Source organism: Cervus canadensis, chromosome 5, assembly GCF_019320065.1.
Source record: "Cervus canadensis isolate Bull #8, Minnesota chromosome 5, ASM1932006v1, whole genome shotgun sequence".
In the NCBI taxonomy this organism is placed as follows: domain Eukaryota; kingdom Metazoa; phylum Chordata; class Mammalia; order Artiodactyla; family Cervidae; genus Cervus; species Cervus canadensis.
Window position 1 is genome coordinate 10,088,336 of NC_057390.1, and position 264,702 is coordinate 10,353,037.

Below are 264,702 nucleotides of genomic sequence, written 5' to 3' on the forward strand. Positions count from 1 at the left end.
TTTTTCAGGTAGATTCCCTATCTCCTCCTCTTTTGTTTGACTTGGTGGGCATTTTTCATGTTCCTTTACCTGTTGGGTATTTCTTTGCCTTTTCATCTTGTTTAGATTGCTGTATCTGGAGTGGGCTTTCTGTATTCTGGAGGCCTGTGGTTCCTTTTTATTGTGGAGGATTAACCCAGTGGGTGGGGTTAGACGATTGGCTTGTCAAGATTTCCTGGTTAGGGGAGCTTGCGTCAGTGTTCTGGTGCGTGGAACTTGATTTCTTTTCTTTGGAGAGCAATGGAGTGCCCAGTAATGAGTTTTGAGATGGGTCTATGTGTTAGGTGTGTCCTTGGGCAGCCTGTATGTTGATGTTCAGGGCTATGTTCCTGTGTCGCTGGAGAATTTGCGTTTTATGTCTTGCTCTAAAACTTATTGGCTCTTGGGTGGTGGTTGGTTTCAGCGTAGGTATGGAGGCTTTTGGACGGTCACTTATTACTTAAAGTTCCATGTAGTCAGGAGTTTTCTGGTGTTCTCAGTTTTTGGGCTTAAGTTTCCTGCCTCTGGATTTCAGTTTTATTCTTCCTGTAGTCTCAGGACTTCTCCAACTATACAGCACTGATAATAAAACTTCTAGGTTAATGGCGAAAAGATTCTCCCCCGTTAGGGACACCCAGAGAGGTTCACAGAGTTACATGAAGAAGAGGAGAGGGAGGAGGGAGATAGAGATGAACAGGAGGAGAAAAAGGGGGACTCAAGAGGAGAGAGACAGATCTACGCAGCTGTCTGTTCCCAGAGTGTTCTCCGTATCTCAGACACCTACAAGGATTCACAGAATTGGATTGGGAAGAGAAGGGGAAAGGAGGAAATAGAGGTGTTCTGAGGTAGAAAACAGAGAGTCCAGATTGGGAGAGAATAATCTTCGGTTTAAAGATAGGGCTTCTCTTCTTTTTTTTTTGTAAGGTTATAGTGTATTGAAAATGAAAATTAAGGAGTAGTAGAGGAGTACTAGAGGACTTTAAAAGAAATAAGAGAAAAAGAAAAATAGAAAATAGAAGAGGAAAAAGGAAAGAAAAAAAAGAAAAAAAAAAGAAAGAAAAAGAATAAAAAATAACAAAAAAAAATAAAAAAAATTTTTTTTTTCCCCCTAATTAAAAAATCGTAAAAGTCTGTGGAAATGAAAGTTAAGGAGTAATGGGGGAGTAATAGGGGATTTTAAAGGAAAATAAAAGAGAAGAAAGAAAAAAGAAAAAAAAGAAAAAAATTTAAAAAATTAAAAAAATTTAAAAAAAAAAAAGAGAGAAAAAAGTAAAATTATATCTAGGAGTTTCTCTGGAGCTGTTGCGGTCAGTGTGGGTTCGGCTCAGTTTCAGATAGCTCCTCGTTCCAGCTTACGCTTCTCGATATCTACAGGCCCCTCCGGTGTAGTCAGCGTTTCCTAGAGGGATTTTAATCTGTTGCACCAGTCCCTTCTGAAGCGGTTCCCTTTGTTTATTTGGCTTCTGTTTGCCGGTCTCTTCAGAGCCTCATTTCCGCCCTGACACAGGCGGGCGGAGGTGGACTCTTATTCAGGTAGCTAGTTCCGTCGCTCTGCGGGGCAGGGAGGGGCTTGCGCTGTGGGGACGGGCTTGCGCCGCGGGGATGGGCTGGGGCTGCCGGGAGGGGCTGACGCTGCTTTCTCCGTCTGCGCTGCTCAGGCTCCCGGCTGTTCTATATGGAGCGCGCCCGCGCTGCGCGAGGTTCCAGCCCTCGGGTGTTAGACAAAAGCGCGGAAGGAAAAGCTGCGCCTGCTCTCTGTGCCTTCCCCGTCAGAGCGGTCCAGGCAGGGAGGGGCTTGGTGGGCGCACTCTACCCAGGTGTGGCGCGCCCCCTCCCTTCCGCGGACCCAGACTCAGTTTCCGCTGGCGCCAGTCGGGCGCGCGCGCCTTCCGCCCTCCGCGTCCCCAGCCCCAGTCCCCACCCGCGCTGGTCGGCTACCTGCGCCCTGTGTCTCGCCGCGACCTTCCCCTCCCCCCTGCCTCCTGCCTCCGGCGGGGCTGGGCCGGTCCGCAGCCTGCGAGCTCCTCTCTGGACCCTCTCGGTCTCTTTGTTCTGCGAACGGCCGGCAGTGTGTTCGGGCAGGTTAATTTACTCTCTCTCTTTTGGTCTCCCACAGTTCAAGTTGGCAACTCACAGAAGTTCCCTCCGATTGTCCTCAGGGCACTCGGGCCGGACCCTACCCCAAGCATTGCCGCCTAAGAGCTCCCGGGATGGATCTCCGTCCTTAGCTCTTTTGTCTCACTTTTTATCTTTTATATTTTGTCCTACCTCCTTTCGAAGACAATGGGCTGCTTTTCTGGGCGCCTGATGACCTCAGCTAGCGATCCAAAGTTGTTTTGCGAAGTTTGCTCTGTGTTCAGTTATTCTTTTGATGAATTTGTAGGAGAGAAAGTGGTCTCCCCGTCCTACTCCTCCGCCATCTTGGCTCCTCCCCCCTAGAAGTCTGTAATACTTTTTAGGAGACTCAATGGTTTAGAAAAATCACTTCATTAAATTTTCCAGACTTATTAAAAGTCTTATTTTCATTATAGAATAACCCTAAAGGGAAGAAAGAAATTCCCTGAAAACTTTATATTTGTTCTCCATAATTTGATGATACAAACACCTAAAATTCTAGAATGACTATAATTTTTTAAAAGATTTCTCTTAATTATCATGAAAAGCATAATAATAAAAGGTAATAACCAGGTAATATAAGTTTAAAAGTTAAAGAAAAAGTAAATAGTCTGCCCTAATTGTCCAGTAAAAGTAGTATTTATTGACTTTTATATTTTAAAAAGTTACCTTCAAAATCCACATCTCCAACCAACTTGGGTTTAGCAGTTACGGGATCTTGAATTCTATTTATTCCCACATCAATGACAGCTGCTCCTTCCTTGATCATATCTGCTGTGATCAGATTTGGAATACCTAGAAAAGGAGATAGGAATGATCAATTTATACTGAAAAGAATATTCCACCTCTAAGATTCTTATCAATTTCAAGATACCTGCAAGAATGAATTAGCTTGCTTTACAAAAACTGATAAAAAACTATTAACCAGGGAAACAGTTAAACTTCATATAGTAAACAAAAATATTTTGAGGCTGTAGAAATAACATTTATCCATCAAATATATAATGGAATGCCAGAAATCAGTATTCCAACCACAACGTTCATCTTTGTAAGCAGCTTTGACGTTATGGTCAAACGTAGGGGAATATGGAATAAAACGACAGGGCAGCAGACAAATTCGAAGATAAGAGGTCCATCTTCATCCTCTGAGCGAGGTACTTCCACCCCTTCCCCGGTGCTCTGACCTGCAGCGGAGATCACAATATCTGCAAGAGCTGTATGTTTCTTTAGCTCCTCCTTAGGAGTGTACCGATGAGATATTGTAACAGTGGCATCTCCTGTGAGTTAAAAAACAGACGTTTTGATTTCTGAATCAAAGCTAGGAATGGATTAGATCTCAACTAGGCAAACCATGCCAGAAATTTTCAAGACTCTGAAAAAATAATTGACAAATATTACACCACACTTTCTGGGCAGCCAATTGTCATTAAAAAAAAACAAAAAACTAATACTCAATTTCCTGTAACTTTTACCTGTTGGTCCTAGCTCTGCCCGCTGGAGTCATATATCATTAGATTTATTCCTTATCCTTTTTAACAGTCTTTCTAAACAAAATGTCACTCTAATTACTAACGGATTTTTCTTTAAAGTGTGCTGAAAGATATGCGGAAATATATAGTTCTGATATATTTTATCTCTGATATAATCATGTATGGTCATATTATGATAATAACATATCACTTTGAGAGTTTTTCTCAAATTAACAGAATTTGACATAATGATGACACATTACAGTCATATGAATTCAATCCTTTGCAATGGTCTAAGATCTTTTTTTTCCTATCAAACGGCACAGATCAAGATACTAACTTTGAATAAGGTATACTTCTTAGCTCCAACTATCAAAGCCACAACTGAAAATTCTAACTGTCTATAACCATGCTTGCACTCAAAACTCAAATTTCTGAGACATATCTATTTCTGAACTAGTTCCATATTAGTGAATATAAATTAACTCTCAAGTAACACTGAGTACATCTTCTTCTACAAAGATTACTCCCAAAGTACCTATTAACAAAATTATAACAAAGACAAGTAAAGCTTAACAAACACTTCTAAGCACCCACAGGACAGTCTCTCGAGTTTCTCTCACAAGGGAGAAGAGGACACCCTCCTGAGGGCAATATTCTTACCTCCGGGCCGTTCATGTGCCCCATCTGTGTGCAGTAACATTGCAATGGGCATTCCAACATTTTTTGACCTTCCGGCCACAACCACATTCTTCCCTAGGGTTGGAATGCCTGTGAAAAATAAATATATTTGCGTTTCACATAGTGCCAGATTATCTTAGAGCACCTAAGAAAAAGGAAGACTGACACTTTAGGATGTGACTCTAATTGTGATAATGAAGGAAATCACTAGCTTACTGACTCATCAGTCAACTAAACCATCACTTGCTACACATAGTGAAAGCTAAAAGGAAACATAAGCTGCAAAATGTTATATGAATGTGCACTATCATCACTATCAAAGCTTAAGTTTCCTTCAGAGTTTTCTGGATTAAGCAGCAAAAACAGTTGTAGGCAATTGCTAAGGGAGTTAGGCTCTGGGGAGTAGGACTAGATGATCTGAGGTGGGGGTTTCCACTGTTCGTTCTGTAGGAATTTTTACCATTTTGTAAGTATGTTTTGATAATACTGAGATGGATATACCTACCAGTTCGCTTAATTATTTCCCACACACCCCATGGAGTAGCTGGTAACATGGAACACTGGTCCAGACACATTCGTCCTACATTAATTACGTGAAAGCCATCGACATCTTTGTCTGGAGAAACAGCATTGCAGACCTTTCTCTCATCAATGTGCTCTGAAAAAGAAATCAGAGCAGTGGTCAAGTCACTGTTACATAGTTAGCACTGCTTGACTCCAGCTTACCTGGTTTGCAGTAAAAACCCATTCCCCTTCTGTAACTCACCCTTTAACTTATTCATCTGTGCATTGGGAACACACAGCAAGCAAAGCCAAATGCCAAGACCAAACCAGTGTCCTCTTGTCCTCCCCACACTGCTTCCCTCCACTGTATTAATATCTCAATAATATATTAATATTATTAATATTAATATATTAATTAATATCTCAATACCAAGTCAGGGAGTAATTGGTATTCTGAGTAGATCTGTCTCATATCTAAGAACATACTCACTCAATCTTGACCTACCTCCCCTTTCTTTAAGACAAATAAACATGAGGAGCCAACTGTATAAACTAAACAAGCCTCTCCACGCCTCAGAAATCATTTTAAATGGTGCTGTAAAAATCTCACCTGGAAGAGGCAGCTGAACAAGGAGGCCGTCTACATTATCATCATTATTTAGTTTATTGATTAAATTCAACAGTTCTTCCTCTGAAATTGAAGCTGGTTTCACAATGGTCTCACTGTTGATTCCTACAAGAAATTTTCAAGGTTAAAAAAATAGATTACGGAAGATGGTGGAGCAGGAGAACATAACATACAGTTCACGTCTCCTCACGGTGTGTTAGAAGTGCATCAGAGAAGTTCTTATAGAGCGAACGCTGGGCACTGGTAGAGGGCCTTGGACACCTAGGGGGATGGAAGGAGTCCCAGCGCAATGTTTTTTCAGAAAGAAAAAAGTTTTTTTCCAGCTTCCGGGGAAGCTGGGGGACAGGAAACAATCCCACACTCAGGGAAGCACGCTCACCGTGGGGGTCAGCTCCTTAGGGGGACCTCAGGATGGGAGGGGAATGCAGCAGCCAGCGTGTGTGGGGCAGGACGGAGCGGAGCCTGTGCATACAGTCCATGCTGCAGCCCTTCACACCCCAGTCTGTGTGTCTCACGGTGGGGAGGAGGGCTGGGTGCTGGTGAGTGGATTTGGGGAGTGGGTCCAGGGAGGGGACAGCAGTTGGCAGTAAGGGGATGGCCTGCGGTGTTGGTGAGGGGAGGGTCTTGGGCCACAGTGGGAGCAAGGCACCATTGTTGAGTAGCACATGAAGGGTGGGGCCACCACTGCAGAACCTACCCCTGCCCACCAACCCAGCTTCCTCGGGCAGTGATGGGAGCACACGCCTGCATAGCAGCCTCGGCGGGGTGACATGTGGCAGGCTCGCTCACCCCTCAAGCCACGGTCTCCCCAGTCTGCTCAGGCCCTGGCAAGTCTGCTGGGGTTTCAGGCCTGAGCCCCACCTCCTCTGGCTGCTGGGGTCCCAGTGGACCCAAGCACCACTCCTGCTCAAAGCCTCCGTGAGTCATGGGTCCAGGCAGGCAGAGGGCTGCCCCCCTCCAAGGCTTCTTCCAGCTGCTCCAGCCCCTGCGGACATGCCCACGGAAGCCTATGCTCCACTCAGCCTGTGCTGACACGTGCGCTCTGGGCCAGCCTCAAGAGCAGACCCTGGTGAAAGGGGCACACACAGAGCTTTTCTTTTAGTTTGTTTTTTTTATTTATTTTTTCTTTTCTGTTTAGCTTTCAGTTTCAGTTCAGTCACTCACTCATGTCTGACACTTTGCGACCCCATGGACTTCAGCACACCAGGCGTCCCTGTCCATCACCAACTCCCAGAGCCTGCTCAAACTCACGTCGATCGAGTCGGTGATGCCATCCAACCATCTCATCCCCTGTCGTCCCTTTCTCCTCCTGCCTCCAATCTTTCCCAGCATCAGGGTCTTTTCCAATGAGTCAACTCTTCCCATCAGGTGGCCAAAGTATTGGAGTTTCAGTTTCAGCATCAGTCCTTCCAATGAACACCCAGGACTGATCTCCTTTAGGATGGACTGGTTGGATCTCCTTTCAGTCCAAGGGACTCTCAAGAGTCTTCTCCAACACCACAGTTCAAAAGCATCAATTCTTCGGCACTCAGGTTTCTTTATACTCCAACTCTCACATCCAATACATGACTACAGGAGCAACCATATATTTGACTAGATGGACCTTTGTTGGCAAAGTAATGTCTCTGCTTTTTAATATGCCATCTAGGTTGGTCATAGCTTTTCTTTCAAGGAGTAAGTGTCTTTTAATTTCATGACTGCAGTCACTATCTGCAGTGATTTTGGGACCCAAAAAGATGATGTCTGTTACTGTTTCCATTGTTTCCCCATCTAGTTGCCATGAAATGATGGGACCAGAGGCCATGATCTTGGTCTAGGTTTGTTTTTATCATCAGTTTTGGTTTGAGGGCTCTCCTGTTTGTTTGGGTGTCTTCTGTTTTTTGCTTTCCTTGTTTTTTTCTTTTGTTGTTGTTTTTTTATTGGTTTGTTTTTTGGTTACTTGGATTTGTTTTTATTACTTGTTGAGGGTTATATTTGTCTGTTTTCTTTTTTGTATATTTGTCCCAGTTTTGTTATTATTTGCCTTGGGCTTTGTTTGTCTGATTTTTTCCTTTTTTGCCATGCCACATGGCTTGTGGGGTCATGGTTCCCAGGCTGTGGGTCAGAAGCTCCTGTGATGGGAGCTTCAAGTTCAGGCTTCTAGACCACCAGAGATCTCCAGAGAATACTAGTTGGCATGAGCTCTGCCAGAGGTCCCCACTCAGCACCAAGACCCAGCTCCACCCAACTGCCCACAAGCAACAACGCTGGATGCCTCAGGCCAAACAGTCAGCAAGAGGAATACAGCCCTACTCATCAACAGAAATGAGACAACAGAGAAATATGTTACAGATGAAGGAGCAAGGTAAACACCTATAAAACCAAATAAATGAAGAGGAAATAGAATCTACCTGAAAAAGAATTCAGAGAAATTGGTGTGACCCAAAATCTTGGAAATAAAATGGAGGCATGGACAGCCTGGATAGGAGGTGGGTTTGGGGAGAACAGACACATATATATGTATGGCAGAGTCCCTTCACCGTTCACCTGAAACTATCACAACACTGTTAATCAGCTATACCACAATACAAAATGTTTTGGGTGTTAAAAAATTAAATTAAATTAAATTTTTAAAAATGGAGGCCTGGATTGAGGCAATACAAGAATGCTTACAAAGGACCTAGAAGAACTAAAGAGAAAACAAACAGTGATGAATAACACAATAACTAAAATGAAAAATACAGCAGAAGGTATCAATAGCAGAATAACTGAAGCAGAAGAATGGAAAAGTGAGTTGGAAGAGGGAATGGTGGAAATAACTGCTGAGCAGAATAAAGAATGAAAAGAAATAGGGACAGTCTCAGAGACCTCTAGGACAACATTAAACACAACAACATTCAAATTATAAGGGTCCCAGAAGAAGAAGAGAAAGAGAAAGGGTCTGAAAAAACATTTGAAGAGATTATAGTAAAAAACTTCCCTAACATGGGAAAGGAAATAGCTACCCAAGTTCATGAAGCACAGAAAGCCCCATACAGGATAAAGCCAAGGAGGAATCATGTTGTGACACATATTAATCGACCTAATGAAAATTAAATTCAAAGAAAAAATATTAAAAGCAGCAAGGGGAAAACAACAAGTAACATACAATGGTATCCCCTAAAGATATCAGCTGATTTTACAGCAGAAATTCTGCAGACCAGAAGGGAGAGGCAGGATATATTTAAAGTGATGAAAAAGAAAAACCTACAACCAAGATTACTCTACCCAGCAAGAATATCATTCAGATTCAGTGAAGAAATCAAAAGCTTAACAGACAAGGAAAAGCTAAGTGAATGTAGCACCATCAATCCAGCTTCACCACAAACGCTAAACGACCTCTACGTGAGAAACTTAAGAGAAGAAAAAGACTTACAAAAACAAACCCAATGGGCTTCCCAGTCCAGTGGTTAAGAACCTGCCTTGCAATACAAGGGACACTGGTTTGATCCCTGGTCTGGGAAGATCCCACATGCCATGGGGCAACTCAGCCCATGCACCACAGCTACTGAAGCCCATGCACTCTAGGGCCCGTGTTTTGCAACGAGAGGAGCCATTGCAATGAGAAGCCCAGGCACCACAACAAGAGAGTAGCCCCCACTCACCACAACTAAAGAAAGCCTGAACATAAAAAAAAAAAAAAAACCGAAAGCAAGCCTGAACATAGCAACAATGACCCAGCGGAGCCAATACAAATAAATAAAACCCAAAACAATTAAGAAAATGGTCATAGAAACATGCATATTGATAATTACCTTAAATGTAAATGGATTAAATGTTCCAACCAAAAGATACAGACTGACTGAATGTATACAAAAATAAGACCCATTTATATGACAAAGAATACTCAAACTACCCCACAATTGCTCTTATTTCATATGCTAGCAAAGTAAAGCTCAAAATTCTCCAAGCCAGGCTTCAACAGTATATGAACCGTGAACTTCCAGATGTTCACACTGGATTTAGAAAAGGCAGAGGAACCAGAGATCAAATTGCCAATATCCTCTGGGGCATCGAAAAAGCAAGAGAGTTCCAGAAAAACATATACTTCTGTTTTATTGACTACGCAAAAGCCTTTGTGTGGGTCACAACAAACTGTGGAAAATTCTTAAAGAGATGGGAACACCAGACCACCTGACTTGCCTCCTGAAAAACCTGTATGCAGGCCAAGAAGCAACAGTTAGAACTGGACATGGAACAACAGACTGGTTCCAAATCAGGAAAGGAGTACGTCAAGGCTGTATTTTGTCACCCTGCTTATTTAACTTATATGCAGAGTACATCAGGAGAAACGGTGGGCTGGATGAAGCACAAGCTGGAATCAAGATTGCTGGGAGAAATATCAATAACCTCAGATATGCAGATGACACCACCCTCATGGCAGAAAGCGAAGATCTAAAGAGGGTGAAAGAGAAGAGTGAAAAAGGTGGCGTAAAACTCAACATTCAAAAAACTAAGATCATGGCACCTTGTCCCATCAATTCATGACAAATAGATGGGGAAACAGTGAGAGACTATATTTTTTTGGGCTCCAAAATCACTGCAGGTGGTGACTGCAGCCATGAAATTAAAAGACACTTGCTCCTTGGTGCCGGGAGCCAGCACACGAGGTCCCACCCATGACAAGGTCGTGAGGAGGAGACCTGACAAGCAAGGCAGATCAGGACTTCAGGGATTTCGAAAAGCTGCCCCGGCACTCACCTTAAAGATGATCTCTGTCTTTCTGATGCTTGCTATATTAGACTACTCCCTAATTTCTGTGACATGGGTAGAAGGCCTTACCCGATCTCTTTCCAAACAGAATCAACTTAGAACTTTAATTAATATGTCCGCCGGACGGTGGTATACTATAAGATTATCCAGGATGAAAGGAGTGTTTCAATTTAGACCCCTTTGCTGGCATTCTAGCCTGCTTGGCAAATGCGTACTAATGCACATGACTGCTTACAACACCTTAATCATAAACAGCATAAAGAACCTGATCACATAAAGGCCCTAATAGGCACAGAGCCCTTCGGGGGTGAGGAAGCCCTATTAGAGAACATAAAAATATTATTCTAAAAGTGGTTATAGTTAAAGATTTAGAAAAAGAAGAGTTTAGAATTGTTAATTTTAACCAGGAATGCTAAACAGGGGCTGCCTCACTGGAGCTGCCCCTTTGTGTGGTAAACCTTTTAGATAAATTTGACTGATAACTTCTGCAAAAGGACTGACCTTTGTGTTCATTAAAGAATAGATTAGGGAAAACAGCTTTGCATTCACCTAGGTCATAAAATGTCAATAGGCCCCAAGGCCAGAAGATAATGTACAAGACCCTCATAAACAAAGAAGCATGCAGAAAACACCCTGGTTTTGTGAAGAACAAGCTGATGTAATGTTAAACTATCTTCCCCTTAGAAATGTACTAATTTAGGGTATAAAAGCCACGGTAAAAAATAAAGCATTGCCAGACTCTGCCAGACCCTGCAAACACCCCCGTCTGGTCACTCTCTCTCTCTCTCTTTCTCTCTCTCTCCCTGGCAGACTTGGCCCTATCAAGGCTGGTCTCACGTCTCTCTCTTGCCGACGCCGTTCATCCTGAGGGTACCCCCTGGATCCTGCCGAGGCTGGGCCCCGGCACCTTGGGAAAAAAGTTATGACCAACCTAGACAGCATATTAAAAAGCAGAGACATTACTTTGCCAACAAAGGTCCATCTAGTCAAAGCTATGGTTTTTCCAGTAGTCATGTTTGGATGTGAGAGTTGGACTATAAAGAAAGCTGAGTGCCAAAGAATTGATGCTTTTGAACTGTGGTGTTGGAGAAGACTGTCGAGAGTCCCTTGGACTGCAAGGAGATCCAGCCAGTCCTTCCTAAAGGAAATCAGTCCTGAACATTCATTGGAAGGACTGATGTTGAAGCTGAAACTCCAATACCTTGGCCACCTGATGCGAAGAGCTGACTCATTGGAAAAGACCCTGATGCTGGTAAAGGTTGAAGGTGGGAGGAGAAGGGGACGACAGAGGATGAGATGGTTGGATGGCATCCAGAGTTTGAGTAAACTCTGGGAGCTGGTGATGGACAGGGAGGACTGGCGTGCTGCAGTCCATGGGGTTGCAAAGTCAGACATGACTGAGCGACTGAACTGAACTGAATATGCTATCTACAATAGACGCACTTCAGACCTAGGGACACATACAGATTGAAAGTGAGGGAGTGGAAAAAGATATCCCGTGCAAATGGAAATCAAAGGAAGGCTGGAGTTGCAATAATCATATAAGACAAAATAGACAAACAAGGACACTACATAATGATCAAGGGATCAATCCAAGAAGATATAACAATTATAAATATCTATGCCCCCAACACAGGAGCACTTCAATACATAAGGCAAATGCTAACAGCCATATAAGCGGAAATTGACAGTAACACAATAATCATGGGGGACTTTAACATCTTACTTACACCAATGGGCAGATCACCCAGACAGAAACTAATAAGGAAACACAACTTTAAATGAAACATTAGACCAGATAGACATGATATTTACAGGACATTCCACCCAAAAGCTGCAGAATACAGTTTCTTCTCAAGTGCACGCAGAACATTCTCCAGGATAGATCACATCTTGGGCCACTAATCAAACCTCAGTAAATTTAAGAAAATTTAAATGGTATCAAGAATCTTTTCTGAACACAATGCTACGAGATTAGAAATCAATTACAGAAAAAAAAAACTGTAAAAAATTCAAACACATGGAAGATAAACAATATGCTACAAAATAACCAAGAGATGACTGAAGAAATCAAATAAAAGAATCTCAAACAACCTAACTTACATCTAAAGCCACTAGAGAAAGAAGAACAAACAAAACCCAAAGTTAGCAGAAGGAAATAAATCATAAAAATCATAGAAGCAATAAACACAATAGAAATGAAGAAAACAATAGCAAATATTAGTGAAACTGAAAGCTGGCTCTTTGAGAAGATAAACAAAATTGATAAACCTTCAGCCAGACTCAAAGGAAAAAAAAAGGTTGGACTCAAATCAATAAAATTAGAAATGAAAAAGGAGAAATTACAACTGACACCACATAAATAGAAACGATCATAAGAGACTACTACAAACAGTATACGCCAATTAAATGGACAACTCAAAAGAAATGGACAAATTCTTAGAAAGGTCTTCCAAGACCAAACCAGGAAGAAATAGAAAAAAAAAATAGACCAAGCACAAGTAATGAAATTGAAAATGTGATTTAAAATCTTCCAGTAAACAAAAGTCCAGGACCAGATGGCTTCACAGGTGAATTCTATCAAACATTTAGAGAAGAACTAACACCCATCTTTTTCAAACTTTTCCAAAATACTGCAGAAGAATAAAAACTGCCAAAATTATTCTACAAAGCCACCATCACCCTGTTACCAAAACCAGACAAAGGTATCACACAAAAAAGAAAATTACAGACCAATACCACTGATGAACATAGGTTAAAAAAAAATCCTCAACAAAATGCCAGTCAACAATCCAATAACACATTAAAAGGATCATACACCATGAAAGTGGATTTTATCCCAGGGAGACAAGGATTCTTCAATATATGCAAATCAATCAATGTGATATGTCATATTAACAAATTGAAAGCTAAAAACTATAATCATCTCAACAGAGGCAGACAGGACTTTTGAAAGAACTTAACACCCATTTATGATAAAAAAACTCTCCAGAAAGTGGGCATGGAAGGAATTTACCTCAACATAATAAAGGTCGTATACAACAAACCCACAGCCAACATCTTTCTCATGGTGAAAAACTGAAAGCATTTCCTCTAAGATCAGAACAAGACTTGGATGTCCACTCTCACTGCTATTATTCAACATAATTTTGGAAGATGCAGCCATGGCTATCAGAAAGGAAAAAAAAAGAAATAAAAGGAACACAACTGAAAAAGAAGTATAACATCACTGTTTGCAGATAACATGAATCTATATACATAGAAAATCATAAATAGGTCACCAGAAGACTACTGGTGGTAATCAATGAATTTGGTCAAGTTGCAGGATACAAAACTAACGCACTGAAATCTCTTGCTTTCCTATACACTAACAAGAGTTCAGAAAGAGAAATTAAGAAAACAATCCGATTTACCACTGCAACAAAAAGAATAAAACACCCAGGAATAAAGCTACCTAAGGAGGCAAAGACTTGTACTCAGAAAACTATACGATTCTGATGAAAGAAACCAAAGACCACACAAACAGAGAGATATACTATATTCCTGGGATGGAAGAATCAATATTGTAAAAATAACTATACTATCCAAAGCAATCTACAGATTCAATGAAATTTCTTTTAAATTACCAATGGCATTTTTCGCAGGATTAGAACAAATTTTACAATTTGTATGGAAACAAAGACCCTGAAGAGCCAAAGCTATCTTTAGAAAAACAGAGGGGGAGGAATCAGGCTCTTGACTTCAGAATATACTACAAAGCTACCATAATCAAGATAGCATGTATGGTATTGGCACAACAACAGAAACATAGATCAATGGAAGAGGATAGAAAGTCCAGAGATAAACCCATGCACCTATGGTCACCTAATGAGAAAGGAGCAAACAATATACAATGGAGAAAAGACGGTCTCTTCAGTAAGTGGTGCTGGGAAAACTGGACAGCTACATGTAAAAGAATGAAATTAGAACACTCCCTAACACCATACACAAAATAAACTCGAAATGGTTAAAGACCTAAATGTAAGGCCAGACACTATGAAACTCTTAGAAGAAAACATAGGCAGAACACTTTGACATAAATCAAAGCAAGATCTTTTTTGACCCACCTCCTAGAGTAAAGAAAATAAAAAGCAAAAATAAACAAATGGGCCCTAATTAAACGCAAACACTTTGTACAGCAAAGGAAACCATAAACAAAGTGAAAAGACAACCTTCACAATGGGAGAAAAGATTTGCAAATGAAGCAACTGACAAGGAGTTAATCTCCAAATATACAAAGAGCTCATGCAGCTCAACATCAAGAAAACAAACAACCCAATCACAGAACAGGCTGAAGACCTAAACAGACACTTCTCCAAAGAAGAAATACAGATAGCCAAGAGGCACATGCAAAGATGCTCAACATCACTAGTTATTAGAGAAATGCAGATCAATGAGGTACACTGATCTGTACAATGAGGTACAGATCAAACTACAATGAGGTATCACCTCACACTGGTCAGAATGGCCATCATCAAAAGATCTACAAACAATAAATGCTAGAGAAGGTGTGAAGAAAACAGAACCCTCTTACACTTTTAGTGGGAATGTGGATTGGTGCAGCCACTATGGAGAATACTACGGTGGTTCCTTAAAAAACTAAAACTAGAACTATCATATGATCCAGCAATTCCATACCTGGGCATAATTCCAAAAGATGCACTATTTACAATGTGACCAAATGCAGCACTATTCACAATAGGTGGGCTTCCCAGGTGGCGCTAGTGGTAAAGAACTTGCCTGTCAACGCAAGAGATGTAAGAGACGTGGATTCGATCCCTGAGTCGGGAAGTATTCTTGTCTAGAGAATCCCATGGACAGGAGCCTGGGGGGCTAGAGTCCACAGGGTCACAATGAGTCAGACACAACTGAAGGAACTTAGCATATTTTACAACAGGCAGGAAATGGAAGCAACCTAAATGCCATCAACAGAGAAACGGAAAAAGCAGATGTGACACAAATATACAACAGAATATTACTCAGCCACAAGGAGAAACAAAACTGTGCCATTTGCAGAGCTATGGATGGACCTAGAGACTAGCATAGGAAGTCAGGAAGGATGAGAAAAATAAATATTATATATCAATGCATATAAGTGGAATATAGAAAAATGGTATAGATGAACCTATTTGCAAAGCAGAAATACAGACACAGACATAGAGAACAAACCTATGGATACCAAGCAGAGGAAAGGGGATGTGGAATGAATTGGGAGGCTAGGATTTACATATATACAATCAGTTCAATTCAGTTGCTCAGTTGGGTGTTTGACTCTTTGTGACCCCATGGACTGCAGCACACCAGGCCTCCCTGTCCATCACCAACTCCTGGAGCTTGCTCAAACTCATGTTCATCAAGTCAGTGATGCCATCCAGCCATCTCATCCTCTGTCGTCCCCTTTTCCTCCTGCCTTCAATCTTTCCCAGCATCTTTTCCAATGAGAACAGTTTTTCACATCAGGTGGCCAAAGCATTGGAGCTTAAGCTTCAGCATCAGTCCTTCCAATGAATATTCAGGACTTTAGGATTTCCTTTAGGATTGACTGGTTTGATCTTCTTATAGTCCAAGGGACTTTCAAGAGCCTTCTCCAACACTACAGTTCAAAAGCATCAATTCTTCATTAACCTCATCTTATAGACAAGGCTCAGAGAAATGGAAACATAAGCCGGCTAGTGAAAAAGCCAGTCTTTGCAGTTCCAAAGTCCATTTTCTTTCCACTATACCATGCTACCTCCCATTCCAAAGTTTTAGAAAGCCACAACTTACTAGTTTCTAGAGGTTCTAAAGGGTTTTCTTCTATAATTGTGTTTATAATTGCTTTTGGCCGTGCTGGGTCTTTGTTACTGCATGGTCGGTGGGGTCTGCTCTCCAGCTGCAGTGTGCAGGCTCACTGCAACAAGGCTTCTCTTGTGGAGAAGCTCAATAGTCGTGGTGCCCGGGCTTAGCAGACCCACGGCACATGGGATCTTCCCAGATCAGGGACTGAACTTGTGTCTCCTGCATTAGCAGGTAGATTCTTTACCACTGAGCTACTCGGGAACCCTAGAGGTTTTTCAATGAAGAGGGCAGGAGGCCTCAATCCTCAGTGATAAAGAGCAGAGAACGCCATGGGCTCATGGTGCAGTGGTTTCACAGCCCTTCAGAAGGGCAGGCGCACAGTGCTCAGACCACTGGCCCACAGATAGGCAGGCAGGGGCACAACTGAGCCTATTCACCTCTGCTCTGTGGCCACACAGTCTTCAGTACAGTGAGGCCTCCTATCACTCAGACCTGCTCCTTCTGCATCCAAACCTTCAACCACGTCTAAACTGTATGATTTAATTGGCTTTGGAACCCACTGGTGGAGAAACCACAGCCTATTTCAAGGAAGCCAGAGTCATTTCCTTCAAATCCAAGACTATTCTAGACCACATCACTGAGGTCTCCTCAACCAAATGCTCAAATACTTTAGTCACAGACTCATTGCTCAGTTGAGGAAAGCAGATGTAAATGGTGTTTAAGGTCACTTATCAAAGTTAGACTATAACAGAATTTAGATTACTTTCCAGAAGACACTGAGAAACCAACCGTATTCCTCCAGTCTTAGTCTATAAACCTCCCCAACATACAGCCTGATTTCTTTCTGACAAATATTTGGATTCAGTTGAATCACATTAGCCTCCTCTGTTTGGGTTTTCTAAGCTGAATAAAGAATCATAAGTTACAATAGAGTTTGCCTCAAGATTAAATCTCAATTTAACAGTAGCTGGGCTCTGAGAGTGACACATACCCACGCTGGCAGCTGCTCTGGTTTTGTTGAGGACATAGGACTGACTTGCAGGATTCTCTCCAACCAGAACCACGCTCAGGTGGGGCCGTTTGTTGCCAGACGCCACCCACTCTTCCACCTCCTGCCGCACTTCCTGCTTGATCTGCTCAGCAAGTTTCCTTCCAGAAATGATAACAGCTTCATTTCTGCAGAAGGCAATAAAATCACCAAAAAAAATAGCTTGAATTTTTGTAAAGAATAAATAAAGACTACAAAAGTGTCATTAAATACCAAAAACTTTGGGTAGAACGGGAGGAGGAATTGGAAGATGGTCAAAAGGCACAGTGGGCCCTTCTATTTATTGGCTCCCCATTCAAGGATTCACCAACCATGGGTTGAAAATACTTGGAAGGAAATTCCAAAAAGCAAAACAAGAATTTGCTAGCAACTATTTACATAGCATTTACATTGTATTTACAACTATCTACACAGCATGTACATGGTATTAGGTATTATAAATAAATAATCTAGAGATGATTTAAAGTATATGGGAAGATAGGCTGTATACAAATACCATGCCATTTTATATAAGGGACTTACAGCATCTGGTAATTTTGGTATCCTTGGGGTTTCTGAAACATTCCTACTCATATACTGAAGGATGACTGTACAAACTTCTAGTTATGAGGTTAATAAGCACTAGGGACATAATGTACTATATACAATGAAGACTTTAGTTAACATTGCTATATAATATATAGAAAACTTGCTAAAATAAGAGATCCTAAGAGCTCTCATCACAAGGAGAATTTTTATCTTTTTTATTTTTGTAACAATATCTATATGAGGGTTTCTCTGGTGACCAGTGGAGAAGAATCCGCCTTGCAATGCAGGGGACACAGGTTTGATCCCTGGTCCAGAAGATCCCACATGCCACAGGGAAACTGAGCCCACGGGCCACAAGACAAAAGCCACCGCAGTGATAAGCTGGAGCACCACAACGAGAGAGCAGCCTGGCTCGCCAAAACTAGAGACAGAATGCGTGCAGGAACATAGACCCAGCACTGCCAAAGATTAAACAAATATTTTTAAAAACATATGTACATATGAAATGATGAACTTTAACTAAACCTATTGTGGTAACCATTTCACAATGTATATAAATCACACCATCATGCAGTATACCTTAAACTTACACAGAGATGTATGTCAATCGTTGTTGTTAAGCTGCTAAGTCATGTCCGACTTTTCTGAGACCCCATGGGCTGCAGCCCACCAGGCTCCTCTGTTCATGGGATTTCCTAGGCAGAATACTGGAGTGGGTTGCCATTTCCTTCTCCAGGGGATCTTCCTGACTCAGGGATCAAACATGTGTCTTCTGTATTGCAGGTGGATTCTTCATCACTGAGTTACTAAGGATGTGACGTATGTCAATTACTTCTGAGTAAAACTGGAAAAAAAAAACTTTTCCAAACTAAAAGTTTAGATAAGACTACATAGTTCCTAATCAAGGGACAACTGAAATCTGAAGGAGAGGTTCAAGAGGTAAATCTGTGTCCAGCTACATATTTAAGAAAATAAATTTGATTGAAATAATTACTACCATTAATCTAAACTCGGAGAATTTAAGTAACTGATAACTACTACTTGACATAAGCTAAGTGTTTAGCTCTTCTGAATCCAGAGTCTAGGTTCTTAATGCTATATCATCCTGCCTCCTGATGTCTGACAACTGTGGGTTAAAAAAAAAAAAATGTTAATTTGCAATGTTTTATTTGATCTCTCACCACTGTGATGTTAGTTTTGTTCTCTATGCTTATATGCCATTTGTAGTTTATATTTTGCCCATGTTAGCATCTAGTCATATGGTTCGAATCATTTCCCAGTTAGTGAATTGGCTTTTAATTTATACATACTTTTAAATATTTAAATGATGTTGTGCAGTTAAACCAATAAACAATATACTGGACAATACCTACTGCAAAATTTCAGGCTAAAATTGAAGGAAATCGGGAAAACCACTAGGTCATCCAGGTATGACCTAAATCAAACCCTTTATGATTATACAATGGAGGTGACAAATAGATTCAAGTGATTAGATCTGGTAGACAGAATGCCTAAAGAACTATGGATGGAGGTTTAACATTGTACAGGAGGCAATGATCAAAACCATCCCAAAGAAAAAGAAACGCAAGAAGGCAAAGTGGTTGTCTGAGGAGGCTTTACAAATAGCTGAGGAAAGAAGAGAAGCAAAAAGCAAGGGAGAAAGGGAAAGATATACCCAACTGAATACAGAGTTCCAGAGAATAGCAAAGAGAGATAAGAAAGTCTTAAGTGAACAATGCAAAGAAATAGAGGAAATTAATAGAATGGGAAAGACTAGAAAGCTATTCAAGAAAACTGGAGATATTAAGTGAACATTTCATGCAGGATGGAAAATACAAAGGTCAGAAAGAGTAACGGACTCAACAAAAGCAGAAGAGATGAAGAGGTGGCAAGTACACACAGAAGAACTAAACAGAAAAAGGGCTTAATGACCTGGATAAAGTGCTACGCTCAATATGTCAGCAAACTTGGAAAACTCAGGAGTGGCCACAGGACTGGAAAAAATAGTTTTCATTCCAATCTCAAAAAAGGGCAATGCCAAAGAATGTTCAAACTACCATACAATTGCACTCATTTCACATGCTAGCAATGTAACGCTCAAAACCCTTCAAGCTAGGCTTCAGCAGTATGCTAACTGAGAACTTCCAGAGGTACAAGCTGGGTTTAGAAAAGGCAGAAGGACCAGAGACCAAATTGCCAACATTTGTTGGATCACAGAGAAAGCAAGGGAATTCCAGATAAACATCTATTTCGGCTTCATTGACTACATACACTAAAGCCTTTGACTGTGTGGATCACTACAAACTGTGGAAAATTCTTAAAGAGATGGGAACACCAGACCACCTGACTTGCCTCCTGAGAAATCTGTACGCAGGTCAAGAAGCAACAGTTAGAACTGGACACGGAACAACAGACTGGTTCCAAATCGGGAAAGGAGCATGTCAAGGCTGTATTTTGTCACCCTGCTTATTTAACTTATATGCAGAGTACATCATGAGAAACGCTGGGCTGGATGATGCACAAGCTGGAATCAAGATTGTTGGGAGAAATATCAATAACCTCAGATACATATACGACACCACCCTCATGGCAGAAAGTGAAGAAGAACTAAAGAGCCCCTTGATGAGGGTGAAAGAGAAGAGTGAAAAAGGTGGCTTAAAACTCAACATTCAAAAAACTAAGATGATGGCATCCAGCCCCATCACTTCATGACGAATAGTAGGTGGGAAAGTGGAAACAGTGACAGATTTTATTTTCTTGGGCTCCAAAATCACTGCAGATGATGACTGCAGCCATGAAATTAAAAGACACTTGCTCCTTGGAAGAAAGGCTGTGACCAACCTAGAGAGCATATTAAAAAGCAGAGACATTACTTTCCCGACAAAGGTCCATAGTCAAAGCTATGGTTTTTCCAGTAGTCATTTACAGATGTAAAAGTTGGACCATAAAGAAGGCTGAGCGCCTAAGAACTGATGCCTTTGAATTGTGGTGTTGGAGAAGACTCTTGAGAGTCTCTTGGACTGCAAGGAGATAAAACCAGTCAGTCCTAAGGGAAATCAACCCTGAATATTCATTGAAAGGACTGCTGCTTGAAGCTAAAGCTCCAATACTTTGGCCACTTGATGGGAACAGCTGACTCATTGGAAAAGACCCTGATGCTGGGAAAGATTGAAGGCATAAGAAGAAGCGTGCAACAGAGGATGAGATAGTTAGATGGCATCACCGACTCAATGGACATGAGTTTGAGCAAACTCCGGGAGATGGTGAAGGACAGGGAAGCCTGGTATGCTGCCGTCCATGGGGTTGCAAAGATTAGACACAACAACAACTGCTCTCCATAGTTCTTCCTCGAAAAGATTTTTTCAGGATAAGGATTGTGGACTTCCCTGGTGGTACAGTGGATAAGAATCTACCTTCCAAAAAAAAAGAATCTACCTTCCAATGCAGGGGATACAGGTTCAATCCCTGATCCAAGAAAATCCCACATACCTCAGCGCAGCTAATCCTATGTGGCACAGTTAGGAAGGCATCACGCTATGGCCTGTGAGCTGCCCCTACGGAAGCCCGCACACTTAGAGCCCATGTTCTGCGGCAAGAGAAGCCACGAAATGAGAAGCCTGTGCACCGTAACGAAGAGTAGCTCCCGCTTGCAGCAGCTAGAGAAAGCCATCGCACAGCAAGGAAGACCCAGCACAACCAAAAATTAATTAATTTTTTTAAAAAAGAATAGGGATTGGAAGGGGGACTAGGGCAAATCCATCTCATAGATGGCAGTGTGCTCTACCACAAGACCTCAATACCCCATCCACAGCTGACACACCAGGAGTGAGTATCTGATGTCCAGAACAACAATTTCTAGGCTGGCCTGCAGTCTAGTTAGTGCAAAAGTTTATGCATCAGAAGTAGTGGTAGGGAACTAGATCAGTAAGAGCCTCTCTCTGATCTACATTCACACACTAGAATCACAGGGATGAGAAACTGCTTGTTGGGGGACAGACAATGAGACAACTCAGATCTAGAAGAACCTGTAGTGCCTCAAAATATGTTCAAATCTCTGAAAGCCTATCTCTCCCTAATAACACCTGATTATGCAGCTCTTCCTGGGTTCCAATGTGGAAGATTCCTGGCTTTCTTATTTCTACATATATCCACACAGTAAAGTTCACATTACTCCAAGTAGGACAAGAAGGTATACCTTAAGAAAAAGGACTCCCATTGAAAACAAGACTTTCCCTTCAGATTTTTGTCCCCAGTGCCATAAGGAATGCTACAACTCAACACTGATTAAGAATATGATTCTTTGAAACACTGGAACAATCTATTTCCCCTTATAGCGCATATTTTTTTTTAACAGCACATATTTAATACTCAGGGATGACATCAGGGTACTGGATATTTTTTATGGTCAGATATAATTAATTCGCCAAGCCACTGTTAATTAAAAATGTTAAAGCTCTAAAAGTCTTCAATGCCTGCTTTTAAGTTGCATCGTGATTAAATACCTACTTTAAACCAAGTCTCAGTGTCTTAGATGTAATGCAGTAATTTTATAACTAAACCTTATATTAATCTGTATTTCCATCTTTTGAGATATTAAGATGATATCAATGGACTTCCCTGGTGGTCCTGTGGCTAAAAGGACCCCACACTCCCAATGCAGGGGCCCCAGGTTCAATCCCTAGTCAGGGAACTAGATCCCACATGCCACAACTAAGAGTTTGCATGCCACACTAAGATCCCACATGTAGCAACTAAGACCTGGAAAATAAATAAATAAATAAAATAAATAAACATTTTTTAAAGATACCACAATTTTATAGCAAACCAAATGCTTTTACCAAGATTTTATGTGATAATACTAGTATAGTATAAAACATATAACAGCATTTCATATATATTCATGGTATATTAAGGAAATTAAGGAAAACACATTAATATTTATAAATCCATTTCAGATTTAGGGTTAAAGGGAACTTCTTCAAAAGGGCTTTGCTGATAAAGTACCCCTGGCAACATTCTTGATCTATGATAATACCAAAAACACCTGTCCTGGGACAGAAATAGGGTGAAAGATTAGTTTACAAGGGCTTAGAACAGTAATTTATGTTAAATGAAATAAGATATAATGTGCTAAGCATATATATTAACTAAAAATTAATTTCTAACTCTCTTCTGCTGGTTAGATTTACAGAGACACATCTTTAACAATACAATAGCTATATTTATTTATTTATATGCTAATAAGGATCTATAAAAATATTGAGTGAAGTTAGATTTCACTTCATTAAAAAGTTCCTTTTGAAAGCAGTAAACTTAAGAGAAAATGGTAGCAGCACATTTGGACTAAGCATGATATAATAAAGCTAAGGACACAGGGTTCTGGGAGAAACCACTGTTCCAAGTTTCAGAGGCAAGTTCTGGATGTTATGCCAATTTGCTTTAAAAAAAAAAAAAAAAAGTCAAACAGTAACAAGAACCAAAACAAAGCTTCAATGCAATAAATAAGTATTGTTCATAATACAATTGTTTTAGCCCCCCTCCTCGGACCACAACTCTGCCAAATGTGAAACACAGTCCTATGAGGGCGTCATTACCTAATTTCCCAACTTTTTTACTTTTTTTGCCGAAGGGCAGATAAAGTTACTGCTACTGCGGAATAAATGGAAATGGAGACTGAATTAGCCCCACAGGGAATCCAAAATGTATTAACCATATTAGCTAACACTTATTTAGAAGTGCTTTCACAGATGTGTTTAGAAAAATTTCCCTTAAAATTATGAATCAACAGACTAGAAAAGACTGTCCAAAAAAAAAAAAGACTGTCCAAATAAAATTAAAAACCAAAATCCATCAGTAGCATCTTCACTTTCCTAATTCAATAGATTACAGTACTAGATTTTCCATGAAAAATTAGTATCAGATATAATTTACAATTCACAATCATGACTTATTTTGGAAAGAGTTCTATTATCTACTAATTAGTCAGTAATGAGTGAACAAAGATGCAAAGGGAGATGGAACTCTACATTTATTAAACACTAGACATTTCAGTTCGGAGAAGGCAATGGCACCCCACTCCAGTACTCTTGCCTGGAAAATCCCATGGATGGAGGAGCCTGGTAGGCTGCGGTCCATGGGGTCGCTAAGAGTCAGACACTACTGAGCGACTTCACTTTCACTTTTCACTTTCACACATTGGAGAAGGAAATGGCAACCCACTCCAGTGTTCTTGCCTGGAGAATCCCAGGGACAGGGGAGCCTGGTGGGCTGCTGTCTATGGGATCACACAGAGTCGGACACGACTGAAGTGATTTAGCAGCAGCAGCAGACATTTCAGTTAGAGTTTTACATACATTACTCTCAGTTACTTGGGACTATTATAATAAGCCTACTATACAGAACAAGAAACTGAAACAATAGTAACAAAATTCAAACACAAACTTCTGCCTCCAAAGTTCTTTTTTTTTTTTTTTCTATACTCCACGGTCTACAATACTCTCTCTCTAACCATGAAAACTCTCACACTATCCCCACCCACCCACCTAAAGGAATACATGCAAACCTATATTTTTAAAAACATGTTTTAATTTTACCAACTAGCAGTAATCAAAGCAATACATCAGAACCCTGAATACTAAATGTACTTACTGCCTTCAGAGATGTGGAAGCCTATTCATCCAGAAAAGTGAAAGGAGGACACTGGTTACTAGACAGTGTGAGCAAACTGTTCCAGTTCTTTAGATTACAAATTGGAAGCTCCTTATAAATCTCTTTTCAATCATGGAACCACATGTGGCCAGAACTCAGGGAGGGAGGAAGAGGGAGGAGAACAGAGAGTAATAAAAGATGGGGCTGGAAAGGCAGATCAGGGTCAGACTAAGAAAATCCTTGAATGTCTCCCCAGAAATCTTTCAACAATGGATTAGAGACTTCCCTGCTGGTCCAGTGGCTAGAACTCCGACCTCCCAATGCAGGGGGTCAGTTCCATCCCTGGTCAGGGAATTAGATCCCACTTGCCGCAACTAAGACCCAGTATGGCCAAATAAATTAATATTTTTACGTTAATTAACTAAATTTTTGGTTGCGCTGGGTCTTTGCTATTGCCTGAGGGCTTTCTCTGGTTATGGCAAGTAGGGGCTACTCTTTCTTGCCAACTGCAGGCTTCTTATTGTGGGAGCTTCTCTGTGGCCCCGGGAGCACAGGTGGCCAGAAAATACCAGCTCTAGGGCTTGCGGGCTTCAGTAATTGCAGCTGGCAGGCTCAGTAGTTGTGGACACGTGTTCAGTTGCCCCACAGCATGTGGAATCTTTCCTGATCAGGGATCCAACCTATGTTCCTGCATTGGCAGGTGGATTTTTATCCACTGTACCACCAGGGAAGTCTCAAATAATATTTCTCTTAATGCATTAATCCCCATTCTGTGCTCCAACAGCACCTTGGAAAACATCTCTAATAGCATGTTTACACTGATTGGAAATTACATACTGTTCTGCCCCTTGACAGGTAGGGAAGTTTCACTAAAGAAAGAACCGTTTTTTTCCATCTCTGATTAATGCACAGCCTAGCACAGTACCTGGATAAAGGGGCTGCTGTTACAAATAAGCTCTAAAGACTGAAAGGAAAGAGGGTGCATAGATTTAGGGAACTGAAATCACATCTCTCCCTCCCCCCAAAACTCTTCAATCTATGTTTAGAATGGGAATTTGTGAAATATCAGAAATATCATGAAATATTTATAACCTCCCTAAGAAAACTCAAACCGAGCTTTCCCTCTTCTCTTCCCGGGTGTTCACCACCTCAGTTTCCTCGATCTGGCACTGACCAACTCCAGGCGGGCTGCAGTCAAAGTCCCGGTGACCACTGCACATTTATTCGCTTGGGAGGGAAACGGGCAGCTCGTAGAGCAGCGCGAGCCACATCCACAGCCTGGAGGAGGAGGGAAGGGGTGGTACCGGGCGAGCAAAGCTTGTGGGGGATTTCATCAGACTGCTCTAACCCTCTCCGCCGCTAGGGTTCCGGGAAGGGGCGGGTCGCTGAAGGCTGCTCGCTTACAACTCTTACTCGCGCTCGCCAAAACGTCTCGGCTTTCCAGCTCTTGGTTTCACGGCCAAGGTCGGTCCTGGCCGGTGACTTCTTTTTGCTCTCATGTAAATCGTGGCGCCCCAGAGCCCGCCTGCGCCTCTGCTCCACACCGTGGGCCCTGTCCCACCGGCGGACTGGCCTCGAGACAGGGCAACGCCCGGAGCTGGCCGGAGACCGGCTCCCTCCGAAAGGCGGGCTCCCGGCTCAGCGCGGAGCGAGATCCCTAGCGGCAAGCTGAGGCCACGCCGGGCTGCCGCGTCGCCCCGCCACACCCCTCTCTGTGGCCACCACCGCCCGGGACCGAGATGCTTCAGAAAGGCGTCCCGAGGCGGGCCGGCGCTCAGCTCCCTCGCTTTTCCGCGCTGACCCAGCCCGCCGACCCTCTTACCGCACTGCCGAGAGGTGGAAAGGGCGTTGACGGAGGCGGCCACTCTGCGCGGACCGGAGCAGTCGGGTGACCAAAGTGGTTATAAAGGACGCTGCAGCCATCGTCAGCGCGGGGAAAGATACGCGCGCTGGCCGCACGGTTATACCGCTGCAGCGTGGCAGGCCTCGCCTCCTGCCGGCACCCATTGGTCCCTGCCGCTCTCCACTTGCGGTCTGTTGGGCCGCTGGAGCTGAAGGAGCCAATCGTTGTCTTCCTTTACCTCGGAGAAGCCCCTGCGTGACTCTGAAGACTGGAGAGCTTGCCTAAAGTGGCTGAGCAACGCAAGCCCCTGCCAAACGTTGTCAGGGAAGCCCGGCCAAGTCATTCATTCATTGAGCAAATGTCTTGAGTGCCTGCTGTGTGCCAGACGCTGTTAAGAGTGGACAGAAAGATAGGAAGACGGAATAGCACCTAGTATATGTAGAAGAGAGGTGCAGTTAGAAAACAACTATTTGGCAAAATCATAGTAAAAATTGAGACTCAATGAATGTCAAAACAACTGATTGAAGTTGGATGAGGAACAAGTGATTTACATATAGTTTTGCTAGATCTTGCAAACAAAAATACAAGATGCCCAATTAAACTTGGGAAGACAAGTCATACTTTACGAAAAAAGTTTTCATCTGGCGACTTCCCTGGTGGTACACTGGTTAAGAGTCCGCCTTCCATGCAGGGTACCAGGGTTCTATCCATGGTCCAGGAACTAAGATCCCATGTATGGCAGGACAACTAAGTTCGTGCAGAGCAACTACAAAAGCCTGCTGGCTCTGCAAGAAGAGAAGCCAACGCAATTAGAGAGTAACCCCCAGCTCACCTCAACTAGAGAAAGCCCTCGCCTAACAACAAAGATCCGGCAGAGTAAAAAAACAAAACAAAGAATGGTATTTATCTGTTATCGGAAATTCAGATCAAACTGGGCTTCCTGTATTTTATCTGTCTGGCAGCCTTATTTGCATAGTCTCAAAGTATCTCTCCCACGAAGTATTTTTATTAATAGCAAATGGGGGAAATGGCACATTTACAGTGGAGAAACCTGACAACCATTACCTTAAACAAGTAATCAAAATTAACACCACCGGTAACAGGAAAAGCACACATTATATGCCCTCAGATATGATGCATTGAGGAGGATACACCACTTTATAAGTCATAGCCAGCCTGAATGTTGAATGAAGTGATTTTCTTAAAACATTGAATTCCCTAAACTCATTACAGATTTCTTATTTACGCATATAGAGGAGAGATCATAGACCTGGAATGTTAAAACAGTCCAGGAAAAAGCCACAGTCCTGAAATTTTGGAAGGTGTTCATAAATCTAAACACAAGAAAACATCAGACAAGTCAAAACTGAGAGAGGTTCTACAAGAAAAGTACCCTATACTCTTCAAAAACGTCGAAGTCATGAAAGACAAAGGATGAGGCACTTTTCTAGATGAAATGACCCTGAGCATGATAATTAACTGTAACATGTGATTCCAGCCCCACCCCACCCCCACAATTACTTTCCTTTTTCCTTCATTCTTTTTCCTCTGTCTTTTTTTGCTATAAAGAACATAGCAAACTCTGGGAGATGGTGAAGGATAGGGAAGGCTGGCATGCTGCAGTCCATGGGGTCTCAAAGAGTCAGACACAACTGAACAAGAACCTTGATATTCCACGTTCCAGGATCTACTAAGGCTTCTACTTTAGCTTCAGAATTTCTTCCTTTCCACCTTCTGTTAGAATCATTAGATGATGAGGGTGGTTCTCTCGCCCATCAAGAAACAGAGTGGGTCCAAACTGAGTTAATAAACCTCTTCCCTTTAAAGGGATGCAACAGTCAGGCATAAACAGCAAGGAATGTAAAAACCATTCGCCACTGATGTTGCACATAAGGCATTCCAGGAAAGTGCACCCCTGCCTCTTCCCTGACACCCCCTCACTCCTTATGATTGCTAAGGTTTCCAATTCTTCGGGTTAAGACTGAAAATGTTGCACTGTTACAGGAAAGGGAATCCCTTCTAGGGCCCCTGTGTGGACTCTTGTTGAACACTCAGAAATTGTCTAAGGAGACGCACGTACTGACAAAGCAAGAGACTTTATTGGGAAGTGTCCCCAGGCAGAGAGCTGCAGGGTAAGGGAATCCAGGAGAACTTCTTTGCCACAAGGCTCACAGTCTTGGGTTTTATGGTGATGGGTTTAGTTTCTGGGTTGTCTCTGGCCAATCATTCTGACTCAGGGTCATTCCTGGTAGCACACAAATTGCTCAGCCAAGAGGATCCAGTGAGAAGATTCTGGGAAACTGGTAGGGCATATGGACTAGTGTCTCCTCTCTCCTTTTGACCTTTCCCGAATCTTCTGGTTGGTGGTAGCTTGTTAGTTCTAGGTTCCTTACCAGGACCTCCTGTTGTAAGATAACTCATGCAAGTGGTTAATGTTGTGTCCAGCCCGGCAGACAGCTTTAGTCAGTGGCTCCCCTAATAGCACTAGTATCTATATTCTATCAAGTACACTGCTACATCAATGACCACCTGAGGCAAGGCATTAGTTATGTAGATGGTATCTCTAGGCAGAGTCACTTTTGGCCTTGGGCCCCCTCAGTCTTCTGACTGCAAAACCCTCAATGGCCAAGGGGCCCCCATGGCTCTCTGGTGTCTGGGGCATTCCCTCTTCCAATGCCCTAAAGGGTGTGTTTATAGCCATCCTCCCTCCAGTGCCCCTTTTGTCCACACAGGGTACACTGGTCCTATCCAGGTACCCATGGGACTAATGGTCTGCAAGGATCAAATTGGTCCAGAAAAACCAGTTTCCCCTTTGTTGGCCTTTGAGTGATCAAAACCACTGCCATCATCTGAGCCTTTTGCATATTTCTCTGGGTGTGTTCAGTCTTTTCAGCCATATCCTTATTATTGAAAAACAACTAGGCCAATTGGAAGAAATCATTCATCAGGAATCTGAGGATCAGCAGTTGTTTTCTGAATTTTGTGCCTAATGTCTGGGGCACAGTGGGCTATGAAATTCATACCCAAAGGTTTTGAACCTCAGGGAGGAGGAAGCCTCATGTGTATGGGATCCTGACCCTGTAGGGCTGGGTCAGTTAATATGTCCTCTGCGTCCTTCCTAAAGTTACACCTCTGAGCTACACATGCCTTAAATTCCTTTTGGGTTCCATTGCCAAGATACAAAATTTGAACATCTCACTCCATTTAAATATCCTAACTTGCATTATGGCCAAATCAGATTACATAAGCTAGTAAATTTTTTCTGTTTTAATTCCTGTTGTCTTAATTCTTCCCAATCCCATCCCAGAGTATATGGCCCAGAGGGGACAGGATTGATAGAGCCTGACCCGTTTCAGACCCGAACCTGAGGTGATGTTGCTAACTCCTGTGCTATCTATAGGTTTCATTCTGCTGTCAAAATTCACCATTTCCTTCCCTGGCAGTCTAGTAGTCAGGACTCTGTACTTCCAATGTAGTGGGTGCAGCTTCAGTCCCTGGTTGGGGCACTAAGATCCTGCAAGCTGTGTGGTGTGGCAAAAAAGAAAAAATCCACCAGGCACTTATGATTTTAGATGTTATCCCTTCCAAGGTAGTCTCCCAACCAGATGTTAGTGCCCAAAAAGTTGTTGCAAAGGAATGATACAGAAGGTATCACACAGTGTGGATGATCAGCAGGAGTTGACCTAGTTGCAAGTTGGAAATAAAGGGTCAGCGCTTGTCAACAGAGGGCTTCCCAGGTGGCGCTAGTGGTAAAGAACCCACCTGCCAAAACAGGAGACATAAGAGACGTGGGTTCGATCCCTAGGTCCGGAAGATTGCCTGGAGGTGGGCATGGCAACCCACTCCAGTACTCTTGCCTGGAGAATCCCATGGGCAGAGGAGCCTGGGCTATAGTCCATGGGGTCGCAAAGAGTCAGACATAACTGAAGCAACTTAGCACACATGCACTTGTCAACAGGAAGTACATCTTGGTAGCCACACCAGTTTTCTGGGGTTAAGAAAAGAAGGAAATGGAATAGGAATGAACACAGAAGAAAAAGTTCAGAGTCAGAAGAACAGTATAAATTATCAAAACCTCTGCAACATTTCTGTCCTAGACCTGCTGTTGGATGTGCATAAGCACAGCCATTCCACACCATCTTTCTATAATAAACCATGTCAATTGCCATCATTCCTCTAGTCTGGACCTAGGTTCTGCATCAGAGCCCCAAAGCATTCTGGGTTGACCAGTCTGATAAAAATGGGTACATATCAGCGGAGCACCCTCCCTGGTACATCTGGCTTGTGGTGTCCCACAAGCGCATCTAGGACCAACCCCTAATTCCCAACCTTTTCTTACCTTATCACTGTCCCTTCATGGCTCGCCAGCTGAAAACCTGCAAGTTAGATTGGGACTTGAACCCACGGTCTTTTTTCTTTTAGTTACTTATTTATTTTTATTTTGACTGTGCTGGGTCTTCATCGCTGTGCATGGGCTTTCTCTGGTTTCAGCAAGTAGGGGCAACTCTTCATTGCAGTGTGCGGGCTTCTCATTGTGGTGGCTTCTCGTTTCGGAGCACAGGCTCTAGGGTGCGCAGGCTTCAGCTGTTGCAGTTCAAGGGTTCTAGAACGCAGGCCCAGTAGTTGTGGTGCACTGGCTTAACTGCCTTGCAGCATGTGGAGTCTTTTTGGACCAGAGATTGAACCCATGGCCCCTGCACTGGCAGGCAGGTTCTCAACCACTGGACCACCAGAAAAGTTCCCCATGGTCCTTTAATTGAGATCACACACTCTAATAATGAAGTTCAGGTTCTTGATGTCTTGTCACAGGACAAATTCAGTGAGACACAACCTGATATGTAAGAAGTGGAGTTATTCAGAAAGAAACAGACTCCACAGACAAGGTGCGGACCATCTCAGAAGGCAGAATACAGCATGATTGGTTTTTAATGGGTTGGGGAATTTCATAGGCTAATGAGTGAGAGGATTATTCCAACTATTTCAGGGAAGGGGGGGATTTCTAGGAACTGGGCCCACTTTGGGGCCTCTTACAGTTGGTCTCAGAACGGTCATGGCACCTGTGGATGTGTTGCTTGACATCCTAATGTATTACAATGACTGTACAATGAGGATCAAGGTCCACTGGAAGTCAAATCTTCTGCCATCTTGGACCTAGCTGTTTCTAACCAATTATTCTCATGTCCTATGGCTATGTCAGGGCTTCCCTGGCGGCTCAATGGTAAAGCATCCACCTGCCAATGCAGGAGACGTGGATCCAATCTTTGGGTCGGGGATATCCCCTGGAGAAGGAAATGGCAACCCACTCTGGTATTCTTGCCTGGGAAATCCCCTGGACAGAGGAGCCTGATAGCCTACAGTCCATGGGGTTACAAAAGTGTCAGACAGGACTTAGCGACTAAACAACAACAGCAACATGGCTATGTCATTCTTTTAAAGGTTGTGCCCTGCCCCCTTCCCTCCTGTTTCAATATGATGTGGGCTTATTAAGCCAAGACCATTCATATCTCCTGACTCATTTCATTTATGCAAGCACAAAGCACATCCATTAATAATCCTTCTAATAATACCTAAGCTTTACTGAATATTTGCAATGTTTTAGGCACTGTTTTATGACCTTTGCATATATTATCCTATTTAATTTTCACAATAATCCTATGAAGTAAGTGCCATTATTACCTCCATCTTACAGATAGGGAAAACAAGGCATAGGAGGCCTAAGGAACATGTCCACGGTCAGGGAGCTAGTAAGGGCAGGGCAGAGATTGAAGCCAGACAGACTGGCTCCCGAGCCCATGCTCTGCTATTAACTACAATTTACTGAGCACTTCTTTGGTGTCAGACACTGGGTTCAGTCTCTTGGACTGCAAAGAGATCCAACCAGTCCATCCTAAAGGAAGTCAGTCCTGAATATTCACTGGAAGGACTGACGCTGAAGCTGAAACTCCAATACTTTGGCCACCTCATGTGAAGAACTGACTCACTGGAAAAGACCCTGATGCTGGGAAAGATTGAAGGCAGGAGGAGAAGGGGATGACATAGGATGAGATGGTTGGATGGCATTACCAACTCGATGGACATGAGTTTGAGTAAGTTCCGGAAGTTGGTGATGGACAGGGAAGCCTGGCATGCTGCAGTCCATGGGGTCACAAAGAGTTGGACATGACTGAGCAACTAAACAGAACCGAACTGGGTTCAGAACCATCTTCTTTGATCCCAACAGTTCTGTGGGGTACGTATTATGCTGAAAGATGAAAGAACCGAGACTCAGCTCTTGCCTGAAGTCACTTACCAGCAAGATAAGCTAGATGGGCCTGACATGGAAGCCTTGCCTCTAGCCCTCCACTTCATGTGGCCTGAATATTTAATAAACAGATAATTGAGGAACCCAGACTACACCCAGGCAAAGTAACTTAAAACTATAAAGGAATGAGAGAGAACAGTTGGGCAGAGAAGGCCACAGAGTTGGTAGCTAGAGCTCTAACAGTGTTCCACGTCTAGAAGGAATCCACAGAGATTATGAACACCCTTTCCACCACCCATCAAACCTCCAGCGTAACTGATTTACCTGAAGAAATCAAGGACTCAATATCATCCCAGAGCAATTTCTAAGTAAGGATTATGCCAGGCATCCCTTGTGATCTGGAACTCATAATGGCACCAGGACAGCCACTACAGTTGTGAAAACATTGAAATATTTCTGTATCAGTGAAACCTGCTCTCCTAAGCTCTCTGGTTGTTTACCACACCCTAGCTTCTCTCCCTAGAGAAATTAATATTGACACCCAGACCATGATCCTGCTTTTACAGTAGGCCAGTTTAGAACATGTCCATCCATCTCATGTCCCCTGAATTTTTCCCATCTTGGAACATACTATTTTTTGGCCAATGTACCTTCTATTTTAATCCCACTAAAGTAGATAGCACTAAGACAGGCAGCCCAGTCTCTAAAACATTCAACTAGAGAGAGCTGTGACTTTTTTCTTACTATGCAAGCAATGTGTGGTCTTCCATTTAAAATACACACACATATATGCATACACACTGGAAACTACGAAAAAAAAGACTAAGAAGGAGAGACAAAATAACACTCCAGCACCAAGCAGAAACATTCAGGATTAGGTAAATGGCACTGTGCTTGGATGTAAGGGTATTTTTTAAAAGTTGAAAAAGTTGCACACTGGTTCTAGCCCAGTGAGGTGGAAGACAAATCATGTTAATAGCTGAGTAGCTAAGTGCCAGAGGTCTGCCCAGGGGACTCAGGAAGCTGAATAGAGGGACCCCTGACTCTAGGCAAAGCACTATCCTTGCTTTTAGACTGGAGTCACCTTTATGGCCATAGTGAAAGCGTAGCCTTGGGGAAGCAGGCTGAGGGGCATGTTCAGCCTTTTTGCAAGGGCCATAGAGCAGACAGAAAAAAGGAGAGCTCACAGCTCACAGGCAGTAATTCATCTCAACTCATAAAAGCTGAGAACTTTGTACAGAAGACTGCACAGAAGGCTTCAGTGATTTACAGGCCCACTTTGCATATCTCCTTCGTGAACTGTTATGGGGTGAAAGGCATCTGGTTAAGGATCCTGTGGCTGGAGAATACCAATCTCAGAATTTCCAGGATTTAGGTTCTTTCTTCAAGTCTTCTCTTTCTTACCTTTGAACTGGGGGTGACTTCTGTAAAGCATTCCGGATATTGGAGGAGTATGTGTGGCATCCCAACTATTGCAGAGAAGAGTCTATCCTCACTCTATGATGGATCGGTTCCTTTGACTTTAACATTTGCTTTTTGTTGCTTTTGTTACTATAATCATACATAATAGCCTGCCTCTTCATACTATTCATGAAGGGAACCCTGCCCCTCTGCCTGGCTATTTAACTAAGTTTGCCTTTGTTCAGTTCACGGGGAGATGATCTGACCCTGCCCACCTGTGAATGACTATAAGAATGAAGAGATGAACACATCCTCTCCCTGAGGCTGGCCATTCCAGGAGGTGTTGGCAAGATAATGGCTTCTACTTTACTTCCTCAACTCCTCCCCCTCTCTGTTCTATAAAAGAAACTGGCATCCAGACCCCCACAAGATGGTTACCTTGAAACGTTAGTCTGCCATCTTTTTGGTCAGTTGACTAAAGCCATACTGCTTGCCTCAACAGCTCATCTCTCGGATTTATTGACTTGTTGAGTGGCGAGCAGAGCGAGCTTGGACTTGGGTAACATGAGGAGATGCAATTCAGTTTTCTTCTCATTTCAAAAGGAAGCAAGGGAACCTTTTTTGACCGGATAGGAAAGTAGGTAGGGAGTCAGAGTGTGGAGAAAAGGGAACTAAATTTGTAGACAGTTAACCATGTGTGAGGAACTACGCTAGAAACTTCCCCTATATCTACTCATATAATCCTAATATTCCTGTGATGTCAATATATTATTATACCTATTATAAAAGAAACAACAAACTCACAAAGTTAGCTTGTCCATGACCACCAGCTAGTAATGGCAGTGCCAGGACTAAACATAGGTCTGTCTCCATCCAAAATTCATGTTCTTTCACAAAGTGTGCCAATCACAGCTGTGTGAGGTCAGTTGGAAGACAGGTCATGTGCCAGAATGCAGTGGTTGTGTCAGAAGAAGCACACTGACTGAAACCACCCACCCTGGTCAGGCACCATAATAACCGTTTGTGTCAATTATTTTACTACAGGAGGTCCTGGTAAGGAACACAGAACTAACAAGTCACCACCAACTGGAAAAGTTCAGGAAAGGTCAAAAGGAGACACCATGTGTCCTACCACCTCCCAGAATTCTTTTTGCTGGCATCCATCTTGGCTGAGCAATGCGTGCACCACCCGGAAGCACCCCTGAGTCAGAATAATTGGCCAAAGACAACCTGGAAACTAATCCCATTATCATAAAACTTGAGACTGCAAGATATGTGGCAGAGCAGTTCTCCTGGGTTCTGTTAGCCTACTGCTCTAACGAGCCCTTCCCAATAAAGTCTCTTGCTTTGTCAGCACGTGTGTCTCCTCTGACAATTCTTTCCCAAGTATTAGACAAGAGCCCTCTCTTAGGCCCTGGAAGGGGGCTTCTTTCCTGCAACAGTTGGAAGGGAGCAAGTGGAACAAGGATGGCTGACAAGCTTATGGAACATTTAAGGACATGATCCTCCATGAAGGTTGTATTAGTACTTTATTAGCCTGCCTGCCCTCCTTCCTTTTCTTCTCATCTTTTTCCTCCTTTTTCTTCTTTTTGGCCTGCCAAAAAGAACTCTTTCTAAATGTTACCATTTACAAAAGTTTTGTATGATTTTCTAAAGGAGAGAGATGATTTTTTATCACTTTAACCAAAGTGGTTAAAAATTCTGTTTCTGACAGGAGTACTAAAAATTGTTATGGAAAATATTGTTTTCCATTTTTTTTCCAGACTTCAGTTCAGTTCAGTCACTCAGTTGTGTCTGACTCTTTGTGACCCCATGAACCATAGCACACCAGGCCTCCCTGTCCATCCCCAACTCCCAGAGTCCACTCAAACCCATGTCCATTGAGTTGGTGATGCCATTCAACCATCTCATCTTCTGTCGTCCCCTTCTCCTGCCCTCAATCTTTACCAGCATCAGGGTCTTTTCAAATGAGTCAGCTCTTCTCATGAGGTGGCCAAAGTATTGGAGCTTCAGCTTCAATATCAGTCCTACCAATGAACACCCAGGACTGATCTCCTTTAGGATGGACTGGTGAGATTTCCTTGCAGTCAAAGGGATTCTCCAACACCACAGTTCAAAAGCATCAATTCTTCGGTGCTCAGCTTTCTTTATAGTCCAACTCTCACATCCATACATGACCACTGAAAAAACCATAGTCTTGACTAGATGGACCTTTGTTGACAAAGTAATGTCTCTGCTTTTTAATATGCTATCTAGGTTGGTATAACTTTCCTTCCAAGGAGTAAGCATCTTTTAATTTCATGGCTGCAATCACCATCTGCAGTGATTTTGGAGCCCAGAAAATAAAGTCAGCCACTGTTTCCACTGTTTCCCCATCTATTTGCCATGAAGTGATGGGACTGGATGCCATGATCTTAGTTTTCTGAATATTGAGCTTTAAGCCAACTTTTCCACTCTCCTCTTTCACCCTCATCAAGAGGCTCTTTAGTTCTTCTTCACTTTCTGCCATAAGGGTGATGTCATCTGCATATCTGAGGTTATTGATATTTCTCCCAGCAATCTTGATTCCAGCTTGTGCTTCTTCCAGCCTGGCCTTTCTCATAATGTACTCTGCATATAAGTTAAATAAGCAGGGTGACAATACAGCCTTGACGTACTCCTTTTCCTATTTGGAACCAGTCTGTCGGTCCATGTCCAGTTCTAACTGTTGCTTCCTGACCTGCATACAGGTTTCTCAAGAGGCAGGTCAGGTGGTCTGGTATTCCCATCGCCTTCAGAATTTTCCACAGTTTATTGTGATCCACACAGTCAAAGGCCTTGGCATAGTCAATAAAGCAGAAATATATGTTGTTCTGGAACTCTCTTGCTTTTTCAATGCTCCAGTGGATGTTGGCAATTTGATCTCTGGTTCCTCTGCCTTTTCTAAAACCAGCTTGAACATCTGGAAGTTCACGGTTCACGTATTGCTGAAGCGTGGCTTGGAGAATTTTAAGCATTACTTCATTAGCGTGTGAGATGAGTGCAATTGTGTGGTCATTTGAGCATTCTTTGGCATTGCCTTTCTTTGGGACTGGAATGAAAACTGACCTTTTGCAGTCCTGTGGCCACTGCTTAGTTTTCCAAATTTGCTGGCATATTGAGTACAGCACTTTCACAGCATCATCTTTCAGGATTTGAAATAGCTCAACTGGAATTCTATCACCTCCACTAGCTTTGTTCGTAGTGATGCTTTCTAAGGCCCACTTGACTTCACATTCCAGGATGTCTGGCTCTAGGTGAGTGAGCACACCATCATGATTATCTGGGTCATGAGGATCTTTTTTGTACAGTTCTTCTGTGTATTCTTGCTACCTCTTCTTAATATCTTCTGCTTCCGTTAGGTCCCTACCATTTCTGTCCTTTATCAATCCCAACTTTGCATGAAATGTTACCTTGGTATCTCTAATTTTCTTGAAGAGATCTCTAGTCTTTCCCATTCTACTGTTTTCCTCTATTTCTTTGCATTTCCAAACTTCAGTGCTTATTGCCAATTCATTGTGTTCTTGTTTATTATCCCCTTATAATTAATTACAAACAAATCAAAATGTATTTTATCATGAAAAAAATTCTACACACTTTCTACTTGTCCTCATTTTATTACATTCAAAATTAAAGGTGGTGGTAATAATGAGGGAGATGATTAGCTGCAGACAGCAACATAACTAACAAGTAGCACTTACTATGTGCCAGGCACCGTTCTAAATGCTTTATGCTTCATAACTCATTTAATCCCCACCATAATCCCATAAAGCAGTATACTGATATTATCCCCATTTTGCAGAAGATGAAACTGAGGCACAGAGTGGTTAATAACTTCCTGATGATCACACAGCTAGTAAATGGCAAATCTAATTTTCAAATCCATTTTCTTTCTTAAAAAACTAGAAAAATAGCTTTTGAATTTTAGGGGGAAAAAAAGATGTCAGCAACACAATCTTCAGTTTCTGAGACTAATAGCCAACATATACTAGCACTCTTCTGAGTATTTTACATCTATTGTCCAATCCTCTATCAGTCCTATTATTATCCCTATTTTACAGATGAGAAAACTGAGGTACAGAGATATTAAATAACTTGCCCTAGGTGCACAACTAGTAAGTGGCAGAGTTAAAACAGCAAATGAAAAGGGCAAAAAATATGAGAAAAGCCATTAAAAACTTTATAGAGCCATTTGGGTCTCTGTGACTGAGGACAATATGACCCAAATTCTTGTCACCATTTCTCACTCAGGAGTACACGTTCAGTGGGATTATATGAGACCATGTATGTGAAAATTTTGAAATTGTAAAGCACTAAAGAATTTAAACAATCTTTCGTTTGATTAAAAAGACTGATGCAAAAAAGAGTGCACTTTCAGAGAAGGCTGCTCTTCACCACAGGACATGCCTGGGTGACAAAGAGATTTTCATCAGTACATTTCGTTCCTGCCTGACTCTCTTCCCCATCACTAATGGCATTTACACAGCCTCTCACCTAATCACCAAAATGGAATGTGAAGATGAAAATGCACTCAAAAGATTTCCCCCAAGGTCACCACATTTATAAACTTTCCCTCCAGTTCTCTTCCTGGAACATTCAAGATCAGTCATAAATTGGGATTTCTCTTTCACTACCCGTGGCCTGAGTCCTAAGATAACAAGTAGGGACAGCTTAGCTACTTCACTGTCTGTCTTTTTTCATCCACTTGTGACAGGGGCTAAAACACAGGCTGCCAAGAGCACAGACATGCTGGGAGGGGTAGGAACTTTGCTGTGACCAAAGAGGGAAGCCATACCAGCTTGAGCAAGGTTGTGTTAGGGCAAAGCTGGAGTTTAACAAATGATGAGACTTACACAGAATGAAAATGCAAGGTTGCAAGTTCTGCCTGAGGGAGCTGGAAAGGGGAACTGTGTGATGAATGCTGGTAGGCAGGGGGAGGTGTGGGAGAGGTTCAGAAAAGGCAGTATTGGCTGCGGCATAATTTGCTGCTTAGCTTCTGCTTTCAGCATCTGCTGTGACCAGATGGTGTGCAGTGATCTCTCTGGCTAACTGAGCCAAGGAAGGAGGAAAACCTCAACAGTATTTGTAAACTGTAGACTGTGTCTGAGAGGAGCAAATTACCCTGTAGCAATTAGCGATTTCTATTTCAATATTCTACTCTTTTTCTCTCTCAGAAGTCTTATCATTTTTTTAAACTTTTTTACATTTATATTTTATTATTTTTGAAATTGAAGTGTTATTGCCTTACAGTTTTACATTAGTTCCAGGTCAATAATTTTATACATAAAAGATCACCATCATAAATCTAGTCACCAAACAAAGTTATTATAATACTATTGACTATACTCCTTATGTCCTACATTACATCTCTATGACTAAATAAATTATTTTGACTAGAAGTTGGTACCTGTTAATCTGCCTCATCTATTTCACTCATCTCTCCCTACCCACACCCCCAGCCCTGGCAACCATCAAGTTGCTGTGTATATGAGCCCATTTCTGTTTCGTTGTTTGTTCATCCTGAAATCCTATCTTTGGTCCCTAAGTGGTCTATATTGATATCCTGGTCAAAGTTTGACCTGGGATATTTCCTGAATTCTTGAGGCTCCCCCACCTCCTCTCTGCTCTCAAATCTAGCTATCTGGAAAGGTTTTCTAATAAATGGCTGGCTTTTCATATACTCAGTGATTCTCCAACTTAGAGAACAATTCCAGTAAAAGGGAGAAAAACTTTCATGAATTTCCTTCTCCTCATGTTGTCTGGAAATATTTTTAACAACAATTACATTATTTAAATAATACAAATTATTATAAAAGTATAAATTTCTAAATGTACTTATGTTTATAGCTTTTAAACAGTTATCAAATCACACAGTTATAAACACCAACAAAGCTAATAAAGGAAAGTTAATAAAATCAAAATAACATCTGTCAACTAGTAAAAAGGTGCAAAATGTGAGAGCTGCAAGTTTTATCTGGGGCAAAATGAGGACTGCAGCCCAGGAGACAGCACCTCAGAGAGCTCTGAGAAACTGCTCCAAAGAGGCAGCCGGGGGAAGGTCAATATCAATATAGGTGGTGAAGGGGGAGGTTCAATGCAATCAAGCATATATTTTACAAAAAGGTTTTTTTGCTAGTCAGGAGGAACAGAAGTCACTATGAAGGGATTTAGTGCTTTTCTAGATATGAAGAAATGCAAGGATTCTGAAATCATGATCATGAAACTGATCAGGAAATCAGTTCCTGAAAATATCTAACCATCTAAAGACCTGTTCCACCAATTTTCCCAAAGCACAAAGTGCCTCATTCTCCACCCTGAACCCCTTTCAGGGCATGCCGAAGGTCAACAGCTGCAGCAGCATAGGATTCAATCCCCCAGAGGCAGATGGCAAATGTCCTTGGCAAGTGCCAATTTGTAGTTGACATATCATTACTTAACATGACAGGCAATATTTGGGTGAAATAAAGTCACCTGCAACAAGAATGCAGTAGTGACAGGTACATAACAAACACTTTTGCACTGGGCATCCAGAACCACTATTTGCAAAGCTACCCTTATTCTCCCACAAATTTCCTTTTTCTTGATTTCTTCATTCCGTGGGTTGTCATGTGGCTGTCAGCTGGTACTGAGACATTGTTTTCACATTGTTTGCCTCTGTTGATGTTTCATTAGGTCATAACAACTTGGTACTTTGGTACCAACAAGAGCAAGCACAAACCAAAGTATGCTATGAGAGGATCAAGCAGAAGATCTAAAACTTTCTAGTCCAACGTGGCAGCCATTAGCCATATGTGGCTACTGAGCACTTGAAATGTGGCTAGTCTGAACTGAGCTATGTGTAGATGTAAATACATTTGTATCATATTTGCAAAAAGAAAGCAAAGTATCTTATTAAAATGTTTAAACTGACTCCATGTTAAAATCAATTATTTTGGATACATTAGGCTAAATAAAATATATTATCGAGATTAATTCCACTCAAGTTTTTTTATTTTTGCCATATATATATATATATATACACACACACGTGTAATTATATATATATTTTTTTTCTACTAAAAAATTAAAAATTACATATGTGGCTCAAACTCTATCTACTAGACTGCACCTTTCTGGAATAATTGTGTGTGTGTGTGTGAAAGAGAGAATGTGTACAACAAACTGAAAATACCATATCAAAGAATTCTCACAGAAAACACACGGATAATGAAGAAGTTTCCAGTTTAAACCACTGCTCTACCATATAACCCTTGCATTCTTTCTCAGCAGCCAAGGTTACAGAACCAGCATGGGCGTTCCCCATGGCTCTCACTCTAGTAGCTTACTGGAAATAACATCTCTGTTGTTTTCCTGTTGGTTTCTTTTAAAAAAATATTTGGGGGAAGGATCCAGGCACTTCCATCCCTTCCAGAAAATATGTACCCCCTCACCTGGTTATTTCACTACCATCTGATCCAAGATTGTTCTCCACTGAGGAAACCTGAGGTAGATAAAGAACAACAGAAAAAAAATGAGACTGTATTCTTTGAGGAAGCAGATGCAACTACTTCCCAAGGTACACAAGAACTGCTGCAATTCAGGGACTGTATCAGTTTTAAAAGTGGGTCTAATATAATATTTATGTACAGCAGAAACTAATATGACATTGTAAAATAACTATGCTCCAATAAAAATTAACTTTAAAAAAGTAAAATAGTATTTAGCTGGGAATTCCCTGGTGGTCCAATGGTTAGGACTAAACACATTCACTGCTGAGAGCCTAGGTTGGCTCCCTGGTTGAGGACCTAAGATCCCACAAGCTGTGCAGTGCTGCCAATAAGTAAATAAAATAATAGTCAAATATTCAGTTACTTTATTTAGCAAATATTTGCTAAATACCTGATACACATCTCCACAGTAGGAATGATTTTTTTTTTTTTTTTTAAGTAGGAATGATTAAAATACAAAGATAAAGAAGTCAGGGATTTGCTTTCAGGAGCTGGTCATCCAATAGAGGTAATAAAACACATCAAAATTTCTTCCTTTTTAAGTAGCAAATATTGATTGAGTAAATCTATGCTCTAGAATTGTCTAGGGGCTTCTCAGGTGGTGCTAGTGGTAAAGAATTTGCCTGCCGATGCAGGAGACATAAGAGACACAGTTTTGATCCCTGGGTTGGGAAGATCCCCGAGAGGAGGGCAGGGCAACCCACTCCAGTACTCTTGCCTGGGGAATCCCACGGACAGAGGGGCCTGGTGGGCTACAGTCCATGGGGTCACAAAGAGTCAGACACGACTGAGCAACTTAGCACATAGCATAGAACTGTCTAAGAGAATTCTATACTTACCTTATTTAACCATCACAACCCTATGAGATTGCCCCATTTTACAAATAAGAAAACTGAGGCCCAAAGTGATGAAAATACTTATTAAGCAGCACTCAGGGTTCAAATACAGTCACCTCCAAAATACAAGTTTTTTAGTCACTATTCTATCTTTCATCTCTTTTCAGAAGAAAAAAAAAAGAAACTAGTATTAGTATTTTCTTCTTAGAGAAAAATTAGAATTATACAGAAAAATAGAAAAAATAGAAAAGATACTCTCAAAGTCCTACCACCTAACACAACAGGTGTTAAATATGAAAGTACTACTCTTTAAAAAGTGTTTATTTATTTATGTGGCTGCACCAGTCTTAGTTGGAGCACCCTTCGATCTTTTTTTTCTTAATATAGTTGTGTTACTGTAACTGGATTTTTTTTCCATTTATTTTTATTAGTTGGAGGCTAATTACTTTACAATATTGTAGTGGTTTTTGCCATACCACCCTTCGATCTTTGTTGCTGCAGTTAGAATATTCAGCTGCAGCATGTGGGATCTAGTTCCCTGACTGGGGATTGAAACCTGGCCCTGTGCATTGGGAGTTCAGAGTCTCACCTACTGGACCACCAGAGAAGTGTCCACAAATATTACTTTTTAATTTGAGCTATAATAATATATTATTAGAAGGATATAGATAAAGGGCTACAAGAGTTCAGAGGAAGTAAAGAGAATTTCTGCTAGATCTTGAAGGACAAAGTAAGATGTGGATATTGGGGCATTCCAGGCAAAAAGAACTACAAGAACAGGAGTGTGGCCTGAAGGAGGTCCAAGGGTTATTGGGGAAACAGCAAGAAGTAGTTTGGCTGGAAAACCACCTTGAGCAATGTAGCTAGAAAACTAAAGGCCAAAAAATAAAAAGACTAGAATTCCACTACCTATCATCTTATCAGTACTGGTAATACTGTACTAATTACCATTTATCCCTGTGTCAATTTCCTTTATTAGCCTGAGAATTCCAGTCTATATCCCTCTTCATTCATTGAGCATTTATTGTGTGCCAAATACTGTGCTGAGCACTGGGGATAACAAGAAAACAAGGTATATCTTTGCCTCCAAAGGAAATTCACAGTGTAGTGGGAAAGAAAATAGATAGTTCTATTGTGAATATAAACAGTGTGGTTTCTGTCAGTTGCTACCAAGTCTAGCTAAAGTAGACTATTACCAACATATCTGGCCATGGTCTCCTTTTCTCTGTACCCTACTTGTACCTTGTAGAAGCCTGGTCATAGGGAAGGACAATGAGGTGCTTACAAAATAGAATCAGTGATTAAATCAGGAGTCTAGCAGAATGGGCCAGATAGAAGTAAATGGCAAGTAAGAGAATGACTGAAAAATGCCTATGGGATTTGAAAACTGACACTGGAGAGCATGGTGAGAAAAATTTCTGTGGGAGGGCCGGCACTCTGCAGAATGTAGACTGGTTGGAGTTGAGGAACAAAGGAATTGGTAATGTTGTAAATGAAGACTGTAATTGGACCAGGACCTTTTTTCAGATGGTCTTTTGGGGGTCTAACTTAAGGGACTTTACTTTCATCACCAGACATATCCAAAACTGAACATCATTTCTGTTTTGGCTGAGCTGCTTCATTCTTTCTGGAGCTCTTAGTAATTATCCTCCACTCTTCCTCACTAGCAAACTGGACACCTTTTGACCTGAGGGGGCTCATCATCCAATGTCATATCTTTTTGCTTTTTCATACTGTTCATGGGTTTTTCCAGGCAAGAATACTGAACTAGATTTCCATTTCCCTCTCCAGTGGACCGTGTTTAGTCAGAACTCTTCACTATGACCCATCCATCTGAGTGACCTTGCATGGCGTGGTTCACAGCTTCATTGAGATATGCATGCCCTTTCGCCATGACAAGGCTGTGATCCATGAAGGGAAAAGTAAATTCTGATGCTATAAAGACCTACACTGTATAGGAATCTGGAATGTTAGGCCTATGCATCAAGATAAATTTGATGTAGTCAAGCAGGAGATGGCAAGACTGAACATCAGCATCTTAAGAATCAGTGAACTAAACTGGAGGGGAATGGGAGAATTTAATTCAGATGACAATTATATCAACTACGGTAGACAAGAATCCTTCAGAATAAATGCAGTAGCCCTCATAGTCAACAAAAGAGTCTGAAATGCAGTACTTGGGTGCAATCTCAAAAAGAACAGAATGATCTGGGTTCATTTAATACAAGACTATACCCCAACCACTGATGCCAAAGAAGCTGAAGTTGACCAGTTCTGTGAAGACCTACAAGACTTGCTTGCTGCTGCTGCTGCTGCTAAGTCGCTTCAGTCGTGTCCAACTGTGTGTGACACCATAGACGGCAGCTCACGAGGCTCCCCTGTCCCTGGGACTCTCCAGGCAAGAACACTGGAGTGGGTTGCCATTTCCTTCTCCAATGCATGAAAGTGAAAGTGAAGTAGCTAAGTTGTGTCCGACTCTTAGCGACCCCATGCACTGTAGCCCTCCAGGCTCCTCCGTCCATGGGATTTTCAAGGCAAGAGTACTGGAGTGGGGTACCATTGCCTTCTCCCACAAGACCTGCTTGAACTAACATCAAAAAAGATGTCCTTTTCATCATAGGGGATTGGAATGCAAAAGTAAGAAGAGATACCTGGAGCAACAGGCAAGTTTGGCCTTGGAGTACAAAATGAAGCAGGGCAAAGACTAACAGAATTTTGTTAAGAGATCACACTAGTCACACTTTACACATAGACATCACCAGATGGTCAATATTGAAATTAGATTGACTATATTCTTTGCAGCCAAAGATGGAAAGCTCTACACAGTCAGCAAAAACAAGACCCAGAGTTGACTGTGACTCAGATCTTGTACTTTTTGCATAATCCAAGCTTAAATTTAAGAAAATGGAGGAAACCACTAGGCCATTCAGGTATGACCTAAATCAAATTCTTTATGATTATACAGTAGAAGTGATGAATAGATTCAAGGAATTAGATCTGGTAGACAGAGTGCCTGAAGAACTGTGGATGGAGGTTCGTAAACTGCACAAGAAGGGTGCCAAAACCATTCCCAAGATAAAGAAATGCAAGCAGGCAAAGTGGTTGTCTGAGGAGGTTTTACAAATAGCTGAGAAGAGAAGCAAAAGTCAGAGGAGAAAAGGAAAGATATACCCAACTGAATGCAGAATTCCAAAGAACAGGAAGGAGAAATAAGAAGGCCTTCCTCAATAAACAATGCAAAGAAATAGAGGAAAACAATAGAAGGGGAAAGACTAGAGATCTCTTCAAGAAAATTGGAGATATCAAGGGAACATTTCCTGCAAGGATGGGAATGATAAAGGACAGAAACAGTAAGGACCTAACAAAAGCAGAAGAGATTAAAAAGACATGGCAAGAATACACAGGCAAACTATACAAAAAAGGTCTTAATGACCCAGATAACCACAATTGTGTGGTCACTCACCTAGAGCCTGACATCCTGGAGTGTGAAGTCAAGTGGGCCCTAAGAAGCATTCAGTTCAGTTCAGTTACTCAGCCATGTCTGAGTCTTTTCAACCCCATGGACTGCAGCATGCCAGGCTTCCCTGTCCATCACCAACTCCCTGAGCTTGCTAAACTCATGTCCATCGAGTCGGTGAATGTCCATCGAGTCGGTGATGCCATCCAACCATCTCATTTGCTATCGTCCCCTTCTCCTCCTGCCTTCAATCTTTCCCAGCATCAGGGTCTTTTCCAATGAATCAGTTCTTCACATCAGGTGGCCAAAGTATTCGAGTTTCAGCTTCAGCATCAGTCCTTCTGATGAATATTCAGGACTGATTTCCTTTAGGATGGACTGGTTTCATCTCCTTGCAGTCCAAGGGACTCTTCAAGAGTCTTCTCCAACACCACAGTTCAAAAGCACTAATTCTTTGGCGCTCAGCTTTCTGTATAGTCCAACTCTCACATCAGTACATGACTACTGGAAAACCATAGCTTTGACTATAGGGACCTGTGTCAGCAAAATAATGTCTCTGCTTTTTAATATGCTGTCTAAGTCTGTCATAGCTTTTCTTCCAAGCAGCAAGCATCTTTTAGTTTCATGGCTGCAGTCACAATCTACAATGATTTTGGAGCCCCCCAAAATAAAGTCTGTCACTGTTTTTCATTGTTTCCCCATCTATTTGACATGAAGTGATGGGACCAGATGCCATGATCTTAGTTTTTTGAATGTTGAGTTTTAAGTCAGCTTTTTCACTCTCCTCTTTCACCTTCATCAAGAGCCTCTTTAGTTCTTTTTCACTGTCTGCCATAAGGGTGGTGTCACCTGCGTATCTGAGGTTATCAAATATTTCTCCCATAATCTTGATTTCAGCCTGTGCTTCATCCAGCCCAGCATTTTGCATGATGTACTCTGCATAGAAGTTAAATAAGCAGGGTGACAATATACAGCCTTGTCGTACTCCTTTCCCAGTTTGGAAACAGTCACTTGTTCCACATCTGGTTCTAACTATTGCTTCTTGACCTGCATACAGATTTCTCAGGAGGCAGGTAAGGTGGTCTGGTATTCCCATCTCTTGAAGAATTTTCTACAGTTTGTTGTGATCCACACAGTCAAAGGCTTTGGCATAGTCAATAAAGCAGTGGATATTTTTCTGGAACTCTCTTGTTTTTTTGATGATCCAACAGATGTTGGCAATTTGATCTCTGGTTCCTCTGCCTTTTCTAAATCCAGATTGATCATCTGGAAGTTCATGGTTCACGTACTGTTGAAGTCTGGCTTGGAGAATCCTAAGCATTACTTTGTGCAAAGGACAAAGTAACTTTCCTTTGAGCATTACTAATGCATTACTAATTAGGAAGCATAACTACGAACAAAGCTAGTGAAGGTGATGGAATTCCAGCTGAGCTATTTTTGATGGAGGTGATGGAATTCCAGCTGAGTTATTTCAAATCCTAAAAGATGATGCTGTTAAAGTGCTGCACTCAACATGTGAGCAAATATGGAACATTCAGCAATGGTCACAGGACAGGAAAAGGTTAGTTTTCATTCTAATCCCAAAGAAGAGAAATGCCAAAGAATGTTCAAACTACCATAAAACTGCACTCATTTTATATGCTGAGCAAGGTTAAGCTCAAATCCTTCAAGTACGTGAACTGACAACTTCCAGATGTTCAAGCTGGGTTTAGAAAAGGCAGAGAAATCAGAGATCAAATTGTCAACATGTTGCATCACGGAGAAAGCAAGGGAATTCCAGAAAAACATCTACTTCTGCTTCATTGAACCTGTAAAACCTTTGACTGTGTGGATCACAACAAACCGTAGAAAATTCTTTAAGAGATGGGAGTAACAGACCACCTTACTTGTCTGGTGAGAAACCTGTATGTGAATCAACAAGCAAGAGTTAGAACCAGATGTGGAACAACTGACTGGTTCCAAATTGGGAAAGGAATAAGACAAGGTTGTATATTGTCACCCTGTTTATTTAACTTCTATGCAGAGTACATCATGAGAAATGCCGGGCTGGATAAATCACAAGCTGGAATCAAAACTGCCAACAGAAATATCAACAATGCAGATGATATGCAGATATGTAGATGATACCACTCTAACAGCAGAAAGCAAAGAGGAACTAAAGAGCATCTTGATGATGGGGAAAGACGAAAGTGAAAAAAGTTGGCTGGAAACATTAAAAAAAACTAAGATCATGGTATCTGGTCCCATCAGTTCACAGCAAATAGAAGTGGGGAATGTGGAAGCAGTGACAGATTTTATTTATTTATTTATTTATTTATTTTGGCCTCCAAAATCACTGCAGATGGTGACTGCAGCCATGAAATTAAAAGATGCTTGTTCTTTGGAAGGAAAGCTATGAAAAATCTAGACACCATATTAAAAAGCACAGGCATCACTTTACCAACAAAGATCAGTATAGTCAAAGCATGGTTTTTCCAGTGGTCATGTACAGAGGTGAGAGCTGGACTATAAAGAATGCTGAGTGCTGAAGAATTGATGGGTTGGAACTGTGGTGCTGGAGAAGACTCTCAAGAGTCTCTTGGACTGCAAGGAGGTCAAACCAGTCAATCTGAAAGGAAATCAACCCTGCTTATTCACTGGCATGACTGATGTTGAAGCTGAAGCTTTAACTGATTCATTGGTAAAAACCCTGATGCTGGGAAAGATGGAAGGCAAAAGGAGATGAGGGTGGCAAAGGATGAGATGGTTAGACAGCATCACTGACTCAATGGACAGGAATTTGAGTAAACTCCCGGAGGTAGTAGAGGGCAAGGAGGCTGGTGTGCTGCAGTCTATGGGGTCTCAAAGAATTCGATAGGACTTAGCAAAGGCACAAAGAGTCAGACACGACTGAGTGACTTCACTTTCACTTTCACAACTGAAGAAAACAAACTTGAAGATAAAAATACATTTTTTTCAAAGATCAATAAACATGAAGATTCTCAACATCCTGCAACAGGAAAATGCAAATCAAAAGCAAGAGAGAGTACTTCACACACACTAGGCTGGCTATAATCAAAAAGATACATAATAGCAAATGCTATCAAGGATGTGGAAATATCAGAATCTTTGGATATTTGCCAGTGGGAGTGTAAAATGGTGCAGCTAAGGTGGAAAACAGTCTGGCAGTTACCCCAAAGGTTAAACATACAGTTATCTGTATCTGTCTGACACATCTACTCCTAGGCATATACCCAAGAGAAAAGAACACATTCATCCACACAAAAACTGTAGCAAGAGTATTCATTACAGCCAAACAGTGGAAACCACCCAAATATCCATCAGTAGATGAATGGATTAAAAAAATATAGTATATTCATGCAATGGAATAGTGTTCATTTATAAAAAGAATAAAACACTGATACATACTACATTGTGGATGAAACTTAAAAACATTATGGTAATTGAATGAAGGCAGTCACAAAACACCACATATTGTATGATTCCACTCACATGAAATATTCAGATTAGGCAAAGTCATACAAAAAGAAGGTAGATCAGTTGTGCCAAGACTTAGGAAGAGGGAGGCACAGGGATAAACTGCTAATGGGTACCTGTTTTGGGGGGGAGGTATTGGAAAAAAAAAAAAAAAACAAGAACCAGATAAGGGTTGAAGGACTCTGAATACTCTGATAAAAAACACAAAAGTGTACTTTTTAGCGGAGAAGGCAATGGCGCCCCACTCCAGCACTCTTGCCTGGAAAATCCCATGGACGGAGGAGCCTGGTAGGCTGCAGTCCATGGGGTCGCTAGGAGTCGGACACGACTGAAGCTACTTGGCAGCAGCAGCAGTACTTTTTAGAAGGGTGAATTTGGGGCTTCCCTGGTGGCTCAGTGGTAAAGACTCCACCTGCCAATGCAGGAAACACAGGTTCCATCTCTGACCCTGACCCAGGAAGAGTCCCATATGCCGAGAAGCAACTAAGCCTGTGTGCCACAACTACTATGCTGTGTTCTAGCGCCCAGGAACCACAACTACTGGAGCCTGTATGCCCCAGAGACTAGGCTCCTTCCACAAGAGAAGCCCCCACAGTGAGAAGCCTGTGCACCACAACTAGAGAAGGCGTGCTCAGCAACGAAGATGCAACACTGCAAAAATTAATAAAATAAATACAATTATTCAAAAATAAATAAAGAGTGAATTTTAAATCTCAACTTAAAAAATCAAATTTAAATTTAAAACTTTTGGGGGGGGGAATTAAGACTCGGGACTTTCCATGCCATTGGCCCAGGTTCCATTCCTGGTCGAAGAACTAAGATTCCACAAACTTCACACCACAATGGGGAAAAAATATATATAAGTTTCTGCGTTCACTGAGGACCCTTGCCACCTAGGGAGACAGGAGGCGCAGAGCAGCGACAATCAGAACCAAGGTCAGCCATTCTTCTAGGCCAAGGACCGTGAACCCACCACGACTTCCGGAGCAGAAAACCAACCTTAGAGGCCCCTGATTGGCTGAGATGAAGGAGCGGGCGGCGCAAAAAGGGGCTTGTAGACACGCTCGGGGAGGGCGGGGCCGAACGAAGCCTTAGATCGCGAGATTTTGCTGGTTCCGCATTTTGGGTCTGGAAGGTGGGGGAGGAGTACTAGGCGGGTTCAGTTGCTCACCCGCTTGCACCGGCTCTGCATCGGTTCCACCCGGGCTTGGAGCTGTGGCGGCGCCGGCTTCGGCTGTCCGCCGGCTTCGGACCTTCGGCTCCTTCCCGGTTCCGCGCGGACTCCGAGTCCTGACCGCGGCAGGGGCCAGCGGCCCCTCCCCTCCGAGGACAGAAGATGAGCTTCCTCTTGTGAGTGTGGCCGGGGCTCCAGGGCTGAGTGAGGGCCGAGGGCCGGAAGGGGCGATGGGGCGCCTGAGGCGAGGGCAGTCCCCAAGGCCGGGGTTGGGGTGCCAGGTGCTTGCTCTGCTAGCTCTCGGAGTCTTGGAGGAGTCTAGGATGTGGGCAGAAGCCGACGGAGATGAAGGTCGAGGCAAAGGAAGCGGAGCGAGAAGATTGGGGTGTAGAAAGGCCCCGAGGCCGGTAGTGCCTCGAAACTTTTCCGCCCGAGTGCGCCTGAGGGCAGAGAGACGATCCGGGGCTCCCAGTTTCTCTCAAGTCCCCAGCCTTTTAGCAACGATGCATGCTGACTAAGCTTTTTATTCCACCGTACGCCAGCTTTGTTATCGTCAGGATTAAATTACCCCCGTGGAAAAATGCCGCCCCAGGAAAATGTGGGAGTGTCTCTAAAGTTAAGCTGCGGCCTTTCCATACAGTTCTGATTCAGCCCACTTTGTGAATTTGTGTAATTAACTAACGTTTTTTTAACTCTGTAGAATCCTGTTTTAGAGATAGCTGTTGGACCCAAATGAGCCTTGAAGTGGGAAAAGTTTGTAAATTCTCTGATGATTCTTAAGCACATTAACGTTTGGGAAGCATTGCTGTAGCACCTTTTTTTCCTCTAGTGGCCCTCTCTACCTAGTGTACTACTTAAATGTGTATTGTATGAGCGAATCCATTTTTAGTTATGGGCATCACTCACATACTTGACGTCTAAAATAGTGTATCATAACCAGAGTTCACCCCGTTTCTTAATGTGAGAAATTTGGATTCTTTTCTAGTATTTTGCTATCGTAAAATAGGATTACAGGAAATATCTTTGACTAACAGTGCTTTTCCCCGCCTTTGAATTATTTTTTTAAGCGAATAGCCTTCAAAGTGTGATTACCGTATCAAAAAATCTGTTTGATTTCTATTTTAATTGAAAGTTTCCTTATTACCAGAACAATCCCCCCCATAACGTCTTTTTCTTATGTTAATGTTTAGTTAGTGGTTTGTTTGTGGATGCACAGTTCTTATTTGTTTTTTGGACCTAAATATGGCTCTGTTTATTTCTTTTAAACTTTGTTTTATTGATAGACAATTGAGTTTCCACTTTTTAGCTATTATGAATAATTATGCTATAAACTTGGGTATAGATTTTTGTTTTGGATGTATGTGTTAATTCTCTTGGAAATTTCCCCACACCCTCTCTGGCACTTGTTAATTGAATTTTTGATTATAGCACATCCTAAGTGGATGTGAAATGGTATCTCATTGTGATTTTAATTTGTTTTTCCTTAGTGATTAATGATGTTGAGCACCTTTTTGTGTGCTTATTGGCAATTTGTGTATATTCTTTGAAGTAATATCTACTCAAACATTTTGACCATTTTTTAAATTGGCTTGTCTTTGGTTTTAAGTTGTTAAAATTCTTTATCCTGGATATAAGTCCCTTAGTCACATTTACGTTTTGCAAAATTTTCTCCGATTTTTTAGATTGTTTTCACTGTCTTGGTGCCGTTTGAAGCACAGACATCTTCATTTACATGAAGATCATACAGAACCTTGAGACAGTTTTCTTGCTAGTTTTCCATATTTAGCTTCCTGTCATTCACAGCTTATTTTTATTGTAAAGGGCCATTCCCTCTAATGTAATACTTCCCTATTAAATTTAGCTCTTTATTATGTTAAACACAAACTTCCCTTGTTTGATTTTTATTGTTTTCATAACTCCTTTTTACTTAACAGTCAGTCTTATTTAAAATTCAGATTACTCAGGTAAAGTGAAAGTCCTCAGTCTTATTTCCTTTCTCTTCCTGGAAGTAATCACCAGTATCAGTTTGATGGGTGACATTTTCCATGCATTTACAAAATAGACTTCTGTGCATTTCATATTGTAATATGTGTGACCATGTATTGAAATCTGTCTATGTGAATTCATGTAGCTCCATCTTGTTCTTCTTAATTGCCATGTGGTATTCCATGACATAGATGTGTCATATTCATTTCTCCACTAGTAAGTTTTAGGATTGTTTCCAGGTTTTTCACTATTAAAAACAATCTTGGAAAACACATCCTTATCCATATCAAGGAGAGATACCTAGAAGTAGAAGGGACGGATTGAGGAGTGTTTCATATCTGTTCATTTGTCATTGTTTTTCTTTCTTAATTGTATATTCATCTCTTTAGCCCATTTTTCTAAAACCTTTTTCTTTTTTTTCCCTTTATTTATTTATTTTTTTTTCCAGTGGGTTTTGTCATACATTGATATGAATCATCCCTAGATTTACATGTATTCCCCATCCTGATCCCCCCTCCCACCTCCCTCTCCACCCGATTCCTCTGGGTCTTCCCAGTGCACCAGGCCCGAGCACTTGTCTCATGCATCCCACCTGGGCTGGTGATCTGGTTCACCATGGATAATATACATGCTGTTCTTTTTTTTTTTTTTTAATTAATTAATTAATTTATTTTTTTGTCATACATTGATATGAATCAGCAATAGATTTACACGTATTCCCCATCCCGATCCCCCCTCCCCCTCCCACCTCCCTCTCCACCCGATTCCTCTGGGTCTTCCCAGTGCACCAGGCCGAGCACTTGTCTCATGCATCCCACCTGGGCTGGTGATCTGTTTCACCATAGATAATATACATGCTGTTCTTTCGAAACATCCCACCCTCACCTTCTCCCACAGAGTTCAAAAGTCTGTTCTGTACTTCTGTGTCTCTTTTTCTGTTTTGCATATAGGGTTATCATTACCATCTTTCTAAATTCCATATATATGTGTTAGTATGCTGTAATGTTCTTTATCTTTTTGGCTTACTTCACTCTGTATAATGGGCTCAAGTTTCATCCATTAAAACCTTTTTCTTAACTGATTATAAAAGCCCTTTATTATTTAGTTTATACTTTGTAATATGTGTTACAAGTACTTTTTTGTTTCTGAATTATGGAAGTTTTAATTGTTATAGTTAGAAATCTGTCCATTTTTTCCTGAGGTTTGTGTTATATTAGGAAGACCTTAGGAATGGTGTGAGATAGGAATAAAAGCTTACTTTTCCCCTCCAAAACCAGTTGTTTATTTTCCTTGCCATAAATTCCAAATGTTAGTGATTCTTCTGTAGTTTGCTTTGATGGCACCACAAGTATTTTGATACAGAAAACTGGATTTTTAAGCTGTAAGAGCCTTAGAACTACCACTCTGGCAGCACTGTTTTCTGTAGGTGAAAACAGGCCAAAAGGAGGTTAGGTTTCTCAAGTCATCACAGAGTTAGTGGCAGATCAAGAACTAGAATCCAGGCTTTTTCTTCTTTTGGTTAGGGTGCCCTTTCTGTTATACCAGACTGCTTCGTGCAGCTTAGTAAAATTGCCCTCTATGTGAAATCGTGCTGCTATTCCTGTTTCTGTGTAGGGGAAACTTTTTTAAAATTTTAAATCTTTACTTTATTGTGTCCCCCCCACCCCCACATCGTCACACTTTTCAGGAAATGTTTTTTAATTTCAAAACAACTTATATGCCTAAGATTGTCATTCTCTGTCCGGTCCTAAAAATTGATATACTCTTATTTTTAACCTAACAGTAGTAGCCGCTCTTCTAAAACATTCAAACCAAAGAAGAATATCCCTGAAGGATCTCATCAGTATGAACTCTTAAAACATGCAGAAGCAACTCTAGGAAGTGGGAATTTGAGACAAGCTGTTATGTTGCCCGAGGGAGAGGACCTCAATGAATGGATTGCTGTTAACAGTAAGTTTTTTAAGAACTTTGAACATAACTAGTTGATAAGATTTTGCTAAAATGTTTTTGTTAATGAATTTTATTTTATGCATGTGAGTGTAAGTCACTCAGTTGTGTCTGACACTTTGCGACCCCATGGACTATACAGTTCATGGAATTAATTCTCCAGGCCAGAATACTGGCATGGGTAACCATTCCCTTCTCCAGGGGATTTTTCCAACCCAGGGCTTGAACCCAGGTCTCCCGCATTGCAGGCAGATTCTTTACCATCTGAGCCACCAAGGAAGCCCATTTGAATGTAAGTATCATGATAAAACAGATTATCTATGAAGAAACATGTAAGTGCAAATACATCCAAAGTGTTTTCTCTTCAGGGTGTAGTTGTGTGGTTGAATAGAGAGACCTGAGGAGAAATGGAGAGTGCTTTGGGGTAATCTCTGAGAATGGTCTGAATTGCTGAGTGAGGTCAAATGAGAAATTGATAAAATACAAAGATCCTACCTGTGATGGACATGACTTTGTAGGGATCCATCTTCACAGTTGTGCCCCCACTCCCAGCTCCTTTCACTTGGCTGTGTATACAGAAAAGTCAAGCATAGTTGCTTTGGTCAGTCACTTGATTATTGTGACTTTGGAGTAGTCAGAAGGAAATTGAGAGACTGGGAGAAAGCAGAGTGATCCATGAGCTGAAAGTCACTCTGAATTCAGGAAAGTAAGGGCATGACATGGGAGGATATGCTGAGACTGGAGCATCATTTTGGAGTCCATCATTTTTGAGATGAGATCAGTTCTAGATGATAGGGTTTAAGTCTTTTAGGAATTTTTGTTGTTCCAGGAATCTTTAAAACTTTTTAATGGAAATTTTCAAACATACAGAAGTAGAGAAACTAGTAGAATGAATTCCCAGGTATCTATTATCCAACTTCAGCAATTATCAATTCATGGCCAGTTGTGCTGTTTCTGTACACTACCTTGATTATTTTGAAGGAAATCCCAGCGATATTTCTGTGATAATGAAAATGTATATCTTCACTGTGGCCATTTAGCACTAGAAATGCAGCTACTGGGACTGAAAGTGAATTTTAAATTTAACTTCATTTTATTGTAAATTGCCCTGTGTGTCTAGTGGCTGCCATGTTAGTACAGATTTGGAGCTTTGGTCAAATTCAGGTTTGATTTTGTTTGTTTAAGACTACTTCTCAGGTGGTGGTACATACTTCCAACAGTGTAGATGCTACTGTGTTGATAATCATTGCCTTGGTCAGTGTGGTCTAATAGGAATATATTGTAAGTTATAAATGTAATTTAAAAATTTCCAGTAGCCACATTAAGAAAAATTTTATTTTCCTCAACTCATTAAAAAATGTTATTCATATTACTAAGAGGAAAAAAAAAACCAAGGTGCAAAACTGTATAGTGTGTTTTCTTTTGTATTAGATGGGATAAGGAAACTTACAGGGCAAGAGACAGAAAAAATTAGCAGTTACCTGTGTGTAGGGGGGAAGTTGGAATGGTTGGGATTTGATCTTTTTAAAAAATTATTTATTTATTTGGGTGTGTGTTTATTTAGTTGTGGCATGCAGGATGTTTCCTTGCTGCTCATGCAAGCTTCTCTCTAGTTTTGGCACATGGGCTCTAGAACTCATGGGCTCAGTAGTTGCCCAATGGCATGAGGGATCTTATTTCCCTGACCAGGGATTGAACCTGCATCCCTGTATTGAAAGGTGAATTCTTAACCCCTGGACCACCAGGGAAGTCCCTAGATTTTTTTCTCTATATATTTTTATCTCTCTGTTATGTGAACCATGTTAAGTATTATCTATTCAGAAAAGACCCCTTTTTTGTAATCTTATTCAAATTATCTTATTCTTTCTTAGATTTTTTTAATTGAAGTATAGTTGATTCATAATGATGTGTTACTTACTGCTGTCCAGCACAGTGATTGTTATATATACATACATTCAGTTACGTATACATTTTCTATATTTTTCAGTATTGTTTATCATAAGATGTTAATTCTCCCTACTATACAGTATGACCTTGTTGTTTATCTGTTCTATATATAAGAAGCTTACAAATGCTAATCCCACCTTCCTACCCCATCCTTCCTCCATCCCCTCCCCCCTCAGCAGTCACCAGTTTGTTCTCTCTCTGTGGTTGGTTTCATAAATAGGTTCATTTGTGTCATATCTTAGTTTCCATATATGTGATATCATACAGTGTTTGTCTTTCTCTGAGTTACTTCACTCAGTATGATAATCTCTAGGTTCATCCATGTTGCTGCAAATGGGATTATTTCATTCTTTTTTGTGGGGGGCGGGGGGCAGCATGCAGGATCTTAGTTCCCCAACCAGGGATTGAACCCATGCCCCCTGCATTGGGAGCACCTAGTCTTAACCACTGGACCACCAGGGAAGTGCTGTATTTTGTTCGTTTTTATAGCTGAGTAGTATCCCATTGTATATGTGCACCACATCTTTATGCATTCATTTGTCTTTAGACTTAGTTGTTTCCATGTCTTGGCTGTTGTAAAGAGTGCTACTGTGAATAGGAGTACATGTATCTTTTTGAATTACAGCTTTGTCTGGATATATGCCCAGGAGTGGAATTGCTAGATAATATGGTAATTCTATTTTTATTTTTTCTGAGGAAAATCCATAATTTTTCACAGTGGCTGTACCAACTTACATCCCCATCATTGTAGGAGTGTTCTCTTTTCTCCACATCCTTTCCAGCATTTGTTTTTTGTTGACTTTTTAATGATGGCCATTCTGACTGGTGTGAGGTGGTACCTCATTGTAGTTTTGATTTGTGTTTCTTTAATAATCAGTGATGTTGAACGTCTTGTTTGTTGTTGTTTCCCATCTTTATTTATTTCTTTGTTTTTGGCTGCACTGGGTCTTTATTACTGTGTGTGGGCTTTCTCCACTGTGTGTGGAGAATGGGGGCTACTTTGTAGTTGCAGCACCGGCTTCTTACTGAGCGGCTTCTCTTATTGTGTAGCACTGGCTCTGTGGCGCACAAGCTTCAGCAGTTGTGGCACATAGGCTTATAGTTCAGGCATGTGGGGTCTTCCCAGACCAGGGATAGAACCAGTGTCCCCTGCATTGCGAGGCAGATTCATAACCACTGTACCAGCAGGGAAGCCCCAGTGTTGAACATCTTTTCATGTGTCTGTTGGCTGTCTGTGTATCACCTTTCATCCTGAAGGAGTCTGTTGGCCTTCTTCAGCCTTAGATTTTTCTTTGAGACTTTCTGCTCTGATCGGCTAGTCTCAACCTTTTGGTTCCAAGATCCTTTTATTCTCTTAAAAATTATTGAGAACGCAAAGAGTTTTTAATTATATGAGTTGTGTTTAATGATCCTGTGTTAGAAATTAAAACTGAGCAATTTAAAATATTTATTTTAAAATTCATCTAAAAATAGCAATAATAAACCCATTACATGTTAACAAAATGTATTTTTATAAAAATAGCTATTTTCCAAAATAAATGTTAGTGAGAAGTATGGCATTGGTTGCAAATCTTATTTTATGTCTTATGGCTGGATTCTCATACTTGCTCTGCATTCGGTCTGTTGTGATGTCATACCATGGAGCCTCTGGACAGCTCCTCCATGCCTCCTAAGAGAGTGAGAATTCAGAGTAATTAAAATGTTTCTGACCTCACAGTTTCCCCTATAAAACAGGGAATCTCTGGGCCATATTTTGAGAACAGACCAATAAACCAGCACACCATCTAGGCGCATTCTTTATTTTGAAAGAGTATTGCATTGTATTTCTTAGAAAACATGACTAATTTAAGAGGAAAGTTTATAAGTGAGGGGGTTTTGTATAAAATTCCTTTTGACATGGTGGAGCTTTTTTATTCGTTCGTTTTTTAAGAAACTTGGAAAAGCCCTAGTTAAGTTTCGGTAGTCTTTTAGACAGGGAACTGAGACCTTTTAACAAATCTTTCCAAGACTTATGTGGTTCTCTCTGCGCAAAGCAGTGTGTTTCAGTCAGTTAAGCCTGAGTTTCTTACCCCCTTCCTCTTCCATTTTCTTCCAGTTCTAGCTGAAGCTCTTTAAGGAAGTGCTCCTTGACTGTCTCAGCTTCCCAAGATGTTACCTTTTCTCTGAATTCTTCTAGTGCTTCTTGTTGGCCTTTGGATGCTCTCTTCTTATATGTTGTATTATCCCTCTCTTGATTTTGTCCTTTTTGTTAGCTAGAGACTCTAGGACAAGGGACTTTATCTCATGTATTTTTTATGTCCTCAATATGAACTGGGTCTCAATTTTTTATGATAAGTTAGATTTTTTTAATGCCTGATAGAACTGAAACACCTCCCTCACGATATATTCCACAATACCTTTCTTCTCTTTCCTAACACAAATGGTTTCCTAACAAATGGTATTGTCTGGTCGAGACTGATAAGAAGGTATGGATTTTCCTCTGCTTGGATATCATCAAATTGTATATTCTAATGTAATAATTACCTTTAAGTTAGAATTTTTGCTTGTTTTTTGTTTTTAAATTTATTTATTTTTAAATGAAACAAAGATGAGCATTTTTAATGATAAAAGATATAATTCACAAAGAAGATAGACATCGTTAACCATTAAACACCTAACAATAAAGATACATAAAACAAAAATCAGAAGATATATAAGGGAAAAGAAAATATATATATAATCATAGTGAAACATTAACATTTCTCTGAGAATATTTTATCAAGTGCAGAAAAAATAAGAGCATCTTGAATAATGTCATTAATAAATATAGTAAGTTTTATTTATATTAATTTGAGCATTTCATACAAAGATAGGCACCATAAAGGACAAAATGGCAAGGACATAACAGAAGCAGAAATGGTGGCAAGAATACACAGAAGAACAGTATAAAAAAGCTCTTAATGACCCAGTTAACCACAATGATGTGGTCACTCACCTGGACCTGTTCATCCTGGAGTGTGAAGTCAAGTGGGTCTTAGGAAGCATTATTATGAACAAAGCTAGTGGAGGTGTTGGAATTTCAGCTGAGCTATTTGAGATCCTAGAAGATGATGCTGTTAAAGTGCTGTGCTCAATATGCCAGCAAGTTTGGAAAACTCAGTGGTGGCCACAGGACTGGAAAAGGTCAGTTTTCATTCCAATCCCAAAGAAAAACAATGCCAAAGAATGTTCAAATTACCGTACAGTTGAACTCATTTCACATGCCAGCAAAATCCTTCAAGCTAGGCTTCAGCAGTACATGAACTGAACTTCCAGAGGTACAAGCTGGGTTTAGAAAAGGCAGAGGAACGAGAGATCAAATTGTCAACAGACCCTGGATCATAAAAAAGCAAGCCAAACAAACATCTACTTTGGCTTCACTGACTATGCTAAAGCCTTTCACTGTGTGGGTCACAACAGAATGGAATATTCTTAAAGGGATGGGAATACGAGACTCTTACTTGCCTTCTGCAAAATGTGTATGCAGAACAAGAAGCACCAGTAAGAGCTAGACATGGAACAACGGACTGGAATCAAGATTGCTGGGAGAAATATCAATGACCTCAGATACGCAGATGATAACCACATTAATGGTAGAAAGTGAAGAGGAAGTGAAGAGCCTCTTGATGAAGGTCAAAGAGGAGAGTGGAAAAGTTGACTTAAAACTCAACATTCAAAAAACTTTAAGATCATGGCATCCGATCCTATCACTTCATGGCAAATAGATGGGGGAAATGTGGGAACAGTGTCAGATTTCATTTTCTTCGACTCCAGAATCACTGCAGATAGTGACTGCAGCCATGTAATTAAAAGACGTTTTGCTCCTTGAACGAATAGCTATGTCAATACTAGACAGTGTTTTAAAAAGCAGAGACATCACTTTGCCAACAAAGGTCCATACAGTCAAAGCTATAGTTTTTATAGTAGTCATGTGTGGATGTGAGAGTTGGACCATAAAGAAAACTGATCGCTAAAGAATTGATGCTTTTGAACTGTGGTGCTTGAGAAGACTCTAGTGAGTCCCTTACGTCAAGGAGATCAAGTCAGTCAATCCTAAAGGAAGTCTACCTTGAATATTTTTTTTGAAGGACAGATGCTGAAGCTGAAGGTCCAATACTTTGGCCACCTCGTGCAAAGAGCTGACTCATTGGAAAAGACCCTGATGCTCGGGAAAAATGGAGAGCAGGAGAAAGGGGCAACAGAGGATGAAATGGTTGGATGGTACCACTGACTCAACGGATATGAGTTTGAGCAAACTCAGGGAGTTAGTGATGGACAGAGAAGCCTGGTGTGCTGCAGTTCATGGAGTCAGAGTCAGACATGACTTAGCGATATATATATATAACAATCTTATATTCTAAACAAATGTATTTAAAATTTTGTATCTCATACATTGTTACTAGATGTTCATAGGACATTTAGAAAAACTGGCAAAAAGATAAATGTTACTAAATTTCAAAAAGTAGAATTTTGTTTGTGATTATATATATACACATATAAATTTTGAAATTATTTTCCATTATAGATTATTACAAGATATTGACTGTATCTTATAACACAGTCCATAATTCCTCTGCTGTATAGTGAACCTTTGTTGCTTGTTGCATGTCTTTTTTTTTAATTAGAAATCTACATTCTATTCATGCTGAATCAAACAAGTAGAATCAAACTAAACCAAGTCAAACAGACTAAATTTTTTTAGTTAGGCAAAAATTCAGACGTTTTCTAAAATTTATATATTACACACACTATATATATGAATGCAAGAGATTTCTACTATGTTTGATAAAGGCTAAAAAAAAGAACAGATGGAGAAATTGGAAAACATTAACTAAATGAAGTGGGAGCACTGAATATGAAATAGAAAAAGTGAAGCTAGATAAAAGTAAAATTTCCTCATTTGATCCATTTGTTTTTAAACATGGTTGCTCATTGGAAACATATCTGGAACTCTGGCGCAAAAAAAATCTATACCTAGGTATTTGTATTTTTCAAAAAATTCCAAGATAATTCTGATAATATGTCTGGATTTTAAGAAGTGGTTACAGGTTTTTCTAGTAAATGGTAATTTTGGTAATATAGAGTTCTGTTATTTTTCTTTTGACCAATCATGATACAGTGGTATTAAATGAGAGATAGTTACATAATCACAATACTGGAAGATGTGTATCAGTTTTCACAATCAATAGCCAGACAAAAAAGGTAATTGCAATTGTAAGCCATAATGGGGACATGATTAACCTAAGAACATAATTACATACAATTTGAGGGGTCAAGCAGAGTGATGTGGTAAATGGAAGTGCATACATGCACATGTTTTCATCCACCCAGCCAGTCTTTTTGTTGGTGCATTTAATCCATTTACATTTAAGATAATTATTGATTGTGTATGATCTTATTACCATTTTCTTAATTGTTTTGGGTTTATTTTCTGTTGGTCTTTTCCTTCTCTTGTTTCCTGCCTAGAAATGTTCCTTTAGCATTTGTTGTAAAGCTGGTTTGGTGGTGCTGCGGATAACTTGCTTATCTGGAAAGCTTTTGATTTCTGCATGAAATCTGAAGGAGAGTCTTGCTGGGTAGAGAATTCTTGGTTGTAGGTGGTTCTTTTTCATAACTTTAAATATATCTTGCCATTCTCCTCTTGTTCATAGAGTGTCTGTTGAGAAATCAACTTGATAGTCTGATGGTAGTTCCCTTGTATGTTATTTGTCACTTTTCCCTTGTTGCTTTTAATGTTTTATCTCTGTCTTTAGTTTTTGTCAGTTTGATTACTATGTGTCTTGGTGTGTTCCTCTTTGGGTTTATCCTGCCTGGGACTCTGTTTTCCTGGACTTGGTTGACTACTTCCTTTCCCACATTAGGGAGATTTTCAGCTATTGTCTCTTCAGATATTTTCTCAGTTTCTTTCTCTCTTCTCCTCCTGGGACCCCTATAATCCGAATGTTGGTGTGTTTAATGATGTCCCAGAGGTCTCTTAGGCTGTCTTCATTTCTTTTCATTCTTTTTTCTATATTCTGTTCTGCAGCAGTGATTTCCACCATTCTGTCTTCTTGATCATTTGTCCGTTCTTCTGCCTCAGTTATTCTCCTGTTGATTCCTTCTAATGTATTATTTATCTCTGTTTGTTCTTTAGTTCTTCTAGGTCTTTGGTAAACATTTCTTGCATCTTCTCAATCTTTTCTCCATTCTTTTTCTGAGATCCTGAATCATCTTCACTATCACTCTGAATTCTTTTTCTGGAAGGTATTCTGTCTTCGTGTAGTTTTCTGGGGTTTTATCTTGTCCATTCATCTAGGACATAATTTTCTGCTTTTTCATGCTGATTGCTGCTGCTAGGTCACTTCAATCGTGTCCAACTCTGTGCAACCCCATAGACGGCAGCCCAACAGGCTCCCCCATCCCTGGGATTCTCCAGGCAAGAACACTGGAGTGGGTTGCCATTTCCTTCTCCAGTGCATGAAAGTGAAAAGTGAAAGTTCCTGTAATATGGTTTCTGTTTTCGTTGCTGGGGGACTGTGATTCTTCTTGCTTCTTCTCTCTGCCCTCTGATGGAAGAGGCTAAGAGGCTTGTGTAAGCTTCCTGATGGAAAGGACTGGTGGTAGGAAAAAGTGGGTCTTGCTCTGGTGGGCAGGGCCTTGCTCAGTAAAGCTTTAGTCCAATTATTTGCTAATGGGAAGGGTTGTGCTCCCTCCTTGGAAGCTTTTTGGCTTGAGGTGACCCAGCCCTGGGTTTTATAGCTCTATGGTAGGGTTTAATGTGAACTGCTAGAGGGTTTACGCCAAGGGGGACCTTCCACCGACACTGTAGTGAGCCCGTGCTGACCTCTGCCTCCTCAAGAGACCCTCCAGCGCTAGCAGATATTTTTGGTTCAGTCTCCTGTGGGGTCACTGCTCCTTTCCTCTGAGTCTGGTGCACACAAGGTTTTGTTTGTGCATACTAAGAGTGGAGTCTCTGTTTCCCCCAGTCCTGTGGAAGTCTTGTAATCAAATCCTGTTTTCCTCCAAGATCAGATTCCCTGGGGATTCCCAGCCCTTGTCAGATCCCCAGGTTGGGAAGCCTGATGTGGGATTCAGAATCTTCACAACAGTGGGAGAACTTCTTTGGTATTATTCTCCAACTTGTGGGTCACCCACCCAGTGGCTGTGGCATTTGATTTTATCATGATTGCACCTCTCCTACTGTCTCGCTGCAGCTTCTTTGTCTTTGGACATGGGGTGTCTTTTGGTAGGTTCCAGCATCCTCCTGTCTATGGTTGTTCCATAACTAGTTGCAATTTTGGTGCTCTTGCAGGAGGAGATCTAAGATCTACTCCGCCATCTTGAACTGGAAGCTCAGTTGCCATTAAGTTATTAATATCTCTAATATTTTCCTGCTTACAGGCTGCTTAAAAGCTTAGTATATTAAAAGTTTACTTAAGGGAGTTCCCTGGTGATTTCAGTGGCTAAAACTCTGAGCTCCTAGTGCAGGGGGCTCAGGTTTGCTCCCTGGTCAGGGAACTAGATCCCGCATGCTGCAACTAAAGATTCCACTTGCTGCAACTAAGACCTGGCACAGCCACATAAATAAATAATTAAGTTTACTTTAGGTGTGACAATTTAAAAAAGAGAATTTATAGTGCCCCTGGACTGTTGACTCTCCTGAAGATTCTTGACTGAATCCTCCAGTTGAGAGATATGATGTTTTATTTTGTTTACATGGACATTTTAACACAATTCTGCTATTAATTTTCCAGCTGTGGATTTCTTCAACCAGATCAACATGTTATATGGAACTATCACAGAATTCTGCACTGAAGCAAGCTGTCCAGTCATGTCTGCAGGTCCAAGGTACTTAAACTGGCTATTATATAGGTATTTGAATTACTAAATAAAGCTAATCACCAACTGATATAAATTAAATAGTAAAGACTTGTTGTTTTTCTTGCCTGTTTGCTTGTGAAAACAAAAGCTTACCTTTAACTTTTTAGTTATTACTTTGGTATGTGTTTCCCAGTGTTTTGATTTTTTATAATTGTATTGTAGTAAGTATGAATGTTCAGTAGGATTGAAAGTTAAGAAATTTAGGTTTATCTTGCTTTTTCAAAAGTTATTTTTTCAATTTTGTTAAATTTATGGTTTTGTTTCTGTTTTTTAAATTAGTTTCTTAGAATTTTTAGTTGACCCTTTAATATTTGATTTTTTTCCTTGTGTTTATTTGGTATTAATTACTTCCAAATTGAGCTGCTTTAGTTGCCTGACTTACAGATGGTAGATTAAAATTTTTTTACTGTAATAATTTCTAGAAATATTGACAAAGAGGTAGAGCCCTTTATCACCCACAAGGTTAAGATGTTACAGAATTAGCGTTTTAGCGTCCTTCCAACCTTTTTTCCTGTAACAGTTGATGGCTTTTGTGTGATGAGAGATGGTATAAAAAATAATCCTTTCTGAACTTGCTGTCATTTTTATGTAAAGGTAAAAAAGGTCCCCAGTGAATTTGAGTTCTGTTCTTTTTACATTATTTTAGGAGAGATGTTTTTTATTTTGTGAAGTGTTGTTTTAGTCCTGAAATTTCCTGTCTTTGGCTTAAATGATTCATAAAGTGAAGTTTTATTATTAATCATTCTTGCTTAGCAAAGGTGAAGTAGAAAAAGATGCATGCACAAGATTTATTCTTTAGAACCCTCTCAAAAAAACAGGGTTTTATAATCTTGGCTCTGTTGATGATTACCTAGTGGCCAACAAGCTCAGAACATGGAGGGTCCATCGGCACCTCACCCACTCCTCAGCACCTGCTGTCTAACTGACAGGGACTCAGTTCCTTGCCTTTCTCAGGGCTGTGTTGTAAAACAAAGTCTGGCACAGCCAGCTTCCATACTATCTTTTTCTTTTCCATTTATTACCATCATATTTCAGAATATTGTATAAGTTGAGTCAGCCCTCCATATCCATGGTCCCTCTGCATCTGTGGATTCAACCAACCGTGGATCGTAGTATTTCCTGTTGAAAAATATCTGTGTCTGAGTGGACCTGTGTGGTTCAAAACCCTTGTTGTTTAAGGGTCAACTGTCTTTCTTCAGGGAACTCCCAAGTAATCTTCAGTAGAACTTTGGTTACTTTACTAAAATTATTTTTATGTGTGTGTATGTGTGCATGAACACACTTAACAACGTAGACAAACTGTGAACCTACTGTGATTATAAGTTGCAACATGTTTTTTAAAACTTTATTACTAAAACTTTTTTCTCTTCAGATATGAATATCATTGGGCAGATGGTACTAATATTAAAAAGCCAATCAAATGTTCTGCACCAAAATACATTGACTATTTGATGACTTGGGTTCAGGATCAACTTGATGATGAAACTCTTTTTCCTTCTAAAATTGGTGAGTTAATGTTGTAGAACTAATATTCTTTTTAAATGATAGATGTGTTATGTTCTTTTTAATGGTCTATTAGAGTAACAAAATCTAATAAAGACTGCCAGATTTCTCTGAAAAAAGGTTATAGATGTATACTCCTTCCAGCCATGTTTGTGTCTGCCTGTGTTTCTTCGTCAGTACTAGTTGCCTCTCAGTTTTTCATCTTTTCTAAAATGGGTAAATACATTTCTAGTATAATGTTCATTTTACAAAATATTGAAAAGATTGAGCATTTTTTGGTTTGTTGATCATTGTGTGTTTTCTGTTTATATCCTTTGTCTATTTCTTTATGTTAAGGATATATTAGATCTTTGTCATGCATGTTGTGTTTTTCTTCAGGTTGCCTTATTGACTTATTTTGTTTATGAGGATTTTTTGGCTATGTATATTATTCTTTTTTTGACCTATTAATCTTTGCCTTTATGATGTTTGGATTTTAATACAATGATTAGAAGGGACTTTCCTACTTAAAGATCATAAAAATGTTTGTCAATGCTTTTATTTAGTACTTTTGTGGTTTTGTTTTTAAATCTTTCTTCTGTCAGGAATTTTTTCTCAACACTCCTCTTACTTTTTTCCCAATTATAAATGCTAGTCAGTTTGTCCAGTACCATTTATCATATACATGTGTCTTTTAGTCCCTAATTTTCATGTGTGTACAGCAAATTGACATATGTTTTGAAGTCTTTTAATGTTTTTATTCTTACAGAAATTCCACACTCTTAATTACCATGGCCAAGTATCTTTGAACATCTTGTAGGGCTAGTCTCTCTTCCTTGCTCTTCTTTTTCAGAATACTCACAGCTATTCTGGAAAGTTTGTTCTTCCAATGAATTTAGAAACATTTTGTCTAGGTAAAAAAAATACCTGTGAGATTTTTATTAAGATTTCATTCAGTTTGTAAATTATTGTAGGGATTCTTGTTCTCTTGACAATACTGAGTCTTTCTATCCAGGAACAGTCTTTTAATTATTTCTTATTCCCTCTTGGAAAAATTCTGTATTTTACTTTAGTCCTTCAAGTTCCTTAAGTTTATTCTTAGGCGCTTAATGTTTTTATTGATAATCTGATTTCTAACTGGTTATTGTTTAGTATATAGGAAAATTGTTGATATATCTATGAATTTTATAATTGACCATCAGTTTCTGACTATTTCTTTTGGATTGGTTTTCTTGAGTTTTTAAAGTTTATAGTCACATCAGACTAAGATGATACTAATTCCATCTATCCTTTTCTGATAAATATACTACTTGTGTACTCTTAACTAATTGCAATAACTAGTACTTTCAGAGCAGTGCTGAGTAAAAGCAATGAAGGCAAACATCCTTTTCTTGTTTACTTTCATGTGAGTGCTTCTAGTATTTCAGCATTAAGCAGGACTCTTCCTTTTGGTTAGAGGTTTGTGAATTTTTAAAAATCAAATTGTAGGGTTTTGTCAGATGCTCTTCTATTTTCTGTTGTTGATCATAAGGTTTTCTCTATTTTTTTCAATGTTTTGCTGCAAGAGTTTTTTTATTTCTGGATATTTTGATTAAGATTTTGGCATTGATATTCATGGATGTGGTTGATCCTTGTCATTTTCAGTATAGGGTATCTAATGAACAACATATTGTTAGATTCTGTCATGTCTGTTTGGGTTGCTATAACAAAAAGTACCAGAGACTGGAGGGCTTATAAGCAATAGAGATGTGTTTCTTAACTTCTGAAGTCTGGAAGTCCAAGATCAGAGGCCAGCATGGCTAGGTTCTGTCATAGGTCCTATTCCTGGTTTACAGATTGCAAAAAACAGTCTTTTTGTTGTATCCTCACATGGCAGAGAGGGAAATCATCTCTGTTTCTTCCTGTAAGGGCACTGATTCTAGCCAAAGGGGCAGAGGCCTTATGGCCTTATCACCCCCAAAGGCCCCACCTCTTAATACCATTGTCTAGGGTGTTAGAATTTCAATATGATTTTGAAGGAGGCACCAAGCCTGCAGTATCGGAGACCTGGGTTTGATCCCTGGGTTGGGAAGAGCCTCTAGATTAGGGCGTGGCTGTCAAATCCAGTATCCTTGTCTAGAAACTCCCCATGGACCTAGGTGCCTGGTTGGCTACAGCCCATGGAGCTACAAAGAGTTGGACACAACTGAGCAACAAAGTGCGTGTGAATGTGTGCGCGCATGCACACACACACTCAGAACATAGCAGATTCCTTTTTGAAAATTTATGTCATGTTGTTATATTTGGTCTGTTTGCTGTTGACCAACTTTTCTGTTCTATAAAGCCTTTTGTTTCCTTTCTCATAGATCCTTAATTGTGTATTGGCTGTGCTTGAATGTTAAATTCAGCTTGGAAAGTGTTTAGATTAAAATAAATCACTTGTATTTATTTATCAGAGTCTCCCTCTTACCGGAGGTAAAGAATACTTTTGTCATTACTCTCTTTCTTCAGCTTCCCAATTCTTCAATATTTTATCCTAATGTTCTGGAATTATTTCCCCCTTCATTAGACTATTATCCAGATCTTAACTTATGCCATTATTTATTTTAGACAAAACTTGATTGTTACTCATTTTTAAGCTAATATATCTAGCTTATTAATATTCTTTTTAATATCCAGTTGCCCATTTTCTAATTCTGAGAGAAAAAGGATTTGACTTAAAAATCCATCTTTTCAATACATGAATATAAGACCAAGTCCAGAAAAACATGTCCATCACCCTCAGAATAATGTGTGAAAAGGCAGGTTGTTACAAAGACTGGGGGTGAGGGGTGGAGGAACACATACACATACATCAGCTTACAAGAGCAAAATTTACTAAATTTCAAACTATTAAGGACTCGTGGAGAGGTCAAGAATACAGAATGCAGGGAAGGAGAAAGTGTTTTAACTTTTGTTTTCTGAAAGATTAGAGAAAAGGACATGTTCAAGAGTAGTATAGTGCTATTAGGCCAACTACTCTAGGTTATTTTGGAAGCAGTTGCCTTCTTATGTGTTTGTTATCTGTACTCCATGCCTGTTGTATTGCCTTCTGTACCTGTTTTCTAAGAAACATTGATCTTGTCAACCAAAATTCTCAGGAATGCAGCCAGTCATATCCCCACCTGCACTGCTTGGAGAGCGATGACTAAGATCTCTCCCAGTTCTTTTATGAGGAGATATTTATTTTCTTTGAAAAATAGGGAGGTGCCATTCTTCCCCTTTATAGAAAGTATTATTCCTCTTCTTACACTATAGGAAAATGGAAATAGCACTTTAAAAAATTAAATAAAAAGTTGGGGACGCCTAGCCTAAGAAGGAAGACTAGATTTTCAGAGTACTTCAGAAGAGAAAATATTTTTTATTTGTAGACAGTAGATAATAGTGACTCAAGGTGTGCCTTTTTCTTTTGCTTGGGAAAATTTCCAGTCCTGGTTGAGTATGTATGTGTATGTGTAAAAAATCTTTTTAGAGTTATAAATTGCCAAAAGTAAAAATTTTCTATTTATAGTCTAAACTGTAAATAGAATTTCCTGAGAGTTCCCTGGCAGTCCAGTGGTTAAAACACGCTTCCAGTGCAGGGGGTTCGAGTTCGATCCCTGACTGGGGAGCTAAGATTCCCAACAGGCTGCATGACAGGGCCAAGAAAACAAGAAACAAACTTATTGCCGTTAATTTTAGGGAGAAATTCTCAAGTATTAAACAAGTAAACAAAAAAATCATAGAGATTATTTCATCATTAAACAAGTATTAAACAAGTAAAAATCTCGAGTATTAAACAAGTAAAAAAACAAGATGACGATTCAGCGTCATCTCCCATAACTTGTCACTTGTGCCTACTATTCTAAGGCATTCAACAAAAGTGTGGTATGAGGATACCTCACATTCTTAGGTTTGGGTGGTTTTTTCCCTTGCCTTTTAAAAAATATATATATGGATAGAAGCTTGTATTTGTGAATTTGTGTATTGGAGATGTTTATGGCATTGTCTAAATTTTTCTGCTATTTATTTTTCTCTTACTGGTAAAAGACTGATTGAAACATATATACATTACAGGTGTCCCATTTCCTAAAAACTTTATGTCCGTGGCAAAGACCATTCTAAAGCGTCTGTTCAGGGTTTATGCCCATATTTATCACCAGCACTTTGATTCTGTAATGCAGCTGCAGGAGGAAGCCCACCTCAACACCTCCTTTAAGCACTTTATTTTCTTCGTTCAGGTAAGTTGAATTGCATTGAATTTGGTGTGTCCTTTGACATGGACGTATTTGAATTGGTAATTAACAAAAAGTATAGTATAGTGTCTTATTTATAGATATAGAGGTAAGCATGCAGAGTTCTCCTGTTTTATTCCCTTTTTCTTGTTTATTTCTTTGATGTACATAACAGAATAGAAGGCATCACCCCCATTTGGGGCCTTTTGCCTCTGGAGAGACCTGACCCTGGTCTCTGACTGGCATATGACATGAAGCACTAAACACCCAGGAAAACTTGTCAACACCCTCGTGTCCCATTGCTACTGCTGAATAAAGGGATGCCACTGGAAAAACATCTAGGGTTGTCTCGTTTCATGAGATGTCTGTGCCTGGAGGAGAAACTTTTGGAAGAACTCGTTAGCTAAAATATCTTGAGTTAGTTTCCAGAAGTCTACTTCAGGCTGAAACTACAAAGTTAGCAGCTAGAAATGTCACAAAGAACCACCACCTTCAGAGGTGTGGCCCATTTCCTTATGGGCCCTTAGTTGAAATTAGAACTTTTTAAAGTCAAAATAATTCACATTGTTTGAAAAAAATGATCAAAGAATAGGGACTTCTAAGCTAACTTTAGAAATATATAATTCTTTATGCAAATATAAATATATCTCTCTATAGATATTTTGATGGGAAAACCAGTAGCTTTTATCAGTTCAGTTCAGTCACTCAGTCGTGTCCGACTCTTTGCGACCCCATGAATTGCAGCACACCAGGCCTCCCTGTCCATCACCAACTCCCGGAGTCCTGTCCATCGAGTCGGTGACGCCATCCAGCCATCTCATCCTCTGTCGTCCCCTTCTCCTCCTGCCCCCAATCCCTCCCAGCATCAGGGTCTTTTCCAGTGAGTCAACTCTTCGCATGAGGTGGCCAAAGTATTGGAGTTTCAGCTTCAGCTTCATGAACATCCAGGACTGATCTCCTTTAGGATGGACTGGTTGAATCTCCTTGCAGTCCAAGGGACTCTCAAGAGTCTTCTCCAACACCACAGTTCAAAAGCATCAATTTTTCGACGCTCAGCTTTCTTCACAGTCCAACTCTCACATCCATACGTGACCACTGGAAAAACCATAGCCTTGACTAGATGGACCTTTGTTGGCCAAGTAATGTCTCTGCTTTTTAATATGCTATTAGGACGGTCATAACTTTCCTTCCAAGGAGTAAGCGTCTTTTAATTTCATGGCTGCAGTCACCATCTGCAGTGATTTTGGAGCCCCCAAAAATAAAGTCTTTTATAGTAGCGTGTATAGTAGGTATTATATATCCAATTCTGTGTACCACACAGAGGAGAATGTACTGTGCTTTCTTTCTTGTCTTTCTTAGAGATTGTTGCCTGTCATAGATAGTATGTAAATGTAGGTATATGGAAGTAAAAGTGCCCAGAGGAGGCCACTATCTATTAAGCCCCTTGTATATTAAAATAGGGAGTAAAAATGATCCTATTTTAAAATATTCATAGAGATTATTTCATCATTCTTTTGGATTTCAGAAAGCTAGAGTTGGAAATCCTTTCTCTGAATGACAGAGTTTTAATTTTAGATCTGTTTTTTAATTTTATTTTTCTTCTTTTTTTAGGAGTTTAATCTGATTGATAGACGTGAGTTGGCACCTCTTCAGGAATTAATTGAGAAGCTTGGATCAAAAGACAGATAAATTTTTCTTCTGGAACAGTTACCTTCTTGCTTCATCTACTGCTAGAGCTATCTCATTGCTTTCTGTTATAGACTAGTGATACAGACTTTAAGAAAACAGGATAAAAAGACACCAGTTGCCTGTGTCTACTGATAAAATTGTCCCAAAGGTAGGTTGGCCTAATACCTTCAGAGAGAAATTCAGGACATGGCTGAATTTAAGGCACTGTATGATCACTGCTGTTATTACCACAGAGTCATTTTTGGTTGTAGTATATGAAGACTCACTTGCAGTTTATTAGTTTACTTACTCATTTACTGAAGAAGATGACTGAAGTCTGATTCAGGTAACAGCATGATGGATATAAAAAATTTCTGCCAATAATTTGTTAACAAGCTTCCAGAACAAATTTCCTAATAATGCAATCAGATCAGTTTTATTCTGCTTTTATTTTACAAATAGAAGAGGCATTTTCAAATTTTCTTTAGATTAAAAACATTTGTGTCACTTTGGATGCCCTTTTAGTTTGAAGTTTGTATGCTAGTGTTTTTATAGGTTATATACATGTATTTTTTCAAAATCCATGATTGCAGTTTAAATCATCATAAGACATGGTATGGGAGTAACCAGAGTTATTTCTAAAATGACTTTATTATTTAATCTTTATTTGGGATTTTATTCACAGCCTATCTAGATTTTTAGTGTGTATCAAAGAACTTTTTTAAGGCATCTAAGAATTAATTGTCTTGCAGATTTTTATTTTGAAAAGCTTCATTCAGATTAATTTTAATATATAGGTTTTGGCTGAGAAAAGACTTCCAAAAAAATTATAACACATTTGGGTCTCAAAAACTGTTATTTTCATTCATGTTTTTGGCTTCAGAGGCCTTGAAATTTGGATAGGAGAATAGAAGGAAGTACTTAAGAGTACTTGATTCTTTTGAGTTTTCCTTAAAAGAGAAACTACTTACATGTATTTTTATTGTGTCTTGAGACTTAGTTAAGAGTAGTGTAGAAATGCATGAACTTTATCCCAGTAAGGTTAAAACGTAAGGAAAGCCGTAATAAAAAACCTTAAAGGTGCGCACATTTTATAACCCAGCTAAAAGTTCAGTGTGCTACATGTTCTTTAATGTGTGTGTGTCTGTGCTGGGGGTGGGGGGTATATGTTTAAAGGAGACAAAAATGGGATAAGTAAAATACTTCATTCTGTTAATAGTCAAGGGGTGGATTGGCGTTTTATTCTGTTTTAATTGTTTTTGTATCAAAACTTGAAATTATTCTGTTGGGGTAAAAAGAATCTCCTTTAGTGAAGAAAAGATCTAACTTTCACTAGATTTTTCAGATATAGACTGTTTGAAGTGTATTGAGGCACACATATTACTAAAGACTTGCCAGACTGGCAACACTTGAAGTTCGTTTGTTTCAGAGCTATGATTTTTTGCAAAGTACTCACCATGTTCCTTGATACCTTTGGTTAAGGTTAAATTTGAAGGGTTTTTTGGTTATTTATTTTTATTATTCTACTAGATTGTAAAGAAAAAATGACTTAGAAACTCCATTTTTGTAATAACTCAATTTCAATAAATTCTTAAATATATATAGAATTTTATAGGAAACAAAACATTTTATCTGATTTAGGCTGAAACCATACATTGTTGTTTTGGGAAATAGTGGGAAAATCCCTTATTAAAAAAGTCCTCTATGAAACATTCCATAATCCTCATTTTAAGATTATCCAAAAGAACCATCAGGCATTCTGTATGTTTATGTTGATCATTTCCAAACAAGAAGGTTTTTAGAATGTTAGGATGTTACTGCCTCTTGACTTTGAACATTGTTGGCTTTAATTAAGTATGCTAGGAATGAAATATTTCTCAAATAAGATTGTATTTTTATCATTTCTAATATTTTAAGTATCATCAAATAAGTGTTCTTACTTTCCTTCATTTATTTTCAGTGGTAGAAATCCTCCCTCTCTTCATGACTTAGAGCCCTAAAACTAAGTAACTAAAGTAAAAGTAGTAGAGACAGCTTAATAATGGGACATAAATTTTAAAATTTGTTGGTAATTAAGAATTCAGGTAATTCAAAATGTCCCTTTTTAAAAAAATAAAAGCAATACCAAAAAAGAAAAAGCATTCCCAGTTAATCTGGCTTAACCAAGAATGCAACCAAACATTAGTTTAACATTATTTATTTACATCCAAGGCCAGGGAGTGAACAGGAGGGATGGAGCAGAGAACATAGAGAAGATAGCACCTTCTGGGCTTGGCTGGAAGGCCAGCCTTTGATTAAAGCTGGAAGGAGTCTGTCTTTCTTTGACTCCTCTCAGTCTTGATTTATCTCCCTGAGTAACACTCACTCCCCTGGCTCCTCCTAATCAGAAGTCCTCTCTCTGAGGTGTCTCAATCACTGCTCTTCACACCCGACTAAAAGCATGGGTTGGATAGTACTTGCTGAATTATGCAGTTAATCCTATGGTGCTTTAATTTCCAGGCCTTTAAAAAAAACTTTTGGACAATGATGTACAGATTTTTGTTTAAATAGTGAAACTTCCTTGTACTACAGTTTTTGTATTGACAACCAAATGGCTCCTTTATTCTTTGCCAAACTGTGAAAAAAGTGGTTTTTAGTAGGCTGCCAGTTAACAAAGTATTTCCTTTCATCTTAAGACCTATAGATCCTTAGCTCATGTAGCTGCCTGCTTGAGAAATGTACATCTGTATGCATCATGACATTGATAACAGCAAAAGGAAAGTTTTTCTAGTACAGCAGAGGCAAGAGGAGCAGTCCTGGTGGTGATGTTAATTTTTCAAATATTTTTGAGATTTCTTGATTATGCTGTTTGGCCCTCTCTCTGAGCAGTGAGGTCGCATTAGAAGTGGAGAAGCTTCTGAATATTTCATCATTACCTCATAAGCATAAACAAACTGGTCCCGAAGGGTGTGAGTCCTAGAAATCTGTTTCTAAGCAGCTTCAGTCATGCTGCTGGTGTCACCTTAGCCTGATTATAGGAGTCTGTCTGCTTTCTGTAGAATTCTGGCCTGAAAATACTAGCTGGGACACCAAACTAAGCAGCTTTAACAGGGACATTATTTCCTCCTCATACCAGTTCAGTAACTGGATTTCGATTTTAACTATTGTACAATTCTGGCAAAGAGGGAAAATAGTAGCTCCTCAGTCTTCCTGTGCTTTTGCATTAGATTTTGATATTTCAGACTGTAATGGGCTTTGGGGTGGTAGCAGTAATTTTACTGAAGCAACTGTATTGAAATTCACTTGGGTTTTCTCTCATCAGATTCTGTTTCAAACAAGTATTCTGTAAATCCGAATGGATTACCAGTGTGCTATAGATTTATTATAGGACAACATTCTATGTTTGGTCTACATTGAAAATAACTTGCTTAAGTTAGTCTTGGTTATCTAAAATATTTTTAAATGTTCTTTACATGAAAATTTATTTTGTATTTTTAAACCTTTAGGGGCTTTATCTATTTTTCTAAGTCGGTTAACTGTACTTTTTTAAGAAAGTGTTTTGTATCTACTTTTGTAACTTCATCAGAATAAAATATATTGAAAGAAAGAAAGGACTGATGAAAGTATGTCTCAACACATTTGTTTCTATTTAACTGTGAAACTTGAGATATTTTTGCAGGGTCTGTGGAAGGTTACCTTGGCTTATCATTTAGGAGTGAAAATGTTTTCTTAACTCTTAAAGGGAAGTTCCTAAGTGAACTAAATGTATTATAATACCAGGGCCCCACCCCGACGAAACAAACTGTGCCTTGGGATGCAGTGGCTAAAACCGAATCCAGACAAAAAAAATAAGTTGTCTTCTTACCATGCTGGACAATCTCTTGATCTCTTCTATACATTCCTGATTATGAGATTGAGAAAAGGGAAGAGGAAAGACTAGACTCATTAATTTTCTGACCTTGAAACGAGTACTCAGCATATCTGTAAGACACCCCCCCCCCCGACCCTAAACAGCCATTTTTCATCATCATAGGAGAAATACTAGTTATTTTTAGAGGTTCAAATTACAGATGCCTAATTTTAGGTCTGTTTAATATAGCATTGCTAAAATTGTTTTGACCTTTTTTAAGTAGAGTTAATGAAAACTTAATGAATGTGGCTAAATAATATGGCTTAACACTCATTTTATATAGAGATATGGGTAAACTAGTAATCAAAATTTGAACTTTCTTTTATGATGGTTATATTTTTATGGGCTTGAAACCTATTGCTAAAGTGTTGAGTTTGTAAAAGTGTCTAGTGGTTAAGTTTGAAAGCATTTTAAACTTCATGAGTGAGTAAAAGAACTCAAATATTTGGGAAGGCCAGAGTCTGACTTTGAAGCCGCACAACCAGAAACTGTCCAAACCATGCCTTGGGTGTTTTTTAGCAAATACCCCAATGCTGTTAGGATGGATTAAATGATTGGTTCCCACTGACAGACCCAAGGTCACATAGCTCTCTCCTGGCTGCATGTGGGGCTAGGAAAAATTTCTCGATTTTAACTTGGGGTGCAGAGCTCATAGCAAACTGTTTGAAAAATCCTGGATGGTACAAAAGCTTGGACAGGCTGCCATTCTGTGAACTTTTTGTTCCTGTTCTGTGAAAAGATGAAGAGTTTTCACTCTAATGTAAGTATCTGAGTGCACTGTTTAGTTCAGCTGACGTTTTTTTGTAGCAAATTTGCTAGTTGAAGGAAGTAGATTATTGATTCAGATTCTGGCCAAGCTCCTTATCTGTGGCTGACCAGCATTTTGAATATCACTTCCTTAGAAGAACTTACCTGTTTTTGTTTTGTTTTGTTTTGTTTTTGAGCAGGGAGGAGGGGGGAATACTTTTAACAATTTTATTGCATTTAACCCTTCCAGTGACCTATTGAGGGAGTGGCAGTTGAGAGGTACATTAGGGATTTTCAGTGTTTGTAAAACATGTCACAAAAGCTCAGACTTTGACTACATAGTTAGGTGGGTCTTTTTCTCTTGGCTGCATTTGTAAAAGTTCTGTATGCTCAAGAGTGCTAGGAGGCTCTACAACATAAAATGACTGCAATTAAAAAATCATGCAAATGAGGTAAGGAAACAGTGAAAGCCCAAGATAGATTGTTTTGAAAATCCTTTTCTAAAAAGGTTCAAATTCATGCTCTGGATCTATTGTTGATCAGTGCATGCTCTTTTTGTCCTGTGTCATGCTGGGCTTTTGACACAGGTGAATAAAGCAAGATCCTGTTGTAGAGTTTATGGACCAGTGGATAAAAGAGATGTACTGGGTTGCTCAAAGTGTTCCTTTGGCTCTTAAGTAAAAATACACATTTTTCATTTCTACTTTACAATGTAGTCACCATTTTGTTCCACTTCCTTTTGCCATTTTTCAGGCAACTTGTGATTCTGTCTCCGAAAACTTTGTATCTTTTTTGAGCAAAGAACTGTGCCAGGTTCCTTTTACAGTCTTCCAGGGAATTGAAATTTTTTTCCATTCAGAGAATTTAGTAAAGACTGAAATACATGGAAATCTGAAGGTGCAATGTGGTGAATATGGCAGATGAATCAACTTCCCAGCCAATCTGTAGCAGTTTTTACCTGGTTATCAAGGAAACCTAGAAGATTGAGTTTTCTGTTGACTAAAATTCCAGTTGGTCTAATTGGAAGCAGTACTTTTTGGAATTAATCATTTGGTTTTCCAGAAATCGCTCATAATAGAGGACTCCCAAGAAAGGTGTTTTTTTTGGTTTTTTTTTTTTGCTTAACTTATGTGGAACCCAAACATCAAAGTGATTAACCAAGCTTGTGCAAATGATTTTCAATGATTGATTTGGTATTTTGAGTATGTCGACTATCTCCCTCCTGGTGTAACATTATTCTCAATTGATGTCTCGATTTGATCACTGTCAACTTCAGCTAGTCTACTCAACTGTGGAGTATCATCCAGGGAGAAATCTCCAGCACAAAACCTGACAGACCACGTTCAATATTAAAATAGCTACGTAAAAATTCACCAATTTTGATAGTGTCTTTTTAAATGCATGCTACAGCTGTCACAGTCTAACAAAACTGTTGTGAATGAAGTTAAAGACAACTTGATGGGTTACAGTCTTGTTGGGGCAAAGGGGCTTGCATAACTCAGTGAAGCTTCGAGCCCTGCTGTGCAGGACCACCCAAGATGGACAAGTCATAGTGGAGAGTTACGACAAAACATGGTCCACTGGAGGAGGGAATGGCAAACCACTCCAGTGTTCTTGACGGGAGAACCGTGAACAGTATGAAAAGGCAAAAAGATACGACCCTGGAAGATTAGCCCCAGGTCAGAAAGTGTCAGATATGCCACTGGGGTTAAGCAGAGGACAGTTACTAATAGCTCCACAAAGAATGAAGCCACTGGTCCAAAGGGGAAATGACTCAGTTGTGGATGTGACTGGTTGGTGAAAGTAGAATCTGATAATGTAAAGAACAGTATTGCATAGGAACCTGGAATGTTAGGTCCACTGGACGTGGTCAAGCAGGAGATAGCAAGAGTGAATGTCAACATCTTAGGAATCAGTGAACGAAAATGGATGGGAATGGAAGAGTTTAATTCATATGACTGTTATATCTATTACTGTGGGCAAGAATCCCTTAGAAGAAGTGCAGTAACCCTCATAGTTGAAGGAGTCCAAAATGCAGTACTTGGATGCAATCACAAAAACAACAATAATCTAGGTTCATTTAATCCAAGTCTGCCCCAACCACTGATGCTGAAGAAACAAGTTGACCAGTTCTATGAAGACCTACAAGACCTTCTAGAAATAACACCAAAAAAAAGATGTCCTTTTTATCATAGGGGATTGGACTGCAAAAGTAGGAAGTCAGGAGATACCTGGAGTAGCAGGCAATTTTGGCCTTGGAGTACAAAATGAAGCAGGGCAAACGCTAACAGTTTTGTCAAGAACACACTGGTCATAGCAAACACCCTCTTCCAACAACACAAGAGATGACTCTACACATGGACATCACTGGATGGTCAATACTGAAATCAGATTGATTATATTCTTTGCAGCCGAAGATGGAGAAGCTCTGTACAGTCAGAAAAACAAGACTCGGAGCTGACTGTGGCTCAGAACATGAACTCCTTATTGCCAAATTCAGGCTTAAATTAAAGAAAGTAGAGAAAACTACTAGGCCATTCAGGTATGACCTGAATCAAATCCCTTATGATTATGCAGTGGAGGTGACAAATAGATTCAAGGGAGTAGATCTGATAGACAGAGAGCCTGACAGGAGGCAGTGACCAAAACCATCCCCCAAAAAGAAAGAAGAAGGCAAAGTGGTCGTCTGAGGAGGCTTCACAAATTGCTGTGGAAAGAACAAAAGGAAAAGCCAGGGAGAAAGGGAAAGATACAGCCAAGTGAATACAGTGTTTCAGAGGATAGCAAGGTGAGATAAGAAGGCCTTCCTCAATGAAAAATGCAAAGAAAGAGGAAAACAATAGACTGGCAAAGACTAGAGATCCATTCAAGAAAATTGGAGATATCAAGGGAACATTTCATGCAAGGATGGGCACAGTAAAACACAGAAATGGTAAGGACCTAGCAAAAGTAGAGAGGCTTCCCTGATGGCTCAGACAGGAAAAAATCCACCTGCAATGCAGGAGACGGGTTCAATCCCAAAATTGGGAAGATCCCCTGGAGGAAGGCATGGCAACCCACTCTAGTATTCTTGCCTGGAGACTCCCGAAGGACAGAGGAGCCTGGTGGGCTACAGTCCACGGGGTCGCAAAGAGTTGGACATGACTCATAGACTAAGCGCAGCACAACAGGAGGAGATTAAGAAGAGGTGGCAAGAACACACAGAAGAATACACAAAAAAGGTCTTGATGACCTGAATACCCATGATGGTGCAGTGACTCACTTAAAGCCAGACATCCTGGAGTGTGAAGTCAAGGGGGCCTTAGGAAGCTTGGAGGTGACAGGATTCCAGCTGAGCTATTTCAAATCCTAAAAGATGGTGCTGTTAAAGTGCTGCACTCAATATGTCAGCAAATGTGGAAAATTCAGCAGTGGCCACAGGACTGGAAAAGATCAGTTTTCACTCCATTCCCAGAGAAGGGTAATGCCAGAGAATGTTCAAACTACAGAAAAGTTGTACTCACTCCACATGCTTAATAAGATCATCCTCAAAACCCTTCAAGGTAGGCTCCAGCAGTATGTGAACCAAGAAATTCCAGATGTACAAACTGGGTTTAGAAAATTGCCAACATTTGTTGGATCATAGAGAAAGCAAGGAAATTCCAGCAACACATCTACTTCTGCTTCATTGACTACACCACAACCTTTGACTGTGTGAATCACAACAAACTGGAAGATTCTTAAAGAGATGGGAGTACCAGACCATCTTACCTGTCTCTTGAGAAACCTGTATGCAGGTCAAAAAGCAGCAATTAGAACCTTGCATGGAACAACTGACTGGTTCAAAACTGGGAAAGGAGTACAAGGGTTTATGTTGTCACCCTTTTTATTTAACTTATACCCAGAACACATCATACAAAATGCCAGGCTGGATGAATCACAAACTGGAATCAAGATTGCCAGGAGAAATATCAGCAACCTCAGATATGCATATGATAGCACTCTAATGGCAGAAAGTGAAGAGGAACTAATGAGCCTCTTGATGAAGGTGAGAGTAGAAAAGGTGGCTTAAAACTCAGCATTTAAAAAACTGAGATCATGGCATCTGTCCCATGACTTTATGGCAAATAGAAGGGGAAAAGTGGAAGCAGTGGCAGATCTTATTTTCTTGGGCTCCAAAATCATTGTGGATGGTGACTGCAGCCATGAAATTGAAAGATGCTTGCTCCTTGGAAGGAAAGTTATGACAAACCTAGGCAGTGTATTAAAGCAAAGACATCACTTTGCCAACTAAGGTCCATATAGTCACAGCCATGGTTTTTCCAGTAGTCATGTACGGATGAGAGAGTTGGACCATAAAGAAGACTGATCGTGGAAGAATTGATGGGTTCGAATTGTGGTGCTGGAGAAGACTCGAGAGTCCCTTGGACAGAAGGGAGATCAAACCAGTAAACCCTTAAGGAAATTAACCCTGAATATTAATTCAAAGGACTGATGCTGAAGCTGAAGCTCTAATACTTTGGCTACCTGATGGGAAGAGCCAACTCACTGGAAAAGACCCTGAGTCAGGTGGCTCCCTGGAGGAGACAAAACTGGAACTGCCTTAAAAGATGGGTGGTTACAACATAACAGAATTTTTGCACAGTTTATATAGGGAAGTCAAGCAGTCCAGTATTAGTGAAGGATATATTTCAATTGGACAGGTAGGTAGAGGTAAGTCAAATGAAAGAACTTGGGTTTTTCACTTGTAGGTGATGACTCTGAAGGATTTTAATTAAGCAAATAATGGACAAGTTATTTCAGGTGGCTCCAACAGCAGTTCCAAAAACTGAGGGTAGGAGGAAGATACTAAAGCAGATAGTCCAAAATAACCACTCCCCAGGTGATCCAGTTCAGTTCAGTCGCTCAGTTATGTCCGACTCTTTGCGACCCCATGAATCACAGCACACCAGGCCTCCCTGTCCATCACCAACTCCCGGACTCGATGGACTCAAACTCATGTCCATCGAGTTGGTGATGCCATCCAGCCATCTCATCCTCTGTCGTCCCTTCTCTTCCTGCCCCCAACCCCTCCCAGCATCAGGGTCTTTTCCAATGAGTCAACTCTTGAGGTGGCCAAAGTATTGGAGTTTCAGCTTCAGCATCAGTCCTTCCAATGAACACCCAGGACTGATCTCCTTTAGGATGGACTGGTTGGATCTAGGGGTTAAGAAATTGCTTTCTAATGTAGGGAACATAGGTTCAATCCCGTCGGGGAACTAAAATCCCAGTTGCCATGGGGCAGCTAAGCTCGTGGCCTCATGGGCCACAACTACTGTGCCTGCCTCCTCTGCACCAAGAGAGGTCCCCAGGCTCCAATGAAGACCCAGCACAGCCAGGAGAAAAAAAAAAGTGAGCCACTGTTAAGTTATGTGAAGAATGTTGAAGCAAAAGTACTGATTTTCAGTAAAGGAAAGAAGGAATTTTGCAAATGCAGTTCAGTGAATTTAACACTGGTCTCTTAGTTAAAAATAACTAAACCAATTAAAATTGCTTTAGTATTCAGTTCTGGCTCTGCTTGTTTCCAGTTGCACAAACGATGTCAAACGTGTGTCTCTTCTCAGCTCTCCTTTCTTCTGTGCCTGCTTCATTTCCACTGTGGCATTACCCACATCGTTACAAAGATGGTCCCCAAGAGTACACCTTCTACCAGTTTAGCAACCCAGATGCAAATGATCCTTTATTTTCCTTAGTTCCCCAAAGTCTCTAGACCAATTCTGATTAGTCTGGCTCAGATCATGTGACCAACTCTAAGCCAATCCCTAAATCTGATCAACCAGCCTAGGTCATGGGATATGGTCTGCCTCATTGAGACCTCCCTGTTTTGAGTAGCAAAGAGGTGATTCTCCACTATACTCTGGAAGAAATATCTTTGGCAGTTTAGTTACATCTCTTAAGAAAAATTGAAAGTTTGTAAATTATCCCTAATCCCACCAACTCTAATTGTTAAAGAATCAAGCAAAGAAAAAAAAAAATGAGGCTATTAACAGTAATGCAAAGGAGAAATTGGGGCTTCCCAGTGGTAATGAATCTACCTGCCCAATGCCAGAGCTGTGGGAGACATGGGTTCAGTCTCCGAGTCAGGGAGATCCCCTGGAGGAAGTAATGGCAACCCACTCCAGTATTCTTGCCTGGGAAATCCCATGGACAGAGGAGCCCGGCGGGTTACAGTCCATGGGGTTGCAAAGAGTTGGATACAACTGAGCATTAGCACTGATGAAAGGAAAAATTATGAGGGTCAAAAAGACAAAATTCAACAGTAAATTTAAAAAATCTAATTGGCTTTATTGACTGTTAATTCAGGCAGCATCTCATCTAGCCAGTAAAGGGGAGTTCCAGAGGGCTACAGAAATGAAAAGACTTAACAGGCAAGTAAAAAGGTTATTTCAGGCTTAGGCAACCTACCTACAGGAGACAAAAGGTTTCTCTGTGAAAGATTATTTTAGTGGTGCTGAACAGAATATTTATGACTGATCAGAAGACAAGGCTTGAACTGACTTTAAAAGATGAGTTGGTTACCACATAAGCCATATTGTTGCACAGTTTGCATAGGGAGGTACAAGCAGTCCAGTAATAATGAAGGCTATATTTCAGTTGAGAAAGCTAAGTGCCGAAGAATTGATGCTTTCAAATTTTGGTGCTGTAGAAGACTTGAGAGTCCCTTGGACAGCAAGGATATCAAACTAGTCAATCCTAAAGGAAATAAACCCTGAATATTCATTGGAAGGACTTATGCTGAAGCTGAAGCTCCAATACTTTGGCCACTTGATGTGAAGAGCCGAGTCATTGGAAAAGACCCTGATGTTGGGGTGACACAGGATGAGATGGTTGGATGGCATCACTGACACAATGGACATGAGTTTGAGCAAACTCTGGGAGATAGTGAAGGACAAGGAAGCCTGGCATGCTGCAGTCCATGGGGTTGCAAAGGATTGAACATGACTTGGTGATCAGACAACAAGTAAAGAGAACACAGTATCTCTCCAAGAGCAAAAGCAGAGAAATTTTAAGCTAAGGTTATATGCACATTCATGAAAGGGCTTGGCCGAGGAGAATTCAGTCTAGAATGGGGGCAAAAGTTGTCAAGAGTCAAAGTTTTAGTTGATTCAAGTCAGGAGGGTCAGGGAAGGTCAATATCATTCCTTAGCTTCCAGTTGATCTGCTGGTTGAGCTTTCCAGCGGATGGGAGTGGTGTTTGAATTTTGCAAAACATCTCAAAGAGTTTGCCAGGCTATCCAAGGTCTGTGGCTCCCATGGCTCTTCTGCTGAGCCATTTCCTGCAGGCACCTTAAATTCAGGGACATCCAAAACTGAGTTAGTCGACCCTCTTCACCCCAAACCTAGTCCTCCTCTACCCATTTCATTGTCCAAGCCAGAAACCTGAGAGTCATCCCTGACGCCTTCATCCCCTCTCTCGCCAATACTGTCTTCCAGTCCATTCACCTCCCAGGTGTCTGAGTCCACTCCTCCCATTCCTGCTGCTGTTCAGGCCTTTAGTCTCTGGACCACTGCGACTGTCCCCGCTCTTGCAGGGGCCAATGATCTTTCTAAACCCAAATCTGAAAACGACTCCCCTGCTTAAAATCCTCCCCCGGCTCCTTCATGGAGCGGGAAGTCGAAGCTCCTCCGTTTAGCAGCAGGTTTTCTGGTGGAGAGTAGGAATGGGGGCGTTCCACCTAGGGCACCAGGGTCCTTGGAACGGGGGAGAGTCCGAGCACCGGCTTCTAGGCCGAGGCGGAAGGACCCACTGGGAGCGAGGGCTAGGAGGCAGGGGAAGCCAGGACAGTCAGGGCAGACGGCGGGGCCCTGGGCGTCCTGGGCGTGCGGGGCGGCTCGCGGCCTCCGGACAGCAGGGGGCGGCCTCGCCCGTGGCGGCGGCGGCTCTGGTCCCGGACTCCGCGTCTTTTGGGCGACACGGCGACCTCGGACGGCGGGCCGCGTCGGCCGGGCATGGCGGCGTGGAGCCCGGCCGCGGCAGGGCCTCTGCTTCGCGGAACCCGCCGGGTGAGCGTGGACGGGGACCGAGCCACTCGCCCCAGGGCAGGAACTGCGCTGGGACCGCGGGGCGGGCCGGGGTTGGAGAGACGGCCCGCGGAGGGCGACGCGCCGGGCCAGGGGCTTCGCCTCCTTTCTCTCATTCATTGATTTGCTGGTTCATTCATTCAGTGGCCCCGGCTACGGGTACTGAGAGAAGTGTCAGGCCCGGCGCGTGCTGGGGGAGCTCCCCAACGGGGTGGGGGTTGAGGCCGAGGGGAACGGATACCTAAACAGTCGTAATCCAGCAGGCACGGAAAAAGCAATGTCGGTTTACTGAGCCGAAGACATGGGAGTCAGAGCCTGGAGTCGCGGAGTGCGTGCTGGTTCCTGTGACTGAGTCAGGACTCCGGAACGTCCTCCGGCTTCTGTGACCTTGACCCTTTCCAAATCTCACACTCCTGGAGTTGGGAGCCAGTAGAGGGCACTCACCATACGTTCTCCTAATTTTTTCTCCCCCTTGCTGGTTCATTCTTCCTTCACTCCATCCATTTCTTTTGCTTTCCTCTCACATTCTTCCTTCTCTTGGACCTGCCTCCCCCAAGCATGAAAGGCACTGCTGCTGGTGACTTTCATTATGGACAGTCGACATTCCAGGGGTTTTGTCAGTAGATTGCTGATTTAAAGGCCGCTGCCTGCAGATCAGCAGAGATGAGGGAAAGACTTTCCCTAAAGAGTCATAGTGCTAACCCCACTCTCACCCTTTAGTGACTGCTGCGCTGCCTGCCACCTGGCTACCCTCTGCCTTTGCCCCCAGCCCCGCCCCCAGGGCACCGTTTTCAGAGGAGGTCTGCGATCCAGCCAATCTTACCCAGGTCCACAACATAAGATTCTGTCCCTCTGAACAGCAGTCAGTCTCCCTCCAGATCTTTCTCCTGACCTGCATTTCAGCTGCCTGCTAGAATCAGGACTTCTTTGGGGGTGCCTAGTACATATGCCGGTTTTCTCTGGTGGCTCAGTCGGGAAACAGTCCGCCTGCAATGCGGAGAACCTGGGTTCGATCCCTGGCTTGGGAAGATCCCCTGGAGGAGAGCATGGCAACCCACTCCAGTATTCTTGCCTGGAGAATCCTCAAGGCCAGAGGAGCCTGGCGGGCTCCAGTCCCTGGGGTCGCAAAGAGTCAGACACGACTGAGCAAATGACAGCACAATACATATGCCCTGAATTGTGTGGATATTTCCCCCTGCTCATTCATTCACCCATCACTCAAGTTCTCCTGAGGGCCTGCCCGGTGTCAGTTCTGGAAGACTGCAATAGCAGGACAGACCCATGTCTTGGCCTCTAAGACCAATTGGTGAAAGAGTCAGTGCACAGGGTATTTTAAAGAAGGTGCTCTGAGGTTCTATAACACAGGACCCTGCTCTAGGCCATGAGAAAAGGCCTGAGGATGGGCAAGACTGAGGGGGTGAAGGGATGGTAGCTTCAGCACCAGCATATGGTGAACAGCACTCCACCCACCATCCTCCAGCCAGGGAGCCTGGCACTACTCCCTTTTTAAGGATACTCTTATCTGGGAATCTTTCCTGACTTGCTTCAAAAGGCATTGTTACATTGGCATCAAGAAGACTGTGTAAAAAGTCCAAAATCTGACACTGAAGCCCTGCCATACTTTATTTTCTTTTTTTCAATATTTATTTTTACTTATTTGTTAGGCTGCACTGGGTCTTAGCTGAAGCATGCAGAATTTTTTATCTTTGCTGCAGCATACAGGAGCTTTAGTTGCAGCATGCAAGCTCTTAGTTGCTGCATGTGGGATCTAGTTCCCCCACCAGGGATCGAACCCAGGCCCCCTCCATTGGAAGTGCAGAGTCTTAGCCACTGGATCTCCAGGGAAGTCCCTGCCATGCTATTTTCAGTCTCTCTTTTCAGCATGTGCTTAACCTAGCCAAGGGGCTGCTGACATGATTTTCTGCATCTTCATCCCTAAGGGTTGAGACACATTCCCATCAGAAGCACTGGCTCCTTAGGGTAGCCATTGGGGGAGGGAAGAATGTTACTTCCAATGGTAAATAATCTAAAAATGTTCCTCTTTCAGATCCTTTCACAGAATTCTGTTTCTTCTTTCCAGTAAGGATTGCAGAGAATAGCTGCCTTATAGCAGTAGGTCACAGGGTTATACCCACTGGAGAGAATGTGGAATGTTAATCAGGCCTGAAGGGTGGGTGCTGTTTGCTCCCATTAGCACATGGTCAGCGGCATGCTTGCCCAAGCAGGGCATGCCTGGCCTCTCCTAGTCTGCATCTTACTATGGGATCCAACCTTGGGCATATCACTTGGCACTTCAGGCACCTCACTAAAGCTGTCTTCATGATAGGGTGTCACTGTCGTGAGGAATAAACATCTGTTGAATTAACTTAGGGGCCTTGTTATCTCTGGAGTTCAAGTTAGTTATTTACAATTCCACTCCTCGCTCAAAAAAAGTTTATTCTGCATCCTGGGGAACTTCAATGGACATCTGATGCCACGCAGTCCCCCCGATTTAGCCCAGGGCCCTGCCTCGCAGGGAAGGTCAGAGGGGCCTGCACAGTGACTCTCCTCTGTTCTGCGGCAGCTTCCTCTTCTCCACTGGGCCCAGCGCACCTTTGCCTCACAGACTGAGGGGGAGCTCAAAGTGACCCAGATTCTCAAAGAAAAGTTTCCTCGAGCTACCGCTATCAAAGTCACTGACATTTCGGGTAAGGTTTGCTCTCATCTCTCCCACAGAGTTTGGTAGGATGTTACTCGCCGGAGGGGAACAGGGCAGGGGACTGGTGCTCACCCCCAGTGGCTTCTCAGTATGTGTGGGTTTTGGACAGACTGACCTTGGCCTCTCCTCCCGGAAGGGGTGGAGGTGGGAATGCTGAGACTTCAGCGGGGAACTCCGGGGACTCAGGGTTGCCAACCTGGCCCGGCTCAGATTAGACTCCTCTCAGTCACCCTGGGGCTCAGCTCCAGTCTTTAGTTTGACTTTGAGATGAGCCAGACTTTAATTTCCCCATATTCTTCTGACACCCTAGAATGCCAGAGCTGGAACAGATTCCAGGAAGAATGAGTCCAGAGAAGCCAAAGAACTTGCCTGGCCCTTTACAGGGAGGCAGCAGCAGGACCAGGACCCAGGGAGACTGTCCTGAGCCCAGTGACCAGCCCTGGCCAGGCCCTGCCTTTCTCGAATGGCCGCTGGGGCCTCAGAAGTTCAGGCTGACTGTGTATTAGGAGCAGGCTGGGCAATCAACGTCTGCCCCCATTGGACAGGAAAGATAAGGCCTTTATCCAGACACGCATTTGGACGAGTTGGCGATTCCCACACCCAGACAGTCTTTATCAGTCTCCATTGCTCTAGGGCTCACTGGTTTCTCAGAACATAACATTTATAAGGATCAGGAGAAAGTTCAGAGAGTCCTTTTATCCTGGTCACTATAGGAAATGAACCAATCTAAAGATCTGTCAGAATGGCGGGTTGAGTGAGCCCCCTGCAGGGGTCCCAGGGCAATGCTGAGGTCTTGATGTCACCAGTCCTGTACCTGCCACAGGCCCAGTTAGGGCAGAGCTGGAACTTGACCTCTGGTCTGGCTCTGCCTAGTCCTGGGTAGAGTGCAGAAAGGGGATCAAGGCTGGGAACCTTGGTTTAGCCAAAACTTAGTCTCCTAGAACATATAAGAAAAGCTTAACAAAGCCTATTGAATGAATGGCACTTTCTTGCTGAGTTGTTTCATGCTAGAGCAGCACATTTTATTGTTATCATTCATCAGCCCTAGCTCTCAAGCCACATGGAGACAAAGCTTGGTCTAGGGGTAGATGGGTCCAGACAAACTCTGCCTTGAGAGCTGTCCCTTACCGGCCACAGCCCAGGGGGAAACCCTTAATGCAGCTTGTAGACCAGGGGTGCTGGAGAGCCCAGCTCTGTGATTAGCACATCTTCACTGTTCATTGTAATGCTGTGTCCATATCATTCAGCTTTCTGCTGAATGATAGCATTCAGATCATCTCTCTCACACTTCCTTATTCCTTTACTTTCAGATATGACTGCACGTGGTTTTCAAGTCAGATTTTAATATGTTTTTGCATTTTTAAAAATACCAATTGCTGGTCCTTTGGGACAGGACATTGAAATTCAGTCCCTCCCGTCTTCTTCCATGGCATTTGCTGGCTTAATAAAAGGAACTAGTAGGACAACTGACATTTCTTAGGCTTTGCATGTCTTGTGCCTTATCTTTCCTACCATGGAAGCAGTAATGCTGGGGAATACAAGCGCTTTGCAGAAGGAAGAGCACATTTGGGATTGAGGCAGCCTGCCAGGAGGAGGGCGGGATCAGATTGTAAGCCATGATCATCTAACAATCTTAGCAGTTTTCTGCTGAATGATGACATTCAGACCTTCTTTGGATTGTGTGGTACTTATTCAAGGACATAAGGAACTGTGGTTGCTGTAACTTAATAACTGAAACACTTTCAAATGACATTTATTTCAGGAGGCTGTGGGGCAATGTATGAAATTAAAATTGAATCAGAAGAATTTAGAGAGAAGAGAACTGTCCAGCAGCACCAGATGGTTAATCAGGTCAGTAGAGGCAGCAGTGCTGCTTTGTCACATCTCTGCATCTGAAAGGGCCTGCAGGTGGAGACAGCATTGTACTCCCCATCCTAGGAGAGCACAGTGCAGTTCACATCATGTGAGCAGGACTCCGGATCTCAGAAAAACATAAACTGAAGCTATCTGGGATTGTATTGTAGGCAAATACGAATTTTATTCAAAATTGAAAACAGGCCACCCAATAGTTATTTTATATTTCCCTGTATAGTACTACCAATGTTTACTGTTATTATTGCATATTGAATAGTGTTTGTAAACATAAGACAATAAAAGATACATGTTCTTGTAGATTTGAAGGTTTCATTTAAGCCTCTTTTAGGACTACTTTACAGGTGGGTAAATGGAGGCATGACCTGATTGAGAGCTGCTCCAGCTGTCCCAGACCCAATGACAACAGCAGGGGGCTGGAACATCAGATTTAACCTGGTTAAGGCCCAGTGTATTCATGATCTATGCTTATTTCGCTTGCAGTTTATACCAGCCTTGACCCTTGCACCTGTGTCTGTAAGCTCACCCCTCCATCAGTGTGTTTATCATTCTGGAAAATTGGACTTTATAACCTAGTTTAACTTTTGTAAAGCACAGCTCTGGCCATGAAAGTCCAGTCCAGGTGTTCCAAACGACTCTTCCAGGCCTTTCCCACCCTTCTTGGCATGGACCCTCCCTCTGGCCCCTGCCCATTGGTCTCTCCATGCTTCCGGCCCTTTGCCCAGATCAGACCTCCTGCCTGGGCTGCCCCTCCCTCACTTCTTTGCTAGGCTCACATGCTGCCTCCCCACCTGCCTAGCAGGGAATAAATGCCCTCCACCCTCTGGATCCAGCCTTTCCTGCCTTGTGTCCTAAATACTTAGGTCCGTGGATACTCTGGTTCGTTGTTGGATCCATCTTCAGATCCCCTGGCTGTGGGCACAGAAGGCCCTGGGGCATGCTGGTGGTCACTGGGCTGTCTGAGGTGCAACCGCAACCAGTTCTGTCCTCCAGAAGCACTGCCAGCCCCTCGTGACCCCAGGGATTGGGGCCAAGGTAGACGACAAGGCAAGAAGACCTGGCTGACCCAGATCACCCCCAGCTGGTAGAACTTTGGGTTTTTGTTATCAAAACTACTCGGGCTGCCTAGTGCAACTGGGCTCCTAGGGGGTCTGTTAATTACAGCACATCCCCTGGCCTGAAGCCCTGGTCACAAGGATGTAGGTTTTGGAGTTAGACTGCCCACATTTCAAATCTGGGCCCTACTTCTTTCTTGTGACCGCTGTGTGACTTTAAGCAAGTTACATAACCTCCCTTTGCCTCAGTTTCCTAATTTGTAACAGGGAGAGTAACAGGATTTGCCTCAAAGTGCTCTTTCGAGGATTAGTGGTAAAGTCATGTAAAGCACTGGGAAGAGCGTCTGCCACACGGTGAACCCGTCATCAGTGTCAGCTGCCATCACCATCATCTTACCTGTAAGCACTGCGAGGAACCTGCACCCAGTCCAAGGGGCATGACAGCACTTTCCTCCACTTGGGAGAATGTCATCTATATCACCTCGGGCTCAAAGTTTCCTTTGGGCCCCTACTGGTCTCTCTGGTCCCATCCTTGCTGGAGAACCTTGCTCACTTGTCTGTCATTGCCCTAGGAACCTGACTGTGCAGGCCAGCCCTGCGTCTGTTTTCTTTTTTTGTAAATTTTATTTTATATTGGAGCATAGTTGATAGAAGGAAAGGAGAGCTGGCCTGGGTTTGGTTGCTATTTTACAGAGAAATTAAATGTTTAATGCCTGAAAGACTTTCCATTTCCGAGAATTCATCTCCTGGTATTGGTGTACTTTTAACCTGGAGCAGCTACGCAGCCAGGCCCACAACCACTGGGGCAGGGTTGGCAGGGCAGGAAGGCCTGAGCCTGACCTCCGGCCCCATTCAGGTCCTGGAGCTTATCTCCTGGTGCTGCAGGGACTAAATATCTGTTTGATTATGGTTCCTCATTTACACTTGGGCCCTGACATCATTTGTAGCCTTAAACAAATCTCCTAATTTACAACTTGATTTATTCTGATCTAGAGTAAAATTGGGGAATTGGTGCTAGTGAGCATGGTTTTATTTTTTAAAATATTTTTACATGAAGCTACATATATTTTTTCTTTTAATTCAAGTAATTTTTAAAAATTTTGCCCATGCTGCTCAGCTTGCTAAATCTCAAGTTCCTCAACCAGGGGTTGAACCCAGGCCTCTGTTGTGAAAGTGCTGAATCTTAACTACTAAACCACCAGGGAGCTCCCAGTGTGGGTTGTTGTTTTTTTTTTTAATATAATTTTGTTTCATTTATTTATTTTTGGCTAAGCTGGGTCTTGGTTGCTGCAAGGGCTTTTCTCTAGTCGTGGAGAGCGGGGGCTTCTCTTGTGCGGCAAGGCTCCAGGCTGCACGGGGCTCAGCGGTTGCGGTTCTCAGCAGGGGGTTCTCAGCTCTAGAGCTCAGGCTCGGTAGTTACGTGCATGGGCTCAGTTGCTCCGCAGCGTGTGGGACCTTCCTGCATCAGGGATCAAACCCACATCTCCTGTGTGGGCAGGCGGATTCTTTACCACCGAGCCACCAGGGAAGCCTCCTCGGTGTGGTTTTAAAGAACAGCTGTTCTTTGCTCAAAAAGCAAAACACAAGGAGCAGCCTAAAAGTTCTTCACTGGGGCAGCCGAGAAAGTTAGAATGCATATAATGCAACACTGTGCTGACCCAGAAAAGAATGAGGCTGTGCTCTATGCCTGATACAGAAAGATCCTGTGTGAGGGGAAAACAGTGTAGAACAGTGTTTGAAATGCTATCATTTGTGGCTTAAAAAGGTAGTGTGGTGGAATATATATTCATATTAGCTTGAACATGCATTTTCTTAAATTCTCACAAAGATACACATGCAAGTAACAACAGTTTTATATTTGGGAGGGAGGTGGAAACTGGGGACACCTGTGGGAGGGAGACTTCAGGACATGCTTTTTTATGCCTTTTGATTTTTGAGCCAACTTAAATAGCGACTCCAAGAAAAGTGTTTTCCAAAAAAAAAGGTAAAGATTGTTTAAAGAAAGTGTGTGTGCAAAGTGTCCTACAGAGATAAAGCTATTAATATATAAAAATATTCCAGTAGAGACTCACTGTAATCAGTGTCAAATACAAAACAATGATGATGCTCTTCTGCTTCCTTAGGCACTAAAAGAAGAAATCAAAGGTATGCATGGATTGCGGATATTTACCTCTGTCCCCAAACACTGACCACACGCTTGCTGCGTTGCTGCTGCTGCAAAAACTTTGGATGAATCTTACTACCACCGTTCTTTCCTCAGCATATGACAAAAAGTTTATCTATTTTGTTCATAGACATTTCCATATTGTAATTATAAAAGAATATGGTATCTATTTAGATATTAAATTAAAGGTAACAGATAAGTAAAATTTTTTTCATTACAAAATATTTACTGAATCCTGTTCTGTGCCTAGGCAACATTCTTAACATGGGGATAATGTAATTAATAGATGCAGACCAAGAAAGACTATATGAAATTTTTGAAGGGTCATGAGTAATACTTTTAGTTCCTTTATTTCAGAAACATGTCCTTTTATTCAAAGTGGTCTTGTCTTTTGAACAGTTCTGTCCTGATGCTAGAGGCAGAATGGAGTGCAAGCTTCCTTGTCAAGAAACTTTGTTTTTTCTTCTCCTCTATGAAACTGCTCAGGTCCCTTAATCTTACCGAAAAGAAAGGAAAGACTCTGGTTTTGCTCCTCCCTTAGTTTACCACTGTCTTTCCCTTTCCCTCCAAACTTCTTACCAGAATGATTCTGGACCCTCAAGTTTCTTACTTCCTGGAGTGGACTCTGAGGAGTGTTGGTTGCCTGGGTTAGGGTCTTCTTCAAGTCTGAAGATCCCGCACCCTTTGCACCCTGGTGGAAGGTTGAGCCCACCTGCCATAACAGAAGCTGGAAAGCCTTGCTTTCCTAGCTCCCTGGCAAACAAGGCACAGGCAGATGATCTAGACTCAGCCAATCAGATGGATCCGCCTTGAGCTCTGCACTGGGAGCAAGGGACGCTGTGAAGCATGGGTGGTGGCTTGTCCATTTTGGCAGCCATGGCAGCAATGTCCAGTGTCCTGGGAGGTGTCTGTGTCATCAGCCACCGTCTCTGGAGTCCATGGTGGTAGTCACACTGTCTGCAACATGATTTGGGCTTTGTCTTCCTCTTCCAGTCCATTTTCAGAAGCCACTTCGTCAGTGTTCCCAGAAATTCTACGATTATCCCCAGGTCCTTTCACTAAGTTCTTTTCTGCTCACACTGGCCTACTCAGTGTCTGATGCTTACAAACCAGAGCCCTGGCGGGCTCACCTGCCCTGCACAGGGCGGGCAGCTCCTACCCTCCTGCTCCCGCCTCCCCGCTGGAGAGCTGAGAAATCACATCCACTGCCACTCAATCCTCCACGTGACCTGTCACCATGGTGATGGGAGGTTGACCATCCACTCCTTCCTGAAACTCCTGTGTGTTCCATGGAACTGACCACCAGAGAAATCATTGGTCACTATTAGTTCTTAGGATTCCTCTTACTTCCCTAAGAAATAAAAGTATGTAGGTAAAACAACTTTGAGCTCTGGAGCAGCACAAATTTTAAATATTCTGTTCACATACTGTGCCCTCATTTTTTGGCTTAAAATTGTTCTCTAACCCCACAGTATAGGGGAGGGATTGGTGTCCTGCCAAGGCAGAACTGACTTTTACAGGGAATAGATTCATTCAGTTCTATCAGAGTTGATAAGAAAGGATAAAAGAGAACTCCTAAGGGCCCAAGGCACCCCTGAAAGAGCTACACACCCTGGAGGACAGCTTTCAGGTGGTGTAGTGAGGAAACACCTAGATCACAGAGACACGAAGAAGGCAGGGGTGGGGGAGAACAGAGAGACCACAGAATTAGATACACGTTGATTACTTGTGTGGAGCCTAAATATCCTCTTGAGGGTGGGCTGGACACAGTGATCTGCTTCTAAAGAACAGATTAAAGTGGAAGTGACAGTGTACAGCTGCAGAGACCAGGTCATAAAAGGCATTGTGGCCTCCTCCTTGCTCTCTTGGACAGCTTTGCTCTGGGGGAAGGCAGCTGCCATATTGTGAGGACACTCAAGCAGCCTGTGGAGAGGTCCAGGTGATGAGGAACCAGGAGTTTCCAACAGTCAGTGAAGTAGGCCTGCCAGCAGTCCCAGATGACACCTTGACTGCAAACAGCCAGAACTACTCAGCTAGGCTACTCCTCAGTTGCTGACTGATAGAAACTGTGAGATAATGTTTGTTGTTTGCAACTATAACATTCTTGGATAAACTTTTATGCAGCAATAGATAACTGATACACATGTGCATTACTAGGACAACACGGGATTACACATATTAAAGGAAGGGCTGTAAAGCCAAACTGCAGAAAGGACAGGGCTACAGCTAAGGTCAGGACCACCGCCAGCACCACCTGGGGCTCCTTGCCTCTCCTGTCCGCTCGCTGCAGGTCTGCCTTATTCTCTCACTGTCAATCAGCGTTCACCACATGCTGTCAGTATACAACGGGCTATACCGCCAGTAGCTCCTAATATCTTAATGTGTACCTCAGGAAAAGGGCAGGAGAATGCAATGGCACCCCACTCCGGTACTCTTGCCTGGAAAATCCCATGGACGGAGGAGCCTGGTAAACTGCACTCGGTGGGGTCACTAGGAGTCGGACAGGACTGAGCGACTTCACTTTCACTTTTCACTCTCATGCACTGGAGAAGGAAATGGCAACCCACTCCAGTGTTCTTGCCTGGAGAATCCCAGGGACGGGGGAGCCTGGTGGGCTGCCGTCTATGGGGTCGCACAGAGTCGGACACGACTGAAGTGACTTAGCAGCAGCAGCATGAGAAAGACAGACTTTCCTTCCAACTTCCACTTCAAAGGAGGCTGGGGAGGGCCTCCAATCAGGGGCCACCTGGACTAATCAGCTGGAGTCCAGGCGCTACAGTGCACTGAGCCTCCCTCCAGACTCTGGTTTGGAGTGGAGGGAGGAAAACCTCCGAAAGAAGCAGGGGTTCTGCTTTCCAAAGCAGAGACAGGGGCAAGACAACAGGTATGCTCAACTGCAGGAAAAGGTGAGTGAGAGAATCGGGAGAGAAAGCCTGGTAGGAGCTGGCAGCACTAGAGAAACTTGGATCTTCCCTCTGCTTCACCACACCCCTGCCCCAGAGGACTCCCCCACCCCCCCCCCAGTTGTTCTGACTCCCAAATTAAAAGGCAAGCTGGGAGAGGAATCACAGTGTTTCTTTTTAGTTGATCGAATAAGAAGAAACTGTTTAATGTTAGCAGCCACAGTATATATTACATTGCATCTGATACAGCTAATTCCTAGAGCTTAGATTAAGGGCTACTTATGGAAACTGCTGAATTAAGATGATACATTTTCTGAGTGAAGTGTCCTTTTAAAAAACAGTGTATAGTTTTCCTGTGGAAAATCCAAGCTGACTAAGCAAGTCAACCTAAGTAAAGGACATTGCCAGGTCCACTGGCCCTCCCTGTTTTGTTAAGAGGGGTTCCTGCGGTGCCCCCCTTACCCGGATCAAGGCACCAAACTAGCAGTGGTGGGACAGGCTGGCCTGCAACCTGGGAGAGGACTAGGGCCACAACGTCCCACCCAGACAATGGCAGTGCCAGGGGCTCAATAGATTCAAATTCCTTTCTTGGGAATCCTGACTGGAAAGCGTGAGTCAAGACCAAAGGACAGCTACTGGCTGGTGGAAAGCTCTAGGCAAACAAATCTGGTTCAGATCGGGAAATATGAAGAGCATCAGTCAAGGAGAAGGGGAAATTGAAAAAAAAAAAAAAAACGGACTGGGAGCTGTCATGAGGGGCATTGGTAAGTCCGAGTTAAGAAGAAGTCAACACTAGGAAATAAAGACAGCGATTCTCAACCTACTGCAAATCAGAACTACCTCGAGTAGTATTTTTAAAATACCCATACCTGGTCCCTCCCAGGTCAAATAGACCGGCTAGTGGATGCAGGAGCCTAAGTTAAAGACAGACTCGACGTGACCCGTCAGGGATTCGCTAGAGCCCCCGGCGTCGGGACCCACCCCTCAGACCCCTTTCGCCTGCCCTGCCCACCGCCGTGGCCCTCTAGGGAGCTGCGCATGCGTCAGTCGGCCAGCTTGCCTCCCGCGTCCAGGGGGCGCAACCCCCAGGCCCCTGGCTGCGCAGAGTAGACCGCGGCCGTGCGCGCCGCCGCCGAGCCCGACGCAGCCCCGACCTGGCCTGGGCGGAGGCCGCGCTGCTACGCGCGGAGGCAGACCCGGGGGACCCAGGGCCAGCAGGCCGGACCTCCACTAGCCTCGACCCTCTCCGGGGAGCCGCAAAGAGCCGCTGGGAGCGGAGCCGGTCCGTGTTCCCGCCCTGCGCTCGCTCGCGACAACTCAAAGCCGTCGGCGCGCCTTGGAGACCCCGGCGGAGGGCCGCGGCCACGGCTCAGCGAGGCCCCCAAGGCCCAGCCCCGCCCCCTCGCGCCGGGCCGGACCTCCCCGGGGCTCCGGCGCCCCTCGCCTGGCCGCGGCGGGGTCTCCACCCCTCGCCCGCGGGGCCGGCTTTGGACGCCTTTTTGTTTGTGTTTACTCTGACAGTGTTGGTAGGTGGAAGTCTTCGGTTTGGCACCTCGTTTCAGGGAACTGATCCCTTCTTAAGCTGTAATAAAATACTGATACTGTGAATTTAAAGGAACATTTATGTACTTAAATTTTTTTAGAAAAACGTAATATTTTTTAGACAGAAAAGAGGATACATACAAGTAAAAGGTGACAGACGGTTTCATAATAAAAAGAAACAATCATGTTGACCTTTGTTCAAACGCAGTTTATTCAAAACCCCAGTGTCTAGGGTAGCCTGCTGTCTTATTGAGCAGGCAGCTTCCCTAGGGGTTATGAAAGCAAAATGGTTGTTAGGGAGCAGAATAACCAGATAAACAAATGGATAAACGTGTAAGAAGTTAAAACAACTGAAGTTCAATTAATCACTTTGTGTTATTCAGTTGCTCAGTCGTGTCCAACTGTTTGTGACCCCATCAACTGCAGCCATTCCAGGCTTCCCTATCTTTCACTATCTCCCAGAGTGTGCTCAAATTAGTGTCCATTGAGTCAGTGATGCCATCCAACCATCTCATCCCATGTTTCCCCCTTCTCCTCTTGCCCTCAGTGTTTCCTAGCATCGGAGTCTTTTCCAATGAGTAGGCTGTTGTCATCAGATGGCCAGAGTGTTGGAGCTTTAGCTTCAGCACCAGTCCTTTCAATGAATATTCAGGGTTGATTTCCTTTAGGATTGACTGGTTTGATCTCCTTGCAGTCCAGTGGACTCTTAAGAGTCTTCTCCAACACCACAGTTTCAAAGCATCTATTCTTCAGCGCTCAGCCTTCTTGTTTCTACTCTCACATCTGTGTATGACTACTGGAAAAGCCATAGCTTTGACTGTACAGATCTTTGTCAGTGGATTGATGTCTGCTTTTTAATACACTTTTTAGGTTTGTCATTGGGCTTCTCTCGTAGCTCAGTTGGTAAAGAATCTGCCTGCAATGCAGGACACCCTGAGTCAGGAAGATCCCCTGGCAAAGGAAATGGCAACCCACTCCAGTATTCTTGCCTGGAGAATCCCATGGACAGAGGAGCCTGGCAGGCTATAGTCCATGGGGTTTAAAGAGTCAGACACGACTTAGCAACTAAACCACCACTACCTAGGTTTGTCATAGCTATTCTTCCAAGGAGCAAGTCTTTTAATTTCGTGGCTGCAGTCACCATCCACATTGATTTTGGAACCCAAGGAAATGAAATCTGACCCTGTTTCCACTTTTTCCCTATCTGTTTGCCACGAAGTGGTAGGACTGGATGCCACCATCTTCATTTTTTGAATGCTGGGTTTTAAGCCAGCTTTTTTGCTCTCTTTCACCTTCATAAAGAGGCGCTTTAGTTTTTCTTCACTATCTGCCATTCAAGTGGTATTGTCTGCATATCTGAGGTTGTTATTTCTCCCAGCAATCTTGATTCCAGCTTGTGAGTCATCCAGCCCAGCATTTTGTATGATGTAATCTGCTTATAAGTTAAATAAGCAGAGTGACAACATACAGCCTCGTATATTCCTTGTATAGTCCTTTCCCAGTTTTGAACCAGTCCGCTATTGGCGTGTCCAGTTCTAACTGTTGCTTCACTTTAGGTTTTTGGCTTTTTATAAGCAGTTTATCCCTGGAGAAGGGAATGACAACCTACTCCAGTACTCTTGCCTGGAGAATCCCATGGACAGAGGAACCTGGCAGGCTACAGTCCATGGGGTTGCAAAGAGTTGAACAGGACTAACGAAGCGCACACACAGCACAGTTTGCCTAGCTTTCCTTTTGTTTTTAAAACTAATTTTATTTGTCCAAGTGAAACCTTTTTTTAAATGGCTACACTGGGTCATCACTGGGGCACTTGGGTTTTCTCTAGTTGCTTCAAGCAGGGTCTCCCCTCCAGCTGCAGGCACAGTCTTGCGGGGCTTGCCTCACAGCATGGCCTCTAGGCACACAGACTCTAGAGCGCAAAGCTCAGTAATTGTGGCTCATGGGCTTAGCTGCCCTTCGGCTTATGGAATATTCCTGGACCATGGATCAAACTCATATCCCCTGCATTGGCAGGTGGATTCTTTTACCACTGGACCACCAGGGAAGTCCTATATAACTGTTTTTAGAGCAGTTTTAGATTTACCAAAAAAAAGGTAAAGAGACTTCTTCTATATCACACTTTCTCCTAGTATTAACAGCTTACATTATTATGGCACACTTGGTACCGTTAGTAAACCAATACTGATACAGTAATAAAAATTAAAGCCCAAAGTTTTTTCAGATTTCCAGTGTTTTCCCCTAATGTCTTAGCCAGGTAGCCCCTCCACCATACCACATTATTTTTAGTCATACTGTCTCCTTAGGCCTCTGTCCCTCAAGACAGTTTCTCAGAATTTCTTTGTTTTTGGTGACTCTTTGAATAGCAGTACATACAAATATATTCTGGGGGTAAATTATGGATGTGGTTGATTGAAAGCAAAACCACAAAAGGAGTCACAATCCAGTTGGCCAATTGAAAATTATTCTAAACATTTTGGCAAACATTAGATAATCACATCTTAGACACCACACACACACACACACACACACACACACACACACACAGAAACAGAAGTGCTCCAACATTATTAAAAAGAAAACCCTGAGTTTCGGACCTTAGGAAGTAAAGGCTTCACCCAAACAGGATGAGTTTAAAGGAAGGCATTATCTGGAGTAGGGTTTGGTAGATTTATAAACAAGGTTAGAAAGGAAAGACTTCAACACACGCATTGTTAACCAGTAAGTAAAACTGCAGAACACATTTCAGGACTTAGTAGAGCCTAAGTTCTTCTGTGTTGGTGCTGACAGAATTCAGTGAAAGGCAGAATGTCAGGTAAGAAAAAAGTTTACTAGTGTAGGACACTTGTGAGGGGGTACAGATGAGTAGGCAAGGGAGTCCCTCTCCAAAAGCTGGGTGAACTGCGTTTCTACAATCAAAGGAAAAGTGGAGAGAGAAGGAAGACCACCTTCTTCCTCATTCTTGATTAGACATAAAACTTCTACCGTCAGCTCCTCCTCCATGCCAAGTGCGGGAGTTTTATTGTCCCTACATGGTCAAACTAGGACTATCATGGTGCAAAGGAAACGGGCAAAAAGCCTGTGACATATACTAAAATTGGTAAATCATCTCAGGTTTCAGTTTAATGTCATCTATCCCCTATATATTTGTTTTTAATGTTCTCAGAGGAGCCTGTCCTATGAATCATTAACTTACTGACCTCACTGGGCAGGATGTGGGTCTCACTCCACCATTGTTTTATTGTTTAGGAGCATGTCTCATGTTACTGTTGCATGATTTTGTTGCTACACAAGTCTGCTTTCTTGAGTGATCATTAACTTACAGGGGTCTCTCATACTTTTTTTTTTTTTAACCTATAATCCTCTAGCGGGATTAACTATTTAATCACCTACTTTGCCCCTTCACTCTGTACCTATCATAAATGTGTTATTATTAACCTGTAAAATAAAGGAAGAAAACTTTATAAACAGGCTGAAATTTTCCTTTGTTTATTTAACAGAGAACTGTTGGAAGAAAATAATACCTTGGGTAGAAATGGAAATTCCAGATGCTTTGGAAATTGTTCAGTAATTTTTCCAACACTTCAGGCACTGACCAAAGCAACTGAAGCTACAAAATATCTTGAACTATTTACTCACTGTCCCATATCTTCATCTGTTTTTGGTGCAGAGACTACAACTTAAAATACTGACCATAAGTTTATGCCCACAACACTTGTTCTGTACAAGCCGATTGAGCTATTTTCTGAATCAAATTTGCAAAGTCCTAAAGAAAAATAAACTTCAAAGAACAGAATGTTTTTCAAGTCAGTCTCTTTAAAAGCTGTTGTTAACTTGCTCTATTCTAGACTTTTTCTGGTAGTTAATAGTTTGGAAATGAGCTCATAATCTGATATAAGAAGGTCAGATTTTAATATCTTTGGTCTCCATTCATCTGATTAAACGTCAGAAGCAGTTAATGTACTAGTTTAATGAGCATGATGGCTCATTAAAACAAATATCCTTCATTTAAGTGTCAGCTGATTTTCTTGCTGCAAGACTTAAAAAAGAAGAACTAAAACAATCCCCTGAAGAGGTCTGGATCTAGATAACTGGCTTTATCAATATCATGTCAGTAAAGGCATACTAATTCAAAAGAAATTTTGGTTATAAAATTTTAGAAATTATATTAAACATAGTTGTAAGTTGGGCTGTCATTAAGTACAGTCCACTACATTTCACTTTGGTAGCTAGTGTAAAAAGTAAGCTGATTGCAACTAACTTACGTTGAAACACAGGTCACCCTGAGCAACAAGTATGAGGCCCTCCTGACATCTTCTGGTCCTCTGATGTGTGCTTATGAAATGAGCCCATAAAGTGGGGGCAAAAAGGTAATTTTCCTATCTAAAAGTAGGACAGACATGAATAAATATTTTTCAAAGCCAAAAAAAAAAAAAAAGAATATGTCTCAACCTAATCCTTCCTTCTGACCCATTTATAACTGGTTCTCTGTGATCTCTGGGTAAATCTCTTTATTGAGAATAAACACTGGATTAGGTAGCTGATGATGCATGTGACTGTTTCACTATCCATCCTCCTACTTTAGTGCTAATTTAAGAATGCAGATCCTATGTGGTCAGATTTCTTTAAAGACAGTGAGAAATGTTTATTTTATCCTAGCTAAAGTTAATCACATTTTCTGAAGTGAGCCCTTACATTTACTGCTTTTTAAAAGTTTCAGTAAACTAAAAAAAAATTAAATTAAATTTAGGTCTTAACTGTAGTTATCACCACACTACATTCAAGTTGTAGCCCAGCCTGGGAAAGTGTGAGCTGAATACAGCTGCTTCTGCCACCACACTTCCAGCTGAAATAGCACCAAGGTGACTGAGGAGTGGACATGCGCTGTTTTCATGTCTAGACTGTCTGATCTACGATTTGGTGGAGGGCCCAGCTGGTGCCATGTGTAAAACTCAACAGGTTGATTGACTAAACTTTTACAGATTTCAGTTAGTTATTTGGGATCACATAGACATGCTGAGAAAATCATGATGAGCTAACCACGATCTTCACCACAGTTACCCATTTGATACCAATGAAGTATTTTCTTATTTACTTTACTTGAGTAAGATTTTATTTTGTTCAAGATTTCCTCCAAGTGAATAATGGCAAAGTTTAGCAAACTGGCATTGTTCAATTTATTAAGTTACAAAAAGTAACATTCATGCTTCAATTTATGACAAACTCTATATATAAATAAAGGAGCAGAAATACCCTACTATGCTTTTTCATTCAGAAATAATGATTAGGAGGTAGAATGCAACTTTTTGTTATTTATAGATGCTGCCAAAGGTAGAAATGTTTGTCAGATTTCAAATACTGTAAGTTGTAAATTGGCAGTTGGCAGCTTTGAATGTAAAACTTCATCTTAGCAGGAGAAACTTGACTAAGGGTCAAAATTTAGTCAAGGAATATTAATAAATAAAATAATTTATTAATAATTAATAAATAAAACATGTATTGTGGTGCTATCCATCCATCCAGTATTTTTTAAAATTTATCATTTATTTATTTGACTGTGCTGGGTCTTAGTTGTAGCATGCGAACTCTTAGTTGGGGCATATGGGATTTAGTTCCCTGACCTGGGATCGAACATGGGCCCTCTACATTGGGAGTGTGGAGTCTTAGCCACTGGACCTCCAAGGAAGTCCCTATGCAATATTTTGAAGAACTTCCTGTAATAGTCACAGTTGTGGGTAGGAAAAACTCCAGTGTTGTTGATTTTTTTTAAGTTTTTAACGTGATATTAAATATAGGCATGCCTTGTTTATATCTCTCTTCACTTTATTGTGCTTTGCAGATATTGCATTATTTGCAGATTGAAGGTTTGTGGCAACCTTCATTGAGAAAATCTATAGGCACCATTTCCTAACAATATTTGCTCACTTTGTGTCTCTGTGTCACATTTTAGTAATTCTTCCAATAGTTCAAAAAATTAAAAAAAAATTTCATCATTGCTGTATTTGTTATGATGATCTGTGATCTCTGATCTTTGATGTTGCTATTTTAAAAAATTTTATTAGAGTGTAGTTGATTTTAAAATGTGTTAATTTTTGCTGTACAGCAAAGTGAATCAGTTATAGATGTAAATATGTACGTTCTTTTAAAACTTCTTTTCCAATATAGGTCATTACAGAGTATTGAGAAGAGTTTTCTGTGCTGTAGAGTAGGTCCTTATGAGTCATCTATTTTATATAGTAGTGTATATATATCAGTAACCATCCCCTCCAGTTTATCCCTCCCCCACCTTTCCCTCCTGGCAACCATAACTTTATTTTCTACATCCGTGACTCTCCTTCTCTTTTGTAAATAAGTTAATTTGTACCCTCTCTTTTTAAAGGTTTCTTATATAAGCAATTAGCATATGATATTTATTTTTCTCTGTCTGCCTTACTTCACTCAGTATGAAAATCTCCAGGTCTATCCATATTGCTGCAAATGACATTATTTCATTTTTTTTATGGCCAAGTTGATGTTACTATTGTAATTGCTTTGGGGAGCCATGCACCTCGTCCATATAAGATAGCAAACTAAACAAACTAAACGTTGTGTGTCTTCTGACTGCTTACCGACAAGCCATTCCCCATCTCTCTCCTTCTCCTTGGGCCTCCCTATTTCCTGAGACACAACAATATTGAAGTTAGACCAATTAATAACCCTAAGATGGCCTCTAAGCGTTCAAGTTAAAGAAAGAGTTGCACATCTCTCACTTTAAATCAAAAGCTAGAAATAATTAGCTAGGTGCTAACGCATCCGGTGGTTTTATGGTGAAACCAGGGCTCATTTACCATTGTAAAAATCCTAAGGTCTTTAAGAATTACGCTAGATTTACTCTCCCTGTGCTCTGCAAGTGGAACAATAAAGCCTGGATGACAGCACATCTGTTTATTACATGACTTATGGAATATTTTAGGCCCACTGTTGAGACTTGCTGCTATTAAAAAGAAAGATTCCTTTCGAAATATTACTGTTCATTGACAATGCACATGGTCACCCAAGAGGTCTGATGGAGATATACAATGAGATTAACATTGTTTTCATATCTGCTAACCCAACTCAGGACTTCCCAGGTGGCTCAGTGATAAAGAATCTGCCTGCAATGTAGGAGGTGGGTTCAATTCCTGGGTCAGGAATATCTCCTGGAGGAAGAAATGGCAACCTATTCCAATATTCTTGCCGGGAAAATCCCATGGACAGAGGGGCCTGGCGGGCTACAGTCCATGGAGTTGCAAAGAGTCAGACATGACTGAGTACACACACACAATACAAAACTCATTCTGTAGCCAAGGGGTGATTTTGACTTTCAAGTGTTAGTAGTTAAGAAGTACATTTTTTATTTTATTAGTCATAGTTGATTTTAACTAAACAAGAAAAACTTGGCAATATCTATTAAAGTTCAGATAGAAAATAAAAGGAATGCATTTTGTAAGGTCATAGCTGCCATAGTTAGTGATTCCTCGGATGGATCTGGGCAAAGTCAATTGAAAACCCTCTGAATTGGAAAGGCTTAGCCATTCTAGATGCCATTAAGAACATTCATGATTCATGGGAAGAGGTCAAAACATCATACATTAATAGGGGTTTGGAAGAAGTTGATTCCAATCTTCACAGATAGCTTTAAAGGGTTCAAGACGTTCCTGGAGGAAGTAACTGCAGATGTGGTGGAAATAGTAAGAAGACTGGGATTAGAAGTGGAGCCTGAAGATGTGACTGAGTTGCTATAATCTCATGATAAAACTTTTCACAGATGAAGGATTTCTTCTTATTGATGTAGGTATGCTGTTCTTTCAGACATAAAGCTATTGCACACTTACTAGGCTACAGTATAGCGTAAACATAACTTTTATATGCACTGGAAAGCCAAAAAAAGTCTTGTGACTTTATTGTCATATTCACTTTGTTGTGGTAGTCTGGAACCAAACTTGCAATATTTGCAAACTTGCAAAGAAAGGGGTTTCCCGAGCTGGAATCTGCTCCTGGTGAAGATATTGTAAAGACTGTTGAAATGACTGTAAAGAATCTAGAATATTACATAGACATAGTTGATTGATAAGGCAATGACTGGTTTGAGAGAATTGACTCCAATTTTAAAAGATGTTCAACTGTGAGTAAAATGCTATCAAACAGCATTGCATACTACAGAGAAATTGTCCATGAAAGGAAGAGTCAATAGGTGTGACAAATTTCATTGCTGTCTTATTTTAAGAAATTTCCATAGCCATCCCCCTCTCAGAAACTGCCACCTCAATCAGTCAGTAGCCATCAACACTGGGGCAAGATACTCCACCAGCAAAAAGACTTAACTTGCTGAAGTCTCAGATGATGGTTACTATTTTTTAGCAATAAAGTATTTTTAAAAATTAAGATGAGTGTTGTTCTTTCAGACATAATAGTATTGCACACTTACTAAACTTCAGTAGAGCATAAACATAACTTTTATATGCACCAGGAAACCAGAAACAAATCATGTGACTGTATTATCATATTCACTTTATTGCAGTGGTCTAGAACCAAACTTGGAATATCTCTGAGGTTTGCCTGCATACATCTTAGCACCTTTGCTATTTTTATCCAAATAGACTTTGACAAAGTAGGAAAATAATCCTTTTCATATTCATTGCTTCAAATGCAGAATCACTTTCATTTCCTCTATAACATACAATGTTTCTACTTCAATTACTGAAAGAATTCCTTCATTCTGAGCTTGTAATACGTAGAGCTTTACAAGTCCCTGTAGGGAGAAGAGATTCCTATCAAAATTCATGGCCAAACCTGGTCCATGGCCAAACCTGGCCCTCACTCTCCTGACTTTGCTTCTCTGTGTAACTGGTGTCTGTGTTCCTCCAGTCTTGGGCACAGTTATTTGGAACTGCGGTTTATGTGCATTCCACTCTGTTGTCAGGCCTGTTCACTTGGTGCTGGGAACTTGCATTCAACCTCAGTCAACTACACTTCAAGTTTCTGGGCCTCTAGACACAGTTTTCCTATGTATATGCTTCACATACATACATACATACATACATATATATACACACACACACTCTCTTTCTCTATATATAATGTGTTTCATATACATATATACATACATTTAATTTGTGCCTGAAACTGGTTGGGTCTCCCATTTGAGGATTCTTTAGACAGTCACTCTTCATTTTTGTTAGGCCATCTCTTCGATCCATCTCCATTTGAATTTCTTTATTCAATTCACTGACTTTATACAGCTTTTCCCTTCTTTGTTGAAGGGAAAGATTGCTGGAACTCTCTCGTGTTGCATTCCCCCCAACCCCCCACTGCACCATACTTTAGGTTTCTAAAGAAGTGAATTTGAGGTTTGAAGATCATGAACTCATTGGATCAATGAGTTCCTTTTACTGTATGAGAGATTTATTTAATTTATTTTTTAGTACTTTATTATTTTATCAGCTGTGTTGGGTCTTTGCTGCAGCATAGGGGCTCAGTAGCTGCCTAGGCAGGCTTGGTTGCTGTGGGGCATGTGGGATCTTTGTTCTCCAGCCAGGGATGAACCCACATACCCTGCATGGGAAGGTGGACTTGTAACAACTGGGCCACCAAGGAAGTCTCATGAACAGCCATAACTTTTCTTTGGATTTGCTATCAGATTTGACTTCTGATTTGCCTTCTCCGCAATTTGAAAGACTATTATCAGACACAGTATATGTCACTGGCTGAGTGTCATCGTCAGATGTCTCCAGGAGGCTCAGTCTCTGACTGATAGTTTCTATTATCAACTGTGACATTTATTTGATCATTGATTAAGCTGTCTTAACTATGGTATCCACAAGCATTTCACATTGACTGCGATTGCCTGTTGATCAATCTCTGCATGTCTTCACTGATTTTCTGGTTCTCACTATCCTTCTTCCCTCCATCTCTTGTATTTTCTGAAAGATATGTGAATATGGATATATGAGGATAGGTGTATGGATATATGAGGATGGTAATATTCATACAGGTCCTGGTCAAATTTCTCTCTTTTTTATTATCTGAAACTGGTCTTTATTTCAATCTGATTTTTGTGTGTGCGAGAACTATGGATTATTTTTTTTAATTTATTTTTAATTGGAGGATAATTGCTTTACAATGTTGTGTTAGTTTCTGCCATATAACAACAGTGAATCAGCCATAAGCATACACATATCCCCTGGTCGAATTTCTTGAAGACTTGGTGAGTAATCTGCTCTGCTGTCCTCTGTTACTGAGGAGTTGTTGGTGTGCCTTTTCAACACAAATGCTGGCATGGTGTTTTTTTCCCCCAAAAATACTGCTGTGTTCTGTCAGTCTTTGGGAATCTCACACATAGCAGCTTTTACTTAATTTATGTTGCTTTCAGCTGGTGTCTAATGGTGGGACTCTGCCTTCTGTGCACCAGGAAAAGTGCAATTTCCACTCTTCTCTGGTCTTCAATACAGCAGGCTAACTCCACAGTGACCTGCGAGGTCAGGTTCTCCAAGGTAAGTTCACGCTGTCCAGAGTGGCCACTCATTTTGCTCATGGGATGAGAAAGGACGCTTTACATGAGAAGATACTTGTATGTCTTCGTCCTCCTTCTAGTTTTTTTTTAGGTTGCTATTTCTTCAGAAGATTACTGACTTGCTTTGTATAGCTGAGTTCAATCTCTGTCTGACAAATGTGATGTATTTCTTAAGAACACCAATTCCTCACTGCATATGTTTTCCTAAGTCAAACGGATCCCTGAGTTCGGTGCCCCAGTCCGGGCGCAGGGGCCGGGAAGGGGCACTGGGCCCGGCAAATGCGCAGCCTGCCTCTGGTCTCTCCAGGGACCCCCCTCCCCGGTGCTCCGCACCGAGATGGCCCATCCACCACCTGCCACGGTCCCTGCAGTCTCTTGCCTGCTTTAGTTTGTAAATGACTCGGCTGCTCTCCCAAGTCTAGAAGTGCGAGCTGAAGCTTTGTCCAGGCGAAGGGCCACAGGTCTGGAAAAGAAAGATTGAGGGTAGGTAGGTACGAACAGGTACAAACGTCGCCTGTCAATGCCCTGGAAGCTTCACCCTTGGCTCCGGGCCCAGCAGGATGGAGCGCCCCAGAGGGAGGTCCTACGGGTCTCTGGGATGCAACATCCTGGGAGGAGCCCTGAGGTCCAAGAGGCCCTCTTAGGTAAGAAGGGAGGTGGCCGTGGGTGGTCCCAGGGCTCCTGGACCACTACTGGGCCTTCTAGCTGGCACTTCAGGCCTAACTAACCTCTACCCTATCCCCTTCTCTCTCGGCCACCCCTAAACCTGACTGTGTCTCGTGAGCTCCTCGCCCTCTTCCAGGTAGAAGTGGACCAAACACATTCAGTCCATATGGCAAAATAAATGTGAAGTCAAAGCCAAGCATAAAATGGAATGCCACCATTGGAAAATTAGCTTCAGAGGTAATTATCGTCAATAATCTGTTACTTTATGGTTAAAAAGTCAGCTGAAAACTTAAAATTATATAGGAGGGTGTACAGACAGTATCTCAGATGAGTCAGGCTTAGATTGTTCCTGTGGTCCTCATATTACACATTTGTGGAATAAAACAAATGTTTATGTTCACATCATATCACATCATTGATGTCATTAACCTTAATTCATGAAGGGCATTTTTTAAGTAAAATATTCTAGAAGGAACTTTGTTCCTAGGATCCATAGCTTGAGTTGAAGTTTTTAAAACCCTTCGTTTTTTGCTAAAAAATAGTTGGCAAACCGTAAGGTATCTTTTGTTTATTTAAAATTTTATCTCCCACAAGAAGTCAGAAAAGGACTAATCAAAGAAAGAACAAGGAAGTAAGTAATAAGCATAAAAGCATAATTAATCAGGTAGGAAACAAAAGATAGTGGAAATAATAAATCAAAATGCTGGTTCTTTTGGAAAAAATTAACAAGATCAACAAATCAATAGCTAAACCAATTAAGGAAAAAAGGAAGAAAGCACAAAAAATACACAATAAGAAGGCGCATAGGGGAAATGACCATAGGAACAGAGGAAACTAAAAAAAAAAAAAAAAAAGACTATTTTGTACAACTTTATGTAAACAAATTTCGAACCACAGATAAAATAAATAATTTCCAAGGAAAAAAGTTTCCCAAAATTGACCCTTGTGGAGGGAGAAAACAGACCAGTCTCTGCCGGGAGCCGGCACACGAGATCCCACCCATGACAAGGTCATAAGGAAGAAAACCTGACGGTCAAGGTGGATCAGGTTTTCAGGGATTTTGAAAAGCTGCCCCCGGCGCTCACCTTAAAGATGATATCTGTCTTTCTGATGCCTGCCTCAATGGACTACTCCCTAATTTCTGTGACACAGGCAGAAGGCCTTCCCCGATCTCTTCCCAAATAAGAATCAATTTAGAACTTTAATCAATAAGTTTCCCAGGTGGTGGTATTTTATGAGATTATCCAGGGTGAAAGGAGTGTTTTAATTTAAACTCCTTTGCTGGTAATTTGTTAGCCAAATGCATTTATGCCCTTGGTACTAATATGCATGATTGCTTATAATATCCTAATCATAAAATAACATAAAGAACCTGATTATATAAAAGCTCTAATAGACATAGAGCCTTTTTAAGGGGTAAAGGAGCCCTATTAGAAAACATAAGAAAAATTATTCTATAGGTGGTTATTGGGTTGAGATTTGCTTGCTGTGTTTTGCTTGCTGTGTTTTTGCTTTTAATGTGCTAAGGTTGTGTTATAGAAACCATTGTTAATATAGTTAAAGATCTAGAGAAATAAGAACTTAGCCCTAGTGTGGTAACAATGAAATGGTTGTTAATCGTCAGCCAAGAGTGCAAAGCAGAAGCTGCCTCACCAAAGTCGCAGTCAGTGTGGGGTAAACTTCTTAGATAGACGCAACTGACAACTTCTGCAGAAGGATTAATTTTTGTGTTAACAAGGTTATACTTCCACTCTGTACTGTTGCCCTATGAGACTGCTACCTTTCAGTTAAGGTCACCATAGAAACAGAAAATAGGTTTACATTCACCTGACTTGCATAAAATGTTAATAGGCCCCAAGGCCAGAAGATAATGTACAGACCCTCATAAACAAAGAAGTATGCAGAAAACACCCTGGTTTTGTGAAGGACAAGCTGATGTAATGTTAAACTATCTTCCCCTTAGAAATGTACTAACTTAGGGTATAAAAGCCACGGTAAAAAATACAGCATGGCCAGACTCTGCCAGACTCTCTGCACCCCCGTCTGGTCATTTCTCTCTCTCTCTCTCTCTGTCTCTCTCTCTCTGTCTCTCTTTCCCTCTCTCTCCCTCTCTCTCTCCCTCGCAGACTTGGCCCTATCAAGGCTGGTCTCACGTGTCTTCTATCTCTCGCCGACACCGTTCATCCTGAGGGTACCCCCTGGATCCTGCCGAGGCTGGGCCCCGGCAATTCTCCATAAAATAATAGAGAAATTTATTTAATAAATACACCTATATATACCATATATCAGACTTCCCTGGTGGCCCAGATGGTAAAGCGTCTACTTACAACGTGGGAGATCCCGGTTCAATCCCTGGGTCGGGAAGATCTCCTGGAGAAGGAAATGGCAACCCACTCCAGTATTCTTGCCTGGAAAATCCCATGGACAGAAGAGCCTGGTAGGCTACAGTCCATGGATCGCAAAGAGTCGGACATGACTGAGCAACTTCACTTTCAATTTACTTGCAATATATACCATATATAAGGGAATTCTATCAAATTCCTCAAACACCAGATAATCCTAACATTATGCAAATTGTTCCAGGGACTAAAAAATGAAAAAAAAAAAAAAAAGATAAATCCTTTTGTTAAGCAAGTATATAAATTAATTAATAAAATTAAACTTGTTTTAAAAATCCTGAGGGATCCACAAAGAACTATATTAGAACCAGTAAATGAGTTCAACAAGGTTGTAGGATACAAGATCAATATATCAGTTGTATTTCTATACACTAATAATACATAATCTGAAAATAAAATTAGAACAATTCCACACACCATAACATAAAAAGAATAAAATACTCAGGAATAAATTTACTTAAATAAGTATAGGATTTGTACACTGAAAACCATAAAACATTATTGAAAGAAACTGAAGAAGATCTACAATAAATGGATAGACACCACCTGTTCATGAGTTAGAATATTGTAAAGATGGCAGTACCCTCCAGACTGATCTATATAGATCAACACGATCTCTGTCCCTTGTGGCTTCCTTTGTGGCTCAGCTGGTAAAGAATCCACCAGCAAGGTGGAAGACCTGGGTTCGATCTGTGGGTTGGGAAGATCCCCTAGAGAAGGGAAAGGCTATCCACTCCAGTATTTTGGCCTGATAGTTCAGCTGCTTTGGAAAACAGTCTGACAGTTTCTCAAATAGTTTAACATAGAGTTCCCATATGACCCAGCCATTGGCATCACCGACTCGATGGGCATGAGTTTGAGTAAACTTCAGGAGTTTGTGATGGGCAGGGAGGCCTGGCGTGCTGCGATTCACGGGGTCTCAAAGAGTCAGACACGCCTGAGCGACTGAACGGACTGACTGACCTGAGAGAAGCAGAAGCATGCCAACACAAAATCTTCTAAGTGAATGTTCATAGCTTTGTTTCTAGTAGTCAAAAATTTACAAACAATACGAATGTCCATCAGCTGATGAGTGGGTAAACAAAATGTGCTATATTTAAAAGGAACGAAGTACTGATACATGCAACAAGTGTGCATGAACGTTGAAATCATTATGCCAAGCGAAAGAAGCCAGAAAAAAAGACCACATAAGATTCTATTGAAACATCCTAAATAGACAAAATTCTTAGAAACAGAAAGTAGGCAGGATTAGGGATAAGATGTGACTGCTAATGGGTATGGAGTTTCTTTTTGCGGTGATGAAAATATCTGGAATTATTTAGTGTTGATCCATGCACAACTTTGTGCATAAACTAAAAACCACTGAATTGTACACTTTAAAATGATGAACCTTATGTTTTATGACTTATATCTCAATAAAGCTGTTACTTTTATAACCTATATAAAAGTGGAGGTAAGAGAATAGGAAAGAACTCTATGAAGTGATAAGGAATTACTTCCAGTTGATGCTGTTAGGATATAAAAGTGCAATCAATGGGAAGCAAGTCCATGAACTGGTAGAAGGATAAATAAATTGTTCTGGCCACACAGAGGAATAATACACAGCAATAGAAAGGAAGGAACAACTAGTACTTTTAACAATTATTAATCTCACATTCATTATGCTACGTGAAAGAGGCCAGATGATATAAAGGGCTAAATATCATCTGATCCCATTTGTATGATATTCTTTTTTTTTAAGTCACTCAATAGTGTCCAACTCGTTGCGACCCCATGGACTATACAGTCCATGGAATTCTCCAATCCAGAATACTGGAATGGGTAGCCTTTCCCTTCTCCAGGGGATCTTCCCAACCCAGGGATTGAACCCAGGTCTCCTGCATTGCAGGCAGATTCTTTACCAGCTGAGACATCAAGGAAGCCCAAGAATACTGGAGTGGGTAGCCTATCCCTTCTCCAGCGGGTCTTCCCAACCCAGGAATCGAACTGGGGTCTCCTGCATTGCAGGCAGATTCTTTACCAACTGAGCTATCAGAAAGCCCATGATATTCTAGAAAAGGTAAAATGATAGAGGAATTAAATCAGTGCTTGCCAGAGGGTAGGAGTGGAAGAAGACTGACTGCAAAGGGACAAGGAACTTATTGGGGTGATGGACATGTTCTGTATCTTGCCTTTGGTGGTGGTTACCTAGTTTGATACATCTGTATAAATCAAACTAAACACTTAAAAAGTAGTGAATGTATCATATTTCAATAAACCTTCCTTTTAAAAAAAGTTTGAAAGTATACTTTATATGCTGACTTTTTTGTAAGTAAGGGAAATAAAAGTCTATATACAACCCAGCAATCCCACTGCTGGGCATACACACTAAGGAAACCAGAATTGAAAGAGACGTTTACCCCAGTGTTCATCGCAGCACTGTTTACAATAGCCAGGACATGGAAGCAACCTAGATGTCCATCGGCAGATGAATGGATGAGAAAGTTGTGGTACATATACACAATGGAGTTTTACTCAGCTGTTAAAAAGAACGCATTTGAATCTGTTCTAATGAGGTGGATGAAACTGGAGCCGAAGTAAGTCAGAAAGAAAAACACCAATACAGTATATTAACACATATATATGGAATTTAGAAAGATGGTAATGACGACCCTATATGCGAGACAGAAAAAGAGACACAGATATAAAGAGCAGACTTTTGGACTCTGTGAGAGAAGGCGAGGGTAGGGTGATTTGAGAGAAGAGCATTGAAACATGTATATTACCATATGTGAAGTAGATGACCAGTCCAAGTTCGATGCATGAAACAGGGCACTCAAAGCCAGTGCACTGGGACAACCCAGAGGGAAGGATGGTAAGGGAGGTGGGAGTGGGGTTCGGAATGGGGGACACATGTCCACCCATGGCTGATTCATGTCAATGTATGGCAAAAACCACCACAATATTGTAAAGTAATTAGCCTCCAATTAAAATAAATTAATTTTTAAAAAGTATATTGTGTCTGCTAATTTTTTGTAAAAGGAAAGATTAGAAAGATAGACCAGAAATTTAATGACATTGGCTTAGCTAGAGGGGCTAGGTGGGAATGCTGTGGGAGGAAGACAGGAGAGAATGAGACTTTTCTGAATACATCTTTTCCATATAGTTTTTACTTTTTAATTGTGTTAGTACTTTACATATTCAAAAAATAAGAGTAAACTGATGAGGATGGGGGAAAATACTTAACATTTTAAATTGAACTTAGCTGTAAGTTGAATTGGTAACAAACTCATACAGTAGAAAAAATAATGATTAGTTCAAGAACTTTGAACACAGTCCTCTTTTTTTTAAAAAAAAAACTTTTTATTTTGTATTGGGATATAGCTGATTAACAATGTTGTGATAATTTCAGGTGTACAACGAAGGGACTCAGCCATGCATATACATGTATCCATTCTCCGCCAAGCTCCCCTCCTGTCCACGCTGCCCCATAACATTGAGCAGAGTTCCCTGTGCTATACTGTAGGCCCTTGGTGATCCATTTTAAATATAGCAATAAACACAGTTCTCTTAATTGGACACATTCTGAGAGTTCAAAAAATCTACAAAGAAACCTTGAATTTTACTTGATATTTTCGTTGTCGACAGTTGTATGAGTGTAACAATTCTGAAATCATTTTGTGTGTATTGTAGGATTGAATAAATGACCTAAATATATTGATATTGTTGAGAGTGAATGTTTTCACTCTGGAAAAAGGAAGATACTGAGAGAGAATTAGCCCCTGGCGCCAGGAGCTAAGCTATGGAGTTTATTAAAACACCTATGTTATTAAATTATTATAATTAAAAGTTATAAAGTAAACAATTTAAATTAAAAGTAAACAATTTCACAGAACAGCAACATCAGAGAAGGTCACTCTGTGATGGTGATAGATCCAAAAAAAATCAGGGTTATCTTATAATCATGTCCACCGCTTCCCGGTGGCTCAGATGGTAAAGAATCTGTCTGGAATGTGGTCAACCCAAGTTTGATCCCCCTGGGTTGGGAAGATCCCCTGGAGACGGGCAAAGCAACCCACTCCAATATTCTTGCCTGAAGAATTCCCTGGACAAAGGAGCCTGGTGGGCTACAGTCCCTGAGGCTGCAGAGTCGTACACAACTGAGCAACTACACTTTCACTTTACATTATAATCATGTCCAAACATAGACCAAAAAAATAAAATAAAAGTGAACGTTGTTTTTTGTTCTAGTTGCTTTTTTAAAAATTTTATTTATTTATTTGTATTTTGGTTGTGCTGGGTCTTGCTGCTGCATGCAGGCTTTCTCTAGTTGGGGCGAGCGGGGGCTACTCTCTAGCTGTCATGCAGGGGCGTCTCACTGCAGTGGCTCCTTCTGTTGCAGAGCACAGGTCTAGGCCCGTGGGCTTCCGTCATTGCAGCACGCAGGCTCAGTAGTTGTGGCACAAAGGCCTGGTCACTTGGCGGCCTGGGGCATCCTCCTGGACCAGGGGTGGAACCTGGGTCCCCTGCCTTGGCAGGTGGCCTTCTATCTACTGGACCACCAGGGAAGTCCTTGAATATTGTTTAAACCACAAAATGGCCTAACACTGTGATTGGTAGCCTTGTTCCCATGCTTCTCTCTTTCTAGATAAGAATTAAGATACCTGCCCAGAGAATTAGTTTTGCCTCCTTACCAGCCGTATTCAGAGCAAAGCCCACGCCCTCAAACCTTTCTCCATAATAATCCAACACAAGTCCGAATTCTGCTAAGTTCTTCCTGACACCCTCCCCCTGGGACATTCCATGGCTCCCCAAGTTGAGCAGTTTCCCTTGTCGCAACAGGTCAATAAATGTAGCTTTGTTCAACTACAGATGGGCTTCTGGTGGTCTTTGGCTGATGAAGGAACTTTACAATACAGATGGAGAACACAGAAATGAGAGGAAAAATCTTGTGGTTTTAGAGTGAAACTAGGGTTATCCATTTGAATGCCATGATTTTTTTTTTTTTAATGTGTTCGTGTATCTTCTAAATCTATCCACTGGGAAATGATACTCCAGTAGCACTGGACATGAATATCTCCCAGATTTTGATTTCTAAATATTTCCCATTTAAAAAGAGCCAGGGATTTTTGGAGAAACAGTCGATTCCAGGACTGCGGCGGGGAAAGTGTGAGGTAAGCCTGGGATATGTTGTGTGACAGAAAACAAGAAAAAACATGAGGATATGTCAAAGGTCACAGGCATGAGCTTGAGAGGCTGCCACTGGTTAAACACGAGACAACTTCTGTATCAAAAATGAATAATTGAAAAATATGCAATTATAAATAATCTATGAGTTCACAATACTGATAATATTAACAATATAAAAGGGGAAGGAAAAAAATTTTTTTAAATAAAAGAATGCCAATCAATAAATTTAGGAATTATACCACTGGAAAACTATCATTTTTGTAACAATTAGGGTTAATGATTGATTCACACAAGAATCAATGAGAAATAAAACCACTGGGTGGGTGCCCTTGAATAAACACTGCATTTTCCTTCACCACAAACAAAACCCTACCATGGGGTGCAAGATTGTTGGGAACAGGTTACTCATCCAGTTTCAAAGCATCTCCTCACTAATTACTGATGTATTAAAAAGCAGAAAGTTTTCAGGCACCTCTGCAGTGGAGAATTCGACTGGACACTGCCTGAGCTCAATGACAAGCCTCACATTACCATTAATAGGACAAGAGTACCTCCCCCTGTGAGGCACTGAAAAAGACACATTGTCTTTGTAGGATGTCTGTCAAATGGACTTCAGTTCAGTTCAGCCACTCAGTCGTGTCCGACTATTTGTGACCCCATGAACTGTAGCACACCAGGCCTCCCTGTCCATCACCAACTCCCGGAGTCCATCCAAACTCATGTCCATTGAGTCAGTGATGCCATCCAACCATCTCATCTTCTCTTGTCCCCTTCTCCTCCCGCCCTCAATCTTTCCCAGCATCAGGGTCTTTTCAAATGAGTCAGCTCTTTGCATCAGGTGGCCAAAGTACTGGAGTTTCAGCTTCAGCATCAGTCCTTCCAATGAACACCCAGGACTGATCTCCTTTATGATGGACTGACTGGATCTCCTTGCAATAAAAGGAAATCCCAAGAGTCTTCTCCAACACCACAGTTCAAAAGCATCAATTCTTTGGCGCTCAGCTTTCTTTATAGTCCAACTCTCACATCCATACATGACCACTGGAAAAACCATAGCCTTGACTAGATGGACCTTTGTTGACAAAGTGATGTCTCTGCTTTTTAATATGCTGTCTACGTTGGTCATCGCTTTCCTTCCAAGGTGTAAGCCTCTTTTAATTTCATGGCTGCAATCAGCATCTGCAGTAATTTTGGAGCCCAGAAAAATAAAGTCAGTCACTGTTTCCACTGTTTCCCCATCTATTTGCCGTGAAGTGATGGGACCAGATGCCATGATCTTAGTTTTCTGAATGTTGAGCTTTAAGCCAAACTTTTCACTCTCCTCTTTCACTTTCATCAAAAGGCTTTTTAGTTCTTCTTCAGTTTCTGCCATAAGGGTGGTGTCATCTGCTTATCTGAGGTTATTGATATTTCTCCCGGCAATCTTGATTCCAGCTTGTGCTTCTTCCAGCCCAGCATTTCTCATGATGTACTCTGCATATAAGTTAAATAAGCAGGGTGACAATATACAGCCTTGACGTACTCCTTTTCCTATTTGGAACCAGTCTGTTGTTCCTTGTCCAGTTCTAACTGTTGCTTCCTGACCTGGCTTGAATCTAATAACAAAGAAACAGACAAACCAAAATTGAAGGGCATTCTGCAAAGCAGTTGACTTGAACTCTTAAAAGATAACAATATCACAAAAGAAAAAAGGGATAGGGCAACAGTGGCAGCAATAAAGGAGATGAAAGAAACATTACAACTAAATGCACTGTGTGATTCTGGGTTGGCTCCTGGTTTAGGGGAGAAACGATAGTTACAAGGGATGTTATGACAACCACTGGATATGACCTAATATATGATGTTTATATTAGATAATATTATATTGATGTTAAATTTTCTGAGGGCAATAATTATACTGTCATTATGAAGAATAACCTTATTCTTAGCAGACACAGGCAGAAGAACTTAGAGGAAAATGTCATGATGTTTGCAATGAATTCTCAAATGGCTCATCAAAAATATGTATCGGTAAATATATATATATATGTGTGTGTGTATATATATATATATATATATAAATGACAGAAATGGCAAGGACATAACAGAAGCAGAAGATATTAAGATGTGGCAAGAATACACAGAAGAACTACACAAAGAAGGTCTTACTGACCCAGATAATCACCATGGTATGGTCACTCACCTAGAGCCAGATATCCTGGAGTGTGATGTGAAGCATGCCTTAGGATACATTACTATGAATAAAGTTAGTAGAGGTGATGGAATTCCAGCTAAGCTATTTCAAATCCTAAGAGATGATGCTGTTAAAGTGCTGTATTTAATACGCCAGCAAATTTGGAAAACTCAGCAGTGGCCACAGAACTGGAAAAGGTCAGTTTCATTCCAATCCCAAAGAAGGATAATGCCAAAGAATATTCAAACTATGAAAAAAGTGTACTCATTACACATGCTTAACAAGGTTATACTAAAAATCCTTCAAGCTAGACTTCAGCTGTATGTGAACCAAAAACTTCCAGATATAGAAGTTGGATTTAGTAAAAGCAGAGGAACTAGAGATCAAATTGCCAACATCCACTGGATCATAGGGATGATCTAGGGAATTCCAAAAAGACATCTACTTCTGCTTCATTGATTACACTGTGTGGATCACAACAAATTGTGGAAAGTTCTTAGAGATGGGAATACCAGACCACCTTACCTGTCTCCTGAGAAACCTCTATTCAAGTCAAGAAGCAATAGTTAGAAATAGACATGGAACAACAGACTGGTTCCAAATTGGGAAAGGAGTACGTCAAGGCTGTATATTGTCACCTTGCTTATTTAATTTATATGCAGAGTACATCATGCGAAATGCTGGACTGGAATCAAGATTGCTGAGGAAATATCAACAACCTCAGATATGCAGATGATAACACTCTAATGGCAGAGAGCGAAAAGGAACTAACGAGCCTCTTGATGAGGGTGAAAGAGGAGTGTGAAAAAGCTGGTTGGAAACATTAAAAAAAAAAAAAACCTAAGACCATAGCATCCAGTTCCATCATTTCATGGCAAATAGATGGGGAAAGAATAGAAACAGTAACAGACTTTATTTTCTTAGGCTTCAAAATCACTATGGATGGTGACTGCAGCCATGAAATTAACAGGCTTGGAAGAAAAGCTATGACAAATCTAGACAGCATATTAAAAAACAGAGACATCACTTTGCTGATAAAGTTCTATATAGTCAAAGCTGTGGTTTTTCTAGTAGTCATGTGTGGATGTGAGAGTTGGACCATAAAGAAGGCTGAGTACTGAAGAACTGATGCTTTCAAGTTGTGGGGCTGGAGAAGACTCTGGAGAGTCCCTTGGACAGCAAGGAGATCAAGTCAGTCAACACTAAAGGAAATCAATCCTGAATATTCATTGGAAGGATTGATGCTGAACCTCCAATACTTTGGCCACCTGATACAAAGAGCTGATTCATTTGGAAAAGATCCTGTTGCTGGGAAAGATTGAGGGCAGAAGAAAGGAGTGACAGAGGATGAGATGGTTGGATGGCATCACTGACTTAATGGACATGAGTTTAGCAAACTCCAGGAGATTGTGAAAGACAGGTAAGCCTGGCATACTGAAGTTCATGCGGTCACAAAGAGTCAGACATGACTTAGCAACTGAACAACAAACAACAATTTAAAGTATTTTTATAAAGGCCATTGTATAGAAGTCAGTTAAGTAAAACAAATGAGAACTTTTTCCAACAGTTTCTCTTTTTCATCATATTCTTTATTATGTTTGGATTGAAGCTCACTGAACATGGATAATGGTGCATAATCTAGGAGTTTTTTCTCCTCGCAATGTTTTGAGGTAGAAATGTATATTGATGATGTTTTAAAACAGAATTCCCAAATAGTATTTTCTCTTGAATTCCTCATGACCTAAATGTAACTAAATAAAATTAATTTGGTTCTTAAAGACTGGCATGTCCAAAGTTGCGAAGGTTAGTACCAAACAATTCTATAAAGATTAGAATTAAGATTTAATCTCATTTTTATGCCTCACATTATTTTATTTATTTTTATTTATGGCTGGGTCTTTGTTCATGTAGGTTTTCTCTAGTTGTGGCAGGTAGAGGTGCTACTCTCTAGTTGCAATGCGTGGGCTTCTCATTGCAGTGGCTTCTCTTGTTGCAGAGCACAGGCTTCAGTAGCTATAGCACACGGGCTCAGTAGTCGGGATGCATGGGCTTAGTTGCCCTGTGACATGTGGAATTTTCCTGGACCAGGGATCGAACCTGCGCTCATAGGTGGATTCTTAACCACTGAACCACCAGGGAAACCCCACATTATTTTAAAATCATAAAAGTACAAATTTTTTCTTTAAAGCATTTTTTATAAAGACCATTGTTTGAAGTCAGATTAGTAAAGTAAAATGAGTAGATAATTTTTTTCAACAGTTTCTTTCTCATCATATTCCTTATTAGGTTTGGATTGAAGCTTACTAAGAATATTCTTTCAGCTCAAAAAGAATATAAGTTCTTTCTAAGGTTACCCAATTAACACTGTCTTTCAGGTTTTGTATTAACTGTCATTAAATTTATAATTATTTGTAAATTATCAACAATTGCTTTTGTGTAATTCATAGCTTTCACAACCATTAGTCATTGTGGCATATTACTTTGGTAGTAATAAATGGACATTATTTAATCTGACTGCTACATATACATACATTTGTACATATAAAACTTAGAAGTATTTTATATCCAGTATTCTGGGAGGTGGGTCATAAAGGATCTTGCTGTGATTTATGTCAGAGAGTGCTTTGCCTATGTTCTCCTCTAGGAGTTTTATAGTTTCTGGTCTTATATTTAGATCTTTAATCCATTTTGAGTTTATTTTTGTGTATGGTGTTAGAAAGTGTTCTAGTTTCATTCTTTTACAAGTGGTTGACCAGTTTCCCCAGCACCACTTGTTAAAGAGGTTGGACTCTATGGGAGAAGGCGAGGGTGGGATGATCTGAGAGAACAGCATCGAAACATGTATATTATCAAGTGTGAAACAGATCACCAGCCCAGGTTGGATGCATGAGACAAGTGCTCGGGGCTGGTGCACTGGGAAGACCCAGAGGGATGGGATGGGGAGGGAAGTGAGGGGGGGGGTTCAGGATGGGGAACACATGTAAATCCATGGCTGATTCATGTCAATGTATGGCAAAAACCACTACAATATTGTAAAGTAATTAGCCTCCAACTAATAAAAATAAATGAAAAAAATTCAACATATTAAAAAAAAAAGTAGTATTTTATATTTGGAAGAAAATGTAAAAAAAAAGTAAAATTACAGTACAAAAGAGAAAAAAATGGATTAATACTTTTAAATTATAGTAATATATGCCTTTTAGAAAGAGGGCAAATTTATACCTACATGTTGGTCTATCATGGTAATAAAAATAACATTAAAATTCCTTTTCTATGCCTTTAATTTCTGCAAATTGGTCAAAAAGATTTTCTTTGCCTATTCATGTTCAGTTGACAGTACAGACAGATATGTCAACCTTTAGTCATAGCTTATGGAAAAAGAAGAATTCCAATAGGAAGAGAACAAATAAATGACTAAGTTTGGCAGAGATTCATGAAAGTGTCTTTTCACGATGAATTCCAGAAATTCCCATTATATCTTTATCTATTTTTTTCAGGACTGATTCTAGTGGGTTTAATTTGTCTTCAACTGAAAAGTTCTAACATCCAAGGCATTTCAAAGTGGCCACACAGAATGACAGGATTGAAATATGTCTATTTCTTCATCCTTACATTTTATTGTTAGGATTTTATTTCAAACGTACAATTTAAAGAGGGGTATGGTGGGAGGGGGTAGTTAGCAGCATGAAGGAGCTCAAAGCCAGAGCCAAAGATGCAGAATTCACAAGAGTATGTGGCTAATGAAACGTGGTATGCATATTTGTTGTTCAGTCGGTAAGTCACGTCTGACTCTACATACCATAGAATATTATTTGGCCTTAAAAAGGAGTGAAATTTGGACACATTCTATTCCATGGATGTATCTCTAAGACATTAATATAAAGTGAATCAAGCCAGAAACAGCAGGACAACTATTGTATAATTCCACCGGTAAGAGAAACCTAAGTAGTCAAATTCATCGAGGGGGAAAATAGAAAGGTGGTTGCTAGGAGGTAGGAGGGAGGCAGATGAGGAGTTACTGTTTAGTGGGCATGGAGTTTTTGTTTGGGATGATGAAAAAGTTCTGGGGGTGGATGGTGGAGATTGAACTACAATATGAAGGTAATTAATGCCACTGAAATATACATGTGTAAACAGTTAAAACTGTTAACTTTATTTGATGTACATTTTATGGTAAAAATAAAAAGGTCTTAAAAATTGCTAAGTAGCAATAGAAAAGATAAAGTAATAAAGAAAAAAATTTTTAAACTGCTAAGTAAACAGAAGCCAAGGGGAAAAACCACTGTAGCTCAAATAATAATTAAAAAAAAAATAAAAGCATGCTGCTGAGCCTGTGTGTTAGGGGCTGATTTGGTACTAATTTGCATGCAGAGTGTAATGTTTATTAAAGAGTAAGTAATTTTATTTATTTTTATTTTATTTTATTTTATTTTTTTATGTCAGACAGGTAATGTGCCGATGTCGTAACAAGGTTTGGAGGGAGGCACATGTCACGCAGCAGCGTGAACACCCAATCATCATGCTCATGAACTACAAAAGGATGGGAGAGTAAGTAATTTTAAAATGTGCAAGTCTGAAGGTGCTTTATTGTTAAAGAGTAACTATAATTGTTAGAACTTAGACCAACAAGGTGGGCTTCTCGTGGAAGACCTCCCCAAGTGCTCGCTCAAAACAGAGACCCCGCCTGGGGACCCCAGGCCGCCTCCGACTTGAAGTCTCTGGGCAGTGCTTCTTAGGGCTCCCCAGCCACCAGGAGCTCGCCGTCTGCACACAGACCCCACACCGCCTCTCCTTGCGGGCTGCCCCTGCCCCACGCCTGGCTCTGCTCCTCCGTGCCCCGAGCTTCCCCAGCCCTGGCGTTCTGTCCACACCAAACCCTTCACGCCTGCAGAAACCACTCTCTCCCCTCCCTTTTGCAAAATACACGTTCATGCAATGAAAATGTGTTGATTCCAGTAATAAAAAGAAATGAACTATCTAGCCACAAAAACACATGAGGAACCTCAGATGCACATTGTAAGTGAAAGAAGCCAAACTGAAAAGGCTGCAGTTGTGGGGGTTCCCGCTATACGGCATTCTGGGAAAGCAGAACTGTGGGAGCACCAGTGGGAAAAGGTAAGGGACTGGCAGGGGTGGAGGGGAAGTAAGGATGAACAGGTGGCACAGAGAGGGGTTTTAGGGCAGTGATCTATTCTGGAGGATGCCGCGATGGTGCACACATTTGTTAAAGTGCTTTGAGTGTACAGGACAAAGAGTGATGCCCGATGTAAACTGTAGACTTTGGGTCATACTTTTATATTAATATTGACTCATCTGTCATAACAAATGTACCACACTAATGCAAACTGCTAACAGTAGGGAAAGTAGGAGGGGATGAGGTGAGTATATGGGAACTCTCTACTTAGTACTCAGTTTTTCTATAAACCTAAAACTGCTCTAAAATGCTAAAGCCTTTGCCTGTGTGGATCACAACAAACTGTGGAAAATTCTTCAAGAGATGGGAATGTCAGACCATCTTATATATCTCCTGAGAAACCTGTTTGTGGGTCAAAAAGCAACAGTTAGAACCAGACATGGAACAACGGACTGGTTCCAAATCGGGAAAGAAGTACATCAAGGAGGTACATTGTCACCCTGCTTATTTAACTTATATGCAGAGTGCATCATGGGAAATGCTGGGCTGGATGAAGCACAAGCTGGAATCAAGATTGCCAGGAGAAATATCAACAACATCAGATATGCAGATGATACTATTTAATGGCAGAGAGTGAAGAGAAACTAAAGAGCCTCTTAATGACGGTGAAAGAGGAGAGTGAAGAAGTTGGCTTGACTCTAACATTCAAAAAAACTAAGATCATAGCATCCAGTCCCATCACTTCATGGCAAATAGATGAGGAGAGAATGGAAACAGTGATAGACTTTATTTTCTCAGGCTCAAAAATCACTGCGGATGGCGATTGCAGTCATGAAGTTAAAAGACACTTGCTCCTTGGAAGGAAAAGCTAAACGGCATATTAAAAAGCAGAGCCATCACTTTGCCAACAAAGGTCTGTATAGTGAAAGCTATGGTTTTTCCGGTAGTTATGTATGGATGAGAGAGCTGGAACATAAAGAAGGATGAGTACTGAAGAATTGATGTTTCTGAATTGTGGTGCTGGAGAAGACTCTTGAGAGTCTCTTGAACAGCAAGGAGATCAAACTAGTCAATCCTAAAGTAAATCAACTTTGATTATTCATTGGAAGGACTGATGCTGAAGCTTCAATACTTTGGCCACATGATGTGAAGAGCTGACTCATTGGAAAAGACCCTGATGCTGCGAAAGACTGAGGGCAGGAGGAGAAGGGGATGACAGAGGATGAGATGGTTGGATGGCATCACTGACTCAATGGACGTGAGTTTGAGTAGACTCCAGGAGTTGGTGAAGGACAGAGAAGCCAGGTGTGCTGCAGTCCATGGGGCTGCAAAGAGTTGGACACACTTAACAACTGAACAAAAAAAACCACACTATGAATAAAATTTATTAATTTAAAAACAAAATGTTAATTCATTTTTCCTTGTTTATACCATAATATTACCCCATTTATTGTCTTACCAGTAGACCTTTCAGGTATGACCTAAATCAAATCCCTTACGATTATACAGTGGAAGTGGGAAATAGATTTAAGGGATTAGATCTGATAAACAGAGTGCCTGATGAACTGTGGATGGAGGTTCATGACATTGGACAGGAGACAGGGATCAAGACCATCCCCAAGAAAAATAAATGCAAAAAAGCAAAATGGCTATCTGAGGAGGGCTTACAAATAGCTGTGAAAAGAAGAGAAATGAAAAACAAAGAAGAAAGGGAAAGATATACCCATTTGAATGCAGAGTTCCAAAGAATAGCAAGGAGAGATAAGGGAGGCTTCCTCAGTGATCAGTGCAAAGAAATAGAGGAAAATAATAGAATGGGAAACACTAGAGATTGCTTCAAGAAAATTAGAGATACCAAGGGAACATTTCATGCAAAGAGGGGCTCAGTAAAGGAGAGAAATGGTATGGACCTAACAGAAGCAGAAGATTTTAAGAAGAGGTGACAAGAATACACAGAAACTGTACAAAAAAGATCTTCACAACCCACATTATCACAATGGTGTGATCACTCACCTAGAGTCAGACATCCTGGAATGTGAAATCAAGTGGGCCTTGAGAAGCATCACTACGAACAAAGCTAGTGGAGGTGATAGAATTCCAGTTGAGCTATTTCAAATCCTGAAAGATGATGCTGTGAAAGGGCTGTACTCAATATGCCAGCAAATTTGGAAAACTCAGCAGTGGCCACAGGACTGGAAAAGGTCAGCTTTCATTCCAATCCCAAAGAAAGACAATCCCAAAGAATGCTCAAACGACCACACGATTGCACTCATCTCACACGCTAGTGAAGTAATGTTCAAAATTCTCCAAGCCAGGCTTCAGCAATACGTGAACCGTGAACTTCCAGATGTTCAAGCTGGTTTTAGAAAAGGCAGAGGAACCAGAGATCAAATTGCCAACATCCATGGGATCATTGAAAAAGCAAGAGAGTTCCAGAAAAACATGTATTTCTGCTTTATTGACTATGCCAAAGCCTTTGACTGTGTGGATCATGACAAACTGTGGGAAATTCTCAAAGAGATGAGAATACCCAACCACCTGACCTGCCTCTTGAGAAATCTGTATGCAGGTCAAGAAGCAACAGTTAGAACTGGACAAGGAACAACAGATTGGTTCCAAATAGGAAAAGGAGTACCTCAAGGCTGCATATTGTCACCCTGCTTATTTAACTTAAATGCAGAGTACATCATGAGATATGCTAGGCTGCATGAATCACAAGTTGGAATCAAGAGAAATATCAATAACCTCAGATATGCAGATGACACCACCCTTATGGCAGAAAGTGAAGAAGAACTAAAAAGCCTCTTGAAGAGGGTGCAACAGGAGAGTGAAAAAGTTGGCTTAAAGTTCAATATTCAGAAAACTAAGATCATGGCATCTGGTCCCTTCACTTCATGGCAAATAGAAGGGGAAACAGTGGAAACAGTGGCAGACTTTATTTGGGGGACTCCAAAATCACTGCAGATGGTGATTGCAGCCATGAAATTAAAAGACTCTTACTCCTTGGAAGAAAAGTTATGAGCAACCTAAACAGCATATTAAAAAGCAGAGACATTATTTTGTCAACAAAGGTCCATCTAGTCAAGGCTATGGTTTTTCCAGTAGTCATGTATGGATGTCAGAGTTGGACTATAAAGAAAGCTCAGCGCCGAAGAATTGATGCTTTTGAACTGTGGTGTTGGAGAAGACTTTTGAGAGTTCCTTGTACTGCAAGGAGATCCAGCCAGTCCACCCTGAAGGACATCAGTCCTGAGTGTTCGTTGGAAGGACTGGTGTTGAAGCTGAAACTCCGGTACTTTGGCCACCTGATGGGAAGAACTGACTCATTTGAAAAGACCCTGATGGTGGGAAAGATTGAGGGCAGGAGGAGAAGGGGATGACAGAGGACAGTTGGTTGGATGGCATCACTGACTCGATGGACATGAGTTTGGGTAAACTCCAGGAGTTGGTGATGGACAGGGAGGCCTGGCATGCTGAGGTTCATGGGGTTGCAAAGAGTCGGACAGAACTGAGCGACTGAACTGAACTGAATGATATTCTTTAGAATTGCTGGTGCATGGTGGCTCAGCTGGTAAAGAATCTGCCTACAATGTGGGAGACCTGGATTCAATCCCTGGGTTGGGAAGATCCCCTAGAGAAGGAAATGGCAACCCAATCCAGTATTCTGGCCTAGAGAATTCCATGGACTGTATAGTCCAGAGGGTCACAAAGAGTCAGACACGACTGTGCAGTTAAAGTTTATCTCTGGTTTCAGATAACTCGATTTTATTCACTTTCTTGAGTAAAACCTTGTTGATCTTTTTGTTCTTATTGGTAATTTATTTGGAGTAGTTTCATAGTTTATGTACATATTTTAATGGATTTTGAAAGGAGTGAGTTCATGGTGGTGTTATTTGCACTACCATTAGCCTGAAAGCACCTTCATGTGTGAGAAGCCACTTGGCTGGAGTGAGGGGGGCCACTAGGAGATCGTCAGACAAAGAGTGAGCTGGGGCCAGGTCCTGCAGGGCCTTCTGACAGAGTTAGGGTGTTGCACCTTACCCTGAGAGCTATGCCAAGTGGAGAGCATTGAGGAGTGTTATTGGGAAATAGTATCATCTTTTTGGTTTAAGGAAGATTATCTGGATAAGGAGATTGTTTTCAGTGAGGTGAGCAGAAAAATAAAATGGGGGCTAGAATGCAGACTTTCACATAGTGATACCTGTTGAAAAGCTCGTCTTCCTGCAGAGTCATCTTGTCCTATGTCTCTTGTGCTCATAGACCCTCAGGCTGCCAGCCATGCCTTAAGCTCAGCTGTGGGTAGATTTCCCGCCAGCAAGAACAATATGTATCCCTTGGATACATGTCTCTTAAGGTACAGGAGAAGCAGGGGTATATTTGCACAGGGCAGAGGCTTTTGTATCAGACACACCTGGTTTGAGCCTGGGTTCTGCTACTTCTCAGCTGATGGTCTTGTGCAAGTCACTTAATCTTCCTGAAAGTTCTCATTTTTTAGGCCAAAATGTGAGAGGCCTCTGCCTGGGCCCCTGGCTTTAGAAGGCCCTGCTGTGGTCCTCTCCTGGCCGTGGGGAGTTTATGCCAATGACCAAGGCGCACATGTTAGTCTACATCAGTGTGCAGCCTGGGCAACTGTACAGTGTGGACTACTAATAATCATGGAAAGGGGAGGCAGGATTGAGGACACTGAGGAGGTAAAATCCAACCTTGGCAGGTGTCAGGATGTGACCAGTAGAATGACACTGCCATCAACAGCCAGAGGAAAATATGACAGAGACTTGAGAGGTTAATTTTATTATTATTCTTAGCAATTAAAAAAACATTTGAAAAATAAATAAATAAATAAACATTTGGCTGCCTTGGGTCTTCATTGTGGCACACGGGCTTTCTTTAGTGGCCACACACAGGCTCAGTTGCCCTGTGGCACTGTGGCATGCGGGATCTTAGTTCCCCTACCAGGGATTGAACCTGTGTCCCTGCATTGGAAGGTGGACTCTTCACCAGTGGACCACCAGGGAAATACCAAGAGGTCAGTTTCAGATGTGTTAAAACTTTGGCCCTGCCAAACAGTCATCCAGAGCTACTAGATACAGCTTTGGCATTAGGGTCATAGATTAGGCCTGGTGGTTGAATAAGGCCTCTGAGGGAAAGACTAGAGTCAAAGCGAGGCTTGAACCTGTTCTCTTGGCGGGGGCATCTATGTTTAAAGGACATGAGGGGCCATGAGAAGAGTGGGGGGCTTTAGGCTCCTTGGATAATGGGATGTCACCGGTGGTATTAACACATTCCAGGAGTAGAGGGTTTTGAGAGATCAGTGAAGACAGAATCATGGGCCTGGAAGACAGCTCTTTCTGGAGGGCCAAGGATACAGTGAGTGAGTAGTGTGGATGTTGAAACCAGGAGGTTGTCTATACCTGCAGAAACGTGGTGGTGTTAGGAAGTAGGGAGAAAAGCGGTTACATCAAGGCAGAGCAGGATCAGGCTGATGGTCCTGAGATCACGGTGAGGGAGGAGCTGAGGAAAGAGGATAGTTGATGAGGCATGTCCCAGAGGCAGAGGAAAGGATGTAAACCCAGAGAAAATGTCGGGGCAGGGGGAGGGGACTAGTCCCAAGGAGTAGGAATCAATGCGTGTGAGGAAAAAAGACAAAATAGAGGATGATGTTTGAAGGGGAGGGAAGGGGAATTGGCCTGGGTTTGGGCTTCTTGGTAGAGGAGGAGAGCAAGTATCTGCCAAGGCTTCTGCAGGTGGGAGTCAGGATGGCATTGGAAGGATCTAGATTTTGATGAAGCTTTGATTATATCTGCTATAGTGTCTTCTAAGTGTGGTCCTCTTGTATCTTCTGTGGTGTCCTTGTGTCTGACAAGAATGTGTGCTGAGGTCCATGTGTTGAATGTATTTCAGCTGATCCCCCCGCTCACTAAGGGTATTCATTCATTTCTTCTCACAGGACAATGAGTGCCTATTGTTTCAGAGTACGCTGGGAGACATAAAATGACTAACAGCTCTTTTAGGTTAAGAAGTCTACAAGAGCATCAGCAGATCTTATGATAAAGTTGTTGAGCAAGCTTGCACAGCTTTGTAGGGTTAAACAATATTGACAAAATTAAGACTTAACACTGGCAGGGAGGATGGGTTAAACAGTCCATCCAGGATGGGTAAGCTTTGAGTGCCATGTGTAAAACACAAAATGAATTGCACTAAGGATGGAGCTGGGGAGCCTGTCTTGGCAGCATTTCACACAAGAAGTCACTCCATGGTCCACAACTAAGTCTTGGACTCTTTAGTGACTTAAAGCTTTGTAGATGCGCAGAGAGATAATGATAGCTTCTATACCAGCCACATCTCAAATGCCTGGTACTTTTACTTCTGTAGTATTGTTTTTCGAAGCTCATCTCAATCTTACGTGGTGATATTAGCTGCTTTATAGACCAAGAAAATGACACAGGGAGATGAAACAGCTCATCTCATGTCACACAGTGGGGAAGTGAGGGATCCATGTTCTTTCTGCTGAGTCACATAGCCCTCAGAATGACTCAGCTGCTTACAAAGCTAATAAACTTCGGTGTGTGTTAATAAAAATGGTGTGTCCAAAAAAAAAAAAAATGGTGTGTCCAGATGGCAGGACTCTGTGGTGTCTCTGTGCTTGGTTTAGACCAGCCAGATCCCATCTGGAGCAGTGTCCATTTCTAGAGAAGTCACTGTAATGAAAGATGCTCTAGTTGCCAACAGGGGTATGGTTGGGGGTAGGATAGGGTCTGGAGCTATGTCAGAAGAAGGTTCAGGGAATTAAGGATGAAGTCAGGTGGTTTTGAGAGATTAATTGAGATGCTTCTTAGAGTAGAAAGAAATTTGGTGGAAATTAGATGAAGGCAGATTTAGATTAGTTCAATGTATAATTGCAACAAGTTTGAATCTTAGAGTTCAATGATATATGTGGATGAGTAAATCTACACTATGCTGTTACTAAGCAACTCTTTAAGACTTGAAAAGCATGGGTTTGAACTGCATGGATCCCCTTATATGCAGATTTTTTTCAATAGTAAATACTACGGTCCTATAGGATCCAAGTTTATTGAGTTGGTAGATGTGGAACCTCAGATACTGGGGAACTGCAGATACAAGGGTGGACTAGTAAATAATCTGCAGATCTTTAATTGTGCAGAGGGTTGGTGCCCCTAACCCTGGAGTTGCTCAGGGTCAACTATAGTTCTGTATTACTGATACTTGAAAATGTGTTAAGTGAAAAAAGATTACAATATAATTGTTTTAGTTCAGTTGCCAAGTCTAGTCCAACTCTTTGCAACCTCATGGACTGTAGCATGCCAGGCTCCTCTGCCCTCCACTATCTCCCAGAGTTTGCTCAAATTCATGTCCATTGAGTCAGGGATGCTATCTAACCATCTCATTCTCTGCCACCTCCTTCTCCTTTAGCCTTCAATCTTTCCCAGCATGAGGGTCTTTACCAATGAGTCGGCTCTTCCCATCAGGTGGCCTAAGTATTGGAGTTTTAGCTTCAGCAACAGTCCTTCCAATGAACATTGAGGGTTGATTTCCTTTAGGATTGACTGGTTTAGTCTCCTTGCTGTCTAAGGGACTCTTAAGAGTCTTCTGCAGAACCACCATTCCAAAGCATCAATTCTTCAGTACTCAGCCTTCTTTATGGTCCAACTCTCACATTTGTACATGACTACTGGAAATTCCATAGCTTTAACTATACAGACCTTTGTCAGCAAAGTGATGTCTCTGCTTTTTAACATGCTGTCTAGGTTCATTATAGCTTTTCTTCCAAGGAGCAAGCATCTTAATTTCAGCTGCAATCACTGTCTGCAGTGATTTTGGAGCCCAAGAAAATAGTCTATCACTGTTTCCATTGCTTCCCCATCTATTTGCCATGAAGCAATGGGACTAGATGCTAAGATCTTGGTTTTTTGAATGTTGAGTTCCAAGCCAGTTTTTTCATTCTCTTTTGCCCTCATCAAGAGGCTGTTTATTCACTTCTCACCTTCTGCCATTGTAGTGGTATTATCTGCACATCTGAGGCTGTTTATATTTCTCCCAGCAATATTGATTCAAACTGTGATTCATCCAACCCAGCATTTTGAATGATGTACTCTGCATATAAATTAAATAAGCAGGGTGACAAAATACAGCCTTGATGTACTCCTTTCCCAGTTTGGAACCAGTCCATTGTTCCATGTCCAGTTCTAACTGTTGCTTCTTACCTGCATACAGGTTTCTCAGGAAACAAGTGAGATGATCTTGTTTCCCATCTTTTAAGAATTTTCCACAGTTTGTAGTGATCCAGTCAAAGGCTTTAGTTTAGTCAATGAAGAAGATGTTTTTCTGGAACTTCCTTGCTTTCTTCATAATCCAACAAATGTTAGCAATTTGATCTCTGGTTCCTCTGACATTTCCAAACTCAGTTTGTACATCTGGAAGTTCTTGGTTCAACTACTGCTGAAGCCTAGGATTTTGAAGGATTTTGAGTATAACCTTGCTAGCATGCGAAATGAAATAAATTTTATGGTAGTTTGAACATTCTTTGACATTACTCTTCCTTGGGATTGGAATGAAAACTAACCTTTTCTAGTCCCGTGGCCACTGCTGTGTTTTCCAAATTTGCTGGCGTATTGAGTGCAGCACTTTCACAGCATCATCTTTTAGGATTTTAAATAGCTCAGCTGGAATTCCATCACCTCCACTAGCTTTGTTCATAGTAATCCTTCCCCAGGCCCACTTGATTTCACATTCTAGGATGTCTGGCTGTAGGTGAGTCACCACACCATCATGGATATCCGAATCATTAAGACCTTTCCTGTAAAGTTCTGTGTATTCTTGCCACCTCTTCTTAATCTCTTCTGTTTCTGTTAGATCCTACCATTTCTGTCTTTTATAATGCCCATCCTCACATGAAATGTTCCCTTAACACCTCCAATTTTTTTGAAGAGATCTCTAGTTTTTCCTATTGTTTTCCTCTGTTTCGTTGCACTGTTCACCAGGGAAGGCCTTATCTCTCCTTGCTATCCTCTGGAACTCTGCATTCTCTTGGCTATATCTTATCCTTTCTCCCTGGCTTTTCACTTCTCTTCTTTCCTCAGCTGTTCATAAAGCCTCCTGAGACAACCACTTAGTCTTTTTACATTTCTTTTTCTTGGAGATGGTTTTGGTCACCGTCTCCTGTACAAGAACTATGAACTCTGTCCATAGTTCTTTAGGCACTCTGTCAGATCTAATCCCTTGAATCTATCTGTCACTTCCACTGTATAATCATAAGGGGTTTGATTTAGGTCACACCTGAATGGCCTGGTGATTTTGCTTCCTTTCTTCACTTTAAGCCTAAATTTTGCAACAAGGAGCTCATGATCTGAGCCACACTTAGCTCCAAGCCTCGTTTTTACTGACTATATAGAGCTTCTCCATCTTTGGCTGCAAAGAACATAATCCGATTTTGGTATCGACCATCTGGTGATGTCCATGTGTGGAGCTTTCCCTTGGGTTGTTGGAAAAGGGTGTTTGCTATGACCAGCATACTTTCTTGACAAAACTCTGTTAGCCTTTGCCCTTCTTCATTTTGTACTCCAAGACCAAACTTACCTGTTATTTCAGGTATCTCTTGATTTCTTACTTTTGCACTCCCATCCCCTATAATGAAAAGGACATCTTTTTTTGGTGTTAATTCTAGAAGGTCTTGTAGGTTTTCATAGAATCGGTCAACCTCAGCTTCTTCAGCATCAGTGGTTGTAGCATAGACTTGGATTACTGTGATGTTGAATGATTTGCCTTGGAAATGAACCAAGATCATTCTGTCATTTTTGAGATTGCACAAGTACTGCATTTTGGACTCTCTTGTTGACTGTGAGTGCTACTCCATTTCTCCTAAGGAATTTTTCCTACAGTAGTAGATACAGTGGTCATATGAATTAAATTCTCCCGTTCTCATCCATTTTAGTTCACTGACTCCTAAGATGTTGATGTTCACTCTTGCCATCTGCTTGACCACAGCCAATTTACCTTGATTCGTGGACCTAACATTCCAGGTTGTTTTGCAGTATTGTTCTTTACGACACTGGACTTTCCTTTCACCACCAGACACTTCCACAACTGAGTGTCGTTCCTGCTTTGGCCCAGCCACGTCCTTCTTTCTGGAGCTATTAGCAACTGCCCTCTGCTCTTCCCCAGTAGCATACTGGACACCTACTGACCTGGGGGGCTCATCTTCTGGTGTCATATCTTTCTGCCTTTTCATACTGCACATGGGGTTCTCCAGGCAAGAATACTGGAGTGGGTTGCCATTCCCTTCTCCAGTGGACCACGTTTGTCAGAACTTGTCACTGTGACCTGTCCGTCTTGGGTGGCCCTGCAAGTCATGGTTCATAGCTTCACTGAGTTACCCAAGTCTCTTTACTATAAGGCTATGATCCATGGAGAGGATAGAATTATTGTTCTATTCCATTAAAAAAGTTGTACACGCACATGGTTGTATTTAAGTACTCCGAAAATGTTTGTGATCAATAATACGTGACTTGTAGTGGGATTTCAAGCTGTGGCTTTTCCAGTAGTTATGTATGGATCTGAGAGTTGGACCAGAGTGGGATTATAGGGAACCTTAAATACCACAATCTGGGCCCAATTCAAGGTGGGGAAAAAGAAGCCACACAGAATTTGAGTGCAAAAAATAAATATAAAATTTATTAAAACACCCACAATATTTTAAAGATACCAGGAGTAATACAGTTCACAAACCCAGTTGTTTGTGTAAATTATAATAAAATACAAATCAAAAAAGGATACATACTTGCAATTTCTAGGCACCCTAAATTAAATCTGCTGAAACACTGGGGGAGAAGGGAGGGCAAGGAGGGTAGCTCAGGAGGCAAACCAATAAAGTGGGAGGAAAAAATATTAACAAAAAAGTAAAAATTATACAAAATAAAATTATCAGCATAAATTTACTGTACTAAGAATATCTACAGTTTAATAATACACATCCTATTGCCTTGAGACATTGCAAAAATCTACCATTCATCCATCAACCCCAGATAAACTTCATTTCAAGTAGCCACAGTTACAAAGTCAAGACGGAATATTCAAGTATGGTTGTTAAGTTCACCTCCATTGGAAGCCAAGTAACCAAACAGGAATTCAAAGAGAGAAGAAATAAAACACATCAAAAAGCTACAGGGGTTCTAGATTAAGTCTAATGCATTAATATGCCACAATATGACCTGCCCTTGTTTCTTTAATTAGAATAGATGAAAAAGAAATTACATCACTCCTGTTTTTCTCCTCCTTTTTTCCCCTCAAAAGAAAAAAAAAAGTACTGGAACCAAGAAAATTTGGATATTCAAATGAGCCAAATAGAATTTTTAAAATCCTCATGTGATAAATGATGAGTTATCCCTGAATGACAGGTAGTCAAAGTGAGAAAAGAGAGCAAACGATACCACTACAAAAAGCATCCCTGATATCAGAAGAGAAGCAAACGGGGAAGTCGGCCGATTCTCACCGATTCTTAGGCAAAAGCGACGGTAGACCTTGCATTTCTGTGCTGCAATCTCTGCTCAGGGAAGAAGCCTATTGCTTTTCTCTTGTTGGCAGCTCTGCGGAAGGAAGGGCTGGGAGTGCCAAGACGGGGCCTCGCCCGTGGAAAAACTCTCCCTGTGCGTGTGAGTGCGTGCGGGACTGTATAACCTATGCTGGGCGTATGCACCTCAAAAAATATTCAGGTTGGTCCAGGGTATGTTGAAGTTGGCCATGTACTACAGCAGATGCAGCTGGTTAATAAAAATAGGTTGTGAGGGAGTCATTTCAAATGACAGCAACAATGACTGAAAAAGCTCAATGAGATGGGCATAGGAAATTCACATTTTATTCAAAAGCAAAACTTAAAAGGAAACAAAAGTCAACCACAGTCCTTCCTTTAAGCATTCTGCCATTTTAACTGAAGAATGAAAAATAAAATGACCCCAGATTCTTCAAGGTCAAGTAGGTCATCAAATGGACAACCCGTACATATCAGAGCCTCCTGGAATCTACTTTACCAAAGTTGTCATGATGTCCTGTTTTTGAGGTATTTAAAAAAAAATTATTGTGACAGTGGATGACACAAAATGGAGCTTCCTGTTGAATTTTTAAAATATCAACTTTTGTGGACCCAAGAAGAAATTTAGAATAGCACCAACTAAAAACAGCCTCAGTGGCACCAAGTGAGCAAAGCTCCTTCCTTTAGTTTGAACACGAGGGGATACCAATGAGAGGCAGAAGCAATGCTGGATGCTGGGGCAAAGGCTGTGAGGAGCAAAGGAATGAGCCCCCTGCCCACCACGGTCCTGGCCAGTGCTGGGGAGGGGAGGAGGCCCATCCGCCCACCCTGGCCTGCAGAGCACCTTTGGAACTCTCAGAGACATCTAGTCAGCACCCTGGACAGCAGGAGAAAACGTCTGTCGGCTATGAGAATGCCTGCGTTAGAAGACGCAGGGTTACCTGACTCCCCTTCCTCCAAAAAAAAAAAAAAAAAACCCCAAAACCTCTTCATGCTTCCTTTCTTGATAGACCCAAGAGGACACATGTGAAACCAGCGTGCCCGCCACCTCCAAGCCAGGCAGGCCCACTCCCCGCCCCAGTAAGAGGGCTAGCTGCCTTCGAGACTTGCCTTTCTGTCTGGCCAGCAAGGGAGGAATAAAACAAAACAGAAAAACTGCTCAGAGCAGGTTCTAGCACGTAAACAGAAGTCTAAGGAGACAGCACCAAAAGGGGGCAGGGGAAGAAGCCAAGAGACTGGAGCCCACCTTGTTTTTGGTTGGTTGTGGTTTCAGAACCTTGATAGCACCTCAGCAGGACAGGATCAGGGACAGTCACATTAAAACACCATAGCACCATTTTATTTAGACTATTTCAATTCATAAAAATGCTTCCTAGTCCATAAAACACACTTCAGTAACAAAAGGAAAGAGATTGGTTGAGGCACGTCGGGGCTATCATTTTAATTTCCGCAGCACTGCCCTGGTGTGAGGTCTGGCGGTGGTCAACTTCATGAAGCCTGGCTGGGTTCTCTTAATGGAATCAGGTTACCATCTACTCACTGTCACCCGTCCTCGCATACCCACTGCTGTCGGGCACAAAGCAATTAAGATCTGCTTCTTCCTTCCTTGCTTCAGCACTTTTAAATCCCTTGCTCTGCAAACTACTGTTTCCAAAAGAGGCTGGTGAGAGGACCAAGAGGGGCGGGTAGGATCTCTTTCCCTGCGCACCTGTCATCTCAGTGAGACGGCGAGGCAGTACCCACGAAGCCAGAGTGGGAAACCCAGGCCCTGCCAGAAAACACACTAAACAACAACGAAAACAAGAAACCTCAAAAGCCATGAAACACTTCAGTCAACATTTCTGATGGTTAGATAACGGTTTCTTGAGCTAGCACCAGTTATTTTGCGAGAACCTGCCGCAAAGCGATTTTTTTATTTTAAAAACTTCTTAGCACAAAACTTTGCAAGTACTTTCCTTGCATGCAAAAAAGGCAGGGAAAACAAAAGTAGAACCAACTGTCTGCACTGCACGTGGATGGCATCTGTGGACAGGGCACACTGGGGGAGATGACTCTAGGACTCCATCATTTCTGTTGCTAGACTATTATTCCTAAAACTTGGTCATGCTGTTAGGTTCTTTAGTTGCAATGGCTTTATTTTTCTTCTCATGATAAAAATGTCTGTTAATCATCTTTAGGACTTAAAAAATGATAGTGCCAGTAAAAAATAAAAATTCGATTTTTCTCTTTAAGAAACCTTCAGCAGCAAGGGGGAGGGGATAAAGAGCTGTGCATAGTTACTTTTTAAACATACGTCTAAAGCATGCTAATTTAATGACTGAGATTTGAGGTAGGTTATACATGTAGTGTGTAAAAATCAGCATGGGCTTGAGCATGGCAACAGCACCACCTAATCTCTGAAATACCGTTCTGGAGGGCATGGGTACATCCAATGGAGACTGCCTCTTGACTCACTTCTCAGCAGCCTATTTGCTAATCTAGAATTTATGAACCAAAGGCTGTTTGGGTTGTGGGGGGACAGACATCACATGCTTTTAGATTGTATTGGTTTCTCCTTTCATCTAATGGCTTTGCTACCAAAGGGTGATGAGGGGAAGAGTCTATTGAACACACATCAAGGAGATTCATACATGCCAAGTATCAGAATCACCTGGGTTACACGCGGGACCTTCCAAACCAACAGCCAACCTGGGGCTTTCCCGGGTCATACAGACGGTCACATTCTCCAAATGTTTTGTAAAATATTGTATTTCTTGTTTAAGATAATTTAAAATGAAGTTTTCAAGGCACCCCCGCATCTACCTAAGCACGGAGTCAAATGAGACCTGCATAAAAGTACTGATGCGTTAAGCAAAATAGCATTTAAAGGACCCAACTTTTCCTCAAAACTAGAAAATCAGCATGCTCATTAAAGACTCTGCTTCCTTTAGCTTGTCAAACTGAAGGTCAGAGGTTTTCCTATAAATCTGAGTTCTGAATAATTCGAAATCCTGATAAGCTCTTGGGTATTTATTTCAAAAGCAATAATATTTCATTTTTGTCCTGTAAAATAAATGCAACTTTACAGAATATGGTAAAAGTGAAGGCTAGACAAAGCACGTTAAATATTCAGCTACTATTTACAATTTCTCCCACAATTACATGTTAAAACATACTTTTTTCAAGTTGCTGTTTAAATCTAGGCAAAAGTGCTTAAAAATTTTTTTTCACTATTTACAATTAAAACCAGACCACATAAATGCTCAGGACATCTCAAGCGAGTCTCCGCCAGTGCTGCTGGAACAGTTACAGTAAACACCCAGCGGGTCGATTCTCAGCTCTTACACAAGGCACCTGGAAGCTCAGGAACTTGCCTTTAGCATCGTCATCTGATTGTTAAACTCATATGAAGACCCACATCTGAATAAAACTGCTCAATAAATATCTGATGTTTATCTCAGGGTTTGGCTATCAATCACTGTGTGGCCATATTCCCCTCTGTGTCCTTATGAAGCCTCTCACGTACCACATACATCCACATGGGTAGCTGGACATCATTTCTGCTAATACCACAGGAAAAACACACACTCCAAGAAGTCTGACGTGCTGTCGACGAATGTTGCTTCCTACCTGTCAGGCCCAACCTCTCTCAACAAGTGTCAAAAAAATTAAGCACCACATTCTCATTTCAAAGAACTGAACGAATGCACCAGAATTTTAGAATGGGCATGTTCAAGTGGGTGGAGAGGGGAGGAATGAAGGAAAGGAGAAAATGACCAAATAGAGAAATGGCACCAATTAGGGAGGAAAATCATAGCTACCTGCTGAAAATGTTTGACTCTTGCATTTAAAAATTGTTAAGTGTAGGCCCACTCCTCAAATGGTAGCATGGAGGGGTGGGCTCAGGTGTGAGGCATGCACCATTGTCCAATGTGAGATCCAGGGATAAGGAGATGCGTTACAGCCGTCTCACTGCTGTGCGGAGTCCCGCCGGCGGCCTGCCCGATCAAGGAGGCCCAGCAGAGCACTACAGCACCAGGCTCGGCTTTTCACAGCTTGGGTTCGACTTCTTGTTCTTAAAGATACAGTAGCCCTTTTCGGTATCAGCATCGACTTTGGAGGCATTTTTTTTTTTTTTTAAAACCTGCCACTAAGACAAATTCCTTCAGCCAGTATTCATTGGCTAGTCAGCTTGGTGGGAAAAGGCTCCTGAGAACCTCTCAATTCCAGCTCCGTCCGGAGGTGCTGCCGAGGGGACCACGGTACCACGTGACTTGATAGCTAACGGACAGAGAGGATTCAGTGTGGAGACTAGCAAGCTTGAAGCTATCTACTTCCAACCTGGTTTCGGGGGAGATCTATGCCAGCATCTCGGGTGCCTGGCCTGGGGTGCGCCTGCCCCCCCATACCCGACTCCAAGCCGGTGACTGGAAAAGGGACCCCAGGGGTTTTTCTACAGATTCTCCCATCCTACTGAAGAGGACAGAAGCTGTCCTGAGGGCTCCCTCCCCTGAAGGGAAGGCGTGTCTGTCAGGGGGATGCAGTGGGTGGCTACGACCTGCACTTGGCTCATGAGGGGCCGATGGCTGAGAGAACCTCGTCATCTCCCAAGAGGGCCAGGCTCACCGGGCCCAGCACACCTGGGCAGGAATGAGTGCTTCTGGCCTTTCCTGCCGATCCTTTACCATTACAATTGTCACTTTAAAAAAAATCCAATAAATACACATTTTAAATGGAATTTAAAACTACTCCTTTGTGAAAGGACACTATAAATTTTCTTTCCATTATTGTGATATACAAGGATAGAGTTTTAAAAACAAGAGAAAATAAAAGCCCCCCCGAACAAGGGAGGGAAAAAACCAATGTGGAGATATAAATATTAAGATCACGAAAAAAATCACCCGACAGCCGTAGTTTCTTCTTCAAAGTGCTGGGGAAGTGGGGGTGGGGGGGGGAAGGGAGGGGCGGGTCAGTTCTGAGGTTTGGACCATAAATACATATATATGCGTATCTATATATGTATATATAGATAAAAAGACTTCTGCACCCCCAACCCGCCCCCAGGTGTGAGGGCGAAAGCACCACAGAGGCAGCTCGGGCCGGGCCCGACGCTGAGGTACGCTGGCTCCCTGGCACCTAGATCCAGCGGCTGTAGGGGCCGGTGACCTTCGTGTAGGCATAGGAGGACACGGTGACCGCTGAGTCCGTGGGCATGGCCAGCGCCTGCCGGGTGGGGACCATCCCCTTCTTCTCCTTATGCTGGGACTCGGGGACCACGGCGCCCCCCCACTTGCGCTTCTTCCCATAGAGCTTGGCCTCCTGATGGCCCAGGCCCAGCCGGGCGGCCTCCTCCTGTCGTGCCCGCGCCCTCTCCGCCAGCTGCTTCATCTTGGCCTCCCAGAGCGCCAGCCCGTGGTTGGGCTGGTTGAGGTTCTTGTGCTGGTAGAAGACCAGCGAGATGCGGGTGGGGTGGCAGCGGTTGGGCTTCTTGAGGGGCGTGGTGGCGTGCAGCTCCCGCCGGGCACACTCGATGAGGATGGAGCCGTGAGCGGGGGCCACGGCCACGCCACCGATGTTTTCGTCCAGGAAGTTGTGTTCGCTGTCCGACCACAGCTCCTCCTCCTCCTCCGCTCCACCGGTGCCGCCCCCGCTGCCCTTCTCCTCCTTCACCGGCCCCTTGTTAGGGGGCCCCTCTGCTGTCCCCTCCTCCAGGCTGAAGGGATCCCACAGCTTCTCCTCGGACTTCAGGGCCCCAAACAGCTTCTCACTGGGGCCCAGGGGCATGCCGAAGGACTGCCAGGCTTTGTCCAGCTGGCTCACCCCCGGGGTTGGAATCCTCCCCTCCTCCCCTTTCAAGGGGCTCCACAGCTTGTCTTGGAATCCAGGCCCACCTTTCAGGGCGGAGCTGAAATCCCCTGCCCCTACCCCCCAGGGCTTCTCAGTCAGGCCGGGCCCAGCCAAGGCCGAGGCGTTGCTTCCAAACTTGCAGGGGCTCCACGGCTTGCCTCGCAGCCGTCCTCCAGGCTGGGGGGCCGGCTGCTGTCCCTCGCCAGGAAACAACCCCCACTGATGCTGGCCATCAGAGAAGTGGGAAGGGGTCAGGCAGGCACCCCCAAAAGAACCGAGCTTATCAGGGATAACGGTGGGGCTCTCCACAGGAGGGAACACACCCCAGCTGCCACCCACGCCGTTAGTCCTTTTGGGGGACATGCTTGGGCCTCCTGAGTACTGTCCCCATAGATGACTGGGGCCCCCGTTCTGAGATGCCTCAGGCAAAGGTGTTTTGCCCATCTTGCTAGGCTCTCTGGATACAGATTCAGTGTGGACCAGTGGATCTACTGGCTCTTGCTTGATGGATCTGTTGTAGCAATTGGAGCTCTGTGCAAAAGGAGAGGGGTCCCTGGACACTGGGTGGATCTGGGGGGCCTTCGGAAGCAGATACTCCTTGGGGCCTGGATAAGCAGGCTGCTGGTGGTGAGAAGCGGGGTGGTGGGTGTCTGTGTGAACAGCCTGACCAGGCAGCTCGGCAAACTCAGCACCACCGTAGGCTGGGCTCAGGCTGTTGTGCAGAGCGTGGAGGTCTGGCTTCTTCTCGAAACTGCTGCTGCTGCCACTGTGCCCCCAGGCACCAGCACCCAGGAACTGAGAGGGGAAGACCGGGTTACTGGCTGGAAAGCCGTAGTAGCTGAACGACGGAAGCGCGTACTTGGAGTGGAAGCCGTTGACGGAGGCCAGGCCGGGCTGTGCATAGTAGGAGTGGTAGGAGTACACGCTGTTCACGCTGTAGGGGTCGGAGGGCCGGCAGCTGCCCAGCACCGAGTAGCTCTCCACCACTGTGTTGCCGCTGTACTTGAAGGAGCTGAAGGGGTTCTGCGGCTCCACCTTGAGGGAAGGTTTCAGGCTTTGCTGGGACAATCCAGCCTTCAGAGAAAGGCCTGAGGAAGACAGGAGGTGAGACAGAGAAGGAGCACAGGGAACCACCGTCACAGAAGCTCCCTCTTCTCTTGAGAGGATTCCTCAGCCAGGCAGGCAAGACGCGGGAGGCTGGGCTTGCTCCCGGCGCCGCTCAGCTTGGCCTGGCTCCAAGGAAGCCCTGGGAGAGCGGCCGGCAGAGCCCTCAGCCCCCCAACCCAAGCAGACCCCCACCTGTCCTCACTGAAGCGCCCCCGTGCCAGCTGCGGCAGGGACCAGGGCTGCCCCACACCGAAGACCCTGCTGCCCCGCTGGAAGGGGAGCGGGCGAGCTGGGGGACGCCCAGCTGCCCGCCGGGAAGACGGGGGACCCCCGTGCACTTGGCTCCCAGGTGCCTCCCATCGGGTCTAGTGTCCTCTGTCGCTAACTGACAAAACTGACGGTTCAGATGGTGGAGAGATTCCAGTACTTTTCTGTCTGGAATTCTATCTCAAGGCAGGAAGAGGGGTGGTAAGGGCCCCCCGACCTGATGGCGCCGTGCCTCCCCTGCTGGGCGCTCTCTCCCCACACACCTGGGTCAGTGGTGATGCCAGCCAGCTCCAGGGCCTCCTGCTTGATCTTCTCAGGAGTGCTCAGCTTCTCCTTCTGAACCTTCTTCTTCTCGGCTGCTGCCTTCCTGGCTTCAAGCTGCCGCTGGCGGCAGGACTTGGCAGGCTCAGGCAGGCGCCGGACCTCGCGGGGGAAGGCGGTGAGCACCTGGATGGCCCCGCTGCCCACCTTGGCGTTCTGGTTCTCCTCACTGCCGAACTCGTCCGTGCTGGCCATCTTGTACAGGGGGAGCACGTGCAGCTGCTCGTCCTCGGGGATCTTGCCCACGCAGCGATTGTCTTCCTTGGTCAGGGTGCAGACCTGCCTCAAGCAGAGACAGGGGTTGGGGGAGCCCGGCACTGGGAGGGAGGGGCTGAGCATCCCGCGTACAGACAGTCCCAACCCCAGCCATCTGTTAGCACTTCTCAGAGCATCTAAAAAGCACGCTTGTCTTGGTTTATACAGGAACGGGGTCACCAACATTTAGAGTTTGCTTGACAGTTTTCAACACACATCCATTCACTTTGCCTAACCAGGCTGAGGCGGGATGAGATGACTGGCTCTGGGTCAAACAGCCAGAAAGGGGCCAGGTCAGGACAGGGAGATGTGCTCTGCCCCCGACTGTCATCACTGCCAGGACATGTTATTATGCAGACCTTGGACCTTCCACCATCATCCTCCTTGCCCTCAACACTCATCTCCTTTTGTTCTTAAAACTGAAAACTGTACATGTTGGTGGTAGAAAATTTACAGCAATACAAAGGACATGAAAATTATCTCCATAATCCCACCAACTAGAAATAACCCGTATATATACTTGGTCATAGACATGCTCACTTTTTAATAATTAAATAGGATCATTTATACTATGTATGTGCTGTGTGCTTAGTCACTCAGTTGTGTCCAACTCTTTGCGACCCCATGGACGGTATCCCACCAGGTTCCTCTGTCCATGGGGATTCTCCAGGCAAGAATACTGGGGTGGGTTACCATGCCCTCCTCCAGGGAATCTTCCCAACCCAGGGTCGAACCCAGGTCTCCTGCATTGCAGGTGGATTCTTTACTGACTGAGTCACCAGGGAAGCCCATATTATGGATACAGTTTTAGAATAACTTTTTCTTACACAATATATTTTCTTCCATGTTAGATATTCTTCCCCAATATGATTTAAGAGCCACACTATATTATTCCACTATATCAATGTGTTAACCTATTTAACTAATCCCTCATGACTATTTAAACCTGTTTCTCATTCTTTCCTATGGTAAGTAATACTTTTATTCTTTCACTGAATTTTCTAAGATACTTAATTCCCTAGGATAAACACTATGAGGAAGAACTGCTACATATTGCCAAACTGTGCTCCAAAACGATTTAGCATCAGTGCTTCATTCACACTGGCAGAATTTTCAATTTTCCTATACTTTTGTTGACATTTTTGCCATTCATTCAAAACTTTTCACTTGTTATCAAAATGTATCTCGCCATTGGAATATGCTTCTCTGATTACTAAGGCATCTGATTTTTTTTTTTTTCATTTACTCTTTTCACTCTTGTATTGACTATATTTTATTTTCTGAATTCTTGATGTTCTAACAATTGGGGCCTTGATCTTGAAGGGACTGACTCTCCCTAAGACTGCACGCTCAGTCGCTTCAGTCGCGTCCAACTCTTTGCGACGCTATGGACGTAGCCCGCCAGGCTCCTCTGTCCATTGGATTCTCCAGGCAAGAATGCTGGTGATGGTTGCCATGCCCTCCTCCAGGGGATCTTCCCAACCCAGGAATTCAGCCTGAGTCTCTTATGTCTCCTGCACTGGCAGGTGGGTTCTTTACCACTAGTGCCACCTGGGAAGCCTAGCTAATTCCTATAGGCAGCAAATGACCCCCTGCCAATGCAACTTCGATACAACCTACCCCACCCCAACCATCTCCTTTATCAAACTCTCACACACCAAATACTCTCCCTGCCTTAAATCACCCCAAAGAGACCACCTCTAAAACCCAGAGCCTGAAGAAATTATTCAAACTATCCACCCTAAACTTACTCAGTTTATGTATCCTGCCGTGCCCATTCTGTTTTATGAAATCCGCAATAAAGCTGTGGGCCATTCTCTCCCCTCTCTGCCTCCTGACCAACCCTACTGTCGCCCAGTAAGCTGCCAAATTAGCACTCCCAGGCTGTAAGTGTCCTTATCCTGGGGCCACTGCACAAAGCTGTGCTGAGGACACCCTCCTGTGGTTTACGGAAAGGAGTCTGAAAGTACTGTCCGTCCACAGGGGACTGGTTAGTAAATGGTGACAGAGCTACACACACAGCCTTAGAACACGCTGAAGTAAACTGACATCCACCGACCCAGAAAGCTATCTACCACATGCTCCTGAGTTAAGAGAAGCAAGGTCACGGAACAGCACATACACATGTGTAAAATGTATACAGCTGTGCATACACACACATACATTCAGGTATCTGAATGGATGGCCATCACAATGCTAACACAGGTTATCTAGGAGACTTCAGGCAATTTTAAATTTATACTTTCTCATGTTATTAAATTTTTTTTTTACAATAAATAATTGTTCAGGTAGGAAAAAACCCATTCTTCATTTTGGAAAAAAATTATTTTTCACTTCATTCTGGAAGCTCTGGGATCCAAATAACCTGACTGTGCTCTAATCTCCCAAAGGTCTGTCCTGCTCCTTTCCTAATCCTGAAGGGCCCACTCCTTCTCTATATTTCAGCTAGAAAATCCTCACGGTGCAGTGTAGACAGAAGCCTGCCTCATCGTGCTTTTTGGTCTTGAACATGGGAAAGGAAGACCAGATGGAGAAATGAAATCCTAGGGTTGGGTCACTCATCCCATGGGGACAGAAGCTACACTGACTCCAGGAGTTCCTTTTTAGTTGAACATGCCAGTGCCCTTGCCTCTTCCACAGCCCCCTGGGCACCCTGTCTCCTAGGACCTAGGTGAAAAGCAGAGAAGAGAGCCACATCACTCCTTCCAGGGTGCCCCCACCCAAGCCCAAACCTCCTCCCTTCTCCATCTTGTACTCACTCTTCTGGGACCTGCATCCAGGCTCATGGCCCTAAATATGAACTAAGTGCTCTCCAGTCTCAACTTAATTTCTCCAGACCCTCCTTTCCCCCAGCCTACTCTACATCTCCACCTGGACATCTAGCAGGCATCTCAAAACAGAATTTTCTTAATTTTTAAAAAAACTTTTTAATTTTATATTGGAGCACAGCCAATTAACTATGTTGTGATAGTTTCAGATGGACAGCAAAAGGACTCAGCCATACATATACACGTATCCATTCTCCCCCAAGCTCCCTTCCCATCCAGGCTGCCATAACATTGAGTAAAGTTTCCTCTCCTATATGGTAGGTCCTTGTTAGTTATCAATTTTAAATACAGCAGTGTGTACCTGTCCACCCCAAACTCCCTAACTATTCCTTTCTCCCATCCTTACTCCCCAGCAACCATAAGTTTGTTTTCTAAGTCTGTGAGTCTGTGTCTGTCAAAACAGAATTCTTGATTTTCACCCCCAAACTGGTCTTCTCCTGATATTATACATCTCAGTAAATAACACTAACACTTGCCTAGTTGCTCAAGCAATTCATACATCCCAAGTCCAGGCCATGAGCAAATACCCTCAGCTATGCCTTCAAAATCATCCCAAACCTGTCCAATTACTCCCGACCCCCACCTCACTCCTGCCCAAGCTCTGTCACCTCTGGACAACTGTCCCAGCCTCTACCTGGCCTGCTTGCTCTGGTTCTTCCCCACCCACCCCTACTGCAACATATTTTATTCTCCATCTGCAGGAGCAAGAGAGTGCTTCTGACTTTAAAAGTGAGATCTTAGCATTCCCAGCTGAAAAGCCCTCCAGGGCTTCCCATCACACTTAGAGCACAACCCAGAGCCCTCCCAGCCTCCCATGCCCCCCGCGACCCCACCCCTGCCTGCCCCCCTAATCTCACTCCCCTGAGCCTTCGCCTGTGTTGGTCCTGGAGCTCCCCACCCCCACCCCCAAGCATTCAGTCCCTTACCTCTGCATCTCTGCTCAGGTGCCCCTTCTCAGACAAGGCTCCCTCCACGTCATCTAAAATAGCATCTGTGGTCATCTCATCCCTTACCCTACCCTATCTTCTCACAGCCTTCATTGCTACTGGACATTATATCACATACTTGGGCAGCACTCTGTCCGTTTTATCCCCCGGCATCTAGAGCAGTACCTGGGGCACACTAAACATTTGCCCAGTGAATGAATCAAGAGACTGTCTGGACTTAAATCCAAGTGTTCAGAGAGACCTGGAACCACACTTTAAATTAAACTGGGGCACACTGGGTGCCCAAGAGGCTGTATTTTGCAGCATCCACCCACACCAGCTCTGTCCCTGCATTTCCCAAAGAAGTTGGCAGAAGCAGGCAGCCTGGCAGGGTTTCTCCCAGCCTTGAGCCCACCTATCCACAGAGAGCAGGTGTGTGCCCCGTCCCAGGATGATCTCACAGGTGGGGCTGTGACAGCTCACAGGCTTTCTTACCACTGTGCACCCATTGTAGAGGTTATGCTGGTCCTTGTGGGCGTGGGCACAGAAGTCCATGCAGGCCGTGACCCCCGAGAAGGGCCGCCCTTCCTTCAGCCCCAGACGGCAATCAATCGCTATTTCCTCATTGGTCACCTGTGGAGATTGCCAAGGAGAGCTGCTCAAGTGACCTGGGATGAGTGGCCCTGACTTGGCAGAGGGGAGGCCAGGGGCATAGAGGGAGGGAAGGAGGGGGGAGGTTAAGGAACACAACTGTCTTGTACTTGGGCCGCAGGAGGGAGGTTTTATGGCTGAAGCCCCTATAGGGGTTACTTTCTTCTGGGTTATCTCAAGTCCCCCTTGCCTCAACTACAGAGTGCAGAGGTGACTGGTGAGAGAAACTCAAGCCTCCTCAGTAGAAACCAGAGCAGAGGACGTGGAGGATTATGAGAGGGAGACAGATAAAGACTAAGGATAGAGGAGAGTCTAGGATGTGCTGAGCCTGGTGCAAACAAGAGGTCTTAACAAAGACCTACACCACTGCTGAAGCAGTGGCTGGGCTTTCCCATCAGGAGCCCACTCTGCCACTGCCACACAGCAGGGAGCTGGGCAGAGGTGGGGTGTCACGTGGGCAGAGAACAGCCCAAGACCCAGTACCTGGTTCTGATAGGCCTGGGGCGCCAGCCGCTTGTACAGGGGAGCAACTTCGGTGGCCAGGTCCTGGAAACTCTTCCGGAGCACTTCTTCCTGTGGAGATGAGAATAGTCACACACCCCCAGAGCAGCTCCGCCTGGTAAACTCTGCACCCTGGAAACCCACCTCCATTCTAGAACCTCTGCTGGGCTCCCGGTGGCAAGGTAAGAAGTAAGGGGCCGTCAGGTATCTTAACAGTGTCTCCTCTGGGAAGGGTATGGGGCCGGGTCTGATTTAAAGTTGGAGATGCTGAAGCTCACCAGAGGAGACGCTCCTGAGAGTCTGGTCACCCTGACTACCAAGCACCTGCTCTGCCAGCCTCCAGCCCAGAGCCGCTCAGAACACCTAGAACAGGCTCCTGCCCTTACTGAGCACCTCGGTCAGAGGTGGGGGATGGCAGGCGTGTGCGAGCACAAGCAGCAAGTGTGGGTCCTTCCTGCAGCGGTCCAGACAGGTAAACAGAGGCAGGGGGGGCGGGCGGGGCCTGTGTTAGGAATCCCACAGCCCCCGGGCCCAGCGCCCGTCACGAGCCAAGTACACAGACTCAACGTTCTGTCCCTTGAGACCATCATCTCAGGTGTTCAGTCCACAAGCCGTGTGTGGCTACTGCAGCATAAATTAACTTTAATTAAAATTAAATAAAAAATTCAGCCCCTCCACTGTACTAGCCACATTTCAAATACTCAGTGACTACAAGTGGTTCCTGTGGCTGTCTGTATTCTACAGAGAACATTTCCATTATCACAGAAAGTTCCACCAGACAATGCTGACCTCAATGAAGCAGCCCCCAAACAGAGAGTTTAAGGTATTCACGGCCTTTCTCTAGCCCTCTGAGGGTGACAAGTAGGGCTACAGCGGCTCCGAGCCAGCCTTGAGCACAGGCATGAAGAGTTTACAGAGAAGAACGATGAGGAAGAGGGAAGGAAGAAAGCACCAAACTCACAGAATTAGAAACAGAAAGGAGAGACCAATGGCTCAGCTGTCTGTCCAAGTGGGGCGGCAGAGCTACCAGCCAGCCTCACTGCACCTCCTTGGCTACCTTCCAGATGCTTCCACGAGCATGGGGGGCCTGAAGCCAGCACAACATGGGGGTGGGGAAACACAGGCCAGGGTTAAATGCTGACCTCACCACCACTGCCACACAGCCTCGGACAAGCCATCTGCCTCACCTGTAAAGGGAGCAGTCATAGTTCCCAGAGCCTCAGGGTGTCATAAGATCAACTGAGACACTTGTGAGGTTCTGAGCAGAGTACCCAGCACTTAGTAGGTGCACAGCAAATGGTAGCTGATGGAACAGAGAAAATACTTGTTTTCCATGTATCGCTTTCATTCATGATAATTCCTAGTTTCTGGCGGCACTGAGACTCCTTCATTCATTGAAGCAACTGCGTTTGCTGCTTCTGAGGGAGGCAGGGTGCTGCCATAAATAAAAGTCTAGCGTCAAATTAGACTCAGACTAGGTTATGTAATAGTCAAAAAAGCTGGCTTTGAGAGGAAAAAAAAGAGCTGCTAAATTTGGACGTGCTGCTTCCTTTTATTTCTGAAAAGCAAAGCCTGGAAGTCTGAGCATAGAAATTTATATGTGGTTTAGGAAAAAAAAATGTACCCCAGGAGTTCTTGCCCCCTGAAAAGGGGGGAAGCCCTTCTGGTACAAGGAGCTTGGAGAGAGTTGGAAGGTAGAGAGTGGGATCAAGGTACTGCCGGGATCCAGTGCCCCCCTCCTTGCAGTAGCAGAAGCAGGAGGGAGGGAGGCTGCAGGGAGCCCACTGCAGCCTGTGCCTGGCTTTGCCTCTAGACTTCAAGGTGGGAGCCCCTCGGATGGCCTGCCCAACCAAGGCAACAGAGGAGAAGTGGCAGAGGGGGAGGCAGCCTGGCTGGACATGCCTGGCTCTCAGCCTAAGCTCAGCCTGCGGAGGAGACCCTGAGACCCTTGTCCTGTTGTTACTGGGTTGAGGAAAAGCTCCGGAGGGCAGGAGGAGGCCTCAGGCCTAGAGGCAACGTCATGTGGGTGCTAGTCCAGTGCCCGAGGACCATGCCAGGCCCCCAGCAGGGGACAGCAAAGACCTGAACAACTGCACAGAGATGTGTCTCCAGCGGCCAGGCAGGATGAGGGAAGTCTAGCATCAGTCAAAAGATGGCCTGAGGCCCCTCTTCCTCCCATACCTCACACCCAGAAAGATGTCTTGCAAAGAATAGAGGGAAGTGATAACTCTTAAGAGGGCCATACTCTTAATGAAGGAATCTGAACATTTACCTTAAGGAGACTTTTCTAAACTGCAAGAGTCTGAGGTACCTGTAATTGGTAAGTCTAATTTTTCACTTGTCATATCCTTCCACAACACATCACATAACTTATTTCACTGCAAGGTAAGGTCAGTTAAAAAACAAAAAAGGAAGTTCCATTTTATGCACATCTGAGTCTCAGTGCACTAATCCTATGTGCCATCTGGACTGTTAAAGGCAGCAGGTGGGACAGGGTGAGTGGGAGCCCCTGGGCTCCCTATGGGGCTCTGCTCACCTCTTTGGGGTTGTCCCCTGCGAGGCGGAACTTGCGAGGAGTTTTGCTCCGAGCATATTTGCAGCCATTGAAGTACATGCTCCAGGAACAACCGAAGGAGAAGGAGGCACCACAGGTGTTTGGGTCTTTGCCTTGGCAAGCGCAGGTCCGGCTGCAACATATAACACGTTAGGCATCCAAAGCACACTTTTTGTTCTGGAATTTTCCCCTCCCTGAGGGGGAGGCCCTGCTGTTGCCTGGCATCCGCTGGCCTCCCACTATTGGGATGACATCATTCCCTGCCCTCAACTCCTTTCCCAAGTCTCTACGCTTGTGGACAGAGGACCAGTTCTGAGTAGCCTGTTGGGCTCCCACCCCTGAGCCTGAAGGTCTGAGAGTCTGTTGCTGGGAGAAGCAGCTGGGTTTTGTGAGATGGCTGAAAGGACCTAATGAAAAACCCAATCAGGTTTACACTTTGCCATGACTCTAATAGCTTGATCAGCTTCAACACAGACCACTCGAAGAGGGGAATAATATGAACCACAGAGTTTGAACATGCCTGCTTCCTGCAGGCCCAGGTGCTGACAGGCCTTTAAAGAAATTAACACTGACATTACCATTCAACACTTAATAAAATCCAGAAATAATCCAAACACCCCTTAGCTGGGGAATGAATAAACAAACTGTGATGCATCCACATGGTGGAATACTACTCAGTAGTGAAAAGGAATGGGCTCCTGATCCACACATCCATAGATGAAACTCAGAACACTGTGCTTAGGAGAAGAAGCCAGACTCGGGAGGCTACCAGCTGCATCGTTCCCTTTATGTGACATTCTTATAAAGGCAACCCTACCTAGACAGGAAGCAAGGTGTGTGGTTGCCAGGGGTGGAGGGGAGCAGCAGGCTATGGCGGGGCATGGTGGAGTTTGGGGCTGAGGGAGCTGTTCTATGTCTTGATTGTGGTGGTGGCTACATGGCTATAAACATCTGTCAAATTCCTCAAACTGTATAATACCTCAACGGATGATTTTTACTGTAAGTAAAAATACCTTAATTTAAAAAATGGGGGGAGGATCCTGTAAGGATAGGTCTTACGAGTATCAATGATGCCTTATATTAGTGGGGCACTCACACACGTTTCCACACTTGCCACCATTATTAGGGCCTCAGAGTCAATTTGGGGCAGAAAGCAGAGCTAAGCTGAGTCAAGAGACCCTCCCCAGCCAGGGTCAGACCTCAGGCCAGCTCCGCGGGTGAGCACTCTTTCCACCACAGGCCTACCTCTGCGGAACACACAGGGCCCTGACCCCGTGTCCCACCCCCGCCACTGGGACCATCCACATACTCATCGTTGAGGCCACATCTCCGGCTGGTGGGGTTCCCGTACTTCCGGAGGGTGTCGGTGAGCTCCTGGTAGAGGGTGTCTCCGAGGCTGCGGGGGATGCCCTCCCAGGCCAGGATGAGGATGACGATCACGGCGTTCTGGCAGTGGTGTCCCGCCCGGTGCCGCACCAGGCAGAGCAGCTTCTCTTCCAGCGTGTGCCTGCGGATCACCTGCGGGGAGGCAGGGAAGGGGGCGCTGGGAACCACAGGAGTCAAGCGCCCGCGCCCGTCCGCAGCGGACACCACACACCCCCCTCTGCCCACAGACCCGGGTGCAGCTCTTCTGGGCAGTGTCCCAGGGGAGTCACACCCTGGCAACGGCAACCACACAGGCTAAAGGACCATTGTAATTTGGAAAAGAAAAACGTTAAAGTGCAAAATAAAAAATAATTACTACAAAACCTAAGTAATTGGTGATTTACATAGACTTAGGAATAAAAATAAAACTCAGCAGTAGCCACAGGACTGGAAAAGGTCAGTTTTCATTCCAACCTCAAAAAAGGGCAACGCCAAAGAATTCAAACTACTGTACAATCGTGGTCATTTCACATGCTAGCAAGATAATGCTCAAAATCCTTCAAGCTAGGCTTCAACAGTACATGAACCAGAACTTCCAGATGTACAAGGTGGATTTAGAAAAGGCAGAGGAACCAGAGATCAAACTGCCAACAAGGCAACTGCCAACAAGATTAAGTAAGGGAATTCCAGAAAAACATCTATTTCTGCTTCATTTACTACACTAAAGCCTTTGACTGTGTGGATCACAACAAACTGTGGAAAATGTTTAAAAGACATGGGAATACCTGCCTCCTGAGAAATCTGCATGCAGGTTAAAAAGCATCAGTTAGAACCAGACGTGGGACAATGGACTGGTTCAAAACTGGGAAAGGAGTACATCAAGGCTGTATATTGTCACCCTGCTTATTTGGCTTACATGCAGAGTACATCATGCAAAATGCCAGGCTGGATGAATCACAAAGTGGAATCAAGATTGTCAGGAAAAATAGCAACAACCTCAGATATGCAAATGATACCACCCTAATGGCAGAAAACAAAGAGGAACTAAAGAGCTTCTTGATGAAGGTGAAAGAGGAGAGTGAAAGAGCTGGCTTAAAACTCAACATTCAAAAAATGAAGATCATGGCACTGGTCCCAACACTTCATGGCAAACAGATGGGGAAACAATGGAAACAGTGATAGACTATTTTCTTGGGCCCCAAATGCACTGCAGTTACTGCAGCCATGAAATTAAAAGCTGCCTGCTCTTTGGAAGAAAAGCTATGACAAACCTAGACAGCCTATTAAAAAGCAGAGACATCACTTTGCCGACAAAGGTCTGTATAGTCAAAGCTATGGTTTTTCCAGCAGTCATGTATGGACGTGAGAGTTGGACCATAAAGAATGCTGAGCACCAAAGAAATGATGCTTTCAAACTGTGGTGCTGGAAAAGATGCTTGAGAGTCCCTTGGACAGCAAAGAGATTAAACCAGTCAATCTTAAAAGGAAATCAACCCTGAATATCCATCAGAAGGACTGATGCTGAAGCTGAAGCTCCAATACTTTGATCACCTGATGTGAAGAGCTGACTGACTGGAAAAGACCCTGATGCTGGGGAAGATTGAGGGTAGGAGGAGAAGGCAACAGAGGATGAGATGGTTGGATGGCATCATCAACTCAATGAACATGAGTTTGAGCAAACTCTGGGAGATAGTGAAGGACAGGGAAACCTGGTGTGCTGCAGTCCATGGGGTTACAAAGAGTCAGACGCAACTGAACTACTCAACAAAAGGAATAAAATCTATAGATAAAGTTATAAGCCAAAATTTCAGAAATTTTTACATTGTCCTAAAACATTTGCAGAGAAAATGGTGCATATGTGCATGGTTTTTGTTAAAAAGCAAGGGCCTGGACACTATGGAAAACAGTTTTTGGTCGTTCCTTGGAAAGTTAAACATATGTGACCAGGCACAGCTAAGAATACAACCAGAGTTTCAGGATGGCGTGATGAGAAAATTCTGGAAATAGATAGTGGTGATGGGTGGCATAACAATGTGAATGTAATTGATGCCACTGGATTGCACATTTAAAATGATTAAAATGAAAATTTTATGTTATGTATGTTTTAACAATTTTTAAAATTAGTAATGCAATACCACGGAATTGTGTACTTTAAATGAGTGAATTTTATGGTATGTGAATTACATCTCAATAAGACTGCTAAAAAAAAAAAAGCACAGGCCGTGGGGCACTGCTCTGCTCCTCAGGGTCCAGCCGTGCGGTCACCCAGGCTCTCACCTCACTCTTCACCCACGCCCTAAACACTGTCCTGGCTCACACAAAGCATAAAGGGTCCAGGAGGGGGGGTGAGGTGGCTGAATCTCCCCTCCAAAAACCCCAAGGAATTCTGTGACTAGATAAGATGTGGGGGCCTGTGAAGAGGGAAGACTGGGAAGGGCTCTGAGTGGCAAGTGGAGGGACAGGACTTGAGACAGGGCTTCTACAAAGTAAGCAGGGGGCTCCCTTACATTCATAGCTACATGCTTTAGAAGGGGGAGCAGATGGTTGGGAGAGGGGTGCAATGGGGAGACCACTGACATAAGACAAGCAAAACGGATAAAGTCTGAACTAGGACACTGGGGAATGAACAGGAAAAGACATGGATTCTAGAGAACTTCAGGAGAAAGGTGACTTTGGGACCACCTCACTATAGGAGCTGAGGGCCAGGCAAAAGTCTTTTTTTTTTCAGGCAAAAGTCTTAAATGACACTTTGCAGTGCAGAAAAGTGGGTGAGTGTGGCCAGTGTCTCCTGGCAGGGGAGCAGGCAACACCCCACGGGGGAGGCACTTTGGAACACTGGAGTGGCTATTCCGAGCAGAACCAACAGAATCGGTCTGGAGGGCAGGAGGTGTCTGGGCTGGAGACAGACTTGGCCACGAGTACATCAGTGCAGGCTGATGCTGAGAGCGCCACCAGGCGGGCAGTATCAATAAAGAAAGTGGACCAGAGGTACAACTAAGGAGTGGAAGGTGAGTGGGAAGCCAGACCTCTCTCCATGGGCCACTGGCTGGTGGGAATTCCAGCCAAGCATACCTAGCCCTTCCAGTTTGGGAAGAAGAAAACAGAAATCCAGATTTTCACATGAAATCTCTCCTTTTAAAGACATGAACACCACATTCATTTTTTAAATGGTGGGAAAAAATATGTAACGTAAAATTTAGCATTTTAAGTGCACAATTCAGTAGCATTAAGCACATTCACATTATATAAACTATCACCAGAACTTCTTTCATCTCCAGAACTTTTAATTTTCCCAAATAGAAACTCTCTACCCCCTTAATACTAACCCTCCATTCTCCGCTGAGCCCAGCCCATGGGGACAACCATTTTGCTTTTTGACTCTATTAATTTGACTATGCCAGGTACCTCACATAAGTGGAATTGTACAACATTTGTCCTTCAGTGACCAGCTTAATTTCACTTAGCATGACATCCTCAAGTTTCATCCATAAGGCAGCAAGTATCAGAACTTCCTTCAAAATTTAAAGGACATCTTGTATACTAAACAAAACATTCCTGGGCCAAGAGTTCCTGCTTTGAGTCACAGCAGTGATGGTGCCCACCACCTCCACCCTTTGTGGAAGCAATGATTGCAACATTATTTATAAAATTGTTTTTGTGGATCAGTGAATATATGAACTGCCACTGATCATTTCCGTGTGTGGCTGGCTTTCTGCAGACTGAGCCGGGCACTTCATGGGCATCTGCACACACAGTAGGTAGTAGGGTTTGCCTCAGCAGAGCACCGGCTAATTACATTCATGTGCGACACACGTTCAGAGCACACAGACAGGCCTGTGCTGTCAGAGCACAGACTGAGGCCACACCCTACGGGTTTCCACGTCTGCGAGTGCCTATGCATGCGTGCTCAGCCATGTTCTGACTCTTCGTGACCCCATGGACTGTGGCCCGCCAGGCTCCTCTGTCCATGGGATTTTCCAGGTAAGAATACTAGACTGGGCTGCCATTTCCTCCTCCAGGGGGATCTTCCCAATGCAGGGATCAAGCCTGGGTCTCCTGCGTCTCCTGCACCAGCAGGCAGATTCTTTACCTCTGAGCCACGTGGAAAGCCCTAAATGTGCCTAGTCACACGTAAATGTGCAGAGGCAGGAGCAGACAGCCCTGTGACCACACCCTCACAGGCCTCTGGATACACGCAAAAGAGCTGTAACCAAGCGGAGCTCCCTATGCACACTCTATGAAGGAACCCAGCAGGACGAAATACACAACGTGCAGAAGTCAAAGTCCAATGTGAGGTGTGAACACACGAACACTCAGAGCACAGCAACGCAGACGGTTCACGTGCCATCACAGGACTGTAAACAAGTCACCGAGGTGTGGGGCAGGAGTTCCCCGAGCGCCGAGCAGAAACCCAAATCTATTCCCCCATCACTCTCAGCCTTGGTCTGAGTTCCAGCACTGCGGTTCCCCAGTTAAGTCTGCTCTACCATGCGCCTGGTGGGCCTTCAAGTATCTGCCTTCTGACCTGTTACCATTACGGGCTGGCCCAAGCAGCATCTCCAGGGCTCTTCTACCAAAAGCCCGTTTATTGTGTCTGCAGTGTTTGCATCTGGTATGCCTCCATTTATCCTGAGCCTTTGGGATCCTACCCGCGTTGCTCCCTCATCTCCACGCTTCGTGATTTCCTCACTTTGTACAGGCCACCTTAAAATCTGAGACTACCAGCAGGCTCTCTGGGGGGTCCCCACTGGTTTCTTAGATCATTCTCTGAACACACATTTGCTGGGCATCCATGATGCACCTCAGCTTTGTCACCCAAGATCCCAGCTGGTTAAATCTAAAACTTCTCAGCTTGTAGCTGAAGGTGATGGCTGCAGACACAGACGGGAACCCTGGCTGGAATGAACAGCCAGGACCTAGACACGGGGTGGAGCGGCGGGGTGTACACGGAAGGCGCTGGCCAGGCCAGCACAGGGAGCTGGGAGCTGCCACCCCCCACGGCGATGGACCACGGCCGTGCCGCCACTGAGAATAATCTGTCCTTAGCATTTGTGGGCCATTTCCACAGGGGGCAGAGAAACGGAACCTCTGTCCCTTCTCTAACTTCCAAGGAGGTGGAACTCTAGATGAACCCTACAACCATAATACATAGGGTTATTTGATAGCTGTGTAGGCAAAAAATAAGGGAAATTCACCACCACCCTATGGGAGATGGTTAGAAAACAAAAAACAACACACAGCACTGCCATTTTCTTGCCACTGTAATAACAGCTCTATGGTCTACCACTCTTCTCATTAACAAAATTTCCCTCCTCTCTCATCAGATGTGGAACTTATTTTCACTCATCAGATGTGGAATTTCCTCACCTCTCCATCACTATGTATTCCCTTCTATATGAGCTTTTCTTTCAAAAAGAAAGAAGATGGGCATTGGTGATGGGCACTCCCCCAGGCTTGGTGATATCCACAAGCTATTCCAACCTTTGGACAAAGCACTGTGTTCATGTGCCCAGCTCTGGGCATTTGCCCGCAGAGCCTGGAGGGACCAGAGTTCTGAGGACCACGTTCTTCCCTCCATCATTCTGCTTTTCTCTCATGGCCCCAGAAACAGATCTCACGCTTTACCTGGGCGCCTTCCTCCCTAGCCCTCAGCAGAGACACATGAGCACTGGTCAAGAGCAAAAGCTTCACCATGGGTGTCTGAGGATTAAGATGCATATTCTTATCCTCAACACTGTCCACAGAGCCAACTGTGGCTTTAAGGGGGCAACTGTTTCTGAAGCGGAAAAGTCTGCCAATGCCCCAGGGATCTTCAGTTTCTTGCCGGATACTTTGGAATTCCTCAACGACTACATAAATTAGCAGGAGGAAGGGAAAGACACCACTTCCCTGATGGGTTCTCTGGGAGGGATAACACCCCACCCTGATCAGCCAGAGAAATAATTAACCTCCTACTATAATGACCACCTTTCACAAGGGTGGGGAAAACATTCTTTTATATACCCGTGAATACTCTTACGTATTTCAGATTTTTCCAGATAATTCTGCGCTGCCATCTGAAAATTGCTACAGATAGATATGTGGTACTTCAGTTTTAGATATCTATTATTTTCATTAAACATAAAGGTGCAAAGGGATGGGATACAGACCAATTAAAAACAGAGTCTGACAGAGCTCATGTTACTACCATCCTTCACTCGTATGTTCACCCTGCCTTTCCGCCTTTGCCCACATGACTCTCCTCACCAGGAATGCCTCCACTTCTCCTCGCCCATTTAATATGGCCCCATGAATATCCACCTTCTCTGGAAGACCCAGCCTGAACTCCTCCTGCCACTCACATCCCTTGCCCCTGAACTGAACACCACCAAGCCTGCCTCTCAATGTTAAACTCTGATTATTCAAGTCTCCACGATCTTACTTCCTGCTGTCTCTACATTCAAGCAGTTTGAACACAGGGACAGAGCCTTCTATTTTCCATGCATATTCTTCCTACCAAGCAGTGAACAAATAGCTACCTGATAAATGTGCTGCTGCTCTGGGCAATGGGCTCTATAGTGGTTCCAAAGTGCTCTATGAGGGCTGGAAGGACAGGTCAGAAAACTGGGTGAAACTGGGGTCTGAGATACTGATGATCCCTCTGCCATGATACGCAGGCTGCCTATAGGAAACAGTGGCTCAGAAGTCAAGCAGATGCAATGCTGTCCTGATTCTGCCCAGAGGCTTAGTTCTTATTGACTAGAGACAGGGACACCCAGCACCAGGGCACACAAGGGGGCAGAGGAGTCACGGTGGGGCCCAGCCTTGAGCACGATGATGCCTCCAGCCAGCTTCCGCATCTCCTTCCCCTGCAGCCCTGAACCACAAGGGCAGTATGAGTGTTGCTGCTAGCAACTAGAGGAAGGAACTAGAGAAGTTCCAAGGCCAGCCTTGGACATCAGGAGCTGGCCTTTAAACAAAGTGAGGACCAACAGCTGAGGCTGGGGGAAGATGACCCTAACCAGCACCAGATGCTGGCTCATAGCTCCCTGGGTGGTGCACACGTCTGCCCCCGACTCCCCAGTCCAGCTTGGGCTGTGGAGCTTTGACACATACCCACTTTGCGATGGGGCAGCCACGTGAGCTCTTCCCTTCCTTCCCCGTGTAGATGACCTTCTCGATCCGGATGGCTTTCCCCTTCTCTCCGTACCTGGAGAGCAAGACAGAAGCCACCATTAGCACAACTGAATCCCAAAGAAGTCCTGCTAAGAAGGCAAGTCTCAGCGTGTTTCCGCTTGGGTTTCTAGTTACCATGGGGGCAACAGAAAAGGAAGACAAAGATTTAAACATTTATTCAGTGCTTGAGCCTCTGGGAACACACCTCCACTTACAGACCTCAGGGCCTCGGGCCCACCTGGCTCCATCCTGCCCCAGGGCAGAAGGTCTCTGATGATTCTCTCTGAGCCCTCAAACCAAAGGCTCAACATAGGCATTTGTATCCAGCCCTGTTAGCAGACTTAGCTACTTATAAAGTCAATAAAATTCAATAGACAAAAGAAAACAAATGGGGAAACCCTTATTACTGTCTTTCAACAATCCCCAAATGACACTGGAACAGATGAGGACAGATAGCTGAGTCCAGGGGGAACTGGCCTCCCCAGTACACACTGGCTCCGAGATTCCCTTGGACTTAACAGTAAACACGCCTGTTTCCTGCACACACCCCTGCCCTGGCCCACACACGTGTGCACACACTCAGGGATTCACCACATTCAGAGGTGAGGAAACTGTGGCCCTCGGAGCTGAACTGACCTGCTGACGGGCACACGGCTACCCGGGGGCAATGCTGGCTACAGCGCAGCCACGGAGGTCAGAGCTGGGGCCTGAGAGCCCACACCGCCCTTTCGTTACAAGACTGTGGCCAAACGTCTGAACTTCTCTAAGCCTCAGTTTCTTCATCTGTAAAATGGACATAAAAATGGTTCCTGTCTCCTAGGCTTGGGAGTGCCTTAAAAGCACTGGGTTGGCCAAAAAGTTCACTCGGGAACAGGGGCTGGCAACCCTGAATGAACTTCCTGGCCAATCCAATACATCAAAGTTTCTGGCACAAAGGAAGAGCCCAAATACAATACAATAGAAAACAATACAAAGAGTATTCTTAACACTGCAAAAATCCATCTTACTAACTTGTCTTATTTTTAATAGCTTCTAGTTTCTAATACAATATCATATCATCTGAGAATAATGGTTATTTGCCAGCTTCTCCTTTCCACTTTCCATGGCTTTACTTCAGTTTCCTGTCTGTCTGTACCGGCTGGCGCTTCCAGAGCTCTTGCAGGCATCTTTGCTTATTTCCTGACTTTCCTGGAGAGGTTTTCAACTACTCACCCCTGAGCATGCAGCTTGCTAACTTTGGGCTAGAGACAGAGACTCCCTTATTTTGAAGAGCTCTATTAACGGTTTCTTGTTCTAAGAATTGTTAATCAAGAATTGATCAATTTTGGTGGCCCAGTGGTTAAGAATTCACCTGTCAATGCAGGGACATGGGTTTGATCCCTGTTCCGGGAGGACTTCACATGCTGAGTGGCAACTAAGTCCGTGCGCCCTAAAGCCCATGCTCTGCAACAAGAGAAGCCACTGCAATGGGAAGCCCATGCACGGCAATTAGAGAGTAGCCCCCAGTCACCAAAACTAGAGAAAGCCCACATGTAGCAATGAAGACCCAACAAAACCATAGATAAATTTTTAAAAAACTTTAAAAAAAGAACTGATCAATTTTATCAAATGCATTTTTAACAACTAAGGACACAGAAGAATGGTTTTTCTCCTTTGGTCAACTAACAAGGTATGCTATTTTAACAGACTGTCTAAATCCAACAATTGTTATATTTCTGTAATAAATCCAATTTGGTCATGGCATATTATTTCAATATACTATTTAATAGAGGGTAATGTTATCATAACTACTAGGCATTTGTATCATAACTATCACAACTACTACTGTTTTACATATTCTTTATATAAATACATATACAGTTATACATAATTCTTTATCTTATCCACTTCACTTCTAGGAATCTCTGATATAACTTGTACAAATACACCAAGATTTAGGAACAAGACATTGTTGCATCAATGAGAAAATTTAGAAACAACAAAAATATCCAGTATTGTTGTTGCTTAGTTGCTGGGTTGTGTTCAACTCTTTTGTGACCCTGTGGATTGTGGCCTGCCAGGCTCCTCTGTCCACAGTATTTCCCAGGCAAGAATACTGGAGTGTGTTGTCATTCCCTCCTCCAGGGAATCTTCCTGACCCAGGGATCGAACCCGTGTCTCCTGTGTTGGCAGGCAGATTCTTTACCACTGAGCCACCAGGGAAGCCCAAATATCTAGTACAGGACTGGCTAAATAAAACATAATTAAATAAATGTCCATGCAACAGAAAACCATACAGCTATCAAAAAGGATTCAACAGAATTATATGTACTGACATGAAAAAAATTAAGTGGAGGGGAAAGTATCCACCAACATGGGTCTAGTATTCTTGATCCCATTTTGTTCAAAATTTCTCTATACACATATGTGTATCTTTGTAAATGCTCAGAAAAAAATCAAACTTGAAAAAATTTTTTCTTCTCAGAAGATAATTACTAGAGAGCTTTATTAACTATAAGCTTTTTAAAAATGGCCTTTTATAGACATGTTTTATTTTTGTAACTGGAAAAGAAAACAAGTACTTTTGAAAATGATGATCTAAGGTCTCTCTGAGTTCAATGTTCTCTGTTTCACTCAAGACCTCGGGAATGAAGTGAAAAGCTGATAACTGCTACATTGAAGTTCTCAGGCTATGTTATAGAACGTGTTTGCAGACAGGACCCTGGGGAGTTTATATAGCATAGTCTGGCTCAAAAGGAAAAGACCAGATAGTGCTTCTTTTGTCTGACTCCTGGAAAACTTTCAATCCCACAAGCATTTATCAGGACGTGGCCCATGCGTGCAAAGCCTGGGCACTGTGTGTCCTGGGGCCGCTGTGGGAAGAATGACCCAAGGTGACCATACCGCTCTCACCAAAACCCACAGGATATCGTTCCCCACAGAAGGGTGAGTTGAGGACACAGACTCGGGCTTTCTGACCAAGACCTTCCGCACTGTCCTATCCTCATGAGAAATGCTTCTTGCAGTGAACCTTGTATTTGAGAGCAAATAAAAGGGCCAAGCACTGTCTGATCAGGCAAAATTTTTTTTAACCAGGACTGTCTCTGTGTTTAAAGACAACCAACAACTCTGGATTTAGCTCTTTTTTTCTTAAATGTCTCAGTTTCTGGCCTATCATTAAGAGGTTAGAATATAGGTGAACTCCTAGACCCTACAGTAAAGTCTGCAAGGATAGGCTGAAACTTTATTTTAAAGGGTAACTTGATCATGTTAGCCAGTGATTCTCAAAGGTGGTGCTGGGACCAGCATGCAGACTCTCAAGTCCCATCCCAGGCCTGCTGTTTCAGAAACCCTGGGCTGGGGTCCAGCCATCTGTGCTTTCACAAGTCCTCCAGAAACCTGAAGCATGCTCAAGCTTGATAACCGCTGATCTAAAGTTGTGATTCTTTGGGGTTACCTCCATCACACAATAATGAGACCAGTTCCCCCCAAACTCAGAGGATTTGCTAGCAGGGTGTTGGTGCTTCATTCCTAGAATGAACATTTAATGAACTGCTAGGCTGCAGAGGATCCCCTTCCCAGTTAGAGGACATGTGGCCCTGTGCAGCAGGCCCTTCTCAGACATGGGTTTGAACACCTGACTCCAATTACCTATGACGACAAGGACCTGGGTACCTAAGGGGGTATGGAACCCATTAACAAATTTTATAATATTTCAGGACTTGCTTTAAACCTCCCCCTCCTTCCAAAGTCTTTACCAGATAAGCTAAAAGCACCAACATCCCCTGGGTTTGAGTTTTCTTCCCTCCTCGTCTTGGCCAACTCCTGGCTGTAGAGTGGTCCTGCAGAGAAAGGGTAAGGGGGGAAGTCTAGAGAAAGAGATAGCTCGGATCATTCCCAAACTAGACTCCCATCAAGGTGAGTTTCAGCAATCACTCATTCCCCTCCTTGTTCCAGAAGCAGCTTAAAAAGATGTCTATGTGATAAAAATAACAGGTGATGAAATCAGGGTAAAGGGGGAAACAGACAGACATGATGTTTGTATGTAAAATGCAAATGGTGGGATCTTATGCATACTTTAAAGAGATGAGTCTAGAACATTTCATCGCATAAGAAATCAAGGAAGCTAATGAAGGCTCCTTAGGGTCACATCAAAAGGACTCAGGGGTGAACCTGCATAGACTTCCATGGGCCAAAGATGAGAAATCACGTTCCTCCTAATGAGGATACACAAATCTGGTGCTAAGCTTACTAACAGCCAACATAAAGATGGAAACACAATCTGTTCCATGATTTACAAGGTCCTTAAGATAAAAATAAACCAGTTGCTGAGGAAAAACACAAGTATTCCTGGTCTTGAGAGGAATTCCTCCCTTGGATCAGTTTCTGAAGAATCTACACTTGGCTGTTATTTTTAAAGCAATGAGAAAAAAGGAAAGGACAAATCTCAACTGCATCATTATCTCTTAATCCTTATTTCAAAACACACTCTTCTATAACTAAAAGTTATTTACAGAGCTGTCTAGAAATCTTATAAAATTGTTACCAAGAAACAAACAAATGTAAAAACCATCCCAGATCAAGCTTATATATCTGACGCCACTGCAGCCCTCAACCTGTAAACAATGGTGTCAAAATTCCTCTCAAAAACCGCTGGCCAAAATGATGCCCACTCCAACCTCCAAGCTGCAAGACATATACCCGCGGGCACATGCAGGGGTGCGTGTAAAACCACACACACTGGGTTTTTTTGAGTATAATTGCTTTACAAGGTTCTGTTACTTTTCTGCTATACCATGAAGTGAGTCAGCTGTAGGTATACATACATCCCCTCCCTTCTCTTCTGGACCTCTCTCCCACCCACCCCCGCATCCCACCCCTCTAGGGCATCACAGAGCATGGAGCTGAGCTCCCTGTGCTACAAAGAAGGTTCCCACAAGCTATCTATCTTACACATATATATGCCAACACTACACTCCCGATTCCTCCACCCTCCTCTCCCCATCTCCTCCACGACCCCTGTCCACATGTCCATTCCTTACATCTGCATCTCCATTCCTGACCTGCAAACAGGTTCCCCTGAACTGTTCGTCTAGATTCCACATAATTTGTGTTCATACATGATTTGTTTTTCTCAGCAATCCCACATACTGTTTTGAAAGTGAAAGTTTCTCAGTCTTGTCCGACTCTTTGTGACCTCATGTGCTATACAGTCCACGGAATTCCCCAGGCCAGAATACTGGAGTGGGTAGCCTTTCCCTTCTCCAGGGGTTCTTCCCAACCTAGGGATCGAACCCAGGTCTCCTGCATTGCAGGTGGCTTCTTTACCAGCTGAGCCACAAGGGAAGCCCAAGAATACTGGAGTGGGCGGCCTATCCCTTCTCCAGCAGATGTTCCCAACCCAGGAATTGAACTGGGGTCTCCTGCATTGCAGGCAGATTCTTTACCAACTGAGCTATTAGGGAAGCCCACATACTGTTTTAAGTGTTCCCTTTTCTCCACATCCTTGCCAACATTTGTAATCTATAGACTTTTTGACGATTTTCATGGACTCAGAGGTGCTCTTTCAATCAGGCTTGAATTTACAGATTGGGTCTTTAATCAAATGCTTTTCTGATGGGCTACTATGAATATAAATGTTTCCAGATGGTACAGGATAATTAAGAGTGTTTACAGCAGATCACTGTCCTCCATCCATCTTACCTTTTATTCATTCGGGGACATCACTACAGTTATGCAGTTCAAAATCACGTTTCCTGCTAATTTATCAGTTTAGCTACACTGGTCAGATAAAACCTGCTCCTTATGCATGAGACAAGTGCTCGGGCCTGGTGCACTGGGAAGACCCAGAGGAATCGGGTGGAGAGGGAGGTGGGAGGGGGGATCGGGATGGGGAATACGTGTAAATCTATGGCTGATTCATATCAATGTATGACAAAAAAATAAATAAATTAAAAAAAAAAAAAAAAAACCTGCTCCTTAAATTTCTGGAAATTCTAAGCTACTCACCCCTTGGCCTTCCACATCTGTATGTATATGTATGAGCAAACACGTTTATGTCTTACATAATCTGTGACTTTACTATTAAAATACTAATAAACCTTAGTTATTAAAAAACCCACAGTCCATGTGGATATGATGCAGACACCCTGTATGTAATATTTACTAGTAAGGACCAGGTGCTTTCCAGACATCAATTCCATTTATCCTAATTCTCGTTCAATGTACATGCTTTTATCATCTCCATTCTGTAGACTGAGTCACACAGAAGTAAAGCAACTTACCAAAGAACTCAGCAGTGAGTGGAAGGGCCAGGACTTGGACCTTAGCTCTAGCTCCAGGGTCCCAGTGTTCTCAATCACCAAGCTATTTTACCTCTCTACACTCTGGAACTCATAGTATTTAGTATCTACTGGGGACACACATGGATTTAAAAGTTTCTATTTATATAAAACTACTGTTAAAAAGGCAGAACAGAGCTATTAAGCAAAAGCCCTACAGTCTTGTGTTGAATTGTAAGTGTACATAAACTCAAATGTATTTAATCACTAAACAATAACAAAAATAAAAAACCTACACATATATCTTGGCTCTTTCTACTTGAAATGGCCTAGACAAATGAGCACTCCCAGCACCTGGAGTCTCTTTTCTAAATAATTTTTCCACCATAAAAATACAAGAAATCAAGAACTCCTAGGATCATGTCAAAATGACTCAGGAGATCATGTAAATAGGTGCCCACTGGCCAAATATGAAGCATACATTCCTCCTAGTGGTGATACAAAACATCACCTAGCAAGTAGTTTTACAAGAAAGTAACAATCAGATTCTGATCTAACTGCCAATTTACAGGACACAGGGCAGAAGAACCTGTTAAACAATACCACAGGAAAGGTAGCAGCAAAATTCAGCCATGGGAAACTCCACAGGACACACAACCATTTAACCGCATTTCTTTAAGGAAAACTATGTCAACAAAGAGTGAGAGAAAGCAGGGACAGAGGAATATATGAAGGGCAGACCTACAGACAGAAAGAAACCCAGAGCACTGGGGGGTGGAAATCCCACATTCAACTTTTCAGTCTGGGTATCAGAGATTCCTTTCTGTAGGCTGTCTAGTATAAGACAATGAAAATGAGAGGTGCTTAAAATGCACATTCTATTAACAACTTGCCCATTTCTCCTCGGACATCTGTGCATCACTCACCGCTCCTCCATGAGTTCCCGGATGGAGGCTACTGTGGGGCCAGATCCCAGATGAGTATAATATGGACCTTCATCTTTCTCCACTATTTGTTCTGCAGAAACAGAGTAAACATGATTTGGAGACATCAATTCACCAACAGAAATTCAGGAAGGCAAACCACCAGTAGGAAAATGAATGGTACATTATAAAACAGGAAATTCAAATGGCTTATAAACATATGAATACATTCAATCTCATTAGAAATCAGGAACTACAAATTAAAATCACAATGAAACACCATTATACATAGACCAAGTTGGCAAACATTTAAATATCTGATAAAACTATATACTATCAACACTGAGGTCTAGCCACTTTGGCATTTAGTTTATCATTATATATAATCTAAAGCAGAAGTTAGCACAGCACTCCATTTTAAGGTACAGACCCCAAACAAACTGAAAACGAGGACTCCAACAGCACCTGTATGCTGTGTCCATTGCAGCATATTCATGAGAGCCAAAGGTGAAAACAGCAGATGCGTCCATCAACACAGATGAACAAAATGTGATATATATCCATACAATAGAATATTATTTGACCATAAAAAGGATTTATTCTGATACATGCTACAACATGAATGAACCTGGAAAACATTTTCCTGTTGTTCAGTTGCTCAGTCGTGTCCCATACTTGTGACCCTATGCACCGCAGCACGCCAGGCTTTCCTACCCTTCACTGGGTTTGCTCAAACTTGTCCATTGAGTCGATGTTGCCATCCAATCATCTGATCCTCTGTCACCCTCTTCTCCTCTTTCCCTCAGTCTTTCCCAGCATCAAGGTCTTTTCCAATGAGTCAACTATTCACATCAGGTGGCCAAAATATCGCAGCTTCAGCATCTGTCCTTCCAATGAATATTCAGGACTGATTTCCTTTAGGATTGATTGATTTGACCTCCTTGCAGTCCAAGGGATTCTCAAGAGTCTTCTCCAGCACCACAGTTTGAAAGCATAAATTCATGGGCACTCAGACTTCTTTTGGTCCAACTCTCAGCTCCATACATGACCATTGGAAAAGTCACGGCTTTGACTATACAGACCTTTGTCAACAAAGTGGTGTTTCTGCTTTTTAATATGCTATCTCGATTTGTCATAGCTTTTCTTCTAAGGAGCAAGTGTCTTTTAATTTCATGACTGCAGTCACCATCTGCAGTGATTTTGGAGCCCAGGAAAATAAAGTCTGTCACTATTTCCATTCTATTCCCATCTATTTGTCATGTAGTGATGGAACTGGATGCCACGGTCTTAGCTTTGAATGTTGAGTTTTAAGCCAGCTTTTTCACTCTCCTCTTTCACCTTCATCAAGAGGCTCCTTAGTTCCTCTTCATTTTCTGTCATTAGGTTGGTGTCATCTGCATTTCTGAGGTTACTGACATTTCTCCCAGCAATCTTGATTCCACCTTGTGATTCATCTGACCTGGCATCTTGCATGATGTACTCTGCATAGAAGTTAAATAAGCAGGGTGACAATATAAAGCCTTGACGTACTCCTTCCCCAATTTTGAACCAGTCTGTTGTTTCATGTCTGGTTCTAACTGTTGTTCCTTGGCCTGCATACAGGTTTCTCAGGAGGCAGGTAATGTGATCTGGTATTTCAATCTCTTTAAGAATTTCCCACAGTTTGTTGTGATCCACATAGTCAAAGGCTTTAGTGTAGTCAATGAAGCAGATGTTTTTCTGGAATTCTCTTGCTTTTTCTATGATCCAACAGATGCTGGCAATTTGATCATTGATCCCTCTGCCTTTTCTAAATCCAGCTTGTACATCTGGAAGTTCTTGGTTTCATGTACTGCTGAAGGCTAGCTTGAAGGATTTTGAGCATTACCTTGCTAGCATGTGAAATGAGCACAATTGTGCAGCAGCTTGAAAATTCTTTGGCATTACCCTTCTTTGGGATTGGAATGAAAATGGATCTTTTCTAGCCCTGTGGCCACTGTTGAGTTTTTCAAATTTGCTGACATATTGAATGCAGCACTTTAAGAGCTTCTTTTAAGATTTTAAAAAGGTCAGCTGAAATTACATCATCTTCACTAGCTTTGTTTGTAGTGATGCTTCCTAAGGCCTACTTGACTTCACACTCCAGGATGTCTGGTTCTAGGTGACTGACCATACCATCGTGGTTATCCAGGTCATTAAGACATTTTTTTGTACAGTTTTCCTGTGTATTCTTGTGACCTCTTCTTAATCTCTTCTGCTTCTGTTAGATACTTACTGCTTCTGTCCTTTACTGTCCCCATCTTTGCATGAAACTTCCCTTGTTATCTCTGATTTTCTTGAAGAGCTCTCTAGTCTTTCCCATTCTATTGTTTTTCCCTATTTCATTGCATTGTTTACTTAAGAAGGCTTGCTTATCTCTCCTTGCTATTCTCTGCATTCAGTTGGGTATATCTTTCCCTTTTTCCTTGGCCTTTCACTTCTCTTCTCTTCTCAGCAATTTGTAAGGCCTCCTCAGACAACCACTTTGCCTTCTTGCATTTCCTTTCTTGGGGATGGTTTTTGGTCTCCACCTCTTGTACAATGTTATGAACCTCCATCCATAATTCTTCAAGCACTCTGTGTACCAGATCTAATCCCTTGAATCTATTTGTCACTTATATAATCATAAGGGATTTTATTTAAGTCATACCTGAATTGCTTAGTGGTTTTCCCTACGATCTTCAATTTAAGTCTGAATTTTGCAATAAGGAGCTCATGATCTGAGCCACACTTAGCTCCTGGTCTTATTTTTGCTGACTGTATAGAGCTTCTCCATCTTCCGCTGCAAAGAATATAATCAATCCGGTTTTGGTACTGACCATTTGGTGAAGTCCATGTGCAGAGAGTCACTGCTTGTGCTGCTAGAAGAGGGTGTTTGCTATGACCAGTGCACTCACTTGGTGAAATTCTGTTAGCCTTTACCCTTCTTCATTTTGTACTCCAAGGCCAAATTTGCCTGTTATTCCAGGTATCTCTTGACTTTCTACTTTTGCATTCCAATCCCCTATGATGAAAAGGACATCTTTTTTTGGTGTTAGTTCTAGAAAGTCTTGTAGGTCTTCATAGAACTGTTCAGCTTCTTTGGCATTAGTGGTTGGGGCACAGACTTGGATTACTGTGATGTTGAATGGTTTGCCTTGGAAACGAATTGAGATCATTTGGTAGTTTTTGAGATTATACCCAAGAACTGCATTTCAGACTCTCTTGTTGACTATGAGGGCTACCCCATTTCTTCTAAGGGGTTCTTGCCCACAGTAGTAGATATAACAGTCATCTGAATTAAGTTCATCCATCCCATCCATTTTAGTTCACTGTCCTAAAATGTCAATGTTTACTCTTGCCATCTCCTGTTTGAACACTACCAATTTACCTTGATTCATGGACCTAACATTCCAGGCTGCTATGCAACATTACTCTTTACAGCATCGGATTTTACTTTCACCATCAGACGCATCCACACCTGGGCGTTGTTTCTGCTTTGACTCAGACTCTTCATTCTTTCTGGAGCTATTCATCTGCTCTTCTCTAATAGCATACGGGACACCTACTGATTGGGGGGAGGGGGGACACTCATCTTTCAGTGTCATATCTTTTGCCTTTTCATACTGTTCATGGGGTTCTCAAGGCAAAAATGCTGAAGTGGTTTGCCATTCTCTTCTAAGGTGGACTATGTTTTCTCCAAACTCCCCATCTTGGGTGGCCCTGCATAGCATGGCTCATGGTTTCACTGAGCTACTCAAGGCTGTGATCCATGTGATCATTTTGGTTAGTTTTCTGTTCTTGCTCCTTCTGTCTTCTCTCTGATGGATGAGGATAAGAGGCTTGTGCAAGCTCCCTGATGTGAAATAAGCCAAACACAGGAGGACAAATACTGTATGATTCCGCTTATATGAAATACCTAGAACAGGCAAATTCATAAAGGAAAAAGTTAGAGGTTACCAACAGCTGGGAGGAGTGAGGAATGAGGAGTTATTGTTTAATGGGTACAGTTGTTTAGAGTGTTGAAACAGTTTTAGAAATAGATAGTGGTGATGATTGCATAATATTGTGAAGGCAATTAATGACACTAAACTGTGCGCTAAACAATGATTAAAATGGCAAATTTTATACTACATATATTTTAACACAATTTTAAAAAAAGAAAGGAATAAAGTACTGATACATCCTACAATGTGGAGACACCTTCAAAAACATTATGCTAAGTGGAAAAGTCAAGACACAAAATATCACGTATATTGCATGATTCCATTCAAATGAAATATCCAGAATAGGTAAATCCATAGAAACAGAAAGCGGAATCATAGTTACCAGAGGCTGGAAGGAGGGAGGAATGGAGAGTTACAACTTAATAGGCGCAGGATTTTATTTTGGAGTGATGAAAGTGTTTTGGAATTAGACAGAGGTGATTATTTCACAATACTGTGAATGTGCTAAATGTCACTGAACTGCTCACTTTAAAATGCTTAGTTTTATGTTATATGAAGTTCACCACAATTTTAAAAAACTGATTCATACAACAACATGGGTGAGTTTTATATGAATTTTTCTAAGAGAAAGAAATAAAAGACTATGTAATAGTAACTCTGGAAAATGCTATCTTGACTGGATATTGTAAGGCTATAAACAAAAGAACTTTATACAAATACTGTAAAAATACTGTACTATGGCTGGTAAATTTGCGTCATGTCTAGGGAGACATAAAACTAAACACAATGTGGTACCCTGCAATGGTTCCTACAACAGAAAAAGGACATTAGTGGAAAAACTGACAAAATCCAGAGTCTATAGTTAACAGTACTGTACCAACATTAAGGTATTAGTTTTAAATGTACCATAATTATATAAGACATTTATATTTAGGGTGTATTGGGTAAAGGGCATATAGGAACTCTACATCAACTTTGCAACTCTTCTGTAAATGTAAAATTATTTCATAACAAAAAGTTTTAAAAACAGAGCTTCCCTGGTGACTCAGTGGTAAAGAATCCGCCTGCCAATGCAGGAGACACAGGTTTGATCCCTGACCCAGGAGACCCCACATGCCACAGAACAACTAAGTCCGTGCACCCCAACTACTGACCCTGTGCTCCAGAGCCCGGGAGCTGCAACTGCTGACACCCACGTGCCCTTGAGCCGGCGCTCTGCAACAAGAGAGGCCACGGCAATGCCTGCTCACTGAAATCAGAGTAGCCCCCGCTTGCCACAACCACAAAAAAGCCCGATCAGCAGTGAAGACGCAGCACATCCAGCGAATAAATAAAAGCTTTTTTAAAAAAGAAAATTTCTCCAAGGGAAAAAAAAAAATTTTTTTAAATAAAACACTATGCAGGGAACCCTAATTTGCTGCTCTTGTCCTAGAGGAATTCTTGGCCACATGCATCAAAACATGTACAAGGATTTTCACAGCACCATTATTCACAGTAGTCAAAACTGGAAACAACACATAATCCAGCAGCAATGGACTAGACACATAAGACATAGTAGGGTCATAGAACAGCATATATCCTGCAACGAGAACTGACAAATTGCAACATGGTTGAGCACCACACCACCACAGTCAGTGGAAGAAGCACAGAACATAATAAATACAGCAAGACTGTATTTAAATAATATTCAAAACCAGGTTCAACCCACAGAGATCCATACATAGGTCTAAACTAAATTAGATATTCAATGATTTTTACCTACAAAAAACTGGCAATTTCATATAGCTCAGTCTTAATATAAAGAAAAACTAGGAAATCATCGTCACAAGTCAAAAGAGTGGTTGCCTCTGGGGGATGGGAGAGAAATGTGATTGGGAAAGACATACAGGGGATTTCTGGGGAACTGGAAATGGCCTAGTACTTGATTTAGACAGTGGTTACACAGGTGTTCATTTCATAAATATTCATTAAACTGTACATGAATGTTTCGTGTACTTGCCCTATATATGGAATTCACAACTTTTAAAAGGTAAAAAATTAATGTTGTACCTAGTCTATGTAGAACATTATGCTCAGTTTTAGGGGGAAAGCAAGACAGAACAATAACTAATTGGGCCTTTAAAAAGTTTATAGTCTAACAGGGTAAGATAAGACCCACATATAAGAAGGTACGTTATAGCACTTCCAGTCAAAGAGGAAAGATTCATTTTTCAATGCACAGTGTTGGAACTGGGGGAAAATTTGATCCATACTGAATACCTTGCCCCAAAATGCATTCGAAACAGCTGAAAGATTTAAATACAAAAAATTAAACAAGTTCTCGAAGGAAAAAAATGGATGAGTTTTAAAAAATAATCATGGAAATGGGAAGGTCTTCTCTAAGTATAAGATGAAATTCTGAAGCCAATACACACAGACCCTCCCCAAACTATGACAAATATAACTAAAGAAAATTTATAGTAATAACTAGCAAAAGTCAAGTCAAAAGGCAAAACACCACACTGGGGAGAAATACTTGGATCTCACACCAGACAAACGGTTGCTTTCTTTAACATATCAAGTGCTCCCACAGCAAAGTAAGGTCAATAATACAAGAGGTAGAAGAAAAAAAGATAAAACCGGTTCTTTGAAAGGGAATGAAAATGGGTCAAACATATGTAAAGGTACAATAAAGTACCAGTTTTACCTTTCAGATGAGTCACCATCAAAGTCTGATAACTCCTCATGTTGGTGAGGGTACAGGAAAACAGGCAGTATGGAAAGTGATTTAGCAATATATCAAAATTACAAATGCCCAATCTGCTTGCCTCAGTAATTTCAAAGAATGTCAAATTCTTCTAAGAATTTATTTCTAGGAACTCAGATATACATACATATGTACAAGGTGATATGTATATAAAAGAATACTCACTGCATTATTTGTAATGGCAAAATACCAGAAACCTAAATGTCCAGAATACATCATGTATTATAAATATATTATAGCACATCCATATAATGAAATACTAAGCATCTACCAAAAGGAATAGGCAGCTCCAGATTTACTGGCCAAAAAATGACCTCCAAGATATTTTAAGTGGGAAAACAAGCAAATTTCAGTATAGCATGTGTCATATGTTACAGTTAGTATACACACCATCATACATGCATCAGGATATCTGCACACATAAAGGTGTGTCATTACCCACAGTAAGAACAAATGTAAGAGTTAGGCAAGGTTTGTGAAAATGAGCTCAGTTGTATTTCTGGTTTAAAACAAACAAACAAACGGTTGGCAATGGTGTGCTCATCAGCAGAGGAATTAACAACCGATGGAAGTTGTCTACTGCTTGTGGTTTCTGCTCAGGGAGACTCTTCATCCCACTCTGAATCAGTGTCATGGTCTCCTAACTGGTCTCAGCCCTCCAAAGACCATCCTACCCAACACTACCAGTTATGCTCTCAAAACAGAAATCTGATCAGACCAGTTTCACGCCAGACAGAAGACAGAACCCAAATTCCAGAGCAGAGTCCACATGGCTCCCAAGCAGTCGTCTCTGCATACCTCTCAGCCTCGCACCCTGCAGCAGTCAATGCAGCTCCTTTCACACAACCATGCAAGACTCCTGTGTCTTGAAACACATCTTCCCATGGGCAGCAGTGCCTTCATTTCTTTCTTTCTTTGGAAAACTCATGTCTTAAGGCCTAGTTTAAATGCCACCTTTTCTGTGAAGATTTTTAGACTTCTTCTTACCCTCTGGACTCCCAGAGCACCTTGCATACAACAAAAATATCAAAGCAGGGATCCCATTTTTATTGTCACCACATCACAGCAGAATGAACACAGATTTTACAGAGACCTGGGCAACTGGTGAGTTATCTTCCTAGCCTCTCTAATCCTCACACCTTCTTGTGTAAAATACATAAAGGGCCAAGTGCAGTATTTGGAGTGTAACATGAACTCAATATACAGCTGCTGTCTAGGCTCTGCCAAACAAATTGTATGATTGTGACCAAGTCACACAATACTTAGGAGCTTTAGAGCAGTGAAAGTAATGTTTCTATATTTCAGAATTGTTGAGGATTACGTGAGATGTAAGGTACCTAGCACAGTCCATGACCTATCAATGTTTAAACGTTTTAATCCTTTTCAATGAAATATACACAATACCAAATATACACAATTTTGAACCATAAGACAGAGAGGATTAAAGAAGGATGTATGTGGAGCGGGGAGGAAAGAGACCAAGGTAAGGGTAGGAAGAGAACGTAAGAATATGAGTGTTGGAAGTAGTGGTCTCAAAGCTCTTTATAGGCACTAGGATACCAGAGTCTGTATAGATAATAGAACACAGGAATGTGCCAGAACTTTGCAGCTCTTGCCGTTTCTACTGTCTGGAGAAAAGTCAAAGCAAGGGACTGACTGTAGGGTCTCACACTGGAACTGGAATGTAATGTAGATTCTGGGGTCCCAAATCAGAAAAACTCAAAACTTACAATGAAAGGCAGAGAAAGGAGACTTTCATGAGGAAAATCTTGGCAACTCCATCCCAGCAGCTGGGGAAAAAGATATGAAGCTCCAAAACCAAGTTAACCTGGAAATTAGATGGTCAGGATCCTCTGGGAAGGCCACTCACACACAAAGGGCAGACATAGCTCCAAGTGCCAAGCAAAACCAAAGGCATTCTCTTCCTTTCCTATATGGAAAATTCTCTCCCTTTTCCTATACAGATGCCTTGCAGTTTACAAGGCATCCAAGTAGTCCTTTAGAAGTCTTATTTCTCTTAATTACATCCCTTTCCCTGATTTTATGTATATATATTAAAAATATATAATACATTATATTATAAATATACAATACATACATATCAAAAATATATAATACATATTAAAATATATAATACATATATATTAAAATATACATATATATATATATATATATCTTTCCCTTGATTAGATGCCTGTATGGGGGAGAAGATATTCTGTGGGAAGAAACTGGACTTACAGCCAGTTACACGCTTCGTCATAAACTAGTGCTGTGGCTTCAGTTGTGTCCGACTCTTTGTGACCCAATGGACTGTAGCCGCCAGGCTCCTCTGTCCATAGGGATTCTCCAGCCAAGGATACTGGAGTGGGTTGCTGTGTCCTCCTCCAAGGGAGCTTCCTGGTCCAGGGATCAAACCCTCGTCTCTTACTTCTCCTGCTTGCATTGGCAGGTGGGTTCTTTACCGCTAGCGCCACCTGGGAAGCCCTATAAAACTAGTATATATTCTCGAATTTAATTCTTCTAGTTTGCATGCATATTTACATATATAAGGATATATACCATTATACATGTTCCTCTTTAGTGTGGCAATGGGCTTTCACTTAGTGCCAGACAGGTGACAACATTTCACAAGGTTGGGATACGGTTCTATAGAATATAGTATATGCTTTGAATCAGTGACAAATGTATGCTTCTGTTTTCCCATAGTGAAATAAGGTTTGTTAGTACTCTTGGTGTTGTCTCATGCTATTAATCAAATCCAGTAGGCGAGTTGATTCTATTTATATTTATTATTGTAACATGTGCATGGTCTTCTGTCATTTTACGTTTTCCATGTTTTCTGGTTTTCTTTCCTATCTTTTAAAATAGATTTTGTGTTTTATTTTACTCCCCCCTGCCCCACCAACCTATAGTATGCTTTCAGTAATGCTAATAGTACTTTGGGAAAAAAAGAAGTCAGCACCCTTACACAATTTCTCATACTTCTTCCTTCAGTTTACCTCCTGCTTTTTGTTGGTATCCTTGTGAACATATTTTCCCCCTCTATTATAAAGAGATATGTAATATAAAACAAAGTTCAAGTATAGTGTAAATAAGTAATTACCTTTTGTTTCAGAAAAACAATACATTTAGTGTTTACTGCCAGCCCCTTCACACCACAGATCAAACTTCCCTGATCTGTTACTTATTAGATTCACCTCCAAAAAATTTGAGTTCTAACATGTTTGGAAATGTTTTTTGAAGCCTTTACACATGAATGGCAACTTTACTGGGAACAGAATTCTTAAGTCAAACATTTAATCTCGATATCCCAAGAAATGCAACTCATACATCCAACAAAGAAGTCACATCCAGAAAAAAGAACCCTTACTGATCAATAAGAAAAAGAAACACAACAGAGAAATGGGGAAATGGCTTGAACTCTACAAAAGAGGACATACATTAATCATGAGGGAAATGCAAATGAAAGGCACAACGAGGCATGATTATACACCTACCACAGTGGCAGAAAGCCTGCTGATACCATTAGCTGGTTTAGATGTGAAGTACTACTGGTGGGAGTTTAAACTACTACAACCACTTTGGAAAACAGACAGTAGCTACTAAAGCTGAACGCATACAATTTCAGTCCTAGATACACACCCAATAGTAGCATATACGTGTGTACATGCACGTACCAAGGGATGTATATAAGAATGTCTTATAGCAGCATGACTCATAATAACCCCAAACTAGAAACAACCCAGAAGACTATCAACAATCTAATGGACAAAAGGTGGTATATTCATAAAATGGAATCCTGTAGAGCAATGAGCTATTGCTACACACAAACAGATAAACCTCACAAACACTGAACAAAACAAGCCAGGATGTAAAAGAATACATACATATGAAGTTTAAGAACAGGCAAAACTGATCAATGTGGTTAGAAGAGTAGTTACCTTAGGACAGGAGTCAGCAGACTTTTTATGTTAAGGGCCAGATGGCAAACATTCAAGGCTTTTGCAGGGCATGCAGTCTCTACACCAACTATTCATTTTTGCTAATGTAGTGCAAAAGCTGGAGAAGGAAATGGCAACCCACTCCAGTGTTCTTGCCTAGAGAATCTTGTGGACAGAGGAGCCTGGTGGGCTGCTGTCCATAGGGGTCACACAGAGTCGGACACGACTGATGCGACTTAGCATGCATGCATGCATTGGAGAAGGAAATGGCAACCCGCTCCAGTGTTCTTGCCTGGAGAATCCCTGGGCTGGAGGAGCCTAGTGGGCTGCCGTCTATGGGGTCGCACAGAGTCGGACACGACTGAAGTGGCTTAACAGACGCAGCAGCAATGCAGAAGCAGCCACAGACATAAGCAAATGAGTGTGACTGTGTTTCATTAAGACTTCACGGACATTGAAATCTGATCATATAATTTTCATGAGCCATGAAATACTATTCTTCTTTTGATTTTAAAAAACAGTATAAAAACATTAAAAAAAAACAAAACAAAACTGTTTTTAGCTCACAGCTGTAAGCCAGAATTGGTCTGCAGGCCACAGTTTGACTTAGGGAGTCAGGTGTATACAGGTATATAAAGGTGTATACAGGTAGGGGTATACAGAGGTTTCTGATGTGATGGTAAAGTTCTGTTTCTTAAAAAAAAAACATTTATTTTTGGCTGCACTGGGTTTTCACTGCTTTGCGTGGACTTTCTCTAGTTGCGGCGAGCAGGGGCTACTCTTCGTTGCAGTGCGCGGGCTTCTCGTTGCAGTGGCTTCTCCTGTCATGGAGCACAAGCACTATATACACACTTGGCTTTCAGAAGCTGCAGCACACGGGCTCAGCAGTGTGGCGTGCAGGCTTAGCTGCTCCAAGGCATGCGGGATCTTCCCGGACCTGCGATTGAACCTGTGTTCCCGGCACTGGCAGGCGGATTCTTTGTTACTGAGCCACCAGGGAAGCCCTCAACAGTATTTTTTTAAAAAAAGAATCTAGCTGCCAAAACAGAAGACATGAGTTCTATCCTTGATCCGGGAAGATCTCCCATGCCTCAGAGCAACTAAGCCTGTGGACCACAACTGCTGAGCGTGCGCTCTGGAGCCCGTGAGTCGCAACTACTGAGCCCGCATGCAGCAACTACCGAAGCCTGAGCACCCTACAGCCCGTGCTCTGCAACGAGAAGCCGCCACAGCAAGAAGCCTGCGTGTTGAACTGGAGAGTAGCCCCCGCTCACTGCAACTGGAGAAAAGCCTGTGTTCAGCAACCAAGACCCAGCACAGCCCAAAATAAACAAAATTATTTAAAAAATCAAAAACCTTGCTGAGATTACTCCACTTTTTAAAATATATTTATATTTGTGGTTGCACTGGGTCTTAGTTGCTACATGCAAGCTTTCTCTAGTTGCGGTGAGCGGGGGCTACTCTGTGTTGCAGTGTGCGGGCTTCTCACTGCAGTGGTTTCTCCTGGAGCACAGGCTCTAGGCACACAGGCTTCAGCAATTGCAGCTTGCTGGCTCTAGGGTATGCGGGCTTCAGCAGATGTGGCTCATGAGCTTGGCAGTTGTGGCTCACGGGCTCAGGTGCTCTGTGACATGTGGAATCTTCCCGGACAAGGAACTGAATCCATGTCCCCTGCACTGGCAGGCAGATTATTATCCACTGCGCCACCAGGGAAATAATAAAGTTCTGTTTCTTGATCTTGATGTGGTTATACAAATACATGCTTTTTGTAAAACTGTATAGGCATTCCTCATTTTATTGTGCTTCACAGATACTGTTTGTTTTTGTTTTTGTTTTTTTTTAACAAACTGAAGCTTTCTTGCAAACTTAAGATGAGCAAGTCTATCAGTGCAATTTTTCCAACAGCATTTGTTTTCCTCTGAATTTTGGTAATTCTCACAATAGGTCAAACTTTTTCATTATTTTATATGTTACGGTAATCTGTGATCTTTGATGCTACTGTTTCAAAAAGATTACAACTCACTGAAGGCTCAGATGATGTTTAGCATTTTTAGCAATAAAGTATTTTTAATTAAGGTATGTATATTTTATATATATATAATGCTATTACACCCCTAACAGACTACAGTATAGTGCAAACATAACTTTTATATGCCCTGGGAAACCAAAGATTCCATGGGACTCATTTTAATGTGATACTCACTTTATTCCAGCGGTCTGGAACCAAATCTGCAGTATCTCTGAGTATGCTTAAGATTTGTATACCTTCCTATATATGTTTCAATTAAGAGAATGCTTTCTCCCCCAAACTCCCCTCCCATCCAGGCTGCCACATAACATTGAACAGAGTTCCATATGCTATATAGTAGATCCTTGTTGGTTATCCATTTTAAATACATTAATAGTAATGTGTACATGTCCATCTCCAACTTCCTAACTATCCCTCCCCGGCCCCCACCCTGGCAACCATAAGTTCATTCTCTAAGTCTGTGAGTCTCTTTCTATTCTGTAAGTTCATTTGTATTATTTCTTTTTAGATTCCACATATAAGGGGTATTTCTCCCTCTCTATCTGACCTACTTCACTCAGTATGGCAATCTTTAGGTCCGTCCATGTTTTTGCAAATGGTATTTCATCCTTTTAATGGCTGAGTAATATTCCATTGTGTATATGTACCACATCTTCTTTATCCATTCCTCTGTCAGTGGACACTTAGGTTGCTTCCATGTCTTGGCTATTGTAAACAGTGCTGCAATGAACACTGGGGGTGCATGTACCCTTTTGGATCATCTTTTTCTCTGGATATATGCCCATGAGTGGGATTACAGGGTCATTTAAAAAGTGTATCTTTAAAAAATAAAAGTTTAAAAAAACCAAGTACGTATAACCAACTTAATTTTTGGTTAATTATTGGTAGGAAATCCATCATCCTTGAAATTCATCTTGAAACTCATTCAGATCATTACTTGCTGATTTTTATTTATTTTCTTTCATTTCAAAAACATTTTCTATTTTATCTTTGACTCCTGCCTTTGTTCAATTTGTTCCATGATTTTGTTGGGAACAGCAGCAAGTGTTCCCAATATTCCTGACAGAACTAGTCTGTGTAGAGGACCCCTTCTGTCTCTCTTCTGTATCCTTTCTCCCCACTCTGATTGTGTTCATTTCTATTTTCTACTCTCACTCTGAGTGATCTTTCAAGCCTGTCCCTCTTCCTCACTGATCTGCTTTTTAACTCTGATTCTGCTTTTTGCTACTTCCAATGTATTCTAAGTGCTTCGTGAAACGGCATGCTTCTTGCACAGTTTAATCCATTCCTCTCGTGACTTCCTTGCAATTTTAATCTAGAAGCTCATCTTTCATTTCTGGTTTCACAATGAACTTCCCTGAAGGTATAAATCAGTTATTCAAGCTCTTATTTCCTAATATAAGTCTTCATTTGAATGTTATGGTTAATCTTTCCAATTCCCCCTACAGAATCTGAATGGGTTACATATTGGATTTTTTACTTATTAATTAATCATTTGGTGGAGGAAGTCTGCCTCCTGGCTTCCTCACCCCTGGCACTACTGACACTTTGGACTAGATAATTCTTCACGGAGGGGCAGGAGGTGGGGGTGCCCTGTGCGCTGCAGAATGTTAGCAGCATCCCTGGCCTCTGTCCACTAGATGCCGGTAGAACTGCACAGGCTGTGATACCCAAACCTGTCCTCGGACTTTGCCCGGTGCCCCCGGGGGGAAAAGGAGGTAAACCGCATTCAGTTGACAGTCAACAGTCTAGACTCGTTTGCCTGAAAGCAGAATGGGTAGAATCTCCTTATTCTTCTGTATTTACCTGGACACTAACTCAAATTCTTCCCTTAGAAACTAAGCTTGGAGAATTAGATGTTGTAGAGGTTTCAGTTATTAGCTCAAAAGTTCAGCAGCCCAGGAGGATCTGGATCTGGCTGTGAACAGCTGCAACTGGGAAATTTCACCTCGATGCTCTCTGTTCACTGGGGCCAATGCCTCTCAATCTGTATGTATGTCTGGGGGTGGAGGCTTGGGCTGTGCCCTGGTCTGATGCTAAGATTCTGGTTTATTTTCTCATATAGGACTGGACTGGTCACTCTGATCAAGTTAAGATAAAGCCCTGTGGTCGGTTAGGTGGTTCAGCAGATATTTTTCTCTGCACCATGGCCTTTGCTTGGTGCTGCTGGCCCTGGGCTCCAAGGCTGGCTCCTAAGATATGGTTCCTCAGCTCTCCGGCCAACCATCCTCACCTTAACCCCATCAGAAACTGGAATAGAATAGGAAACCGAGCCTATCTGCATTCCCGACTTCCCTAAGGGCACGCCTTCTAGATGGGTGGTCTCCAGCCCATCCTTCCAAGCTGTGGAGTCCTTCTGACCCTCCACTGTTTCCGCCCCCCCCCACACACTGGGAGTTGTGTACACCTCGTGTCATCATTATTTCAATTCAAATTGATTGTCAGCTGGCAGATAGCCCTTGGAATTCATAGTTTAAGATTGGGGCCATTTTCAGATTTCAGTTGATAAAATGTTCCCTTCTATTTTTGTTTGTCTTGGTTCCTTTCATCACATTTCAGAAAAGGAATATTCTACTACCTTGCTATTAAGTCATCATTTTTCCTTTCAGTGCCCAGTGTAGGATTTCTTCCTTCTTCATAGAGGTAAAGTGACAGGGCAAGGAAATGGTTCAACTCTTCTTAAAGTAAAATCTCTTACGTCTCGCTTTAAGCAGTGAGAGAAGTGATGTTTTTTCCTAAAATACACTGTGGAAGCTCTGGGGTAGAGCTCAGGAGAGCAAAATCCAATTTTCGCGAATATGCTAGTTATGTGGCTCTGGGTCCGCTTTTTTTTTTTTTTTTTTTTTGCCCTGTGCACTTAATTTTATTCTCAAAATAGAAAAATATGCTCTGTTCCACTTTTGCACGAGGCTGGGGAAAGAATGTAACGTATCCTTTGTGCTATCAGGAAGAGATATTAAACACCAGAAACTAGTCATTACTGCCTAACAGAAAGAGGAGTCCTTCAATTCTAAAGGAAACGTCCACCTTCTCTACACCACTCCACACAGAGATCAGGGCACCCGCACTGTCCCACCGGGGAACCTCGGAGCCATGAACAGATACAGGCACAGGCACTTTTCTTTACAGCACCGACAGATCAGAGATGGTTGATAACTAATGCACAGGCGTCAAGATCACACAAAGGTTTTATTGCACCCGTCTTTTCCCAAGCAATCCTACCTAACGCTTCAGTTTCCTGATGTAATTTCAGTGGACATAAAGCCAAGCACCTTAAGTTTATGTAACTAATTCCATTTGCATGAAAATCAATAACTGCTAGAACGTCGCCTCCTGGTAATTACAAATCCTCACAGGCAGATGGTTGGGCCCCATCCTGGAGCAGGTGTGCTGGATGAACTTTTTTAAAACTAAAATCTCGGTCATCTGCCTGTGAATTCATGAGCAGCAAACTGGGCCTGCTGGTAGCAGACAGAAACACTTCCATAACAGTGGGCACACTCACTGATGATAAAGATGAAAGGTAAGGAGATCATGCCCAAATCTATCTGATATCTTTGTAGAACTTAATATAGAGGTAAAATGAGGCCAATCAGTTGACCACAAAATATGTGGAGCACCACCATAAAATCAGCAGCAGTCTAGATGCTTTAGAAATACAACGTTCAGTTCCTGTTCTTAAGGAACCTGGGATTTAACTGAAAAGACGAGCATGCATATAACAACAAATCATGTAAGACAAAGAAGAACCTGGCATTAAATCCTGACCCATCTTCAGCAGTGATGCTGTTAGCTCTCCCTAACTATCTGTTTGTTGTAACCTATCCTCTCCTCAATTATACTTCCCACATCTCTTCCACACTTCCCTCAGGGCCTCCTGTGTGAGATTCTCTGCCATGAAAGTTAGTATCCTCCGTTTTTGATCTACATAGTCAGCCTGGTGAAATGTCTATAATTGTGACTTCAACTACCATCAATCTGCTGAAGAGCTTCCGACTCACAGATCCAACGAAGTGCACCCCTGCTGGTCCCACAGACACCTCAAAGGCAGATGCCCAAACTTGCTTCCCTGCCAGTAAGTCAGATCCTGGTGAATAGCACCACCATCACCCAGTCATCCACCCGGAACCTCAGGAGTCATCCGTGACTACTTCTTTACTTCTACATTCAAAAGGCCACTGAACCAGTTAATTCTTCTCATCCTTTCTTTTATGCACCCCTCCTCTTCTTCCCTCCTACTCAATGTCATTCTTACTTTAGGCACACATTATTTCTTGCCTGAGCTTGCAAACTGGTTTCTCTGCCTTTGGTATCATCCCCTCTTCCCCCGAAACTCTCCTCCCCAGCCACTCCCACTCTTCCACCTAACACACCAGTTACACCAGAACTACTTGTATTTCGCCACGCTTTCTCATCTGCACATCTTCATGTGGTTTCCATCTCTATAATCTTCATGTCCCTCTGCCCAGAACACTCTACCTTCTCCCTATTAATCTACTAGACTCTACGTATCCTTTAAAACTCAGATAAGACAACACAGAAGTTCTTTCTGAGTCCCTCCGACCTACTATACAGTCAGATTCCCCACTATATACTGGTATACAAATATTCTATTGCCAAAAATAAAAAAAATGTAAAAGACCCCATGAACTGTAGCCTGCCAGGCTCCTCTGTCCATGAAATTCTCCAGGCAAGAATACTGGAGTGGGTTGCCATTTCCTTCTCCAGGGGATCTTCCTGATCCAGCAATCGAACCCCGGTCTCCCACATTGCAGGCAGATTCTTTACCATCTGAACCACCAGGGAAGGACCTTTAAAAGAGATGAAGTTCTTTTTCATATCAAACTTCATACAAAGAAGGAAACTATATTCTCATAAAAACCATAGGAAATTGGGACTTCCCTAGTAGTCCAGTGGTTGGGAATCTGCCTTGCAATGCCGGAGACGTGAATTCACTCCCTGGTTGGGGAACTAACACGCCAGAGCAACGAAGTCCTCACACCGCACTCCTGAGCGCATGTGTCACAGCTATGGAGTCTGTGTGCCGCAAGGAAAGACCCCACATGAGGCAATGAAGATCCCCCGTGCCACAGCTGAGACCTGATGCAGCAGGAAACTTACGGGAAATAGACTTCACTGTAAACAGAGGTAAGTTTCTGTGTCTCCCATTCAAAACTGTGGTTCACATTGAAGTCACCCCATGGATACTGCGATCAGCTACATCTGCTGGACAACTTTCGCCCCCCAGCCAAACTTCCACCATGTTCCAGGCAGAGCAGCAGCTTTCCTTTTTATATTTTATTTATTTATTTGCAGCTGTGCTGGGTCTTCGCTGCCTTGCAGGCTTTCCCTAATTGCTGCGAGCAGGGGCTGCTCTCCATCCGTGGCGCGCGGATGTGTCATCGAGGTGGCGTCTCTCATGGCAGAGCACGGGCTCCAGGGTTCCCAGGCTCCTGAGCTGTGGCACATGCACTTAGCTGCTCTGAGGCATGTGGGATCTCCCCAGACCAGGGATCGGAACTGTATCTCCTGCATCAGCAAGCGGACTCTTTACCACTAAGCCACCAGGGAAGACAAGGAGATGTTTTCTTGTATTGATCTTTGGCTATTACTTTAGGGTAAAATGATCAACTGAACAAAAATACAGCATTCCTATGAAAACAACCTCTAAAATCTGTCTGAATTTCCTGCTTTCAATGTCATTATATGTCTCCAGCTACCTGTGGATTGCTCCTCACAGACAGCAGGACAAGATATGAAAGTTAACATACCTCCTTACCTATAAAATGATGAGCAGATAATCTCAAAGAATGCTTTTCCCACAAAAACATCATCTGGACTCATTCCCTGTCCTAAGCTGGTTTCCCTGTGAATGTCCCCATTTCTGAGAATAGATAAAACACATAAAGGGCCTAGTCAACAGTCACTGCAGTGCATCATCCTGCCTCTGACAGACTGTCACAGGAAGGGTAAGTGGTGGTTAGAAGAGTCTCCAGTGTGTGCTCCCAAATACTACAAATGTGTCAATATTCTCTTCTCCCAATAATTCAATACAGAACTTCAATTTGGGCCATGTTTACCCAAGTCTGTACATATCATACTACCTTTTGGAGTAAAGCATCTCCTTTCATGTCTTTTAAATTTATTTTTTTGAAGCCCCAAGAGGTACCTTTAATTGCAGTATTTCAAGATTCAGAGAACAAGCAGAGATGAATCCCAGCCATGCCTTCAGAAAACCTGTAATCTCCATACAAGTGCAAAACGATGCTCTTGGCGCTTGGGTTACTGGTTACCTAGCGGTGCCCATACTGGCCAAAGTTTCTTATGCAGCAAAAATCACCGTGGAGCTTGAACATTAGGTTTCTGTTGCTATGCTCTAAGACCTTCTCATGTTTTTATAAAGTTGTTCCCATACGTAAATCGTCAGTTATGAGAGCTTAATGGCATCCCCAAATTTCACTGGCACTTCTACAGAAAGTGCTTCCTGCAATCTGCACCTTTCTACATACCACTGTTGAGAGGCTGAGTTTCTGGAATATGAGATGGCTCCCATCTGACATTAATCCCAGAGTGAACAAGCTTCATTCCCAACCCTTGTCCCAAGCTTGAGTTCACAGAGATAAATTCCACCACACCAGCTGAATTCTGCCAAGCCACCTGTCCAGACTTCAACAAAAACCTCAGCACCTCCAGAAACTGTTTCCAAGTGAATCCTTCCTTCTTCGGCCCTCTCCATTCCTAACACCACTATTTTAGTTGGACTTATTTCTCAGTGACACAATTTTAATCACAGTAATCACAGTGGTCCACCTGCCTAGGTTCAAATCTTACTTCCACCATGCTAGCTCTTTGACTTGGAAAAGTCACTGAACCTAATTTTGCAAGAAAGCAGGAAACATCAAGAAATGAAAAAACATCATTATGATGGAACTACTGATAGTATCTATTTCATATAGATGTTACAGAGGATTAAATGAGGAAATCATTGCAAAGCAGAACTTGGCACCGTGCCTGGAACAGAGCAGGCCTTTCCTATACTACCTTATTACTACTGTTGTAGTTCTTACTGTTATTCTCAACAGCTTCCTAACTGGTCTCCTGCCACAGCGTTATCACTGTTCACCAATCCATCTTCTGGGCCACTTCTAGGAGGAGGCATTTTCAAAAATATTTCTTGGTTATAAAATACATATTTCATTAGAGAAAAGTCAGAAAATATAATGAGAGAAAAGTACCCCCCAGTCTGACAGAAGTGACTTTGAGGGCCCCTTATTTCCCAGCATTTGGGGGAGATCTGTTCTGATCATAGGAATTGGGGGTCCCTCCCTTTCTCTCTTCATGTTTGTAGATGTCTGGCCTGTCTTCCTTGTGTTTAGGGCCTCATTTGCTGTTTCTCCTCCTCCAGGGAAGGAAATATTCCTATATGGGGCTGAGGACATAGTTGATCCATAATAAATATTTTAATTGTGGAATTCAATGATACAGATATTGGGATGAGATCTCATGTTTGGTAAAGCTAATTTTTTTAAACTTGAATTTTAATTCCACTCTTGATGTATTTCTTCCTAAACTTTTCTCTATTTTTTAAAAGATATTTATTTTATTTGACTGTGCGAGGTCTTAACTGTGGCATGCAGGATCTTCAGTTGCAGCACGTGGGATCTAGTTCCCTGACCAGGGACTGAACCCAGGCCCCTTGCATTGGGAACATGGAGTCTTAGCCACTTGACCACCAGGGAAGTCCCCTCCCTATTCTTTCTTTAACCCTAGGTGAGCTGATCATTTAAATACTTTTTGCATCTGCTGTTTTCATTGTTAGCATTTTTCCATAATTTAACATTTAACAACACAAGGTGGGTTTGGTTCTAATTCTCTGTTTAGCATTAGATAGCATACAAATATTTTATCTGTATTACATGTAAATAAAATACAAATGGAGTAGAGCTCCTCTTACCTCTTGCCCACTGCCCCTGCCACTGCCCCGCCCCAACCCTGCCTGGCAACAGGTTGCCACCGTTGCCACACTGGGTTTCTCTGAGCTTTGGCTCACGAGCTTCCAGCTGAATCTTGTCCTATCCACTGGGGGGCTCCTCTGGCCTAAGAATGCAGGGGCACTCTGAGGGCTCAGGTCCACCGTGAGCTGGTGCCTTGGGTCCTACAAGCCTGCTCCTTAACCACGCTCATGAATTCCTCAGGCTAGCGTGGCTACCTTCTCATGTCACCCCACCTAGGTTCACTACAGTTTCCAAAGCCCGGCTCCGAAAGGTAGTTTGCTAAGCAACGCACTGCCCTCCATGATGACAACCAGGCCTGGTGTTTCAGAGCACTATGATAGTTCAACCACTTCCATATAACAGCACAGGCACTTGGCTGTGATAGCTACTGACTGGGCCACTGGGCATTTCATCGTTTACGTTGTCTCTTTAAGCAAACCAAGACGTCCTTAGAAGGCAAACCGTTTCTCTTAATTTTTATCCTATTGGTCACTAGGACTGGGCTAGGTAAACAATAAATGACTGATGAATAAAGTAACAGCCAACACTTCTCTTCCTTCATAATATATATGTTTTTACATCCTTTTCTTGCTGTTTTGCACTTGATAGGCTTGATAACAGCTAAGCACTCTTATACTGCTTCTTACATGCCAGACACAGTCCTAAATGCTTTACATATATTAACTAATTTAAAGCTCAGATAAACCCTGGTGACAGGGTACTACCATCCCTTTCATTTTAGGCATGAGGAAGTGATGGGATAAGCTTAAAAAAATTAGCTTTACCAAACATAGTATTTCATCCCAATATCTGTATCACTGAATTCCACAATTAAATATTTATTATGGATCAACTATGTCCTCAGTCCTATATAAAAATATCTCCTTCCCTGGAGGAGGAGAAATAGCAAATGAGGCCCTAAACAAGGAAGACAGGCCAAACATCTACAAACATGAAGAGAGAAAGGGGGCCCCCTAATTCCTATGATCGGAACAAGTCTCCCCAAATGCTGGGAAATAAGGGGCCCTCAAAGTCACATCATTATTAGACCCAATAATGAAAAGGGTCGGCCCTCAGTGGAAACCACAATCTCAGAGCACGTTTGTGAGCCTTTGGCAGGACACTGCTCCTCTGTTCACCCCTGGATGGGAGCACTGAGGCCAACTTTTCCTTGTTCCTCAAGAGATTCTTTGTTACCAGCCCCACTGTCTTGTACCCCAGGAGTCTGGGATAGCTGGAGCAGGCAGGACAGCCCAGCTTCTCCTTACCAACTGGGATACAACAGCCCAACAAATCACAAAACCGACCAAACATTAGCGTATTTATACAAGCAGAGAAGACAGCCTTCTCATAAGATCTATTAGTGTATCATAAAATCACAACAATTCAACATGCTCATCATCAGTATCAATGTGTTTCTTGGCCAACATCTGATACATGCACATCTTTTACGGAATGCTCAGCAAGTAGCAGAGATCCACATTCTAGAGTGGACCTCTAGAATTTAGAGGACCTCTAGAAACTCCTCTAGAATGGAGTTTCCTGAGGCATCCATGACCTCCCCACAGACAGCGAAGTCCCCCAGAGCAGCCACCCAGAGGCCCGGTGCCCTGCTTCTATTCCAGAAGGCAAGGCTCAGAAACAGACCTAATTCCTCAGTGCTCTTATCCACACCATGGATTCAACCATCGCCTGAAATTAACTACATCCAAATGTAACTCAGGGCCTGATCTACAGTCTCTTTGCCCCCTCAACTCAGGCTGTCCAAACAGAACTCATCACATCCCCACACATGTGTTCTCAGAGCCCACTACCACCAAGCCAGAGACCTGAGCTGTCCACACCCCCAGAGCCCCTCCTCAGAGGTCACTAACTCTGCGGCCTCTCCCCACCTACTGTTTCAGTCCAGGCCCTTGTTACTTCTTGCCTGGCTCACAGTAATACTTTTCTTACAGGCTCCCCCATCCATCTTTCCTCCCCAGAAGCTGGAAGAGTCTTTCAGAAGCACAAGCTGACGATTGTTGCTTTAAAACCCTCAGGAGCTCATTATATATCACCAGTAAGATCAAGCCAAACTCCCAAGCGTGGCTCCCTGGGCCCTGCATGCAAGACCTGGTCCCTGCCTGCTTCTCAAGCCGCCTTTCATTCATCCCCACACAGACTCCTCCCCTTTCGCTTTCCCAGGCCAAGAGCCGCCTAAACAGGCCTTACCCTGTCACGGCCACCAAGCTGTTGCCTCTTCTCGGCACATCCTCCTGACAGGCCTGCAGGCCTCAGCACACGCACCACCTCCCGCAGGAAGGCTTCCATGATGCCTTCACCTCAATCTGTACACAAAGCGCCACCACTGACACCTGATACACCACCCGCATCATGTTCAGTTTCCTTCAGTGTCTTCTCCACTAGCCTGCACGCTCACTTCTGTGTCCACAGGGCCCAGTGTGGGGCCCGGCACACAGCAGATGTTTCTCAAATCAAAGTCAGAGCCTAGAAATCCAAGCCCACCAGGCCTCATCCCCTTGCCCTTCCCTGACAGCCAGAAGGACTTACCCACACAATCACAGGTGGGGAACTCGGCCTGGGCTCTCTTGGCGGGTGTGTCCAGCAGACTCTTGGTGGGTGTGTCCAGGTACTTGAGAGGCGACTCCAGGAAGCCACTGAGGGTGGGTGTGAGTGGGTTCTCGGCCTTGGTGGGTGTGGCCTCCTGGCCTCCCTCCTCTGAATGGAAGCAGGTGGTTGAGAGCACAGTCACAGCCCCTGAAGATTCGATTTTGATTTGCTTGGGAGAGCGGGTAGCAAAAGGGCTCTCGGGGGCTGGGAGACAAGTTGGCTGGTTCTCAGGGTCCTGAATGGGCACAGACGGGGGGCCAGGAAGCCCAAAGCTATCCCCAAATTCAGCCTCAAACTGCCGGATGAGCTCTTCCAGCTTGTCGTCAGCAGGGGGAAGAGGGCCAGTGGAGCCTGGGTGCAGGGCTGCCACGGGGCTGGGAGACCTCATTTCCTGAGTAGGGGCCAGCAGGCTGTCCCCGGAGGGACTAGGTGCAAATAGCGCAAGAGAAGGTTCTGGGGGTAGGGGGACAACAGAGCCCTGTGAGGTGGGGACGGGGGCAGGTGGGTGAGCCTGCACATCCTCAGAAGCTGGGGGCCTCAGTCCTTCCAGGACGATCTGCCGCAGAGGCGGGAAGAGGGGCTGCGCTTCTCGTGGCCTGGACTTCTTGATGTGAACGGGCTTCCGGACACCGGGCTTGACCCCAGGGCCAGCTCTGTCGGCTCCCACGGGGCCTCCAGCCGGTGCCAGGGGCTTCTTCTTCTTCTCCTTGGGTGGTCTGTCGGCAGGCCGAGGGGCAGGTGAGCTGGGTGGCGCCCACCAGCCAGGAGCAGGAAGCTCGGAGGGCGGCGGGCGGGAGGCGTCGTGGGCCTGTTCCAGGAAGAGACTGCGCTTATGGTGGAGATGCTGCTGCAGGGCCGTCTGGGCCTTCTGGTGGGTGTCAGGCTCCGAGGACGGGGTGGGCGCCTCCCTCTGGAGAACGGGGGACGGGGAGGACGACGGCGCCTCAACCTTGACCTTGGGCTTGGTGGGCAGGGCCTCGGGCCGCTTGAATACTGACTGGATGTAATCGCTGGCACTGCCCAGCAACTGCTCCAGTTCAGCCATGGGGTCAGGGCTTGGGCGAGGCATGGGCCACGAGCTCTGGGGAGTTGCCGGTGGGGTGTCGGTGCCCCAGGCCTCAGGAAACTCTGTTCTCGGAGTTGCTGCAGGGAAGGCAGGGCCGTCAGGAGCAAAGGACGGGTGCTCTTCGGGAGGGCCCACAGGCCACGAGGGAGCCCGGAGGTAGGATTGGGGAGATCTGAAAGGGGCAGGAGGGGACAAGGCCTCGGGAAGGGGGCAAGAAGCCTGGGAGGTGGCGTGAGGAGGTTGGGGGAGCGCAGAGGAGAGTTGTGTGAGGGCCTCAATGGCAATGGCGGTCTGCAGGCTGATGTTTTTCTCCTTGGCGATGCTCAGGGCACTCTGGGACAGGGGCAGGCCCTCCAGAGGAGGTATCTGGGGGACCTCGGCGTTGAGGAGTGGCCCAGTGATGGGCGCCGGGAGGCCAGCGTCCCCAGAAGGCAGAGTCCCTGGCAGCCGAGGCCGCTCCTCACCTCCCTCCACGACCACAGACTTGATCTTCCCCTCCAGCCACTCGAGGTAGTCAGGGCACTCCGGGCCGTCGCAGTTGCAGTTGGGCGGTTTCATGCCATGCCGCGCGAGGGCCAGCGCCGCCTGCAGCGTGTCAAGGTCTTCACTGCTGGCAGAGCAGCTCTCGGGCCCAGACCTGGGTCCCCTGCTGTTGTTCCCAGCCTCACGACTCATCTCACGGTTGAAGGTTTCATAGAGCCGGGTGCTAAGGGCTCCATAAGAGGACACAGCTTCGGCCACAGCCGAAAAGGCCACCAGGTCGTGGGCATCTTCCAGGCGAGCGGTGTGAGCTGGTCCTGGGGCCGTGTCCCAGCCGGGCTTCTGGTCTGCTTGCCAAGGACTCCCGGCGCCCAGCAGGCTGGGTCCAGCAGGTTCTCTAGCACCATTGACCGGCGCCCCTGAGGCGCTTAGCTGCCGTGAGTCCCCATGGTACACTGGCCCTGAGTCCATCTGACCTGGAACAGGTCCATCAACTGGGCTGAGCTCTGAGCCTGTCTGGAGAGAGAGAGGGGAGGAGAAAGAAAAGGGAAGAAGATGAGCCACAATACATGAAAAGCACTGTCCTGTGCCACACCAGGGACAGGCACACCTAGCCCTGCTTTCCGCCAGCCCTCCCTGTCTCTGACAGAGCCTGAGCCCAGCGCATCGCCCCACACCTCCTCTCCCAGCGGGCTGCACCACAGAAGTGGTCTCTAGCAGATCCTAACGTGGACATGCAAATGTGCTCAGGTCCTTTCTGGGTCTCATATTGATCACACTGATGAAAGGCCCCTGGAACCAAGCATCTGTTGAGGACACACGTAAAGGTCTTGGACGATGACCGAAGTGACACCAGAAGCTTTGCTTTCTGCCGGGAGGAGCCACGTGACAACGCACCAGCAGGGCGACGTGTGCGTGATGGGCAGGGGACAGGCACCTCTAACTAACAAATGCAGTCTGGACAAGGGGCCAGTGTGGCTTCTCGTGGGAAGGAATCCACCGTTCTTTTCTTGGCCTGTTACTGTCCTCACTCCAGCCCAGGCTGAGCGCAGGGGGCTGACGGGACGGCCTTCCTAGCCCAGCCCCAGGCCTGAGGAAGCTCTGATAACCCCCATACAGCCTGTGTTTAGCCCCACACCAAGCCATTCATGCCGATGACAAGCGAGTTCTTGCTGGGAAGAAGATCCAAGCTTCTTCCCAATCCCAGGAACCAGCATTATTTGGCTGACATCCACCCGAAGGACACCAAAGGGGGAGAACACAAGAGGAAGTGGGCTGGGGCTCTGGCCCAGCAAGTTAAAGGTGAGGCAAAGAGGCAGAAGTGGGTTCGCATGAGTTCACCCCACTGGAAGGGAAAGCTCTTCCTTGCAGTAGAATGCAAACAAAACAGAGAAGGATACAGAAACTCATCAGTGGAGGCTACAAATAGCAGATGAAAGCTTGGCAAAACAACTCTCTAAAAATGACTTAGTTACAATAGCAACTTAGAAATCTGGCAGACACCACTTTTACCAAATGATCAAAGTTATCACCATGTGATAAACCAACACCACGTGCCTCTTGACATGCTACATTGAGGAGGAGGATATAATACTCACACAGACCTGCAACCAGAACATATAACCTAAACTTAATCATGCGGAAACATCAGATGAATTGAGACTAAAGGGCAGGCTAGAAAGCATCTGGGTTGTTCTCTCCAAAAATTTCAAAGACAAGAAAAGCAAACACCTCTCCCAGCTGACATCAGACTAAAAGACAGGACAGCAGAATGCATGATCATGGACTGGGGAAACACAGCTATGAAGTACCTGACTGAGCCACCGGATGAAATTTCAATACGGATGTGGATAAGAACATATCATAGCAATCTCTGTGTTCTTGACAAGATGATTATACTATGATTGTATAAAAGAATGTCCTTGTCCTTAGAACACATACACACTGAAGTACTTAGGGACAAATGGTATCTCTAACTTAATCTCAAATGGCTCAGTCAAAAATTACATGCGTATATTAAAATATCACACACAGACAAAATGATAAAGCAAATAAGGAAAAATGTAAACAATTTGGGTATATGGGAGCCCTAAGTACTCTTCTTTAATCTCTTCTGTAAGTTTTAAAATTCTATCAAAATAAAAAGTTAAACAAATTAGTCCCTCAGGTAGAACATAAAGTATATTGAGCAGATGTTAAATGATATGAGTCCTTAGATGGTCAGACAGAGCCATCATGGGCTCCAAAGCGGCGGTGGGAAGCTGGGATTGGGACTGGCCTTTGGGAGGTAAGCAGAAGACCCAGCCTAATGGTTCCCACCTCATTCTCGTCATTTGCCCAGTTCTGGCCACAAGGGACCTTCATGCTTTTCCAATATGCTTTTCTGAGCTTTGCACATGCAGTTCTAATTCCCAGCCTCTCTGAGGTCTCTTTGGTTTCTTCCTCAAGCATCAGCTCGATGTCACCTCCTCTTTGACCTGGCTGGCAGACTGGCCAGTGAGTGCTCCCTTCCTGATGTTCCCCCAGTAACTTACACATGCTTCTATTAGTACTTACCACACACCAAGTAGCTGCCTCCCCCCACTAGATGGTAGGTAGTTCCTTCAAGACAAGAGCCAAATCTTAATAACGTCTGTGCCTCCCGCCTAGTCCACCATACACGCCCATAGGCCATGGAATACATCAACCTTTCCCTGACCCTGGTGGAAGACAATCTTTCAGAACTAGGAACTAGGAATAAATACCTTTCCTCTAGAAATGCAGCTGAACACCCAGTTCTCCCCTCCTTCCTACTTTAAACCCTACACTAATGTGGTTAACAGAAGCAGAGATATTAAGAAGAGGTGGCAAGAATACACAGAAAAACTGTAAAAAAAGATCTTCGCGACCTGGATAATCACGATGGTGTGATCACTCACCTAGAGCCAGACATCCTGGAATGTGAAATCAAATGGGCCTTAGGAAGCATCACTACAAAAAAAGCTAGTGGAGGTGATGGAATTCCAGTTGAGCTATTTCAAATCCTGAAACATGATGCTGTGAAAGGGCTGCACTCAATATGCCAGCAAATTTGGAAAACTCAGCAGTGGCCATAAGACTGGAAAAAGTCAGTTTTCATTCCAATCCCAAAGAAAGCAGTGCCAAAGAATGCTCAAACTACTACACAATTGCACTCATCTTACACGCTAGTAAAGTAATGTTCAAAATTCTCCAAGCCAGGCTTCAGCAATACGTGAATTGTGAACTTTCAGATGTTCAAGCTGGTTTTAGAAAAGGCAGAGGAACCAGAGATCAAATTTCCAACATCCGTGGGCTCATCAAAAAAGCAAGAGAGTTCCAGAAAAACATGTATTTCTGCTCTATTGACTATGCCAAAGCCTTTGACTGTGTGGATCACAATAAACTGTGGAAAATTCTGAAAGAGATGGGAATATCAGACCACCTGACCTGCCTCTTGAGAAATCTGTAGGCAGGTCAGGAAGCAACAGTTAGAACTGGACATGGAACAACAGACTGGTTCCAAATAGGAAAAGGAGTACGTCAAGGCTGTATATTGTCATCCTGCTTATTTAACTTATATGCAGAGTACATCATGAGAAACGCTGGGCTGGAGGAAGCACCTGGAATCAAGATTGCCAGGAGAAGTATCAATAACCTCAGATATGCAGATGACAGCACCCTTATGGCAGAAAGTGAAGAAGAACTAAAGAGCCTCTTGATGCAGGTGAAAGAGGAGAGTGAAAAAGTTGGCTTAAAGCTCAACATTCAGAAAACTAAGATCATGGCATCTGGTCCCATCACTTCATGGCAAATAGAAGGGGAAACAGTGGAAACACTGAGAGACTTTATTTTCTTGGGCTCCAAAATCACTGCAGATGGTGACTGCAGCCATGAAATTAAAAGACACTTACTCCTTGGAAGGAAAGTTATGACCAACCTAGACAGCATATTGAAAAGCAGAGACACTACTTTGTCTACAAAGGTCTGTCTAGTCAAGGCTATGGTTTTTCCAGTGGTCATGATGTGAGAGTTGGATTATAAAGAAAGCTGAGCGCCGAAGAATTGATGCTTTTGAATTGTGGTGTTGGAGAAGACTCTTGAGAATCCCTTGGACTACAAGGAGATCCAACCAGTCCATCCTAAAGGAAATCAGTCCTGAATATTCACTGAAAGGACTGATGCTGAAGCTGAAACTCCAATACTTGGCCACCTGATGAGAAGAGCTGAATCATTTGAAAAGACGCTGATGCTGGGAAAGATTGAGGGCAGGAGAAGAAGAGGACGACAAAGGATGAGATGGTTGGATGGCATCACTGACTCAATAGACATGGGTTTGGGTAAACTCCGGGAGTTGGTGATGGACAGGGAGGCCGGGCGTGCTGCGGTTCATGGCGTCGCAAAGAGTTGAACACAACTGAGTGACTGAACTGAACTGAATGTGGTTGCAAAGGCTACAAAATTTGAAGTGGTCAAATTTTACATGTTTACCTATAAAAGACAGAAAAAGTATGTACAACCAAGAAGAAACACGAGAGATTAGCAGGGATTTACAGAAACAGTGTCAGGACAACTAATGCTGTATGGAGCAGAGGCTTCTCCAAAATAGTCAAAACAACTAAAAAAATTTTAAAAAGTTACTTTGGATGTATGAATAAGAACAAGGAAGAGTTAGGCCCACTCCTGTGCCTATGAATTCCCGGGGAAGGAAAATACTCTTTGGACCGAAAAGAAAAGGAACAGTAGATATAGATAAGAGTAAAGTGAAGCAAAAATAGGTGGAACATTTTAAGAGCCTCTAAATTCCAGTCTTCTCAGCCAAGGGAGCCCACTGACACACTCTTCCAGTGATCCTGGAAGAAACTTGCCATCAGGAGAAGGTACCAACAGGTGAGGTAAAGAGCCAGCGTCATCCCCAACTTTCAGTACACTGGGTGAGATCAGTCCAGGTCAGAGTCCTGAGTGGGTAGCTGAAGGGACCTCAAGGAGTCAGGTTCAAGGACAGCCATCAATCCATCTACACCCAAGTAATCAGTGCCTTATTTTATGTGGTCACCGGACCAAGAGATGAGGAGGTCACAGGTCACAAATGCAAGGGCTGCAAGCCAAATCTGCCACAGTCTGTTTTGTTTGGTTTTTGTTTGGGGAAAAAAAAAAATCAAATTTCACAAGAAGCCCAGATATTCTTGAAGGCCCACACTCCTGTCTGGCAACTTTGTCTACAACTGAGCACTGACTACTTCCCCAGCTCACGCCCAGTCGCATTATTCACATCGCCTCCTTTAAACCAAGGCCAGGAGTCAGGGATTATTTATTAACTGCTCAAATTAATTAGCACTTCATTCATTTGTGTTATTTGCCAGGGCCCTGGGTTTGTGAATCAGGCTGCAGACATCCAAGTTCCACAAGGTTGGCTGTGATTCCTCTGAGGGCCAGCTTCAGGAAACGATGGGCTGGCTGGGTTGGCTCACCAACGGCTGAATAACCATACCCAGAGTACAAGTCGGGGGTGTATTGGCGGGGGGCGGTCTTCAGTGGTCTGCCACAGGGCTCTGTCCTCAGAACTGCCCTGGTCAACATGTTTATTAATAATGATAGTGAAGGCACACTTATTAAATAGACAAGTGACAGGACCAGGTCAAAAGGTCAACAGGCAGGAGAGAAAAAGATCTAACAGGGTAAACAAGGTCCTAAAACACATCTGTGCAAGTCAAAGATGGAAGCAGCACAGAGCAGTGGCAGTAGTGTTCGTGAAAACATCTTAGTAACCAGGAGGGGGAAAGACTTACTGACGGTATACTCAATGTGATGTGATCTGGCAACTTCAGAAGGTCTTATTACTCAAGGTTTCTCCAAACTTCTTTACTATTGATACCACCAACAGTAAGAAACACATTCTACACTGTGATCCATTAGATTCTTAAATACATATGACAGGTTTACAAAACAGTATTTCCCCTTACTAGATACACAAATCCCTCCCCTCCTCTTCCTTGCAGGTTGATTTCACAGTCTACTAACAGGTCCCAACCAACCTATCTGCAGGTGGACACGCACATGGGACCTGCCTAGAACAGGACCTACAGCGGCAGCAACAGCCCAGCTGTGCCTGGGCAGTGAGGGGCACAGAGACAGAGCAAGCAGAACAGTTCAAAACCACAAGAGAAGCAGGTCCCTTCTGGTTCTGAAGAAGACAAAACTCAAGATGATCTGAGGACCGATCATTTGGGAATAAAATTTAACCTGTTTCGAGTGGCCCTAAGAGGTGGAGTCAGAAAACAGGTAAAGCTTGAGAAAGACGACTTTGGTTCAATTTAGGAAAAAGTTTTAATACGGAGAGATACTTCAATAAAAAATGCATCAAATCCTGTCCTCCGAACAAGCAGGGAGTATTGAAAAGGAAACCAAGATGTTATTGGACAAGTTAGTGGACTGGCAAGACACTGGACAATGTGGGAGGAGGATGGAGGCCCTTTCAAAGTCCCAGCTAGACATGCCCTAACCCTGCAGCCCTCCACACTTTCTCCTCACTTCTCATTCCCCTCTGGGCTGTGGCAAGCACTGCTCCGAGGATGCTCCTTAAAGTTTGGCGTCCAGCTGCTTCCAGCCCCTGGAACATGCTACAGGCCCACTGAGAGCAGCCTCTCTCAAATGGACCAAACTCCCTGTCCCACCTCCAAAAGCTCTGTCCCCAGTGCAGACATCACCCATGTTCTTCCAATGTGCCCAGTGACCAGGTCCACACAATTCTAAACGTGAATGTCTCTTTATTTGATCTCCTCCCTCTCCCTTCTCACCCTCCTAGCTGGGGCCTTGCGTGTGCACACTTTTTAACTGTCCAACTTGAGAGTAGCTCCCTAGTCCCCGCTGCTGCCCCCCATCTTTTCTCCACTCTACAATCTGCTGTTGATCATACCCCTCCCTCAAGACCCTTCCTCACACACCACCCTTGCTCAACCTTCAGAATTCAAGAGTGCCATCTGTACGCACCCAGTGCTTAGCAGGGGTGGCAGATTTTATTCTCCAAAGATGGCCATCACAACCCCTCACCCGCATGCACTTCTCCCATGGAGAGGTGGGGTTTATGTTCCCTCCCCTTGAACTGGGGTGAGTCTGCGACAGTGGTGGAAGCGCCATTGTCATGGTTTTCAAGTCTATCATACAAGACAATACAGCTTCTTCCTGGTTCTCCGGGACACCCACGTTTGGCACCCGCTACCAGGCTGTGAGGAAACGCAGCCTGTCTGGAAAGGCCACATGAAGGTGTTCTGGACTTTTCTGGCTGAGGTTCCAGCCAAGAGTGGGCATCAACCTGCCAAGTGAGTGAGTGAAGGAGCCCTGCGAGAATTCCAGCCCTGTATCGAGTTACCTCCAGCTTTTGGGACCTCCTAGCTGAGGCCCTAACGTCAAAGAGCAGAGACCAGCTACCTACCCATGCTGTTTCCTTCCTGACTTCCAGGTCCAAGACTCCATGAGCATAATATTAATAAAACGATTCCTGCTTCATGCCACTTAATTCTGGGGTAGTTTCTTACCCTACCATGGACCGGACTGTATATTTCAGGAACATCAAGAAGTTTATAAGGCAAAAGGCAAGAGACAGACCCACAAACAAACAAATGCCCTCGAGTGAACTGGTGCCACGAGAACAGTCTCTCCAGGGCCTGGGGCATGGGAGCCACTTCTCTCTGGGAAGGTAGACGTGTCTATCAAGAAAGGTTTCCTCTTGAAGAGACCTTTGCGATGAGACTCAGAAGATGGGCAGGTATTTTTGAGGAGGGGAAGGAGGAAGATGGAGGGACGCTCATATGCAAAGGCACAGAACCATGAGAAGGCCTGGCAGCTGAGCAGCTGGGCATATCCTGAGCGCGAGGCTTAGGGAGGGAAGGTGTGTGGCTCACATCACAGACACACAGGAGCAGATTTGCATTTCAGGAGGGGCACTCGGGTGATCCCACAGAGCACTGACTGCAGACGGAGTTCAACGTTGGTGACCCGAAGGCCAGTTAGGAGACATGCTGCTATCCAGATCAGGGATGATGAGGGCCTGAACTAAGGCAATAGCAGAGAGATGGGAATGAAGCATGATTATGGAAGCAAGTGATGAGATGAAGGTTGAGACAGGAACAGAATCAGCCCCTCGTGATAAAGTCTTCCTGGACCAGTCCTGCCCACCACAGGTCAGAGCCAGATCTTACACACAGTCCTCTGCTGTTGCGGATCTTTTTCTAAGAGAGGGTGACCGATTACACCATAAAAACTCCAGGAGGACACAGCTTCCATCACAGCTTCAGAACCTGACAGAGTGCTCAGTATGTGTTCAAAATAGTCAGCTGCTTCTTCCTTCCTCCCAGGACCTGGCTGCTATAAGCCTCTTCAGCCTTGACTCTGAGAGGCAGCCTGCGGGGTCTCTGGGCACTCTGGGACCCTCCTCTGTTACGGCACCTGTCACAGCGCACGCACACAGAGGTATGCAAAGCTGCCAAAGCCATCGGCTCCTGAGCAGCCTGCCCCGCCCCTCCATCTGCGTCCACGGGGGGCACCCCGAAGGTCATGGTCTGCCCTTCTCAGAGCCACCTTCCAGGCACAGACACAACCCTGCCCTCACTGGAACCCACACACCTAGTCTTACCAGGTCTCTTCCCTGCTTTCACTAGAAAACCTCTGGCCCACCCCACTTGGCCTGGATAGGCCAGGGGTATGTGCTCCCCACACCAGGCAGTGGGCAGCAGGGGGTTGTTACTGAAAGGCAGGCAGAGTAAATGCCCTTCTCAGAGCCAAGAGACCTAACCCATCACCTACTTCAGGAAGGGTTGGCATGGATGTATAGCATCGTCACCTGGAGTCACAACTCTCATCTGCAGAAGACTCCAGGTCTTCCTCCAGGGGCCCAGGAAACCGGGTCAGAATTTGGCCTTGTGCCCTGCTTGGTCAGGACTCCCAAGGTCCAACATCCCTCCTCCTCTACAGCCCACGCCTTTCTCCATCCCCACAGCTGGTCCCTCAGACATCTGCAGGCATCCAACAGCCTGACCCCACCACAGGGGCTCCAGAGCCCCCCGGATACCAGGCAAGGCTGCAGAAACATGGAACGCCCCCTGACTCAAACATCTCTTTTTATCCATAACACAATGAAAGGTGTGGAAATGACATCAGGTTTTCCAAGGCTTTCCTGACTCTCAGAATATCAACACATGAAAGCAGATCAACAATCCTCCATTACAGGGAAATGGAAGGAAGGCTGGAAGACAAAAACTATTACCATGAGAGGTCAAAGTCCTCATTGGCTATCTTTCTCAGGGCCTCTGGGAAAGGAGACATTAGAAGCGTCAAGAGTCCCGGGGGCTGTCCTGTCTAGCAGTTATACACCATGTTGAAAGAAACATGCCCAAGAAGGTGTTTTGAACCAGATCGATAAACCTGTAGGCAGGTTCCACAAAGGCCAGCAAGTCCTAACCCCGCACTTTCCCAGCTGCATACACTACCAACTCAGCTCCTCCAGCAGCTATTCGACAGCTGCTTTCTAGCTGCATCCTTTCCCCCAGCCCTAGGGTTCAGCAGCCACCTCCATGTAAAACCAATTCTTTCCTTTCTTCCCCATATGGACGGCCCCACTGCCTCTAATAGCACAGGGGTTGCATTCATGGCATGTTCTGTCTAAAGCTGATCATTTGTTCACCTCTCTAGAGAATTCTCCCCTCCTGGGATCTATTGATGACACAAATTTATAAGTAGGGAAAGAGACTTTTAGGGAAACCCTTTCAGAGGACGTACACATTTGCCTCTTTTTATAGGCGTGAATGGCGTGTGTATGTGGGTACACTGGCTAACCCAGTCCCTTGATTATATGCTCCACGTCCAAGTTCTCTCTGTAGACAGCAAATCTCAGAGGGTTATATCTAATTTCCAGAAACGGTCACTGGACAGTGTGAAAATGAGAGTCCCTGTGTGAGGTGCTGGGAGGTAATGTTTCTTGTGGTTACTGTGTACATACCAATAATATATTTTAAAGTCTAACTTTTTTTCCTACTACGAAATGAACAGATACAGCAAATCTTTCAGTGGTTGGGGTGATGCTCAGGAAGAAGCTGCAACAAGGCCTAATGTTGAGGCCTTGAGGTCATCATATCTGGCAGAAGCACAGGACCCTGACTGTTCATGCTCCTGATCGAATAGTAATTAACGTGGTTTGGGGGAAGAAAGGAAAAGAAGAGGCGTGACTAGGAGAGGTCTCTACGTAATAATGATGGAATATTCTTATGACCGGAGAAGGCAATGGCACCCCACTCCAGTACTCCTGTCTGGAAAATCCCATGGGCAGAGGAGCCTGGTAGGCTGCAGTCCATGGGGTCGCGAAGAGTCGGACACGACTGGGCGACTTCACTTTCACTTTTCACTTTCACACATTGGAGAAGGAAATGGCAGCCCACTCCAGTGCTCTTGCCTGGAGAATCCCAAGGACAGCGGAGCCTGGTGGGCTGCCGTCTGTGGGGTCGCACAGAGTTGGACACGACTGAAGCGACTCAGCAGCAGCAGCAGCATTCTTATGACAGGCCGAGTATCATGCTCATCGCTGCACACTCATTAACCTCCTCCAATCATCATAAACTCCTAGAAGGTAGAGGCTCACCTGCACAGATGAGGGTACAGTACCACATAGAGCACAGACATTTTTAATGGCTCTTAAACTCTTATACAGAAGAGGAAAAGGCAGAAGCAGTGACAGATTTTCTCTTTTCAGGCTCTAAAACCACTGCAGATGGTGACTGCAGCCATGAAATTAGAAGACAATTGCTTTTCAGAAGGAAAGCTATGACAAACCTAGACAGTGTATTAAAAAGCAAAGACATCACTTGGCTGACAAAGGTCCGTATAGTCAAGGCTATGGTCTTTCCAGTAGTCACGTATGGATACGAGAGATGGACCATAAAGAAGGCAGACTGCTGAAGAAATGATGCTTTCGAACTGTGGTGTTGGAGAAGACTCTTGAGAGTCTCTTAGACAGCAAGATCTAACCAGTTAATCCTTAAGGAAATCAACCCTGAATACTCATTAGAAGGACTGATGCTAAAGCTGAAGCTCCAATACTTTGGCCACCAGATGAGAAGAACTGACTCACTGGAAAAGACCCTGATGCTGGGAAAGACTGAAGGTAGAAGGAGAAGGGGGCAACAGAGGACAAGATGGTTGGATGGCATCACTGATTCAATGGACAAGAGTTTAAGCAGACTCGGGAAATAGTGAGGGACCAGGAGGCCTGGCGTGCTGCAGTCCATGGGGTCACAAAGAATCAGACACAGTGGCTGAATAACAACAACAAACTCACTCAAGGGTTTCCCAGGTGGTCCCATGGTAAAGAATCTACCTGTCAATGCAGGAGACTCGGCTTCAATCCCTAGGTCAGGAAGATCCCCTGGAGGAGGAAATAGCAACCCACTCCAGTATCCATGCCTGGAGAATCCCATGAACAGAGGAGCCTGGTGGGCTACAGTACACGAGGTCGCAGAGTCAGACATGACTGGGTGACTCAGCATGAGCACTAGCAAACTCACATTAAGGAAATGCAAACAAAACAAATAAAACAACAGAAGAAATTTTAAAATTACATGTTTTAAATTTTAAAATTACAAAGATTCTCCCTGAAGCATTAATAGTAAAAAGTTACAAATAACTTAAGTGCCCCAACAATAAGGGAATGATTTTTAAATGTTTCTTTTTATGAAGAGAATGGGGAATGAACATAAGTAAAAAATATTCAACTTCAGTAGTAAACAGAAATATAAGACTGCTGTGAGAGTCCATTTTAAAACCATGTTGAAGAATTTAAGAGCAAGAATGTTTAGCTAAAATCTTACCCCCACTGCTTACCAGTAAGGACTGCTGCTGCTGCTAAGTCGCTTCAGTCGTGTCAAACTCTGTGCGACCCCATAGATGTCAGCCCACCAGGCTCCCCCATCCCTGGGATTCTCCAGGCAAGAACACTGGAGTGGGTTGCCATTTCCTTCTCCAATGCGTGAAAGTGAAAAGTGAAAGTGAAGTCGCTCAGTCGTGTCCGACTCTTAGCGACCCCATGGACCGCAGCCCACCAGGCTCCTCCGTCCATGCGATTTTCCAGGCAAGAGTACTGGAGTGGGGTGCCATTGCCTTCTCCATATAGTAAGGACTAGGAAAGGGTATTTCAGTTTGATACCAAGTGCTGGTGAGATTTAGCAAGAACTTTTTTCTCATGCTCCGCTGTTAGAGGGCAAAACAACCATTTTGGAAAGGTCTGTGGTACCATCTATTAATGTTAAATAAACATGAACATACCCTATGATTCTATACTCCTAGAGAAATGCTGCACATGTGCCTCAGGAAATGTGTACACAAATGTTCACAGCAGCGTTACTCGTAAAAACCAAATTATGGTAATAGCCTAAGGGCTTACCAACCACAGACTGGACAACGGAATATTACACAGCAGTGCAAATGAATGAATCACAGGAACATGAATGAATCTCAGAGACTACACTGAGTAAGGTAAAAAAAAAAAGCAAGTCTCAAAAGACTATATATAGTCTATCACTCTAAAAAGCTTAAAGAAAAAAAGGATATGTAAATGTATTGTGTAAGAATACAAACATATGTAACCAAAAGTTTTTTAAAAAGCAAGGAAATGATAAACACAAAAGTCAAGGTAGTGGTTGCCTCTGGAGGTGAAGAAGGGGGAAAAGGGTCGGGAAAACGCCCAGGTAGTTTCAGTGATGTTAGCAACATCCTAGCTCTTAATGCAGGTAGGGAGTTTACATGTGTTTGTTATTATGCTTTATATGTTTAACATATATAAAACACTAAGTGTGTTTCAAATAATATGTGAGAAGAACTAACATAATATTCCATCAGCAGATATGCCTACTTAAAGTGATAAAGAATAAAAACATATTATTAATAAAAACACGGGGCAATGTCTTCAATGAAAAAAGGAAACTCAAGAATGTACTTATAAATGGATGCTTTCTGAGGGTTTTTATGACAGGGGAAGTGTTTACACTATTTGAAGTGGAAAAAAAAACAGGACTGGAATTACTGCTCAATTTAAGAATCCAATTCTATTAACAATGCACATCTGTGCACACACAAAACAGCAAAGGGAAATCTGCAGAAATGCGAACAGTGGTCATCTCTGGGTAGTAGAGAATGGGTATATTCTCTTGTTCACAGGCTCCAAAATTTATTGTAGGTGTTATATTTTTATCTGGGGGGAAAGCTTAAGAATAGAGTAGCTACAACACATCTGAAACTCTGCATAAACTATGCGGACCTCTAAACAAGCACTAGAGGGGAGTCTCAGGGAGAGGAACTCGTGGGTGCGTTTTCTTGCTATTTCTGTTGCTAAACACACGCGGCCCTCTGGGAGGGAGACTGGGTCTGGCTGAGGCAAGGTGCCAAGCCTGAGATTCCCACCCGTTAGAAATCGCCTGCAAGTCGCGCAGCCCAGTACAGCCCTACCACGCTGACCCCCGCGGCAGCTCGCTCCTCCCCCACGACAAGCACTGTGGCAGGGGCGGGATGGAGCCCGCTTTGCCGGTTCTCCAGACGGAAGCCCCTGCCTCAAGCCGCGGCCGGCCGAGGCCAGCGGGAGGAAATGGAGCCGACCACATCTGAGGCCTGGCGAAAGGAGCAACAGCTGCCTCGGAGGCCGCCAGCGCACGAGAACCAGGTCAGGACGCAGAGGCGGCTGCTCAGCCAGACAGCGAGAGAGCCCGCCTCCGCTGACACCCCACACACAGCGCCACAGCCACCGGGGCCATGGCCCAAGCCACGCAGTGCACGTCCCACGGCCAGAAAAGCCCCCGTGAGTCCCCAGCCAGACCAGGCAAGCCTCAGCTCCACCCACCCCGCTGCGCATATGCAGTTCTCACCACCCACCTCCTACCCCAAAGTCTAAAAAGCAGAGGAAATGAGAAACTTTGCCAACATCACAGTCCATTGACAGAGAGCCAATCCTTAACCATTAGCCCCATGCACTCTCCTAAAAGTGTCCCAAACCCCACAAAACCTAATAGCAGTTCCAGGGTGTCAAAAGGACCGGCACACAGGACAATGACGATAACAGAGCAGCTAATAGTTCTGAGTGCTAGGTGCTAACCTCTGGATTAAAAAAGCACTTTCCCTGGTGTCTCAGATGGTAAAGAATCCACCTGCAATGCAGAAGACCCAGGTTCCATCCCTGGATTGGGAAGATCCTCTGGAAAAGGGAATGGCTACCCACTCCATTCTTGCCTGGAGAATTCCATGAACAGAGGAGCCTGGTGGGCTACAAGTCTATGGGGTTGCAAAGAGCCAGACACAACTGAGTAACATTTGCTCAGTAACACTTACTTATTTCATGTTTAAACACAACCTTTTGAAGTCTTCCAACAACCCAACCCCCATTTTAGCAGATGAGCAATGGAGGCACGTGCTCCAAAGCCTCGAAATTGGTGAGTGGCAAAGCCCAAATCTGACATCAGGATGACAGTGGATGCCCATGGCCTCCAAACCACCAGGGTTCTAGTCTTTCGGAGAATGCATGCCCACATTTGCAGAAGAGTCTAATAACTACGGATTCAGTCTCCTACTTAAACCCCTGTTGAGTGAGTTTGCCCTCATCCATTCCTTTCTCAAAGACCTGAGAGGATTTCAGTTTTCTTTTAATTCAAAAAACAAATCCTTAAGCCACCACTCAGAAACCTATAGGAAAAGTAACTTTTGGCAGAGGAGATTGGTGGAGGCCAGTCATAAGACAGACTTCACACAGTGGGTTAGGAAATGGAAAAGGGGAAAACTGATACTTATGGAAGCCAGGAGGCAGGAAACTGGGGAGTACAAACAAGTTTTATTTATTCTAAAGCCCTGGGGGGAAAAAAATCACATAATACATCTCAGTGTCAAGTCTCATTCTCTGCAGTCACCACAGGTCTGTGAGCCCAGATAACTGAAAGATGCCAGTAACTTCGGGTCCAGTACATGTTTATCTCAAAGTTCTGTCTTCAATGTTGGAAAAAAGGGCAATAGAAACCTCAACCCCTGGTTATCCATTTTCTCCTCTGTGAGGTTAGGGGTGATGAGGAAGTCAGTAGGAGTCCTGCTACCTCTCTGTGGCAGACCCCCACTCTCCCACCCCCCACCCCATACCTCCCTCCCTAGATTTTGTGACGTTGCTGGATTCTGGTCCTCCTTCACTCCCTCCACAGAGGTGCTCCCTGCCCTCCTGGAAATCTCACCTACACCCAAGGCTGCACTGCTCAGCCTGCACCAATAACCTAAAAGCGTCCTTTCTCCTGGACTGTTCCTCAAGCTCCTGGCCTACTCTCCAACCAGGGGACGACTTAACTCCAGCACATTCAAAACCCAACTCAGCACCTGTTCCCCTTTTCCAGCAACTCTTCCTCTGAACATAACTTCATTACAATTCATGTAAAGAGTCACTATCTTGGGAATCCCGGCTCAAACCTTTGATGTCCAGTCACCTTTGATGTCCTCCTCTTTATGTTTCCATATGCAATCAGACCGCAGTCCTCTCAACTGCTCCTCTTGACAGTATGCCAGATCTGCCTTCTTTCAATTCTCTCCTTACTTCTCTCTCACAGGGACAAACACGGGAGGCTCCCTGACCGGACAACCCGCCTCTGCTTTTGCCCCAGCACACTAGCTTCAGAATCATGTTCAATCCACTAAGCCTCGAACCCACACCCCCCAACTCCCAGGCTAGGGTGCTCTCTAATTCACTACTTCAACCTTCTCTCTTGACATAAATGACAGAAATAAATGAATAGGTAAGCAAATAGATTGATAGATAGATGTATCAAGGGCAATAAAGAACTTTCCATCTCGTCATGCTGCTTCAAGGAACTTAGCTTTTTAAATATGAACTTCAAAAATATATTCTACACATTAGTGAAAACTGAAAACTCCAGATAAGGGGAACAGTTTAGTAAATTATGATATAACTCAGTGGAATATTACACCGTCATTAAAACCCATAAATTATGAACACCAAGGAAATATAGTGGGTAAAGTGGGAAGTGAATATCATACCGAATGAACTATGTAAAACCATGCATGCAAATGATAAAAGAGGGAAAGTAAGAGTTTTTTCAGTGAAAATAGCTGTAGTAGCCCCAAAGAATTAGGAAATTTCATCTGTGGATACTATCAACACGTTTTAACAATCATACCTTTCATATATCAATATATATAATCAAGTATTCATTTATCTGTCCCTTCAACAAATATATACTGAGCATTTACTATCTGAGCATCAGTTTTAGGCACGGGGCATAAAGCAGTGACTGAGCAGTCCCAGCCTCATGGACAGACTTTATAGATGTTGGGTTTGTCCTGGGTCCCATTCAAAGGTAAGCTCCTTGAGAGCAGACATGTACCACTGTCTCTAAAATGTGTGTGGCAGCATAAAGCTGTTATGAACTCTGTGACTTTGAGTATGTGATGAAAGCATTAAGAACTGATATTAACTATAAGTTTATCTCTGAGTGAAGCTGCCCTTTGTGTAATTACTGAGAATATCAAAGGCATGTGTGCTAAGTCACCTCAGTTGTCTCTGACTCTGCGACCCCATGGACTGTAGCCCACCAGGCTCCTCTGTCCATGGGTTTCTCCCAGGAAAAATACTGGAGTGGGTAACCATTGCCTTCATCCAGGGGATCTTCCTGACCCAGGGGATCGAACCTGGTCTCCCACATTGCAGGCAAATTCTTACCACCTGAGCCACCAGGGAAGCCCTGGGGATGACAGAAATGTTCTCAGTGTTGACAGTTGCACAACTCTGTGAATATACTAAAACCACTGAGCTGTACACTTTAAATGGAGAAATTGTATGTTATATAAATGACATCTCAATAAATTTAAATTTAAAAAACCTTTAGAGAAAATCCTCATCTCTATCTCCATAAGAAGCTGGAGAAAGAAATGCAACCCACTCCAATAATCTTGCCTGGGAAATCTCATGGACAGAGGAGCCTGGAAGGCTACAGTCCATGCAGTCGCAAAAGAGTCAGACACGACTTAGTGACTAAACAACAACAAGAAGTTTTAAAAAAGCAGAAAATGAACACTTGCTCCAGGAGGGGAGGGCTGAGCTGGTGAGCCCAGCCCAAAGGTAGAAGGAAAGGATGGAGGAACGACAGGAATATCATTTAAAAACTCTTCCGAGTAACTCCTTCACACAAGCGTTTATCACTCCTCTTATTTCCTCATTGGGTTACGAGTGATAATAAAATGGCCCTTAGCTCAGGGAAAGTGGTGGTGATCAAGATGGGGAGACCATCTCCCACTCCACTGCCAAGTACTGAAGAGAAGGACCCCTTAGGAGAGCAGGGTTGTAACTTCTCAGAGGAGATGCAAGCAAGATTGTGTGGCCATGAGTTCTGGCTTGAGGAAGAAAGACATGACCTCTGAAAGTGCGTACACCAAGGTCCCCAAAACCAAGAATCATGGACATAAATCCTGCTGAACAGTTGGACACAGTCACAGATAAGTCAGACATGAAATGTAGGATGGTTCAAAAGGTCCCTATTATTTAAAGAGGGGGAGGGGAGAAGTTTGCAAGAGATTCAGTAAAATTATAACAAGTGAGAAAAAGAATATGTGTTAAGCAATAAGCATGGCCTTAAAAAGCTAAATTTTGTTGAAAAAATGAATCATGTTTTTAATACCGATTATCAGTCCTGGGTGTTCATTGGAAGGACTGATGTTGAAACTGAAACTCCAATACTTTGGCCACCTCATGTGAAGAGCTGACTCACTGGAAAAGACCCTGATGCTGGGAGGGATTGGGGGCAGGAAGAGAAGGGGACGACAGAGGATGAGATGGCTGGATGGCATCACCGACTCGATGGACATGAGTTTGAGTAAACTCTGGGAGCTGGTGATGGACAGGGAGGCCTGCGATTCATGGGGTCGCAAACAGTCGGACACGACTGAGCGACTGAACTGAACTGATACAATAGGGTGCTGCCACACTGCAAGATAACCTTACATTCAACTATCTGTTCCACATCCCCCTTGTAACACAAATGACCAATCCAGAACCTCCACAGAAGGACCTGGGGCAGGTGGGCAGGTAGCCTGCTAGCTCTGCCCCAGCCTTGGGACATATCCGAGGCTCCCACTTCTGGCTGTCTGGGTACTACCACAACATTGCCAAGGGGGGTTAATCCCACATTCCCAGCTGAGGTTTCACTCCTCGGAAGACGGCCACACCCTGCCCAAGGCTGAGATCCTTGTTCTTCAACCCTGTTCTCAAAAGGGAGTGGCAGTGGCTGAACCAGTTTTTCTGTTTGTTTAAAATTAGAAGTATATTTTTATTTGGCTTCAGCTATCAGAATGTTTTAGTATGAATTACTCATTTTTTCCTACTTGACTCGGAGGCTGGAGAAATACACACACACATATATATACACACATACATACACACACACACACATATAAATAACTTTCTATGGGTTTGCTCCATAACTATGGAAAAACCCTGAACGAACTTTTTGATCAACCAGTCCTTTCCAGGTATGTTCTAAGAGCTTTACATTTTTCATCCTCACAACCCCTTATTTTACACAGGAGAAAACTGAAGCATACGAAGTTAAGTAACTAACTTGCCCTGAGGTAATGCTGGCTGGACCAGTTTTTAAAGTCTCTCTCTTTCACCACCTCTGGCAGTGATCCCTGGCCAACACCAAACCATCTAGGGAAGGCGGGGGGGGGGGGGCGGTTGCTGAGGGCAGGCACTTGCAGACAGAGGGGCAAAGGGAAGTATAGCAGAAGGCTACTCCCTGGAGAACTGGACCCTGCCCCACCTCTCTGCCTTGGCGAATGGGACTTGGCGAATGAGAAAGGGGTTAGGTGTTCCCCTGAGCTGGACAGTGCGTGTGGCCAGGAGAGCACATGAGAAGAGGGACCAGAGTCCCAGCCCCCAGCTCTTCTAAGACGGTTTGGCTGTTAAGTCTTGGACAAATCGTTTTATCTATCTGGGTCTCAAATTTCTCACTTGCTTTAAAAAAAATGTCAGGAAAAACTGAGAATCTGTTCCAGATACAAAGAGACTAAAAAAACCTGACCAATGAATATGCATGATCTGGGCTATCTTCCCCCTGCAAGATATATTGTGACAATTGGCAAAATTTGAATAAGGTCGGGCAGATTAGTGTTACTAGTGATCACAAAGTCTGTAGATTAAGTCTGTATTGGTGTTGCATCTGTTAATTTCCTGATTTTGATCATTGTACTGTGGTTATTTATGTGATTTTAGAAAATCCACATTCAGTATTTAGAAGAAAGGGGTGTCACATTTGCTACTTACTTTCAAAAAATTATAGTGAAAGAGACAGAAAGGAATATGGCAAATGTAGCAAAGTGTTAACATTTGGGCATCTGAGTGAAGAGAATTCTTTGTACTATTCTTGCAACTTTTCTGAAACTGAAATTGTGCCAAAATCAAAATATTTTTTAAAAGAGTTATGTTACTAGAAGATCTCTAAGACTCTTCCAGTTTCTGTGAAAAGGTAACATTATCCACATTTTACAGACAAGGAACAGGAAACGGTAGGTATGGCTCCTTGGTAGCAGAAGAAGGGCTCTAGAGCTCAGGGTGTCTGACTCAAGTCCTTGCTCCCCACCAGACCCCAAACTCTCCCAGCCGCTGAAGGACAGTGAGCCCCAGACATCACCCTGGGCGCTGGATGAGAACTGCAGGGCAGAAGTCCAGTAAAGAAGAGGATACTTGGGCCGTTTCAGGCTGGCTGTCAGATTTAGTCTCAGAATGTAGACCACTGCCCTCCCCACTGTCTAGACCCTCTCCCTCCCCACATACAAAGCACACCCCAAAGAGCTAGCCCGCAGCTTTAGCAACACGTACAACACACAGGAGCACAAACAGAACACACAGGCCCCCCCAGAGCACAGAATCGCAGCCCCCCTGCTTGCCAAACCAGAGAAAGCCCCTGCACATCAATGAAGACCCAGCACAAAAAAACAGTGGCAAGGGTTCTTTTTTTTTAAGGTGAATTGTACCAATGAAAACGATAATTATTAACAGAAAAAAACGTATGCTTCTATAATACTTTTGTTAAATCAGAAGGAAAACAAATATTTCAATCCAAGAAGCTAGAAAATAAACACTAAATAAAAGGCAGGAAAGAGAAATTGGTAAAGATAACGACAAAAACAGTTGATTAGAAAACAAAAAGTAGTGGTATCTATAAATCAATCTAAGAGATAGTTCACCAAAAGGCCAATAAAATAAGCAAACTTCTGGCAAGGTTGATCATTTTTAACAGAAAACATAAAAGTTTACATTAGAAATGTAAAAAGAATATAACCAAAATCAGTGATTAAGAATTGCTTTACTAAAAACTTGGAAAACATGGACGAAAGGATGATTTTCAAGAAGTGGAAATATTGAAAATACTAATCATGAAACAGGCTTCCCTGGTGGCTCAGTCAGTAAAGAATCTGCCTGCAATGAGGGAGACCTGGGTTTGATCCCTGGGTGGGGAAGATCCTCTGGAAGACGGCATGGCAACCCACTCCAGTATTCTCGCCTGGAGAATCCCCATGGACAGAAGAGCCTGGCGGGCTACAGTCCATGGGGTCGCAAACAGAAGGACACGACTGAGCAACGCAGCACAGCAATCACGAAACAAGCAGAAACTGGTCAGAGAGCTACCCTTGAAAAAAGGCACCAGGCCCAGTAGTTGTTTATTACATATGTTTCTAGGTCATAAAAAATGATGATCTTTCTTATTCGTTAATTATCCCAGATTCCTGTGAGGTAAGCACTACCTCTCTATTTTTGTAGACAAGAAATCCAAGGGCTGAAGGGCCCAAGGCACTGTCTCTATGTAACCCAGCCAGACATGCCCACGGCCTGACATTTCCAGGAGAAGGCCCAGAAAACCCAGTGTCTTAAAATGTTCCTTAAGTACCTCTGTGATAAGCCAGGCTTGGAAACTTCTGGCCCCTGCTTCTGATCACACTTGAAGTGTGGTCCAGGGAATTCCCTGGTGGTCCAGTGGTTAGGATTGTGTGCTTTCGCTGCGGAGGGTTCGGGTTCAATCCCTGGTCAGGAACTAAGATTCTGTAAAACTAGAAGCAGGGCCAAAATAAAGCGTGGTCCAGCCGCATCTCCAGAGAGCTTGTTAGACATGCAGACTCTCAGGCATCACACCAGACCTGCTGAGTTACAGAACGTATTGTACAGAAACGTCCAGGTGATCTGGATGGACATTAAAAAATGAGAAGCACAGGAATGGTCTCTATCTGTCTGATCTTAAATTTCTCTTAAAATATGCAAAAGCAGTGCTTGTTCTTTTAGGGAAAAAACAAAACAAAAAACCAACTGTTAAACTACTAGAACTAGATTTAGTTATATAAACATGTTAAAAAAAAAAGTTATGGCAAAATAAAACAAAAACATAAAAAATTAAGACATCTGTAGTATTTGCCAAGGTACAATGAAGCATTAATACCATTAACATATAAAGTTCTCTTGTGAATTCATAAGAAAAATCACACATAAGAATAATAGGCAAAGCAAATCAAAATATATTCACAAAGAAGTGCAGATCACACCTAAATATAGCAATAAAAATTCTGCAAATCAAAATATTTTATACCAATTAAAAATAGATTATAGTAAACATACTATTTTTATGATCAGGGGGTAAAACTCACTAAAGACACTTAAATTTTTTAAAATATGACTTATAAAGACTGTAAAGTTTTAAAAGCTATAACAACATTAACAGGAGTTCTGAGTGGTAAAATTACAGACGTTTTCTCTATTTGCATACCTGAACTTTCTGGTTTTTCTATAGAGAATTTGCATTCTTTATAATCAACAACAAAAAAGTTAACTATTTCCTAGAGTTTGATCTTGTCTGAAATTTAATAGCTTTTACACTTGAGTCTTTCTTGGTTTTTCACAAGTGTTTGCATAACACTTGGCCTTTTCACAAACCATCACAGCATTTAAAGGCATGTCTTTTCAGTCCTCATCAAGCATTGGGAGCCCCAAATAAACAGAGCCCCTTTTACATTACTCCTTAGACCAGCAGTTTCTCAAACTCCTGTGGGCAGAGGAACTGCCTGGAGGAAGCTGGCCTCTGATGCAGATTCCCAGGTCCCACCCGCAGATAGCAACTCTGTGTGTCTATGGAGGGGATTCACACGCAGTTGCCCTCAAACTACTCTTTGAGAATCACCCTCCAATAACCTTATGGGAGTGAGGGTGAGTGGAGAAAATGGGAAGTCCTAGCTAGTTCAGAACCTGGCTGAACTGAGGGTCTTAACTGGTTGGCAGAGAACTACAGTTTCTTTCCACCCACCAGGTGCACACCTAGCTCCACCCGTCAGCGATCTGTGCCTCTACTTCTGGAAAAGGGCAACAGGTAGATGGGGCGCAGGGCTAGGAAAAGGCTTTCTCCAACAGGTGAGCTGAAGCCCTAAGCAGCCCCACTTTGCAGCTGAACTGCCAGAATGCACTCTGCTCTGGGAGAAGGCACTTGGAACAACTCCACGGGTTCACAGAGGCCCATCTGCCAAGAGTTCCTGCTCAGGACCCGGAGAGGGCAGCGCCTTCAGAGCTGGCAGAAATGCAGCCGTGGCTGCCACCAGAAGCCTGAGGACTCAGCACGGCCCAGGTAGGGCCCACGGCAACCTCCCCCTGCCTGGGTGGGCACAGGGGGTAAGAGTGAGACTCGACTGGGGCAGGGGCGCAGAGCAGCGCTCCTGCCTTCTTCTCAACCTCACGGGTGTACCCTGGGGTCCACTGTTTCTGGGGGATTTAAATGAATTAGCAGAAAGAAGAGCCAGAGAAAGGGTTTCTATCTCCTCTGCCACCTGAGCATCGAAGGGGAGGGTGAGCACAGACCACAGGCTGAATGAGAACCATTCACTGCTGCAGTCAATGCAACTCCGTGACACTGAACCAGATGCATGCCAGCACAGAGCGGTTGGGAAGCGGCTCAGAGCCCACCTCTAATTGCTATTTCTTTTACACGCACCAGCCAAGTTGATTCCCTCCCCACTTTCTTTTTTCTGCTAAGAGGGAGAAACCTCAACTTCTGCTTAAAAGCAGCAGGGACTCCCTGTCTAGGTCTGTAGCACCCATGCCCCAGGGGTGGGGGCGTCCCTCATTCCCGGGCCCTGGTGGGTCCCGCCTTCCCAGGCAGCAGCGATCAGGGACCTGTGGTTATGGGAAGACTGGTAGGGGAGCGAGCAGAGAGGCTTGCATTTGGACAGCTCCACCAAGAAAAGGTGACTTCCATTTCCCAATCATAAGTAAAAGCTTAAAATGAAAACATGATAAGGAGGAGTAGCACACTGATAGGAATAAACTTCACCTAGAAATCCCGAGGGTAGACGGGGAGGAGGGTGTCATAGACTCTGGAGAAATAGAAGAAAGACACCACATCTGAGAAAGGAGACCAGCCACACAGATGCGGCGCCAGTATCACCAGTGAGTGGTCTTACAAGCTCTGTGTTCAGCCTTGATGAAGCCTCACCCGCAGTGAGCAGTTACGTTTCTTCTATGCTGTCTTCAGGTATCTGGGAACCAGGAAGGCAGCTCCCCCTATTATTTAGTGCTAATGAGGGTTAATGAGCAGTGGGCTGTCAGTCCCAGGGTTAATTATGAGGTGTGGGTTCAGAGGGTTCCTCCCTGATATCAGCCTGTGGGAAAATGGCCCAGGAGCTTCTTTTTATGTGGGGACAGAGCAGGTTACCCCATCTCTTGCTATCCACCTCACAGCTCCCAGGGCTGCTTTAGGTTCTGCTCCTCACGTTGGCCTAGGTTATCACACTTTGAGGAGGTGAAGCTCATTGTCTCTGTCATCAATTTGATTTCACAGCATTTACTAAAAGGATTTACTGCATGCCAGGCTCTGTGCCAGGTACTGGGGAACAAAATTGAGTGAGATGAGCACCTCATCACTAGCAACTCATACCAGGCACTAAAGCATCTCTGCACTGGTACAGGCAGCGCACACAGCGAGTGAGGAATCAAGGGACATTTGGCCATCACGGAGCAGCTGACAAAAACCAGAGCACGTCTAATACACCTGCGGTAACAGGCTAGAAAGTGTGATGGCAACAGCAGCAGCAGAAGCTACAGTATCCAAAGAATACGCTTAATAAGAAATGTGTAAGACCTATCTGAGAAGCTACAGTATCCAAAGAATACGCTTAATAAGAAATGTGTAAGACCTATCTGAAGAAAACATTAAAAAAACTTTGATGGACACACAAAAAGACTACAAAAAACAGATACACTTCCCGACTCCCTGGATGGGAAGGCTCAATATAAAGCTGTCCGTTCTCCCCCAAATAATCTATAAATTTCATGCATTCCCAAATGAAAAACCCCAACATTTTCCACGGAACTTGACAAATTGTTTATAAGCTTATTTGGAAAGGGAAATTATTTGGCAAAAGAAAAGCCAAAGAAACATTTGGGGAAAAAAATGAATTTCTGTTTTTGTTTAAACCAAATCGTTGTATAAAAACTGCAATAATTAAAACAATGAAATATCGACACAGAATCAGAAGAGAGGCCCTAAAATGTTTGCCCATGAATATATGGGTATTTATAAAGTGCTTATGGTAGAATTACAAATCATTTGGAATACCATAAATATTTAATAAACAGATTGGAGATAACAGACTTTCTATTGGGAAAAATTCAATCTCTATCTTATACCATATACAAAAATAAATCGCAGCTTAAAGAGATCTAAATATGTAAAATAAAACTATACAAACTTGGATGCCAAAATACTGATGACTTCCGACTATACAAAAATCAGATTCCATTTGACAGACACAATGAAAGAAAACTGAGAGGCCAAACTGTTTTTCAAAATATAAGAGGCTAATACTGATAATATATGAATAACTTTAAAGGATCAATAAAAAGGCAATCTAGGGACTTCCCTGGTGGTCCAGTGGCTAGGACTCCAAGCTCCCAACAGGGAATTAGATCCCAGATGCCACAACTAAGACCCAGCACAGCCATGTAAATACATAAATTAAAATGAATGAGTTAATTTTTTAAAAAAGCAATCTAATTTAAAGTAAAAGCGGGTACTGTAAATAACAGGTAATTCACAGAATAAATACAAAATGGTTAACATTTAAAACATTCTAGGGAATTCCCTGGAAGTCAAATGGTTAGGTCTCAGTACTTTTCATTGTGGCGGCCTGGGTTCAAATCCCAGTCAGGGAACTAAGATCCCATAAGCCATACATTGCAGCCTAAATAAATAAAGCATTCTCAAGTTCACTAATAAAATAAACTAATATGATAGATCCTTCTTTCACTTACTAATTTGGCAAAAATTAAAAACTGATCATTTTTCATTCCGTGTTAGTAGGAGAGTATATGTGATAGATATTATCAAATTACCTGTTGGAGGGTAATTTGGTGATGTCAGTTAAAACTTCATTTATATGATATTGTCCTATACAAATACTTGAACAAATAATCCCTAAATATATGTACAAATATGTAAACTACTAACATCATTTATAATTGCAAGAAATTGGAACTACAAATGTCCACCAAAAGGAAACAATTCATTACAATAAACCCATGAAATCAAAGACTCCATAGCCATTTAAAAGGTTAAGATAAGTGTACTAACATGGAAAGATGGCCTTAGCATATTATGAGCAAATAAAAAATGACCCCATATGTATATGTATAACTGATTCACTTTGCTGTACATCAGAAATTGACATCACATTTCAAATCAACTATACTCTAATAAAAATTTTAAAACAAAGCATGTTTGTTATAAACATTATTTAAAACATTTGTTTTAAACATTTGATTTTAAAATCATTTTTCATTTAAAAAAGAAAACATTACCCCCAAAAAAGGTATGGTACAAACACATTATTGCAGGAAAGGCAGTAAGTTCACATGCTCATTTTGGAGTCATGTACTCATTTTGAATTGCTAATAGAGATTATACTGGGATGGAAAAGATGTAGGGATTTTCAGTTTCTGATTTATATACTTTGACATTATTTTATTTCTTTAAATGGGCATGTATTATTTTATTTAAAGTTCAAAATTTTCTTCTCCATTTGGAAAAAAAGCAAAAAGCAGTAATATTGCTACTGGTTTCTAGGTTGAACTTGAAGTTCATCCCTTCTCTGTCCCCTGCCCAAACCCTCCCCCTGGCCTTGACTGTTTTCTAGGGAGTCAAGATAAAGGGTGAGAAACTCTATGGACCAAGGTACTTCACTGTTTCCCGTTAGTGTAACCCCCAGGCCCAGTCCTCCTCTGCTGGCTTAAACAAGTTTAGGCTGGGTACAGAGGCCTCCCCGCATCACACCAGGCCCTGCTGGTCTCAGAGGGGAGAATCTACTGTCCCAGCAGGGACCATTGTTGTCAGCACCCTGAGTTCTAAGGGGGCACACAGAAATGGATTTTCAGTGGACCACTGCAGGAGATAGATGTCCACGCAGTTTCTCCTAGTGCTACGGATGCTTCACTTGTCTTCCACTGTCCTCTCCGCCTTAGGACATTATTCACAGCCTCAGGGGCACCAACTGGGCCACAGTTTCTGAAGGTGAATGAAAGAAGCAGGAGCAAGACTTGAAGCTGCAGCCTAAGCCAGCTCAGCTAGGCCATGAGCTCTGGGTCAAACATTTCTCTCTCACTCCTCTCAGCTTCTAACTTTATTTTCTCAGGTGCTAATGTGTGAGGTTTTTCTAAATACTACTAAAACTTCCATTTGGGTTTAGGATATGCTCTGGTCCTAGCAATTCAAACTGATACTGCTTATTAGGTTTAAAAACAAAGTTTCCCACAGATTCTGTCTAATAAGCTGATAAACTATTACTAGTTCCCTTCCCAGGGGTTTGGAGACAAGTAAGCAAGCACTGCATTGTCTGGTCTTGCCGTTTTTCCACATACAGGGATTCTTTGCTAGGCCCACGTCAGGAGCAAGGTAGTCAGGCTACATTGGGACTTGCTATTTTCACATGGGGTAAGCCATCAGCACCTCCCCAAGAATGCCAGCAGACATAAAACAGCAAAACCTGGAGAATGAGGCCATAGTGCAACTTAGAGAAAAGGTCATATTTTTAAATGTGTTTGTGATCAGAGAAGAAAAACGCAAAAAAAGACAGAAAAAATAGTGTCCTAAGGATCCAACTGAGAATCTAGAAAAAAGCACATACCAAATAAACCTAAGAAAAAGACAATAAAGACTAAAGTAGAGATTAACACTTTAGAAAACAGAAAACACAACTGACAAATCTACCTTCTTTTATATTACAGAAAACTGGCAAAGCGAAAAAGGAAAAGAGAAAAGGTGAATATACAACATTAGAAATTAAGAAAATGAAAAAAATCACAGCTACTGAGGAAACAGAAAAGCAATAACTATATATGCAGCTTAGGAATAAACCTGAAAAATAGATATCATGGAAAAGACAGAGTAAATGTACCAAGGGCCACAGAGGGAAAGAACTCTGAAAGCTGCAAAGACCCAGCCTTCAAAAAGGTACCAGGCTCAGGCAGTTTCATCAGACTTTTTTTTCCAAAAAATGACTGTTTAAACTGTTTCAGAGCATAAGTAAAGAATAAAGGTTTCACACAGCATTATATGAAGTTATCATTACTCTAATACCAATATCTGACAATGAAAACACAAAATGAAAATTATAGGTCGATAACATTCACAAATATAGACCCCAAACTCCCACATTAATAAATCAAAACAGCATGTTTAAAAAAATTCATTTCCAATTATGGTATATTCAAGGAATGCAAAGACAGTTCAGTATTAAGAACTGTATTAACATAATTCACTTTATCAGTAGGTGAAGGAGAAATATCTTTTATCTTCAAACCATGTTGAAAATATATCCCTGGGGCAGGGGGCACAGAGATATCCCTGACCTCGATTCCAGTTCCACCCCATTATGAAACATTGGCCCTTGGTCATACAACTGTTCCGAACTTCAGTTTTCTTATCTGAAAGGTGGAGCTACCACCTGCCTTGGAGCTGTCATGGAAACTCCAAGAGAGAGAGAACTATGAAAACTTCGCCCCATGACACACACACAGAGTAACTGCTCAACAGGTTAAACTGCAGTTAGTTATCATGTAGGGGAAAGTAGGTTATAATGCAGCATGACTCTTTTTGTGAACAACACAGAACAAGCGTCTAGTGTGCATACAGTCAAGGGTAGAGGGATACTCCAGTTAAAAGTGATTAACCAGGTTGTGAATTATGGACAAATTCCTTCCCTTCTATTTATTTCTATTTTCTAATGCTTCCAAAGAACATGTAGCATCTGTAAAATAAAAAAAGGGAATAAAAGCCCAAAAACATTACAGACTATTGGATTGAGGACTGGCAAGCCTAAAGGCCAAGGTAGAAAAGGAAGTAAAAGGGAGACAGAGCAAAGAGGAACAGCAGGGAGGAGCTTGCAGGACTCGGCTGCCCTGCACCCTATCACCACAAAACCCGCTCCATTTCAGGAACACCCACACAGGCGTGTAAGGGTGCTCCTGGTGGAGGACAAGCTGAAGCCTGTCCAAAGCCAGTACACACTCTTGTACTAAGCACAGCCTCACCGGCTCTGCCCAAAACACCACAGAAATACTGAACAACGGCAGTGAGGCGAGGGTGCTCATTTCCCGGTTCAGGTGCTGGCCACGTAGCTGTACTTACTTTGTAAAAACTCACCAGCTGTACACAGCATGTGCTTTTGTGTATGCTATACTTCAATAAAAAGCTTTTTCAAATTTAAAGCTGAGAGGAGAACACTTAAGTTTCTGTCACCAGCTACAGAACTACCTTCTTAAGTTCTGGCTTTAATATGAACTTATGGGTCAGTTTCATGGAAAGGAACATTCCACCCAGTGTTTTGTCTGACATGTCTCACTGTCTTAATAGAGTCTGGAAACAGTCTCACTAAAATTATCAATAGATGAGAAAAAAAAAAAAAAAATTCCAGGGCAACCCAAGGATACAGGAGACACAGGGAAAGCCAAATCAAAGGAGGGCTGCAGCTCTCAAGCCTGAGTGCACATTTAAGCCACCTGGAGAGCTCTGAAAAAGGCTGGTGCCTGGGCTCCACCCCAGACCAATTACTTCAGATTCTCAGGGGCTGAGGCCTAGACACCAATAATTTCTTTTTTAAATGCTCCACAGAGATTCTAGTTTGCAATAAACTAGCTGGACCAGAGGGCCCAGCCACTGAGGCAAGTTGAAGCCTGGCCCCTGCCCATCCTGGTGGAGGCTGTGGGAGGGGGAGTGAGCCTATAGGGCTGAAGTGCCCTGATCCACCCAGGTCTTTTTCCATATCCGGCTTCCCTAGACCTCAGCAGAGCTCCAGTGAGGAGGGAATGCCCCCAACATGAAGGAAGCAGCCTCTGGAAAGCAAGAGGGAGGGGCTTCCCAGGGATTGGACACAGAATCCTGGGCTCTGGCTCCCAGCTGGGTGTTCAGACTGTTTCGGACCACTTGTCAATACAGTCCCAAGACATACACCACTCCAACCACACAACCCCAGAACTAAGCTCTAACTACTAACCAGGGTCCAAATGACACCACTGGGAACCCACAGCTGGAAAACAGGAAACCGAGGAGAAATAACAGTGAGGAAAAGGGCCACAGGGCAGAGGTCAGTGCCCAGCTCAGACATCAGCAGCAGGACTCAGCATCAGCTCAGTCCCTGGCTCAGGGACCAGCGGTAGGGGCAGGAGAAGAGGATGCGATGAGACACACCTGCTAAGAGGCTCAAACACTCACCTCCAGGGCCCACACTCCCACCCAGCCTGCATCCGCTCCACCTAATTACGTGACAGGAACCTACAGGTGTGACTCCAACAGATGGTTCTCTTGGCCTGGCAGTCCCAGAGCATTTTTACAAGCTCCTAGATAATTTCAACACAAGGAGGCCTTTGCCCATATTCTGAAAAGCGGTGTTCTCGGAGGCCCTCTGTTAGTCTACAGGGCTAAGCTCAAAGGGCGAGGGCTGAGAGTGAGGATGGGCTGAGACCATGAAGAGCATGTTAGGATGGAGAGAACAGAGGGAGAGGAGAAAGGCATCTGCAGTGCCAGGAAGCAGGGTGGGGATCTCTCAGGCACGGCCTCCAGCACGCCACTGAAAATCCATTTCTGTATTCCCCCACTGGAGTTCGCGTGCACGGCAACTCCCAACTGGAAGGCACAGTCTCCCCTCTCTGGGTCCAGCAGGGCCTGGACAGTCAGGCAGCATCCTCTTCACCCAGCCTGAACTTGTTCAAGCCAACACGGAAACGAGTTAACCCAGGGGTCACGCTCCAGGGGGAAGGCGCAGCAAAGGGAGTCTGTCTGGGGATTCAGATGAGGCTATCAGCCTGAATCCCTTTCAGGGTTTCTGCCTGTCCGGAGTTACTAGCCTCCCGGGTTCGTCCGCCTTCTGTTGAGTGGCCAGCAGTAATCAGAGGTAGAACCTTCCCCCTAATGCATGGGAAGGTGGACTGGCGGGAAACAGCTCCTACTGAAAACTCCATCTGTTTAGCAGGGCTGGGAACCAAGACCCGCAAGCTAAAAGAGCAGACTCCCGGGGAGGAGGGTACTGGGAGCGGTGTGCATGTTGCAGAGGCAAAGCAGGAAAACTCAGTCAAGTGGGCCGGGAGCTTAGGAGCTCACTGTCAGGGACAAGCTGAAAACCCTTTCAGTGTCTTTATTTCCCTTGCAAAGTCCATGAGGTTCAGATTACACATGGAAAATGCTTGGAGGTGGCATTGAGAAATCCAATTACTTAAGCACCAAGGGCACAAGAGTTCCAGGTCATAGAGGTAACCAGGATTTGCTAAGGCCCTAATCTCACTGTTCTTGGAATGTCTGCCTCCTAAGGAATATTCCTGTGGCATGACAATATTACACCTTACACCCTCCCCCCACCCTCTTCTAGGATGAGGTAGCTGGCATAGCAGGCAATTAATATTTTAACTTTTTTCTGTAATCTTCAGCATCTTAAATGAAAAGGTCAAAGATCTTAAGCAGAAGAAAAAGAAAAAACACTTTGCAGAGTGTGGGGGGCTAAGGGGGTGACATAAAGTAGGAGGGAGCTTCCTGAACTCAAACTATCAGAAATATTAGGAGACTCATCCTTAGAGAAATCAGGGCAGAGGTTGTGACCAGCCCTCAAAGGAAAGGGTCTGAACCTCTATGTTATCAAGAGCTACCAAATGGAAGAAGCTCAGAAGTCAAGGTACCCTGACAGGGCAATAGAGCCTTAGTCTGGCAGGGCCCAAGTCTATTCTGGCAACTACAGGGGCCCGGCCTCAACCTTAACTGTACATGCCCATGTGTGTGCACACGTGCACACACACACACACTCACACAGAGTCCGGCCAATCCACCATCAGAACTCAGACTTGCAGAGATGAAAGGACAGACGGGAGGCATCCTTATCTACAGAGGCTATGACGCAAGTAAAGTCTTTTAAGGTACTCCAAGAGAATTCTGGGGTAGCAAGATCTCTACTCTTCCAAGTAGTGGCTCTGTCCCCAGGATGGAGCGTACAGAAGAGAGCGGTCAGAACAAAGACCCTCTGCTCTTCCAGAAGCAAAGTCCTAAAGTAATGCTGTTCAGGGAATGACCCACAAATGCTATCACCAGTTCATCACAACATAAACACAGAAACCAAGAGGAAGCCTTTAGAAACTAGCACAGTGAGGTGAACTTCCTGCTCCGTCCGAGTGCACTTGCCGGACCACCTCGTTCAGTGGCTCACAGATGGGTCTGGATGGTGCTGAACCCCTGAAGGGAGCTGCGGACGGCGAGAGCTGCCAACTCTACAAACAGCAGGAGCCGTTTTGGTCTGCGATGTTTTGGAAATTAGGAAAACTGGCCCTCAAACCCATTAGTTTGAGAACAACCCCTTCATTTTACAGACAAGACTGAAGTCCGGGGACTGCCAAATGGCTAATGACAGAACCCAAGAACAGGAGAGGTGGGATTAGACAGGAAAAGTAACTGGAGACTGCCCTTCTCACCCTCCGCTTCCAGGTCAGCAATCTCACAGGAGCTCCTAAAGCAGTAAGGGCTGCTTACTGCTTCAAACGGGTAGAAGACAATTTTGGGTTCAAGATAAATGGCCCCAGCACAGTACTTCCTTCCAGCTTTTCTTGAATCTCAAACCCAGTGCAGCTAAAGCCAACATCTTCCTTTCAGAATTAAGCTATCGTCCCAGCTGGTCCATTTCTTGACCCCACCACCCTAATCTGTAATCACCAGATCCCAGAAACGCCAACTTATTGAAATCACAGTTGGTATGCTGATTGTTCCTTCAAAGTCCCCTGAGGTCCACTGAGTCTGTGATAAAAGTAGATGTAAAGAGCTAGGGCTGGTGGGGGGCAAGAGGCTTCCTCTGTCATGTGCAAGTTCACAACCCCAAACACAAAGATCAAAAGCATTCACTGTACTAGGAAAAAAAAAAAACAACACTGCCAGAATGGGTTTTCCCATTCAGTGTTACAGTTTTAGGCATTTAGTCAACGTGTCCTGCTTCCAGTGATATTGTGAATATCGCATCATAATGATTTCTCTTATTTTTCAGGACCTAACGCTATCCATAGAACATGATAAACAGTAAATGCAAAAAGAGGGAGAAAGAAACAGAGGTAAGGTGAATGGGGACAGGGTCACAGCCCTGGATAGCAAGATAATCTGTAGATTTTAATTGTCCCAGCCACCCCTATCTCTATTTGCCCAAAGGCTTCCTCAACTAATCTGTAAGGAAGCTGTCTCCTCCTTAGAAGCTACAGACAGCCCTGTAACAAGGGGAGTCCTCAGCTGACTGCCAGATGCCCAAGGATGAGAAAAAATGAAGCCAAAAACCCAGGAGGTCAGGGTGGGAAAGACAAGAGGCCCCAAAACTAAGCCAAAACAAGTCCCCTCCCTATACAGCCTGCCGCCACCCCCAGCCAGCCAAACCATTTGCTGCAGCCTCAGGGGCATGGGAGGGGCTTGGCAACACCACAATAACCATTTCTAGCAGAACTGTCCGTCTGCAGCTGAAGGGAGCCCAGCACCTAGGCCCCTCCTCAGCCAGCCCAGCCAGGGGCCTTACAGGCAGCTCCAGGGGCAGGAAGCCCTCCTTTGGACTCACTCACCCATCTGTGCTGCAAAGTCTCCCCCCTCTCCCACAACATTCAAAAATGGCTGGGGTCACCAAAGAGGTGGAGCCGAGCTCTGGGACTCTAATACTGTACTTCCTACGCACGGGGAAGCCCTCTCTTTCCATCCTCAAGCTCAACTCTGAAATCCCCTTGGTTGGTTCCTTTCCTAGCCTAGCTTGAAATGCCCACCTGCTTCCACATCTGCCCAACTTCACTACCGCTTGTAAACAATACCTCAGAGATAAAAGGGTTCCCGCTGGACCCTCACAAAGCGCTGGAGAGTGGGAAGAGCAGGCAAGAAAGAACTAGGAGGAGTTCCCCACGGTGTGTGGAAAGTTGAGGATCACAGATCCTTGACAAAAGGAGCAGTGGTCCAAAGGAGAGACAGAAGGCAGAGATCCTGGGCACAGTCCCAAAATAGTTTCCACACATCCTCAGCCAATCGAGGGCTCCCATGGGGCAGAGCGTGGGAGCAGCGTGGGAAGTCCAAGAGCCTGGTGCTCTCGGCTCTGGGCACTCACTCTTGTCCAGGCTGCCAAGAGGCAAGAGGTGACAACAGCTTGTGCTACGGCATGTTCCTTGGGATATCATAGGTAGACATGCAATACGCCAGACAGTAAACGGACCAGCTGCATTCATCAAGCTCAACTTTATGCCTGTGCTGGACATGACAGACACCCTGTATCGTGGATATTCTTGAAACCCTGACAGGACTCAGCACCTGCTAGGTGTGCACATTCCCACCGGCTGCTGGATATTCTTCACCCAGGGAGCTTACCCGTCCTGGGCCCCTCCCATGGGAACCCCCAAACTGGGAGACCCCCTTTGTCCGTGTCCCAGAGTCTCTGACTGCTCTGAATGAGCTCACACACCACACACATCTTCCTAAGTCACAGCCTTCTGACAGAAGAGGACCTCACAAAACCGCTCTCCGAGGGTATGTGGAACACCACACTAAAACTATGTGAGAGAACTACGTGGGGCGGGGGGAGGCGGCACCAGGAACAGAGGGCGCAGATCCGAGTGCTTGCTGGCAGTGCCCAAGCTGGGCCAAGAGGAAGCTAGGACTTTCCGACAGACAACTCAACAATAAAAACAAGTACAGACACCTCAGGGCTTTAAAAACACCACCCATTCAGGCCCCAGGCTGAGAAGGGGGGAGGAGGAAGACGTGGGTGAAGGGCATTCTCTACTCTCCCAGGCAGCCCTGCTCCATGCCCACAACACTAAGGACGGAGATGTCAGGTGGGGAGATCCCAGCAGGATGGCAGGGCCGGCATGATGCAGGCAGGGAGGAATGGAGAACACACTTGGAAAAAGCTGGAGAAGCCACCGCTAGGCAGGAGGGGGTGCTTTCCGGAGTAAACAGACCTGCCGGCAGTCCCTCCTCTCAGCAGAAAGGGAAGCTCTGGCGGACGAGGCCAAAGACACAGAGGAGGGAGGGAGCTGCCCGCTCCTCGGGCCCATCTGTCCTCACCCCCTTGTCCTGCTTTCCCTAGAGTGGGGGGCACAGCAGGTGCACCATCCCTGTGCCCACAGCCCTCAACAGCACACAGGGGGCAGCTAGGGGCATAAGTGGGGGTGGAACCTGGGGGCTCCGCTCTGGAGAAAGGGCATGCAGTGAGCTCACAGCTCTCTCCTCCCCACCCACAACAAAGCCAGTGTCAGCCACCTCTGCTGGCCTCAGGGGCCTGCCACAGTCTAGTCCCGGGCAGTCACCTGCAGCCTCACCAAGGCTCGCCCAACCTTCCAGGGAGCCAATGCCACCTGGCTCTTCTCCTTCCCCCAGAAGGAAATTTCTTGCCCTCCCTCAGGCACCTCCTTGCTGTAAGTTCCTCTGGGAGGAGGCCAGGGAACCACCCTGACTCCTGATCCACCCCAGAGCCTCACCCAGGAGCCCCCAATCCCGCTGGGAAAGCAGAGGCCCCCCCCTGCCAGCGTCCCGCCCAGGCAATGAGGGTGGCACTTTCAGCACCTCCGGGGAGCTTCCCACAGTTTTCCCAGGAAGTCAGAGGAGGATTTCCCAGGAGGAAAATCTAAGAGCATCTGGGGACATGAGCAGCTTGCCCACCTGCTACCCAAGCAACCAGATTCCCCCAGCTCCTCACAGGCTCCAGGGGCTGAAGGGGAAGACAGAGCTGAAGCAGGGGCAGGGAAGGGTTCGCTCTCCTAGAAGTCCCATCCAGTCCTGCCTCCCACCTGTCCCTACACTCTTTCCCCAGCCTCTCTCTGCTCTTGACCTGAGAGGCAGCCACCCTGAGCTGCCTCTTGCTCTGTTTTCTTCACTCTGGGCCAGCAGAAGATACTGCTGAGTAATCCCAAACTCACAGCAGATCCCCAGCCCTGAAAACAGGGCAAAGCCCAAGGAAACCTACTGATCCCGGCCTTTGCCAACCGGGGAAGAACATCTGTGTTTCTTCATAATGGCTTATATTCCACAGACTCTGCCCTGCCCCAAATACCCCAGCCCTGGCCTGGAGAACAACCACATGGAGAAGCTCAGTGTCCCCTTCTCCACTTCCCACGCACCTGGTAACATTCCCTTCCGAGTCCCCCAGACACCCATCTGCACAGAGTAACAGCAGCCCACCGCCTGCAGGATTCCCAGTCATGATGTTGCATCAGCCCCCACCCTACCCAAAATATCCTCACCCCCACCACCTCCTCTCCTCTCCAGCCATCTCCATGGTGACAGCAGCATGACTAATGACACCCTATCAGCTTCAGACTCAGGAGCGCAACTCCCCCCACCCCTCCGCAGCACCCCCCCCCAGGGGGGGGGGGATTTCTGCAGATTGGATGCAAACCAACAGTGCCAGGGACATTCTCGAGAGATTTCCAGAGGCAAGGGTGGGGAGTGGGTTGTGTGTCTTAAAAAAAAAAAACAGTTCAACCAACCCAATCCCAACTGCACCCAAACCATCCAGCTGAGAAAGCAAAAAGAATCCAAACAAAACCCACACAGGCCTGAGAATTCATTGGCCGCCTACACCCCCGCCGCCCCTCCCCCTCAGCTGCTGCTACACACACAGTGGGAGATTAAGGGATCACCAGAGGGGACCCTTTATTTTTATCCAATCCAGTCAAACACTTCACCTCTACCACACACACACACACACACACACACACAAGGTACCTTGACAGCAGCCCCTTGTCCCCACGGCCCGGCTCCTTCACCAGCCTTTATTTCCACCTGCAAAAGAAGACGGAGAGACTGATAAGCCAGGCCACCACCAGGAAAGCAGCAAAGTCCTTCTGCAGCACTCCCAGCACGCTGCAGGGGAAGGGGGAGAGGGGAAGGCAGGGGGGCCTCGGAAAGAAAGGATAGCAGGGACCATCTTCCTGCCTCCAGCTGCCACCCAGACGCGCGGTGGATGGACTCATTCGCCTTCAAGAGTGTTTTTGTTTTCATTTCTCCCCTATCCACCCTCCCAAGATCCAGGAGGGCTCGGCCCCTCCTCCTGCGTCCGGCCTGGCTTCGTCCCTCCCCGCCCTGCCCGCTCTACCTCGGCCGGCCTCCTCTGGTGCATCGGCCGGCGGGCCTCCCATTATCCCCGCCGGAGCGCACGGAGGGAGGCACTGCAGAGGCGGCGGCGGCCAGCTGCCGGCTTGGCTCCCCTCCCCGCCGCCGGCGAGGCTGGTGTGGAGGGGGCGGCGCGCTCGCCAGCCAATCCCCGCGGCCGGCCGGGCGGGGGCAGGGCCGCCGGGGGCTGGACCCGCCCGGCTGGGAGGCGGGGGCACCGCCAAGGGTGCCGCGGAGCCGGGCTGGCTGTGGCCCAGGCCCGCCGCCGCTCCCCGGCAGGCTGGGGATCCCGGGGCACCCCCGCCTCCTTCCGACTCGGGGACCCGAAGGTAATACCCAGAGGCATCCTCTGCATCTCCAGGGTCAAAGACTGACTGCGCTCAGGGTCGAGCGGACGCTGGCGGGATTCCCCTTCAGGCCGCTCTCTGGCCCTAGGACACCAGCAAACTGCCTCATCCTAGCAGCAGCTAGGACAGTGCCAGGCACTATGATAAAAGCAATAGCCCCTGCAATCCTCCAAGGAAAAGAAAAGCCTTGGAGTATGAACCTTTTACCCCGTTTTGCACATGAGGAAATAAGGCCAGATAAGTGAAGTAACTTACCCAAGGTGACACAGCTAGAAAACAGCAGCTCTGGGACTCCAAGCCAGGTTGTCCCGCACTAAAGACCAAACTCTTAACCATTATGCAGTCGTCTCCTCCCCACCTCGCATCAACAGATCTCCTCTTGAAGCCAACACTGCCTGTGGCTCAAAGCCTCACCAAGTCAGACTTGCCCTCCTTTGCTCACAAACACCCACACCTCACCCTACCATGGCTCATCCCTGCGGCTTGAACACAGGCCACCCCCTCCAGACAGCATTGTCTCCACCACCAATGGCAATGTTCCCTCCTCATTCAGAAAGGCCACAGGGGGTGGCACACCCAGACTTCAGGGGATGCTCCCCATCCCCTGCAAAGGCGGAGGAGAGGAGGCAGCCCAGACTCTGAGCCTTTGAAGGGTGCAACACCCAGGAGACTGAAGGAGAACAGAATGGGGAGAGGAAAGCCCTGCAGTTCCTAGGCAACCCAAGAGACATCCTCCTTCACCCCAAGCCCTCCCTGTAGCCAACACCCCAGAGTTTCCGCCTTCTAGGAGGGGACCCGTCATATGGACTCTGGTACTCATGCATCTGGGTCAGTTCCTGGTTCCGCTATCCAGCTGCAGGAGCTTGGTGGTGGTACCTTATCTCTCTTAGCCTATTTGTAGTTCTATTTTATAGATGAGTATTGCTCATGAGCAATAGCAGCTACCTCATACACAGTTATGAGGAGTCTGAAAAGATGCCTCACAGTGCCTGCCACACTGAAGGTGCTCCTAACTACCACGCTTCGTTTCTGAGAGAGTGTGTGGTGTGCTACTTCTGTCTCACAGATGTGGCTTGCAGGACTAGTTAGGATGTGTGAGAGCGTCCGGTGTTATGCTCTGCTACCAACTCCACCACATCGGCCCAATTATGCCCGTCCCTGAAGCTCCAAGGGGGCACTCAGAATGTCTTAGGAGAGACAGCAAAGCTGGCCTCTGGTGAGGAGACTCCAGGAAGCACCAGGGACCACACCTGCCTCACCTCTGGGGACAAAGGGCAGCCCTACTGGGCTCCTCCCTAGGGCAGGGAGGAAGGCAGGTAACAAAGCAGGCCAAGGGGCACCGTCCTCAGCCGTGTGCTTCGGCACCCCTTAGCTCCGACCTTGGCCCGGCCAAGCGAGTTCCCCTCCTTTATCCCGGTCCCCAAAACCCCTGCCCCACCCACCCACCGCAAACACAGCCTGCTGCTGGATAAGAGCAACCAACACTGCTTGGATGGTAACGATCAATACTGTTGCTGCTACGGCTGCCACAGTTTATCAAGCCCCTGCGACGTGCCAGGCCCTGTGCCAGCACGCTGTGGGAGCAGCTCGTTTGACTTACTCCACACACCACCTTATGGGGAAACGGGCTTAGAGATGTTAAGTTACTTGCCCGTCAACACACAGCTGGTGAGTGGTTAGCCAGAATTCCAAGTCAGGCATTTCTCATTCCAGTTCTTTAAGCCCTCTCTCCCAGCCTACCTCAGAGACATGCAAAGACGGATGGGGTCACTTGAACCACACTACTTCCCTTTAAGCTATGGGTCTGAGAATAGTAATATTTTCACGCCTCAGAGACTTGGCAATGCTGCTCCTTGCCTAGGTTCCCCTGCCTCTCCCCCACCTGGCAAGCTAATACGGTACAAGGCTTAATCCAAACGTCACCTCCCACTGCTGCCTTCCCAGCTCGTCTAGCCCCACTCCTCCCGGGGCCTCTTCTAGAGCAGTCACACCAAGTACAGTTATTTATTTACACGGCCGTCTCTCCCACGTGGGCAGGGGCCCTATCTTCCCCACTCACTAGGCTCTGCGCAGAGCTGGAATGTGCTGAGCTGAGTTTCTACACAAGGAGGGTGGAAGGGCAGGGGGCTGGGCACTGAGGTGCAGAAGCCACTCTCCGGGTCGGTCTGCTCTCTGAGGTCCCCAGAGGTCAGAGGAACACTTGCTCTCCTGGGAGGAGAGGACCGGCCACCTGAACTATAGCCGAGACCCAGCCTTGTTCAGCCAGCACGCGTTTTCCTCACAAGGCTTCAAGAGCCACCCTGACACTGCTTGAACCACCCCCGCCCCGCAGTGCTAACTGAGTCCCACTCCAACTGCAGGTCCCAGCCCACCCCCTGGCAGCCTGCAGACACACTAGCAGAGCCCACGGTCCCCAAGGCAGTGCACCTGCAACCACCTCCATCCCACGCTGGCCTCTGCCCTGTTCTGAAGCAGCTGGAATGCGAGGGCTCCAAGGGGTCACAGAGGCGCATACCGGGACCACCTGCCTCCACAATTCACACCTGACACCTTCACACCCCTCTCCTCTCTATCGGCCCCTCTTTCTGTATTTGGGGCTTCACAGTGACCAACCCAAAGGTAACTGGGACCCCTCTCAAACGGGCTGAAGGTCTTGCCCCACTTTCCATCATGACCCCTAGACTCTACTACACTCCCAGCAGGAGAAATGGAGTCACAGCCCTCTCCACTAGGGAAGAGGTGAATGGATTAACTCATTCTCAGAACCCACTAAATACCTCAACACAGAGAACCTCAGAAACACAGATCCTCACAGGCCAGAACCCACACAGATATATAAAGACTGGGAAATGGGGATGCATCCAGACACAGATTTGGGGGGCTTTACAGGAGGATCAACCAAGCAGCCACCCCATGCCAAGCCCCATAATTGAAGCATGATGTACCGTATCTTATTTACCCCTCAAAACAAACAAATGACATAGGAATTATTAATGCCCATTTTACAGATGGAGAAATCGGGAGACTGAGTTGGGCTCTGATCACTCCCTCACTTGCAGCAACATAGGTGGTGCTGCTCTGTGCAGCTCTACGATTTTATCAACCTACCTCTTCTAGAGTTGGCAGGGGGTAGACGGACGACTTCTCTTCCCTGGCCATGGCTGTGTCCTGAACAAGGTCACTCCCCACAGGGCTTTACTTCAAAGCTCAGTTCAAGCCCCACTTCCTCCAGGAAGCCTTCTCAGGTTACCCGAGTCCTCTGCCAGTTGACAACACTTCCAATGTTTCTCACTTGACACTTGGTACTGCTATTTGTCTGTGACTCCTGCCTCTCCAACCAGAATGGCTAGAGTCGTGCCTCTTCAAAGCCCTGGGTTTTTTTTTTTTTTTTTTGCCCAGCATTCCACACACTGAAGACACTTGGAATCCCATGTGGGGGAAGTCTGTGACCTTCCCTTCCCTCCCTACCGCACAAAGGATCCTGCCAAAGAAACCCAACACCCCCTCCACCTTCAGAGCCTATGTTTGAAGTCACTGGTGTCCACGCATCAATTTCCACCCAAGTAATTGCAGCCCATCACACACATCATCCCCTATATTTGAAACTCTTTGCAGTTGTCATGGGAACTGCCTTTGCCTTCATTCACTGATCAGGCCTCACAATTAGCTTTGGCAGCGGAAGTCTGTGTCAACGGCAATCGCGGGGAGGAGAAAGCCGAGGAGGTGGAAGAACAGCAGCAGAGGAAGGAAAGGTGCTCCTCCTTGGAGATGCAGGAGAACCAGACTGAACTCAGGCACCCGGTGATGTCAGAGGGAAAACACAGCCAGCCAGCAACTCTACCTGCACACTTCCATGCCAACAAACAGAACGCACCCAGACCCCCCAGGCTGAGAGGCAGCAGTGCGGCTCTGCCTACAACCCCTTCCCCCCACCATGCTGTGCTAAATGCTTGTAAGAAGATCTTATATTCTGTGAACTTCGTCAGGGTCTCCCCTCTCCATATGCAACAGTTCTGGACCATCAAATGTCCCAGGATCCAAGCAAATGATTGGAATAACAGAAACTTAATTGGTTACTGAGAAGGTGAGACAGGAATACTGAGTGGTTTAGAAACCTGGGGACAGCCCCAGGGGAAGCCTTCTAAGAGTAATTAACACAAAGCCTCTTACCTTCCACCTTGAAGATCCATGAACACCCTCAGCTGGTGCCCTGTGCTCTGTCTATGTCCTTTCACACCCCTGACACCAGTCTCAAGCATTTGAGTAGCATCTCTGCACAGCTCAGCTTCAGGGGAGATGCCTCCCTCCTCCTGGAAGCCCCAGCCTCATCCTTCACAAATCACTCTGCTGAAACTCTCAAAACAGGTCCCTTTCCTTCCATGATGGGCTCTCTTGGCCTAACCGTGACTAAGACTGGCTTCTGCCCTCAAGGCATCCCTCCCTTGTAGCCCTACCAGACTGCTCTGTAATTGTTGCCACGCTTGTCTCCCTGCCCAGACTGTGAGCTCATTAAGGACAGAGTAAATGCCACCTCCCCTTTACCGCCAACTAGGGCTCAGCGCAGCGCCGCACACACAGCCGGTCCCGAGCGAGACGGGCAGGAGGCGGCTGGGAAGGCAGGTCTACCAGTCAAAGCAGGTGACATCCTGCCTCCAGAAACTGAAGTGACACCAGTGCCCTCCCCCGGCACAGGGGACACAGGAGGTCCAGGGACTGAGCAAACATTCCAGGAAGGCACCTCTGCTCCGTATCCTCCTAGCACCAGCTCTTCTCTCACTGGCTCTCAGCACCGCCCCCCCCAATCCTGCACCGTCAACCGTCCAGACTGGACCCAGCCTCACCATGAGAAGATGCCATTCTCTCTCTCCTCTAGGGCCCCAGGATCATTCCCAGCATCAACCAGGGAACCAGGGAACCCAGAGCTTACCCTTAAAGAGCAGAGCAGTCAATCAAAAGACTGGGACTCCCCTGGCATTCCAGTAGTTTAGGCTCTGTGCTTCCAATGAAAGGGGTGCAAGTTCCACCCCTGGTCTGGGAACTAAGATCCTACATGCCATGCAGCACAGCCAATAAAATAAAATAAAAAATGAGACCAGAGAGTGCCACTCAGCATCCTCCCACAAGAAAGACTCAAAGGGAACAGACTCTAGTCTGGCACATTGTCACTTATTTTTGACCCAGCATCTCCACACTCCTTCCCGAGGATTCCTCTGGCGGTAATTAAATGGGGTGGGGGACCAGTGGGCCCAAATGAGTCTACCTAACACAACTCCCTTTTCATTTGGAGCATCGAGAATTGCCCTGTACCAGTAGTGGGAGGCGCACCATTCTGTCCACGGACGCCCTGGCTGGCTGTGGGGAGGTGGGCACAATGGAGTTGGAATGCGTACAGGTCAGAACCAGCAGTTCAGGAGCAGATCTTGTGCACCCTGAAGCAAGTGAGCAACCCCCCAGGGGTCACCGGAGGGCTTGCCAGTTACCCCACACTGGGCACCGACTTTTATTTTCCCCTCCCTCAGTGATAACTCAGGTTATCAGATCTCTTAGGCAAATGACAGGAGACAAGGCCACAGAGGGGTGTGCCCACCCCCAGCAGGCAGGGCGCGGCCCAGACACTCAGGCTGAGGCCCAAAGCCACCCTGAAGGACCCTCCCAGCCAAAGTGCAGCAGGGCTCAAGGTAGATAAAGGAGTCCTATTCCTTTCCAACACCTTCTATCCTCCTGAGCATGCTGCCCTCAATCCACAAGGGAGCTGTAAAGAAGGGATGGGGAGGGGAATCAGTGACAACTCCTGAGACCCCCCACCCCCAGATTGGTCTTTCAACTCACCCAGTCACCACACTGCCTCCTCCAGAACGAGAGGCCCAAGGCAGAGAGGTAACTGCTGACTCAAGGTGGGGTCCGTGCCAGAGCAAGTATACTCAGACAAGGTTACAAGTGAGGGTGGGAGAGTCACTTCCCCCCAGGGAGTTTCAGAAATTGAATAGGGAGCCACCCCTCATTCCTACTGTTTTTCCCCACAGCAGATAATTTAAACATGGCTCAAGCCTTCAATGGGAAGCAATAAGCTTTGCTTTGGGTTAGAACCCAAGAAAGCACTGCTGCTGGGAACAGAGACCATAACCCAACTTCCTTATCCCTCTCACCACTTATCTTGGCGGGGATTGGGGGAGGGGGATAAGGACCCTAACCCAAAAAATCCTTCCAAGAATAGCCAACCAGGACAGCTACTTCCCCAACCCAGAAACAGGCTTCAGTGAGGGTTTAGAGACCATGGAGGGAAACTACTCATCCAGTAGAATTACACACCCAGATAAAAAATATATATATATATACACATATATCTCTAACATACAAGCCACTTGTTTTTTTTTTTACAAGCCACTTGAAAGGCAGCCAGTGTGACTGAGTTACTGAATTTCATGTGAATTAAATTTAATTTTTGTAGCCACATATAACTAACGGCATCCATATCAGACAGCTCTGGTAGAGCATACTTTTTAAATTTGGGATGTCATAAATACTCCTGAGAATTTGCTGAAAACCACAAACCCTCTCCCCTGAGAAAAAACACCCCTGCACATTCACACACTCGGCTGAAATTTTCAGAAAGTTCACAGACCATATTCCCACCCAGCTCTAAAATTAAGTCTAGAGATCAACCAAAAACTTCATGGCCTAAGAACAGTGTTTTATCTGCAATGTAGTCGTCTAAGGAATATGCTACACTTTAGGCCACCACATGAGGAAGCCCCCACCTGATAGAGGATGCCTCCGTAACATCCCAGGCTCTACAAAGACCCAGGCAGGCACAAGACTGGTTCTTCAGTCTTGCAACAGCTATAAATGTTAGACAACTCTTTTTTTCAAACATGCACTCAGTCTGCCTGCTTATAATTTCTACGCGCTAATAAAAGTTCTGCACGTTCCCCGACACGAAGGAACTAACACCCTCTTCCACACAGGACTCGTCCTAGCCTGAGTCCCCTACTTACTCATTTCCAAGCTGAACAACAATCTTCTTCAGTTGCCTTTCGTGTGCCCACTTTGACAGAGCTCCTAGAGACAGGCTTTCAACACACCTTTTAGAGTTTCAACTCTTCCTACCTGCTGGAAAGCCAGGGACCCTTACTTGTACATTTCTTTTTTTCTTAAAAATACGTGCAGGACTTTGGATTTACCCGGATTAAATTCCATTGAGTTTTGCGAAATCCCACTGCTCCAGACTGCCCCAATCTCCTTTACCCGTGTTTTACCATTCAACTTCAATATTGCATCACCACTACAACTGCCACAACCACACACCTACCCACTGATCACACCTGCCCCTACCTACATCCGAGGGAGAGGGCACACACCTCTTCTGTTCCTAACCCTCCAGGCCCTGCCATGAACTCCAGAGTTCTATGGATGTGCTCCTGCTATTCACAACTACCACCAGCTACTACTCCCTCATGGGGCTCCCATGTCTCAAGTCAGGCTGCTGAGCAGCAAACATCTTCTGAGAACCCTTCCCCAACTGTTCTCAGAACACACACATATACACACTCATACACACACAGACACACACACATGTTCTTAAAAGGGTTAATGATAACTCGTAAGACTAGACTGAAATGGACTCCAGAAAAACAAGAACAAACATGGAGTAAATCTCAAGATGTTCTTGTCTCCCTGGCCTACAGGGTAAAAAATAGGTTGGGTCACCCTCCTTACTCTTGTTGGCAATGGGAGTACTTTACCTGTGTTCATCAAGACTTATTTCTGTCCCCTTTTCCATGCCTCACCCTCTTCTCCACTCACAGAAGCGCCACAGACCGGCTCCTCAAACTCTCAAGGACATACAAATCACCTGGGAGTGTGGTTCAAGTGCAGGTTCTCATTCAGTAAGTCTGATGTAAGGTCTGAGATTCTGCGTTTCTAACAAGCTCCCAGATGATGCTGATTCTGCCAGTCCACTGATTAGCAAGGTGGAAATATGGTTGTAATCCATTCAGGTCCCCTAAGATTCAGGTGAGCAATTTGGCGTCCAAGTGACTGCCCATGAAATCAGCTCTCATCTGTGTCAGAGAAGTTCCACTCTAACTACACATTAGATATACCTGGGGAGCACCAGCCCAATTGGAGTCCTCCCCAGAACAATCAAACGACTGACAGAATCCGTGGGAGTGGGATCCAGGTGATCCCAACATGGAATCCCTGATCCATACTGGTTGATAAAAATTCTGAAAAGGTAGTTATACCTGTGTCCTCTTCAGAATGACTCTAAATAAAAAACTGGCCCTCTGATCTATGAAGCTGGAAGGAAGCACTACCATTTATTTGCAGAAATCCAGGTCCACTGGTTTGACTTCAGTTGCTTTGTAGAGAACCACAGGGATCCCCAAGCCCACCGTTTGTCTTTCTACATCTCATGAACCACCTTTTAGAAAATCTGCTCTAGGACTTCCCTGGTCGTACAGTGGTTAACAGTCTGCCTCCCAATGCAGGGGACAGGGGTTTGATCCCTGATCTGGGAAGATTCCATACACCACATAACAACTAAGTCCATGCAACACAACTACTGAGCCCACATGCCCTGGAGCCCACATGCCCTAGAGCCCACACTGCACAACAGAAAAAGCCACTGCAATCAGAAGCCCCAGCATCGAGACTGGAGAGTAGCCCCTGCCCACCACTAGAGAGGAGCCAGCAGGCGGCAACAAGGCCCCAGCACAGCCACAGATAAAAAATAACTGATTTAGAAATCTGCTCTAGGATGGTCAAAAACTGCCACTGGTTTACAATTTCCAGCATATCTTTGAAAAATTGAACTTTCTACCTGTCTCTGGTCTTCTGGCTCTCTCCCAATCATCATCTAATTCCATAACGATGCCACTCCATGGGCATACCTGAAGGTGTGTAGTAGGAAGCTGATGACTCAGATTCAGGTAGGGTAGCTGGCTCTCCCTCCCTAACCACACATGCCATGGTTTATACTTTCTCCAGTTTATACTCCCTGACACAAAAGGGACCCAGTGGCTTCTCTCTGTCACCAGTTCTGCTCCAAAACTGTAAGACCACCCTTTCCTACTCTGTTCTTATTGGGAACACATAAAAGACGTTTATTGTCTTGAGCATCTTCCACCACCTCAGCACATTCTGGCCACTGGACTCTCTAATATTCTTCTTAAAGGGTCAGACTACCAATGACTCGCACCCCCTTTCCATGTAAAGAGCATGCTCTTTCACCATCTGCACTCACTAGACAGCTGCCCAAGCAGCCACACAGATGGTTCAGCTCTTAGCCCCCACCACCTTCCTCCTTAGGGCCCCATTTAGGACTGTTGAGTCAGCATTCTCTTTTTAAAAAGCAATCCTATCCCTCCAGCTAACTTCCCTTTGAGAGTCTGTAGCCATGGGGTTTAAAACTGTTTGCATCTGAAAAACAATTTTCTGAAGTCTATGGTCAACATCTCTCCTTGCCCAGGCTTCTCCCTGGACTCACAAATGCTGAGATGGGCTCCCAGTCTCATCACTTCTCCTTTACCAATCAATTCTCCCTTTGCTGGTGGGAACTGCTACCCTCCTGATAGCATCCCCTACCCCACCCACCCACAACTTCCATCTTCAGGAAGACAGCACCACTAGCAGGTAAGGCAAGAATTGGTCAGGTGTTCCGATATTGTCCAGAGATCCCAAATTCCAAAGCATCTTTTCTCAACACGGGCATGGAGCTTTGTTTCCGCCATGAAATCCACTTGGCTGAGGGCTAGACACACCATATATATTTCTATTTCTCACCCACAATAGTCTCAATCATGCTCCCAACCTTATGTATGCATACTTCCAGGAAGGTTCTTTTCACAAGGAGTTTTTCTCCTACCCTCTTTATCAAACGCTCACTTCCCTCACCCGTGGGTAACTTTGCAGTCAGGCCCAGGGCCACACCGGCTCCTTGCTCCTGGATGTCCAGCCTCCTCCCCCAGGAAAGAGGTTGGCAAACTCCTCCCTCCTCTTGCCTGGCCCCACAGTTCTGTGAGTAAGCTGGGATGTCTTGAAATAAACATTTAATTAACAATTACAGCTCAGAGACTAACATACACAGTTTTTATGCATAAAGATTAATTCTGTTCTAGATGTTCTAGGAATGTTTTGTCACCAGGCACTGATTACCTACCATGTACTAGACATTCTGCGTGTTTTATCTCAATTAATCCTCACAAAGAAGGGTTACCCCATCTGACATGTGAGGAAAAAAAAAAAATGCTCAAGAAAATAGGCAGCACAGCACTTACGTTGGGCTCTGCATCTCCACACTCACCAAATCCTACTTTTCTAATCAGCCATCTTCACTGTGCTAGAAGCCACCACTCAGGTTAACAAGGATGTGGAAGTCAAACAGCCTCCGACATCAGCCTAGGATCCTAATCCTTCTGCAACCAGGAAGGAAGACCACCGCTGCAGAAACGAACTCCTTCAGGCGTGTTACCTCTCTTTAGGGCCCAGAGGAGTGTAGTCACTTACCTCTGTGGTGGACAGGAACAGGCCTGGGAGTCGCCTCTAGTATTAAAATATGGAATGTCTCTGACTAGAGGGGCTCTGTAGCACCACCTACCCACACTGGGTAAAAGAGTGAGGAGCAGGGAAGAAGACAAGAAAATCAAGATAATGTTCCCCCTCTTACAGGATGACACAAAGCAGCTGTCAGCAGACAGCTCTGAGCAAGTCCCAAAGGAAGCTGGAGGAGGCGGGGACAGGATGGACGTGAAGAAAGGATGCCCAAAGAGGAGACAGAAGCACGGATGCAAGGGGAGGACCTGACCCCCAGGAGGCTCCTGGGATGCTCTGTCTTGTCCCACCTGAAGAGCAGGGGCTAAGATCTAAAGCTCTATTTCCAAGGGATAGGTTTCCTCCTTTCCCAACCTCCCAGATCCTAGGACATGTCCCCTCTTTTATATGGCTGCTCAGACCTGGTGGTGAAGATCCCAGCAGTCCCCTAGGGGCTATAAATGCCGGGTTGGTTCCCTGGGCTCTCACTCAGGAACAGCCTAGAGGGCCTGTCAGCTCTGCCAGCGATACATTTGTCAAATAGAGTGTTGCCTGGACAGTGGTTCCCACGCTCTTAGCCTTCACAGACCAATTAAAAAAAAATTATGGTGAGAGACACTAGTTACTATTCTGTATTTTGCCAAGTAAAGACTCTTTTTTAGGAAAAAAAAAAAAAAAAAAGATCTACTTTCTATCAACACTTCCATTCCATAAAAGAAAGTATATTTTCAAACATCAAAAAGTAGAAAGTACCCATCCCTAAAACAAAGTTCTACTCTTTCAGTCAAACAAAGTTAGCTTTAAGACGAAGCCCACTCCATTGTCCCCTTTCCATGGTTTCTGCAGAAACCCAGAGAACTTGTCACGAGGCAGCACTGGTCCGGACCTTCTGTCTGGGGGGACCACGGGGCACCAGCTGCGTTCTCCCCAGTCCCGGGGGGCCTTGAGAGGCAGCCGGCTATGCAAGGTCCACAGGGACGTAGACATCCAGGGGCTTGACTCTAAGCTTCAGCCACGCCAGATTCCTCCTCTCTTAAGCACGACCACTGGTAACCCAGGGCAGCAGCTTACACACAAGGATGACAGGCCCCTGGCTACACTCCCAGCCCCTTTCACTCAGGTGCACCTCCTTGTTGCCAAAAGAAGAACTTAAACATGGTTCACAAGAGCCACGCATTCTAGGAACATCCAGCCCAGAAAGCTCATCCCCCAGGGTTTGAGAGGAATGGAGTGAGAGGAAGGCAGAAAAGGAGGAGATAAACCCTAGAAGGAAGCAAGCAAAGGAACCAAGCCTTACAAAGTAGATGGGGCATGTCGTCCTTATACCGAAACAAGAGCTCTCGTGCCCAGGAGTGAAGCCTACCCCTGGTCCCACCCCCGCTTTCAGAAATGACCCACAGGGCACTGGGCCAGCAGGATACCAACTCCCCCGTAAACAGCAGCAACATAAAGGGGCGGCACACAGTCTCCCAGGCTGGGGTGGGGAGCTACAGATGTGATCCAGATGTCTGCTTTAACCTTAGACTGGGGAAACAGGGCACCCATCCGCTGTCCCTGGACCGTGATATGCAGCTTCCACAGGGAGCAGGCAGGAGAAGGAAAGAAGCGGCAGAAACATCCCTGCAACGGCCACTTTCCTGACCAAAACACTTGGATCCTTCTTCCCAGCCACAAGACCACGGCCCCACCAAACTGGCGGCACAGCTCTGAACTCAGCGGTCAGGGAAATCCCAAGTGCAAGGCGCCAGCCCATCAGAAGCCACAGGTGCCCCGGCTCCCAGAAGCACAGCGGTTTCCAGCTCAGCTGGAAAGGGCTTCAAAGGCCAAGAAGCACAGCCCCTCCACGTCCCCAGGGAGAAGACAGACTCAGAGAGGGGACCTGAGCCGTCCGAGCCCTTGGACAAATCAGTGGCAAAGCGGGGAAGCCTCACAGACAGCGCAGGCCCCGGTCTCTGTCCAGCGCGAGTCCCGCTGCCTGGAGCGACCTCGGCCGCTACACCGCTCCTCCCAAGCTGCTTCACTTCGCTCGTCCCTACTTCTGCCAACTCTCCGCCGTTACGGCTGCCACCAGCCTCACGGCCGGCAACCCACCACCAGCATGTAAAGGCAAGGCGGCCAGTGCGGTGCCACTGCCTCCCTCTCCCCTCTCTGTTCTCATTCCAACTCCTCCTCCCTTCCTTTGCCCTCCCAACTCCCAATTAAGGGAGTACTCCTTCCTGGGGTTGACAGCCTCTCAAACACACATCATTCATTCATTCATTCAATTAGCATCTGAGGGCTTCCGACACACCAAGGAACTGAGCCAGATCCTAAGAACACAAGGCATAAAAAGTCCTTGACCTCAAGAAGTACTGTCTAGCAGGGGAGCTCAAACCATGGGGTTCTCATTAAATTCCCAAATATTTTTAGGTACCATCCCCAAAAGCATGGCACCCAAAAAAAGATTTAGGGAAAGAAACATCCCACTCCATCAGAGCAGCATAAGACCATCCTGTCACTCCAAATTTTTCCTTCCCAAAGCATCAGCCTCCAACCCTTACCTGACACCATCACTCCCAGATCACCCAAGCATTAGCATGACCTTGAAATATATCTGAAGCTTCAAGCAGACAAAAAACTTCTAAAGATAAAGCTGGATACCATTGTCCCATGTCAAATGCAAACACCAGGGATGAGAGTGCTAGCTCAAAGCCCTGTGCAACCTGGTTACCCTCCCACCAATTCTAAGCGCGGCAAACTAGCCCAAATCATCTTCTAAAGACAGCTACTCTCCTATTCACAGCCCAACTCAAAGTTGGACCAGGAGGATCAAAACAGGAGAATGGACTTAAGGGTCTTCAGCAAGACTCTTGTGAATGCAGCACCCTCAAGGAACAGGGCTGTCAAGCAAGACCCAGCTTACCTCCTTGAGAAGCCCCACTTTTTTCTTCAGCACCTCACACTTGCGCAGTTTGCAGATTTGGTGTGTGCGGCGGTTGGTACAGCTGGTGCAAGCCCCACAGTTTTCCAGCCGCCGGCAGGGCTCACAAGTACCACACCGTTTCCGCTTCTTCCGCCCATCTCCACCCCCTCGGAGTTGGGGTTCACTCCCGGCCACTGGAAGCCCAGGCCCCTGGTAGCCCGCTACCATCACCTGGCCCTGAGGGAAGTCATAAAGGCCTGGCAGGTCCGGCTGGACTGCCAGGGGCACCTGAAACTGACTCATGACGTTGCCAGAGGTGGGGGCATAGGTGCTGGGGCAGAGCCACAGTCCAGCTTCCTGCCTGCAAAGGCCACCAACAAGTCCTTCTTCCTAAAGCAGTCAAAATCTACAGAGTGAAGGCAAGTAGCTCCAGGCTGCGGGACGGGCACCTCTTCTCAGCCCCGCTTCACCTCCTCTGCAGCAGTCTGACAGGACTCAGTTGGGGGCCACTCTCCCACCTGCCGGGGCCCGGGATCGGGGGGAGGACATCAGCGGCAGTCCCCAGAGAAGGGGTCATCTTGGCTGGGTGGGCTCTTCACCCTCACCCACCCTGGACCCAGGCATGAGGTGAGCAGGTGGGTGTGTGACGGGGGCAGGGGAGGGTGAGGAGGTTCTCCTCTGGCTTTTCCTCTCCCGGGTCAGAATGATGGAGAAGGCAGCGCGCAGCCTGGAAAAGAGACAGAAAGGGGAAGCGCATCACTCGGGGCTGGGGGACAACTTTCACTCTTCCTGTTACCTCTTCCTGCTTCTGGGAAAAGAGAAGCTGGGGGAAGAGAACGGGCTTGCTCTCATGAAATTGTGTCCAGAACCTCTGGCAGGGCACACTGGCACCCGCTCCCTGATGGAGCGGGACGAGGGCCTGACGGGGTGTTAAGGAAACCTGGACGGCGAATCTATGGGGCGGTCAAGGAGAGATGTCTAAGAAAGTTGTCCTTTTCCCCTGCCCCACGGGCTTGGGAGAGTTCTGCCAAAATTCCCACACGCCCCTCACTGGAGGTCGCTGGGCCTTCCCCAAGGGAGCACAGCTTTCAAAATAAAGTTTGCCGAGAGCTTCACTCGGCGGGGCTGCCCGGGCGCCCCGGGCACTGAGGCGGCCTGGAGTGGGGCGCGCCCGGGGTAACCCTCGCCGGCCGCCCAGCCAGCGGGCCGGACTCTGGAGGGCGGCCCGCTCCAACGAGGGGGCGCGGGGAGGGGGGCGCGCTCCGGCTCAGGCCCGGCCGCGCGCGCGCAGCCGCTCGGGCTCCTTTGTTCTGGGGCCTCGGCCGCTCGGCTTCGGCGGCTCCGCAGCCCCCGCCCCGCCCCGCCGCCCCCGCCCGGCTGCGCTACACTGTGACCCGCAGCACCCCCGCCTCGTCTCCCGCAACAAAGTAGCGGGCCCCCCCCCGGACCGTCCCCTCCCCTCCCCTGCGGGCCCCCCCCCCAGGCCTCCCCTCCCCCACCCCGGAGCCGGAAAGGCACCGACTGCACCGACCTGCCCGCCGCCTCCGGGGCGGAGCGCACAAAGGGGCAAAGTTTCCCGGCCCGCGCCGCCGCCACCACCGTCGCGGCCGCCGCCGCCGCCGCCTGGGGCGCCCGCCTCCTGGAGCGCCTGGCCCGACCGAGCTCGGCGCACGGAGCCCCCCGCCCGGGCCGATGAGGGGACGGCGCAGGAGGAAGGAAGAGGCAGCGGCGGCCGCGGCGGCAGCAGCAGCAGCAATGAAGGCGTCCGCGGGACTCCCCGCCCCCCGCGCGCCGCGGCACGTGCTCGCCCGGGGACTCCCCCGCCCGGGAGGGCGCGCACGTGCGGCCCCGCCGAGCCCCGCCGGCCCCGCCGCCGCCCCCTCCGCCGGGCTCGGGGCTGCGCGAGGAGGGGAGTTCCGTGGAGGGGGAGGGGACGGCGCGGGCGGTCCCGGAGCGGATGGGGGCAGGGCCCGGCCCGGACGCCGCGCCTTTGCACCTGCAGTACCTCCCCTCCCCCGCAGTCGGTCCTCCCGGGCCCCGGCCGCCCTCCTCGGGTTGGCCGCCCCCGCCCTCCGGCGCTTCTGCAGCCGAGCGGGCGCGGCGGGCGGCGCGGGGTGGGGCACGCGGACCTCCCAGCCTAGGCCCTCGGCCGAGCCTGCCTCGGTGCCCCCACTTCCTGCCACTCCCTGCGGGCCGAGCGGCCTGGGACGGCCCCGGTGCCCCAGGGAGTCCTGAGCTCCGGGCCCCACTGACCCCCCTCTCCTGGCCGCCGCTCGCTCATTCCGAGGCAGGACAATGGGGGACATCGCGCGTTTGCGTACCGAGTCAGCCTAGCGGGCACGGAGGGGATACCCCGCGAGCAGAGGCCAAGGGCCAGCCGGCAGGAACCTTCGCCGGGATCGCAGCCCAGCGCCCTACCCAGGCGGACCCCGGGGCCCTGCCATCGCGAGCCTCCCCTGCGCCGCTCTCGGCTCTTTCGCGTCGAAAACAAAGACTAATCCGATACCCCCGCCCTGCCTCCCAGAGGAGGGGGAACGGGCGCGTCGCGGAGGGTAACCGAGGAGGACAGCGTTCAGGAGGGGCTCGGACAGGCTCCGAGGGGTCGAGCCCTATAACCCATCGCAAAGACTTTGAAAAGTCACCCCGGGCTGTTTTCCAGCCAGGGGGCAAGGGGCAAGGCATAAGAATATTTCTAAGTTGCCTAACTGCCCGTTCTCTCTGCTGCTTTTTTCCTCTCACCTGTTGTGCAGGCCAAGTTGAAATTCCAGGTTAGATTAATTCAGCTCCACCCATCTGGCTTCACTGCCAGGCTGGTCCCCGAAGCTACCTTCCACCTACCTGGGTTGCTGGGGAGAAGGGTGGGTCTCTAACAACACACACACACACACACACACACACACTCACACAGGCAAGTCCTGGCAGAAACATCCACGGGAGGACTGGCCTGACCAGTTTGGGCGGTGTTCACCGAGCCAGGTACCTGGCAGGCGTCACCACTGGGCTGAAGCTAACAACTCAGCCAGAACTGGAAAAAGAGCATTCGGCCGCTTATTTAGAAGAAGAAAAAAGTAATTGATTTCAAGCAGCTCTGTCCAGAAAGCCCTAGGCGGTAGGAGAAGCCCGCGTTCTGTCTGGGACTTCCCTCCTCACAGACCTGATTTTGACAGCCTCCTCGAGTGGCCAGGTTGTCAGCTGTGGGGAGGGTGGTGAACATGGCTGCAATACCTACTTCCTACTCTGGCCTTTGAGAGTAGGAAAGAATTTCTGTTCAGGGAAGTTAAGACTAGAACTGAGAAGAGATACCAATGGAGTGTAATTTTCAGTCAAACATGAGAACAGTTTGTGGACTTGTAATTGTTTTTAATGTAATGAATGTTTAGTGTTTTAAATATTTTATTTTTAATAAACATTACGTATATTAAAGAAAACACAGGAAATAGAAAACTAGAAGACAAAAATAACCTCAATACAACATTTAACCGTTTGCTATATTTCCTTCTAGCGTTTTCTGTGTTTAGAGTATTTCCTTTTTTTAAAAGATGGCTGCACTCACACTGGTTACGCAATTTGTTGTCCACTTTTTACTTAATGTTATATTGTAAGTATTTCCCTATTTGATAGACAATCTCCAGATAGTGTGACAATGGATAAGGTGGCTTAGGAGGTGGGGAACTGTGGGTTCCAGACCTGGCTCTGGCACTAGTAGCAGAGTGACCTTTGACTCACCAACTCCGAAGGAACCCATATAAAATACTTAACATAGTGCTTAATAAATAACAATTATTGTTTAATCCATATAACAACCTTGTGAGCCATATAACAATCTTGAAACCCACTTTACAGGTAAGAAAATAGATTAACTTGCTCAAGGTCACTCAGCTAGTGAACTGTAGACAGAACTTGAGCCCGGCATCTTTCCTCTTGTTTTCTGTCTTGGTGAATGGCACCAGCAATTTACTGTGCCAGTTCAGTCTTCACCAGCTGTATATGGAAGAGGCATGTCACAGAATCCTCTGGCTTAGGTGAGAAGGTGGATGAGGGCCCCATTCACCAAGATAGAGTGCAGGAGGCACTGGGGCCATCTGCGTGGAGCTGAGGAGGCTAGGCTTCAGCTGCAAACACATGTGGGCCCCAACAGGGAGCAGCTCAGGGCCTCACGTTTGGAGGAGCGGACATGGAGAGTGAGAGGAAAAGGCAGCCAGGCCAGAGCCCTGGCAAACACCAGCTCGTGAGGGACAGCAGCTGACAAGAGGCCAGCAAAGAAAGGAGACAGAGGAGCAGCCAGAGAGGTCGGAGGGAGGCCAGCCGCTACCAGACAAGCTCTCAGTCTCCCTCTGGAACCTTGTATTTCAGCAGTCTTGTCGCTTATTCCCTCTGCCTAACCCTTCCCACTTTAACCCCTTCCCAGTTTCTTCTTCTGCCTGCCAAATTCCCATTCATTCTACAAGTCTCTGCATAAATGCCAGTTCTTCCAAGAAACGGCTTCCGGCTCCTCAGACTCCGAGTCCCACCCACTCTCCCTCCCCAGAAGTTTGACGCTGCCTCCCTAGAAACAGTTGTCTTACCTGTATTGTAATCGTTTGCACCATTTCCTCCTAGTTACTATGAGCGCTTGGAGGGTTGGGACCCTGTCTTTTCACCGTTATAACCCTAAACCTAGACACTCAATATGTGTTCAATGCAGAAACGAGGTCAGGAGAACCTGATGAATGAAATATCCTGGTAACACCGAACACCCACAGGCTTCCGAGGTTTATTCCTGCTTGCTTTCCTACCTGCAGGAACCCTTCAGGGGCCCCTAAGATAAAGTCCAAATTCCTCGGGCCCTGCCTTCCCAGGGCTGCAGCCTCCTGTGCTGCCGGGTTCTTCCTACTAGACCAGCGCTCAGGGCAGTAGAGCAGCCGGGACCGGCGTGGAGGTGGCCAGCGAGCCTCTCCGTCTCCAGGCAGCCTAGAAGCTAAGTGCGGTCCGGATGCGCAGCGTCACCAACACCTGGGCGCTTGTTAGAAATGCAAGCTCTTGGACCCCACCCTAAACCTACTCAGGCAGAAACTCTGGAGGTGGGGCGCAGCGCTCTGTTTTAACAAGCCCTTCAGGTGTTGCACCCTCAACTTTGAGAAGCGGACGGGAAGCTACTTCAGCACCTAGGCGCCGGCCAAGATCACGCCGGAGGCGCTTAGAGGAGGCGGACCCAAGGAGGCTCCATTTATAAACCGGCTTGGCGGGCCCCATCCCCAGGGGCCGAGGGCTGAGCCTTTTAGGCATTCGCTCCGATCTGGTCAGGACCCGGTTGCGCCGGTGGTCCGAGGGCTAGAAAGGGAAATACCGTCAGGAGAGGGAAAAGCCTAAAGGACTGCTGGCACTACAAAATTGACAGGGGGCGTGTCGCAGGAGGGGGTGGAGGTGGGGCTGGGGAATAAGGAGGGCTTCCATTGATGAACTGAACCTTAATTCAGCACTGAGCAAAGGGCACAAGAGGTGTAATTGGATGTGCGCGCGCGGTTCTTCCGGGAAGTCACTGCGTGGAAGCGCCACTGCTGGGTGTTTGCCCAACCAGCAAATGATTGAATGTGACTGACCTTCTCTGAGGCATTTGACACCACTGCTTCCCTTTTAGGTAATAAGCAATTTGTCCTCTTTGAAGAATGAACTTTGTATTATGGGACCTTTTGCAGAAATGTAAATACACTCCAATGTCCACACTTTAGCTTGGTTTTAAAGACTGAAGGCATTGGGAAGTTCATTTTATGTTTCTTCTTTGGTCATGTTTTGGTTAAAAACATTATCAACTTACATTTGCATAGAGCTTTCCTTTTTCCTTTCCATACCCTTTCTCAGTCTGTCTGAAGAGTATACCAAATGTGCAAATGTAACTTTTCTTTCTATGACATAGTTATTATTATTATGTGTGTGTGTGTGTGTTTTAGTCACTCAGCCGTATCTGACCCTTTGCGACCCTACAGACTGTAGCCCGCCAGGCTCATCTGTCCATGGAATTCTCCAGGCAAAAATACTGGAGTGGGTAGCCATTCCTTTCACCAGAGGATCTTCCCGATCCAGGGATCAAACCTTAGTCTCCTAAATTGCAGGCAGATACTTTACCATCTGAGCTACCAGAGAAGCCCATTGTTACTATAACCATTTTCAGGTAAGGGAACTAGGCCCTAAAGAGGTAATTTTTCCAAGGTCATCCACTACTAAATGGCAGAATTAGGCCTACAATCTGGGACCTTTGAAATTAGCCTACTAGTGCCAGGGCTATTCCGGGGGAAGAAACTGGCATTTTGCTCTTGGTGAAAGGGAGATTTGTTAGTGGATTGCTTTTGGACGTGCACTAGTTAGTGTGATATATGTAGAGTATCTAGACTACGCTTTTGAATAACTCAGCAAATGCTTTCATGATTTTTTTAAATCAATTAATTAATGGCTGCGCTGGGTCTTCGTTGCTTTGTGCGCGCTTTCTCTAGTTGTGGGGCCTCCTCTTGGTTTCCGTGCGCGGGCTTCTCATTGCATGGCTTCTCTTTTTGCAGAGTACAGGCTCTAGATCATGGGCTCAGTGGTGCATGGGCTTAGCTGCCACATGACATGTGGAGTCTTCCTGGACCAAGAATCGAACCCGTGCCCCCTGCCTTGGCAGGAGAACTCTTATCCACTGTGCCACCAGGGAAATCCTGCTTTTGTGTTTTACAGCTATTTCTGTGACTTCATTTTGAATTTAGTTTCTGTCAAATAGACTCCTTGTTCTACTCTTACAAGGAACATGCAAGGGTCCCCTTCATAATGGAAAAGAGATTAAATAACCTAAAAATCTTCCAACCTAAGGGGACTGGGCAGGAAGATGGGAACTTTGATTGACTCAGAGACTCAAGATGCTGAATATCCAACAGGAATAAAAGCCTTGGTGCCCCCAAACCTTGGTTTGACTGCGTGTATCAATCAGGATCAGTTAGATTGTGGTAGAGTGACAAGCAATCCCCAGGTCTCAGTGGTCTGACACAGTGTTATGTCTCCATCGTGAAATATGTCTTCTGGAGATCAACAGGACCTCTGTTTTCCATAGCCACTTAGGGACTCTGGCTGTTGCAACTAGACATGCTGCCTCCTCAACTCTGAAGGCAGGAAATGAGGGTGGGGCAAATTGAGCGTGAACTCTTAAAGCATTTACCTGGAAGTAACATAGATCACTTTTGCTCTGATTTCATTGGCCAAAGCAAGTCACAAGGGGGCAGGGGAATGCCATAGGTGCAATGCTTTCATGTGCCTGGAAGGAGAAGCAAAAATCCTTGGTTAATAGCACTAATAACTAATACATGGGGGATAGTATGTGTGCGTGTGTGTGAGGTAGATGGTGTGCATTTGAGGCATGTGCTAATGCAGTGAGTTCTGCCCATTTCTAGAGCATTTCTCCCTCCTAGGGACATGTATTTGAGATTTCTACTCTAATGGTTTGTGATTCCTCCCCCAACACATGTTCAGAGATTTAGGCTAGGGTGAAAGAAACCTGAGTTGAGGGAAGCCTGGTGGGAGAGGTAAGTGACAGTGGGGCAAACTCAGTAGCAATTAGTGGGTAAATAGAAAAAGAATCCAGAAAAGGAAGAGATTCAGGGTGTATGTGTCATTAAGGGCCTGCCTCATGAAGAAAACTACTAAGACAGCATAGCTTTGGCAGAAGCATTTCCTGCTTCTTGCCATTCACTCCCCCTCATCCTTCCTGGCTAAACTCAGGTGGCATTCTAGGAGGCCTTTGATCTTTCAAGATTGAGCCCACCGATCACATCATGAGTCAGTCTGTCCCATCCACAGTGCCGTGGACAGGGACCATATCTTGCCCAGTGCCAGCTGCAGTCTGGGGTCTTGGAACGGAGGTAGAGAAATGAGCTGGAAGGACGTTGCAGGATCCCAGGTGACAAAAATACAATGGTCTCCCTTAGGGTAGTGGGAGTCGGGTAAACAGCAGTATGTACAGGAGAGATTTAGAGAATCAAATAACAGGAAGGGACTGATTGGAGGAGAGGTGGCATGGAAGTTTCTGGAAGAGTAGCAGGGTAGACGGTAGCATCGAGGGGCCCAGAGGAGGAGCAGGTTGCTACATAAGGTCAGCAAGGACATGTCCCGTTTGGGGCCCCTGGAGGGCTAGTCCACAGAGAAACCTGGAAGCAGTGCACAGAGGGGCCAGGGCTCAGGAGTGGAGAGTGGCTGCACCCAGCTCCTAGATCTGCCTCGTGGTTAAACGTCAACATCGAATCCGCGAACAGGGGAGGAAGCCACAGAATATATGTGTGGTATAGAAATCATGAAATTCCTGAGAATCCAGTTAGAGAAGAGCAAAGGCTTCACAGAAGGAGCTGAATCTCCCTAAAAGATTGACTCAACTTCAACCAGTTTGTCTCATTAACTATTTCTGTATGTTCTCTAAGCCAGGCTTGGACTTCCAGATGTTCAAGCTGGTTTTAGAAAAGGCAGAGGAACCAGAGATCAAATTGCCAACATCCGCTAGATCATCAAAAAAGCAAGAGAGTTCCAGAAAAACATCTATTTCTGCTCTATTGACTATGCCAAAGCCTTTGACTGTGTGGATCACAATAAACTGTGGAAAATTCTGAAAGAGATGGGAATACCAGACCACCTGACCTGCCTCTTGAGAAATCTGTATACAGGTCAGGAAGCAATAGTTAGAACTGGACATGGAACAACAGACTGGTTCCAAATAGGAAAAGGAGTACATCAAGGCTATATATTGTCACCCTGATTATTTAACTTATATGCAGAGTACATCATGAGAAACGCTGGACTGGAGGAAGCACAAGCTGGAATCAAGATACCTGGGAGAAATATCAATAACTTCAGATAAGCAGATGACACCACCCTTATGGCAGAAAGTGAAGAAGAACTAAAGAGCCTCTTGATGAAAGTGAAAGAGGAGAGTGAAAAGTTGGCTTAAAGCTCAACATTCAGAAAACTAGTATCATGGCATCTGGTTCCATCACTTCATGGCAAATAGATGGGGAAACAGTGAGAGACTTTATTTTCTTGGGCTCCAAAATCACTGCAGATGGTGATTGCAGCCATGAAATTAAAAGACACTTACTCAAGAATAAAATAAATAAATAAATAAAAGACTCTTACTCCTTGGAAGGAAAGTTATGACTAACCTAGACAGCATATTAAAAAGCAGAGACATCACTTTGTCAACAAAGGTCCATCTAGTCAAGGCTATGGTTTTTCCAGTGGTCATGTATGGATGTGAGAGTTGGACTATAAAGAAAGCTGAGCACCGAAGAATTGATTCTTTTGAACTGTGGTCATGGAGAAGACTTTTGAGAGTCCCTTGGACTGCAAGGAGATCCAGCCAGTCCATCCTAAAGGAGATCAGTCCTGGGTGTTCATTGGAAGGTCTGATGTTGAAGCTGAAACTCCAGGACTTTGGCCACCTGATGCAAAGAGCTGACTCATTTGAAAAGACCCTGATGCTGGGAAAGATTGAGAGCAGGAGGAGAAGGGGATGACAGACGATGAGATGGTTGGATGGCATCACTGATGCCAGTGGACATGAGTTTGGGTAAACTCTGGGAGTTGGTGATGGACAGAGGCCTGGTTTGCTGTGGTTCATGGGGTCACAAAGAGTCGGACACGACTGAGCGACTGAACTGAATTGAACTGAGTGTTCCTCCCATCCCACTTCCTGCTGAGCAGGGGCCTACTTGTCCCATTTGAGACCTGAACTTGATATCAACTCCTTTTGTCCTTGAGACACCCCTTCCCCATATCCTCTTACGGGTGAAGGTCAAGCCCCATTCGCTCAACTGTGTAATGCAGGGGGACAAATCCTCAAAACCCCTACCAGAGACCACATTCTTCCCACTCAGCCATTGCGATTCATAGGTGCTCCAAAGATTGAGAAGCTCTGCCTTATTAACAGCAGTCTGCAAGGACTAGGGATAAGAAGGTTAGAGAGAAAAAGGACACAGGTGTCCCTCAAGCTGGGTGAGGCCTTCTTAGAAACACCTGCACTGATGGGTCCAGTCACTCCAGGTCACTCTAGCCTCATTCCTGGGGAGCTATTCTGTGTTCCCAGCATTGCACTATTTATCTGCTAAGCCAGGCAGAGGATTATCAGCTTATGTCTCAGTCTTCTTGCCAATCTCTGGGACTGTCCTAATGGTGGCGTGACTAGGTCATCACCTACATTCACCTGATGATATTCAGCCATCTCAAACCACAATAAAACTTGAATTTGAGTATCCAGCCTTTGGAAAGCAATCAAATTATTTATAGTGAATCAAAAGCCTGTAAGAGAGAAAATGAACGTTAAGGCAAAAGAAGCCACAGGGAACAAACAGATTGGTCATTCAAACAGAGATGTGTGCAGTGGGTGAAGGGCTCCTGAGTGAGGCAGTGGTAGGCACTCAACAGGGCCTGCCCAGAACCACAGGCCCAAGAGGAGCCTCAGAGCTGCTGGAAAAAGGAGGAAGAAGAACAATTCAGTATGGGAAGTGTGGACACACCCCCCGTCCCCACCCTAGAGGCCTGGCTTCGAGTGCAGATTTACAAGCAGATGCTAATCTCTGTAGAAAAGTCAATAAGTAGGGTTTCTGGAGAACATCTCTGGTGCCTCTTGGCTGTGAGAGCCCTCTTTGGACACAGGCAGGTAAATTCCTTCTTGTGTGTGCCAGAGATGCCAGGTTTATCTACTGTTTTCTGTGGGCTCTCCTGGGAGTTGGGCTTCAATATCAGTACCAAAAGAAAACCTCAGGATTAGGGTTGCCAGATTTAGCAAATAAAAATACAGAGCATCCAGTTAAATTCAAAAGTCAGAAACAACAAAAAGGTTATTAGTGTATGTATGCCCCACATGTTACATGCCAGAGCAACTCTACCCAGGATTAGAGTCTATACTCAAGGCATGGGACCAGGGGAGTGGGGACTGGGCAGGGTAGAGGTATAGGGGTTGGCTTGAAAGAAAGTTTCTACCTGAAACCCAGTTTCTATCCTAAGATCCACCCTGTTTTTTAATACCAAGGGGAAATGGGCTTTTGTTAATTTTGGGGTGGGGCAGTCTTAGTTTGCTTTTTCAAAGCTTTTCCCTACAAAGTAGAAACTACCAACATGTTTTTGTTTTTTTTTTACACGTATTGATGAGGTGGTTCAAGGAATATATACCACAAAAGTAGTTTTGATACTTCCAAGTCTGGTTCCTATAGGAGATGGGCTGTTTCTTGTGTGAAAGTGTTAGTTGCCTGTCATCCCCATGAACTGTAGCCCACCAGGCTCCTCTGTCCATGGAATTCTCCAGGCAAGAATATTGAGTAGGTAGCCATTCTCTTCCCCAGGGGATCTTACTCACACAGGAATTGAATCCGGGTCTCCCAAATTGGAGGCAGATTCTTTACCATCTGAGCCACCAGGGAATCCTGGACTGCTTCTTAGTCTAGACCAATAAAATCTTGCTTAACCAGAAAAATTGCTCTTACTTAAGCAGGCATTTAGTCATTAAGACCTGTAGCAGAAAAATGGAACTATTTACCTGATCAAGCAATCAGAAAGTATTTCTAAGCATAAAATCAGTGAATCCTTCTGCATGTCAACAACCCAAGTTAAATTATAAACTCAGGGAAAATACTTACAAAACAAATGAAAAGAAAAAGTGTTATAGAGTTGGTATATAATAAAAAAGATACCCACAAGGACAGGCAGAAGGCAACACTCTCAAAAGAAGAAAGGCAAATGACTGGTAAAGATATAAAAAGTCCGGCATCATTAATTATAGCAAACTGACAGATCACAAAATGAAAATACAGTTGACCCTTGAAATTACAGGAGGTTTGAACTAAGCAGGTCCACTTAACCTTTATTTTTTTCAGTAGTAAATACTATAGTTTTGGGCTTCCCTAGTCTTTCAGCAGTAAAGAATCTGTTTGCAATGCCAGAGATACAGGAGACCCAGGTTCAATCCCTGGATCAGGAAGAAGCCCCTGGAGGAGGAAATAGCAACCCACACCAGTATTCTTGGCAAGAAAATCCCATGGATAGAGGAGCCTGGAGGGTTACAGTCCATGGGGTCACAAAGAGTTGGACATGACTGAGCAACTGAACACACACACACATACACACACACACACACAGAGTACCATAGTATAGCGCCATCTGTGGTAGGTTGAATCTGAGGATGCAGAACCAAGGATACAGAGGGCTGACTACATTATACTGGGATTTTGGACTTACCAGTGTCAGTGTCCTAACCTCCCCGCCACCCCGTGTTGTTCAAAGGTCAACTATATTCAATTTTGCAAATACTGTTAACAGTTTTCATCCCCAAGATATGCCACTAATGGGATCATAAACTCACATGCCCTTTTGGAAACAATTTAGCATGCTTATCAATAATCTTCAAAATGTTTACACCCTCTCAATAATCCCACTTCTAGGAAAGTGGGGCACAAAAATCAAGGTACAAGAGTCTTACTGGAAGGCTTATTTATAACAACAAAATTAGGAACAACTTATATGTCCAACATTAAATAATGATTAACTCATAAGATATAAGCACAATAAAACATGATGCAGCTATTATAATTTCATTAATTTAAAAATTAAAATTAAACACAAGTTAATTATAGAAAAATAAGAATATACAAATGAGCAAAAAGAAAAATCTAACAAGAACCTGCATTAGTCCAATATTAATCACCATTAACATCGTGGACTATATCTTCAAAATTTTTTTATATCTTAATGTTAAAATAATGTTTTGAAAAATATTTGGAAACATTGGAAAATATTTGCCATATGAAGTCAAAACAAAATAATCAGTATATATTGTACTATTAAGAATTTGTAAGTAAATATGCATAAAGATTGGAAGGGAATATGTAAAAATATTAACAATGGATCTCTGGATGATTTTTGTTTTTCATACTTTTCTTCTAAAATTTCTACAATAAATGGATGTGAATCCTATAATTGAGAAATATTGACAGAAAACTATTTCTGTAAAAGGACAAGTGAACCTGCCTGAAAGCAGGTTGTTGAGAGAGCAGGATGCAAATAATGACAATTAACAGGATGGTTTTGACTTTCACACTGGAGTTGCCCTACTTAAGGAACTTAAGGAAGCCGTTGCCTGGGCCCTACTCCCAGAGGTTCCGGTGGGATGGGCTGAGCCAGGTCCTGGGCTTTATGCCCTTGGCAATATCTAGTCACTCTTGGGTGGGCACATAATGTGCAGCCAGGCTGGGATGCACTTGCATAAGTCATCACAAGTTTCCTCAAGAGTTTAGGCCACTGTGGTCTGGTGGAGGAGGAACTGCCTGTCCTCCTCAGGAGGACCCAGGCGGCCTCTCTAGCTCTGTGCTTTAGCTGAGTCATTTAACTGCATCTTAGTCTATCTGTAAAATGGGAATATTTAATGCAATATTTGGAGTCTGGCTTCCAGGAAGGAATAAATGAGAAAGTGCTGTGTGAAATAGAAAGCATATAGAATGCGCTCTTTGTGAGAACCTGGAAACTCAGATGATAGCAATTATCTTTGATCGATGAAATATCCTTGGCAACTTGGGAGCTCATGCAAATAAACAGGTTTTCTTCTAAGCTGTATCAGTCTTGTAATTTGATTTGATTCAGAGATCCTATAGGCAGGTGTTGTCAAATGTGGATGCCTGGGGCAGTCCTAGCCTGAGGGCTCATGGGCTGTGGACAGTAGCCAATAGATCCGAGTTGGCTCAGACCATTTGGTCATCTTGCTTTGAAAGGTGGCTGGCCTCTGGAAGCTAAAATCTTGTTCTCATGAAAATGTGCCTACACCTTTTACACAAATACCCCAGACTGTCACCTCAAAATAAATGTTCTTATCTAAACCATCTCCTTGGGAGATTATGTGGCTGTTGCTTAAATGTCTTAGTAATTCCTCTTTTGAGACTGGCTAATACATTTGTCTAAGATACATTATTTTCTGAGTATTTTTCAATCAGTGAATTCATTCGCCATCCTTTAAAGAGAAGTTTAACTTTAGAAAGCAGTCAAAAATATCATTCAGAACCAAACGTGACAAATAATAAGGTATTCAAGCCTAGGTAAGACTATTTTTTTTTCTCATTTATTTTTATTAGTTGGAGGCTAATTACTTTACTATATTGTAGTGGTTTTTGTCATACATTGACATGAATCAGCCATGGATTTACATGACTTTTTATGACTCTTAAATTTCTTTTAATTTGCAGGTTCTTAATCACCATTTATTTGTTAATAAAATCAACTCATTTTCCGTATAGAATGTTACATTCTGGATTTGGTTGCTTGCATCCTGGAGTATTATGTTGTTGTCATAAATTTAAGGCACTGTTTCCATGTTCAGCTAGTTGGCTGTAGGCCTAGAGAAGGTCTGGAGTTATACCCAGCAGGGTAAGTGAATATAAAAGAACTAGAGTTGCTTTTCATAGGTTTCCCAGTGATAAAGAATCCACCTGCAATGCAGGAGATGCGGGAGATGTGGGTTCAATCCCTGGATCAGGAAGATGCCCTGAAGGAGGAAATGGCAACCCATTTCAGTATGCTTGCCCGATCGCAAAGAGTCAGACACGACGGAGTGCCTGAGCACACACAGAGTTGCTTTTCATAATGATGGATCAAGGAATCAAAGGTAGACAAGGGGAGAATGACGGCAAGAAAAACATCATAGAGAATTTTTTTTAAAAAGTGGTGGGTCGAGGTGTTAGATAGGAGACTGTTTGGACGAAAATGACAAGAGTAGGGTTGAAGAGAAAGACAAGTGGTGCCAAGACTTCAGTGAGTGAGAGGGAGCGACTGGGAGATGGGAGATCACTCAGCTGCAGAAACAAGGAGATTCAGCTTCTGAAGAAAGAGGGCCGATAGTTTGAGCGAAGACAGTTTATTTTTTAAGCGAAGCCGTCACTTGTAAGTGTGTGTCTGTCTTGCTCTCCAGGGTTATTCCCAGCACCCCGCCATGGCACAGTCAACAGAGTCTTCTGAGTGGTGAGTAGAGCCTGCTTCTCTACTGGGCCCCAGAAACTGTAAGTCTGGAAAAGGTTTTGAACAAAGCCGCCTGTTTGAGATTAATAATATCTAGCTTGGATGCTGATTAGAAATCTGTCCCTTTCTTTTGGTAACTATGCTGTGGGTATAACTTACGCATTTGACTAAGGAGAAAATGATGCAGTTGCTTCCCCTTATTGGGGCTAATACTGGATTTAGTCTCCTAAGACAACACTAATCAGCAACACTGGGCAAATCCAGGCAGTTTTGGAATTATTTTTCACGCCAACCCAGTCCTCAAAACACACAAACGTGGTACTGTCAATAAGGACGACACCCAAAATACTTTTTCACAAAAGAATTTCAAGACACTGACATGAATCCAAATTAAGACTTGAAGTTTAGCCGAGGTCCACACCTCCACACCCTAATGAATTTGAGAAGTAAAGAATTAAGCAGCTCACAGCCAGGACTCAGAGCATCGCCTGTGAGTCAGAACTCCTGAGTTGGTTCTGCTCAGTGGGTAAATAGCTGTGTGGCCTGGGGGGCGGAGGGGACTTCACAGCTCCCCTCCTTGGTCTTTATCCATCAATGATCTCACACTCTAAAAGCCATCAATCCTAAGAACAATGAAGGAGGACAGGAAGCAAGGAGAGCAGGTTGCTAACAGCAGGCACCCTGCTGGCAGGGCCGCGCTGGGAAAGCTGGGTGCTGGCGAAAGAGCGAAAGAGCAGACTTTGCTGAGACGAAGTCCCTGCTCTGAAGGAGAAAGAAAGCCAAAGACAGAGCCCAATTGCTCCTGGCAATGCAACTGTTTCCAAGAAGGGAATACACAGGTCATCTGAGGTCAAGTCCAGGGAACGCAGCCAGCCGCCAGGCGGGAAGGAAGCTGCAGTGAATCCCCGCCTGCTCTCCCAGCCCTTCGCCTTCTGAACACTCGCGGTAGCCCCTTTGCCAGGGCGCCTCAGGGACCTCGGAGCCTTCTTCCAGACCCCGGCCACCTGGCTCGGGCCTCGCGGACGCAGCCCGTGCTGAGGGCGTGGGAGAAGCAGGTGCAAGCACCCGGGCGGCGCCGGCAGGTCGAGTCTCAGCCTCTCGGGGCGCTCTCCTGAAAGTCTCAGAGAGTTCGTCGTCCACTGCCGCCCTCCTCCAGCCTCACGGCCTCCCCTCCCCTAGACACAGGATTCTCTCTCAGCTCCCAGCCTGTGCCATTGGTGTTTACCCCAAAGTCATTCTCATCACGACTTATGCTCTGGAAATCCTTATGACCAGCTGGAAAGCCATGTGACCCATGAAGCTCCCATAGCTGGAAGTAGCACTTGTTACCGTCTGTTCTGCATCACAGGTGGGTCGTGTTGTCTCGCCCAGATTTGGAATTGCATTGTATCCACTCCTCACCATGGCATCATGTGACTTCCCTCCTAGATCCGTGCTGCCCACCTGCCTACACATCTTTGAGGTTCTGCCACCATCACATCCCTCACCTCAGCCTTCAAGGCTCAGCTCAGAAACAGGCTGTGAAGGACCTTCCAGCTCTCCCCATCTCTCCACCCACACAGACATGCTGGCTCCATTTTTTGAGTGATTCCTCAGTGCCCAGAAGTTTATCTCTGGTATTTCTAATCTTTGGAACGTCTCTGCAAAGTCGGTGCAGAGTCTCACTTTCAGAGGTAAGAAAAGGAGCTCAGAGAGGTTACGAAAATGTCTGAGTTGCATTGCTACCTTGTGGCCCAGCCAGGATTGGAACCCAGGCTTGTGTGATGCCTGAACCCAAGCCTTCCTTCCATTCCACTCAACTTCTTCATTCACAGGGCAAATATTTTGAGCCTAAGACTGTTAGGACCTTGAAGATTATCTTTGTTTTCAATGCAGGTAGCCTAAGGTGTCATGACTCACCCAAGGTGACACAGCTTCTTCCTACCTGCTTTTCTCATCTCTCCCAGAAACCACCTGTCAACTGCAGTGGTCCCTAATACCAGGTAACATTTCCTGGGGTCCCCAGTTGCAAGCCATCTGACAACTGCCTGGCAGCAAGGCTCCAAATTAGACAGGAGAGGATGTTGCAACAAGTTCGGAGTCACAGCTGTACATAGTGGTAACATCCCAAACGACAGTCACTTAGCATTTCTTTCTTGTCTGAGGAGGGCAATCCAAAGCTGCTGCTGCTGCAGTCCTGCTGAGTCAGGGCCTGGGCCGCTGCTTTCTCCTGCAGTTCCCTCCTCATGGGGTACTCATGGTCCCCTGTGACTCCAGGATCACCTAGAGCGGGGTGCTGCCAGAAGAATCCAAGGACCATCTTCTGTTCCTGCCATTTACTCTAAGGATCTCCCAGTCACATAGTCTAGTCCAGAGGTGGATAAGCTGCTGGAACCTAGCTGGGAGCTGGCCTGGGACTTGGCAAGTTTATAGCATGTAGCTGGGCGCATAAAGGGATAAGGGTGTGGGGGACATTTCATTGCTTAGTCCAAGGGGCCCTTCTCAAGCCCAAGCTACTTCTTTCCATTCATTTAACATCTATCAAGCTACTTATACCTCTGTGCCAAGCACTGGAGAGACAAAGAGGAATAAGACCCATTCTGAGTTTATTATAAAGAGACAAGGAAACAGATCATTTTAATGCTATGTGGCAAGTGCAACAATAAGGTATATGCAAAAGGCACTCAACAGGAGTCAAATGGCAGACCCCTGACACAGCTACAGGGCAAGGGGGTCAGCTGAGCCTTCCTGAAGAGGGTACTTGCTGATGAGATAGATGAGAAATTCTAGGAGGGATGCTGTTAGCTCCAGACGACTGGCTGGATGTTGGGGATGAGTGAGAGAAGTTGGCCGCTCCCGCTGGCTGTAGGAATGATGGGAGAATGCTGAACAATGGATCTTCTCACAGATGCCTAGTACTTTCTTGCTTCAGAGCAGGTGGTTGCTTTCCCATTGTTGCTCCCAAAGACATGAATTTGGGCCCTTCATTCTCTCAGAGATTTAACCCAGGTGCCCTCAGGAGATGAAGTCCCCCTGACCCTGGCCTAGCGTATCAAATATAGGAGCACAGTCTGCACCATACAACCTCCAGGCCAGACTCAGCTGGCATTTCCCAAGCGTCACCCGAGTCTGATAGTCTCTAGCAGAAGCTCTGGCTCTAGAAAACCCACCTGCAGTGAACCCCGCCGCCTTGTGAAGGGCTGCTGTCTGAGAACGTCCTGTTTGGAGACCTACCCACCTTGGTTGAAGGTAGAACCCACCTCCCGCAGTGAAGATGAAGACTCAGATTCTGTTTTTCCCACACTCCCTTGCAGGTACTTGGCATATCAAGTGCCCGTGGCCTAGATTCTGGGAGTCAGCTATCCCTACCGGAGTCAGGTCCCTAAGAACTTTCTGTGACAGCAATAGTTGTGTGTGTGTGGGGGGGGTGGTGTCACATTCTCAGCACAACTGTGGCGGACCCTCTGAGACCTTGCAGGTGATGGGCCCTAGGGCTTCATCAAGTTCACAGTAATTGCTCCTCATTGCAGTTTAGGACCGTGATGGAGTCTTTGGCCGTCATCAGTCCAGCAGAGGGCTGGCCTACGGCAAACACAGGGCCCAGGAGAGCATGGCTTTGTTCAGAGGACAGTGAGTAAAGCCATTGAGCTGGCACAGAGAGTTCTTTCATAGAGGCAGGAGAAGATGAGGTTGGAGGACCTCGAAATCCCAGTTAAGGAACCTCATCATCATCTTGTAAGGAGCACCAACATTTTTGAAAAATGAACTTTTCCTTGGGAATAATTTTGGATTTACAGAGAAGTTTCAAAAACGCCATAGAGAGTTTCCATATGTCCCTCACCCAGTTTTCCCCAGTGCTAACATCTTATAGTGTGTGGTACATTTGTTAAAACTAAGAAGCTGACATTGGTGCATTACTATTATTCAAACTCCAGACTTCATTCGGATTTCACTAGTTTTTCCACTAAAGTTTTCTTTTCTATTCCATAATCCTCTCCAGGGTACCATTCTGCATTTAGACACCAACCTTTTTAAAGGAGAATATTAACATTATTGAAGGCATTTTAGGAGAACCATCTGACAGCAATGGTCCAGTAAGTGAGAAAGGAAGGCATTCCAGAACCTTCGAACTTCCAAATACATCCCACTGCCCAGCATCTGAAGGGGCTCACCACCTTGAAAATGCAGTTGCCAGGAAGAGGAAACCTGGGCCATTGGAAGCATCTCTGTGCCTGTTCAGGGCTCAGGGGGCCAAAGATATATTTAGGATACACTGGGGAGCAAAATAAAAAGAAAACTCCTCCTTGGGAATTCTCTGGCAGTCCAGTAGTTAGGACACCATGCTTTCACTGCTGAGGGTCCAGGTTCCATCACTGGTTGGAAAACTAAAAAAAGAGAGAGAGAGAGACCTGGGAGCCTCCGCCTAGCAGTGCTGCAAGCTAGAAGGTCTCCCTGCCTAGGCACCCGAAGTTGGCTGGTAAACCCAGGCAGGCAGCCAAAGAAATGCGTGTTTGCCTTCTTTTCTGAAAGTCTAGACTTGTCTCCCTTACAATACAGTTTGATGTGGAAAGAGAACCAGTTCTAGGATCAGGATGGACCAGGATTTGAGTCTTGAGTCCACCACTTATTGTGGGACCATGTGTGGGTTACTGAACTTCTCTGAGCTTCAGTTTCCTTACTGATAATAACTGGAATATTAAACTCCCTTCATAAGATTATCGAGAGGATTGATTAACATTTACAAAGTGTTCAGTAGGGGGCCTGGCACACAAGAGGCATTCAGTAATCAACTGGCTCCCTTGACAACAGGAGGGTGAGGGCTGAGCCCATAATTTTCTTGCATATCCTCAAAGCGCTTAACATTGGCAAAGCAATTCATACATTGATGATTGTGATATGGAGCTCACCAACCCAGTGACTTCAGAAAGAGCAGATCATGACTCCAACTACAGCATTCATTTATTGAGCAAGTCTCTATTAGTCACTCACTAAATATCAATAAATAGGTAACTGCCAGGCTCTGTGCTAAGTGACTAAGATGGTTTGCGTCAAGAATGGCAAAGCCCAGGAGGAAGAGAGAACTTTATTCAGGTCTGATACATAGTCTGACGTAGTTTAATAAGCCCAAGGCACAAAGGCACAAAGCCTGGCTACTTGCGTGAGGGGTCAGGGAAGAGCCTCACAGACAGAGGAGGAAGAGACTTGGGACTGGCAGAATAAGTAGGTCTTTCAGTAAAAAAAGAGTGAGGAAAAGGTGAGAGGGAGAGAGAGAGAGAATTGCATTATGTGGGAAACATAGGTCATACTGTGGAACCTATGTTAGTCTTGTATGGAATGAGTGGTGGGAAATGAGGTTATCAAAACTTGGCAGCTGGAATACTTCTGCACTGGAAGGGCTGTGGGGGTGGGGCCCGAGACCCAACTGGAAGCTGCAAGTAACCACTGTTTTTTTAACACATGGTTTAGTTGAGGGGAGGGCTTCCCAGGTGGCTCAGTGGTAGAGAATCCGCCTGCCAGTACAAGAGACACAGGAGACCCGGGTTTGATCCCTGGGTTGGGAAAATCCCCTGGAGGAGGACATGGCAACCCACTCCAGTATTCTAGCCTGGGAAATCCCATGGACAGAGGAGCCTGGTGGGCTACAGTCCAGGGGATCGCAATAGGTCAGATACGACTGAGCACACATACACACACTTTAGTTGAGGTATTTTGGGAAAGAGACGATTACTGGTAGTAGTGATGGGCAGGGTCTGGGCAGGGAGTGGGCATTCCAGCCACTCCTGGCATGCCTGTGCAGGGAAGGAGCCATGTAAGCGCCATGACAGAGCAGGTAGAGTGAATCAGTCAACCGCAGTATCTACTACCCCTATGACTAGAGAAACAAACCAAGGTGCAGAGAAGATCTGCACTATTTTGGAGATGAACAGGTAGACTTTGGTGAAAAAGGAGGGCATGTTGGAAGGGGCAAAGATGACTCCAGAGAGGCTGGTGAGTCAACTAGGTGAATGGAGAAAGAAGTGGATTTTGTTAGCTCAGGTTGGGGGTGGGTGTAGCGTGTGGGTGGGGATGAGATGCTGTCTTGTACACAATGAGCATAATGGATGTCCAGGTCATGATATCCAGAGGTCAATATAGCTGTAGCTTTAGAAGTCCTCTTCCTGTCTGTAATTTGCTTCAAAACCATGTGTCAAAACCAGGTGGGTAGGCTATAAGTGAAACAGAATTGGCTATGAGTAGATAACTGAAGTGGGTGAAAAAGTAAAAATTAGCTCATGCTAAGGGGAAAAAAAAGCTGCCCTGCCATTCATCAGGCTGGGAGGACAGACATAGGTAAGGCTAGCTACAAAGTTACCATGAAACAATATTCCCCCCAAGGGCAGGCTGCAGCTAAGGTGTCATAACCACCCCCTCCTTTGTGTGACTACTGCTTTCTGACTCACTGGGAAACCTTGTTCTCTAAAATGATAGATCAGAAACTTTGCTGTTTGAAATTTTATCAGTAAAAATGAAACACCCTTCTGTTGCCAGGAGGATCTAAGTCACTTTGACACAGGGAAGCAGTCTTGATTTGCAACCCAGGTTCAGAGCCTCAGATAAGGGGCTTCTAAACACAACATTTCATGTTTAGCTTAACTTTGCACTTCCTAAGGAAAGTGGGCAGTTCAGACCAGATGTTGACTCCTGCTTTGCTTTGAGTCTATCAAAACATGGCTTCTTTTAAATTTTACCTAAATTCTATCCTTACCCTAAATCCTGTTAACTCTTTGTCTGTTTGGTGAGACACCCCATAGTTTCTCTGGTATGTAGGTTCTTTCATTTGAATGAGTTAATAAATCTGATTTTGCCAAAATACAGTTCTGTTCCCAGTGATCTTAGGCTGACTGATTATGTCATGAGCAACTGGGATACAGGAATTCTCTATTCTATTGTAAATGATCCATGTTTTCCATAACATTTCTAAGTTTTTAAAAAGCCCTCACCCCATGTTAATAGTGTGCACCATGACAGTGTTTGAGGTCTAAGGCAGAATGATGCCCCTCCCCGCAACATGCAGACCCTAATTCCTGGCACCTGTGAATCTTACCTCACTAGCAAAAAGGACTTTGCAGATGTAGGTAAGGCTAAAGACCTTGAGATGGCAGAGTATTCTGGACTATCCAGATGAGTCCAGTCTAATCATGTGGGCCCTTAAATGCAAAGAACCTTTCCTGGCTGTGGTCAGAAAGAGATGAGATGGTGGAAAAGTCAGAGATGCAACACTGCTGGCTTTGAAGAGGAAGGGGCCACAAGCCAAGGAACGTGGGCAGCTTCTAGAAGACAAAAAAGGTAAGGAAGGGAACAAGTTCTCCTCTAGAACCTCCAGAAAGGAATGCAGCCATGTAGATAATTTGATTTTAACCCAGTGAGACCCAGGTAAGAGTTCCGACCTTCAGAACTGTGAGATAATAATCTATATTGCTTTAAATCACCTTGGTGGTAATTTGGTATGGCAGCAATAGAAACCAATGCAAGATCACCCAGAGGAGTGAGCAGAGATAGAGATGAGCCAAGGGTGCCTGAGGCAACACCAGGATTTCAGACTAGAGGGAAAAAGGTGAGGCAGTCAGAGAGACAGAAAGGGAGATACCAAGCATTGGAAAAGCCAGAAGAGACCAACAAAGGAAAGAGTTTCAAGAAGGAGAAAGTGGTCCAGAGACTGAAACTGCCTACTCTTTAAAGTGATGGCTAAAGATTAAGTAGTAGTCTTTCAAAGTATATGTTATTTTCTCACTTCATATTCCCAGTGATTCTTGCATTTGGATATAACAAACAACTTTCACCTGGAACTATCACCTTCTCCCTCATGTTAAAAGCCTGAGAGTTTAAGAACTTTCACAACCTCAGTCCGCATTATAAACCCATTAAGGTAATTATTCTGGTTCCAGAACAGCAGGTTTCACGACATGGTAATGATCAGTGCAAAGAAATAGAGGAAAACAATAGAATGGGAAAGACTAGAGATCTCTTCAAGAAAACTAGAGATACCAAGGGAACATTTGATGCAAAGATGGGCACAATAAAGGATAGAAATGATATGGACCTAACAGAAGCAGAAGATATTAGGAAGAGGTGGAAAGAATACACAGGAGAACTGTACAAAAAAGATCTTCACCACCCAGATAATCACCATGGTGTGATCACTCACCTAGAGCCAGACATCCTGGAATGTGAAGTCAGGTGGGCCTTAGGAAGCATCACTCCAAACAAAGCTAGTGGTGGTGATGGAATTCCAGTTGAGCTATTTCAAATCCTAAAAGATGATGCTGTGAAGTGCTGCACTCAATATGCCAGCAAATTTGGAAAACTCAGCAGTGGCCACAGGACTGGAAAAGATCAGTTTTCATTCCAATCTCAAAGAAAGGCAATGCCAAAAATGCTCAAACTTACCTCACAATTGCACTCATCTTACACGCTAATAAAGTAATGCTCAAAATTCTCCAAGCCAGGCTTCAACAATATGTGAACCGTGAACTTCCAGATGTTCAAGCTGGTTTTAGAAAAGGCAGAGGAACCAGAGATCAAATTGCCAATATCCGCTGGATCATCGAAAAAGCAAGAGAGTTCCAGAAAAACATCTATTTCTGCTCTATTGACTATGCCAAAGCCTTTGACTGTGTGGATCACAATAAACTGTGGAAAATTCTGAAAGAGATGGGAATACCAGACCACCTGACCTGCCTCTTAAGAAATCTATATGCAGGTCAGGAAGCAATAGTTAGAACTGGACATGGAACAACAGACTGGTTCCAAATAGGAAAAGGAGTACATCAAGGCTATATATTGTCACCCTGATTATTTAACTTATATGCAGAGTACATCATGAGAAACGCTGGGCTGGAGGAAACACAAGCTGGAATCAAGATGGCCAGGAGAAATATCAATAACCTCAGATATGAGGATGACACTACCCTTATGGCAGAAAGTGAAGAAGAACTAAAGAGCCTCTTGACGAAAGTGAAAGAGGAGAGTGAAAAGTTGGCTTAAAGCTCAACATTCAGAAAACAAAGATCATGGTATCCAGTTCCCATCACTTCATGGCAAATAGATGGGGAAACAGTGGAAACAGTGGCTGCCTTTTTTTTCTGGGCTCCAGAATCACTGCAGATGGTGATTGCAGCCATGAAATTAAAGGAAGGAAAGTTATGACCAACCTAGACAGCACATTAAAAAGCAGAGACAGGCTATGGTTTTTCCAGTAGTCATGTATGGATGTGAGAGTTGGACTGTGAAGAAAGCTGAGCACCGAAGAATTGATGCTTTTGAACTGTGGTGTTGGAGAAGACTCTTGAGAGTCCCTTGGACTACAAGGAGATCCAAACAGTCCATCCTAAAGGAGATCAGTCCTGAGTGTTCATTGGAAGGAGTGATGTTGAAGCTGAAACTCCAATACTTTGGCCATCTGATGCGAAGAGCTGACTTATTTGAAAAGACACTGATGCTGGCAAAGATTGAAGGCAGGAGGAGAAGGGCACAGAGGATGAAATGGTTGGATTGCATCACCGACTCAATGGACATGAGTTTGAGTAAGCTCTGGGAGTTGGTGATGGACAGGGAAGCGTGGTATGCTGCAATCTATGGAGTCACAAAGAGTCAGACACAACTAAGTGACTGAACTGAAGCCGGAAAGAAGTGTAGCTGTTTTATGTGTTAATCCCAGTTACTTGACTCTGGGGGACCGTCTAATCCAAGACTG

At 44.2% G+C, this 264,702-nt stretch overlaps 4 protein-coding genes, 1 non-coding gene and 1 pseudogene across 8 annotated transcripts in view; 2 read left to right on the forward strand and 4 right to left on the reverse strand.

The window, feature by feature from the left end:
• MTHFD2 (methylenetetrahydrofolate dehydrogenase (NADP+ dependent) 2, methenyltetrahydrofolate cyclohydrolase) overlaps positions 1-26,181 on the reverse strand; it is a 31,584-nt gene extending 5,403 nt beyond the window's left edge. The window contains exons 1-7 of the mRNA XM_043468138.1: positions 26,010-26,181; positions 16,955-17,139; positions 5,398-5,520; positions 4,789-4,941; positions 4,266-4,373; positions 3,318-3,410; positions 2,803-2,928 (exon numbers count right to left, since the gene is read on the reverse strand). Of these exons, the coding sequence (XP_043324073.1) occupies positions 2,803-2,928; positions 3,318-3,410; positions 4,266-4,373; positions 4,789-4,941; positions 5,398-5,520; positions 16,955-17,139; positions 26,010-26,110 (889 nt within the window). The 5' untranslated portion in view covers positions 26,111-26,181. The remainder of the gene's footprint in view (positions 1-2,802; positions 2,929-3,317; positions 3,411-4,265; positions 4,374-4,788; positions 4,942-5,397; positions 5,521-16,954; positions 17,140-26,009) is intronic.
• Positions 26,182-50,055: 23,874 nt separating this feature from the next.
• Positions 50,056-74,847, forward strand: MOB1A (MOB kinase activator 1A). The gene is made up of 6 exons (XM_043468139.1): positions 50,056-50,297; positions 53,891-54,057; positions 63,753-63,846; positions 65,252-65,385; positions 69,436-69,599; positions 71,205-74,847. The coding sequence occupies exons 1-6, from the start codon at positions 50,284-50,286 to the stop codon at positions 71,280-71,282; spliced, it is 651 nt and encodes a 216-aa protein (XP_043324074.1). The 5' UTR covers positions 50,056-50,283; the 3' UTR covers positions 71,283-74,847.
• Positions 74,848-83,764: 8,917 nt separating this feature from the next.
• Positions 83,765-91,950, forward strand: BOLA3 (bolA family member 3). The gene is made up of 4 exons (XM_043468140.1): positions 83,765-83,919; positions 86,501-86,624; positions 88,398-88,486; positions 91,686-91,950. The coding sequence occupies exons 1-4, from the start codon at positions 83,866-83,868 to the stop codon at positions 91,749-91,751; spliced, it is 333 nt and encodes a 110-aa protein (XP_043324075.1). The 5' UTR covers positions 83,765-83,865; the 3' UTR covers positions 91,752-91,950.
• Positions 91,951-104,821: 12,871 nt separating this feature from the next.
• LOC122441349 lies at positions 104,822-107,522 on the reverse strand (annotated as a pseudogene).
• A 14,021-nt stretch (positions 107,523-121,543) lies between these two features.
• Positions 121,544-121,648, reverse strand: LOC122442805. The gene has a single exon (XR_006269789.1). It is a non-coding gene; the product is annotated as a small nucleolar RNA U13 (small nucleolar RNA).
• A 14,383-nt stretch (positions 121,649-136,031) lies between these two features.
• TET3 (tet methylcytosine dioxygenase 3) lies at positions 136,032-243,447 on the reverse strand. Of its 4 annotated transcripts, none has more exons than XM_043468143.1 (12): positions 242,745-243,447; positions 240,006-240,732; positions 225,840-225,896; positions 187,926-190,047; positions 164,725-164,815; positions 157,479-157,572; positions 150,328-150,536; positions 149,001-149,151; positions 146,447-146,536; positions 145,808-145,945; positions 141,246-141,582; positions 136,032-140,696 (listed from the first exon to the last, which is right to left on the reverse strand). In XM_043468143.1, exons 2-12 carry the CDS (start codon positions 240,306-240,308, stop codon positions 138,898-138,900), a joined length of 5,391 nt encoding a protein of 1,796 aa, XP_043324078.1. In that variant the 5' UTR covers positions 240,309-240,732; positions 242,745-243,447; the 3' UTR covers positions 136,032-138,897. The 4 variants fall into 4 exon arrangements, with proteins under 4 accessions (XP_043324078.1, XP_043324077.1, XP_043324076.1 ...); XM_043468142.1 differs by lacking the exon at positions 242,745-243,447 and adding an exon at positions 242,327-242,418; XM_043468141.1 differs by lacking the exon at positions 242,745-243,447 and adding an exon at positions 241,537-241,736.
• Between the last annotated feature and the right edge of the window lie 21,255 nt (positions 243,448-264,702).

What these genes read in the sequence shown, in the direction of transcription:
- MOB1A (XM_043468139.1), top strand. An exon ending in TGAATGGATTGCTGTTAACA is followed by an intron (nt 54,058 to 63,752) that starts GTAAGTTTTTTA and finishes TTAATTTTCCAG; the next exon opens with CTGTGGATTTCTTCAACCAG. An exon ending in GTCATGTCTGCAGGTCCAAG is followed by an intron (nt 63,847 to 65,251) that starts GTACTTAAACTG and finishes TTTTCTCTTCAG; the next exon opens with ATATGAATATCATTGGGCAG.
- BOLA3 (XM_043468140.1), top strand. Translation starts at nt 83,866, where the DNA reads ATGGCGGCGTGGAGCCCGGCCGCGGCAGGGCCTCTGCTTCGCGGAACC. An exon ending in TGCTTCGCGGAACCCGCCGG is followed by an intron (nt 83,920 to 86,500) that starts GTGAGCGTGGAC and finishes GTTCTGCGGCAG; the next exon opens with CTTCCTCTTCTCCACTGGGC. An exon ending in CAAAGTCACTGACATTTCGG is followed by an intron (nt 86,625 to 88,397) that starts GTAAGGTTTGCT and finishes CATTTATTTCAG; the next exon opens with GAGGCTGTGGGGCAATGTAT.
- TET3 (XM_043468143.1), bottom strand. Translation starts at nt 240,308, where the DNA reads ATGAGTCAGTTTCAGGTGCCCCTGGCAGTCCAGCCGGACCTGCCAGGC. An exon ending in AGATGTGGCCTCAACGATGA is followed by an intron (nt 149,152 to 150,327) that starts GTATGTGGATGG and finishes TATATGTTGCAG; the next exon opens with CCGGACCTGCGCTTGCCAAG. An exon ending in CAGGGGACAACCCCAAAGAG is followed by an intron (nt 146,537 to 149,000) that starts GTGAGCAGAGCC and finishes TCATCTCCACAG; the next exon opens with GAAGAAGTGCTCCGGAAGAG.